The sequence below is a fragment of the Rhinopithecus roxellana genome, chromosome 8, assembly GCF_007565055.1.
Source record: "Rhinopithecus roxellana isolate Shanxi Qingling chromosome 8, ASM756505v1, whole genome shotgun sequence".
Classification (NCBI taxonomy): domain Eukaryota; kingdom Metazoa; phylum Chordata; class Mammalia; order Primates; family Cercopithecidae; genus Rhinopithecus; species Rhinopithecus roxellana.
The window spans coordinates 31,028,210-31,316,567 of NC_044556.1; the positions used below are offsets into that span (position 1 = coordinate 31,028,210).

A 288,358-nucleotide genomic window follows, 5' to 3' on the forward strand; every position below is an offset into this window, starting at 1 on the left:
GTATAGTCATGTGATCATAGCTTACTGGAATTTTGAACTCCTGGGCCATAGTGATCTTCCTGCCTCAGCCTCCCGAGTAGCCAGGACTACAGGTATGGGCCACCACATCTGGCTAGTTTTGTTTGTTTTTTTTTTGTATAGACAGTCTCACTGTGTTGCCCTGGCTGGTCTCAAACTCCTGGCCTTAAGCAATCCTCCTGTCTCAGCCTCCCAAAGTGTGGGGATTACAGGTGTGAGCCACTGTGCCTGGCCAACTTTTGATATGTTAATCGCGTAACTTTACTAAGTATTGATAATAAAGTAATAATATACAAATGCTTAGTGCTTTCTATTATTAACTCATTCCATCTTCTCATGTATTCCTGTGAGCATAGGTACTGTGATTATCATCTTTATTTTAAAGCTGAGGAAACTGAGACCCAAGAGATAAATGTAACTTGGTGTGGATCAGTGCATGGAAAGGAAGGGCTTGGCGCAATAAAGAGCCCTCTTTGCAAACCACGCATGAAAACAATATATCTCCAGTAAGAGGACTAGTTCTTGGTGTCTGCATTTTATCTGAGATCTTTGTATGCCTCAGTAACTCCCTCTCCAGGGTTAGGACATGTGTAGAATAGGTATTTAGATTAATCCAATGGCCTGGAACAAATGGAACTAAGAGTGTGATGACAGCAAACACTGGGCTGTTTATTTATTTGATCACTTAACATCTCAGTGACCACTTTATCCTGATCACACTGATATCGGATGCTTTGGGTCCTATATTTCACATATATGTTAAGCTTTGAATTGCAGAGACTTTTTGTTTACTAAACCTCTTATGAATTTGAAGCCATAAGACGTCATCTCACATAAATTCCTGGTATGAGCTGGTTTTTCCCCCATAGAATTAGCAATTACAGGCCAAAGCAGGAGGATTATTTGAGCCCAGGAATTGGAATGAGCCTGGGCCACATAGTGAGACCACATCTTTTTTTCTTTTTTTCTCTCTCTGGGAAGAGTCTGAAAGTAGTGAGACCACATCTCTACAACAAAAGGAAGGAAAAAAAAAAAGGTCGGGTATGGTGACACGCACCTGTGATCCCAGCTACTACTCAAGAGGCTGAGGCAGTAGGATTGCTTGAACCAAGGAGGTGCAGGCTGCAGTGAACTGTGATCACACCTCTGTACTTCAGCCTGGGCGAGAATGAGTCCCTGTCTCAAAAAAAAAAAAAAAAAAAAAAAAAAAAAAAAAAAAAAATTACAGGTTTTGATTTCAAGACCCAGGAAAAGACTTTTTTGTTGTTGCAACCAACAGAAACTATTTATTCACTGTCTCTGAAACACAGCTTTATTTCCTGTTGAAATGTGCTTTATTTATAAAGTACAGTGGATTCACATTCTTCAACCGTATTAGTAAATAAATAAGGAGATCTTTATTAATCCTGTTATCCTGTTTCCTAGACCCTTCGCCTCCACTGCTCCAGGGTCACAATAGGAGTTCACAAGTTCTCAAAATTATTGGATTTGAGCCCCAAAGGGCCTGACCCCACAGTTTATTGTGTAAGATATGACACCACCTCCATAGCTCAGTTCTTCCCTAGCTATTTTGTACCCTTTGTAAGTCCTATTGGGATGCAAGCAGATTTCTCCTAAAATCAAAGGAGCAAGAAATGTCTTCCTCCTATAGGAAAAGTTTTACCACCAAAACGATGTTTTGTCTATTAAATATAAACACATACTCATGTTTAGTACAAATTAGGCCTGTTTTATATAATTCATTAACAGCAAGATTACAATAGGATAAAAAGAAGAGATTTCTTTTGCAAACTCTAATAGTTAACTAAAGGGGATAGCTAGAGCTTTCTCTTAAAGATGATAGGCCAGGCGCAGTGGCTCACGCCTGTAATCCCAGCACTTTGGGAGACCAAGGCAGGCGGATCACCTGAGGTCAGGGGTTGGAGACCAGCCTGACCAACATGGTGAAACCCGGTCTCTACTAAAAATACAAAAATTAGCTGGGGTTGGTGGTGGGCACCTGTAATCCCAACTACTCGGGAGGCTGAGGCAGGAGAATCACTTGAACCTGGGAGGTGGAGATTGCAGTGAGCCAAGGTCCCGCAATTGCACTCCAGCCTGGGCGACAGAGCGAGACTGTCTCAAAATAAATAAATAAATAAATAAATTTTTGAAAGATGATAAAAAGCCCTCTACAGAGAGTCCCATTGCATCCTGCTGGCAGCTTCAAGCAGCCAGAGCACAGCTAGACCTTGGCGTAAATACTAAGAGGCCTCTGCACCCTGGAGACTGCCGAGTGTTTCTTTATAGCACCACTGCCCTCAGGCAATGCTGAGCCCTTGACCCCCAGCGTTAGGGGTACCATTACTTGTACTTTACAAGCTTGTTTTTCTGGTTTACTACTGGAACAGAATTAGAAGAGAGGTCGTAAGAATTGACACAAGAATTGCATGAGGGAGGAGATGGCCAAGACTACAGAATCAGTAAGTATAAAATTATCCTTGTAAATCAGAGCCTAGTGCCTTTCTAGAACTCCTTAAGGGCATTGCCTGCCCTTTTTTGCTATTTCTTAGATTAGTCGTGTTGCAGTGATTACTCATCATGACCCCTGATCTTCAAGGAAATGGAAAATTACATTTAGAATATGGTTTGATAAAGCAGAAATGGGCCACATTTTAAAATCAACAATGATTATAATTGCCAATTTCTATAAATGTTAATTTGAGGGATTTAGAAATACTCGTTAATGGTAAACGTTTCTAACCAAGGTTCCATGGATTTGTTTCAGGGCGTCCATGAACTTTAAAAAATGTATTCTCTTCCACAAGAAGGAAAAGCATGGGGGAAGGGAGACTCCATAGCTTTCACCAGATTCTCAAAAAATGAGCCCAAAAAAGCTTAAGAACGAATTAATCATATAAGAACACTTCAAGCCAGAGAAGTATGTAATTTTAAACTTGGGGATGAGATAGTGGTACTTGACATACAAAACAGATTAGCAAGTTGTGATTAAATTTAGATATGTAATGATGCTGGAAGCCTCTTGGAACTGCCAAATAAACAAAATGACCTAATTGGCTTTTATTAGCAATTTATGAATCAGGCAGCATCCCATCTATGAAATAGAAAGGCTGAGCACAGGAGTGGGCTTTATAGGCAGAAAAGGCAGAAGAAAACAGAAACAAGGAACAAAAGGTGTCTTTTTTTTATTTTTTATTTTTTTATTATACTTTAAGTTCTAGGGTATATGTGCATAACGTGCAGGTTTGTTACATATGTATACTTGTGCCATGTTGGTGTGCTGCACCCATCAACTCGTCAGCACCCATCAATTCGTCATTTATATCAGGTATAACTCCCAATGCAATCCCTCCCGCCTCCCCCCTCCCCATGATAGGCCCCAATGTGTGATGTTCCCCTTCCCGAGTCCAAGTGATCTCATTGTTCAGTTCCCACCTATAAGTGAGAACATGCGGTGTTTGGTTTTCTGTTCTTGTGATAGTTTGCTAAGAATGATGGTTTCCAGCTGCATCCATGTCCCTACAAAGGATGCAAACTCATCCTTTTTTATGGCTGCATAATATTCCATGGTGTATATGTGCCACATTTTCTTAATCCAGTCTGTCACAGATGGACATTTGGGTTGATTCCAAGTCTTTGCTATTGTGAATAGTGCCGCAATAAACATACGTGTGCATGTGTCTTTAGAGCAGCATGATTTATAATGGCGATTCCTCAAGGATCTAGAACTAGATGTACCATATGACCCAGCCATCCCACTACTGGGTATATACCAAAAGGTGTCTTTATATGGGTTAAAGCAGAGGGGACTTCCTTATGCCAGCTCAGGTTGACAGGGCCCCTTCTAATGGGATACTGTGAATGTTTTTAGGTTTAAAAAAAAAAAAAAAAAACTGGCCTATTTTAAAGTTCAGTTTGATTACGTGGCACCTAGCATGAGTGACTGCATTCTAGTTTGGTCTGGTCTGTTGGGGTCTCCTGCAGGAGCTTAGTCCAAAAAAAATGACCTCCTATACATTTTACTTAATGGAACACACACAGTTTAAGCTCTGTTTTTTCTGTTATAATATCACCCATAGTTCCTTGCTATCTTCCTTACAGTGCCACAGCCTGAAGTAAATTTGGCCATAAAGTCAGAGGTATTTTCAGACTGACCTCTGCTTTATCTCTTCCAGGGTACCCTCAACCAATTTACAAACCCCAAAGTTAAAAACAGTCCATTCTCCAGCCAGCTAGACAAATTCCAGCTGCCCACATTGGCATGAAAATCTAAAGTGGGAATAGATTCAACTCCCTCCTGACCACTGAGCTAAACTCTAGGAGTCAGGAAACCATTTGTTGAATGTCTGGGGTGAATGAATATCAGAAGTTTCAGGAAAGGGGGAAAGAGCCAATACTCTGCTGTGCTGTCACTAAGGAGGTAATAAATCACTCTTAAAGAAGCAAAGCAAAAGCTTGCTCTGAAAGAAAAACAAAACAAAACAAAACAAAAAACCTGCTCTGGTCTACATGAAACGTTACAAATTTACTTAATCCCTGGTACACAGTTTTAATGAACTGTCTTTTCCAAAATTTCATTAAGGCTATTATTTTCACATATTTCTGACTTCAAGAGATCTTTAAACAAATAATTTTGACTTCTAAGTATATTGTAAGAATTTCATATGGTACAGGAAAGAAGATAAAAACCCCTTTCTCCCCCAAAACTCCCAGTTTCCTTTACTAGAGGTTCACTTAAGATTTTTAGGTATCTTTCCCAAAAATAGGTATGCCCTTTAAAAAAAATACACAAATGAAGAGCCAGGCACAGAGGTGTGTGCCTGTAGTCCCAGTCACTCAGGAGGCTAAGGTGGGAGGATTGTTTGAAGTTCAAGTCCAGCCTGGGCAACATAGCAAGACCCCTGAGGTTACAACTGTCTATATATATGCTTAGGTATCTTGCTTCTTTCACTGACTTTTGCAGATAATCCAACCTCATTCTTTTCGGTGGCTACAAAGTATTGTCATTTATGAATCATCACAGGCGGTATTTAGATTAGTTCCCCCTTGGGATTGTTACGATCAGTGCTCCAGTGGCCTTCCCTGTACATATATCGTGCCACACTGTGTGGCTTATATATAAAAGAAATTCCTAGTGGTGAAACTGCTGCTCTGAAGGCACATGATTTGGAATTTGTGGAACTTGGTAGATATTATCAAATGGTCTTCCAAAAAGGTTGCATTTCCGCCAACAGCATATGAGAGTACCAGTTTCCTCCATCCTCACTGACACAGGGTTCTTTCATCTTTTTTCAGACTAATAGATAAAAGGAAATTCATTGTTTTGTTCTGATTTCTTTTATTATGAGTTAGGAAGAACATAGATTTATTTTAAAATAAATACTTGTTGGTTGCTTTTGATTTTAAGAATCAAAAGTCCTTTCTTTTTTTCTTTTTCCTTTAAGTACTTTGTGTTACCCATTTCTTATGGTTTCTGTGTTTTCTCTAGAAAGTCATCTTCCTAAATTGTGTAGTAAGTAAAATACATTTTGGGGGAAGATCAAGTTTTCTTTGCATTTTTTTCTTTTGAATCTTTAGTTGCCTAGCGTTGAACTAGTATTTCAGTCGATTCCTCCACCTCTGTGCTTTAGCAAGGTCTTCTGCAATCGTTTTAATCATTTGATCTGTAGTTTCTTTCAAAATGGTTGCTGTCCTTAGGGCATGATCCAAAGCCGAGTTTAAAATCTACAGAGGAAAAGTCCACACATTTTAATTACATAAACTAACTGCTGTTTCTGTTCTTTGGGTTCTCTCATTATTAAACATTACAAGGTGGAATTTTCGGAGTATTCCTGTTTTCCACTTGGTCTATTTCTGTTTTTGAGGGTTGGTTTCCTAGGAGACCAGTCTGAGATGGAATATATTTGTTAGGGAAAGGGATTGAAAAAAAGACCAGCACGTGACTGATGAGCATGAATCAGAGGGTGAGGTCAGCCACCAGCTGGGCTGTTTCCCTGCCGCAGAGAAAGAGAAAAAAAGAACAGCTCTTAGGGGCCATTGATGGGGATTTGGGAGCCATAACCACTGAGAGGGTATTCAGGGATACAGCGCATGCGTATGGAAACATTTGAACGTGGCCTGGGGATTCGAGGCAGTGACTTGAAATAGGAAACTGTTGGCAACCCTGATCACAGTGTCACTGGAACAGACCCACTGCCTTCAGCCCCCCAGCCAGGGAAATCCTGTAGCTGAGGCACCACCCACAAATCACTTTCTCCAGGAAATTTCCCTTGGAACCAATTCAGAATAATACAGACCATGCAGCTGCTGAGGCTGTGTGTCTTTAGCTTAGTGCTGAGCACAAAATTGTCTTTAGCAGAGCTTTTTCTGAAGCCCTGATACTGTAATAACTTAAGAGCTGCCAGTTCTGTGGGCATCAAATCAAGCTTACCAGCTGCAAGGATTCTCGAATGATTTTCTAAGTCCTCACCTCAGATTTTGTTTCTTCAGTGCTATCAAAGTCACATAAGGATTTGCTTCCAGAAATCCTGCAGGAGTAGAAATGGGGTGAGGGTGTTACAGGGTCTGAGCTGTAGGTCATGAAAGCCTGAAGGTTTTTTCTGGAGGACAAAAGCACATTGATACTTGTGTCAAGCACCACCCTCAAGCACACTCCTGTTCACCTCAGCTCTGTGGTCGGTAATGGCTCTATGTGTGTGGTTTGGGTGTGGGCGGATTCGTGCACCCGCTGCCCTCGTAGCTCTCATACTCCCATGTGGCTGACCGCAGCTGGGCTTCAGAAAAACGTTGTTGCCATGACCATGAGGGTATTTACTCCCAGAATTGATCTCCTTTTCCTCTAGTACAGATAGAGGCAAGACTCTAAAGACATTTTTTATTCTGTTTTCATTCTTTTGGGGCCAACTTTCTACCTTGCATTTTAATAAAACAAATGCACAAAACTGCCAATTGCAGGTACCTTGGGTTGAGTTCATTCTGGCACCAGTGAGCTTTCACCTCAGGGAGGCAGAAGCAGTCAAAAAATAAAAGCAGCTCCTTTTGAAGTAAACAGGCTCCCCTTGCCTGCTACCCTGTGATTGCTTCTCTCTTAGGGATGGCCAGAAGTCTGCACTAGGTGAGTGAGGGGTGCAGGGCCACTGGGCTGTTCGGGTTGTGCAGAGCATGGCTCTAGGGGGTTATTTGCGTAGCCTGTGAAGGGCACAGCCTGGACTTACGCTTTTCTTAAGCATGAGCCGTTGGCCCTGAGGGATACCACAAGAACTTGCCTATTGACAGGGCTGTCATAGAGCCACCCTCACATCTTCCTCTGGCTTCAGGTTTCCTCTGTTAAGCATTACTTTGCTACATAAAACACTTGTGAGCAATATCATCTCCAGAAAACCTCCTTTCATCCCTCTTCCCGACCATATGAGCATCAATTGGTTCTGCAAGTTATTTTAACACATTGGATTGATCCTCCAGGCAAGAGGTGGTCCAGCATCCAGGGCCCCTAACTAATGAAATACTCGGGGCAGGGGATGGCAGAGTGCAGAAGAGTCCTCTCTCTCCCCATATCCCATCACTCTCCACTGTCAACAATATAACAGCCATCGCTTGCTAAGTACTTATTATGAGCCGGGTACCATTCTAAGTGCTTTAAATGTATGGACTCAGTCCTCAATGAGTTTAGCACTATTATGATTCCCACTTTACATGTGGGGAAATGGAGGCACACTTAGGTCAAGGAACCTGCCCAACGACACAGAACCAAGACAAACCCAAGAAGTCAGTCAGGCGTGGCGGCTCACGCCTGTAATCCTAGCACTTTGGGAGGCTGAGGCAGGTGGATCACCTGAGGTCAAGAGTTGGAGACCAGCCTGGTCATGAACATAGCAAAACCCTGTCTCTACTAAAAATACAAAGATTAGCTGGGCATGGTGGCGGATGCCTATAATCCCAGCTACTCGGGAAGCTGAGACAGGAGACTCACTTGAATCCAGTGGGGCAGAGGTTGCAGTGAGCCATGATTGTGCCACTTCACTCCAGCCTGGGCAAAAGAGTGAAACTACATCTCAAAAACTAAATAAATAAATAAATAAAACCCAAGAAGTCTCCAAAGGCCACATTCTTAAACACTGTGCTAGACTATGGTAGAGGGTAGTAGGTTCAGACTGAGTGGCTCTGAGAGCAGAGCCTGAATTCTTAGCCACTCTGCAGCGCTATTGGTTCTGTCTCTTACATAGCTCTTGAATGAATACACAGACTCTATTCTTTCCATCTCCACCAACCTTGGTCAAGCTGCATCATCTCACCTGAATTATTGCACTGGCCTCTTATTTGGCCTTGTCCTCCAATCTTAACTCCTCTAATTCATTTCCACTCCCTCAGTAGCTAGACTGATCCTTTAAAACACTAAAAATCTTTTTAAATTCCCTGGTTAAAAAACTTAACTGGGGCGGGGGGGGGGGGGGGGTTCCTGCCACAGTGGCTCATGCCTGTAATCCCAGTGCTTTGGGTAACTGAGGTAGGAGGATTCCTTGAGGCTAGGAGTTCAAGATCAGCCTGGGAAACATAGACCCCATCTCTACCAAAAAAAAAAAAAAAAAAGAAGTAGCTGGCTGTGGTATCACATGCCTGTACTCCCAGCTACCCAGGAAGCTGAGCCAGGAGGATCACTTGAGCAAAGGGAGGCAAGGCTGCAGTGAACCAAGATTATACTCCAGCCTGGGCAACAGAGCAAGACCCTGCCTCAAAAAATTTTTTTAACTTCACCAGGGGGCCAGATACCTGTAATCCCAGTGCTTTGGGTGACCAAGGTGGGAAGGTCACTTGAGGTGGGGAGTTCAAGACTAGCCTGGGCAACATAGCAAGACTCTGTCTCTACAAATTTTTTTTTTTAATGGGCACCTATAGTCCTAGCTACTCAGAAGGCTGAGGTGGGAGGATGACTTAAGCCCAGGAGTTCCAAGCTGCAGTGAGCTATGATCACGACTGCACTCCATCCTGGGTGACAGAGGGAGACCCTGTCTCTAAAAATAAAAATGAATTAACAGCAAAAAAAAAAAAAAAAAAAAAAAAAAAAACCCTAATTGGCTTCCTCTTGCTCCTAAGATTCTGAAATACTTCCTGGAGCTGACAAGTCTCTATGGACTGGCCCTGACAATTCCTTCCCTCATCAGCCTCATCTTGCTCCACTGCCGCTCCCTCTTTGGGGTTCCAGTCACACCATTCCTGAACTTGCCAAGTGCCTTCTCACAACACGAAGCTTTCCTAGACTGGAATGTTCTTCACTGCCCTCAGATCCCCTTGCTAGTTCATTCATACTTACCCTTCAAAGCTCAGCTTCCCTGAACCCCCAAATTAGATCAATAGGACTTTGTACATCCCCTTCTTGGCACTTACAAAGACTATGCGGCTTCTCTGCCAAAAAAGAAAGCTCTGTGAGGGCAGGGACAGTGGCTGACTTTGTCCTGTGTCCTCAGTACCTCGCACAATGACTTGGTTTATTGAATAAACAAATGAATGATTGAAGTATTAGATAGGTTTAGGTTTGAATCCTGGCTGTACTCCTAATGATCTAGGTTATCTTGGGGTAGGTAGTTAATGCACTATCAAGTACACTGTATACACCCAACCAATAAGAGATGTTTTGTTAGTAATCATGAAATAATACTTACTTTCCTGGTGTGGGCTCATGTTCACCTTTAAAGGATTTTGAATTCACTCTCTGAGAACAGATCCGTTTGAGTTTTAAAAAAGCTGAAAAATGTTAGCTATGATTAAATTCAGAGTATCAAAAATGAGCCCCAAATGGTGCATATGTATCATTCCTTGAACTTTTTGTATGAATGAAATATTTCATAAAATTTTAATAAATCAGAAAACTGGAATACAGACAACAAAGAACTTTTGCTGGGCACGGTGGCTCATGCCTGCAATCCCAGTGCTTTGGGAGGCTGAGGTGGGAGGATTATTTGAGGCCAGGAGTTTGCTACCAGTCTTCCCTGTCTCTACCAAAAAAAAAAAAAAAAAAAAAAAATTCATAAACCCCTTCCATACTAACTATAAATTTTTTGTTAAGTTAGCTGGGTATGGTGGCATGTGCCTACAGTTTTGTAGCTACTTAGGAAGCTAAGGCAGGAGGCTCACTAGAGCCCAGCAGTTCAAGGAAGCATTGAGCTATGATCACATCACTGCCCTCCAGCCTGGGCGACAGAGCTAGACCCTGTCCCAAAAAAAAAAAAAAAAAAAAATTAAAAAAAAAAAGAACTTTCTATAAAGTATTCTGAACTTAGGAAAAGAAATTCAATTTTAAAAGGAGTTTTAGGCTAGGCGCGGTGGCTCATGTTTTTAATCCCAGCACTTTGGGAGGCCAAGATGGGCAGATCACCTGAGGTCAGGAGTTCAAGACCAGCCTGGTCAACATGGTGAAACCCTGTCTCTTCTAAAAATACAAAAATTAGCCGGGTGTGGTGGTGGGTGCCTGTAATCCCAGCTACTTGGGAGACTGAGACATGAGAGTCACTTGAACCCGGGAGGTAGAGGTTGCAGTGAGCCAAGATAGTGCCACTGCACTCCAGCCTGGGTGACAGAGCGAGACTCTGCCTCAAAAAAAAAAAAAAGAGTTTTATTATCAAATAGAAACCAGGAGTTTAGGTTCGTTGGGTACTTGCTGTGTGACCTGTGCATGACGTCTGACTTCTCTGGGTTTAACTACCACATCGATAAATGGAGGAATAATATCTTCCAAGAGGTTGGACCAAATGGATTTCTGAAATCCTCTTCAATTTTAGGAGTTAATATTCTAGGAGTAGAAACTAATGATTATGTTGCAAAGACAATTCCAGAAAATAGAGACTAAACAGAGAGGGAAAATGTGGAAAAGTCATCATGGAAGACAAGAAGACAGAGAAAGGAAAAGAGATGAGTCAGTGACCAACAAATCTGCCTTCTCTGTCACCAGGGCTCCCTTCTCCCCTTCCCTTTCCCTCTTCTTCTTCTCTTCTGTCTTCCCCTCGTTCTCCCTCCAGGTCTCCTGTCTTATTCATTGATGTCAAGTAGCCAGGCTTCACTCACCCTCAGGAGGGTCCCGTTGGACAAGGGACGCTGGAAGAGATTGTCCCTCAGACATGCAAGGCAGGGCAGAAGCCAGAAACCCAGATTTAGTCATGCTGACCACCTAGACTTGGAGACTTGGGGCATGATGAAGAGGCACTAACCAGCTCAATCTTGATGCTTTGGTAGTCTCCAAATGTAATTTTGGATTTTACTGGAAACTCAGAATTAGAAAGCACCACCGTGTCACCTGGTCCAGTTCTAGTGCAGTGTACAGATCTACAGCATTCAGACAAAGTCCATTGCCTCCCAGTCTAAAGATGAGCTCACAACCTCCTGCCGCAGCCCACTGCATTTTCTGTCAGCTCCAATTGCTGTAAGGGTCTTTGTAACCTGGAGGAGAAGCTGCCTCCCTATGACTTCTACCCCCTTAGTTAGCTAATGGAGTTCAAGATCAGATTGTGGATGAATCCGTTGCAGCCCTTAGTTAGCTAATGGAGTTCAAGATCAGATTGTGGATGAATCCGTTGCAGCCCTTGTTCGTATACTGGCATGACACAGGCTGTAGACCTCAAGACTAAGAAGACAGTGAAGAAATCTGCCCTGTGGCTTCTCCAGCCTTAGTGACTGTCACTTCAAAAGAATACATGCAGTTGGAGGATGTGGCAGCCAGAGGTGGGGAGGGGAGACACAGCTGAGGTCAGTCAGGTAAATGACATTCTTAAGGCTTGGGCACTGGCCATGATGAAAGATAAGAAACATTATCCCTGGCGCCCTCTCCCAGAGAAGGAGAGGAAGAGCTCTGAAGGTATGAGGGCAAGGATGTGGCGTCTCAGAGAACCAGGTATAGCTGTCATTCAGGGGTAAAACTAGGAGTACTTCCTTCCCTCCTTCCTGTTCCCTTGGCACAGTTTGCCCTGCTTTTAGAACTTACCCCATTTTGCTTTGAGCTTTCCTTGTTTGGGTATGAGTTCCTTCCTTTCAAGAGCTTGGGAAGGGGCAGCCATGTCATTCATGTTTTTAAATATGTGTTTGTGGGATTTTAATTTTTTTTCAGAAAGCAAATTTTTGCATTGGAAGTTAGCAATGTGATGTCTATGGAGTGTAAAAATAGTCTATTTCTCTAGATGCTGACTCTTAGTAGGGATATATGTAAAGCATTAGCCACCTCTGAATAGCAACAATAATAGTGGTAATTATCCAGTAAGTCATTTATTTGTTCAGCAAACATTTACGGGTCGCTACCAACTTGCACTGTAGAGTCCTTAATAACTTTCAAAGTCCTTGCTCACTGCAATTTCATATTTTCTAGCCCCCGCTCAGCCTCTTGCCATCCAGGTGTAGGGCTGGATTTGGAAGTGTCAGGCGAGTGCGTAAGACCTGGGCAGCAGAATGGAGAGGCCAGGGCTTCCAAGATGAAAGCGGTGGCCAGTGTCATGTGAATGTCCCATATCTGGGACATTAGGTTGTTGGCAAGGATGGGGTCATGCAGGAGATGTACTTACAGGGTGAAGAGTTTTTGCTTTCATCTAAAGAATGGGGCTGGACAAAGGCACCCCTTTTGCTATGATTTGAGTAATTCTGTCCTGGAGTGTTGTATCTATAATGAAATTCTGGAAAGAAAAGATTAAAAATGCAGTTCATTGCCTGGGAACAGTGGCTGTCCCCACTCGCCTTTCTGAGGCCCCAGGTGAGTGTTACCTTTAGGTGGTTCCTTTCTGCAGGCTCTTTGGGAGGTAGGAATCTTAGTGCCACAGTCCTGACATTTGTTACTCTGCATTTCAGTGCCAGCATCAGAATAGAAGCTGTGTCCTGTATCAGAATCTGAAAAAGCCCAAGTTGCATGAATGAAGGGTAAGTGTCTTAATTATAGTCATAAAATACAGTGTGGAGAGCAGAGCTATAACCATGCAGGGTACGTATTTGGCACCAAAGTGCTTAACGTCCCGGCTGTGTCACCAAGGGGTGTTGCCAGCCTGGGGTAACGTTTGGGATTCCCTTCTGACAACTGAGAAATGTTTTGATAATTAACATTTCTTGTATGAAAATCTCAAGAGGTGGCATACATATTTAGGCTTAGTAAAGGTCTGCTGAATGAATGGATCTGCGGCAATTTGGCCCACTGAACTATCAGACAACCTTGTATTTGTATTTGTTTTTCCATAGTTGGCCTGATACATCCACATTCTTTCTCTCAGACCCTGCTGTGACCAAGAGCCTGTATTTTGTCATCCAGGCAACTGGAAAGATGGGTTTCTTCTATGTGACATTCATAAGCCTATAAGGGAACCTGAATCATGACTTTGCTCTCTTAGCCTCAGAGAAGCTAGTAGCAGACAGCACATGTATCTGGTGCAGGTCTAGAACCTGTCTGGCAGGCTGTGGACAGAGCAGCACTCCAGGTAAGGCCAGAGTATGAAAGCCTGGGGCCAGGCGGGTGAGCATGTCAGGCCTGGATGTCCAAGCAACATCTTGCTGCAGGACAGATGCTGCAGTGACAAAGCCTCTTCCAATGCTTCTCGCCTTACTGAACTCATGGTTAGACTCATTTTTAACATTATCTTTCAAAGGTTAAAGTGAATTCATCCCTGGCTGACAGCTTGACTTTTAACATATTATACAATATATAATAACTTCATTGTATAAGAACAAATCCATTTCATATTAGCAAATGGAATGAGTTTGAAGGCTCTGCTACTTATTAGCTATGATGGTTGAAAATATGTTCACAAATTCTTTAACATGCTATTTTTACTTTTTCTGAACCAAGGTTTCACTCTGTTGCTCCCAGGCTGAAGTGCAGTGGCTCAATCACAAGCCTCAACCTTCTGTGGTTTTTGGTTGTTTTTTTGTGTTTAAATATTGGGTCCCTATGTTGTCCAGCCTGGTCTTGAACTCCTGGGCTCAAGCAGTCCTGGTTCAGCCTCCCAAAGTGCTAGGATTACAGATATAAGCCACCACACCCAACTGACACTCTCTTTAAAAGGTAGAGCCTAATTCCTCTCCTCTTGAGTGTGGGCTGGGTTTAGTGACCCACTTCTAACAAATAGAATAAAGTGGTAGTGATGGCATATGACTTCCAAAACCAGGCCACGAAAGACACTGAAGCTTCCATCTCAGTATATCTCTCCTGGATCACTTGCTCTTGGGGAAGCTGCCTGCCGTGTGGTAACGACACTCAAGCAGCCTATCGGAGAGGCCCACATGTCGGGCCAATGCTCATGTGAGTGAACCATCTTGGAAGCAGATCTTCCAGCCCCAGGCACGCCCCCAGATGACGGCATCCTTGGCTGACATCTTGACCAAACCTCTCTCACGAGAGACCCTGAGCCTGAACCACCCAGCTAAAGTGCTCCCAAATTCCTGACCCACAGAAACTCTAAGATGATAAATGTTTGTTGTTTTGAGCCTTAAGTTCTGGCATACGTGGTAACACAGCAATAGATAACTAATACACTCACACTCACTCTTTGGTCCTGCCAAGTCACTTAACTTCTCTGAGCCTCTAGTTCCTTATCTATAAACATTCCTGCTTTACAGGGATATTGTGAGAGTTATGTGATAGACACTGGCAACAGTTTTCAAACTTTTGATTCCAGAACCCTTTTACACTCTTAAAACTGAGGACCCCAAACAGCCTTTGTTTCTGTGGTTTTAATCTACCATAAAATGATAATATATACCATTTTATATACCTGAGGTGAAAATCCCACCTCATTGGAGAACAGCTATCATTCAACATTCAGTCCACTGCAGATGGATTGGTAGAGAGGTACTAATTTATAGATTACTAGTTATCTTTTGCTTGTGCAGAATCATTTAGATTTCCCAAAACTAAATGAGCAGTTCCAAGGTGCTTTTTTTTTAGAATTTTAAACTGAGCCGTTTAAAAGACAATTTTATTTATTATAGCATTTAAAAAGTAATAAATCAATTTCATATTAACAAAATGGCATGTTTTTAATGAAAATGACTATTTCCAAAAAATTTAGTGAATAGAGTGGCATCATTTTATGTTTTGGCAAATATCTTGAATATCTGGCCTAATGAAAGGCAACTGGATTCCACAGCTGCATCTCCATCAGTTGCCTGCAATACAGCTATATAGCTGGTAAAGGAAGGACCCGGTGGCCCCCCAAAAGGGTTTCAGGAAACCCCAGGGACCCCCCGATTACAGCTGGAAAACCCCTTCTTCATTATACCATCTAGCATAATACATCTCCAATCAATGAACCTTATTATTATTATTATTATTATTATTATTATTATTATTATTTTGAGACGGAGCCTCACTCTGTCGCCCAGGCTGGAGTGCGGTGGCGTGATCTCGGCTCACTGCAAGCTCCGCCTCCTGGGTTTACGCCATTCTCCTGCCTCAGCCTCCCGAGTAGCTGGGACTACAGGCGCCCGCCACCTTCGCCCAGCTAGTTTTTTTGTATTTTTCAGTAGAGATGGGGTTTCACCGTGTTAGCCAGGATGGTCTCGATCTCCTGACCTCGTGATCCGCCCGTCTCGGCCTCCCAAAGTGCTGGGATTACAGTCTTGAGCCACTGCACCCAGCCCAGTGAACCCTATTATTATTTGGAAATGTGTTGTCTACAGAGAGGCCAGTGCAGAAGGAAGTGTGACAGAACAGAAGGCAGAGCTGGAGGCACGGCTCTGGGCCACAGGCAGTGCAGATGTAAGAAAGCCTGGACAGCTCTCCAGTGCAACTTCCTGATGCATAAGCTGGGGAGACAAGCTGGATAGGTAGGTTAGGCTCAGAGGTGATTTTTAAGCTGAGAAGCTGCCTGAGCAGAGGCCTCCAGCCCCACCTCTTCTCCCAGGGCAGTTCTGCTAGATGTTTCTCTCCTTCAACTATCTTTGCAGAAAGGATCTTATGACTAAAAACCATTGAATTGCATGCACTGGGACACCTCCCAGCTCCAACTTTCTTTGCTTCTGTGAAATGTATATATCCAAGGCAGCAGCAACTCTCACATAGCCAGTAACATTACCAGGTACAGTTATGGGTCATGTGGGAAGGACGAGGATGGACAGACTGAAAGACATCTTGTGATTGAGTTCGTGGAGTCCTTCATTTTCAGCTAGAAACAGGTGTTCATGCTTCACTCTACTTAACCACATCTTATTGAAAGTGATTCTTTTTTTCTTTTTTCTTTCTTTCTTTCTTTCTTTTTTTTTTTTTTTTGAAACAGGGTCCTACTCTGTCACACAGGCTGGAGTGCAGTGGCATGATCATGGTTCACTGCAGCCTCGACCAGGGCTCAAGCAATCTTCCCACCTTAGCCTCCCAGGTAGCTGGGACTACAGGCGCAAGCCACCACACCCGGCTAATGTTTGTATTTTTTTGTACCGATGGAATTTCACCATGTTGGCCAGGCTGGTCTTGAACTCCTGAGCTCAAGTGATCCACCCATCTCAGCCTCCCAAAGTGCTGGAATTACAGGCATGAGCCCCCATGCCTAGCCTAATCATTCTTTATATTTTGCAAATAAATAAATACATCATGCAACATCCTAGTGTAGGGAAATGCTCTTGGAGTGGCAGATGGCAAGCTGGTGCCCACCGTGAGAAGACTCCATGGGGAGGGATGCTGAAGACTGAGCACCCAGCCCAAGCCCGTCAACTTACTGGGAGTAGAATCTGAATGTGGTGCCTTTTCATGGACAGTTGAAAATCTTCCACAGTAGATCCTTCTGTGGCCCTTTTTCTCCACTTTTGGCTTCCTAAAAAAGGGCATGAGATCCTGTAAACTTTCAGTGCATGTCCACTAGAGATAGGGAAAGTTTTGGTAAAGCTGAAACGTTAAATTTTGTTATATCAGAGCCTGGAACAGTGTAGGAGGGGCCTGTCATCCTCCACACAGAGCTCTTGTCTGCCTGCCTGTTTGAGAGCTTTTCTACAAAAAATTGCACCCGAGCACAATTTGGCCTGATAAGAAAATGTACACAAGACATGAAAAATAAATGTTTTGTTCTGCAGAGGTTAATATCTAATCATCATATACACATTTACAAACCACATTTGAAGTATGGAATTATAAAGTTTGGAGTTTTCTTCATGCATCAAAATCCATTCCAGGCTGGGTGTGGTGGCTCATGCCTGTAATCCCAGTACTTTGGGAGGCCAAGGAGGGCGGATGGCTTGAGACTAGGAGTTCAAGACCAGCCAGGGCAACATGGCAAAACCTCATCTCAAAAACAAACAAACAGTTCCTACCAGGGGAAGAAACTATGCTATACGTCAGTAATGGGTCACGTAGCTTTGGCCCTGGAAGTACAAGCTGATTATATCCAACAACTCCAGCAAAGTGGGCTTTGTCAGGTGTCTGTGGGACTAAAGGCTGTGGGAGCATGTGGAGGTGATTTTGGTTGCACATGGCCACCAGGTGGCATCAGAAAGAAGCAACTGCAATGGACATTCTTCAGGAGACTTCCTGTGACCCACCTGCAGCTTCTTCCCTCCTCCTCAGAAATCCCAACTCCTCCAAAGGAATTCGAATTAATAACAGTTCTGAACAAAGCTCTTGCTCAGCTCCTGGGATACAGTAATAGCCCCCAGGGAAAGTTGTTCATTCTTAGTGTGGAAGGCACCATGCCCTGGTATGAATGAGGCAGGTTGCCCAGGGCTGGGGTTTGAGCCCAAGGCATTGCTGGGCAAACACATGCTCGCCGTGCTGTGCCTTGGCCTGCTGTTGGCGGAGAAGGGACGGGACTGTGGGTTCGTGGGGCTGGGGCTGAGAAGCCAGGCCCTTTCCCTCCTCTTGGAAAAACATGCTGTCTTCCTGAGTCACATATTTTCTCACACCTCATTTTCTGTCTCCACCCTCCTCCTCTGGGGCATTTGAACATCTGCTCTCCAAAGTGGGAAACTTGGATCTCACTCAAGTGTGTGCAGTCCAACACAGGGCTTTTTCTGCTTTTAAACTCCTTTGTGCACTCAAATCTTCTGGCCAAACTTAATTCCACTGGAGAAGACAGTTTTTCAACAAGACAAAGCAGCTAAAGTGCACCCTTAAATCCAAAGTTTTGCATCAGAAATAACGTAAAGGGATAAGCATATTTTACATTTTATACATATATAATTTATCCACTTACATATAAACAATTTATAAATATCCTGAAAATAATATGTACATCAGCAAGCTTCATAAAGGACAAGCCCCACTAGAGAGAGATTTAATTTTCTAACAGAAAGAGTACATAGCCCTCCGTTCAATCAATAATTCCTCAGGGATTATGTAGGTTACCAAGATTTTAATTCCTAAGTCATGTGTATCTCCTCATCACTCCCCAGGAGTGGATTCACTGTGAGATTTCATTGTACACTTGGTTGTCCTTCCAGCTTGGCTATCATAAAAAAGTATGATTTAGTCTGGAACATTGGTTCCTGTCTTGGTACTTAATGTACTTCTGTAGGGTATACACTAGTAATTTAGAAGAGAGAAATTTAGTACCTTGAATGCTTAATAAAAATGTTTTTTAAATGTCAAAATACTTTCATTATACTTAGTAAAATCTTTAAAAATCCAAAATTAGACTTTAATTCAGTAAATAAAAATAGTAGGCCTGGGATGACTCAGTGAGTAAGCTTCATGAGTGCCCCTTGGATTAAAGGGGAGCTCAAAGCTGATGACTGACATGGTGGTTTAATGACCCACACACGATGACACATGACCATTTTTAGCACAAGCTTCATGCAGCTTCTTTTTTCAGGGGTGGACACTCATTAGAACACTTAAGGCAGGTGCCCATTCCCACAACGGAATGCTTTCTAACAGGAGGCCTCGGGCTTTCAGACCCTGTCATCTGCTTCTATTAGAGTTCATTACGTACATATAATAGTGGTTGCTTAACACCTGCTGCCTCCCTGACTCTCGACCTTCCAAAGGTCAATGAGCCAAGCTTTGGCTGGAGTCCACAGTGAGCTCAGAGGTAAAATCTCTCGCTACCTGAAAGAAGCTTCAGATAAATGATACTGAATCGACACGGATTAATAGTTGCACCAATGGGTGTTTCAAAAACAAAGAATTTCTCCTGAGGATTTTACATGATTTACAGCTTGTTAGCTCTGGAAGATTTCGAATGGGAAGAAGTGGAATGGGAAGAAGTCAGCCCTGAGAAGAGGGATGAGGCTTGTTCGTGGGACTGGGGGGCTCAGGTGAAACCCAACAGAGAAGACTTTTGCTCATCATAAGGAGAGAGTAGGGATGGTGGGAGCTGTTTTTTATACAGGATAAGAATCCCCCATGTGGGAAATGTTCAAAAGCCTACAGGACCACCCTCCCTGGGCTGTAACCGTGATTCTTAACCAATGGGGCTTATCCGAATCACCTGGGGAGATTTAAAAGCACTATTCCTACCAAAGCCCCACCGCTGGCGATGCTGAGATAGGTTGGGTGGAGGCATGTGCATGATTGTAAAATCTCTCATGGTGATTTTGATGTTCTCCCCAGTTGAGGACCACTGCTACCGGATCTGTAGGGTACCAGGGAGGCTGGGCTCTGTGCCCGGGCCTGAGATCTGTGACTCTATAACTCAGCCAGCGGCCTCAGATAGTTGCCGCCCACTCTCGCTGGAGTTACTATGTCAGGACTGACTCCAATCCACCCTGGGAATGTAGCCACAAGAAGCCCTCACCATTCAAGGAGCCTGCGGCAGATGGCACAGCTCGGACTGGGTGCCGTCGTCTCTGCACAATCCTGCCTTCCTGGAGTGCCCCTGGGGTCCTCCTCCTGCGCCACAAAGCACACAGATGGAGATGTTAGAGAGGATGTGACTCACGCCGCGCACAGGCCAGCAAGCAGCTGAGGTCCGGCTGAACTTGCCACGTCAGGCGGAGAGAAAGAGACTCGCCAAACCTCTCCTCCAGATGGGGAAACGGAGGCGCAGGGGGACAGGAGGAAAAGAAGGAAGAGCCCATCCTTAGTTCTGATGTCTCACTCGGTCGGCGCTGCGCCTCTAACGTCCTGGGCTGAAGAATGGAAGTTTCCATCCTGGCTTGCTTCTTTCCTCCTCTAAACAGATTTTAAAATCTGGTATACAGATGTCAGAATACTTTCCCCTTTTTATCTTTCCTTTAGTTTCAAATTACTCCAAGCTTCACTAGAGAATGAACAGATTTAGGAACACAATTTTTAGGTCTATTAATCTGACCGCTGGCTAGTAGAGCTCTAAAAGCCTTTCCAAAGAAATATATTCAGCTATGAATTAAAACAAGGTTTAGGGACTGTCTGGTGGCCTAAATGCTTGCTTATATATCCCTTTCTAACACAAAACAATTACTCCACTGACCTGTGAGGGGTGATACCACCCACTGTGTTTTTGACTATGGTCTTACCCTTTATGTAAGTAAAAAATAAATGTACTTTTCCCATCATTATAAACAATGGCAGAAGCATCATTGTACACATAGCTTTTTCCACATCTTGGATTACTTCCTGAGGAAATGTCTGGGCCAAAGGTTGCGAACATGTTTGTGTGATGACCCATATTGCCAAATGGCTTTCCACAAAAGTTGTACAGATTTCACAGCCACCAACAGTGTGGATGGCTCAGTTTGACCACACCTTCCTCTGCATCAGGAATTACCACTTGAAAATGTTTCTGCTAATTGAATGGGGGGGGGCGGCGGGGGGGTGTCACTTTTTGTGTTAATTTGCATTTCCTCCTTGACAAAGGAAGTAAGTCTGTTACTATTTGTTGATTTATTGGTTGTATTTCCTACTTGTGACTTTTTTTTTTTTCTGAGACGGAGTCTCACTCTGTTGCCCAGGCTGGAGCGCAGTGGCCCAATCTCAGCCCACTGCAACCTCTGCCTCCCGGGTTCAAGCGATTCTCCTTGCTCAGCCTCCTGAGTAGATGGGATTATAGGCACCCACCACTACCCCCAGCTAATTTTTTTTTATTTTTAGTAGAGACAGAGTTTCACCATGTTGGCCAGGCTGGTCTCAAGCTCCTGACCTCATGATTCGCCCTCCTCGGCCTCCCAAAGTACTGGGATTATAGGCGTGAGCCACTGTGCCCGGCCTTACTTGTGACTTTAGCTCATGTCCTTTGTCCATTAATTTTCTTGGAGGGTTTCAGTGTTTTCCTGTTACCATTTGTTAGTTGTTCATGATATGCCGGGTGCTTCTTTTATAGTCTCTTTAATACTTCCAACCATCCTGGCACATTGTCTCCATTTTAATGGTGAGTAATCTGAGGCTCAGAGGATTTAAGCAACTTGGCAAGGTCGCATCATGAGTAAGTGGGAGAGCTGGGATTTGAACTTTTACCTATCTGACTGGTATGTTGTGTTCTTTTTTTTTTTTTTTTTGAGATGGAGTTTCTCTGTGTTGCCCAGGCTGGAGTGCAGTGGCGCAATCTTGGCTCACTGCAACCTCCACCTCCCTCCCAGTTTCAAGCGATTCTCCCACCTCAGCCTCCCTTCCAAGTAGCTGGGACCAGAGGCACACACCACCACACCCAGCTAATCTTTGTATGTCTTAGTAGAGACAGGGGTTCGCCATGTTGGTCAGGCTGGTCTCGAACTCCTGACCTCAAGTGATCCACCCGCCTTGGCCTACCAAAGTGCTGGGATTATAGGCGTGAGCCACCGTGCCCGGCCAGTATGCTTGTGTTCTTAACCACAGTTCTGCTCGTTTGGGAATTTGTCACAGCATTTGATATAATGAAGTTCTCAACAATGAACATTATTTGCTCTTAATATTTTCTCAGTTGTCCATCTACATTTTTTTAATTGACTATGGTTTCAGTTTTATAAACAACTTAAAATAATCAATATTGTCAAGGAGGAGGTGCGAGTGGCCAAGAAACATGAAAATAGGTTGAATTTCAAAAATTGCCAGTTTAAAATAATGAGATATCAGTTTTCACTTATGCATTTAGCAAAAGTTGGAAAAAGAAAAAAATGTCTAGGGTAGTCTCAAACTGGAGATACCAACATTCCCACGCACTGCCCTCAGCCTATAAACCCCATGGCCTTCCTAAAGGCCAGATTATCAGAATTTTCAGCATGTACCATTTGAACGATTAACTGCAATCCTAGGGTTTTATTCTAAAGAAATGATCAACTACAAAAGTTTGCATGTCAAATGATGTTACCTGAAGCAATGTTTATGATATCAAAGAACTGGAAAAAATGAAACGTCCATCAATGAGAGATTGTCTAAATGTGTCAGAGTACATTAATATAATGAAATATAGTGCAGTCATCAAAAATGAAGCGATAGGTTTATTCTAAGTGATGTGGAGAGCTGCTCAAAATATAACATTAAATGAAAAGCCTAAAACTATATATATAGAAAGAGTAAAATCCTATTTTGGCCAAAATGTATATATAGGAGAAAAAAAGACTGGAAGGAAATACACTAAAATATTAGCAATGGGTTGGGCACAGTGGCTCACGCCTGTAATCCCAGCACTTTGGGAGGCTGAGGTGGGTGCATTACTTGAGGTCGGGAGTTCTAGACCAGTGTGGGCAACATGGTGAAACCCCCTCTCTACTGAAAATACAAAAATTAGCTGGGCGTGGTGGCACATGCCTGTAATCCCAGCTACTCAGGAGGCTGAGGCAGGAGAATCATTTGAACCCAGGAGGTGGAGGTTGCAGTGAGCTGGGATCGCACCATTGCATTCCAGCCTGGGCAACAGAGCAAGACTGTCTCAAAAAAAAAAAAAAAAAAAAATTAGCATTGATTTTCCTCTCAGTGGAAGTTTCCTCTTTATACTTTTCTTTATTTTCTCATTTCTTTTGTAATAAGCATGTATCAGTTTTATAATTTTTAAAAAAGGGTTTTTCATCCATTTTTCTGGTGTGTGTGTGTTTTTTTTTTTTTAATTTTTATATTTTATCACTGCTAAGCTTACAGGGTTACTCCTGCACTTGACATTTAAGGCAGATTTACATTAGCAGAATGCAGGGAGGTGCCCCTCTTCCCGAGTTGGAGACCTGGACTTTAATATCGCCTACCATTTACCCTGAACAAATCTCACCTTTCTAAATTACTCTTCCTCAGCAAAAAGACTCTGCAAACTGTAAAGCTCTGAGCCAACAGAATTATTGTATCATTGTTTACTGCTTATTATAATATTGCTATCATTTAAGACCCCGGGGTTGTTAATCCCAGCATTTCCAATTCATTCAAAATGAAATAATCTCTAGACCCTCGGAACTTAAAGTGTGGTCCCCAGACCAGAACCAGCAGCTTTGGCATCACCTGGGGCTTGTTAGCAATGCAGAATTGCAGGCTCGCCCCAAACTCACTGAATCAGAGCCTGCATTTTAACAAGATCTATAGCTGATTCATAGGCTCAGAGAAGTTGGAGAAGCTCCAGTCTAGGTACGCCTGCCAAGTTTCTCAGGAGTGCTGAAAGTCGGAAACCGTCAGCAGTACCAGCCATCACCAGCACTGACACCAAGGATGCCCTTAGGAAGAGGCAGGTGATCTTGATTATGCCAGTTTCACAGTCACATTCGGCAACACTGGTTTTAGTTAAAGAACCAACAATGAGAAGAACCCATCCAGGCCCTGGCTGCAGGACATTACCCCAGAGTTAGAAGACAGCCTCATGGCCACTTGGTCTGGCTGATTCTGGACAGTTGTATCTCCATGATGACCATTTAGGTAACTAATTTAAAAAAAAAAAAAAAAAAGCAGTTTGAATTTTAGAATCAGTTCTTGAGCTACCCGGGAGCTCCACTATTTGGAATCATTTGGCTTTATTCTGGCAGAGTCATTGAGAATTTAATTTAGCACCCCTGGGATGGTGGGAGCGAGCAACCTAAGGCAAAGAGTGCTGTGGGCCTCGTGTGGCCATTTGACCTTCACCTCTCCCCCGGTCCCCCAGCCCCAGCCGTCCCGTCCCTCAGATCTCTACCCAGAGGGTTGCAGAGGCTGGCCAGGCCCTGCTGGTGGGGCAGGTGAGGAGCCAGCCTCCCAGGCTTTGTAACTCGTGGTCCAAGACTGCTTTTCCTATGGGAGCCCTGTGGGCCCCCCTGGAGGCTGCATAAGGAAAGGGCCTCTTGCTGTGTCCTGTGTCTGCTGGGGCTGCAGGGCAAGAACTCACGTCTGCGGGGTCAGCTCACAGAGCTCCTCCTTGGGGGCCTCCTGCGGCCCTCCTTGGGGTGTCCCTGTCGCCTCACTCCCACCTGAGCCTTGAGGCCTAGGAGGGTGGCCAGGGTGCTCCTCGGGAACCTGGGGAGCCACACAAAAGGACTTGAATTAGAGCCATAGTCCCACGGGAGGTAACTCAAAATCAGTTCAGCATCCCTACAGCGCCCCAAGACACCATAACATCCTGCCTGGCATCCCCACCCGTCTCCCCCAGCTCCTTACCTAGCTGCCTTCTCATCCTCCAATACTCAGTCCAAATCTCACCTTCTCTGAAAAACCTTCTCCCTTAGTAATTCAAACCTTCTGCATTTAGCTACTTTTGGTCATATGCCATCACTTAATAGTCATGATAGCTAACGCCCAGGAGTAATGTGCTTACTTACAGGCCCTATTTTCAGCACATTACTTATATTAACTCATTTAAACATCGTAACAGCCCTGTGAAGCAAGTATCATTATCCCCATTTTACAGAAGAGAGAACTGAGGCACAGAGAGGTTGCATAACTTTCCTAAGATCACAAAGCTAATAAGTGACAGAGCCAGTATGTGAACCCAGGTAGTCTAGCTTCAGAGTCATGCAGAATGTATTATTATTTTCTTCACCATGCTTTTAACATTTAATAATTATATGTTAATTTAATTTTTTTTTTTTTTTTGAGATGGAGTCTTGCCCTGTCGCCCAGACCAGAGTGCAATGGCGCAATCTTGGCTCACTGCAACCTCTGCCTCCCAGGTTCAAGCGATTCTCCTGCCTCAGCCTCCCAAGTAGCTGGGATTATAGGTGTGCACCACCACACCTGGCTAAATTTTTGTATCTTTAGTGGACACGGGGTTTCACCACGTTGGCCATGCTGGTCTCAAACTCCTGACCTCATGATCCGCCTGCCTCAGCCTCCCAAAGTGCTGGGATCATAGACGTGAGCCACTGCACTCAGCTTAATTTGTTAAGTATATGTGTCTCTCACAGAAATGTAAGCATCTTGAGGGCAGGTGATTTGTCTGTTGTTCATGTTGTATCCCCAGTACCTAGAAAAGGGCTAGCATATAGCAATACATACTGCTGAGTGAATGAAGGATGCCAGCAGTAGACTCTTTCGAGGGCCACTTATCACAAAGTTATTTAGAGAGTTCTCATCATTTCACAACAGTATCTGTAAACTTGGGACCAAGTAAAGAAGAGCAGATCCAGACCCAGGGAGCCGCCAGGTAGAGGGCAGGGCCAACCCTGAGGTGACCTCACAAAGACTCCTGACTCCTGCAGGTCCAAGACTAGCAGGGCAGCCGCTGTGAGCCTGGAGACTGCTTGGGTGCCTTGAGATGGGCTGTTACATCCGCAGTGGCTTGGGGCTTCCTCTATGAAGCATCGACTCTCCTGGGCTTTCAGATGGACATTCAGGATTCAAAGATGAGTGCAGAGTCACAGAGACAAACGAGACCCAGTGCTGCAGGGATACAGAGGCTGGGGCCAAGAATTCCTCCAGGTGCAGGGGATCGGGGGGGCTTGGGGGTGAGGAGGGTGGCTGACTAGGATTGCATAAATGACCTGACAGTAGAGCTGGGACTTGAATGAGTGAGATTTTGCCAGGCAGGTAAGTGCTTTGAGGAGGCAAACACTTCTTCGGAAGGGCTAACGTTGACATAATCTTTGTCACTTTGTCCTTTGCTCTGACAAAATCCTCATTCAAGTTGGAATATCAGCCCCAGGCTGTGGCTTCAAATACTGTATGAAACTAAAGAGTCAATTTAAAGTATTTATTTAAATGATTCCATTTCTGAGAATTTTAATTTTAGTCTGAATGTTCTGATAGTTGAGGCTACAAAGGCAAAAAGTGTAGAAAGACGGTGGTTGATTTGTATTCCGAATCTTGCATATGTAGAAATCCAAAAGAATTTAACTTGAGAAAAGGAAAATGCAGAAGTGGATTCATGGGAAATAATTATTTCACCGAGTGTGCTATTCCTTATTTTCAGGTAGCTCATGCCTGTAATCCCAACACTTTGGGAGGACAAGCAGGCGGATCACTTGAGGTCAGGAGTTTGAGACCAGCCTGGCCAACATGGTGAAACCCGTTCTCTACCAAAAATATAAAAAATTAGCCAGGTAGTGGTGGCATGCGTCTGTAATCCCAGCTACTTGGAAGGCTGAGGCAGGAGAATCACTTGAGTCTGGAAGGCAGAGTTTGCAGTGAGCTGAGATTGTGCCACCACACTCCTGCCTGGGTGAGTACAAAACTATGAAGAAAAAAAATTATTTCTTCCAGATATGATCTATAAAAACTTTCTTATTCATCTGGAAGAAATAGCTCTTCAGTGGTTTGATGGGTTTAAACAGCGTTGTTACATCCTAAACTATAAAGATGTTTCAAAAACTAATACTTGAAATGCTTCTAATCTTTAGAAGCTGGTTCCATTTAAAATAATATAATTCATGGGACTTTGGAAAGTTAAGTTTTCATGAGATATTAAAATGAAATTCAGTGAATCCATGAATTAGGAGTCTATAAATGCATAAATACCATTTTTCCTGGCATAAAATTAGGCTGTACATTGCTGTATTACCTCATTTGAGAGTGAAGAGGAGGTGGAGGCCAAGTCATCCAGGGTAACTGGAGAACTCACAGGAGGAGAAGGAGCTGAAGTATATTTGCTTTCATCCATTTTCTCTTTAACATCTTCAAGTAGCATCTCCAACTTGAAGATTTCACCTTCCACTTGTCTAAGTAAACAATAAACACACAGGCATCTTCTGGGCTATGTAGTTGGCATTCTAATTAATAACGACGGTTCTTGAATACAGCACTGATTTATATTATTAATGTGGCCTGTCTTCTGGCACAAAGGAAAATGGGAGCCCGCATGACTGTTCATAGTTTCTCTGACAGCCTGGGCTCTGATCTTCACCTGCTCTCCATTAGCTGCGTATCCGTGTACAAATCACTTAGCATTTCTGGGCCTCCAATGTCTCACTTATAACCTGGGATAACAATACTGTACCTTACTTATCTGGATTTGATGATTTTGAGGTCCCTTGCAAGGGATTCTAAGAACTGTGATTCTATGGAAATTTATGTGAATTTGAAAAGAGGAAGATATTAGATAACTGAATAATTTAATTAACAAGTTCTAACCCATATGAATATATGTATGTGTATATAAATATATATCTTACCCAACAAAGAGAATCCATTTTCTTCAAATCTGTTACATTTATAAAAATTTACCTTGTAAGAGTCCACAAAGAAAAATTTCAAGAAAATCCAAGATATTAAAAATTATACTACCTACATTCTCTTATCACTAGACATTAACAAGAAAAACATAGCCCCCCAAGAAAACCCTATTTAATTAGACATTTTAATACCTAAATAGCTTTGGATTAAATAGGAAATAAAAATGAATATTAGGCATAACTTACAAGTCAATGACAAATGAGAGAATAACATAGGAAATCAAATGTAATGCAGTTAAAGCAGTACTCTGAGGAAAACTTCTAGTCTTAAATGCATTATTGGAAAAAAATCAATAATCAATAAACTATTTAAAACAGGAAGATAGAAAAGGGAATATAAAATAAACCGCAGAAAAGGATTCATAAAATTACTAGAAATAAATGATACTTAAAATAATTTGATCAATAAAATAAAACATGTTTTTTTCCAAAATATCTATAAAACAAACCACTGGAAGTCTGAAAAACAAATAGCATTAAGAATGAGAAAGGAAAAATAGGAAACATTTTAAATCAAAAGGCACTGGAAAATTCATATCAACACCATTTAAAATTTAGGTGAATTGGGCAAGTTTCTAGAATAATATAAATTATTAAAATTCACTTTAAAAAGGTAGAAAATACGAAAAGACTAATAACCAGAGAAAAATGGAAATTGTCAAAAATCTACTCCACAAAAGGCATGAAGAGTGGGATAATGGGTGAGTTCTACCAAACCTTTTAAAAAAAATTTCAATGTCTCTAGTATGTTAATTTTTATATATTACATAGTTTAAAAGGTAATTTATTAAGTTTGAAAGTATATATTTCAACATATATTTTTACAGGAGAAATTTAAATCAAGTATATGCAGGCCCCTGAAGCACTTGTATAGAACCTCAGAGTTCACTAAACATAATTCTATCAAGACTTTTAAGCAACAGATGAGTCCTATGTTATTAGACTCTTCCAGAACATGAAAAGAAAAGGGAAAATTGCCCAACTCATTCTGTGGTTCAACATTAGGATATTTATTAATATATTCCACTACATTAATAGATTAAAGGAGAAAAACTAGATTTCTAAATTCCATTCGATTAAACATTTTATTAAATTAAATAACAGCAAAAGCCCTAGTTCTAGAAAGCTAGGAATAGAAGAAAACTTTCTTGAAGCTTATTTACTTGAATCATACCTAGGAGAATTCTCATTATTATTAGTAACATGATGAGAATGCTGTCTTTTATGGCTCACGCCGGTAATCCTGACACTTTGGGAGGCCAAGGCGTGGGAGGATCACTTGAGCCCGGGAGGTCAAGACTAGCCTGGACAACATAGGGAGACCCTGGCTCTACAAAAAAATTTTTTTATTAGCTGGGCATGGTGGCATACACCTGTAGTCCCTGCCACTCAGGAGGCTGAGGTGAGAGGATCCCAGAGTCCAGGAGTCTGAGGTTGCAATGAGCTATGATTGTGCCACTGCATTCCAGCCTGGACAAGAGTGAGACTTGGTCTGAAAAAAAAAATGCTGTCTGTCACTAGCATTAATTATTCACTATTGTTCTGGAAAACCTAGCAAATGAAATAAAGAAAGAAAAAGAAATGAGACATATAAGAGTTGGAGAGAAAAGAAAGTACAATACAAATATTCTAGAGTAAAAAGCTTCTTAATATTTTCAGATGCTATGGATTGTCATACTTAAAAATGAACACAATCAACTAAAAATCAACAAGACACAAGAAGAGAATTGCATAAGGTAGCCCAGTACAAGTTAAATATACAATATAGAAATATTTCCTATAATATCAATTAGAGAAAACATCTGTCAACAATACTCAGAAAAACTATAAAATGGTTAGTAATAAACTTAACAAAAAAATGTGTAAAACCTGCATGAAGAAAGCATGCCCCTGGATGGGAATACTCACTGCAAAGATTTCAGTTCTTCCCAGTCTAACCTATAAATTCAATACCATCCTAAGCAAAATCCTCATGAAATTTCATTAAGAAACTTGGTGAACTGATTATGAAGTTTATTAGTATGAGGAGTGTATAAGAATAGCTAAAAGAAAATTTTTTTTAAAAGAAAGCATAAATATACACTAACCTATAATCATTTAAAACTGTGTGGATAATGTAGAAATAGAAACATAGATCCATGGGATGGAATAGAAACAGCTCTGTATACACGTGGAGGTTTTGTATCTGATATAAGGGGCTTTCTCAAATGGTGGGGGAAGGTTGCCCTAACCAATAAGTGGTGGGACAAAGATCTAAGCATGAAAAAAACAAAGTAATAATTGAATAAAATATAGGAAAATATGTTGTGATCTTGCAGGCAGAAGAGAATGAAACAGGGGACAAGGAGAGACTGAAAGTTTAAAAGAAATGAGCCCGGGGAACGGTGGCTCATGCCTGTAATCCCAGCACTTTGGGAGGCCAAGGCGGGGGGATTACTTGAGGTTAGGAGTTCAAGACCAGCCTGGCCAACCTGGTGAAACCCCGTCTCTACTAAAAATACAAAAAAAATTAGTCAGGCATGGTGGCATGCGCCTTTAATCCCAGCTACTCTGGAGGCTAAGGCAGGAGAATCACTTGAACCTGGAAGGTAGAGGTTGCAGTGAGCCAAGATCATGCCACTGCACTCCAACCTGGGCAACAGAGCAAGACTGCATCTCTAATAATAATAATAATAAATGAAATGAAATGATGGAGCAATGCCTCAAGGTAGTAGAAAAGGATGGGTTTAAGGATCATGGCTAGAGAGGCTGGAGAGCAAATTAAAGAAGGGAGAGGAGGTGAAAACATGGGGATTTGGAGATGGAAGAGACATTTTTGAGGGAAGTTGTGATCTTTTCTGTAAAGCGGAAGATAAGATTTCATGCTGAGACTCTCGGGGAGAAGTGGCTGATGAACGTAGAACCCCATTTCTTGAATTATTGGCTTCTGGTGTTAGTATGTGAAAGAATCAAATTACTATTGGACTACATTCTGATAAGCAAGATGCATGAAATCCAAGCAAATATTTTTGCATATTACCTTGTAAAGGTAATAATGAGAAGGCTTTAATAAGAGCACAGCAGGTGATGTAAACGAAGGACTAGTCAATGAATTTGCAGAATTCTTGCCCCTCCAGAAAGCCCTCTGCATTAGCCTTTGGACTCAACACTTAGAAGGTTCTCAACATATCAGGAACCCAAGGGTTGTATAGGATTCTGTTCCTTGTCACATTATGCCCATTTGAGAACAAGAGGACCATTCTGGAGCTGATGAGTCTTTGCCTGTCCTGAGGTGGCTTTAGCTGAGATTTGGGAAAGGCTGGGTCCCTCCCTTGCCTGTGTTGAAAGCTTCTGCCATATATGGAATGTAATTGCAGTTGAAGTTCTTTTTATTTATACTCGTGCCAGGCACAGTGTGGTTGTAACTAGGATATAAATAAGACATTGAATAACTTTGGTCTTAATGTGCACAGAAGTCTGTCTTTAAAACGACTGCCCAAACAGGAGATTCTTTGGAAAATAAATATCCTTACTCTATGAATTTTAAATAGCTGAAGCATGCAGAGTTCTTTCTTCCCCTGTCCCCCAAAAAAAGCCTTTGGGAAAAAATCAATATTAAAACCTCATCCTTACTGTCTAATTACTCAGTATTGAAATAAAGGTAGACAGAGATTCCATTCATTTTGGAAAAGTAAAGCCATACCTTGGGGGAAAAAATACCACAGAACACTAGGGCTGAAATGTAAACCATTAAAAAATTTGGCAACAACGATTCCATATTAAAATGCTATGAATAGAAAGGGCTGAACTTACAAATATTAAGCCTACTAAATAGTTTATTTTAATTTATACCAGGAAATTATAGGGAAAGAATCCGCTCCTTGAGTCCTGGAATACAGCTTAAAATTATTTGGAATGAAGAGAGGAGAATACAGTGCCATAAAAACCACCAGCTAGAAACTTCAGTTTCAAGTGTGTGTTCAAGGTTCTAATGTGAATTAACTCAGAAATCATTTAACTTTAAGCTTTAACACTTTTCCTTTATCAGGATTTGTAGGTCCCTCACCCTGACACCAATTAACTTTACAATAACCCCCTCCTGCCCAGTGTGCCTTGGAATTATCAGTGAAAGGGAAAGAGAAGGGGAAAGAGAGGGACAGAAGAGAGAACCAGGCAAGGACAATAAAGGCAGGTGTGGGGAGAGAGAGATAAGAAAGGAAAAAGCTGAGAGGGAGAAGAGAGGAGGAACTTGAGAAGAGGGCCCTCTGTGGTTATCATGTGAGCCTTTCTAGGGTTTTCTTAGGCTCCTGTGGGTCTCCAAACCAATTATAATGATATCCAACAAATTGCAAAATTTTGGTACAATGCCTCTGCCCCAGGAAGCATTTGTTCATTTTGAGTGTTCCATCTGAGTCAATGTCCAGCACAGTACCTTACACTCAACAGGTCCTCCATGCTGTCTGTGGCATGGGGTGACACTTTGTTCATTGGTGACACAGTTTTTGCTGACCCTAGACCAGTGACTTTCCAAGCACTAAGCCAGCAGCCACATCAGAATCCCACCTGAAGGAGATCACCTTTGACCCCTCCACCTTACACAGTTGGTTTAAACCTGACCTTTCTGGATCAAAGTCACCGACAACTGTTGATTCGTGCTTGTGGAGTTGCTGCTGCAAAGTCAGATGCTTGTCCTTGGTGGCCAGAAAGTTCTGCTCCAGCAGTTCAAGGTGTCCCTGCAGTTTCTCCAGGACCTGCAGCAGTAAAGTCACTGGAATCACTCACATGCAAGTCTGTGTGTGTAATTGTTCTCCCAAAAACACAAAGCAGCCGTACCCTACAGTAGTGTCAGAATGAAGCTGCCATCCTTCTCCCAGCAGCATGAATTGTTTTGTCTCAGTGTCTGACATCTAAACTACAGACAAACCCAAGGGTCATCTCAACATTCACAAACCCTCACAGCATATAGCTCAAAAATACAATTACTTCTGACTTCTCTCTCAGAACCCACTCAGAAGCCTCTGGCCTTCCTTAATGGGACATTCATAATCCTGTATATTTGCAGAATGGTTTTTAGCTTACAAAGCATTTTTCCATTCCTCATCTTATTTAATCAACACATCAATGTTGTAAATGTGGTAAAGTATATTTTATTATCCCAGTTTTACAAAGGAGGAAATTGGAGCTCTAGCAATATGTCTGAGGGCACACAGATCTTAAAAAGGAACTGAAGTTACGTGGCCTGGGTTTCAGTCTGTGGGGAGTTGGAGGATGAGATGGGGAAGGAACAGCAGGAAGATTTAGCCAAAGCTGTAAAGGGGTCTCCAGACATCACCCCGTGCAGCCTCAGGCAGATGAATGTTTAAACTCTGCGGGTTAGGGGCATGTTGAAGATGTATGGAGGCTTCGGTCCCACATCCCCAGTCACTAAACACTCCCTGAGCACTGCCTATGTCTGGCCCTGGGCTAGAAGTGTGAGATTAAAAAATTGCATCAGGCACAGTTCCTGGTCTCAGAGATGTTGTTCCATTGAGAAAAGAGACTGTGGTTTAGAGTACTTAGCCAAAGACTGGGCACAGTGGCTCATGCCTATAATCCCAGCACTTTGGGAGGCTGAGGTGGGCAGATCACTTTAGGTCAGTAGTTCAGACCAGCCTGACCAACATGGTGAAACCCCATCTCTATTAAAAATACAAAAATTATCCAGGCATGGTGGTGCATGCCTGTAATCCCAGCTACCCGGGAGGTTGAGGCAGGAAAATCACTCGAGCCCGGGAGGCAGAGGTTGCAGTGAGCCGAGATTGCGCCACTGCACTCCAGCCTGGGCAACAGAGCAAGACTGTCTCTCACTCTCTCTCTCTCTCTCTCTCTCTCTCTCTCTCTCTCTCTCTCTCTCTCTCTATTTTATAGATAGATAGATAGATAGATAGATAGATAGATAGATAGATAGATAATATGTAATAAATATATAATATATATATACACCAAAGCCAGAACTCTGGAGTACATATCTATATATGTATATAGAGATATAGAGAGAGACCTTTGCCAAGGCCCAGTGGAAGGAGTGCAACTTAAATCTCTGGAGGGCCTGGACCAGGCAGTATCCATGAAATAGAGAGGAAGGGATGAACTGGGGAGAGGTTGCCCAGGACAGAAACATAGCTCGGTGAGGTTATAGGATCACACACAACTGGGTTCAAGTTCAGACTCTGTCACTTACTCATTGTATGATTTTAGTAAACTTGAACTCTCTAAGCTTCAGTTTCTACATCTGTAAAATTAAGGTAATAGTCCTTGCCTCATATTATAAAAACTAAATGAGATCATGCATTGTGCCAGGACTATAGTACATACTTGACAGATTATTAATTCTTCTTATTATTTTTTTTTTACTTAAGATGGAGTCTCTCACTCTGTCACCCAGGCTGGAGTACAGTGGTGCAATCTTGGCTCACTGTAACCTCTGCCTCCCAGATTCAAGCAATTCTCCTGCCTCAGCCTCCCAAGTAGCTGAGATTACAGGCACGCACCACCATGCCCGGCTCATTTTTGTATTTTTAGTAGAAATGGGGTTTCACCATGTTGGCCAGGCTGGTCCCAAACTTCTGACCTCAGGTGATCCACCTGCCTTGGCCTCCCAAACTGCTGGGATTACAGGCATAAGCCACCACTCCCAGCCAATTCTTATTAATATTAACAATGAATAAACAAGAGTTTGGAAATATATTGGCTAAAGGGTGTATAAAAAACAGCAGGTGTGGCAGATGTTTTACATTTCTCCCCAGGTTCATCCTCTGTCTTTCTCTGTGCTGACCTTTAATGGACTGCACCACAGGCTCCCCTGGGCTCTGGCTTTGGTTGGTTTTAGTCAATGGAAGGCAACAGCAGGAGAGAGGTGTTGGAGGATGAGATGGGAGTCTTTTCTTCCTCCCTGTGCTGTCATGGAGTTGACTCTGTCCCTCCACCAAAGCCACAGGGCTTGTCAGCTAGTCCCACAGTGACAGCTGCTCTCTTTAGGCTCCAGGACCTGCTTTTCCTGTGCTCCTTCAGGTCAAAGGGGAGCTCCCCACGGGTCCTTCCAGGAGATGCTTTTCCATCCCTTATTGGTTTCCCTTAGCCTTGCCCACACTGTTGTAAAATAATGCCTTTGTTAAACTCTCCTCGGTTGCACCATTTACGAAACCATCTGGTCCCTGCCAGAACACTGACAACTGTAAATCTCACAGACAGTGCTTGAGTTTCTAAGCTTGGGAAGTGACAAGAATGTGGTAGACCTGACTAAACTGAGGAATTTGGAAAGGCTAACAGGCTCGAAGATACCGATGTTGGACAAGGTAGAGTTTGCAGTGAGGGTGGGATATCCGAAGTGAGGATAGACACAAACATTTGGAACTATAGATGAGAAGTCAGGACGAGTAATTTAGGAACTGGAAGCCTGAAAATGGCAGCTGAGGCCCTGAGGGGGAATTAGGTGTTCAAGGGAAAGAGGGTAATGAGAAAAGAGAAAAGCTAATCATGAATTATAATTCAGGATCTTGGAATTTAAATTGTGTTATGTTGCAGAAGATAGGGCACAATTTTCTCGGCAGAAATGTGCCTCACTGAATTCTCATAACAACTCGGAAAGGGAAGACATGCTGTAACCTGTCTACAGTTGTGTAACCAATAAGTAGGGGCGCGACATCCTCTCCAAAATCCAAATGCTTTCTGCTGCATGGTGCTGCTCAGGCTGAGGCGGTTGCTTGTCGCCCTTTCTGGCTTCTTTCAAGACTGAACCACCTGGGCCCGGAAGTCCCATACCACAGGCTGATACTGTCAGGAGCCACCTTTACTCTCCTCTCGGTCAGCAGGGATCCCCGCATACCCGATAACATCAGGAAGAAACCTCCAGGCTTCCGAAGGCTCCTGACCGAACCAGTTCTCTCTGCTTTGCTCAGCCCTTTAAAATTCTGTGTTCTTCCAATTCCTGAAATCCTGGCTTTCTGGAGATCTTGTTTACCTGTTGTTTCTTCCGTAATCCCTGCAATCTGGCTTCCAGATCCACCACTTCATTCAAAACCAGGCTTGCCAAGGACCCTTATAACCTCTTAATTGCCAAATCCAATGCACTTCTTTTTTGAGCCCACTCCCCTCTCCTGCAAACCCTCTTTTCTCCTGGCTTCTTCGCCTCTGCTCCTCCCCAGCTGCGGTCTCCCTGGAGTCTCTCCTGGGCCCTCTTCACTTCTCACTCTGTGTATTTTGCCTGGCCCGTCTCATCCACTCCAGTGTCAACCCACAACTATCCCCAAATCTACATTTTTCATCCAAACAGTTCTGCAGGCCAGATCCACTGGTCTAACTGCCTACTGGACCTCTCTACTTAGATGTCCCAAAGGTAGCTCAAACTCAAAATGCCCCAAACTAAACTTGACATCTTGCCTCCTGCTTGCCTTCCATACCCGTTCGAAATGGGATCCTCTACTTTTATTCCTGACCTTGGTTACCCAAGCCAGAAATCTGGAGCTCATCCAAGCCTCTTCCCTTGCTCTATTCAGCCCCTTTCCATCTGCCACCATTTCCCTAAACCCTCAGATTTGTCCCCATCTCCATCCTCATTGCCAGTTTTGATTCAGGCCCTCCTGACTTGTTACCTGAATTCTGGCTTCCTAACCAATCTCTGTGCCTTTAGCCTTGCCCCCATGGTACTTCCCATTTGTCAGCTTGAAAACCTTCAATGCAGCTGGGCGCAGTGGCTCAAGCCTGTAATCCTAGCACTTTGGGAGACCGAGGCAGTGGGAGACTGAGGCACGTGGATCACCCTGAAGCCAGCAGTTCAAGACCAGCCCAGCCAACATGGTGAAACCCCATCTCTACTAAAAATACAAAAATTAGCCAGGCATGGTGGCGCACACCTGTAACCCCAGCTACTTGGGAGCCTGAGGCAGGAGAATCACTTGAACTTGGGGAGTGGAGGTTGCAGTGAGCTGAGATCACGCCACTGCACTCTAGCATGGGTGACAGAATGAGACCCTGTCTCAAAAACAAACAAACGAACAAACAAAACAAAATCTTCAACGCTGCCCAATTACTCAGCCTCAGGCATGGCTTAAAGGCCTTCATAATGTACCCCTGTCCACCTGTTCCATCTCCTCCCCCACGCCTGTGTCATCACATGCTCCCCAGTGCCGTATGGTAAATCACAGTGCCCACAGCTCCTCACGCTGGCAGCGCTTCCTCACCCCTGTGCCACTGCACCTGCTGTTTCCTTTTTCTAGAATACTCCTTGATCTCCTTCTGCCAAGCTCATCCCTATTCCTCCTGCAACACCCAGCTCAGAAGTGACTTCCAGGAAGCCTTCCAAATGTCCCCTCACTGGCAAAGGTGGGCCTCTTCCAGGCTGCCATTAGCATTCTCTGTAACATTTCTCCAGCTGCATTTTAGCTGCCTGTTTACCAGTCCACTGTTCCTAAGAGACTATAAGCCACTTGAAAAAGGAATTGTTTATTCATCTTGAATTTCCTAGTGCCTGGTACAGGGTCTGGGACATACAAAGTGCCTGATAAATGTTTGTTGAATGAGTGATTTAATTAACATGATGAATGAGAAAATAATCAACTTTGTCTTTTACCATTTGGATCGCCTGGTTTTTGTCCATGCTGCTGGGTTTCTGAAGCACAGCCCTCCCTAAACCTTGCTTGTGCCTACATCAGAACTTCTGACCTTATCCCTTGTTGATGAGCCAGTGGCCTCAACTACATCTTCAACGTCAGCATATTTCTGGTTCTCCCAGCCTTACCTTTCACCCCATTGCTCCACCCCACTTCCCATGATCCTGGCACTGACAACAAGACTGCTGTGGTGATGACGTAAATTAATGGTTTGATTAAATGCAGCAACTAGCGAGGATGTGAAAGTAAAAGATTTTGACCTGAAAAACATTGCTTCAAAAGTATTCAAAGTCATATTTAATTTCCAGGCAATGGCAATTTTTATAACCTGAATCCACCAGTACCCATCAACTGTGGACAGGCCCACCCTTTATAACTGATTACAGGTTCTCCTCTCGAAACTCCCATGGTGTCAGATTAATTATGAGTAACTGGCAAGGAGTAACAGCCATAAGTAATAGATCCCCTGAGAAGGAAAGAGGGCTAAATAGAGAGAGAAACAGAATTCTAAGCTCTTTTAGCCCCCATAAACAAAGATGGTTTAATCTTCAGCAAAACATTTCCACTCCCGCCACTGTAGAGAAAATGTGGCACTATAAAGTTATTTGTCTTTATCCAAGCCAAATTCTCTAATCAAGATTTTAAAAACAGGATAAAATTCATTACCAGCTTCTTGTCTTGCAAATGATAAGGAGAGTCCTGTTTTATTCTTTTGGAAAATTCTTGTACCTGCAGTGAAAAAATTACAGTCTCTCATTAATGGCATGGTGTCTCATATATGAATTTGGTTACTGATATTATTTATAACAAGCTTTAAAAGTGTTACTTTAGTCTTCAGTTGATCAGTCTGTTCTTTTAACTTCTGACACATCTGTCTCCCTTGGGATATCTTTTGAAATATGTAAGAAGAACTTGAGGAAGTGCCTTTCTGAGAGGTTGGTGACAACGTAGAGAGACTTGCCTCAGATTCTATTCCTATACAAGAAAGAATACATTTGGGCTACCATTCATCTCAGCTTATCACAGTTTTATTAAGAACTGAAAACAGGAAGTTGTTGCAGTCACCACAACTTACTATTTTAAAAAATATTTTTTTTTCAAAATATATGTCTAGGCCAGGCACAGTGGCTCACACCTGTAATCCCAGCACTTTGGGAGGCCAAAGCAGGGGGATCACTTGAAGCCAGGAGTTCAAGACCACCCTTGGCAATAAAGTGAGACCCCAACTCTACAAAAAAAAAGATTATCTAGGTGTGGTGGCATGCACCTACAATCCCAGCAACTTGGGAGGATGAGGTGGGAGGATCATTTGAGCCCAAGAAGTCGAGGCTGCAATGAGCCAAGATTGTGCTGCTGCACTCCAGCCTGGGGCGACAGAATGAGACCCTGTCTCAAAAAGATAAAAACAAAACACATATGTATACATATATACACACACATATGTATACATATATACGCACACACACATGTATACATATATATATATATATATATATATATAGCTCTCCCTCAAAGAAGTTTTAAAACATTAGTACCTGTGAGAAGTTCTTGGTGGATATGTACTGTGGGCTCCATCTGCACAATTAAAGGGTAAGAAAACATTGCTGTCGATATTGATCAATGACACCACTATTCAGAATGACCCAACATGTTCTGTCATCATAGAGGCAGCCCAGGTTTGTAGTGAAGAGCTGGGACCATGATGCCAAGGTTGAATTCCACTCTGACACTTACTTGCTGGGCAACCCAAGTAGTTGTCTCATCACTTATAAGCCTGCAATTCCTTGGCAGGAAAATGGGGATATTAAGTGAACCTACCTCAGGTGGTTGTTATGAGGATGAAATATCTACCATAGTATCAGGCAGGTGGTAAGCATTTAACAATACATGTTATTTGTTATCACCATTGTGTTTGATACTAGTACGTGAAATGCTGAACTGTTTCTCCTAAAACTAGACCATAAGCTTCATAAGGGTAGGGACCATTGCTAGTCTTGTTACCAGCTCTGTTGCTGGTGCTCTCACTAACACAAAACACATGGTAGCCACACTCTAGAGAATAACAGAGGATGTATTAAGTTCCAAACTGCGTCAAGACAGTGATGGTTTTCTGCCCACCACAGGCTAATTGAACAGTTTAAATTCCAGAGTGATTCACCTTGGGGGGTCTTCCCTTTGTTCCCAACAGATAAAGCTCAGAAATATGCTAGTGCCAGACAGTTGGTCAAAATAGACTATAGTCTTTCTAGATATCCCAACTGTATGATGGATATGAAACCTGCAGGGTCCAATTCTCCAATCTGAATTGACAGGACTGGAAAAAATCAGATACCTGACCTTGAACCCACATACCAGAGGGAGATGAGACTGATATCCATCTGCTCCTGCTAACCACAGGGCACTGAGAACGGGACACAACCAGGATGTTCTCCTGCAAGCAGAACAAGGAACCCCGACACTTCCCAATACCACGGGGGTGCAGGTTTCTGTCAGACTTAGAGAGCATCCCAGTCATGGCCAGGTGGGCTCAGGTTTGGATGCTCAAACTCCCCAGAGCATTCAGTTGAAAGAGAGGGGAGCTAAAGCATGAAAATGGAATTGGAAATTTAAAAAAGAAAGGGGAAAAATCACTTCCAAGCTTAGGTTATAGAAAAAAAGAGAGAGAGAATGGAAATGGAAACAGGCAGTGTAGTTCAGTCCAGGACACTTTCATATAAGGCTCAAAAGACAGATCATGCACTGTAGAAAAAGTGCCAGAGAACTAAAATGTTTATTTTGATTGTTAATATGGATTTACCTTACTATTGGGCCTCAATAATCAATGAGATCCGGAGCCTCAGCATTTTGGGAAGTTGGTGGGGGAGAGAAGATGGGGTAAGGGAAAGGGGGAAATAGCATAAATTAAGCATTAACAAAGTTTTGTACCAAATGATTACTAAGATAACAAGCTTGAAATCCATTACTAACGATCTTAATTCCATTCAACTTAGCATTAAGAACTAAGGACATAATGTACATAAGACAGGAGGCCCGGCCTCTGGGGGAAGTTAGGCAATGGAAAGACAAAGATAAGGTTGCTGCCCTCCAGAGCCTTAGAATCTAGTGAAGGAAGCAGATGCTTCTGCTATTATGATCCAAAGCAGGCTGAGATACACACTCTGATGGAAGGACTAAACAAACAAGTGTGGAAAAGATTGTGACGTGGGAGACCTGAAAAGTTATGTGGCCCAAGGGGCAATTGAAGGAGGCCATGAAAACAAGCAGGTCTTTTGTAAGTCAAGATGGGATGTGCCATGCAAGGCAGGAACTCAGAGAGCTCAGGGCCTGGGAAGAGGTTCTGGACCAGCCAGGCAACTGCAGATGACTCCTGAAGGAGGGCAGTTAAGTTTAAGTGAGGAGAGCCAAATTCTGTCTTGCGGAATTTGGATTCTATTCTCTTATATGTGTTTGTCAACATGGCCCCTGATGCTTCTCGTGAGGGCCCTGAGAGTCTGAGTGGCCACGTCACTCACCCAGGGTGACCCAGGGTGCTGAATGAAACCTTGGAGCCAGAAGCAAGCTCTATTCGCCCTCCAAAAACCCACACTGAAAGAGATGAGCAGTGATCCCAATTAATGTATTTACAGGAGACCGTTTCATTTACCTGGATTTGTTGTGAAGGTTCAGTGATTTCCCCTTTCTGCTCTTGATGTTGTTTTTCAACACAGTTTGACTCAGGCATGGTTTCTAAAATATCTTGCACAACAGCGGGTTTCTCTCTCAACTTAGAAGAAAAGCTGGCTTGTTTAGCTATTGCAAGTGGTTTATTAATTATGTTATTTTTAGGATTTTTCACCTCGGGAGCAATCTTAGAGAAATCAGGAAGCTGGTAATGAACTTGACCTTGGCCATATTTGAACCTGTTGCCCGAACTTGCTTTTTCAGCATGCTGTTTCTGGGGTGCTTGCCCTTGATAACTGTTTTGTTTATCACCTGGACCCTTGATTTGAGTTAGAATATTTACATTTTCTTGATGGCTGCTATCTCCAGCAGCCACTGTCTCTTCTAAATCAGAGGTATTTTCTTCTGTCATGGTGGGAGAACCAGGCTTATTGCTGTTTTCACCATCCCTTTTGGGGTTGAGTTGGTCAGTGAGTTCTGGGGTTTGTTCTTTTGGCCAAGAATTCTTATTACAACATGAAATAATACTTTTAATAATAGCTTCCTCTTCAAAACTGTCGGCATTTGAGATCTCTGGGAGGGTTTCACAATCAATGCCTTGACCTCGTAAGAATGGCTCTTTGGAAAGATGATGAAGTAAAATATTAGAAACGCTTGACTTAGAAGCATCTCCTTCATTTGCTGGAATACGAAGAGCTGCAGTCCATTGTTTCTCTTTCTCATCTTTTTTGTTGGCAGCATTTTCAGTAATTTTACCCAGGGGCATGGTCATAGCTGTATTTCCACAAGTCTCATTATGCATAGCCTTCTCTTGAGGGTCATCTGCTATGAAAATAATTTGACTTGAGACTTCAAAGGCATCATTTTTTGAGGTAAAACTGTAATCATTGCATATCTTAATCTGAGAGAGGTCCCCATCATAAGGCAAATCCTCCTGCTTACAAGTTGTGTCTTCTGAAAAGTCAGCCTCATCCATGTGTGTGCACCCCGATCTCTCTTGTCCTCTGCCGCCTGAGCTGGCTGCTGTCTATTGTAACAATAGCTCTGGTTCTCACTGACTGTCTTCACTGTGTGCTATTCTGTGTGAAATAAGAACAGCCTCATTGTTAAATATATTGGAATAATGTATACAACTATGCCAGAACAAAGTGGATGTTTTTTAATTAGAAAAATTTAGTTACAAACAGGAAGGCAGAAAGCTCAGCCGCAAGCTGACCCATCCTCAATCCACACTATCTTAACACAATCAGTAGTATCAAAGCAAGGAATGGGAAAAAAAAAAAAAAGGAGAGTGTTACATTTTTCATCTATTAAATTTTGAGAGAGACATGAGTCTACAGTTAATGGCTAAATATTTATCAACCTCCATTAGGAGATATTATTTGGAGTTTATTCTCCCAAAGTAGGAACTTGGGATGCAAGTAAAGGATTGATTTTTTTTTAACTACCAGAGCCACGCCTTGTCCATGTGTCACTGACAGTCTTCTAAGCCATATGGCGCTGGAAGCCGGCCTAGCTCACATGTAACACCCATCTTCTCCATTCTGGTGCTTTTTCACCTGTCCCTCCAGACCTTCTGGTCCACTTCTGACTTTCCCTTGCATGTCTGAGAAGGGCAGAGAAGGACTTACAGAAATATGACCAAAGGGTCAGGCGTGGTGCCTCACACCTGTAATCCCAGCACTTTGGGAGGCCGAGGCAAGCAGATCACCTGAGGTCAGGAGTTCAAGACCAGCTTGGCCACCATGGTGAAACCCCGTCTGTACTAAAAATACAAAAAGTTAGTTGGGTGTAGTGGCGCACACCTGCAGTCCCAGCGACTCGGGAGGCTGAGGCAGGAGAATCGCTTGAACCTGGGAGACAGAGGTTGCAGTGAGCCAAGATCAAGCCACTGCACTCCAGCCTGGGTGACAGAGAGAGACTCCGTCTCAAAAAAAAGAAAAAAGAAAAAAGAAAGAAATGTGACCAAGGGACAAATAGGCTTTCAAACACCTAGAGGCCAGTCTGCAGCCAAATGTCACTTGTCTAATTTGGACTCAGGCAGGAACCTAGTCAGAGAGGCTGCCTTCCCTGAACCCCTGCCAGCCACCACAGCCCACGCAGCAGTCTGGTGGTCCCAGAGTCTTTGGGGATATTCCTGAAAATGGCTGGAGTAAAACCAGCTGCCATTTGGTATGAGTCCTATTTTCTCTTCTTTAAACAAAATTCAAAGCACCCATTCAGATATCTCTTCCTGATTTGTGAACTTTTGGGATAATTCCTCAGAAATGTAAAATTATCTCAAGTTTTAGGTGGAGTAACTGAGGTTCCCTCTTCCCTGGGGCACCAGCCCAGGGTGACCACAGCCGCTGGCAGCCTCCCTTGCCCATACAATGATTAGGTTGGGTGAGCAGATCTCTGAGGTTCTCTCTCCAACCAAATTTTTAGGAGTCTATAAACTGGTGATTTATTAGGTAACCTCAAAAGCTAAAATCATATGTTTGACCAAAATAAAAGTTTTTTGAACTAAGTCGTCCAAGAAAAAAAGGAGTACAAACTAAATGTGGTAGAAACATCTGTGAGACATTGTACAAAAATCTTAATTTATAGACACACGCCATTGTTAGAGAATCCAAATAAAACAGATGCTCTGTTTAGACAGGTGGAGAGAAAGGAGAATATCACTGCAGGATTATTTTAAATCATTTAAAGAGGGTAATATTTAGTATAAAGTGAGGCACATCTTCGTGAAAAGAATTACAGGCTACTCTAACCCAAGTTGAAGAACAAAGGAAAATGCTTCCCAAGAAAGTGAAAGGCACAGTGGGAAAGCAGAAGCAGAGAGGCATGGATGTGAATTCTCTGCCTTCTCTACTTTCTAGCTGTGTGTCATCTGGCAAGTTATTTAACTCTTGTGAGTCTTGGTTGGTTGCCTTTTCTGAGAAATAGGACTAGCAATACCTGAGATAAGGCACGTAAAGTACTCGGCATAGGGCTTGGCACAGAGTGAGAATTCCATACATTGTTGTTGAAAAATGAAAACACAAAACCAGTCTCAGTATTGGAATACTGAAGAATGCCCAGGTCCAGGGGTGAGGCACTCCTTATCTGTGGGGATATTTAAAGGATAAAGGAAGGAATTGCATATTTAAAACATAATCTCGGCCAAGCAAGGTGGCTCATGCCTGTAATCCCAGCACTCTGGATGGCTGAGGCAGGTGGATCACAAGGTCAAGAGATCGAGACCATCCTGGCCAACATGGCAAAATGCTGTCTCTACTAAAAATACAAAAAATTAGCTGGGCGTGGTGGCGCACACCTGTAGTCCCAGCTACTCGGGAGGCTGAGGCAGGAGAATCGCTTGAACCCAGGAGGTGGAGGTTGCAGTGAGCCAAGATCACACCACTGCACTCCAGCCTGGCGACAGAGTGAGACTCTATCTCAAAAAAAAAGACATAATCTCTACAAGAACGTTAAGACAATTTTAAAACTCAACCTGTAAATAAATATATTTGAAGGTAAAAAAAAAAATCAGGCCGGGTGAGGTGGCTCACGCCTGTAATCCCAGCACTTTGGGAGGCCGAGGCAGGTGGATCACTTGAGCTCAGTAGTTCGAGACCAGCCTGGTCAACAAGGCGAAACCCGTTTCTACTAAAAATACAAAAATTAGTCGGGCATGGTGGTGCACCCCTATAGTCCCAGCTACTCAGGAGGCTGAGGCAGGAGAATCACTTGAACCCGGGAGGCAGAGGTTGCAGTGAGCCGAGATCATGCCGCTGCACTCCAGCCTGGGCGATAGCAAGATTCTGTCTCAAAAATATAAATAATAAATAAATAAATAAATAAATAAATCACTAAGCAATTTTAAACAAAATTTTGTCTCATTTTTTACAACAACAAAAAAAAAAGAGAGTATCTTTTTTTTTTTTTTTTTTTTTTTTTTTTTTTTGAGACAAGGTCTCATTCTATCACCCAGGCTGGAGTGCAGTGACACCACCATGGCTCACTGCAGCCTCAACCTCCCAGGCTCAATTGATCTTCCTCCCTTAGCCTCCTGAGTAACTGGGACTACAGGCGCACACCACCACACCTGATTAATTTTTAATTGTTTTTTGTAGAGATGGAGTTTCACCATGTTGTTCGGGACGGTCTTGAACTCCTGGGCTCAAGTAATCCACCTGCCTCAGCCTCCCAAAGTGCTGGGATTAGAGGCACGAGCCACTGTGCCCAGCCTGAGAGTATGTTTAAATGCCTACAGAGAGAATGGAAGAAGAAAACAAATTCTAGTTTTGCAAGACTTTTAATGACCCAAGCAACAGCCCCAAAGTTATCCTCATGCTTTCTTTACATTTTCAGGAGCTCATTGCCAAACTCCATAGCTTTCTTGTATAGAAAGGAAAGATACTTTGTTGGCCAAATTCCCACTTTTAAAGTATAATTCCACTAAAACTGATACAATTTGAATTTTGCTCTGGCTCTTAAGAAAAAGAAAACAAGGCCAAGTGCAGTGGTTCATGCCTGTAATCTCAGCACTTTGGGAGGCCAAAACAGAAGGACTGCTTGAGGACAGGAGTTTGAGAACAGCTTGGGCAACAAAGCAAGACCCTGTCTCTACAAAAAAAAAAAAAAAAAATTAAAAATTAGCCAGGAGTGGTGGTACGTGCCTGTAGTCCCAGCAACTTGGGAGGCTGAGATGGAGGATCAATTGAGCCCAGGAGGTCAAGGCTACAGTGAGCAGAGATCACACCACTGCATTCCAGCCTGGGTGACAGAGCAAGACCCTGTCTCTCTCTCTCTCTCTCTCTCTCTCACACACACACACACACACACACACACACGGACAGAGAGAGAGAGAGAGAAAGGAAAAGAAAAAGAGCGAGACACCATCAAGATAAACCAGAAGCCTGAGGAACACTCTCGTTACATACGTGAAAATAGCTTCTGTTGTTATTATTATTTGTGTGTGTGCATGAAAAATATCAAGAGGATTTTTCTGGAAAAGGACAGTCCATACCCTTAGCATTGTAATGAGCTTGTTTCAGATAGCTTGAGGAACTGGAGCATCTTCCCATGTCAACACTTGAAATCCAAAGGCACACCCAAAGAGGTTCCGGTCAGAATCCAACAGAACCTTTCTGTAGAATCCAATTGATTTTCTGAAGTCAGGTGACTACATTTGGGGCCACGCCTGCTTATGCAGCTATCCTGGCCATTATGTGCTCAGCAATACCTCACAAGTCACTCTGAGATGAACACTTTGAGCAGACAGGGCCAGGACATCACAGTGGCCCAGGCTGTGAAAACACTTCAGGCCAGTCCCTGAGCAGGAATGAACAGCAAGGTGGTCACCATGCTGACAGCTATTCCCTGTGTGATTTACTTTATCATGAAGCCTAAATTTGATGCTGAAGTGCTAGCCTAAGCTCACTAACCTGCCAACTTAGAGAAGAAGGTAACCATGGCTAGGATGACTGGGAATCTGATGGACTCAATTAAGAATTTCTACAGATGGGAAAACCAAAACTCCTTATTGGCAAGAAGCCAAAGGTGGTCTGCAAATTGTGGTAGGTGACAATTCTTCTATTTACTAAGCCCATTTTGTGATAACACAGTTTTCCATATTGACAGGATTGTTTTAATCACCAAAGGAAAACCGTGGGGCCATGTTCCTGTGACAATCTCTTTATCTCATTCCCAACACCCTCTGTTCTGTGTTTAAACCTCTACAAACCAGGCAAACTGGGGACGATGTGTAGGACCCAGACATGGAGGAGAAAGCAGGCATTGTTTCTATTCACCCTGCTCTGCCCTTCCACTAAAGTACCAGTTAGCACAACCACATAACACTCACAAGTCCTACACTTCTAAGATCAGCCCTACTGACTTTGTCATGGTAAGAGTTGGCTGTTGGAGGCAATGATTCAACAACCCGAATTCTGATTATTCCTTTTTGTACCTGTCATTTAGAATGTGAATAGTGTACAGCTAAAAGCTTTAAGTACATTATCCATCAATAATTTGTGCTGCACAAAGCAATATGCTGCTCTGTCTTCAAACAACACAATGCTACAGTCAACAGAAAGAGGCAAAACCATGGTAATATGGCAGTTGCAATAGAAACTCACCAACAACTTGGAGGCTCTGGATATCACAGGGTGAACAAGTTGAACGGCCTTGTGACACAGACAAGCAATCCTTTAACTCTAAATCGTCTTTTTTTCAACAGTTGGAAGTTGACTGCAGTTGAATAATAGAACAAAAATGGAGCTTCAAAATTATGGTGTGCCTGCTTCTGGGTTCTTTCAAATGCAAGAAATCGGCTTTGAAGACCACATAGGGAACTTCTGATGTGATACAAACTTTTGTCTTTTTTTTTTTTTTGTCTTTTAAGAGCATTCAAAAACACTTGGTCTGGCTGTTTCAATTTTCTCTTTCTCTCCTTCTATTCCTAGCTCGAGAATTATATTTACATATGAAAGAAAATAGGAGATGGCTCAGAATAATATGTCCAAAGCCACGCCCAGGGGTCAGGGATTCATGAATTTTGTATCCAGTGTATGGTGTTTCTAGATTAAAATATTTTCAAAGGTAAGGTGATATAGGCTCCTTCCGTAATGACTGCATTTGATTACGCTCTGGTAATTCTATCAGCTAACTTTATCTCAGAAATGTGGGGTACCCACAATGCAGTGCCTCAACTGTAACCATATACCATTCAGTGAGGCCGTCTGGCTTCACCCTGTCATTGTGGGGTGGCAGAAGGGAGACACTGTGATGGGCAACAAGTCAATCCAATACTCCTACAAGAGCCAGATGGATATATTATTTATAGTCGGTTTTAGTGACGTCATCCTTTTGGGAGTGCGCATGAATTTGATGACCAGCTGTTACAAATTTGTTATCTCGAAACGATTTTAGAAGGTGGGGGAAGGGAGAAAAGCCTTTTAAAAGTATGAGTAAAGCAATATTTGGAGAAACTTCCTGCCCGTGTTTTACCAGAAAACTCTACTGCTTTTCCTCGGACTTTGATGAGGTTAGCACTGTCTTTTTATCCAATTTTCCCATTGACGTAGCCTAGTTTGTGCTGTAAACCACGGACCTTTGCTGTGCTTTGGAAACATTTAGAAAACTCTTACCAATTGATTTTCTGAAAATAATTCCAGTGATAAACTTTAAAACACATAATTTAAAGAAGTATAATTTCTTTTTCTTTTTCTTTTTCTTTTTTTGAGACGGAGTCTCACTCTGCCGCCAGGCTGGAATACAGTGGCGCAATCTTGGCTCACTGCAACCTCCGCCTCCTGGGTTCAAGTGATTCTCCTGCCTCAGCCTCCCGAGTAGCTGGAACTATAGGCCACCAAGCCCAGCTAATTTTTGTATTTTTAGTAGAGACAGGGTTTTGCCATGTTGGCCAGGATGGTCTTGATCTCTTGACCTCGTAACCCGCCGGCCTTGGCCTCACAAAGTGCTGGCATTACAGGCGTGAGCCACCATGCCCCGCCAAAGAAGTATAATTTTTAAATTTTATTTATTTATTTATTTTTTAAAGATAGAGTCTTGTTGTGTCACCCAGGCTGGAGTGCAGTGGCATGATTATGGCTCACTGCAGTCTCTACCTCCTGGGCTCAAGCAATCCTCCCGTCTCAGCCTCCTGAGTAGCTGGGGCCACAGGCACATACCACTACACCTGGCTAATTCTTTTTTTTTTTTTTGTAGAGACAGGGTCATGCTATGTTGCCCAGGCTCATCTTGAACTCCTGGGTTCAAGCAGTCCTCCTCCTCGGCCTCCCAAAGTGATGTGATGACAGGCATGAGCCACCATACCCAGCCTCGAATAAGTATAATTTGTTTTTCATCTTGTCCCTGAAACTTCTCTGCCCTTCCCTAAACTTTCAAACTTAAGTTTTGCAACCTCTGCCTGGAGATAAGAACGGCCAGAATATTTTATGAAAACCCTTCCTCCCTTAACCAAAGACTTATGCTTCTCTCCTCTGTCCTCCTCCCCCTGCCTAAAGGAAGAACACTGACTTGTAATTATATATTTTTTTTAATAATGAATACAAGGTTAAATATATTGCACATGATACCTAATCTATGCTCCTCAAAATGATTTTGAAAAGTTATGATTTGGATTAAGTCTATTTTTATATTAGAAGAAATATCTATAGGATAAATCTCAAAACGTGTGGTAGGATTACAAGTAACTTTTATTTTCTCATTAGAACTGTTCCTTCATTTATTAAACAAATATTTATTGAGTGTACCTGTTAGGCACACAGTACCATGCTAGGTCCTGGAATCAAAAGGAAATATAGAGAACAGTTAGGTGTGTGGACTTTGGTGCCAGAGTGAGTTTGTAGTTAGGCTCTGCTACTCATTAGTTGTGCTGTCTGTTCCTTAGTTCGTTCATCTGTAAAATGGGGGTATTAATAGCACTACCACATAGGGTTGTTGTGAAGAGTATGTGAGTTGCTGTTTAAAGCAACATTTACGTAGCACAATGCACCTGATGCTATTCTAATCACTTTCCAAATATTCATTAACTGAGTGCAAAGGATTTAGCACATTGTATATTATTACAAATGGTGATAAGTGCTATGAATGATAGGAAGAGACTTGTGGAAGAAATAATATAAGAAAGAATATAAAACTTTCTTGAGAACGGATAGGCAGGGAAGGGCTCTCCAAGGCCATGCATTTCAAGCTGCAGCCTGAAGGACGCAAACCAACCACGCAGAGAGTTGGGGCAGAGCGTTCTGGGCTGAGGGGACATGTATGCAAAGACCTGAGGATGGAAAATAACCTTGTTTATTGGGAAAGCTGAAAGGAACTAGCATGGTGGTGGCAGAGATGAAATAAGTTGATGTGTTCAAGACATAAGACATTTTTGAGGCCGGGCGCGGTGGCTCAAGCCTGTAATCCTAGCACTTTGGGAGGCCGAGACGGGCGGATCACGAGGTCAGGAGATCGAGACCATCCTGGCTAACACGGTGAAACCCCGTCTCTACTAAAAAATACAAAAAACTAGCCGGGCGAGGTGGCGGGCGCCTGTAGTCCCAGCTACCTGGGAGGCTGAGGCAGGAGAATGGCGTGAACCCGGGAGGCGGAGCTTGCAGTGAGCTGAGATCCGGCCATAGCACTCTAGCCTGGGTGACAGAGCGAGACTCCGTCTTAAAAAAAAAAAAAAAAAAAAAAAAAAAGATATTTTTGAGTAACAATCAACAAAACCTGGCAATGTGCTTGTGAAGGCAGGGGAGAATTTAATCAGGACCCCTTGTCATGCTTTCTTGTATTTTTCCAAGTATTTTAGAATAAAGATCACTCAAATCAATTAAAAAAAAAAAAAGACCCCAAAGAACAAAGGATATGAATTAAGAGAAAAAAAGATATACAAATATACATGGTGCTTAAACATATGAAAAGATGATTACCTTTGTTAGAGCATGTTCTATGTTTTAAACATATTTGTAGGCCGGGTGTGGTGGCTTATGCCTATAATCCCAGCACTTTGGAGGCTAAGGTGGGAGGATCCTTTGAGGCCAGGAGTCCAAGACCAGCCTGGTCAACATGATGAGATCCCATCTCTACTAAAAATGCAAAAAATAGCTGGGCATGGTGATGTGTGCCTGTAATCCCAACTACTCAGGAGGCTGAGGCACGAGAATCACTTAAACCTATTTATTTATTTATTTTTGAGAGAGGGTCTTCCTCTGTCACCCAGGCTGGAGTGCAGTACCATCATTGTAGCTCACTGCAGCTTCAACCTCCAGTGCTCAAGTGATCCTCCTGCCTCAACCTCCCAAATAGCTGGGACTACAGGTTCGTGCCACAGCACCCAGCTAATTTTTTTAAAAAATTTTTGTAGAGGCGGGGTCTCACTTTGTTTGCTAAGCTGGCCTTGACCTCCTGCGCTCAAGCAATCCTCCTGCCTTGGCCTCCCAAAGTGCTAGAATTACAGGCGTGAGCCACCGCACCCAACCTATGCCTACTTTAGCTTTAATGCATGTATAAGGTTTAGAACAGTGCCTGACACATAATGTCTTGATACATGCTAGCTTAAAAAATTTATTAACCATTATGTAAAATACCTCTCTCAGTATTTCACAATTTTAGCTTTTTTGTATGGTTTTATATGAGATAAGAATTTGAAATGTAAATCTGTTATAAGTTGTGCCATGGTAGAAAAACAATAGCTATCAATACTTGCCTAACCCCTTTCTTGTAAAAAGCACAAAGCTCTTTGCCTAGTCATAAGTTAGAGCCCCCAACACGATTATGAAGTAAATATTACCTGATCCAATGCTGCAATGCCAATTTTTACTAGAGAGTATTAAGATACCAGAAGTGACAACCATATGAAAGGTAAATAATCAACGTTTAGCCTTTTATGATAGGCTTGTGTAGGCTTCATAAGTGTTAATTAACTAAAACTCACAACACTTAGGTATTTCTTTACCCTCTCAAGCAGTGTCATTATCTCAGAGAAGGAAACTAGGTACAAGGTTAAACAACTTAGGACAGGAAACAATTATCTGCTCAAAAATAACAGCACTTTGCCTCTAAATAACACTTTTCAACCAACAGTATCCAGTCACATTGCAAACTCTAATTAAACACTCTCAGAGACTTAAGTATATCTAACCTTGTGGAACAGATTGATGGAGAGGAGGCAGTTTAGCTGAAATTATACAGCAGTCCACTAGCAGCCAGGATTTAATCCCTTGGAATCAGGTGTGAGGTGGGATTAAAAGCCGACTGTGTGGTAGGTGCTTTGTGTATATCTCTTCAGTCCTTTCCACAGCCCCCAAAATAAGTATCATTGCTTCTTTAAGATGAGGACTGAGGACATGGTGGCTCATGCCTGTAATTCTAGCTCTTTGGGAGGACAAGGTGGGCAGATCACTTAAAGACAAAAGTTTGAGACCAGCCTGGCCAACGTGGTGAAACCCTGTCTCTACTAAAAATACAAAAAAAAAAAAAAAAAATTAAGCTGGACATCGGGCATGGTGGCATGCAGCTGTGGTCCCAGCTGCTCGGGAGGCTGAGGCACAAGAATCACTTGAGCCTAGGAGGCAGCGGTTGCAGTGAGCTGAGAGCGTGCCACTGCACTCCAGCCTGGGTGACAGAGTGAGACCCTGACTCAAAAAAAAAAAAAAAAAAAAAAAAAGGATAACCAAGCTCAGAGGAACAGAGCTAGGACAGGTCATCCAAAGCCAACGTGCTTCTACTCCTGTAAGACCACGTGTCACAAACAGGAAGAAGAAATAGAAGCAGTCAGTCTCATCAGTGGTGTTGTTGTTTTAATAAGATTGGTTATTGTTTTAGTTTCATATTGCTTCTATAACAAATTGTTAAGGAACAAAATTTCAACAAATTGATTTCAAAGATCTTATTGGCTTTTATTGGCACTTCATGAATCAGACAGCATCCCATCTATGACATAGAAAGGTTCTTCAATGAGCTAAGCAGAGAGGCTGGGCTTTACAGGCAGAAAAGGCTGAAGTAAGCAGAAATAAGGAACAAGGACCCATAAGCAGATTGATTGTTTCAAAGTGACTTCAAGCAGAGGGGATTTCCTTATTATGCCTGATCAAGTTGACTGGGCCCCATTAGGTTGGTTGCTATGAATTTCCTGTTTTTTTGGGAAACTGACCCATTTCTTTTTTTTTTTTTTTTTTCTTTTAAGTGTTAGCTTTATTTTCCTCAAACTAGGTATTTTTTTTTTTTTGGAATATATATATATATATATTTTTTTTATTATACTTTGAGTTCTAGGGTACATGTGCATAACGTGCAGGTTTGTTACATATGTATACTTATGCCATGTTGGTGTGCTGCACCCATCAACTCGTCAGCACCCATCAATTCATCATTTATATCATGTATAACTCCCCAATGCAATCCCTCCCTCCTCCCCCCTCCCCATGATAGGCCCCAATGTGTGATGTTCCCCTTCCCGAGTCCAAGTGATCTCATTGTTCAGTTCCCACCTATGAGTGAGAACATGTGGTGTTTGGTTTTCTCTTCTTGTGATAGTTTGCTAAGAATGATGGTTTCCAGCTGCATCCATGTCCCTACAAAGGACGCAAACTCATCCTTTTTTATGGCTGCATAATATTCCATGGTGTATATGTGCCACATTTTCTTAATCCAGTCTGTCACAGATGGACATTTGGGTTGATTCCAAGTCTTTGCTATTGTGAATAGTGCCGCAATAAACATACGGTGCATGTGTCTTTGTAGTAGAATAATTTATAATCCTTTGGGTATATACCCAGTAGTGGGATGGCTGGGTCATATGGTACATCTAGTTCTAGATCCTTGAGGAATTGCCATACTGTTTTCCATAATGGTTGAACTAGTTTACAATCCCACCAACAGTGTAAAAGTGTTCCTATTTCTCCACATCCTCTCCAACACCTGTTGTTTCCTGACTTCTTAATGATTGCCATTCTAACTGGTGTGAGATGGTATCTCATTGTGTTTTTGATTTGCATTTCTCTGATGGCGAGTGATGATGAGCGTTTTTTCTTGTGTCTGTTGGCTGTATGAATGTCTTCTTTTGAGAAATGTCTGTTCATATCCTTTGCCCACTTTTTGATGGGGTTGTTTGTTTTTTTCTTGTATATTTGTTTGAGTTCTTTGTAGATTCTGGATATTAGCCCTTTGTCAGATGAGTCGGTTGCAAAAATTTTCTCCCATGGGAAACTGACCCATTTCTAAGTTCAGTTTGGTTATGCGGCCCCGAGCACAAGTGACTCCATTCTTATTGGGTCTGGTCTGATGGGGCCTAGTGCAGGAGCTCAGTCAACCAGTGACCTCTCATAAATTTTGTTTCACAAAGTTATCATAAATGTAGTGTAAAACTACACAAGTTGATTAAGTTCTGGAGGTCAACGTCTGAAAATAATTTCACTGGACTGAAATAAAGGTGTAGGCAGAGCTGCATTCCTTCTGGAGGCTTGACAAGAGAATCAAGTTTCTTGCCTTTTCCAGCTTCTAGAGACCATTTGCAGTCCTTGACCCATGGCCCCTTCCTTCATCTTCAAAAGCAACATCACAACATATTCAAATCTCCTCTGACTGTGACACTCCTGCCTCAGTCTTTCACTTACAAGGACCCTTGTGATTACACTGGGCTCACCCGGATAATCTAGGATAATCATCTCAAGACCCTTAATTTAATTGCATCTTCAAAATCCCTTTGACATGTTGGGTAACACATTTGCAGATTCCAGGGATTAATACCTGGACGTCTTTTGGGGCCATTGTTTTGCTTATCATAGTACTCTTTTGGAGGATTCTCAGAAAACTAGGATCTATGCCTCATCATTTCATCCCCAAGCAGTATTTATTGTATCTCCAGAGGGTACTACTACCCCAAAGCCCCTCTTGATGTGAAGCTTTTTTATCCTGTAGAACAATTGTAATTTATTGAGATACAGCAGGAGGGCATACCTCAAAATTGGAAAGCCAAAAAAAAAATTAAAAATGATAACTATTGATACATGCAACTGTAATACATGGATGAATCTCAAAATACAGTTATGTGTCACCTAACAACAGATATACATTCTGAGAAATGCATCATAGAGTGTACTTACACAAACTAGATGGTATGGCCTACTACACACCTAGGCTATATTGTATAGCCTATTGCTTTTAGACTACAAACCCATACAGCATGTTACCATACCAAATGATGTAGGCAATTGTAACACAATAGTAAGTATTTGTGTACCTAAACATAGAAAAGTTTTAGTAAAAATATGGTAATATAATCTTACGGGACCACTCTCATAGATGTAGTCTGTCATTGACCAAAATGCTATTATGTGGTGCATGACTGTAATAAAGCTATTTGAAAGAAGCCAGGTTACACACACACACACACAGAGGGTATATATTGTATAATTCCATTTATATAAAATTGTGAAAAATGCAAAGTGATGTATAATAATAGAAAGCAGATCAGTGTTTGCCTGACTGAGTTGGGTGGAGGTTGAGAAGGGAGATGGGGTGACCAATTTTTAGAAGTGATAGATATGTTGATTGTGGTGATTTTTTTTCAAAACTTCACAAATCGTGCCCTTTAAATATGTCCTGTTGATTGTATGTCAGCTATAGCTCAAGGAAGTTGTTAAAAATAATACATTATCCCAGTGTTTTGGGAGGCTGAAGCGGATGGATAACTTGAGGTCAGGAGTTTGAGACCAGCCTGGCCAACACGGTGAAACCCTATCTCTACTAAAAATACAAAAATTAGCTGGGCATAGTGGTGCACACCTGTAGTCCCAGCTACTTGGGAGGCTGAGGTGGGAGGATCGCTTGAATCTAGGAGGCAGAGGTTACAGTGAGCAGAGATCATACCACTGCACTCCACCCTGGGTGACAGAGCTAGACCCTGTCTCGAAATAATAATAATAATAATAATAATAATAATAATAATAATAATAATACATGAGCAGGCCTTGGTGGCTCATACCTGTAATCCCAGCACTTTGGGAGTCTGAGGGTGGAGGATCATTTGAAGCTAGGAGTTTAAAACCATCTGGGCAACATAGTAAGACCCTGTCTTTAAAACACACACACACACACACACACACACACACACACACCAGCTGCGCATGGTGACAGAAGCTCACAAGCTTGTAGTCCTAGCTACTCAGGAGGCTGAGGCAGAAGGGATCACTTGAGCCCAGGAGTTGGAGGCTACAGTGAGCTATGATCATGCCACTGCCCTCTAGCCTGGGTAACAGAGGGAGACCCTGTCTCAAAAATATAATAATACATGAAAAGAGACTTTAAAATCCTCCAAAGCACACAGGAACTTCATAAAATGAGATCATAGAGCCAGGGAGAAACTTGTATCAAACAGCAGTAACCTTATCTATAAAGCTCTTCAGAAAATTTTTAATGACCTCATTCAGATGTTATCATTTTAGGATGATTGCAGGTTTGCAAGTGTAACACATTTGGCAGTTTGTTTTGCATACTGTCTAAGCTCCACATGGCCTCTGAGGCCCTTTGTGAACTGTGGCAGCCTACCTCTCCAACCTGTCTTCCTACCACACCTTGCCTTGAAATTCCTGCTTCAACAATCCCAAGCTATTTATAGCTCCCCAAGCTCACCTGGTGTTTTATGTCCCCGTCTTTGAAGAAGACATGCCTGGAATGCCCTTCCTCTCTGGCCTCCTTGGCCAGGAGAGGTCATCCCTTCGTCTTTTGCCAATTCATGCCCTGTACAAGGTTCCTCGGTTACACTTTCCCCACTATCTTGTAATTAATTGTTTCATATCTGTCCTGTCACTAGCCTATCTGTACTCCCAGCCAGGGCATATAGCAGGGATGGCAGGGTCTCAACATTTATTTTATGGAACGGGAAATGCTCTCAGTGTGTCATGGTGGTATACATGAGAACCATTAGGATGTCTACAGGGAAGAAGATCTGCCAAAAGAGGAGTTTGGATGTTGCTGGATGAAGGGACAAAGCAGGGTCCTGAAGTTGGTGGCAGTGACACTCCTGCAGCCTGAACTAGAGCAGTTGGTTCTCAATAGGATGGCAGGGCCACCCAGGGGCTTTTAGAAATGGAGGGGGAGTGCAGCTGACATTTAGTACTCAGGGGCCACGGTGGAAGCAAATTCCTGTGCAAAGAAGAATGCTCTTGTCCAAAACGCCAGTCAGAAACACTACTCAAAGATAAAGTGTGTTTTCTCTGTAAAGACAGCAAATGGGCTGGGCGCAGAGGCTCACGCCTGTCATCCCAGCACTTTGGAAGGCCAAGGTAGATGGATCATGAGGTCAGGAGTTCCAGACCAGCCTGGCCAACATGGTGAAACCCCGTCTCTACTAAAGATACAAAAAATAGCCGGATGTGGTGGCAGGTGCCTGTAATCCCAGCTAGTCAGGAGGCTGAGGGAGAGGAATCGTTTGAACCCAGGAGGCAGAGGGCGCAGTGAGCCAAGATCACGCCACTGCACTACTCCAGTCTGGGCGACAGAGAGAGACTCTGTCTCAAAAAAAACAAAAAGGACTGCAAATAATCCTCTTCCCTAGTGCTTCATGTGAGTGTGATGTGCAGCTAGTGATGAGACTGGAATCCTCTCCCTGAAATGCTCACTCTCTGCACTTACTCCTTGATCCCTGGGGATCCTCTGTCCCCTGAACTTCTTTTGCTCCTCAAATACACTACCTACTGCCTACCTTAGACCTTCCCTTCATCTGTTCATGGGGCCTCAAGTGTCCACCCCACCTTCCTCCTGCCTTTCTACATGGTTCTTACCCAACTCTTAGCATGCCACTTCCTCCAGAACCTTCTCTCATTCCTACAGTAGGCCAAGGTCCCCTGATATAAGCCCCCAGAGTACTCCGCTTATCTCCTTAGTAGCATTTATCACAATAATAAAATACTGGTGAAAGGAGAGAGGGGAGACAGTGAGAAAAGGGAAGGCAGACAGGGAGGAGGGAAGGAAGGGAAGAAGACCTATTTGGCTGCTTGAGGAGAGTGGAAAGGCACAAGTTGTTTAAAAACTGAATTTGGACCGGGCACGGTGGCTCACGCCTGTAATCCCAGCACTTTGGGAGGCTGAGGAGGGTGGATCACCTGAGATCAGGAGTTCAACACAAGTCTGACCAACATGGAGAAACCCTATCTCTACTAAAAATACAAAATTAGCCAGGAGTGGTGGTGCATGCCTGTAATCTTAGCTACTCGGGAGGCTGAAGCAGGAGAATTGCTTGAACCTGGGAGGTGGAGGTCACGGTGAGCCAAGATTGTGCCTCTGCACTCCAGCCTGGGCAAGAAGAGCGAAAATCCATTTCAAAAACAAACAAACAAATAAACGAAAAACTGAGTTTGACCCTTAGCTCTGCTCCTTAGTAATTGAGGACCTGGATAAGTTATCTAAGTGATCTGAACCTCAGTCCCCACATCCAAAAAATGGAGAAAAAGGGTGCTCGTGGCAATTAGATGAGTATATGAAAGTGCCTTGCTTAGTGTCTGACACATGGTAAGTGCTCAAAAAATGTCAAACCTTTTTACCTTCTCTCCTTGTCCCTCTTCCCCAAATGGAAGAGCAAGTAAGGGTGAAAATTTAACTGAGAAATGTGGATTGAAAAAGCCTTAGTACCTAGCTTGCTAGAGAGAACATCTATAATCCTCCTAAATGGGTTTGAGAGGCTCTGTGAACACAAAAATGTCTTAAAGGAAGCCTGTGGTCAGGGGATGAACAGTCATAATTGGTGAGAGTGGAGGCAATGGGTAGAATTCATAGACATTGGCATGGTCGTGTTGCTCAAATATTCATAAAAGATCTACCCTTTTCTGTACAATCCCTCCAGCATGCTAGCAAGTATCTGTAGGATGACTACACTTGGTTTCTTGGAAAGAATGCGACCCAATGAGGAAGTGAGACACCACTAAAAATTTACTTAGTTCTTATGCCTAGTGTTGCATTATTGGAAGGCTAAGCATGTGGGAATTATTTATATCCTATGCTCAAGGTCATCACCAAGGTCTGATTGCAAAAACTCAAAAAATTGCAACCTCAGGCATAAATGGGTTAACGTCTCTGAGACCAGAGCCCTACCAAGGTTCTACTAATGCAAAACACAATGGTTTGGGAAGCGTCAGTGACAACTATCTGAGGTGGAGTCTAGCCACTAAGGTAGAAAGAATTCCAAATGATGACATTTTGGATTGGTATGATTTGCCTAAACCTCTGGGCACATTTGCAATCCCATCATTAAAACTGATAATAACATCATAAAACAGTGTCATTATCTTCAGAGGAGAACATCTGAGCAAGCATGTTACCCTAAAGGCAAACGGACTCTTAGAAGTTAAGTACATGGAAGACTTCTAGGGTCATCATAAGAGTCTCGCTTCCTTTCTGAGCAAGCCACCCTACTGAGTTTTTGAACAATATGGTAGTAATGAAGCTTTACTAGGCAACTTCTTTGCAACTTCCTTTACACCTGACACCATGTAAATTAAGAGCACATGATTGCTTTGCTGGCAAAGCAAAGGCAGCCTCTAGATCTGCTGTTAACCAGTGATAGCACCCACCTCAACTTTAGTGAACACTAAAAGGTATTAATATATCTTCACCAACCCTGTAAAGAAAGAGAAGTGTCTCCTGGTTAAAGCCCTAAGCTACTTACTTGCTTCTCTTTCTCAGACAGGCTTCTTAAACCTACCATCTTTGTTCTACAAGTCCTAAAGGGTTTCCATGCTCAATTGCCTTTGCCAACTCCTCAAGGTTTTAAAATAGGAAGTCCCTCATCCTGGGACCCTATCAGTCTCGGGATGATTGGTCACCCCAACTCAGGACAGATTCTCTCCACTCTACCCAGCCGCTAACATCTGTATTATCTGTCTCCCCCAAGCACTTAATCTCTTTTCATACCTTTTTTTTACAATAGAAAGATACCAGGAGGAAGTGATAGAGAGAGGCACGTGTGGGAAATATATACAAATCCACAAGGGGTTTTCTTAGTTTTCAACTTTTTTTTTTTTTTTTTTTTGACACAGGGTCTCACTCTGTCATCCAGACTGGGGTACAGTAACGTGATCTCAGCTCACTGCACTCTCTGCCTGCCAGGCTCAAGTTATCCTCCCACCTCAGCCCCACAAGTAGCTGGGGTTACAGGTGCGTGCCACCATGCCCATCTAATTTTTGTATTTTTAGTACAGATGGGGTTTTGCCATATTGGCCAGACTGGTCTTGAACTCTTGGACTCAAGCAATCCACCCGCCTCGGCCTCCCAAAGTCCTGGGATGACAAGCGTGAGCCACCGCTCCCAGCCAGTTTTTAACTTTTTTATATTTTATATTTATCTGCTTATTGTAGAAAGCATGAAACATCGAAAAAAGTGTAGAAAGACAATGCTTCATCGTAATTGTTTCTTGTGTTTTGAGGACATAATACATAAAAAATTGCATACGATGCTTTTTTTCATCTAATGTCAAGAACATTTCCCCACATTATTAAAAACTTTGAAATGAATACTTGTTTTTAAGAGTTATATCCACTACATGGCTATACTATAATCATTTCCCTAATGACAGACATTTAGGGTATATCCAAGTTTTCAACATTTTCTTTTTTTGTTTTTGAGATAGGTTCTTGCTGTCACCCAGGCTGGAGTACAGCAGTACAATTACAGCTCAAGCCATCCTCTCACCTCAGCCTCCCGAGTAGCTGGGACTACAGGCGTGTGCCACTATACCCAGCTAATTTTTAAATTTTTCGGTAGAGATGGGGTCTTGCTATGTTGCCCAGGCTGGTCTCAAACTCTTAGACTCAAGTGATCCTCCTACCTCAACCTCTCCAAGTGCTGGGATTACAGGAATGAGCTACTGTACCTGGCCTCAATATTTTAAAATAACACAACAGTAAAACATCTTTGCCTGTATTTCTAATTATTTCTTTAGGATAGATTATTAGATGGGAAAGTATTAGGACAGAATATAAGTATTTTAATGCTCTTAATATAAAAACAAAATTGATTACAAGCATATTCATCAACAGTGTGGGAATGATATATTGATATGCTCTCTCAACACTAAATTGTAATTTTTTTAATCTTTGTGAATTAAAAAAAAGGTATTTTAGTGTTTTAATTTGTAGTACTTCGATAATTCATGAAGTTGGACGTTTTTCATGTTTATTAACCATTTTTATTTCTTCATTTGTGAATTATCTCTGTCCTTTGCACATTTAGCTATTATCTACACCAAGATTTTTAATTACAAGTAATACATGCTCACTGTAAAACATATTAGAAAACATTAATACTTATAATACTTTATAATCTGCTCCTAAAAGAACTGAATCCAATACATTGTTAATGCCTTTCCATGTCAACCAATATGCATCTTAGCTAGCAAATAAATTCAATTGCTGTACAATATTCCACTGTATGGGTGACTTGATTGTTTTCACCGCTCTTTTGGACATGTAAGTGGTTTCAACTGTTTGAATATTAAAAATGATTGTATGATATGCTTCCTGGTGCATTTATTTTGCACATTTGCCTGATTGTTTATGTAGGTAAAGTCCTAAAAAATGGAATTGTTTGATCAAGAGGTACTAAGGCTTTTGACACATATTACAAAATCTCTCCCCAAAATGATCATACTTATTTGCAGCTCCAACAGCAGCTTATCAGAGGACTTGTTTCATCACATCCTCAGCAACAATGGGTAACACGATTTTTAAAAATCTGAAGTCTGATGGGCAAAAAAGGAGTCCCATTGTTGTTCTCGTTTGCATTTATTTAATAATAATGAAGCTGAAGTTCGTATGTGAGCTCATTGTGGTCACTTAAGTGCTGGTCCTTGTCCTTTGCCCTATTGGGTTGTCTTTTTCTTCTTTGAGGTTATTTCATTGTAAGAGGTTAGGCTGTAAGGTAATTTCATTTAAATACTAAGTATTTGGTATTAACTCTTTGTCAGTAACACAAATAACTCTTTGTCATTTTCCTTTTGAATTTTTAAAAGTCAGTATATGTAGAGAGAGTAAAAGCATGGCTCCTGAGACAGATTGGTTCTACCATTTACTAGCCTTGGTGGATGCTGTGTTAGGTGCCCTGAGTCTTCACTGGCCAGTACACCTGTGTCTCCACTGTTGTGAGGTTGGCAGCTAGAGCTCACAGGTGCCTTTTTCTCTGGAGAGTCTACACTAGGGAAGGCAGCCACACCTGGGGGAGGGTTACGCCCCACTTTATCCTGATACAAAGGTACAAACACCTTTGTGTAAGATGGGGGCTAATTCTGCAGTTTGGTTTATGCTCTAGTTTCCAGAGCCCTCCCTCAGTGGAGCAGATCATGGCTAGGATTTCCTAAGATCCATTTTTTGGATCTTTCCCCTTCCCTATCCTGTTTCACTCTCTCCCTTACGGGTTACTCCTAAAGAGCCCTCCCTCAATAAATTATAGGGATCTAAATCCCATCTCGGGATTGGCTTCTAGGGAAACCAACCTAAGATACTGTAAAATGGGGATGATGTTAGTACCTACTTCATTGGGTTGCTGTGGAGATTAAATAATAATCAAAATAATAATGAGAGCAAAATTTAGCACTTATATGTGCTAAGCCCTGTTCTAAACAGTTTATATGTATTCATTCATTTAATCCTTACATCAGTCAATGTCCAGGTATAATCCTCAAACATGAAAAAAGTTTAGAATTGTGCTTGGCATATATTTAGCACCAATAAGTCTTAGCTATTATTTACTGGTTTACTCTAGATTTCACATGAGAGATTAGGGCATGTTAGCAGGCTGTTTCCCTGCATTTTGAAGTCTCTTTCCCATTCTCTTTTTCTGAGCTATTCCTTTGGAAAGCTCTTACTCACTCACCTACTCCGTGCCCTCATTTTTTCCTTCTTTTATTCTACTTTTATTTTATATATATACACATACACCTACATATGTGTACATATGTACATACATATATACATACATATGTATGTGTATATCTATGTACACACATATACATGTGTACACACATATATATTTTTTGAGACAGGGCCTTGCTCTGTTGCCCAGGCTGGAGTGCAGTGGCACAATCATGGCTCACTGCAGCACTGACTTCCTGGGCTCAAGTGATCCTCCCACCTCAGCCTCCCAAGCATCTGGGACCACAGGTACATGACACCACACCAGACTAATTTTTATTTTTTTGTAAAGACAGGGTATCACTATGTTGCCCAGGCTGGTCTCCAACTGCTGGGCTCATGCAGTCCTCCCACCTCAGCCTCCCAAAGTGCTGGGATCAAAGGCATCAGCCACCATGCCCAATCTTTTATTCTAAAAGATGGAGTTATCAAGTCCACATTCTTGCTGAGGAAACTACACAACCAATCTTCTAACTTTCTTTTAATCAAGGGAGCACTGTTACTCTGATAGATTTTGTTGGGGGAGGGAAGCAACAAATGTTATTTACTTGGTTATTCAAGTTTGCCTTGATTCAGTGTGGTCATTTATAATTCAGGGAAGTCTAGCGACCCTGGTTTCATCTTAAAGCAAAGCTTGGCGTATCCTAACAACCCCACATGTTGTGAGGCTGTGTACATTCTCAGTGCTCTCCCCCTACTCCAACACACTGGAAAATGGTCAAGGAAGCCTGTCAGCAGTGTGAGCACCAGGGGGTTTCATCTAGTATTGTGGAAGTGGTGTGGTAAAAACTTCATTGCTGTGTTCCCAGCATCCAGCAAAGTTCCTGGCATAAAATAGGCATTTAAACATAAATGTTATGGAGGAAATCACAATATGTTTTTAAACAGATCCCTTCCTCTCTCTTCTCTCTCTCTCTTTCTCTCTCTCTCTCTCTCTCTCTCTCTCTCCTTTCTCTCTCTCATTCAGGATCCCCAACAAGACTAATGTGCCTTTTTTAGTTTGTTTTTCATGGCATTGACATTTATGAAGAGTCTGGGCTAGTTGTAGAATGTCTCAAGTTCTGGATTTGTTCCAGAGTGCTTTTTAAAAAACATAAATGAGGACCAGGCACGGTGGCTCATGCCTGTAATCCCAGAACTTTGGGAGGCTGAGGCAGGTGGATCACCTGAGGTGAGGAGTTCAAGACCAGCCTGACCAACATGGTGAAATCCTGTCTACTAAAAATACAAAATTAGCCGGGTGTGGTGGCATAGGCCTGTAGTCCCAGTTAATCAGGTGGCTGAGGCAGGAGATTTGCTTGAATCCTGGAGGCAGAGGATGCGGTGAGCTGAGATTGTACCACTGTACTCCGGCCTGGGCAACAAGAGCAAAACTCCATCTAAAAAAAAAATATATATATATATATATATACACACACACACACACACACACACATATATATACACATATACATATATAGAAAAATAAGATGAAGTTATTCCCATGTTTAAAACCTTCCACTGACTTGCTATAATATTTAGAAAATAAAGTCCAAACTCACTACCCTGGCTTACAAAGGCCTACATTGCCTTTTGTATGTTTTCTTCTTTCTTACTTCAGCCACAGTGGCCTTCCTCCAGTTTCTCAAGTCCACGAAGCTCTCAAATCCTGCAAAATCCTCACAGGATTTTGCATTGGCTGCTGCCTTTGCCTAATGTGCTTTTCCCTGAAGTTTGCTTGAAGGCTGCCTCCTTCTCATAATTCAAATCCCAGTTTGAATGCCATTTTCTCAGAGAGGACTTCCTTATCTTGGCCCCCAATCTGAAATAGTCACTTAATCACTCTCGCATCACCCTTCTTTTAACTCTCTGCATGGTACCTGTCATAACCTGATATTTTTCTTTTTCTTTCTTTTTTCTTTTTCTTTTTTTTTTTTTTTGAGACAGAGTCTCGCTCTGTTACCTAGGCTGGAGTGCAGTGGTGCGATCCCGGCTCATTGCAAGCTCAGCCTCCCAGGTTCATGTCATTCTCCTGCCTCAGCCTCTACAGGCGCCTGCCACCACACCCGGCTAATTTTTTGCATTTTTTTTAGTAGAGACGGGATTTCACTGTGTTGGCCAGGATGGTCTCGATCTCCTGACCGCGTGATCCCCCCTCCTCGGCCTCCCAAAGTGCTGGGATTACAGGCGTGAATCACTGTGCCCAGCCTCTTTTTTCTTTTTTGAAGCAGGGTCTGGCTCTGTCACCTAGGCTAGAATGCAGTGGCTGGATCATAGCTCCCTGGAGCCTTGAACTCTTGAGCCTCAGCCTCAGCCTCCTGAGTAGCTGAGACTACAGGTGTGTGCCACCATACCAAGCTAATAAAAAAAAATTATTTTGTAGAGACAGTGTCTCGCTATGTTGCCCAGGCTGGTCTCCAACTCCCACCTCAGCTTCCCAAAGTGTTGGAATTACAGGTGCGAGCACACCCAGTCCTGGTATTTTTCTCGTTATTTATTTTTGTTGAGCTCCAAGAGATCAGGGGCTGTGTTCTGTTGTGCTCACTACTATATTCCCTGTACCTAGAACAGTTGCTGACACACAGCAGAAACTTAATACATACTTGCTGAATACTGTAATGAATCAGCTGAGAGCTGAGGATGAAAAGAAGCCAACCATTTAAAGAGCTTGAAGGAAAATCCAGGCAGAGAGGAGGTCCTGAGAGAACCTTGAGGCTTAGTCCGTTCTATGGCATGAAGAATGCCTTGTATACTTGGAGGAAAGTGAGGCAGCAGGAGGAAAAAAATAGGAGAGAAGAGAGAAATTGGCAGGGGCAAGATGGCTTAAGGCCTTTTTCCCCAATAGGAAGTTTGGATTTTATTTTTAATTAAATGGGAAATCACTAAAGGTTTACAAGTAGGAGAGTGACATAATCTGACTTATGACATTTAAAAGATATTTTTCAATTTGAGTGATTAGGAAGATGGAAGTAACTAATATCAGAGATAGAAATCACATATGTAAGAGAAGATTTGCAGGGGGAAATAATTTTGGACATGTTGAATGTAATGTTTTACTTGCGGCTGGGTGAGGGAGCTCACGCCTGTAATCTCAGCACTTTGGGAGGCTGAGGCAGGAGGATCCTTTGAGCCCAGGAGTTCAAGACCAGGCTGGGCAATGTAGTGAGACCTTTTCTCTACTGAAAATAAAATTAGCCAGACATGGTGTCAAGTTCCTGTGGTCCCAGCTACTGGGGTGTAGGGGTGGGGTGAGATTGGAGGATCACTTGGCCCTGGGAGGTTGAGGCTGCTGAGCCATAATCTCCAGCCTGGGTGATAGAAGGAGGTCCTGTCTCTCTCTATATATATATAAAACTTCCTTTGTGGCTTTCACAGTATCCATACTTTAAAAGAATTTATGATTAAGAAGGAATTAATACCTACCTCTGAAACAGTACAGCCAACCAATTCCATTGTTATTTACCAGAACCTGATATTAACGATGGTTGTTGATAATAATAATAATAGGTATCAAGTATGGAGCAGTTTCTATGTGTCAGGTCCTATGTCAACCACTTAACAACCTTACCTCAGGGAAGCATCATAGCTACCCTTATTAGAAGAGGCTTTATTATGTTTCATAGTTGGGGAAACTAAGACTAAAGAAGATAACTCATTCAAGGTCAATCAGATAAGTAAGTAGCAGAGTTGGAACTCAAACCCAGGTCTAGTTTGATGACAAAGCTATTCCTTTAAGCAATTTGCCATAACATGCACCTAATGGGAAATGTTGCTGGGATCACTGGTGATGGCCATCATTCACAGAGATACTGAACCCAGAGTTTTCTTGAACATAGGCTTTACCCTGTAGAAACATTTAAACTTCGTTTCAGAAGAGAAATATCTCTTTGAGAAATAATCTAAGTAAATTCATCAGATGCTTTACCCCAGAGAGACTCTGGTCTTGGTATTTTGGTTTTTGTTGTTGTTTGAGACGGAGTCTCAGTCTGTCGCCCAGGCTGAAGTGCAGTGGCGCAATCTCAGCTCACTGCAACCTCCGCCTCCTGGGTTCAAGCCACTCTCCTGCCTCAGCCTCCCGAATAGCTGGGATTGCAGGCGCCCGCCACCACGCACGGCTAATTTTTGTATTTTTAGTAGAGATGGGGTTTCACCATTTTGGCCAGGCTGGTCTCCAACTCAGGTGATCCACCCACCTCGGCCTCTCAAAGTGCTGGTATTACAAATGTGAGCCACTGCGTCCTGCCGGTATTTTGTGAAGAACAAACTACAAGGTGACTACTATTTGGGGGCCACCTTGACATGGAGGAGAGGTGAATGGAACTAAAACTTATTCTTCCCAGTGTCTTTAGAATGTAGGTGCTGAAACTGAGTAAAACTGTCACCCAATTTTCCTGGGAACTAGCGATTCTGCAGTCAACAGAAGTTTGCTTTTTCAACAGCTGGAAACGCCAAGATTGTGGCACAGCCTCAAGAACTGAGGCTGCCTTGTTCAGACTTTCACACGGTCCCTCTATTCCTTCCACAGAGGCCTCTTTTTCTTCTACATCCCGCATCTGCCGCTTGGGACACACATTCTGCAGGGCAGCACCAAGTCTTCCAAAAAGGCGGCGCTGGTTTTGCGCTCCATTTTTATTTATTTATTTATTTTATTTTATTTTATTTTTTTTTTTGAGACGGAGTCTCGCTCTGTCACCCAGGCTGGAGTGCTGTGGCCGGATCTCAGCTCACTGCAAGCTCCGCCTCCCGGGTTCACGCCATTCTCCTGTCTCAGCCTCCCGGGTAGCTGGGACTACAGGCGCCGCCACGTCGCCCGGCTAGTTTTTTGTAGTTTTTAGTAGAGACGGGGTTTCACCGTGTTAGCCAGGATGGTCTCGATCTCCTGACCTCGTGATCCGCCCGTCTCGGCCTCCCAAAGTGCTGGGATTATCTAGGCCAGCCCCCATCTGAACTCCGTACGATTTTTTGTTTGTTTTTTTGTTTGTTTGTTTGTTTGAGACAGAGTTTCGCTCTTGCTGCCCAGGCTGGAGTGCAATGGCGCGATCTCGGCTCACCACAGCCTCCGCCTCCCAGGTTCAAGCGATTCTCCACTTCAGCCTCCTGAGTAGCTGGGATTACAGGCATGAGCCACCACTCCAGGTTAATTTAGTATTTTTAGTAGAGACGGGTTTTCTCTATGTTGGTCAGGCTGGTCTCAAGCTCCCGACCTCAGATGATCCGCCCGCCCCGGCTTCACAAAATGCTGGGAGTATAGCCGTCAGCCACTGCGCCCGGCCAACTCTGGACAATATTTATTGCTCTCCTTTTTAGTGTCTGAAGAAGAAAGAAGGGACAGGAAAGAAACTTCAATCTGAGGGTTGAGGACACGTCCCGGAGCAGAGGAGGACCAAGCTCCCAAGTCCCCTGTCACCTTGACACGCAAACGGGTCGCCAGGACTGCGAAGAGTGGGGCAACCAGCGCCCCGCCCCGCCCCGCGGCGCAGCCAGCCATTGGCCGGTCCGAAAGACGCGGGGCGTTGTCGATTTGAATGGAGCGCCTGGAACCGGGGCGCAGGCGCAGAGGGCTGCGTTGAGGCCGGTGGAGCGGCGGGACATCTAGGTGGCGGAGGGACGCTCCGGGGAAGCGAGGGGCGCTACGAGCTCTGGCCCACGTGACCTGCCGGGGGCGGGAGCAGGGGGCGCACCGGCCTCCTGCGGTGCCCCTGCCTGGGGGAGGGGCCGTGACCACCCGTCTGTCGCCCGAGGAGGCCGCCGCTGCACCTTCACCGGGTACCCGAGACCCGCCGGTCCGCGGGAGGTGAGCGCTGCCGCGACGAGGGGTCTGAGGCGTTTGAGGGGCTCTCGGAGGGAGGTGACAGGGAGGGGTGCGTGCGTGTGGAACTTCTGTGTCCAGAGGTCTGGGGGCGACGTCCTTTGTTTTGGGCGGAGGGCGGGCGGGGGACTTGCGGGACCTGTGGGCGCTGCGGGGACGCGGCGTCGATGCTCAAGAAACCAGAAACTCAGCTTGAGGAGTTGCTGCTTTTTTGTTGGAAAGTCTTAAAATGAGAGTAAAGCGTAAGAATCTCACTCCTGAGTCTTTTTTTTTTTTTTTTTTTTTTTTTTAAGGTAAAAAGTATGCTAGGGTCCAGCGACTTCTTACTACTCTGAATGTGAGTAACAAATTGTGAGTTAAAGCCCGAATCCCCGTGGAATGCAATCCGAGGCTGATTGCAACCACTTGGAGTCGGGCGCTTCCTACCTAAACCAGGCAGTTTATGGCAAATACCTGCGTTGACCGTGTTTAAATTAGTGAACTTTTGGGCACCCACTGGTCGATTTACCATAGAAATTGGTAGTTACTGCAAAAAGTGTGAGTAAACATAAAACGTTAAGAAAACCCTTTCCTGAAATCTATAGAATGCCTTCAAATAAAAAATGAAAAAAAAAAATCTGTAATTTCCTTGTTTTAATAGTAACCAATTAGAGCATTTGAACTAGTAGCATTTGAACTCTGGTTAAAGAAAACGAGTAAGGATGGAAATTTTATTTGCCTTGATGCATAATTTAATCTCACTATAGAATTAAACGAAGTAGGTTCTTGGCTTTCCTTTCTGTCGGGTTTGCGTTGGAGCCTTCGTGGGGTGTGTTGGAAGTTAACAGGACCAACCGAGATGAGTTTTCAAGCTGCCACTTTAGAAGGGTGTTCTGAAGATTTCTGGCCTGATAATAGCCGGTGTGATTGCTTCTGATAAATACCACTTTTGCTTGGGTTCTCACTATTCAGGAGCAGCTTTAGTTGATTGTTTAGAAGTAAATAAACAACACTAAAAAGGGTAGATCACTGTTGGTTGACAAGGTGTGTGTAAGGAGAGGGAGACCTTAGGGATCGGGGTGGTCTAACACCTACTCCTCTTTACAACTACCATGAGTCGTTTTTGCAAGCTATCTCCCAGGCTATTATTTATAATTTAAGTATTGGAGCGGTTTCAAAGTAAAAAGTTGCCCGATGTTGTTGTAAAGGCATGTCTTCAAAATCCTCTCTGGCCAGATAAGCAGTTTAGTTGTATTACGTTCTTAAATCAGACATTCGGTGTTACAGACATAGTTTAATATAAATCTGAGACTTAGTTACTAGACTAATTAAAACAGTGATAAGATATAGTAGTTTTAAAAATGACCTTTTCATAAACATAAAATATTTCTAAGATCTATCTTCAAAATTTTGTAATTCTCTGGAATTTTAAAATTGAAAACGTGACATAGATTTAGGTTATTCTAAATTTATTTGAATATATATTAAATCTATTTTATAATAACAGTTACTGTTATTACTACAGCACTATGTTGAGTACTTTTGTTATGTATCAGAGCCAGGTGCTGGGTCAGGTGCTTTATAAATCATGTCTGTAATTATCACAGCACATTTTAGGTAAGTGTCATTATGCCCACACCAACTGAGAGTTTAGCGTAAGATCATATAACTAATAAGTCACTGTGCTGAGATTTCAAATCATGGGCTGATCCCAAAGCACATACTGTATTGCTTCTGTGTGTCTGTTTAAATCTCTGCTGTGTCTCTGAATTCCATTTGTAGGGACAAGTTCTACTTTAAAGATGTCTTTAGGTGCTGTGTGTTGTAGCTTCGCAGAAATATTTCAGTCTTTCTGTTGGAACTATCTTGCTTCATTATCTTATAAATCACATTATATTTTCAATATCCTCTTAATCATCTTTATACAAAACATAAGTGAAGAGTAAGACTTCTCTGAGTTTCTTACATAAATATGAATACAGTCTTTCCTGTGGAAAAGAAATGTATTAAAGTCTGGTTTTCTCGCTGTTACAGGATTCTTTGGCCTCGTCATAATTCCTATCTTCTTCCCAGACAAGAAATAAAAGTTTGTTGGGCATCTCTTATGTGCAAAGCAATGTCTTTGGTGTTGTGAGATGACAAGAGAATGCTTGCTATTCAGTAGTTGTTTCTGGTGTTTTTGTTGTATTTTTCTTCCCTCCCCATTCCTGCCTTATTTGTTGCTGTTGGGTTTATCTTCCTAGCAGAGATCCAACTTGGCTATTCCTTTGTGGGGAAAAAATACCAGCAAGGTTCCCCATTGTGTAAATAAAAGGCTGAGGCTGGGCGCGGTGGCTCATGCCTGTAATCCCGGCACTTTGGGAGGCTGAGGTGGTTGGATCACTAGGTCAGGAGTTCGACACCAGCCTGACCGACATGGTGAAACTCCATCTCTACTAAAAATACAATAATTAGTCTGGTGTGGTGGTGCACGCCTGTAATCCAAGCTACTCAGGAGGCTGAGGTAGGAGAATCGCTTGAACCCAGGAGGGGAGTTTGCAGTGAGCCGAGATCGCGCCACTGCACTCCAGCCTGGGTGACAGAGCCAGACTCCATCTCAAAAAAAAAAAAAAAAAAAAAAAAAAGGCTGAATATGAATATATGCTTCTGCCACATATTCAGAGTCCCTTACAATTTGTTACTGTTCTACCTTCTCAGACTTCTCTTTCACTACTCTGAACACTATGTGCTTATTCTGGAACACATTCTGCGCATTTCTACCTCTCCCTTTTTCTTGAGCCATTCTTTTCCCTTGACTGTAATGCCTTTCCTTCATTTGGCTAATAAGATCGACCCATCCTTCAAGGTGCAGTACAAACTTCCTTGCTTCCAAAATTTTTCCCTGGTCCTTTTTAGTTAGAATTATTCTTCCCATATTATCTCAAAACATTATTGAATAGAAACATTTATTTTCCCACAGAATGTTGATAACTTTTGGGAAGAGAAGACAAAATCATGCTTAATATATTTTGCTATGGAGAATTCTAAACTCAAACTCTCCTAGGGACCCTTTCTAAGCATTTATAATATTTCCGCATTTGGAATTTATTTCTGCTTAAAAATGTGTTTGGGTCGGGCGCAGTGGCTCACGCCTGTAATCCCAGCACTTTGAGGGGCCCAGGTGGGCGGATCACTTGAGGCCAGGTGTCGAGACCAGCTTGCCCAACATGGCGAAACCTTGTCTCTACTAAAAATACAAAAATTAACCAGGCATGGTGCTGGACACCTGTAATCCCAGCTATTCAGGAGGCTGAGGCAGGAGAATCACTTGAACCCGGGAGGTGAAGGTTGCAGTGAACCAAGATGTCACCTCTGCACTCCAGCCTGGGTGACAGAGTGAGACCACATCTCTTAAAAAAAAAAAAAAATGCTTAGTGGAAAGGACCATTTCCTTTCTATTTCACTGTTGAGCTTTAAAATTATCATGTATATGTATTAATTGATTGAAGCTGATGACCATCATTGGTAGTAATAAATGGCTATGTTTACCAAAAAGGTTTATATATAGTTCAGATGATCTAACCTGGAGGCAAGAAAAGTAAATTATATATTTATTGTATGATGAATGTTACCAGTTTGTACAGCTCCATGGATGAAAGAAACAGACCAAATAAACAATCAACAACAACAACAACAAACAAAGAAACAGACCAAAAGTTATTGGCATTTAAGTGGCAATCAGGATCAGATAGGTTAGACAAATTCAAAGAAGCACAAAATGTAACCTGGTTTGCAAACTTTTTACTGCCAATGGAGTAAAGCAGGGCTAGGATCTCTGATAAAGAGCTTTTCTTTTCTGCTCTGATTGCATACCTTGGACAGTGCCTGAAAGTCCACCTAGCTGTCTAAATGAACATCAAAATGAATATTTTGACTTTCTAATTAGATAATTAAATGAGAGGCAGTTAGAGTTGTGTATAGTTGATCTTTCTGTATGTTTCTGTCAATTCCTGGGATATGGAAGAAATGATTGCCTTTTCTTTATGGTTGGATGCTGTGATCTAGCAATTTTGTTAACTTTGCAGTTTTTGGATCATTGCTTGGAAGATGCTGTTAGGAAATAGATTTGTTCCTTGCAGATTGTTAGTTGTAAATAATAATGAAGGTTGGAGGTTGAACTTGATGACTTCTCAGTATCCTTACAAACCTATCATTTATTTTCCAATTCTTGGTCCTGTGGTTAATTTTTCTTATCCTAATGAACAAATTTGTAATTTAATATTTGTTGCAAATTTTACTAGTCTTACACTACATACACACGCATTGTATCAAGGAGGTAGATTTGTTAACTCCATGTAATGAGGAACATGAGTGAACACATTATTGCTAAATTGGCTACAGAGTTCTTGAAACATGAATCATGAATCAAGAATTGCTTGTTTGTTCAGTGAATTTTTTTTTTTTTTTGTGAAGTGATACCTAATTGTTATGGAGATTGTAATGTAAGAGGCACTTTTAAGGATATTCTTCCCTTGAGAATAGTAAGACTATATTATAAATTGCTCTTATTGAAATAGTGAATAGCATTCTGTCTTCTTGCTTATTTTGATAGTCTTAAAAATGGTTCTACATGCAGTTTTCATCAAGTATTTTGCAACTTTATGTTCATTTACTTATTCGTTAATTTGTTAAACATGTAAATGCTACATGTTTCTTCTTAAGGAGTATGAAATTAACATTTTATAATGATTGCAAAATTTAGAATTTCATTAAGAACTCATGGATGAGAAAAATATTTTATTTTATTTTTTTAGAGGCAGGATCTCACTCTGTGGCCCAGACTGGAATGCAGTGGTGCGATCATAGATTACTATAACCTCCAACTCCTGGGCTCAAACAATCCTCCTGCCTCATCCTCCCAAGTAGCTGGGACTATAGGCACAGTCCACCACACCTGGCTGATTTTTTAATTTTTTGTAGAAACAGGGTCTTATACATTGCCTGGGCTGGTCTTGAACTGCTGGTCTCAAGTGATCCTCCCACCTTGGTCTTCCAAAGCACTGGGATTACAGATGTGAGCCACCCGGCCTGGCTGAGAAAAATATTTACATTTAATATCAATATCTGTGGGAAATTGGTTCCAGGACCCCCGAGGATACCAAAATCCATGGATGCTCAAGTTGCTTATATAACATGGTACAGTATTTGCATATAACCTATACATATCTTTCCACAAACTTTTAATCCTCTCTAGATTACTTATGATACCTAATATGATGTAAATGCTATGTAAATAGTTGTTATACGGTATTGTTTAGGGAATAATGCCAAGGAAAAAGTCTATACATGTTCAGTAGAGACACAACTATTCATTTTCTTTCCTGAATATTTTTGATACGCAGTTGGTTGAATCCACTATGCAGAACCCACAGATCTGGAGGGCTACTATAATTTAATTTAATTCTCAGGTAAATTAATTCTAATACCTCTCTGCTCCATTTTATAAATAACAGCCCAAACCTCATAGTGGATAATGGGAGATAATTTCATTGCCAGTTCACAGTTTGTGTAATCTGGATGCACTTTGGAGCTATTGCTATTAGTGTCCACACTAATTCCCTTTATTAATTTTTTTATTAAGGAAAAAAGGCACAATGGAATTCTGAACAAAAGGAAAAGAGATTTGATGTGTTGATAGCTGCTACCTTTTTGTTCTTTCTTAAAATACTGTTTCCTAGCCAATGCTGTGGTGCGCACCTGTAGTCCCAGCTACTTGGGAGGTTGAAGCGAGAGGATCATGTGAGGTCAAGAGTTCCAGGCTGCAGTGTGCTATGATTGTGATGTAAATAGCCACTTTACTCCAGCTGGGCAACATAGCAAGATCCCATCTCTAAAAAACAAAACAACAACAAAAGATAGTGCTTCCTTTGTTGGCCAAGGGAAGGGATCAGAGGAGTAATCTTTTGTGTTTCTTGCGTGCTAAACTTGTTATTAATATGAAAACCTCATTTCCTCTAGGAAACTTCGTCAGTATTCCCAAGGCTGTTTCTTTCTACCTTCCCTCCTCTCACCTTACTGCTCTGTTCCCTATTAACCTCTAGCTGTATTTAACTGACAGAGCAGTGAGTACTCATTAGAGTCTGGTTTATGTTATAACTGAAATACTTAAAAGGACGTTATATAGAAGAGGAATTGGGCTTTATTGTATATGGCAGCAGAAGGAAGTGGAACAAATGGGTAGAAATGGAAGGATTGCTCAAAGTATGGAACAGTTTTCTTTTAGGAATATTCAAAATTAGGATTAGCTGCTTTATGACCTATGTAGGAATGCTATAGTAAAATAGTGGACTAACTGATCTCTAGGATTGTTTATAACACTGAGATTCCAGGACTTTATGATTGTTTATCTATGAATTTATCTCATATATGCATATGTATATCCTTCTTTGTCTTTCTTAACTGTTATCTCAGAGGTTATCATTTATATCTGACGTGCTGTAGCTCTGTCTAATGTATTGGTATAGATTTGTTTTTATTTTAAAATTCTCAGTCTTTATCACTGAAGATTTTTTTTTTTTTTTTTTTTTTTTTTTTTTTGAGACGGAGTCTCGCTCTGTCACCCAGGCTGGAGTGCTATGGCCGGATCTCAGCTCACTGCAAGCTCCGCCTCCCGGGTTCACGCCATTCTCCTGTCTCAGCCTCCCGGGTAGCTGGGACTACAGGCGCCGCCACGTCGCCCGGCTAGTTTTTTGTATTTTTTAGTAGAGACGGGGTTTCACCGTGTTAGCCAGGATGGTCTCGATCTCCTGACCTCGTGATCCGCCCGTCTCGGCCTCCCAAAGTGCTGGGATTACAGGCTTGAGCCACCGCGCCCGGCTATCACTGAAGATTTTGCCTTTATTCCTCTATTTCTTTCTCACCCTCCTATTAGATATATTATAGAGCTGCTCATTTTATTCTCCTTTTCTCTGAACTTCTCTTTATTATTTTTTGTCTGCTTATCATTCTCTCTTTAGCTGCTTAACTAGTACATTGAAGGTTTGTTGTTGTTGTTGTTGTTGTTTTGGTGGGGGGAGACAGAGTCTCACTGTGTCGCCTCGGCTGGAGTGCAATGGCATGATCTTGGCTCACTGCAACCTCCGGCTCCTGGGTTCAAGTGATTCTCATGCCTCAGCTTCCCGAGTAGCTGGGATTACAGTCGTGCGTCACCACACCTGGCTAATTTTTGTATTTTTAGTAGAGACAGGGTTTCACCATGTTGGCTAGGCTGGTCTTGAACTCCTGACCTCAAGTGATCACCTGCCGCGGGCTCCCAAAGCACTGGGATTACAGGCATGAGCCATTGCACCTGGCCTTAACTAGTACATTGAGTTATTAATATCAGTGTTCATGGTAGTTTTTTGTTTCATTTTGTTTTGGGGCAGGGTCTTGCTCTGTCACCCAGGCTGGAGTGCAGTGGCGTGAATATTAATACTTTTAGTAACAGCAATCAAAAAAACTATAATCAAAATGTCCATCAACAGCAGAATGAAAAATACATTTGGTATACAATGGAATATACATGCAAGTCGTAGCTATGCACAACAATTGAGAAAAATCTCAGAAACATAATGTTCAGCAAAATCATACAAAACTAAATGGTATCTTATTTAGGACTATACCGACATTTGTAGTAAAGTTGTAAAGACAAGCAAAGGAATAAGGAACAAAATTCAGTTTAGAAATCACCTTAAAGGGAAAAGGAAGGAGATGGGTTAGGTTGGACTACCCAGGAGACTTTAAAGGCAGTGGTAATGTTCTTATTTTAAACTGAATGGTGTTATATAAATATTTGTTGTGTCATTCTTTTTACCACATACATATTTCCCAAATTTCTTTTGTACCTACCCAATATTAATAAAAAACATTTTAAAGACCTTAAAGAGTCTAAGTAGAATATATTTTGAAAGCAAATGAATCCAACTATAACCTAAGTATCAGTGTGATATCTTCTTTGAAGAAATAAATTTACTGAGTTTGGAGTTGACTATTTCAAATAATTATTGAATTTTCATTTGATTTGTTAGTAGTAGTTTTTAAAAGTGGCAATTTTGTTTTTAGATGCTAATATGATACCTACTGTTATTCTTTTTTGTTTATAGCAGAAAATATTACATAAAATTATTAAATTTCAAACATTTTAAAAATTACAGTTCTCAAATCTCATCTATTCCCACCCCTATTTAGAAGCTCCATGATGACAGTTAAGCCCTGTGCTGTCTTCTATAGTGATTGACATGACAGCAGTCTGTGGAGTTAGCTTGTGATTATGTACACCTCGGGGTTACTATAGGTTATTCTTTGAAAATAGGACTTCAAGCAAAGCCTCTTGTATTCCTTTTGCAGAAATGTTGCTGAAGTGCTGCTGAAAGGGCCAGAGATGCAAGGATTTGGGACACATTTTGAACCTTTAAGCTGTCTGACATTGACCTCCTTTCGTTATTAATAAAGAAGAAACAGGAGCTTAGGATGTATTAACACCAACTCATTCATATACTAACCGGATAACGTTCTACAAATAATTCTACATTGTAAAGGACTGGATTGGCACAAAATAAAATAATTTCCTTTTATTCAGCTTATAATATGACTTGATGGAGGAAAATTTGATAAGCATGAGGGAAGACCATTCTTTTCATGTTCGTTACAGGTAAGACTATTGCTGTCTTAATGGATGACCTTTAATCCTTATTTTAAAATGTTTTTAACTCTGATGACCATTTCAAGTTTCAGATGAAAATACTCAAATATGCCAGCCATGGTATTGTCTGTAACAATCTTTTCTTTTTGTTGTAAGTTTTTGTGTCCTTTCTATAGAAAATGGAAGTAGAGACCAATTGTGTACTATGGTTTGTTTAATGTTCTCTGGAAGAATTTATGAATAATTTCTTTATAATTTGTAACTTTTTATATAATGCAAATATGTAAATGAAATCTGTTTGAAAATCTTTGGGGCTAAAAGATGGAGTTTTAAAAAATGTGGTCAGCTGAAGGACCTAACCTTTGCATTGTAATTTAGTGGTGATCTTTTAGAAATGAACTTTTTATTTTTGATTTATTTTTATTTTTTGTAGTGTATTGTTTTGATTCCCTTCTCATTTCCTTTTTTGTATTTTTGTATTTTATTAATTTTACTTTTTAACTGCTATATTATTAGAGATGGGAGTCTCACTATATTGCCCAGGCAAGTCTCAAACTCCTGGGCTCAAGCAGTCCTCCTGCCTCAGCCTCCAGAGTAGCAGAAGCTACAGGTGTGTGCCACTGCACCTGGCTTTTTGTTTTATCTTTAAAGGAAATTTTATTTCACTACCGTTATTACTATTTTAAATATTTACCTAATCCACATTAATGTAAATACGTTATTATTAAAATACAAATAAGCACTGCTCAAAAGAAATATCATTTTTAAGCTTAATGTCTTGTGACATTTTGTGTTGTTTTGCTGATTTAATACATAAGACCACAGTTTTACATGAAGTAGTGGTAATCTCTAATTTACTTCAGAAAGCAAGTCAGGCTGAGGAAAGGCACCCACATTCTCTCACAAGCTTCATGGGCCCTAGGGAAATAGCCTGGCTCCTCTAGGACCTGAAGTGTTCCCTTGGATGCCCAAATGGACTGTCTACATTCCAGGTGAAAGGTTGCAGATTGTAGGGACCAGTGTTCCCACCTTTGTTCTGCATCCACAAGTATCTTTCATAAATACAGCACACTCCCTTTGGCTACACCTTATATATAATATGTTATGCAAATGTATGTGTGTTGTGGGGGATGCTTCCCACTGATCTAGATCAGGATACAAATCAGATCAGACATACACATCAGGAAAGGAGTGAAGCAAGCCAGGAAGTAAGTGATAGCTGGGCAGAATGAAGGTATACAGTGGGCAAGTCTTCCTGATTTTTCAGGAGAGCACAGGAAATCTGAAAATCTGAAGTGTTTGTTGTTTGTTTGTTTGTTTTGAAACAGTCTCACTCTGATACCCAGGCTGGAGTGCAGTGGCATGAGTTTGGCTCACTGTAACACCTGCCTCCCAGGTTAAAGCGATTCTCTTGTCTCAGCTTCCCAAGTAGCTGGGATTATAGGTGTGTGTCACCATGCCCAGCTAATTTTTTGTATTTTTAGTAGATACAGCGTTTTGCCATATTGGCCAGGCTGGTCTTGAACTCCTGGCCTCAAGTGATTTGCCTGCCTCGGCCTCCCAAAATGCTGGGATTACAAGCATGAGCCACCAAGCCCGGCCGGAAATGTAAATCTTTAATATGCTGTCTCCAAATTCTGAAATGTTGGCAGCTAATGCAAATGTTTTTTTAAATGTGGGTTGAACATTTTAAGGAGGAGAAAAAGCCCTGTAACAGACGCAACTCTCTAAAAAACCACACAGACAGGTGGGGGAGGTAGAGCTTGAGGTTTTGAGAAAGCTTCTCTCCAGGATGTAACATACACTTACCCTGGGACTCCGAGGCTGTAACCCTGCTGCACCTCGAGGTCCAGAACACCAAGTGTGAAGTCCCCATCTCCTGGCCTTGCCCACCTCATTGCCCTCCATACCTCCTCATCACACCCTCCATTCCCCAAACCCCATAGGTTCCTCTGCCTCCCAGACTTTGGCCCTTATTCCTTGGATGGCCTAGAACGCCACTACCTGTCATCCTCCCAGGCACTGCCTGTTGCAAGCCAGGGTGCCATTCTCATTCCTCACTCCTGGAGGGTTGCATACAGACCTTCCTATTGCATCCTTCTAGATAGGCTGCTTAGTCAGTGTCACCCACAGACACCATGCACCCAGTGACAGTCTGTGAGGGCATGCAGCCCACCCCCATCCATGTGTGGAGCTCAGCCTTCGTAAATGAGCATTTTGAAGGAATGGGTATTAAATAAAACCAGAATAGGTGGGTACTTTGTGAACATGATAACCAATGTCCAGTTTAATATTTAGTGATAAAATATTAATTATGTCTCTAATGCAATTAGGAACAAAACAAGGCTATCTGCACTATGATTATTAACATTTATTCTGGAAGTTCTGGTAACTGCACTAAATGATAAAATAAATGCAAAATGCAAACTTAAATATTATAATCATTTAGGTAAGGTGATTAGGGAATATGTTCTTTTTTTTTTTTTTTTGAGATGGAGTATCGCTCTGTCCCACAGGCTGGAGTGCAGTGGTGTGCACTCTTGGCTCACTGCAACCTCTGCCTCTCAGGTTCAAGCAATTCTCCTGCCTCAGTCTCCTGAGTAGCTGGGACTGCAGGCGTGCGCTGCCACACCTAGCTAATTTTTGTATGTTTAGTAGAGATGGGGTTTGCCATGTTGGCCAGGCTGGTCTCGAACTTCTGACCTCAGGTGATCCACCTGCCTCGGCCTCCCAAAGTGCTGGGATTACAGGCGTGAGTCACCGCACCTGCCCTTTTTTTCTTTACCCTTTGAGACAGAGTCTTGTTCTGTTTCCCAGACTGGAGGGCAGTGGCATGATCACAGCTCACTGCAGCCTCAACATCTCAGGCTTAAGCAATCCTCCCACCTCAGCTTCCTGAGTAGCTGGGACTACAGCCGTGCCTGGCTAATTTTTAAAATCTTTGTGGAGATGCGACCTCACTGTGTTGCCTAGGCTAGTCTGGAACTCCTGGGCTCAAGCAATCCACCTACGTCAGCCTCCTAAAGTGCTGGGATTACAGGAATGAGCTGCCGTGCCCAGCTGGTAATAGATTCTTTATCAAAACTGTTACAAGTTAATTATTAGATAAACATCAGAATATTGTAGCAATTAATAGAATTCAAAATCTCAGAAGGAGGGTGTACCAAATTTTAGCTATCTTAACATATTTAGGAAATAGGAGATTTATTATCCTGTAGAGTAAATGGTTCATGTTAGGAAGGTTCATGCCAAGGAAGTTAACATAGGTAAGATGAGGACATTTCTATTAAAAAAGAGTTTCAAGTAAAATAAAATGGAAGACATTTAAGATAATTAAGATGAGATTTTAATATATGAAATGCTCTCATCCTACCCGTTACATAAACTTCCAGAAACCTGGGAATTATATACTTTTTTCCTTTCTCATTCTGTATCCAGCATGAAGTATTGCTGGTTTCATCTCCTAAATGTTTCTCAGATTCATCTACTCATGTGCGTCCTTCCAGTTGTATGAAATGTTTGTTCCCTGGTGCCGTAAAGAAATATCACTTGAACATAAATGTATTTAGTAAGGCCATTTTTACTTCCTGCAGAAAGGGTACACTCGCCAGCAGTTTTGCCACGAGAGTACACTGAACAAAGGAGACAGGGTCATTTATAACCTGACGCATCCACCCTACTGCTGTGTCTGGTTTCCATTGGCTGGAACGGGACCTCACGTTCTGTATTTGTCCCGAGTGGCTAGCAACTTAGAACTTTTTAAAAGAGGCAAAGGTAGAGGGGAAAAATGAAGGAGGAAGTAACTTATGGAATGTTGAGAAAGGTAAAAACACTTTTAAAGAAGGAAGAGGAACAGGTTATGACCTAATGCTTGCTTGGACCAGTATAAGCATGCTAGGGCAAATACTTAGGCTAAATTGTGGGAGCTAAGAACATAAAGTACATTGATTTCCTTATTGTGGCTAGCAGATATTTAAGAATGTTAGCACAGGTCTTTGAATAAATTTTGCTTCTAAGAGAAGTTACTATTTATTCCTAATTAGATGGGGAGGAAAGTCTTTGAAGAGGAACCTCTACTTTACTTTTTACACTACCATAGCTATAATTGAGATCCTCAGGATCTTCCTTCCAGACTCCCTCCATTCTTCACTTCTTGGAACCCATCGTTTTGATTTGTCACTTAGTGGGCTCAGTCTCAAAACAGAGAGCTAACCGTGCAACCTCTCTGCTCAAAACCTAGGGTGGCTCCTTGTCACTGAGCCAAGCTGAACATAGAACACAAGATCTTCCATTATCTGGCTTCTGCCTATTCCTTGGACCTTACTTCCTGCCATTCTTCAACTTGCACTTTGAGCTCTGGTTTCCTGCATGTCGTGCTGTTTTATGTCTCAGTGTCTTTGCTTATACTATATGCTGTGTTGAATTCCCTTCCCACTTTCTTTGTTTAGCTAATTCTACTCAATATCTAAGATACAGCTCAAAGATTATCTCCTCCTGGAAACCATTTCTAAGCTCCGTAGTTAGGCTCTGTGGCCTCCATGTGCTCATATTACAATCTGCGCATTTTTCTTAGCACCACCAACTATATTAAAATTAAATGAATGTGTTTTTATGGTGCTGTCTTCCTCCTCACCTCTCCCTTTGAGCATTAGCTCCTCAGCTATGGTTGCTCCTCAGCAGCCATGATAATTAGCATGTTCTCTGGCACATATTGAACTTCAGTGGAATATGAACATAATAAGATGTTTGTCTTGCTGAATGTTTTGAATAGTATTGTGCTTTCTAATATGGTAAGAGCAGTAGATAAGGAGGAATGGCTTGTACCTCTGCCTGTTGGAAGATCTTAGAATTGTCTTTTTTTCCATGATACAGTTTAGATCAAACATGGTTGCACATTGCTATAGGACTTCACCAAGAGAAACTTAAAAATTGGTACTGTCTGTAATAGGATTATACCAAACAAATCCCTGACTTTATCAGTGCTCCATGACCAGCATTCTGTATATTGATTGGATTGTCGTATAATTGGGGGTAATGATTTGAACTCTTTATGTTAGGCCATAGGCTAGTATACGTTATTCTTCTGCTCTGGTAAATACTTATGAAGTGTTTTATCCATCTGGTTCTTCCATTGTGGAGGTCCTCATCTATCCCTGGAGGAGTTTCTGTGGCACAATGAATTTGTAATTTTGAAATGGAATGTTTCTTGGGATACTAAGTCACCTCCTAAGGGGACATCAGAATGCTTTAATGAAATATTTTGCACCTATTTCAGAAGGTGGAGACTGATAACAAAGTACAGTTTATTTCTAAGTTAAAAAAATTATATGGTTGATTTTTAGGAATTATTAATTTTTTATGTGTGATAATGGTATTGTGATTATATTTTTTGAAAAAGATTAATCTTTTAAAGATATATACTAAGGTATTTACAAATGAAATCATATGCTTTCCAGAATGTACTTCAGACTGATCTGGGGTTGGAAGAGTAACAATGGGAGTAGGAATGTATAAATAATATTTTGATTATATATATGTAATTATTGAAGTTGAAAGATGGATACATTGGGTTCATTACACTAGTTTCTCTGGTTTTGTGTTTCTTTGGGAAATGTCATTTATGCTTCTTACTGTGAATAATAAACATTTCAATACTTTAATATTGTAAAAGTTAGATTATTGCACTTAAGTTGTGAAGGAATACAGATATGGTGTTGAATTCTCTAATTTTGTTAGCTCAATGTAGTTGTTAATAATGTGCTTTCTTGAATAGTTTAAGTTAACATGGAGTGATGCAAAGACCACTGGATTTGGAGATAAAGACAAATTTTCATATCTCAGCTTTGCCATCCCATGACCTTAAGCAAGTCATTTAACCTGTCTCAGCATCAGTTTCTCCTTCTGTAGCAATGCCTATCTTAGGTTATTTTTATTTTATTTGAGAAGGTTATATTTATTTTATTTTATTGGAGTGCAGTGGTGTGAGCTCACTGCACCCTCTGCCTCCTAGGCTCAAGCTATCCTCCCACCTCAGCCTCCTGAGCAGCTGGGACTATAGGTGCATGCCACCATAGCCAGCTAATTTTTTTTTTGTTTTTTTGGTAGAGATGGGGTTTTGACATGTTGCCCAGGCTGGTCTTGCACTCCTGGGCTCAAGCGATCCACCCCACTTAGCCTCCCAAAGGGCTGGGATTACAGGTATGAGCCACTGCACCCCGCCTCAGAGGGTTATTTTGAGAATTAAGTTTGATAAAGGTTAAAATCACTTTTAAGACTAAATTACCGTACAAAGTTTTATTTTTAATCATTTTCTTCCTCCTTATTCTATATTATTAATCATCTAACCATACAAAATGTAAATCAATATAATTGAGCACTTTTCCTTTTACAAAATAAATGGGAACAGCTAGATATATGTGGTAAATTGAATGGGTGAAAATTATTTATTGGGGCTAGGACTGGTGATGGAAAAGGTTCATGCCCAATTAGAATACAGAGAAGGTAGAGCTAGGGTCTATGAAAGAAGATTCCACAACCACAGAAATGGAAAGCATAATAGAGAAAATGGAGAGTACTCTTGTTTTGGCTCTTAAGTCCTGAATCCCATCATTTATTCTTACATAGTTTGTAAGCTCCTTGAAGCAAGAGTCAAATCTGGACAAAATTGATGTTATTAAGTCTTCTAGAAACTTTGTATGTGGGATATGTTTTAATGGAGGGGTATTTTCTTGGTTTTTCTTCTATATCTGGGTATGTTCTTTGTTTTCAACCCAACTGGTAAACAAAGGAGGTAATTCTATTCTCTCATAGAGACAGAGAGAATATGAAATTACTTTCTCTGTTACTATTTAATGATCTTCTAAAAAATTTATAAACCAACCTGCCCTATTTTGCAGGCATAAACCTATATTTGATTCAGATATTAGAGATTTTTGCCAGAATATTAACTTATTTTCTAATAAAATACAGCAGAGCCCGAATCTATCTAAGAATTAATCATAAACTAGAGAGTTTTGGACATTATTTCAGGTATTAGTCACTGGAATAACTTTTCTAAGATAGTCTCTCCTGTAGGGCATTCTTACTACATGGACTTCAAAGACAGCCATGTAGCCAGCAAGCTTCCAGTTTGCTGTCATTGTTTCTTATGGCAATTATGTAAAATGCCTTTTAAAAAATGTGTAACATTTATGAGGCCATTCAACCTATAGCTAAGTTTTGTTGGATGCCACATCATTTGGATCAATGGTTCCAGTAAAAAAAATGTTCTGTAAACTTAAATCCAGAAGATCAGTCATTTGTGGTGAAGTTATTTATTTGAAGAAGATACTTCTCAGCTTTATATGAATATAGGCAAACACTTTTATACTTCTGATTTTTAAATGTTGTTCACATGAATAGCCAGTTCTGCCTTACTCCTAATTTCCTGGCCAGCAACCCAGTCATCCTGAACTGATGGTACTGTCACATGTGACCGTTTCCCCACCTCTCCCTCAGTGACATGATGTGCCATCATTAGTATTCCATTGTATAGTGGCATGTAATTTTTTTTACCCAGTACTCTATTGGTGGACATTTAATTCATTTGTGTTTTTTTGCTGCTGTAAATATCCTTTCATATATATCTTAAATTTGTGTAAGTATACCTTAAGATCAATTCCTAGCATTGAAAATGCTTGAGATATAGTTTTTAACATAATTAGAATGCTTAAATTAAAAACTTTTTATAGGAAAAAATTTTACATATAAAATATATTTTCCATTTTTTAAATATTTCTTAGAAGTTCATTGGTTTCCGTTTTTGACAAATAAAGACAATCAGTTCAGGTACTTCATCTAGCAAAATAATCATTTAATAAAAATCACATTTTGACTGGGCACAGTGGCTCATGCCTGTAATCCCAGCACTTTAGGAGGCCGAGGCAGGCGGCTCTCCTGAGATCAGGAGTTTGAGACCAGCCTGGCCAACATGATGAAACCCCATCTCCACTAAAAATACAAAAATTAGCTGGGCACCGTGGCGCATGCCAATAATCCCAGCTACTCAGGAGGCTGAGGCAGGAGAATTGCTTGAACCCAGGAGGCAGAGGTTGCAGTGAGCCAAGATTGCGCCATTGCACTCCAGCCTGAGTAACAGAGCAAGACTCCATCTCAAGAAAAAAATCACATTTTTACATATGTTTTGTTGACTTATATCTCTTTATACATAGAATATGACAATAACTTCATAAAATCTTAAACAGATCTACTCAATTTTTTCTTTTATAAAATCTCTCATTTTCAGAAATGCAATTCTAAAGGGCAATTTTCATTTTTGGAAGACAAAAATAGGCTTTATTAATTGTGAAGTGACATATAAAGAAACATAAATATAGCTGTTTAAGTTTTCTGATTTAACCGCTTATCTTACTATGTATTTTAGATCTTCTCTCCTGTATCTAATTGGCTTGTAGTCTAATGTTGTAGCAAAATGTTAGAGGTTTACCTGCATTATTTTGCATAGATCCATAAAGTGAAGATGGGGTCGGGCATGGTGGCTCACACCTGTAATCCCAGCACTTTGGGAGGCCACGGTGGGTGGATTGCTTGAGGTCAGGAGATTGAGATCAGCCTGAGCAACATGGCAAAACCCTGTCTCTACTAAAATTACAAAAATTAGCCAGGCATGATGGTGCACGCCTGTAATCCCAGCTGCTCAGGAGACTGAGGCACAAGAATCACTTGAACCCAGGAGGCAGAGGTTAGCAGTGAGCCGAGATTGTAGAGTGACAATGTGAAACTGTGTCTCAAAAAAAAGTGAAGATGAACGAGCAGTAGCCATTAGCTAAGTCATCTGAATTCTTAAAAAAAAAAAAAGAAAGAAAGAAAAAGATACCTAGATAGAAAACGTGAAAATTACCCATTGGAATTGGCTACATACATCTGCTTGTTCTGAACCAGAAGTCTGCTTTGAACCTTTACAGTTGGCTCAGTTAATTTTGTCCAGGCTTTTAGCTTCATCAGATATATTTTCCATTTTATAATCCCATTTTAATTTATGGCTGTAAGGACCCTTGAAATTTTACAGACTGAAAAACAGCACTCAAAAAAACATGTTAATTGATCTACCACTAGATATACAGAATATAATCATATTTGAATGATATTAGGGTGAGTGGTAGTTTAATTCACATTTCTTATAAAAGCACTGATTCTCAACCCTAACTTGTACTTTAGAATTACCTGGGGCTCTAAAAAAATAGAGGTGGCCAGATGTCACCCAGAGAGTGGAGTTCAGGGTTGATGGTTTTAGAAAGTGCTCCAGGTGAACTCTGCTGTTGTACAGCCAGCATTAAGAACCACTGGCTCAAAGCTCATTCTAGTAAGGAGTAACTTAGTGCTGTTCCAAAAATTAAAACATTTGATGAGCTTAATCAGAGCTTTTCAAAGAGTGATATGTATGCCACTGGTGGTACATAAGGTAACTTTACTCACTTTTAGAGTTTAATAATTACATATTTGTTTAATGTGTATTAGAACAGGGATTCCCAAGCCCTGGGCCACAGACCAGTACTGTTGTGGCCTGTTTGTTAGGAGGTAAGCTGCAGATGGGCGGGGCAAGTCAGCATTTCCACCTGGGCTCTGCCTCCTGTCAGATCAGCGGTGGCATTAGATATTGTGAACTGCACATTCGAGGGATCCAGATTGCACGCTCCTTATGGAGAGTCTAATACCTGATGAGATGTCACTGTCTCCAATCACACCCAGATGGGACCATCTAGTTTCAGGAAAATAAGCTCAGGTCTCCCACTGATTCTACATTATGGTGAATGTGTAGTAACAAGAGGAATAAAGTGTACAATAAATGTAATGCACTTGAATCATCCCAAAACCATCCCCTGCCACCCATCCATGGAAAAATTTTCTTCCACAAAACTGGCCCCTGGTGCCAAAAAGGTTGGAGACTGCCATGTTAGAATATAAATATAAGTATCATATCAAACTCACAGTTTCATGAGTACTGCTTTGCATGAAGCTCCATTTTTTTCAATGATAAAGATAGTGTGCTAATTTAAAGGAAATTTGCCAAATTACAGAAATAATTAAACGAATAGGTAGTTCATACATATGGCAGAAATCATGAAGATGCTGAAGAAACACAATGGGAATTTTGGTGAGGGGCACCCTCTAAAATTTAGGATTTGAATCCGAAGTGTCAGTGTTTTTTTCTCCCAGATATGTTTACAGTAACTTCATCCTTCTTTTTCAATTCAGGGACAGACTTTCAAAATTAGTATTTCTGCAAATTTTTGAATCATTGTTTTCTAACTTAGTTTCTTGACACTTAGTTCTCTTGTGAAAATGTGCCTTATAGATCAAGAATATTTTGTTCCTCTATTTTTCTATGGTATAAGTGGTCATGTGGTGGTAAGAAGAGGAAGGAGACTGAGTGTGTGTTGTGTGTGTAGGAGAGAGAGCGAGGGATAGATGGATGGATGGATGGATGGTCAGAGGGGTTGATGAACAAGTGACTAGAATACTTGGATACCTGGGTAGAGAACAGTATTGATAATTGTAGGGCCTCACTTTCCCACATACTCATCTCCTCAGACTCTAAGGAAGTCCAGAGGTCTGTTACAACTCAGAATTGTTTGGGAAATACTGCTATAGGTTCTTTCACTAGTAACATGGATTGCTCTGGGCCAATTAAAATGAGCTCCACATAAAGATATTTAGCTATCCTGACCTCTCTGAGCAGGCTCAGAGAAATCTGAGTAGGCAAATTACCTCTTGCTACAAATAACTGTTTTACTGTTTCATCAGGAATGTATATAGATTTCAGTTATAGAGGCAGCTGCCCTGCACAAGAGTAGCCGTATAGTCTACATTTAAATTATATTACTGGAAGTTAAAAATACTATGATGCAGCTGTAATGTTATGTTTAAATGTCTGTCCTGTATAATTTTGTAGAATGGAAGCTTCTTGCCTAGAGCTGGCCTTGGAAGGGGAACGTCTATGTAAATCAGGAGACTGCCGTGCTGGTGTGTCATTCTTTGAAGCTGCAGTTCAAGTTGGAACTGAAGACCTAAAAACACTTAGCGCTATTTACAGCCAGCTGGGCAATGCTTATTTCTATTTGCATGATTATGCCAAAGCATTAGAATATCACCATCATGATTTAACTCTTGCAAGGTAATTAAGCTTTTAAATATTCTTCCTTCTGAAATTAGCTATTACATTAAAAAATATTTCTATTCAATTAACAAAAACTAACTTAATACATTTAATGAGTTCTACTTCAGTAGCATCACTTTTTAAAACTAACCTTTAGGCTGAACACAGTTTAATTGAATGAATAGTAGTGAAATGACCCTAGAGTTTAACTAAATGGATGAAAACTAATTACATTCGAATCCAGAAATGTAAGTTTTAAATATTTATTTAAAGTAGGTTTCAAAGCCAATGGGTTTTTCTTACCTTAAGCATGTCAGTTTGTCCTCTTGGAAAACTGTACTCTGGCTGCTTTATATTTTAACACCATTTGTATTTCAATACCATTTTTTTTGTTTTGTTTTTTGCTTTTTTCAGGACTATTGGAGACCAGTTGGGGGAAGCGAAAGCTAGTGGTAATCTGGGAAACACCTTAAAAGTTCTTGGGAATTTTGATGAAGCCATAGTTTGTTGTCAGCGACACCTAGATATTTCCAGAGAGCTTAATGACAAGGTAATACCGCAGCATTAGATGGTAGGCCTAATATTTTCATTCAGATGGCTTTGCATTTTAATACTATTTAATTATTCTATAGTTTATTTAAAAATTAATACCAAAAAAGAAAACACTGATAGACCAATAGAAGTGAAAGAGAGAAAAAAAATTTAATAGAGAAAAAGAAGGAAATAGAGGTCTTTCTTTCATAAGTAATTATTTGATTGGTTCTGTATGGAGAGCCAATATAAAAATTTCTTTCCTTTGTCCATAATACTAAGGATATTACAAATATATATATGATAAACCTGACCTCTGTTTTCAAAATGTAAACTTTGCTGATGTCTTCATTTAGGTGGGAGAAGCAAGAGCACTTTACAATCTTGGGAATGTGTATCATGCCAAAGGGAAAAGTTTTGGTTACCCTGGTCCCCAGGATGTAGGAGAATTTCCAGAAGAAGTGACAGATGCTCTGCAGGCAGCTGTGGATTTTTATGAGTGAGTAGGGGCTGATATGGGCAATCATGTAGGCCCATCTAAGCCGTGGATCTGCTGTACGTTCTTTATTCAGTAGTAAGTTTTTAAGTTTGGCAAAGGTTTTAAAGCTATGAACTAGCAAAATCATCAATTCAGTTGCTTAAATGTTATAGTGTTACTATTAGTAGTAATCTGTAGCTTTCATTTAAATTAAAGACCAGTGCCACTTAGTGGCAAAAACAAGAAATACCAATGGTTGGGCTGTTATTTAGAGTAATTTAGTCTTTTACCAATAGAATTTCATACAACTACTTAACTATAGGGGTTCCAAGATTAACTCTGTGCTTGACCCTGGGCAGAAACCTATCTGAATAGTTTAATAAAGTGTTCCCAGCTATTTCCTATAATTGCTCTTCATCATAGATGTCATCCTTAAAATGTTGCACATTATGGCTGTAAGCTTCCTTACATTTTTTTCTGATAAAAAGAATTAGATATGTAAATCACATAAATAAAATTGTTTTGCAAACTTATTTTTTCATCACTTTTTGCTATCCCTTAGGGAAAATCTATCATTAGTGACTGCTTTGGGTGACCGAGCAGCACAAGGACGTGCCTTTGGAAATCTTGGGAACACACATTACCTCCTTGGCAACTTCAGGGATGCAGTTATAGCTCATGAGCAGGTATAGACAGTGGAAGGCCTTGGAGCCAGACCATTTCTTCCATCAAAGTTCTGAACAGTGATTAGATCATTCTTCCGTTTTATTTTAGCTACATCTAATTAAAATTTTCTGTTTCAGCGTCTCCTGATTGCAAAAGAATTTGGAGATAAAGCGGCTGAAAGAAGAGCATATAGCAACCTTGGAAATGCATATATATTTCTTGGTGAATTTGAAACTGCCTCAGAATACTACAAGTTAGTCTAATATTTCTGTAGATAAATGTAAAACGAATAGTTATTCAATCCCATTAATTCATAGGCTTTAGGTTTAAAATCTGATTGCAGCAGGGCTTTTGGCATCTAAGCCTCAATTTCCTTATCTGTAACAGAATATATCAATACATCATTTTGGGGAATACTGTGAAGAGTGAATGAAATAATATATTAAACACTTAGCACAGTACCTGGTACACAGTGCTCAATAAATATTATTGTACCTAAGATTTAATAGCAGCACTGTGACCCCTTTATAGTACTGGTTTTTATCTTTAAAAGTAATTGTTTTTAAATGAAGTTTTCAACCTTTAATATCTTTTAAACCTATTTCGCATATGTAGTGTATAGTGTGTATATGCTTTATTTCACTCGATTATGGGTTAGAAGAGATGCCAAAAGAAAGCCTGGTAACAAAAATATTTATAGTCTCTATCAGTGATCACTGATTTTTTTGCTCTACCTTCCCACCTTCTTACTGAGCAGTTCTCCCTTTACCCTCTTTCTGCCCATATTTGACTGTGTCACTGTTAAGCTGCGTCCCCATTCACTTACCTGTGGAGTTTGCAATCACAGCTTCTTCTGTGACAGGATCTCTCTTATCAGTAGATTTGAGACATAGATGATAGAAAGTTTAGACAGCTTTGAGTTGCCTGATCTGTGCTTTCTAGATTGAGTTTTCCCTAGTTAGTGGGGATTGAAGGCCCTTATAGATTTTGGGTAGAAACCAGTTTGACTAAACTGAAGACACAGTGAGTGATTTGTATTTTGTTAAAGAATCCAATATGAGACAGTTCTGGATAAGTTTGTCATCTTCATAAAAAAGGTAAAATTGTTTCAGGCCTATCTAAAAAACATTGAATAGCATTCCACTTTGCTTTAAACATTAATTAATGGTTAATATTTGTTGGTTGATTAGGTTACTTAGATATGAAATAGCCTCCCAAATAAAACATATTACTATGTACTATATGAAGAAGTATATATTTTGATTTTAAATATAAAAGTTTCTTGTATTTTAAAGCCAAGGGATATAGAGAAGTCTTAATTATTAAATGGTGTACCTGTGTTACATACTGAAAAGTTCTATTATAAAATGGATAGTGGCTATTTGACTAAAGAAGCATGAATATAAAGTAATGAAACTTACTTTTTTTCTCCCAGTAAGCAGGCTAGAACTCAGAACTTTATATATATTCCAAGTTGTTGGTTAGAAATATTTTTAGAACTCTTCTTTAGATTTTTTTTTTTTTTTAAATACAGAGTTTTCAGTTTTGCTCTTGTTGCCCAGGCTGGAGTGCAATGGCACAATCTTGGTGCACTGAAATCTCTACCTCCTGGGTTCAAGCGATTCTCCTGGCTCAGCTTCCTGAGCAGCTGGAATTACAGGCGTCTGCCACCACACCCAGCTAATTTTTGTATTTTTAGTAGAGACGGGGTTTCACCATGTTGGCCAGGCTAGTCTTGAACTCCTGACCTCAAGTGATACGCCCACCTCGGCCTCCCAAAGTGCTGGGATTACAGGTGTGAACTACCATACCCAGCCCGGAATTGTTATCCGGGCCAAACAAGAAGGCTAACATAACATTGTAGATCCATATCCTTCCTGATACAAAGCAGTAGTTTGGTAAACCTATGTTAGTAATTGAATTTGGTTCCAGAAAGATTTCTGATCATTTACAAATCAACTGTACCATCAAAGAATAATGGTATGCCAGAAAGCATTATGCCACAGGATCTGAAAGCAATTCCAAAAGTCTTTCAAAAATACTTGAAAAGACAGGCAACATTAGAATAATTAGGTAGCCTCCCAAGGCAACAGATTTGAAGGTATCATCATTAAATATGTGATTTTAGATTTGTTTGTTTAAGAAAAAGCTATCACATTACTGTATAGTAATTTGTCATATAGTTATAAGTGATATGAAGTAATTACACTATTTGGCAGAAATTATGGGAGAGCCATTTAAATTACTGAATCCAAAAGCATCTGTAGGTTTAAGCACTGATAATAATAACACATTAACATTTATACAGCATCTACTATGCACAAGACGCTATTCTAAGCACTTTATATCTATACATATTAATTTAATTCTCACAAAAATCCTTTGAGGTATTTCTCCCATTTTATATATGAAGAGACTGGTATACATACTTTGCCCTTAGCTTAGTAATTGGCAAAGTTGGGATTTAAACCCAGTCTAGCTCCAAGATCTATACTCTTAACTGCTATGCTAGCTACAATACCACAGTAGAATTTGGGTAATGTTTGGATGCAGTATTCAGTATTTTTCATGAGTTGATGACTAATGCCCTATACATAAGAATTTTACCTAAGTGGTGACTTAATAGCCTACACATAAGAATTTTACCTAAATATTTTAAATTTTGACAATGCAAAGGTGATGGTATGATTGAAAACAAATGTCATGTGGAAAAAAAGCTATTGCCAATACCAGAGGGAAAGTTTTTTTTAAATGTTAAAGATAGTATGTTAATCTCTAGCAACTCTTGATTTCATGTTTCAATACTCCTTTACTTTGGTGAATTGTTAGGATTCTCAAATTTATTCTGTCTTGAATCTGCTTTCTGTGTTTCAAAAAGGCCTTTTCATTTTGTCTAAAAGTAATGAAGAAAGTACGGGATATGAATATTAGGCTCTCAGAGATTTAAAGGCAGCAGAAAGCAGCAGAGAGGAAAAATGAGAGTTTTATTTTGTGATTCTTAAAGCCCAAACTGAGAATGATCATTATGTAAGAATTAATTTCTTCTTGTAGGAAGACACTACTGTTGGCTCGACAGCTTAAAGACCGAGCTGTAGAAGCACAGTCTTGTTACAGTCTTGGAAATACATATACTTTGCTTCAAGACTATGAAAAGGCCATTGATTATCATCTGAAGCACTTAGCAATTGCTCAAGAGCTGAATGATAGGTATGTTTTACATCTTTTGACCGTAACTAAGGTAAAATATAGATGCATTATTGAATCCCTGGAGTTTTTCCTTTGTTTCTTTTCCTATGTTTACCTTAAAATCCCTTTTAAGGAATTTTCTTTTTCAGTGATATCCTTTGTATATCGTTGTATGAAGGCTAGTCTGTGATAGAGGATTAGTCTGTGATAGAGGACTAGTCTGCGATAGAGGATTAGTCTGGTTCCATATGCCCTTGACCCAAGATCAGTGACTAGGTCCCAAACTCAGTTACCTCTTCAGAAGTCTTCCTGGAGAAACCCCGTCTCTACAAAAAATACAAAAATTAGCCAGGTGTGGTGGGGCACACCTGTAATCCCAGCTACTTGGGAGGCTGAGGCAGGAGAATCGCTTGAACCCAGGAGGTGGAGGTTGCAGTGAGCCGAGATCACGTCACTGTACTCCAGCCTGGCAACAGAGTGAGACTACATCTCAAAAAAAAAAAAAAGTCTTCCTAACTACGTAAGTGTAACCCCGTATCTACTAAAAATGCAAAAATTAGCTGGGTGTGGGGAGGGGGCACGCCTGTAATCCCAGCTACTCAGGAGGCTGAGGCAGGAGGATCACTTGAACCCAGGAGGTGGAAGTTGCAGTGAGCCGAGATCACGCCACGGTACTCCAGCCTGGCAACAGAGCGAGATTGCATCTCAAAAAAAAAAAAAAAAAAAAGTCTTCCTAACTATGTAAGTGTGGGAATTGTGGTGAACGGTGAACTTAGAGATAATGCCCAATGTGAAGGGGGCAACTGCTACCCAACTCCAACTAATTGTTGCCAGGCAGGAATGAAAATCCATTGTGTCCACATCTTCCTGTTTTTTAAAGAAAAGCTGGAAGTGCTGAGTTTTATATGAAATCTGCTTTTTAAATGTTAGTGGGTAATTCAGTTGTTTTGTTTTACTGTATTAAAAAAACAGTATTTGCCAGCATTTAGTCTGTGATGTTTGCTTTAGAAAATCGATTTTTTTTTTTAACCTCAGTATGAAAGAGAACTTTTCGATGCAGTTGTTCAAAATGAAGTATGCTACCTCAGGAGGTAATGAGTTCTCTCTCCCTGCTGCTCAAACACACACTGAACCTGGTAGGGCTGTTATAGAAGGAAAATGGGGTAGTGGACCAGAATACCTATCCTTGAGATTTATTACTTTATAATGTATTTTCATATTTTAAAAGAATGTTTTCTATGTTGTAATACTTGACTATGAGTTTAGTATCATGTGGGTATTTTTTTTTTAATCTGGGTATTCTAATATATCTATAATATCATGATAGTATGTTCTTTATATGAAAGACCAAATCAATCCAAACCTTTCTTTATGCCTTTAGTTCCTGCTAGATAGCTTTTATTCTATACATAGGACCTCTTTTCAAATAACTGCATGTTCGCTTTGAATAATGTTTTAGAATTGGTGAAGGAAGAGCATGTTGGAGCTTAGGAAATGCATACACAGCACTAGGAAATCATGATCAAGCAATGCATTTTGCTGAAAAGCACTTGGAAATTTCAAGAGAGGTATGAAACAAAAAAATGCTGTCTGTGCTATTGTAATTTATAAATTGGAGGTTGGGGGAGGGAACCCTATTATTTCTCTAGATTGATCATGTGGCTGAATAATAAATTTGATTATATATCATTCTGTTACCATAAGAACCCCACAAAGCATTTTGAGGTACAGATCACAGTTATGTTTGTATTGGCTTTGATGTAGGAAGACGGGAAAGTAAGGCTGGGCGTGGGTAAGTGGAAGGAGAGTACTAAAATATGCCCCTACTCTACCCGCATCTCTACACGGAGAAGTAGCATGGTATTGAAGGAAAAGCGTGGTTCTTAGAATTAAGGACTGCTTCCTCTTGTAGTTCTGCCACTTACTGGCTATTTGAGCTTGGAAACCTTTTCTGAGCCTCAATTTCTCTCATCTGCAAAATGGGAATAATAATATCTACCTGGCAAAGTGTTATAATGATCAGAGCTAATGTATATTAAAAGTGCCTCGCAAAATGTCTGGTGCTAGCTTAATAAACATTATTATTATACTATGGGAATAAAATATTCTAAGGAAATTTGATTCATATACCAAGTTAATGTGTCCAGGATAATCTACATTATTACTTAATATGATCCCAGAGAACAAGAGCAATCTAATGTTTAGAGAACTAAAGAATTAAAAGAATACAATTAGCTGTCCTATTACGATATTTTAGAAACTTGCTTTTTCTTTCTGTATTCTTTAAGACAAGTATTAATGGAAAAAAATTTTCATTCATTCATGGTCTCATAATTCTAATAAAACTATTTCATTCTTCCAGTTTTAGGTTGACTACATTTCACCATTATTCACAAATAATCTTCACCATTCTTTGTCTTTAAATACTACTCTAAAATATAAATGTTTGTGTTGTAGGTTGGGGATAAAAGTGGTGAACTAACAGCACGACTGAATCTCTCAGACCTTCAAATGGTTCTTGGTCTGAGCTACAGCACAAATAACTCCATAATGTCTGAAAATACTGAAATTGATAGTAGTTTGAATGGTAAGTAATAGGACTTTTAAAACCCAATTTTTTTATCCTCAATATTTACATTAAAGTTATTTATCACAAATTTGGCATATTCAGCGAGAATATATAGCATAGGAAGTTCAACTTATTACACTCTTTTTGCTGTACACAGCTCTGTTTGTAAATATATATAATTATATATATATAATTTATAAATGTAGAACAATTATAGTTTTTATGAATTTAGGAATGGTGATGATATTGTTCTTTTCTTTTGTAAAAATACATTTAAATTCTCTCTAAGCTCATTCAAAAATTTATAAATGTGAAGGTGCCAGAATTTTAAAATGTTATTGTTTATCCTTTTTATCTCGTATAGTTTTACATGTTTGACTTCTGTTTAGCTCTTTTCCCCCCATTTCATTTCCAAGGTGAATTTTCTTAGGACTTTCTTTTTTAAATTCAGAAAATCTAAGATACTCTCTTTATTTTTCTTTCTTCTTTCTTTCTTTCTTTTTTTTTTTTTTTTTTTGGTGGCAAAACCTATTTTTAGGAAACCTTCCTTAGGTGACAATTTGTTTGACATTTCTATAGCGAGGAAACTTGCTATAATGTCTCTTTTTGAGTGAAAAAAATGCTTTTAGAGAAATAAAAGAGATAAGATTAGGATCACATTTTTAAATTTCATCAGTATGTGATTCTGTATGAGATCATTTTCCTAAGCTTGAGAGATTCTCAGTCTAAAAAAAACTGACAAATATTTTGAATCTGAAAGTCAGTGATAAATCTACCTTTACTTTTTCCAATTTTTTTCTTTAAACTCATGAAAGGAAAAGAAATTAGTGGCTAGTCATCTGATTTAGACTTTCAAAGAACATTTAGTGAAAAGTCTGAAGTGTGAGCCGTGTAATAATTTGTGACTGCGTGCTTTGTGGTTGAATGACGTGCTAAAACGTTTTTCTGGATTGAACTTTCTTTTTTTTTTTTTTTGAGGCGGAGTCTCGCTCTGTCGCCCAGGCTGGAGCGCAGTGGCCGGATCTCAGCTCACTGCAAGCTCCGCCTCCTGGGTTCACACCATTCTCCTGCCTCAGCCTCCCGAGTAGCTGGGACTACAGGTGCCCGCCACCTCGCCCGGCTAGTTTTTTGTATTTTTTAGTAGAGACGGGGTTTCACTGTGTTAGCCAGGATGGTCTCGATCTCCTGACCTCGTGATCCGCCCGTCTCGGCCTCCCAAAGTGCTGGGATTACAGGCTTGGGCCACCGCGCCCGGCCCTGTGTTGAACTTTCAAATAGGTTATGCCATAAGAGCTCTCATCTTTAAAAAGCAAAAACAGTCGGTTGTCTTCATGGACTGTTCCTTTGTTCCCTTTTATAATAAAACCTGAAAAGACACTAATGTTCATTGTCTTTACTTCCTTGCCTCCCTTTCTCTCTTTAACCCATTCCCATTGGGCTTTACCCTCACCATGACTCTGAAACCACCTTTCAAGGTTACCACAAACCTCCATTTTACCAAATATATCATTCAGTTTTCACATGTCAGGCTTACTTGATTTTTCTGAGCAGTATTTCCTATAGCCAATCATTCCCTTCTGAGAATACTTTCTTCATTCGGCCTCCAGGATTACTGTACTTTTCTGGTTTGCCACTCTCGTCTTTATTCTCTTCTCTCCTCTTGTTCATCTTTCTGTCCTTTGCATTTGTACTGCTCAGGGTTCAGTTCTTGGATCTCTTCCTACCTTCTTTCTCTCCCTATTTTCCATCTGTCTCTGCTTCCTTCTTACTGCTTTTATCCTTTTTCCTTCTATTCTGTGCTTTAAGTCAATGCTTCCAGTAGAACTTTTCTGTGATGATAAAAACGTTTTATATCTGCCATCCAATATAAAAGCCACTAGCTATATGTGGCTGTTGATCACTTGAAATGTGGCTACTACAAGAGGGGCTGAATTTTTAACATTACTTAACTTTGCTTAATTAAAATGTAGAGAGCCACATATGGCTACTAGCTATTGGACAGTACAGCTCTAGATAATCTCATTCCGTTACTTGGCTTTTATATTGTCTATATACTGATTATTTTCAGATTTATATTTCTAGCCAAAATTTCTCTCATGAGTTTGAGACTCATTTGTTTAACGTTTTCCATTGTCATGCCATATCTAATTGGCATCTAAAACTTAGCATGTCTAAAATGTTTTCTCCTAAACATGTTCTTCCTGTACCCCACCCTATCTCAGGAAATAGTATCACCATTCACTCAAGTAATCAGGCCAAAAAACTAGGGGTCATACTTGTTCACTTTCTACTTTTATTTATTTATTTATTTATTTTTTAAAGACAGGATCTCACTCTGTTGCCTGAGCTGGTCTCGAACTCTTGTCCTTAAGAGATCTTCCCACCTCAGCTTCTCAATTAGCTGGCCTTGTTCCCTTTCTTTCACTCACTTCTACATCAAACCTATCAGAAACCCTGCCTTCAAAATATATCCCTAATCTCTCCTACAGTTTACTCTGCAATGATCTTAGTATAAGCTACCAACAGCTCCCAGCAGAGTCCTACCCTACCAATAATTTATCTTACTTCAATTCTGCATCTCTCACACTTACTTTTCCTCATAGGAGCCAGAGTGCTTTTTTTTTTTTAATTAAAAAAAAATTTTGGCCAGGCACAGTGGCTCACGCCTGTAATCCCCAACACTTCAGGAGGCTGAGGCAGGTGGATCACCTGAGGCCAGGAGTTCGAGACCAGCCTGACCAACATGGCAAAACCCCATCTCTACTAAAAATACAAAAATTAGCTGGGCGTGGTGGCGCAGACCTGTAGTCCCAGCTACTCAGGAGGCTGAGGCAGGAGAATCGCTTGAACCTGGGAGGCGGGTTTTGAGATGGAATCTCGCTCTGTCACCCAGGCTGGAGTGCAGTGACGGAACTGTAGGTACGATCTCCTAGGTTCAAGTGATCCTCCCACCTCAGCCTCTCAAAGCGCTGGGATTACAGGCATGAACCATCATGCCTGACCTCAGAGTGCTCCTTTAGAACATATGTCGTTCCTCTGTTCAAAACCCTCCAGTTAGTTCCTATCACACCTAGAACTGAATCCTCAGTCCTCACCATGGTTGAAAGGCCCTACGTAATCTGAACCTGCCTCTTTCTTCAGCCTCTTTTCCTGCCACTCCACCTCTTGCTCACTCTGACTCTATGAAGACAGGTGTTTTTTGGTCTCTCTTGTTCATTGCTATCTCCCCAGTGTGAGGAGAAAGGATTTGTAAGAAAACTTGTCTATTTCTGGTGTTGGCTCAAGGTAGAAAAAAGGAGCCTTCACTAAAAAGCTGAATTCATGAATTCATAAGCCTCCCTATATACTGGTTTGGAATTTGATTTATACCATCTGCACAGTCTAAGAAACCCTAATCCATTAAAGCACTTTTGGGTTAGAGGTGTTCCTAGAGACTTAGCAGAAGTAAGACCAAATAGTTTCTGGGGGAAAGGCATCCTTGATTCCAGGTCATAAGGGTTTCACAACAAAAAAATTACCAAATATGTAAAGAAACAAGCCAAGATAGTAAGGAAACAACAAAATTAGGTCATCAAGATCTTCAGATGTTAGAATTATCAGATATAGAAAATAAAATGACTATGGTTAAAAGTTTACAGAAATAACAAAGAAGTGAAACGAGAATAACAAAAAAGGTAGACTGAAAAAAAACCAAACTAACATTTATTGAGTGCTTATGATGTGCCAGGCAGTGATTTAAGTGCTTTACATGTTTTAACTCATTTAATTGTAACAATTCTAGTAGTTAAGTTTCTGTTATCCTTAATTTACAGATGGGAAAATAGAGGCAAGAGAAGTTAGATAAATTTCCCAGGGTTACCTGCATAGTAAGTGGTAGAGATGGGAGTTAAACTTGGGCACTCTGGCTCCAGAATCCGTCTTATGTGATAGTTATGTCTTAATGTGATGTTAACACACCTGAATAATTGATAAAAATCAGTCAGGAGTCAGACATCAGTAATAGAGATTTGGCCAACACAGTTAATAGGCTTCTTCTAATGCAATATTTTGCAAACTGTGTCTGACCCATTCATGAGTTATAAAATGAGTTGCAGTTACCATTAAAAATACACATATAGGGCCGGGCGCAGTGGCTCATGCGTGTAATCCTAGCATTTTGGGAAGCCGAGGCAGGCGGATCATGAGGTCAGGAGATCGAGACCATCCTGGCTAACACGGTGAAACCCCATCTCCACTAAAAATACAAAAATTTAGCCGGGTGTGGTGGTGGGCACCTGTAGTCACAGCTACTTGGGAGGCTGAGGCAGGAGAATGGTGTGAACCCGGGAGGCAGAGCTTGCAGTGAGCCAAGATTGCACCACTGCACTCCAAACTGGGCAACGGAGCAAGACTCTGTCTCAAAAAAAAAAAATTCATACAGGAGGCTGGGCACGGTGGCTCATGTCTGTAATCCCAGCACTTTGGGAGGCCGAGGCGGGCGGATCACGGGGTCAGGAGATTGAGACCATCCTGGCTAACACGGTGAAACCCCGTCTCTATTAAAAAATACAAAAAATTAGCCGGGCGAGGTGGCGGGCACCTGTAGTCCCAGCTACTCGGGAGGCTGAGGCAGGAGAATGGTGTGTGAACTTGTGGGGGCAGAGCTTGCAGTGAGCCAAGATAGCACCACTGCACTCCAGCCTGGGCGACAGAGCGTGACTCCATCTCAAAAAGAAAAAACTTGCTGTGAGCCGAGATTGCACTACTGCACTCCAGCCTGGGCGACAGAGTGAGACTCCGTCTCAAAAAAAATAATTTAAAAAAAAAAACACATACAGGAGCCGGGGCAGTGGCTCATGCCTGTAATCCCAGCTCTTGGGAGGATCACTTGAGCCCGGGAGTTTGAGACTAGCCTGGGCACACAGGGAGACCGCCATCTCTCCAAAATACATTTTTTAATGTTTTAATGAGCTTCTTGGGAAGCTGAGGTGGGAGGATCGCTTGAGCCCAGGAAGTCGAAGCTGCAGTAAGCCATGATCATGCCGTTGCACTCCAGCCTGGGCAACAGAGAAAAACCAAAAAACTACACACATATGTGTATGTGTGTATATAAAACTGTTGTGTGAAGACTTTGTTGTATGTTTGTGTGTGTTCTAGGTATATATGTGTATTTTTTAATATGGTGTTACACCTTAAAAGTGAAAACCACAGATTTAATGGAAATATATTGACCTAACTGGTCAATTTCCATTATTTTTAAGTATTCATGAAATATTTACAGAAAACTGACAATAAAGCAAATCTCAACAAATTTAAAAGGATTTGTATCACATCTGTATCACACATGCCCTGAGCACAGTGCATTTAATTTAGAAATTAATAAGATAATGTAAAAAACATTCATCTGAAAACTTAACACACTTCTCAGTAACTTACAGGTTGAAAAAGAAATCTTAAAGTTGAAAAGTAACTTAGGACTGAATTATAAAAATATTGTTTCAATTTTGTGGCACGCAACTTACATTGGTACTTAGAGCAAAATTTATGTTGTATTTAGAAAGGAAAAAGGCTGGTCAGGCACGGTGGCTCATGCCTATAATCCCAGCACTTTGGGAGGCCCAGGCGGGCGGATCACAAGGTCAAGAGATCGAGACCATCCTGGCCAACATGGTGAAACCCTGTCTCTACTAAAAATACAAAAATTAGCTGGGCGTGGTGGCAGGTGCCTGTATTCCCAGCTACTCAGAAGACTGACTCAGGAGAATTGCTTGAACCCAGCAGGCGGAGGTTGTAGTGAGCCGAGATCGCACTCACGGCACTCCAGCCTGGCAACAGAGCAAGACTCCGTCTCCCAAAAAAAAAAGGAAAAAGGCTGAAAGTGAGCTAAATATCTAAAAAAACAAGAAAAAAAAAAAACTGAAGGCAAAAATTTTAAAAGAGCAGAATTTAATAAAATTAAAGATTCAATAGAGATGGTTTTTTTAAAGTCAAAATTTGGTTCCAAATTGTTTAAATTTTGACTAAGTCTACAGCAAGACTGTTCAAAAAGAAAAGGGGACATAATAAATATGCAGAGATTAAAAAGAGATTTTGAATAATGTTATGACAAAATATTTGAAAATCTAGGAGAAATGGGCAATTTCTGGAAAAACAAGTTACCAAAACTGAGCCAATGGTAAAATGTAATGTGAATGGTTTGCTAATGGCTAAAATTATAAAGAAATTAGATCAGTAATTTAAAATCTTCCCACTAGGAAAATACCTGGCTCAGATTATTTTACAAGTGAGGTAAACCAGCCGCTTAAGAAAACTAATTATAATACCTTACACAAAAATTGTATAGGCAACTGAATAAGTAGAAATACTTTTATCAATCTTTCTGAGAACCATAACCTTGATATCCAAACTAGATAAGAACAATACAAGAAAAGTAAATGACAGGCCAGCCTTACTCATGGACATAAGATATAAAAATCTTTACAAAATATTAGCAAAGCAAATCCAGCAATGTATTTAAAAACAAACAGGGAGCAGGGCACAGTGGCTCACCCCTGTAATCCCGGTACTTCGGGAGGCTGAGGCAAGTGGATGACAAGGTCAGGAGTTTGAGACCAGCCTGACCAACATGGTGAAACCCTATATCTACTGAAAAATGCAAAAATTAGCAGGGCACAGTGGTGCATGCCTATAGTCCCAGCTACTCAGGAGGCTGAGGCAGGAGAATCACTTGAACCCGGGAGGCGGAGGTTGCAGTGAGCTGAGATAGATAGCACCACTGCACTCCAGCCTGGGCGACAGAGAGACTCTGTCTCAAAAAAAAATTCAAGTGGATTCAACATTAGAAAATCAATTAATGTAATTCACCAGTGAACATAGGAAAGAGAAAATCACCCAAATATCCAAATCTGTTATATTTCATTTAATAGAACTAGTAAATGAAAATGTTCCATTTATAAGACACAGTAGCAGATTGGAGAAAGAATAAAATGCAACTACACACTACTTGCAAGAGAAATATCTAATATAAGGATATAATAAGCCTGGAAGTAAAAGAATAGATGATTCACCATGCAAAAACTAACCAAAAGACAGCCAGTATAGCTATGTTAATAGCAGATAAAATGTACTTTAAGGCAAAGGGTCTTACTAGAAATGAAGAAGGTTGGCTGAGTGTGGTAAGTCACGCCTGTAATCCCAGCACTTTGGGAGGCTGAGGCCAGTGGATCACTTGAGATCAGGAGTTCGAGACCAGCCTGGCCAACATGGTGAGACCCCCGTCTCTACTAAAAATACAAACATTAGCTGGGGGTGGTGGCAGGGCACTGTAATCCCAGCTACTCAGGAGGCTGAGGCGGGAGAATCTCTTGAACCCAGGAGGTGGAGGTTGCAGGGAGCCGAGATCACGCCACTGCACTCTAGCCTGGGCAACACAGGGAGACTCCATCTCAAAAAAACAAAAACAAACAAAAAACAAAGTAAATGAAGGTCACTTTATGGTGGTGCTTAACAGTGATTAACAGTTCAATTCACCAGGAAGATAAATGCATTAAATGCGTCTGGGCTTAGTAGGCCTTTATAACAAGGCCTTAACGTACATAAAGCAAAATTAAAGAAATGGGAAAATCTACAGTTATAATGGGAAATTTTAACACATCTCTCTCAGTAATTGATGGATGATAAATCATACTCAAGTGGGAAGACAATTTTTTTTCCCCCCCAAGACAGGCTCTTACTCTGTCACCAGGCGGGAGCGCAGTGGAGCCATCTCAGCTTACTGCAGCCTCTACCTCCCAGGCTCAAGCAATCTGCCCACCTCAGCCTCTTGAGTAGCTGGAACTATAGGCACACGCCACCACGTCTGGCTGATTTTTATATTTTTTTGCAGAGATGGGATTTTCCCATGTTGCCCAGGCTAGTCTCGAACTGATGAGTTCAAGGGATCTGCCCACCTCAGTCTCCCAAAGTGCTGGGATTACAGGCATGCACCACCATGCCCGGCTGACAAAATTTTATAAAAGATTTCAGTTCTTCTCAAATTGATAAAAATTAAGTGCACTGCCAAACACATCACAATTATTTTGTGGAACTTCATGAAGTTATTCACAAGGTTATATGAAACAAAAAAGTTCTGAGAAATACCAAAACATTCCTAAGAACATGAAAAGCGCTTTCTTTACAGATATAAGTAATAAGACAGTGTGCTGTTGCCATAAAGACAAATAGACCAGTGGAATCAAGTAGAGAGCCTATATTCCTTGCATATATGGAAAATAATCTCACATAAAAATGAATTATTGATGGATTAAGGATTTAAATGTTGAAGACAGATTTAGAGCAGTAATAGTGATGATGCAGGAGAGGTGCAGTGGCTCACGCCTGTAATCCCAGCACTTTGGGAGGTTGAGGCAGGAGGATCGCTTGCATCCAGCAGTCAAGACCAGCCTGGACAATATAGGACCCCTGTCTGTATCAAAAAAAAAAAAAAAAAAAAAAAGTTGGACATGGTGTTGCATGCCTATAGTCCTAGCTACTTGGTAGGCTGAGGTGGGAGGAACGCTTGAGCCCAAGAGGTCAAAGCTGCAGTGAGCCATGATTGCACCACTGCACTCCAGCCTGGGCAATAGAGCAAGACCCCTTCTCAAGAAAAGAGATCGGGGGCTGGCCAGGGATGGTGGCTCATGCAAGTAATCCCAACACTTTGGGAGTCCGAGGTGGGCAGATCACTTGAGGTCAAGAGTTCCAGACCAGCCTGGCCAACATGGTGAAACCCCGTCTCTATTTAAAAAACAGGGGTGGAGGGCACGGGGGCGGGGGGCAAAAGTGACGAACAGTACACAAATAGCCCATAAATAGAAGATACTTAACTTCATCTCATCAGCAAAAATCACAGTGGAGTACTATTAGAAACTTATGAAGTAAACAAAAATTACTACCAGTATTAAAATGGTGCAGGGTAATGGAAACTCTTATATGGATTATATGAAATAGTTTCATATAAAACTATTATATGAAACTGTGTGGATATGGTATTGATGGGCTAGAAATTGGTGTATCCTGACGTACAATCCAGCAACATTCTGGTGAAGTTAAAGATGTGCCAACTGTATGATCCAACTGTTCCACTCCTGTTCTGCTCCCAGTTATGTACTCCTGATAACCACCAAACTGGAAGAAATGCTTGTTCATGTACACTGAGAGACATTTCCAAAAGTATCTGTAGTGTGCTTATCATAGCAAAAAATTGGAAGCAACCCAAATATCTATCACTAGTAAAATGGATAATTTCCTAGTCCACTCTACAGTCTGCTATTTTTGAGACTGTGCGGATAGTATAAACCAGTTATTATAAAAAACCCTTGCCAAAAATGGCAATGAAAATGAATTAAAGTATACATAGCAACTTAGATGAATCTCACAAATATAAGGTTTCTCAAAGCTGGTTGCAGAATATATACAGTATGATACCATTTATAAGCGTTTCAAAACCCACACATGCTGTATTGCTGAGAAATACATGCATTTGTAATGAAAATGCATAAAAGCACAGGGAAGACAAGGTAAATTATGAGGGGAGTTATACAAGGGGAGTTTAATGTGTTTGTAATGTTTCATTTTTGAAGCTGGGTATTAGGTATTATGCCTTTTAAAATATTACCTAATATTTTAAAATATTAAATGGATATGGAAATTCTCTATAATAACTTTACTGAAAAAAATTTAAGGCCTTGTTTACTTGTTTTCTGACTGGCAGTAAGTCTGTCATCTAATGAGATCTTAAAATGGAAAGGGATGACCTAGAAAGGAATAACAGTGTGGTAGTGGGGATGCTATTTTGATTCTTTTCACACAATTGAAGGCCTACAGCCTTTTCCTTATGTTGTTATAAGGAATAAACCGCTCTACAGTTTGTTATTTTTGAAACTGTGTGGATAGCATAAAACCAGTTATTATAAAATGCCTTTTTCAAATTAAGGGGTAATGTTAGTTTCCAACCAAAATGTAACTTCCTTACATCAAAGCATTTTAGAGGGGAATGTATATTCTATTTTTGTGTAGCTGGTATGGAAAATCATTATTCTTAGAAGAATACATATTTGTACAGGTTTTCTCCTTCCATATGGGTTTGTGTATCAGATTTTAGAACTGAATAACGTAATGATGCTGAACTTGTACTCTTAAGGGCTCCCTGATTTATTTGAATTAATTTTTTTTAAACAAAGGTGTACGCCCCAAGTTGGGACGCCGGCACAGTATGGAAAATATGGAACTTATGAAGTTAACACCAGAAAAGGTGGGTGACAGGTTTTATGTTTTAAATTTCATGAACTATTATAAAATGTTTTAGTAACTTTTCATTTAATGAAATAATTTAAATAAGGCTTGCCCTATATAGATATCACTTTAAGATTTGCCTGTAAAAACAAAAACCAGAAAAAGTATAGTGCAAAAAGAATGCATACAGTATGCTGCCATCTGTTTAAGAAAAATACATGCATATATTTCCTTTGTAGATTCCTAAAACATTTCTGGAATAAGATGTAAGAAACGGGCTAACAATAATGTCTTCTGGGAAGAGGACTGAGTGTCTGGGTTAGGCTAGAAATACTTTATATACCAGTTTGAACTATTTGAATCATTTACCAAGTAAATGTATTACTTTTTTTTTTTTTAATTAGATCAGGAAGATCAAAAGGACAACCTTTTTTTCCCAACTACATAGCAACTTTATTGCCAAGATAAATGAAATTTATGACCAAGAGTTGTTTTTCTAGCTGCATTCTTGAAAAGCTCTTTTTTTTTTTAAACAAGTACTTTGTGTTAAAGATACATCTTCCTTAGGCTTTTTCTTGGGTGTGAGGGTGCATAGTAAAAGGGAAGGGAAACAGGTTATTGAAGAACACATCAAGACTACTTTCTTCCATTTCCTTTGAACTGAATATTACACTGTCAAAATAGGCTCTCCGCCAGGCGTGGTGGCTCGCGCCTGTAATCCCAGCACTTTGGGAGGCCGAGGTGGGTGGATCACGAGGTCAGGAGATCGAGACCATCCTGGCCAACACGGTGAAACCCTGTCTTTACTAAAAATGCAAACATTAGCTGGGCATGGTGGCGCATGCCTGTAGTCCCAGCTACTCAGGAGGCTGAGGCAGAAGAATCGCTTGAACCAGGGAGGCGGAGGTTTCTGTGAGCTGAGATCGCGCCACTGCACTCCAGCCTGGCCACAGAGCGAGACTTGTCTCAAAAAAAAAAGGCTCTCGTTCTCTTATGTTTTTTTTTTTTCTTTTCTTTTCTTTTTTTTTTTTTTTTTCGTGATGGAGTCTCGCTGAGACTGGGACTACGGGTGTACATCATCATGCCTGGCTAAGTTTTTTCAGACAGAGTCTCGCACTGTGTTGTCTAAACTGGTCTTGAACTCCTGGCCTTTAGCAATCATCCTGCCTCAGCCTCCTGAGTTGCTAGTATTATAGGTGTGAACCATTGTGCCAGCTGTGGTATATTTTTAAAAATACTTTTTATAAAATATCTTCATTACAGCAACTTTAGAAAATTTGAATACAGAAATAAAGATAATCAGTAATCCTGCCTCCTGATGGTAACTACAGTTATTTTGGCATCTGTTCATCTGGTATTTTCATATGGATGTTATAGACACTATTTTCTAATATGTGGTAATCTATCAAGAACATCTTTCCAGCTGGACGCAGTGGCTCATGCCTGTAATCCTAGCACTTTGGGAGGCCGAGGCAGGCAGATCACTTGAACCCCGGAGTTTGAGACCAGCCTGGGCAACATGGTGAAACCCTGTCTCTACAATTAAAAAAAAAGATAGAAAAATTAGCTAGGCTTAATGTTGCATGCCATGCCTGTAGTCCCAGCTACTTGGGAGGCTGAGGCAGGAGTATCGTTTGAGCCTGGGACGCAGAGGTTGCAATAAGCCATGATTGTGTCACTGGACTCCAGTCTGGACAGGGTGAGACCCTGTCTCTGAAAAAAAAAAAAAAAGAAAAGAAAAAGGAACATCTTTCCATGCCATTAACTATTCTTCTGCCCTATCATTATAACAATAACATATGCTTTTTCAATAGTGATAGTTCATGTGTGAATAGTCTTCAAAAAACCAAAATCTAATTGTGTTAGAATCATATCCAAGATATTTTTATTCCAGCAATTCACAGAGTTATTTGGAAACTCTAGTAATTTTTAAAGGACTTTGTGATTTTTCCAAATGTCCAGCTTTTCTTTGTGAGTGGTTCTCAAATATAAATTTGTTAAATCCACAAATTATTTTTTAAAAGCTTTTAAGGCAATTTTTGTCTACTTTCTTCTTTTAGGAACATACTAATAAGTAGCAAAATTAATTTGCTATCTTCTGCCTACCTATGTAGTGGTACTAACAGTGTTATGTAAGAAGCTGACCAGATTTGACCTTGTAATTCTCCAAGAGCCAAGTGATAAAATTCTATCCTTAATTTAAAATGTTTAAGTATAATTAGTTATTTGTATTGGTTTCTTTTCCTCATAATAAAGCTGTCAAAGAATTCATTATTTCATTATTCTCAACAAAGTAAAGAAGCATACATAAGGAAAAAGGGAATTGCTTCGCCCTGTATTCTTGTTTTCAGTATTGTTGAGAAGTTCAAATAAATATATAAGGAACATTTTTAATTTTTCTTCTTGGGTTTTGGGTGCAGTTTTATGTTTTCACATCAAGGACCATTTTCCTTTTCTCTAAACAATAGACCATGAAATCCACTGTAATAAATAATTTCCCCTTATAATGTGTATGTGAAAAGGAATCGATGGCTTGGTTCACTTACTAACCACATGTTTTAAAAACAGCAACAAGGCCTGGCGCGGTGGCTCACGCCTGTAATCCCAGCACTTTGGGAGGCCAAGGTGGGTGGATCACGAGGTCAAGAGATCGAGACCATCCTGGCCAACATGGTGAAACTCCATCTCTACTAAAAATACAAAAAATTAGCTGGGTGTGGTGGTGGGCACCTGTAGTCCCAGCTACTCGGGAGGCTGAGGCAGGAGAATCACTTGAACCTGGGAGGTGGAGCTTGCAGTGAGCCGAGATTGCACCACTGCACTCCAGCCTGGCAACAGAAAAAGAAAAAAAAAAAAAAAAAAAACCAACAAATATACATACACACACATACACACATTATATATATATAAATGGGTTCTCACTATGTTGTCCAGGCTAGCCTCAAATTCCTGGGCTCAAGCAATCCTCCCGCCTCAGCCTCCTGAGTAGCTGGGATTACAGGTGTGAGCCACCATCCCCAGCTACATGTCTCACTCCCCTGTACGTTTATTTCAGTTTGTGCCTCATGGGGCACTTTTCTGGATTGGTGGAAATGTTCTATGTATTGATTGGAGTAGGGGTTATATGGCTTCCAATCATAGACTTAAAATCTGTGCATTTGACTGTAATTTTACCTATGAAAAAATGTGTATAACTAAAATTATTACATAGCATGAACCTTTAGACTTAATTGTAAACATTTAAGACTGAATGTTAAAGCTGCAAATGTCAGAGCTATTGTATGTGTGCATATTTTTCCCCTGTACTCAAGAAATGTTATTTTGTTATTTGTAGGTTGTCATGTATTTACACCAGATCTAGACCTTTTTTTTTTTTTTTTTTTTTGAGACGGAGTCTCGCTCTGTCACCCAGGCTGGAGCGCAGTGGCCAGATCTCAGCTCACTGCAAGCTCCGCCTCCCGAGTTTAGGCCATTCTCCTGCCTCAGCCTCCCAAGTAGCTGGGACTACAAGCGCCCACCACCTCGCCCGGCTAGTTTTTTATATTTTTTTAGTAGAGACGGGGTTTCACTGGGTTAGCCAGGATGGTCTCGATCTCCTGACCTTGTGATCCGCCCGTCTCGGCCTCCCAAAGTGCTGGGATTACAGGCTTGAGCCACCGCGCCCAGCGATCTAGACCTTTATAAATTGGTTTTGCCTATTGAGAATTTAGTATGGTATTAGTAAAAACAGTACCGTTTTATTTTTTTTTAATTACTGCTATGTTTCAAATATTAATTTTTATGTTTAAAAATTCTACATACATCCAAAAATTCCAGTTGTAACATATTTTTAAGTAACTCACATCTAGAGTAAAACTTTGGCTCCTTCTCTGACCGTTCATATTTTATTTTTATAAGGTTTTGGCAAACCTTGCTTTCTTATTCATAGGTTCTTTAAAACCAGCATTTTAATGTTTTGATAATGAGAAATCCACAGTATGCACTTGGTACAAGATCTTGAAAATAGTGCAATATACTAAAAAAGATATTTTTAAAGAGATCTAAAATTCTTCCTCTCTCCCCCAATAGTAAATAAGTGAGTATGTCAGGTTAATATTATGGGAAACCAGAAGAGAGCTGGGGATTTGGACGTGTTTTTTCACCTGCCTTCCATTTATAATTTTGTAGATACAGAACTGGAACAGTGAAATTCTTGCTAAGCAAAAACCTCTTATTGCCAAACCTTCTGCAAAGCTACTCTTTGTCAACAGACTGAAGGGGAAAAAATACAAAACGAATTCCTCCACTAAAGTTCTCCAAGATGCCAGTAATTCTATTGACCACCGAATTCCAGATTCTCAGAGGGTATGTTTAAGTTTTTGAGTATTGTGTTTTGAGTACCAACATTTGGGTTTTCTTGTATTCATACTGAATTTTTAGTAATTTAAATTAGACATGTAATATAAAATATCTTTGTATTCATATTTCCCTATCTTTTCTATCTTCTTCAAAATTAGAAATGGTAATTACTGTCTTAATAGATAAGTTGCTCCCTTGTATTGGACGATAATTATTTTTCTTTCTGTTATTTTTTTTTTTTCTGGAGATTGAATCTTGCTCTGTCACCCAGGCTGGAGTTCAGTGGCGCAATCTCGGCTCACTGCGACCTCTGCCTCCCGGGTTCAGGCGATTCTCCTGCCTCAGCCTCCCAAGTAGCTGGGATTACAGGTGCGCACCACCATGCCCAGCTAATTTTTGTATTTTTAGTAGAGACAGGGTTTCACCATGTTGGCCAGGCTGGTGTCGAACTCCTGACTTCAAGTGATTTGCTTGCCTTGGCCTCCCAAGGTGCTGGGATTACAGATGTGAAGCACTGCGCTTGGCCAATAATTATTTATTTGAGTCACTGTTGTTTGCAAAAATACTACCAGTTATTTCACTGCATTGTCTCCCAGTAAAACCACCCTCTACTCAGCTCAGAAGGCAGAACAAATTAAATTCAGATGCTCAAGGATTTTTAAATATTAATTTAGAATGAAGAGTGTCTGTTAGCATCTACTTCTATTAATCATATTATTGAAACTGTAATGATAGAATTACAAACTTTTGATGAAAAATGAGCCTGGGCAACATGTTGAAACTGTTTCTACCAAAAAATAAAAAGTTAGCCGGGTATGGTGGTATGTGCCTGTGGTCCCAGAGCCCAGGAGGTGGAGGTTGCAGTAAGCTGAGATCATGCCACTACACTCCAGCCTGGGCAACAGAGCAAGACCCTGTCTCAAAAAAAAAAAAAGAGAAAAATGATCATAGCAAACAGTTTATTTAATTTATTTAGAAATAAAAATATGCGCCGGGCACGGTGGCTCAAGCCTGTAATCCCAGCACTTTGGGAGGCCGAGACGGGTGGATCACGAGGTCAGGAGATGGAGACCATCCTGGCTAACCTGGTGAAACCCCGTCTCTACTAAAAAAAATAAAATAAAAAAATACAAAAAACTAGCTGGGCGAGGTGGCAGGCGCCTGTAGTCCCAGCTACTCGGGAGGCTGAGGCAGGAGAATGGCGTGAACCCGGGAGGCGGAGCTTGCAGTGAGCTGAGATCCGGCCACTGCACTCTATCTAGCCTGGGTGACAAAGCGAGACTCCATCTCAAAAAAAATAAAAATAAAAATACGATGAGTTTACTGATAATAAGTATCAGGGAAATCTCAAATCCAGCTACTCTATAATCTGGTAAAAGGATCAAAGTAAATTACAAAGAAGGTACTTCATATTATCAAATCCATTTATCTGCCAGGCACAGTGGCTCATGCCTGTAATCCCAGCACTTTGGGAGGCAAAGGTGGGTAGATGTCCTGGATTTAAGAGTTCGAGATCAGCCTAGAACTCTTGGTGAAACCCCATCTCTACCAAAAATACAAAAAATTATCTGCGTGTGGTGGCACACACCTGTGGTCCCAGCTACTCAGGAGACTGGGGTGGGAGGACTGCTTGAGCCTGGAAGGCAGAGGTTGCAGTGAGCTGAGATTGCACCACTGCACTCCAGCCTGGGTGACACAGTGAAACCCCATCTCAAAAAAATAAAATAAAATTGACTGGGCACGGTGGCTCATACCTGTAATCCCAGCACTTTGGGAGGCCAAGGCAGGCAGATCACTTGAAGTCAGGAGTTCAAGACCAACCTGGCCAACATGGCAAAACCCCGTCTCTACTAAAAATACAAAAAATAGCTGGGTGTGGTGGCACATGCCTGTAATTCCAGCTACTCAGGAGGCTGAGGCAGGATAATCACTTGAACCTGGGAGTTGGAGGCTGCAGTGAGCCGAGATCGTGCCACTGCACTCCAGCCTGGGCGACAGAGTGAGACTGTCTTCAAAAGAGTAAAATAAATAAAATCAATTTTTCCAGCAATGAGAGCCTTTGAAAAAAAAGTTAACCTTTTTGTTTTAAGTTAGAGATTTCTTTTGTCAGCCTTTCATTTATACCTATACCCTTGTAGTGTCTTTTGTCTCGATTTCTTTACCCCCAGTCTGTGGTATTGTTATAGAATGCCTCAATTTTTATCAGTGGTTTCTTATATAGCTTCTCTGGGATAGCTATGACTAATAAAATGAAAAATTATGGGGTATATAGGAATTCAGGGATATTTTTGTAGATCTAGAGCAGGACTGGAATTCAAGGAAGTCACGCCTTTGTTCAAAGTTTGGGGTCTTATCTGAGCTCACTTACCTCAACTGAAAATGCCCATACTTTTGGAGCCGTATGTATTTTCACGTTCACAGTCTTGAATTCTAGGCTCTTTTGCTCCTAGGAAAAAGTCTTTTGTTGGTAATTAACACATTTGACTGTGGCTTATGTATGTACATTCCCAAACCTCAAATTTAACATGTTGAAAACTTCTCTCAATCACTCCTGTTTTCCTTGTCCCAGTTAAAGGGATACCATTTACTCTGTCCCTAAGCCAGGAACCCCGGTGTCATGCAAGATTCCCTCTTTCACTAACCACATCAAATCTACTGTGTCCCTCAGATCTGCTCTCACCCTTACCCCTTTTAAAAAATATCTGCTACCCTAGCACTTTGGGAGGCCAAGGCCAAGACCTCACCTGAGGTCGGGAGTTCGAGACCAGCTTGGCCAACATAGTGAAACCCTGACTGTACAAAAAATACAAAAATTAGCCAGGTGTGGTGGCATGCATCTATAGTCCCAGATACTCAGGATGCTGAGGCGGGAGAATCACTTGAACCTGGGAGGCAGAGGTTGCACTGAGCCAAGATCATACCACTGCACTTCTGCCTGGATGACAGAGAGAGATTCTGCAAAAAAAAAAAAAAAAAAAAAAAAAAATCTGCTACCATGTCTTAGCCTAGTACTTACTCTCTTACCTAGACTTCAATACGTACCTGATCTCCCTGCCTTCATTTATTATCTCTAAACAAAACTGCTTAAAATTGACTATTGCCAGTGCTCATCTTATTTCACATAGGATAAAGTCTACATTTGTTAGTACTGCATACAAAGGCCTCTTCCCTCCTCTATACCTACCCCTACCCTTCAGTTCATCATCAATTGAATACTATTGCATATTAACCAGTATGAAACATCTCTCACCTCCAAATGTCGGAGCCAACACAAATACATGCTATGAAATTTTCCGTTTCTCCTAAAAATTAGTTCCTCTCTCCTCCTCAGGCCCATAACATTTTTTGTATATGTGCCTCTATTATAATACATCATTATGAAAAAATTAAAATAATTACTTGTATTAAACATTGCATTAATCATTTCAGTTTTGAAGCCTTCCAAATGAAGTGTAAATATAGATCTTGCTCTCCTCACAAATATTCATTTATTTGAAGTTTGTATTTTTTCAGGGTCTTCAAATCTAAGTACAATAAAAAGACCTTAGAAATCACTATGGTAGGAAAATACCCTTGTTTTCTTTCTTAGACAGCTCTTACAAAGAGGTAAGTGTACTTAAATTCCACTGTAGAATGTTTAGAACTGAATGCGGAGCCTGAAGTACAGGCCTGTATCACCAGCGTTTGCATAATTCAGTATCTGTAGTGGTTCTGTTATGTCTGAGGTATGTTTCTTTAGCTTTAGAAATACAGGAATTAAAAACTAGAAGTGCTTTTTGTTAGTTGGATTAAAATAAGATTTTATTACCAATATTTGCCATCTTGTATTCTTTTTCAAAATGTCAATTTTCATTTTTAATCCTCATCCTTTACCTTTTGCATTTAAATGCATCATGATGTTCATTGATGATCTAAAAATAATACTGGAATATTCAAATGAACTAGACTTCCTCTCAATATTTTAGAAAATCAGTGCAGATACTATTGGAGATGAAGGGTTCTTTGACTTATTAAGCCGATTTCAAAGCAATAGGATGGATGATCAGAGATGTTGCTTACAAGAAAAGAACTGCCATACAGCTTCAACAACAACTTCTTCCACTCCCCCCAAAATGATGCTAAAAAGTAAGTCATCTCTGTTTCTCCCCCGATTTTAATAGTTCTCTTTGTATTCTTGTGGTTTATTTCTGAGAATTGACTTCCCATCATAAGAGATATAATAATGAGCCTGAATCCGGGTATATCTGAAATGCTGCTATTATACAGTTCAAACAAGGTTTTTTCAGTTCCCTTATGTATACCTGTGTTTTTAGTCCAATGTGCTTTCTACTAACTATACTATACTACCTCCCTAGTTTTCTTTGAAAAATCTGTTGTGGAAAATGTGACTGTGAGCCAGGTGTGGTGGTGCACGCCTGTAATCTCAGCTACTTGGGAGGCCGAAGTGGGAGGATCACTTGAGGTCAGGAGTTTGAGGCTATAGTGTGCAATGATCGTGTTTGTGAATAGCCACCGCACTCCAGCCTGGGCAGCATAGTTAAGAGCCTATGTCTAAAAAATATATAAAAATAAAATCTGATTTTATTTATTTATTTGAGACGAGATCTTGCTGTTAGCTAAGTTGGAGTGCCAGGCCATGATCATAGTCAGTGCAGCCTTGTGCTCCTAGGCTCAAGTGATCCTCCTACCTCAGCCTCCCAAGTAACTGGGACTCCAGGCACACACCACCATGCCCAGCTAATTATTTTTATTTTTTGTGGAGATGAGGGCTTGCTATGTTGTCCAGGCTGGTCTCAAGCTCCTGGCCTCAAGTGATCTTCCTGCCTTAGCCTCCCAAAGTGCTGGTATTCCAGGCATGAGCTACCGTGCCCAGCCTTAATATAACTTTTAAAAATAAAAATGAGGAAGAAAAGTAGTTATACATACTTTATGATTATATATAAAATGTCAATACTTCATGTCTGGATTAAGAAAGAAAAACGAAGACAGACTGAAGAGGAACCTATGGCTAAGGCTGAGGCTAAGGCCTGGCTGAGTTAGAAAGGACTAAAATAGGTTGCTTATATTTTTCTATTTCAGCTACCAGAAGACTTCTTGTACCATAGACCAAGACTTGCCAGCAGCACTTAACTGTTAGTTTACTAAATGATTTGTATCCAGGGCCTAGAATAAAAAACACTGTCCACACATCCTGGTCTGAGAAATTATGTAAGAGAAACAGTTTATTCACCTTCTGAAATCTGGTCACATATCTTATAGTTACATTTTGAGTGAGCGTTAAATAGAGAAATATAGCCAAATCTGAATAACCTCCAAGTGGGTCATTTGAAGTACTCTGGGGTTCATTTTTCCCTCCCGCCAGTAAAAACCACACCCATCTAGCCAAAGCCCATCCGTGTCAGCGCTATAGCAAGAGGGCAGGGCGGGTATTGGGACTGGCAAGGCTGAAAAGATCTAGGTATATATAATAAATGTGCTTAGGTTTTTTTTTTTTTTTAACCTTTGGCTTTCTTCTTCTATTCTTAGCACCGTCTGTTCCTGTGGTATCCCCCAACACGGATGAGTTTTTAGATCTTCTTGCCAGCTCACAGAGCCGTCGTCTGGATGACCAGAGAGCTAGTTTCAGTAATTTGCCAGGGCTTCGTCTAACACAAAACAACAGCCAGTCGGTACTTAGCCACCTGATGACTAATGGCAACAAAGAGGCTGATGAAGATTTCTTTGACATCCTTGTAAAATGTCAGGTATGTCTGTATGTTTTTTTCATTCTGCATATAGCTCAGATGCCACTGAGAACACTGGCAGTGTTACAATTCTCATTCAGGAGGGGCTTATTTTTTATTAGAGAGTTATTATTGTCCCTCATTCAGTAAAAAATTATTGAACACTGATTACGTTTCAGGTGCTATTCTAGGCATTGAGGACACACTTGATTTTTAAAGGATCTTACATTCTAGGAGAGATATGTGTGTGTGTGTGTGTGTGGGTATATATATAGAGAGAGAGAGTGTGTGTGTATGTGTGTTGTATTAGGTAATCATACTTGCTATGAAGAACTTTAAAGGAGGATAAAGGCATAGTGGGTAAGCGAAGGTGTTGGTGGTAGGGGGAGTGTCTGTTTTAGGTAGGGTGGTTAGAGAAGACCTTTCTGGATTGTCATTTGAACAGAGACCTGAATGCAGTGAATCAGTCAGCCATGTGACTATCTAGAGAAAGAGTATTCCATCCAGAGGCAGCAAGTCCCCTCTTGGATATAAAAGCTTAGCCAGTTCAAGGAATGGCAAACGTGACTGGCATGGGATGGGTAGGGGAAGGGAAGAGTCGCACAAAATGAGGATGGAGAAGTAATCAGGGCCTAGATCATCTAGGCTCTTGGAGGCCATGATAAAGTCTTACGTTTTAGATGTATTAAGAAGGTACTGGGAGTATCCTCAAAGAGGATCCTGGCTACGGATGGAAGAATGTAGAGTGGCAAGGGTGTTAGTATGAAAACCAGCTAGGAAGATAGTATGGCAATGCAGGCAAAAAATCCTGGTGATGTGGACTAGAGTGGTAACAGTGAGAAGTAGTCAGCGTAGGGCTATATTATTAGTTATTATATCAGTTATATATTATGGTTAGTTGGCAGGATGTCTTAATACATTGGGTAGAGGGTTTCAGGGAAAGAGAATCAAAGATTACTTACACCTTGAATAACTGGAAAATGAATGGTTCTGTTTACTGAAATGGAGATGACTAGAGGAGAAGCAAGTTTGAAGACAAAAAGCAAGAGTTCTGTTTTAGACACGTTAAATTTGGTCAACTGTTAGCCAGTTCAAGGAATGGCAGGTGTGACTGGTATAGACAATGAAGTAGAGGTGTTAAATAGGCAATGTGATGTAAAATCTGGAGCCCAAGGGAGAAGTAAATTTGGGAGACATCAGCATAAAGCCCTGGGAAGAAATTACCTAAAGAATAGGACAGGAAGACTAAGCCCTGAGCATTTCAAAATCTACTAGTTAGATGAAGGAAGATGAGCTGGCAAACCAGCAACAGCCAGAGAGTTGGAAGGATACCCCGAGGGTGGGCTGGGGTGGGGTGGGGGTGAGGTGTGGTGTGGTGGAAATCAAGTGAAGAGTGTGTCTTAAGCAGTGCTCAACTGTGGCAAATATTGCTAAGAACCTGAGTCGGATGATAACTACTAGATTTGATAACATGGAGATTATAAATAATTTTGAAAGATACTGTTTCAGTGGTATGGTGGGGACAAAGGATTGAGTGGGGTGAGAAAATGGGAAGTGTGAAAGGGGAGATAGTAAATATAGAAAACTTTAATGGGTTAAATGGACCATTAGCTAGAAAAGAAATACGAGGCAAATGTGGTTTTTTCTTTTCTTTTTTGGGGTGATAACATAGCTTACAGGTGGAAACGGTCAAGTAGAGAAGAGTCAGTGATGTAGGTAAGTCTGGGGTAACTGAAGAACACAGTTTTTGTGTAGGTGAGAGAGGGAAAGCAGAGTACGGATTTGGAGATGGGAGCAAGTAGGAATTCTCTCTGGCTGCTTTTATTGTCTCACCAAAGAAAGAAGTAGTCATTAGTTAAGATTGGAGTTGGGGAGCCCTACAAATTTGAAGAGAAAGGAAGTGGGAAATAGATGACTTAGAGAAACTGAAACTAGGGGAAAGTGTTAAGAATACTGTGCTGTGGGCCGGGCGCGGTGGCTCAAGCCTGTAATCCCAGCACTTTGGGAGGCCGAGACGGGCAGATCACGAGGTCAGGAGATCGAGACCATCCTGGCTAACACGGTGAAACCCCGTCTCTACTAAATGCAAAAAACTAGCCGGGCGAGGTGGCGGGCGCCTGTAGTCCCAGCTACTCGGGAGGCTGAGGCAGGAGAATGGCGTAAACCCGGGAGGCGGAGCTTGCAGTGAGCTGAGATCCGGCCACTGCACTCCAGTCCGGGCGACAGAGCAAGACTCCGTCTCAAAAAAAAAAAAAAGAATACTGTGCTGTGGAAAGAACCCACCGGAGGTTCTCAGTCACTGGAAGTAAAACTGGTGAGTGCAATTGTGTATTTATCCAGTCATAACCAGCTGCTTGAGGCAGAGAGATAAATCAAGACTGATATTTTGCCAGGAGAATAGGATTTAGGGGAGAGAATGGTAGTTGAAGACATGTGCCAGGAAGTGATTTTAATAATAGACTTTAGAATCTAGGCTTTAAGAAGGGAAATAGGCCGGGCGCGGTGGCTCAAGCCTGTAATCCCAGCACTTTGGGAGGCCGAGACGGGCGGATCACGAGGTCAGGAGATCGAGACCATCCTGGCTAATACGGTGAAACCCCGTCTCTACTAAAAATACAAAAAAAAAAATTAGCCGGGCGACGAGGCGGGCGCCTGTAGTCCCAGCTACTCGGGAGGCTGAGACAGGAGAATGGCGTGAACCCGGGAGGCGGAGCTTGCAGTGAGCTGAGATCCGGCCACTGCGCTCCAGCCTGGGCGGCAGAGCAAGACTCCGTCTCAAAAAAAAAAAAAAAAAAGAAGGGAAATAAAGAAATGAAAGGTGTGAAAGTAAAAAGTAGCAGTGGTCCCAGTAGATTCAAGGAATGCTAAAGATACATAACAAACCATCAAGATCTATGAAGCAAAAATTAACAGAGTTGAAGGGAGAAATGGACAGTTCTACAAAAATAGTTGAGGAATTCAATATCCTATGCTCATTAATGGATAGGACAACTAGAAGAAGATAAGTGAGGAAAAGGAGGACTTGAAACACAGTAAACCAACTAGATTTAATGTGCATATATAGCACACTTGACCCAACAACAGCAGTGTGCACATTCTTCTGAAGTGCACATGGAACATTTTTCAGGTTGGTCCATATGTTAGGCCACAAATTCTCAACAGATTTAAAAGATAATATAAAGTACCTTCTCTGACCCCAAAGGATAAAATAAGCAATAACAGAAGGAAAACAGGAAAAACTCACAAATTTGTGGAAATTAAACACTCTTAAACGACTAATCCATCAAAGAAATCACAATGGAAACTATAAAATAGAGACAAATAAAAATAAACATACAAAAATGTATGGGACACAGCAAAGGCAATGCCAAGGGGGAAATTCATAGCCGTAAATGTTTACACTAAAAAAAGACGAAAGATCTCAAGTCAACAACCTCACTTTACAACTTAAGGAACTGGAAAAAGAAGAACAACAAAACCCTAAACTAGCAGAAGGAAAGAAAAATAAAGGTTATAGCAGAAATAAATAAAATACAGAACAGAAAAAAAAAATAGAGAAAATCAATGAAGCCAAAACATTTTGAAAAATAGATTAACAAAATTTTGACAAACTTTTAGCTAGATAGACTAATTTTAAAAACAGTTCAAATTAGTAGAAACACAAACTTACCAAGAACAAATGATGAAGAAACAGAAAATACACCCATCGTAAGGAGGTTGCATCAGTAATCAAAAACCTCTTGATAAAAGCCCTGGACCTGATATCTTTACTGGTGCATTCTATCAAACATTTAAATAACTAACACTATGCCTTCTCAAACTGTTCCTTCCAAAAACTGAAGATAAAGGAACACTTCATAACTCATTCTGTGAGGCCAGTATTGCCAATACCAAAGCCAGACAGACACTACAAGAAAAGTACAGACCAATATCCTTCATGAATCCAGATGCAAAAATCAACAAAATACTACAATCCAAATTCAGCAGCACATCAAAAGGATTTTACAACATGACCAAGTGGGATTTATTCCTAGGATACAAGGATTGATTGTTCAACATGTGAAAATCAATCAATGTAACACATAAACAGAATAAAGGGAAAAAACACATATAGGAAAAAAAATGACAAAATTCAAAACTCATGATAAAAACTTAAAAATTAGCAACAGTAGGAAACTACCAGAACATAATAAAAGCCATATATGAAACATGCACCACTGACATCATACTCAATGGTAACAGACTGAAAGCTTTCCTCCAAGATCAGGAACAAGATCAGAATGCAGGATTTTGCCACTTTTATTCAATGAGGTACTAGAAATTCAAGCAATTAGGCAAAAAAGAAAAAAAGGCATTCACATAGAAAAGGACAAAGTATCAATAAAATTGACAGAGGTAATCAACAAGTTCAGCAAAATAGCATGATACAAAATCAACACAAAAATCAGTTGTGTGTTTACACACTAACAATGAATAACTGGAAAAGAAATATAAAATTCCATTTAAAATAGCATCAAAAAAATAAAATACTTAGGAATTAATCATTGAGGCAAAAGACTTGTATAATGAAAACCACAAAACATTGCTGAAAGAGATGAAAGAAAACAAATGGAACAATATCCCATGTTCATGGATTAGAAGACTTAATGTTAAAATTTCAATACTATCCAAAGTGACCTACAAATTCAATGCAATCCCTGTAAAAATCCAAATGGCTTTTTCCCCCTACAGAAATAGAAAATATAGCCTCAAATTCATAAAATTCATATAGAACCTCAAGGGACTCCCAAATATCCAAAACAATCTTAAGAGTAAAGCTTTAGGACTCACATTTTTTTATTTCAGGTGATTACAAACCTACACTAATCAAAACAGTGCAGTACTGGCATAAAGACAGACATATAGACCAAAGGAACAGAATACAGATCCCAGAAATAAACCCTTGCATGTGTGGTCAAATGATACACAACAGGGATGCCAAGACCATTCCATGGGGGAAAGGATGGTTTTATCAACAAATGGTTCTGGGTAAACTAGATAGCCACATACAAAAAGAATGAAGTTGGACCCTTACCTAATACCATATACAAAACTCAAAGTGGATCAAAGACCTAAGCATCAGAACTAAAACTATAAAACTCAAGAGGAGCATGTGGTGGCTCACACCTGTAATCCCAGCACTTTGGGAGGCCAAGATGAGAGGACTGCTTGAGCCCAAGAGTTCAAGACCAGACTGGGCAGCATAGTGAGACCCCATCTCTATAAAAAAATTTTTTTAATGGCACACACCTGTAGTCCCAGCTACGCAGGAGGCTGAGGTGGGAAGATCACTTGAGCCTAGGAGTTCAAGGCTGCAGTGAGCCATGATCACGTCACTGTGCTCTAGCTTAGGCCACAGAGTGAGACCCTGTCGCTAAAGGGAAAAAAAAGGAAAGCGTCATGGCATTGGGTTTGGCAGTGATTTCTTGGTTATAAAAGCAAACAAGCAGGGAACAACAACAACAAAATAGACAAAATGGACTTAAAAATTAAAAACTTGTGCATCAAAGGACATTATCAACAGTAAAAAGGCAACTCAATATAAAATACTTGGAAATCACATATCTAATAAAGGATTAATATCCAGAATATATAGAGAACTCCTAAAACTCAACAAAAACCAACCTGATTCAAAAATGGGCAAAGAACTGGAAGAGGCATTTCTATAGAGATAACAAGAGGCTAGAATATGATCACGGGAGCCAAATGGCTAATGCCAAAGTGAAGGATGAGAACACTCAATCAGAGGAAGTCTAGGAACTGAAGTGCCAAGTGTTGGGTTCATTGGAGGACACTGAAATTATCAATTTATGACAGGAGAAATGAGTGAGCCAGGTATGTGTGGAGGCGGCACCGACTTAGGAGGGCAGTAAATAACTGCATCCTCTGAGGGTTGTGGGATTAAATGTTCAGGGATCTATGTGCTTATCACAGTCCCTAACAATGTAGTGGGTATTCAAATATCAGCTATCACACTTCTATTCTTATTCTTGAGCTACAATGCCAGAAACTGTGGTGTATACTTGTAAGTATATGTATTTTTTATTTGACAAGTAGCATGTCTAACAAGAATCATAATACTCAAACTTGAAAGAAAAATTCAGAGACCAGGTATGGTGGCTCATGCCTGTAATCCCAGCATTTTGGGAGGCCAAGGCGGGCAGATCACTTGAGGTCAAGAGTTCGAGACGACCAGCCTGGCCAACATGGTGAAACCCTCGTCTCTACTAAAAATAAAAAAATTAGCCGGGTGTGGTGACACATGCCTGTAGTCCCAGCTACTGGGAGGCTGAGGCAGGAGAATCACTTGAACCTGAAAGATGGAGGTTGCAGTGAGCCAGGATCACACCACCATACTCCTGCCTAGATGACAAAGCGAGACTATGTCTCAAAAAAAAAAATTCAGTCTAGGCTATTTATGAACAGATTTAATTGCCTAAGATAGAGGCAGGCAAACTTTTTCTGTTAAGGGCCAGACAGAAAATATTTTAGGCTTTGCAGCCTATATGGTCTCTGTTGCAACTGCCCAACTCTGCCATTTAGTAGGGAAGCAGCCATACAGACAGTATATACACAAATGTATTGATGGGAAAATGAAAATGACTTCATCTACAGAAGCAGGCATTGGGTTACAGTTTGCTGTCACCTAACCTAAGACGCGATTTTTTTAAGGTAGTTCCTCATGGGGTTTGTACCTATTTCTAAAGATTTGTTAAGTTCCACTGTTGATGGCTGTTAGATTATAACCTTGAACTGTCATACTTAGATACAGTTGACCTTGTGTTTTATCTCAGATTTTTTGTGACCAATTGTAATTAAAACAGTATGACTTAATATAATGTACTTACTAAACCCATGAAGCAGCTATACCTATATAAGTCATTTTAAAGGAAAAATTTTATGCAGTTTCAGGTTTTTTGTTTGTTTGTTTTGTTTCAGGTTTAAAGATTAATTTATTTCAGAAATCAGGCTGGGAACTAAAGAAAACAATGTAAAAACAAAGATTAATTTCTGAGAAGCCCCAAATAAGTTTACAACTGTGTTTTCTTGTCATGACTGACAGAGATATAACATAGCTTGGTGCTTTCTTTCCCACAGGATGTCTTTTAATCTCTTTCTCATACACTTTTAGGGATCCAGATTAGATGATCAAAGATGTGCTCCACCACCTGCTACCACAAAGGGTCCGACAGTACCAGATGAAGACTTTTTCAGCCTTATTTTACGGTCCCAGGCAAAGAGAATGGATGAACAGAGAGTTCTTTTACAAAGAGATCAAAACAGAGACACTGACTTTGGGCTAAAGGACTTTTTGCAAAGTAATGCTTTGTTGGAGTTTAAAAATTCAGGGAAAAAATCAGCAGACCACTAGTTACTATGGATGTATTTTTTTTTTTCCTTTCAGAACACGGTAAGGAAACAATCTATTGATTTTTTCCTTAAAAGGAGAATGTATAGCACTGTAATACAGCTTAAAATATTTTTAGAATAATGTAAATAGTTAACCTTCAGTAGTCTATTAAGGCATTAATACTTCTCTGGACACGCACGTGTTTGAGGGTGGAGGTGTCCTGTAAAGGTGCTTCATCATCTGTGATTACTTGGGATGTGTTCTTTAGCAGCTTGTTAGGTTACTTTACCTAGTGTTTGTAAAGTAGGAAGTTAAGTGAATCATAGATTAGAATTTAATCCTCTTATGGAAATAATTTTTTAAAATCTTGACAATGGCATTTTTTTTTTACACATAACCATGGATGTAGTGGGAAACAATGCTGTTAAGTAAAAATAATGTACTTGATCAATGTAAAAAAGCATATAAAATAGTCTTATTAAAAATCTAGTTTTTCTTTTTCTCCATGAAAATCTATTTTCAATATTTTTTAGGCCAAAGTCAGTATAACAGAAACTCTATTTCTTGGGCTGGGCATGGTGGCTCATGCCTGTAATCCCAGCACTTTGGGAGGCTGAGGCAGGAGGATCGCTTGAGGCTAGGAGTTCAAGACCAACCTGGGCAATATAGTAAGACCCCCCCCCCCATGTCTACAAAAAATAAATCAGCAGCCAGGCACGGTGGCTCATGCCTGTAATCCCAGCACTTTGGGAGGCCTACGTGGGTGGATCACTTGAGGTCAGGAGTTTGAGACCATCGTGGCCAACATGGCAAAACCCCATGTCTACTAAAAATACAAAAATTAGCTAGGCATGGTGGCATGCACCTGTAGTTTCAGCTGCTTGGGAGGCTGAGGCAGGAGAATCGCTTGAACCCCTGGGAGGCCAAGACTGCAGTGAGCCGAGACCTGCCACTGGAGTCCAGCCTGGGTGAAAAAGCAAGACTCTGTCTCAAAAAAAAAAAAAAAAAGAAAAAAGCTAGCAAGCATGCTGGCAGACACCTGTAGTCCCAACTACTTAAGAGGCTGAGGCAGGAGGACCACTTGAGCCCAGGAGGTGGAGGCTGCACTGAGCTTTGATCTTACCACTGCACTCCAGCCTGGGTGACAGAGCAAGACCCTGTCTCTGGAAAACAAGTATCTTTTATGTGTTTTGGGCTATTTGTTTAAAAATATATATATTTAAAATGGTCTCTTCTGTTCCATAATACTGCTATAAAACAAATTTTTCTAAGTTCCAATATAAAAAAAAGCAAAAAACACCATGTGGTTAGGTCAAGAACCTAGGACACGTAAATAGAAAACATGAAAACTCACAAAAATTAAGTATGAAAGATGTCAGCTAGAACATTAGTTGTCATTAAGCCTTGTCTTCCTTATCCCAGATACTGAAGGCAGTTTACAAGGGGATAACAAAGTAACTGTAGCAAAAGACAAGTATGGGACAGACCAGGGCCCGGAGTAACACTGCATCACAGACTGCAAAAGCCCATGCTTGGAACAAGCTGCCAACTTGTTCCACACTCCTTGCTTCTGACTGTGCACAGCTGGGAAAGGATCTGGGGATGTGGACCCTTATTCTTTCAAAAAGTCATTCAGGTGATTTGGATGGGCAACTAGAACTATTTATCTAAATGGCCAATGTTTTTTAAAGAGAGAGGAGTCATAATCTGGAATTTAAGTGCTCAGCCAAAAAAAAAGGTACTAAATTAAAACCTGGATTACATTATGTTTCACGTATACTATAAGGTGTGATGACCTGGATAGCATTTAAAAAAGGTAAGTTTCGTGGGGTTCTTATAAGAAAATTCAGTAACACAGTATACCAAACCACAATGTAAAAAGTTTATTTTGTGTATACACTAGTTCTTACAGCCTGTAAACATTCAACATTATTCCGTTTAAACATTGTTTTTAATAGCTGTCTATCTACCCTGTTCTGATTTTCCTAAAAGCTTCACACTATATAGGCTGGGCACGATGGCTCACACCTGTAATCCCAACACTGTGGGAGGCCGACAAGGGCAGATCACTTGAGGTCAGGAGTTCAAGACCAGCCTGACGAAACTCCGTCTCTACTAAAAATACAAAAATTAGCCGGGTGTGGTGATGCACACCTGTAATCCCAGCTACTTGGGAGGCTGAGGCAGGAGAATCGCTCGCTTGAACCCAGGAGGTGGAGGTTGCAGTGACCCAAGATTGCGCCACCGCACTCCAGCCTGGGCGACAGAGCAAAACTCTCAAAGTAAAATTAAACTTTAAAAAAGCTTCACACTATAAACCTTAATTTTAATGACATATTGGCTCATCAATAAGCCTTATCTCTTTTCTGATAATAAACTGGCCCTGATGTGTTCAATTTGCTTTCATATTTAAGTCTTTCCTGGATTGCTGTCATCATTCAACAGCAGTTGCACGTTGCCTTGCTAGCTGTCAAAGTAGATTCCATCCCCAAATGGATATCTGTAATGAAAGAATACAAAGGGAAAGTTTATTTAAGATTTTTTTAAAAAGAATTTGTTTTTGGATTAAAAGGCATGCAAGCAGCTTTAATTCCACTCACAGTTACAGTCTATCACCTGGGGCATTCACTACTTTTCAGAGTCGGATCACAGTTCAAAAGACAGCTCTCACCGTGGGGTCAGTGTGAACACGTCTTGTCCCCAGAGGACTACTTTATACGCATGGATGTTCACAAATTTATTCTAAACTGCAGGTGTCTGTCAGGATTCATTTGTTACATGCCCTCTGTGTTAAAAATCTTAAAATCCTTTTGCACTTCTTAGAAAAAATAACCCTTCTGATGAAATACTAAAGATGTTTGCAATATTAAACTAGAATATATTAACATGTATGATTTTTTTTGAGACAAGGTCTTGCCCTGTCACCCAGGCTGGAGTACAGTGGCTAGATCATAACTCACTGCCACCTCGCGATCTTCTTCTCTCAGCCCTCCAAGTGCTGGGACTACAGGTGTGTACCACCATGCCTGGCTAGTTTTATTTTTAGTACATAGCCTTGAACTCCTGAGCTTAAGCCATCATCCTCCCTCGACCTCCCAAAATGCTGGGATTGTAAGCATAAGCCACTGCGCCTGGCCTAAAATTAAATTGTTACAGGCACATAAGTAACACTTCCTGGATCCAAAAATGTGTATTTTGCATTTCATATTAAAATCAAAAAGCAACTGCTTGGGATACAAATATCTGCATGAAAATTTAAAGACTTTATTCCTGACTGGTATCATTTTTAGTAAGCAGTTGAACATAACTTGTAGTGTGAATATGGTTAAAACAAAGGACACCTGATGTCTGTGAAATCTTGTAGTGTGAATATGGTTAAAACAAAGGACACCTGATGTCTGTGAAATCTGCTAAGGACAGGTACAAAATTTATGCATTGCTTTTTAAAAAGTTTAAAATGAGGAATGCTTTTGATAATCAGAAAGACTAATGTAAAGTGCTGACTGATGTCTTGTCTGCAGTTAAGGAAGACACCCAACTTTTCTTCCTCATCATGGTATTCTCTGTGTACAGATTTCTAAAAATGCAAACTTCCTATGGACAAGACAATAAGATCTGCTATAATATAAATTAAGATATGGTAATATGCTAGGATTCTGAGTAACATGAAAAATACGTCTTATAAAAAGCCCATGTACTTCATTTGGTGGGGGAAAAGAATAATGTCATTTTCAGTCGACTGACTCTGTAAAACAGATTACCAATGTTATCTAAATTGCCCTGGCAGTCTTCAGTTTTCTCTAAGTAAACATAAAGTAAAAGTGACAATAAGGATGCAGACGTAGTAACAGCTGCAGAAAAGATGAAACTACAAAGCCACAACGACCTGTGGGCAGGCTACATAGAGACGAGCTGAGGTGTCAGTCAGACTGATCCTGGTAACGACACTCCATGGCTGCATGAAGATGCTGGAGGCACCAAGTGGGTGGCCTTAACTCTAGTGGATTCCACTAGGCAACGTAAGTTGGTTAGTGGGTTCCTCTAAGTGCCTATAACAATAAAATTTCTTTTTCAATGTCCCCAATTCAAACTGGTCTCCTTAACTATCCAGAATCAGTGATGCCTGCCATCTGTTCATCTTAAACACTTCCTACTTTATGGGATGTAAATATCAAAGAGAAGATGAAATTAAAAGCTTTTACATACATACACGTGTTTGTTAATTCTAATTGTCAGTAAAAGTGTGAATGTTGAAGTTGGCACCTTTGTAGTAATCAGAATACTTGCAGAGAAGAGAAAGAGAGTGAAGAGTATACTTTACAGAGCTCGAAGGAGACTTGAGGCTGTCGTTTGTGCTGGTGTTCCTCTAGCCACAGGGACTGCTGACCGGATCCTGCCCACGTGGTCCAGCCACACCACTTGTGGGGCTGTATGTGTTGCCTTGGTCTGGGCTGCCCACAGCTTCAGACTTGAGCTGGGCCTTTTCCGCTGCAGGTGAACCTTCTGTATTCCCTGATGTGTCTTGGCCAGAGACAGGCTTGGCAGACTGGCTGCTTTCAGTACTGCTTTCTTTCAGTGTGCCTTCCCCCAGGATTCCACCTATCTCCTTGGGCTTCGTATCCAAAACAGGTGATTTCTGCTATAAAGTACAAAATTACATTTTAACTGTTTAATGTAATGTGAAGTCTCAGTAATCAAACATATCTAAAAAGTTCCGGCCGGGCGCGGTGGCTCAAGCCTGTAATCCCAGCACTTTGGGAGGCCGAGACGGGCGGATCACGAGGTCAGGAGATCGAGACCATCCTGGCTAACACGGTGAAACCCCGTCTCTACTAAAAATACAAAAACTAGCCGGGCGAGGTGGCGGGCGCCTGTAGTCCCAGCTACTCGGGAGGCTGAGGCAGGAGAATGGCGTAAACTCGGGAGGCGGAGCTTGCAGTGAGCTGAGATCTGGCCACTGCACTCCAGTCCGGGCGACAGAGCGAGACTCCGCCTCAAAAAAAAAAAAAAAAAAAAAAAAAAAAAAAAAAAAGTTCCCACCCTAATCTGTTGTAGCAAGCTCCAAACTCTTTCAAATCCAGGGTCCAGTGCTAAGTTATAATTATGTAAATGTTATTTATTATACCTCACCAAAATCCACTGTACTCCCACGGAGGAGTGGGAACACTTAGGACATACTGGGTGGTCTAGTGGCCCAGCTTAGAAGGGGTCAAGAGAATTGGTCATCAGTATTGTTAACTTCTCTTGCCTGGTGAGAATAATTCATTTGACAAATATTTATTGAGCATATGTTAAGTTCTAGGTGTTAGGGATACAGCAGGAACAAAATACATAAAACTGTTCTCACTGGAACTTATATTTAGGTTAGAAGAAAATCATAAAAGTATGATATATATGTTGAATTAAAGAGGCTATGTAAAAAAAGCAGAGAAGAGATGACTGCTGAATGTGGGGTGGGCTGGTAGGGTCAAATTATAGTTTAAATCAGGGTGGTCTGAAAACGTGATATGGCATCCAGCCAAACTTAAAAGTTTCGTAAGTGAAGGAGAAATAAAATCCTTCACAGACAAGCAAATGCTGAGAGATTTCATCACCACCAGGCCTGCTCTACAAGAGCTCCTGAAGGAAGCACTAAACATGGAAAGGAACAAACAGTACCAGCCACTGCAAAAACATGCCAAAATGTAAAGACCATCGATGCTAGGAAGAAACTGCATCAACTAACAAGCAAAATAACCAGCTAACATCATAATGACAGGATCAAGTTCACACATAACAATATTAACCTTAAATGTAAATGGGCTAAATGCTCCAGTTAAAAGACACAGACTGGCAAACTGGATAAAGAGTCAGGACCCATCAGTGTGCTGTATTCAGGAGACCCATCTTACGTGCAGAGGCACACATAGGCTCAAAATAAAGGGATGGAGGAAGATCTACCAAGCAAATGGAAAACAAAAAAAGGCAGGAGTTGCAATCCTAGTCTCTGATAAAACAAACTTTAAACCAACAAAGATGAGAAGAGACAAAGAAGGCCATTACATAATGGTAAAGGGATCAATTCAACAAGGAGAGCTAACTATCCTAAATATATATGCACCCAATACAAGAGCACCCAGATTCATAAAGCAAGTCCTTAGAGACTTACAAAGAGACTTAGACTCCCACATAATAATAATGGGAGACTTTAACACGCCACTGTCAACATTAGACAGATCAACAAGACAGAAAGTTAACAAGGATATCCAGGAATTGAACTCATCTCTGCACCAAGCGGACCTAATAGACATCTACAGAACTCTCCACCCCAAATCAACAGAATATACATTCTTCTCAGCACCACATCACACTTATTCCAAAATTGGCCACATAGTTGGAAGAAAAGCACTCCTCAGCAAATGTGCAAGAACAGAAATTATAACAAACTGTCTCTCAGACCACAGTGCAATCAAACTAGAACTCAGCATTAAGAAACTCACTCAAAACCGCTCAACTACATGGAAACTGAACAACCTGCTCCTGAATGACTACTGGGTACATAACGAAATGAAGGCAAAAATAAAGATGTTCTTTGAAACCAATGAGAACAAAGATACAACATACCAGAATCTCTGGGACACATTTAAAGCAGTGTGTAGAGGGAAATTTATAGCACTAAATGCCCACTAGAGAAAGCAGGAAAAATCTAATACTGACACCCTAACATCACAATTAAAAGAACTAGAGAAGCAAGAGCAAACACATTCAAAAGCTAGCAGAAGGCAAGAAATAACTAAGATCAGAGCAGAACTGAAGGAGATAGAGATACAAAAAAACCTTTCAAAAAAATCAATGAATCCAGGAGCTGGTTTTTTGAAAAGATCAACAAAATTGATAGACTGCTAGCAAGACTAATAAAGAAGAGAGAAGAATCAAATAGATGCAATAAAAAATGATAAAGGGGATATCACCACCGACCCCACAGAAATACAAACTACCATCAGAGAATACTATAAACACCTCTATGCAAATAAATTAGAAAACCTAGAAGAAATGGATAAATTCCTGGACACATACACTCTCCCAAGACTAAACCAGGAAGAAGATGAATCCCTGAATAGACCAATAATGGGCTCTGAAATTGAGGCAACAATAGCCTACCAACCAAAAAAATTCTAGGACCAGACAGATTCACAGCCGAATTCTACCAGAGGTACAAGGAGGAGCTGGTACCATTCCTTCTGAAACTATTCCAATCAATAGAAAAAGAGGGAATCCTCCCTAACTCATTTTATGAGGCCAACATCATCCTGATACCAAAGCCTGGCAGAGACACAACAAAAAAAGAATTTTAGACCAGTATCCCTGATGAACATCAATGCAAAAATCCTCAATAAAATACTGGCAAACCGAATCCAGCAGCACATCAAAAAGCTTATCCACCATGATCAAGCAGACTTCATCCCTGTGATGCAAGGCTGGTTCAACATACGCAAATCAATAAACGTAATCCAGCATATAAACAGAACCAAAGACAAAAACCACATGATTATCTCAATAGATGCAGAAGAGGCCTTTGATAAAATTCAACAGCCCTTCAAAATAATATGAGCTATTTATGACAAACCCATAGCCAATATCATTACTGAATGGGCAAAAACTGGAAGCATTCCCTTTGAAAACTGGCACAAGACAGGGATGCCCTCTCTCACCACTCCTATTCAACACAGTGTTGGAAGTGCTGGCCGGGGCAATCAGGCAGGAGAAAGAAAGAAAGTGTATTTAATTAGGAAAAGAGGAAGTCAAATTGTCCCTGTTTGCAGATGACATGGTTGTATATTTAGAAAACCCCATTGTCTCAGCCCAAAATCTCCTTAAGCTGATAAGCAACTTCAGCAGTCTCAGGATACAAAATCAATGTGCAAAAATCACAAGCATTCTTACACACCAATAACACCCAAATCATGAGTGAACTCCTATTCACAATTGCTTCAAACAGAATAAAATACCTAGGAATACAACTTACAAGGTATGTGAAGGACCACTACAAATCACTGCTCAATGAAATAAAAGAGGACACAAACAAATGGAAGAACATTCCATGCTCATGGATAGGAAGAATCAATATTGTGAAAATGGTCATACTGCCCAAGGGAATTTACAGATTCAGTGCGAACCCCATTAAGCTACCAATGACTTTCTTCACAGAATTGGAAAAAAACTACTTTAAAGTTCATGTGGAACCAAAAAAGAGCCCGCATTGCCAAGACAATCCTAAGCCAAAAGAACAAAGCTGGAGGCATCATGCTACCTGACTTCAAACTATACTACAAGGCTACAGTAACCAAAACAGCATGGTACTGGTACCAAAACAGAGATACAGACCAATGGAACAGAACAGAGCCCTCAGAAATAATACCACACATCTACAACCATCTGATCTTTGACAAACCTGACAAAAACAAGAAATGGGGAAAGGATTCCCTATTTAATAAATGGTACTGGGAAAACTGGCTAGCCACATGTAGAAAGCTGAAACTGGATCCCTTCCTTACACCTTATACAAAAATTAATTCAAGATGGATTAGATACTTAAATGTTAGACCTAAAGCCATAAAAAACTCTAGAAGAAAACCTAGGCAGTACCATTCAGGACTTAGGCATGGGCAAGGACTTCATGTCTAAAACACCAAAAGCAATGGCAACAAAAGCCAAAATTGACAAATGGGATCTAATTAAACTAAAGAGCTTCTGCACAGCAAAAGAAACTACCATCAGAGTGAACAGGCAGCCTACAGAATGGGAGAAAAATTTTGCAATCTACTTATCTGAGAAGGGCCAATATACAGAACCTACAAAGAACTCAAACAAATTTAGAAGAAAAAAACAACCCCATCAAAAAGTGGGCAAAGGATATGAACAGACACTTCTCAAAAGAAGACATTTATGCAACCAACACACACATGAAAAAATGCTCATCATCACTGGCCATCAGAGAAATGCAAATCAAAACCACAATGAGATATCATCTCACACCAGTTAGAATGACAATCATTAAAAAGGCAGGAAACAACAGGTGCTGGAGAAGATGTGGAGAAATGGGAACACTTTTACATTGTTGGTGGGACTGTAAACTACTTCAACCATTGTGGAAGACAGTGTGGCGATTCCTCAAGGATCTAGAACTAGAAATACCATTTGACCCAGCCATCCCATTACTGGGTATATACCCAAAGGATTATAAGTCATGCTGCTATAAAGACACATGCACACGTATGTTTATTGTGGCACTATTCACAATAGCAAAGACTTGGAACCAACTCAAATGTCCATCAATGACAGACTGGATTAAGAAAATGTGGCACATATATACACCATGGACTACTATGCAGCCATAAAAAAGGATGAGTTCATGTCCTTTGTAGGGACATGGATGCAGCTGGGAACCATCATTCTCAGCCAACTATTGCAAGAACAGAAAACCAAACACTGCATGTTCTCACTCATAGGTGGGAACTGAACCATGAGACCACTTGTACACAGGAAGGGGAACATCACACACTGGGGCCTGTCGTGGGGAGGGGAGAGTGGGGAGGGATAGCATTAGGAGATATACCTAATGTAAATGATGAGTTAATGGGTGCAGCAAACCAACATGGCACACGTATACATATGTAACAAACCTGCACATTGTGCACATGTACCCTAGAACTTAAAGTATAATAAAAAATAATTTAAAAAAAAAAAAAGCATGATATGGCTAGGCATGGTGGCTCACACCTGTAATCCCATAACTTTGGGAGACCAAGGTGAGAAGATTGCTTGAGACCAGGAGTTTGAGACCAGCCTGGGTAACAGCAAGACCCCATCTCTACAAAAAATAAAAAATATTAGCCAGGCATGGTGGTATATGCCTTTAGTCCTAGTTACTAGGAAGGCTGAGGCAAAAGAATTGCTTGAGCCCAGGATTTTGAGGCTGCAATGAGCTATGATCACTGCATCCCAGCCTTGACCACAGAGTGAGACCCTGTCTCCAAAAATAATAAAAATGAGTAAAGGCCTGAAGACAGTAACCGTATGATATATGAATGAATACTGTAGAGCGAATGAACAGGAAGTACAAAGGCTGTCAGTTCAAGGAACAGTCAGGAGCCCTTGTGGCTGAAGTAGAGTGAGCATGGAGGAAGAAGAGGTGACCAGAGAGGTAGTGGATGTGGGGGAAGGGGAGACCAAGGAGGCTTCTAGGCCACTGTGATAACTGGCTTTCCCCTTAAGTGAGACAGGAAGTCACTGGGAGACTTCTGAGATAGACGACAGGTAATTATTAACTATAAAAGCTGGAAGGAGCCTCTTAAGGTCTTGTTTTTTTGTTTGTTTGGTTTGGTTTTTTTTTTTTTTTGAGACGGTGTCTTACTCTGTCACCCAGGCTGGAGTGCAATGGCACAATCTTGGTTCACTGCAACCTCCACCCCTTGGAATCAAGCAATTCTCCTGCCTCAGCCTCCCAAGTAGCTGGGATTACAGGTGCGCACCACATAATGCCTGGCTAATTTTTTTGTATTTTTGGTAGAGATGGGGTTTTGCCATGTTGGCCAGACTAGTCCTGAACTGCAGACCTCAAGTGATCCGCCTGCCTTGGCCTCCCAAAGTGCTGGGATTACAGGCGTGAGCCACCGCACCTGGTCCATCTTAAGGTTTTCTAGATACATGCAGATGTGTTTATTTTTGTATGAACTCTATGAGAAGGGATTCTATAATTTCCCAGATTCTATTATGTTCATAACTATTTCAAAGGTTTAACAGCTGCAACTTAAACATTTCAAATGACCATACAAATTCTTCCCTCAAACAGGAATGGAAATGTCCCTTTAAAAGACTGATAATGGTGAAACACTTCTCACCATTCTACAGGTAAAAAGTATAGTCTAGCCAGCCAATGACACCGAAGATTTGGGGAAGCAATGTTTTTGATCCCTGGCCCCAGCCCACTCTTCCATCCAGCTAATCCTTTAGGGCCCTATGGCGCCTTCCCTAGAGCTCCGGGCCTTCAGTGATGCCTCCTCTCTGATCTCTTCAAAGATAGAAATTTCTGTCATGCTCACATGCTGGCTTCCTATGAAGGTTCGTATGAATCACCATCTGTTCTAACAAACTACTGTTAAATTGTATTTTCCATGAAAGATAAATCTAATGTTACTTCTTCTGAGGAAGCTGAACTAACTTTTGACCAGAAAGGGGAGAGAGAGAGTGACTATATCACTCATGATATAATTAAGGGTGAAGGGTAAGAGTAAAAACAATCAGAACTCTTCCAGAAGCATTTAGAACCAGTAATGAAGGGACAGCAGAATAAAAGAGTTGCTGACTTACACCGGGTACCACCGTGGGATGCTCTCGTGCCTCTGCGTCTGGTACATCAAATGCCCGGAGCACTTCAGGGCTCTTGTTGCCAGTCTGAAATCTCAAGTCAACGTCTCTCTCTCTCAAAGTCTCTCTTCTACCCTCATACGTTTTAGCATAAGGGCCTTGCTCAATGGGGCCAGTCTGGCCCCTATAATAGAACTCTGCATCACCTGCCCCACCATCAGGTCTATAATCAATTTCCTCCTGCCGTCTTCTATCCCGTGGCCAAAGTGCCTGGGGAGGTTCTCTCTCAGGACCGCCTATATGTCTCAGCACATGAACTGATTTGCCAGCACCATAGCAGAAACTCTGTAAGGAAAAGAAATACATTTTCCTGAGGACTTAATGGCTAACTTACAAAAAAGTTATTTCATTCAGAGTGCTAACAAAATTATGTAATTTAACTTACTTGTGGCATTTATAAACATAAACATGTTAATTTGACTTTTTTTCATTAGAGACCTCTTCTTTAGATTAATAGAAGGCCAAAGTGGCCAATAAAACTTAATAAATCACTGAGTATTCAGTAGACATTTTAATCAGCTAGACACATTTTGATTGAACTATAACAATGGCAGGCTGAAGCCTAGGTATTTAAATTAGAAGTTTCTAGTCTGATAATTATTCATGTTTCTAGATTCATGCCCATCATACAAGGTAAATGCTGAAAATATTTAAAGTTGTATATCATTATGTAAACAAAATCTCCTGTACCTTTACTTTTTACAAATACAAACTAGGCTTAAGTTACAGCTAAAATTCAACAGGTTTTGATTCACATTCCATGGGAAAAAGTAGGCAGCAGTTCCTGACAGTGTGGCTCAGAGACCCCTGGGGGGAAACCTGAGACTTTCAGGGGATCTATGAGATCAAAACTTTTCATAATACAAAGACATTATTATTTGTCTTTTTCACTCCCCCCTCCTGAGTGTGCAATGGAACATTCCAGACACTAGAGTGACAGCCTCACTCGGACTCAGGAGATGCCTGCCTGCGTGTACAGTACTCGTATGTTTTAAATTTGTTTTAACTCCTAATATGTAAATATCAATAAATATAATCACCTTAAGTAAGAGCTGTTTGTGGGCTTCAATTTTTAAGACTGCAAAGAGGTCCTGAGAACAGAAACTTTGAAAATTTCTATACTACTTTTTCAAACACTACTATTTGAAGACAGAAGCAGCCAAAGTCAAAGAGCATAACTTTCCTTAGGGAGCACATGAAACAAAAACAGATGGTGAAGACTCTGCTGATAATTTCAGTTTCCAAGACTATACTACGGCTATAGAACTAATGTCACCTAACAAAAAAATACCCGCCAACCACATAATCCTGTAATCACAAGCCAAAAAACAAAACCAAAAAAGAAACGATTTCAAAGTGAATAGAGATAGTGAATCTTGTATCCTTAGGGAAGAGAATTTCCCTCGGCACATCTAAGTTTTTGGTTTTATGCAACAACCACTTTACTTGGGTAATAGCTAAAAAATCGATAACAAAAAACACTGAATAGACCATGGATGAATGACGAGTAATATTTCTTCTTAATGTCTGCTCCTGGATCCCCAAACTCTTTCTCAGCATACCCACGTTCTTCCACATCCCTTTCTGGTTCTGTGTCAAACTCAATGCTCTTCCCTTCTCACTGCTGCAAAAACTCAGACTAGAAATAAGAAGGCCCCCTTTCTCAAGGAGACAGTAATCAACTTCCTATTTCCTGTGTATTAATTCACCAAAGTTAAAGGACAAATTTAAAAAGAGGTTATTATTCTAAATCACTGCTACGACATACGCAATCAAACTAGAGAACTACTTTCTTGATTAGAAAAATATACAAGTAAGTATAATATATCTGTATCATTTAGAGGGGCGGAGGGGAGGAAAAAAATCTGTATCACTTAAAAATCACCTTCTCATTAAGCATGACTTAGCCTGATTTACAACATCAAAGAAGCCCAGTAAGGTTCAGCATTGCCTTTTTTTCTGTAAATCTTGCTAAATATTGACAGTGCTAATACTAACCAGTATTAATATATTAACACTAAGATTTAATATAAATCTTGCTAAATACTGACAGTGCTTTTATATATATATATATATATATATATATATATATATATTTTTTTTTTTTTTTTTTTTTTTTTTTTGAGACAGAGTCTTGCACTGTCACCCAGGCTGGAATGCAGTGGTGTGATCTCCACTCACTGCAAGCTCCACCTGCTGGGTTCACGCCATTCTCCTGCCTCAGTCTCCCAAGTAGTTGGAACTACAGACGCCCGCCACCATGCCCGACTAATTTTTTGTATTTTTTTAATAGAGATGGGGTTTCACCGTGTTAGCCAGGATGGTCTCGATCTCCTGACCTTGTGATCCGCCTGCCTCGGTCTCCCAAAGTGCTGGTATTCCAGGCGTGAGCCACCGCGCCTGGCCCGACAGTGCTAATATATTAATACTAACCAGGATGGCTAATGCCATAATTATCAGCACTGGAAGATGAAGCAGCGCTGGAATTTCCTTCATGAGTGCTTTAATGAATTCCCCAGTTCCTTTTCCAATGTGCTTCAATGGCTCCGTTACAAATGTGGTGAATGTAACTGCAAGTGCCTAAAACAAGAGAGAAAAGCAACTTAATTTTCTCCTCACAGGGCTAAGGTACAGAATGAATCAAAATTCATTGTGCACTGAGGCTGAAAGCATGTTACATGAATTAAAATGCTGTTGTGCCATTTTTAATGTGAAAAATCACTGTGCAGTAGTATTTTTTGTTGGACAAAGGCTTATTTGCAAAATGACTCAAACACGAAATTTCTTTAAAATACAAGGGATTTCTGACTGACTTTAAGTAATTTTTACAAAATACATGCGATACCTTTGTTGGTGGGACCAACCAAATAGGGTTGACTAGTAAGAGCTCATAGTATTTTTGGCATGGGTCATCCTTATAGGTCCATGAACTTCTAAACCATTCTGTTTAGAGAAACAGACAAAACACTGATCATTTCTTTTAATGTTGCATTTCATTCCCAAACAAGACACTACTTTGGTTTTGACCCCCTGACCACCCACCAATCAGTTTTAAATTATCTTGTTTTAAGTAGACTCCCTGTAATGCTGATTTTTTAATTTTTCATCTTATGTCCAAAATCATGTTTTAAAAATCCATTCAAATTATACATGTTTCATGCAGATAAAAAACTGTATTTTATAAAAATGTCTAAAAGGTAAACACTTTAAAAGCAATGCTTCACTAACACAAATGAGTACAGGTAAAATGGGAAGTCAAAATAAGACTGGTGGATTGTATCAAAGTCAATATCCTGACTCCGACATTGTACTATTAAAGCTGTGCAAGGTGTTACCATTGGAGGAAAATGGGGAAAGGGTACACCGGCCCTCTCTGTAGTATTTCTTACTACGTGAATCCACAATTACCTCCGTAAATTTTTTATTTAAAAAGTCAGTTCTTTATGGAGTTTACAAAATAAAGTAGAATATTAGTTCTAATTTTTCCAAATCAGGCTTATATGCATTGGCAAACTAGCCCGAGCTAGAGGCTGCATTTCACTGTCCACTGAAGCCAGGAAGCAAGGCTGAATTGGTTTAGTTCCCACAACTTTTTAAGAAACATTTATTTTGGAACCCATCTGCAGAATTCTGTATCAGTCATGGACTTGCATTTATAAAATGCCTTAGAACATTATTAAACCATCCCCATTGCTAGATATACACAACCAAAGGTAGTGAACATTCATGAGAATGTTTATAAAATGTGAAAGAATTAAAAAACTAATCTTTCCCAGAGTTAAAAAAAAGTAAAGCTACAACATAAAATTTCACAAGTCAATATAAGGCCATTAAATTTAAGATGGATATTAATTCATATATACACTCATTCACTTGTTTAATAAACTTCTATTGAGAATATGCCAGACACTGTGCAAAGGACGAGATGAACAAAAGCGAGCATAGGATCTTCACACAGTCTTATGAAGGAAGACAGATAATATCAGAGCTAACATATATACAACTTCTATTCCTTCCCTGTGACTTTAGATGAGCGTAAAAAGTCACTGGTTTTAAACCTCAAATGCTTCTTGCATGTTCTTCTGATATTAAAGATTCAGTCATGGAAAACCTCCTCTGTTATTTTATCATTCTCTTTGTTCTATGTTCTCTCATTCTCAGAATTTCTATCAAAATAAGGACAAGTGCACAAACACCTTACCCCAGATACTTCCAGTCCAGTCCATCTTCTCAGCACACACATTGTTTAATGGCTCCATCTTGGCGACTTCAGCCTGATGCTGTGCAAAAGCTAGCTGACCAAAACCAAAAGGGAACCAGGAGAGGCCGTTACCATGAAGGTTAGGCCTACACATCCAAAAGACCTTCATTCAAAGAGTGTCTTTACCATTCATCCAAACCAGACTGTTATAAAAGTTTTAATTAAAAAAATACATATTATTACTATTTTTTCTCTTTTTTTCCTGATGGAGTCTCGCTCTGTGGCCCAGGCTGGTGTGCAGTGGCACAATCTCTACTCACTGCAACCACTACCTCCCAGGTTCAAGCGATTCTCCTGTCTCAGCTTCCCAAGTAGCTGGGATTAAAGGTGCCCGCCACCATGCCCAGCTAATTTTTGTGTTTTTAGTAGAGACGGGGTTTCATCATGTTGGCCAGGCTGGTCTCGAACTCCTGACCTCAAGTGATCCGCCCATCTCAGCCTCCCAAAGTGCTGGGATTATAGGAAAACATTATTTGTAAAGAGTAGCTATTTTCAGTTCATGGAAAAGTACAGCCTTAATGCAACAAGCAAGCATAAAGCACTAACTACAATTGCGTTCTCTGTAAGTAATTATAATGAAAAAGGAAAACTTTACTAAAAATAATGTTTTTAAAAATTAGTTCAGCCGGGCGCGGTGGCTCAAGCCTGTAATCCCAGCACTTTGGGAGGCCGAGACGGGCAGATCACGAGGTCAGGAGATCGAGACCATCCTGGCGAACACGGTGAAACCCCGTCTCTACTAAAAAATACAAAAAACTAGCCGGGCGAGGTGGCAGGCGCCTGTAGTCCCAGCTGCTCGGGAGGCTGAGGCAGGAGAATGGCGTAAAGCCGGGAGGCGGAGCTTGCAGTGAGCCGAGATCCGGCCACTGTACTCCAGCCTGGGCAGCAGAGCGAGACTCCGTCTCAAAAAAAAAAAAAAAAAAAAAAAATTAGTTCAGACGGGCATGATGGCAATGGCCTGTAGTCCCAGATACTCAGGAGGCTGAAGTAGGAGAATCGCTTGAACCAGGAGGCAGAGGTTGCAATGAGCCGAGATTTCGCTACTGCACTCCAGCCTGGGGGACAGAGTGAGACGGTCTCAAAAACAACAACAACAACAACAACTAGTTCTAGCCATATAAATTAAATGACTACTTCTCATTTTCTTTTACAGTTGATGATATCCTATTTTGCACTGGATAATTTCCAGTACGATGACCAATATACAATCATTGAAGTGACAATACTCAACAAACTTTCCTTCCACATAGAATCTGTGTTTAATTTGTAAACAATTAGTTCTAGATACTATACTACTTCAGAGCAAAAGGTTAAAGAAATGTCATAATGCTTTAACCAGATGAAGTCATTGAAGTCACTGGCTACTTGACTCACTCTGCTAGACAGATCTAAAATTTTCTTTCAATGATTATGCTATGTTGATGGGAATAGTAGTGGTCCTTTCAAATTTCTATATACAGTATGATCCCAACTTTGAAAGATAATTAAAATCTAGAAAAAACTGGGAAGAAATACCTCAAACTACTGACAGGTTTTCTCTAGGTGATAAAATCATAGGTGATTTTAAAAATTAATTTCGCCGGGCGCGGTGGCTCAAGCCTGTAATCCCAGCACTTTGGGAGGCCGAGACGGGCGGATCACGAGGTCAGGAGATCAAGACCATCCTGGCTAACATGGTGAAACCCCGTCTCTACTAAAAATACAAAAAACGAGCCGGGCGACCTGGCGGGCGCCTGTAGTCCCAGCTACTCGGGAGGCTGAGGCAGGAGAATGGCGTGAACCCGGGAGGCGGAGCTTGCAGTGAGCTGAGATCCGGCCACTGCACTCCAGCCCGGGCGACAGAGCAAGACTCCGTCTCAAAAAAAATAAATAAATAAAAATAAAAAAATAAAAATAAAAATTAATTTCTTTTTATCTGTCTTTTCTACATTCTCTGCCATGAACATAACACTTACTCAAAAAATAAGCTAATTTTTAAAAGACAGTATTCTGGTATCATTTCTAGCAAAGAATAGAATGACATACCCTAAATTACCCACATGAGAATTTTTAAATGTATCCACCTAGCTTTATTCTTTTTTTTTCTCCTTCCTTTTTTCAAGATGGACCTCACTCTGTGGCCCAGGCTGGAGTGCAGTGGCACAATCTTGGCTCACTGCAACCTTCCAGGTTCAAGCAATTCTCCTGCCTCAGCCTGCTGAGTAGCTGGGACTACAGGCACACGCCACCAAGCCCGGCTAATTTTTGTATTTTTAGTAAGGATGGGTTTTCACCATGTTGGCCAGGCTAGTCTTGAACTCCTGACCAAGTGATCTACCCACCTCAGCCTCCCAAAGTGCTGGGATTACAGGTATTAGCCACCATGCCCAACCCACCGAGCTTTATTCTGACTTACATGCCCAAATGTTAACAGTAACTGGGTTATGAAAATTAGGACTGAACTTTTTTACCCACTAACCGGTCAAGGAATCAAAAAACAGTCAGCTAAGAATTGTCCATTTGATTCCTCCCCAGCTTGGACCATCTCTAGTCACTGCCTCCAACTTATATCCAAAGCAAGATTGCTTTCAACAGATTAGTCTTCTTTCATTGTGAATAAATGTGTTAAAATTGTAAAACCCTTCATTCATGTAATACCTTATATAAATACATCCAATTCCATCCTAGACTGAACAGAAAGCTGATGATTAAAACACGTCTCAACTGAGTGTACCAGCGTACGTATGTCCACAGCTCGGTAGCCACTAAAACCACGATGCAGAGCAGACAAAGAAGTACCTTAAAACAGAGAAGCAGAAATCAGCCACCAAAAACACTCAGGGCAGCTAAAAAGAACTGGACTCAAATGCACAAAATCATTTCTACAATTTTGAGGCTTGTTCATCAATAAGGCATGAGTGACCTAGTACAGGTTCTTAATATAATTATGGTGGAGTTTGGAAAGTATTTTAAAAAGGAAACTTAATGACGTTGCCCTTGCCCTCATCCCATCTTACCATTAACACATTATATGGATCCACTCCAAAGGAATCTTCAAATCGCCACTTCCATGTTTCAAAATCATGAAACTTAAAATTAATTAAAATATCACTTAGTGCATCATCCAAGGCACCTGGTTTCCAGTCTTCTCCACTGAGAAACTTCTGTATTTCTAACAACGTTTCTCTTTTAAGGATAATCTCGGCATCATAATGCATATCGCCTTTGTTTTCATCAGGCTAAATTAAATTTACCAAAAAACAAACAATAGAGAATTTTATTACTACTTGGTGAACCATTTTAAGACAAAAGCCAATTTGGAACTAAATATTAGTTTGCAGTATTTCATATGTATAATAGCCTGGGCGAGGTGGCTCACACCTATAATCCTAGTGCTTTGACAGACCAAGGTGGGAGGACAGCTTGAAGCCAGGACTTCAAGACCAGCCTGGGCAACAAAGCGAGACCCCATCCCTACAAAAAATTCTAACAATTAGCTGTGTGCAGTGGTGTGCACCTGGCTCCTGCCTACTAGGGAGGCTGAGGTAGAAGATTGTCTGTGCCCTGGATTCAAGGCTACAGTAAGCTATAAGCACACCACTGCATTCCAGCCTGGGAGACAGAGTAAGACCCTGTCTCTTAAAAACAATAATAATAATATCCACCTATCTTCACAGGCCAACATGAAAACCAAAGATAATACAGGTGAAAAACATTTAAAAATTCTAGAACTCTGTGGAAAAAAAGATACTGTAAATTTCACTAAAATACACTTGATTCTTGCTATTCATAGTAGTTATCATCTATAAAGTCACCTCAAACACCGATTAGCAAGTACTGAACCATTACTCCTACGATAAATACAGGGTTTGGTTCGTACAAACCTCTGTCATAACATTTTATCAATTGATCAATACATAACCTTGTTTTATGTGTGTTTCTGTACATTCCTGTTTAAAGACACCTTATTTAATATACATATAGTTCATTCATTAACATTGAATACATGGACACCTGTCGTATACCTTACGCTTGACTGAAGCCTCTCTAATACACACCTTTTCTCTGTAAGTACATCATGGCCTTCTTGCACTTAGAAACACTAGACCTCAGCTCAGCACTACATCAGAGGGCTGTTTTAAACAACGAAATCATGCTGTTTAATGATTGGTCTCAAAATAAATAAAAATAATCACCACTCTCCCCTCAAAAAAGCATGAAAAAACATACCACTAAATAGATGCCCCCAAAAAAAACACTTGTTTGCAGTACGAGAGCTGAAACAAGACAACAGTTTTGGCTGCCTTGTTCCATCTCAGCTGGGAATGCACGCAACAGGCAACCCGAATTTTTTGCCACTCTTCACAGTGTCCCAGAGTAACCACAAAACACCTCGATTATTGACTTTGGGGTTACACAGACTTAATGAGGTCGATTCATAAATACGGAACCTGTGAAGAATGAGGATCAACTGTGCATCTTTATTTTATGATTCACTGCATGACTTTTCGTTTGCTGACAGTTTTCAGATAGCCTAAAATCTGTATTAGTGCAAACAAGAAAAATAAGGATTTCAAACAGCAACAAAATAATGGGTTTCCATCAAATACATATTTATAACTACCTTTGTAAGCGTGAGTTCAGCTTAGCAAAATCACTGTAAACAAATTTTGCATTAATTAGCAAGTTGATACAAATAAAATTCCTTTTTCTTTTACAAACAGTAAATACACGGCGGGGCATGGTGGCTCATGCCTGTAATCCCAGCATTTTGGGAGGCCAAGGCATGCGGATCACTTGAGGTCAGGAGTTTGAGACCAGCCTGGCCGACGTGGTCAAATACTGTCTCTAGTACAAATACAAAAATATTAGCCAGACGTGGTGGCATGCGCCTGTAATCCCAGCTACTCGGGAGGCTGAGGCTGGAAAATAGCTTGAACCCAGGAGGCAGAGGTTGCAGTGAGCCGAGATCACACCACTGCACTCCAGCCTGGGTGACAGAGTGAGACTCCATCTCAAAAAATACATATATAAAAAAGTAAATACGAAAAGAAAAGAAAAAAACAAATGCCACATATTATCACAAATCATCAGTAAGCATTTTTAAAAGCCATCATTAATATTAACATGTTTTAAAAATCAGAAACTAGGCCAGGCGCAGTGGCTCATGCCTGTAATCCCAGCACTTTGGAAGGCCGAGGCAGGCGGATCACGAGGTCAGGAGATGGAGACCATCCTGGCTAACAAGGTGAAACCCCCTCTCTACTAAAAAAAATACAAAAAATTAGCCAGGCGTGGTGGCGGGCTCTTGTAATCCTAGCTACTCAGGAGGCTGAGGCAGGAGAACGGCATGAAACCCAGGAGGTGGAGCTTGCAGTGAGCCAAGATTGTGGCACTGCACTCCAGCCTGGGCAACAGAGCAAGACTCCGTCTCAAAAAAAAAAAAAAAAAAAATCAGAAACTAAGTATTTTCAAGCATTTCCATCTTAGGTATTTTTGTTTCCATCTGTTTCCTTATCCAGGTTCTGTTCCACCCTGTACACAGCTGTTTAAGACTCAAATTACAGAGTATACATTTGAGAAAGCATCGGCTTCTACAATTCCAGAATAAGGCAGCATTGTTATTCATCCAACACTCCCTTTTCTTTTGGTCACTTCTTACTGTACCAGGAAGATGGAGCATATGGCAAGTTTTGCCAGCCTACACTGTGCTGATGCAAGGGCCTTTCATTTTCGGGGCTCTGCCTGTGACCACTTCTGGTAGGTAGGGCTAACGGCCAGATCAAGACCAAAGGCTGGTCTCTGACTCTCTAAATCAATTCTGGTGGCATACACAATAGGGAAAAAAAAGTCTATGGGCTTTTAAATGAGCTTTCTAAATGTTATAAGTTACTAAATTACACGTTTTCTTGATGTTTTCACTTTGGTAAGTGAATTAAAACTAAATTAATGCATTAAGTCTGGGAAGTTTTCACTTCCCAAAGTGAAAACAGTGACTTCTTAAAAATAGAAATTTTGGCTGGGTGCAGTGGCTCACATCTATAATCCCAGCACTTTGGGAGGTCAAGGCAAGCGGATCACCTGAGGTCAAGAGTTCAAGACCAGCCTGGCCAACATGGCAAAACCTCATCTCTACTAAAAATACAAAAATTAGCCAGGCATGGTGGCAGGTGCCTGTAATCCAGCTAGTCAGGAGGCTGAGTCAGGGAGAATTGTTTGAACCTGGGAGGCAGAGGTTGCAGTGAGCCAAGATTGCACCACAGCACTCCAGCCTGGACAACAGAGCGAGACTCTGTCTCAAAAAAAAAAAGGAAATTTTAACAATAATTATAAACAATATGTCTATAAAGCAGCACTCACCACAGTAAGCAACAAGGAGAAAAACTACATAAAATACATTTTTCTTTTTCTCAGCATATACTGAGAGAAAACAAGGAGTAGGGTCAGGACAGAATTATCACCCCACCTCCTCACCTCCATTAACTGGTGAAGCAGAGCACAGAGCTGAGTAAGTAAATCCATACAAACTAAAGGAGAAAGAGCGGTCTGCACTGCTCATCTTCCACCAGACCACTGCAAAGGAGTACAGGAGTGCCTTTAATCCTGTATGAATAGCTTCTGGTTAAAGAGTCAGTCAGGTGGTCTCTGTTAAAAAGCATCATGATGCTTTCACTTCTTTGTATTATTTGAAATTAATGAATAAAAATATCCACTATTCTGATTAGTATCACACCATCAAATACTCACAAGTCCAAGCTTTCCAGCTTCAATTAAAATCTTATTTAAGTATCTCCTAAAAACAGGATTGCTTTGACTTTCATAGTCTTCCCTCTTTTTCTTTTCGCACTCATCAATCTGTAACCATAAAATCATTCAACATTAGTTAGAGTCAAAGCATAATGTAAGGGTTAAGTTTCTAGCCTAGTGCTGCCATTGAAATCAAGGTAAGGAGCTAGTTGTTTTGATCAAGCTTGCATTTTATCAGCTATAATACATTACAGTGCAGAGCTGGCCTGCCTCCCCATGTTCTCTTTGCAAAGGGCAAGTAGGCAACAAACAAGGAGCCCAGATCCAGTACTTAGCCCTAACCTGGCAGTTTTTCTGCTGACTTTCAACAACTTTAAAGCTAAAGATCATGAGTCCAGGAGGCAGAGATCCACAAGCAGAGCATCTGGACCAATCTGCCTCTTTCTAATTCCAGAGCAACAATTTAACAAGCGAAAGAAGGAAGGAAGGGCAGGAGGGAAGAGCAGAATAAATACACAGAGACAAAGGGACAGAGAAACAGAGACAAGATGAAGCCAGAAGATGAAATGAAAGACACAACAGAATATTTCTTCACTGTGCATATGGCTTTTGGCCTTTCATTCATGATTTCATCAGCAATTAATCATCCCATGCTGTATGGAATGCTCAGGAAGGCAGGAACGGCAGCTTCTCCAGGGTACCATCCACATGGCAGATCTTCAGCACACAATTCTACACCGGAGGAGACTTCCTACAAACTTAGCTCTGCCACCACCAACCCAGGAGGCAAGTCGCTGAGGGTAGTGCATATTTTTCAAACATTAAAATAACTTTGTGATCATCAACTTGTATTTTTTAACCGAGTGTGGACCACGAGTTCAGCACTGAAATGCACGCCAGTGGATAAACACGACAATAACTGAGCAGCACACCGACTTAAAATAAGAAGCACACAGAGCAGAGGAGGACACAGAAGGACGCAGCAGTTTCCTTTGCTCTCAGGCAAGGTTTGTAAAACCGGTTTATTTTCTAAACCTTAAAGAAACAACTTAGGAAAAAAAAAAAAGAAAGGATTCGAGACTCCATTTTACCAATCATGTTTCTTACAACGTTTAAACCAGTCATAAACAATGGAATAAAAAAATTCTGTGAAAAGGTATTTCTGCATTTTTGCTGTGCAACCAAACTTTTGTGTAGCTCACTATACAGTAATAATACACAAAGTGAAGCAATTTTTTTTCCTTTTCTTTTTCTTGTGGCTTCCTCAAATCATGGGAGTGAAGCAAATTTTATACAAGCGCATTTTCTCAAGCACTCAGGTGAGACAATATTCGCATTTAGTAAGAATCACAAGCAAGTGGGTATAGACCTTATTGGGCTCTACATGGATCTCAATGAACAAACTCTCCCAGTCTCTCAAGCTGGAACTCATTCACTCTTTAGCAATTCCCTATCCCTTAACACCGCCCCCCTTCCCTACGCCACCAACATTTACCTATTCTACCTCATAAAAGTTTAATACCTGCCTCTTATCTTCAACCCATCACTGCCTCATTTCAGACCTTCAGCATTGCTGGAGTTCTGTAGCCTCCACTGATCTCACTGACAACACCCCCTCTTCCCCACCCCACCCCACCCCCCATCTCCATTCCAGGGCTTACCTCCTTACCTCCACACTGCTACCAGTTCACCCTGCCTACACAGCCAACTGAGGGTGGCTCCCACACCAAATAACGACTCCATTCACATCCCTTGACTTATTTATTTTTGTGTAAACTCTTCTTTAGCTACATTTTTTAAGATGACTGGATAAATGAAGGAATGAATACTATTACACACTAAACTATAATAATCCTTAAGAGTAACTCTTATGCTTAGAAGCTGGTAATAGACACATTTCTTCATTTGCTACATTTGAGAGTTTACTATGCCTCAGCACTGTGGTAGGTGATAGAGAATTAAGATGAATGAAATGTATTCCTTGCACCAAGAAGTCTGCAGTCTGGTAAAAAAATACTTACAACACAGAGATGTCAATGTTATTACAGGAAAATACAAGGTACTATTAGAAAAACCAAAGCTACAATAGCTAATGAGAAACCAAGGTTAGAGTATCCAAAGAAAAATTTGACCTATAAAAATCATAGGGTACACGGAAACACTAGAAACACAAATATATCAGCAGAGAGCGATTTAACATAATATAAAAATATAAAATGTATGAATGAAAAAAACTAACCTTATAAGTTAAAGAATCAAGTTTGTGATAACATTCTGATATTTCATCAGCATATGACAAGTCAGGACTGACATCCTTTTCCCCTGAAACACCATATTTTGCCTAAAACAGAGTATAGGAACATTTTATTTCTTTATAGTTTAGTTAGAAAAACAGCCTTTGGGTAATGAAGACTAAGATTCTGACTTCATCATTTCATGACTCTGCATGTTATATTCTTAAATTATACTGAACCACAAAAAAAGTTTCAAATGTACACATTAAGAACTAAAATCATATTATTTTGCTACTTCAAGGGCTTTACATTCAAATTCAATACCAGCTAGGTTTGAAATAATTTTAGATTAACAGTGTCAGGAAAATATTCTGCATAATTATGCTAATCATGGATCCATGACCCTCATAGCTCTGTGAAAAACAACAGAGCTAGACTATTTCCATCATGGGACTGAGAAGGTCTTACACACACATGCACATATTTTTTAATACCTGCGATTTTCTCATTGTTCCTGAAGCAGCATCATAGTTAAGCATGTCTGTGGGGTCTATCCAGTCATCATCATGAGCATAACCAGCTACCAGCAACAGACATTCACAAAAGAGCCAAGAACACAGCATCCTGTATAAGGCAAAAACAATTTTTAATATATATAACAAAATAGAATTATTTTTTAAATAAATTGGGTTTTGGGTTTTATTATTATTATTATTTTAGAGACAGAGTCTTGCTCCGTTGCCCAGGCAGGAGTGCAGTGATACAATCATAGCTAACTGCATCTTCCAACTCCTGGGCTCAAGGGATCCTCCTGGCTAGCTGGGACTACAGGTGTGTGCCACCACAGCTGGCTAATTTTTTTTTAATTTTTAGTAGAAACAGGGTCTGTGTTATCCAGGCTGGTCTCAAACCCCTGGCCTCAAGTGATCCTCCCACCCTGCTAGGATTATAGGCATGAGCCATTGTACCCAGCCAGATTGTTTTGTAATGAAAATACTTCCTTCTAGAGTTAACACTTTCTGAATAGTAACTAAGGAAGAAGGTACATTAATAATAAATTGGTGTTCATATATAAAAAACATGCATGTATGCATAATATGCTCACTGAAATAAGAAAACAGGTATTTTTCCATATGGCCCAGCAATTCCATTCCTAGGTATATACTCAAGAGAAATGAAAATGTACGTCCACACAAAAATTTGTACATGAATGTTTATAGCCACATTTTTCATAACAGCCAAAAGGTGGGAAAAACCCAAATTTCCATCAACAGGGCCAGGTGTGGTGGCTCACGCCTGTCTTCCCAGCACTTTGGGCGGGTGGATTGCTTGAGCTAAGGAGCTCAAGACCAGGCTAGGCAACGAAAAAAATAACCAGAAAATTAGCCAGGTGTGGTAGTGCAAGCCTGTGGTCCCAGCCTCTTGGGAGGCTGAGGTGGGTGGATCACTTGAGCCTGGGAGGCAGAGGTTGCAGTGAGCCAAGATCACACCACTGCGCCCTAACCTGGGTGACAGAGTGGGACCCCGTCACAGAAACAACAACAAACAAATTTCCATCAACTGATAAATAAATGAAACGTGATACAGCCATGCAACAGAATATTATACAGCCATAAAAAGGGATGAAGTACTGACACCATGCTACAACATAGATGAACCTTGAAAATGTTACGTTATATGAAAGAAACCAGATATGAAAGACCACACATCATATAAGTACATATATATGAAATGTCCAGAACAGGCAAGGCTATTAAGACAGAAAGTAGATTAACAGGTGGTTAAGGCTACAAGTTTGGGAGTATAATAGCTAAAGGGTACAGGGTTTCCTTTTGAGGCGATGAAAAATGTTCTAAAATTGTGATAATGGTTGCAAATACATGCAAATATACCTAAAACCACTGAATTGTACACTTTTTTTGTTTTTTTTTTTTTGAGACAGGGTCTCCTAGGCTGGAGTGAAGTGGCATAATCCCAGCTTACTGCAGCCTCGACCTCCCAAACTCAAGTGATCTGCCCTCCTCAGCCTCCTGAGTAGCTGGGACTACAAGCTTGCACCACCACACCTGGCTAATTTTTTCTAATTAATTAACTTTTTTGTAGAGATATGGTCTCAGTATATTGCCCAGAGTGGTCTCAAACTCCTGGGCTCAAGCTATCCTTCCACCTCAGCCTCCCAAAGTGCTGAGATTACAGGCATGAGCCACTGCGCCTGGTGGAACTGGACACTTTAAATGGTGGATTATATAGTATGATTTATAGCTCAATAAAGTCAATTTAAAAACTGGTATTTTAACGAACCTCCTCGTGTTTTTTGGAGTTTTGTTTTGTTTTGTTTTTTTGAGATGGAATTTCGCTCTTCTTGCCCAGGCTGGCGTGCAATGGCACAATCTTGGCTCATCGCAACTTCCGCCTCCCAGGTTCAAGCGATTCTCCTGCTTCAGCCTCCTGAGTAGCTGGAATGCCCAGCTAATTTTGAATTTTTAGTAGAGATGGGGTTTCTCCGTGTTGGTCAGACTAGTCTCAAACTCCCGACCTCAGGTGATCTTGGCCTCCCAAAGTGCTAGGATTACAGCGTGACCCATCACACCTGACCCCCTCTGTGTTTTTTTTCATTTTAACAAATGATAAATAAGAAAAGTGGGAAATTGCCAGGTACGGTGCCTCACGCTTGTAATCCCAGCACTGTGGGAGGCCAGGGTGGACGGATCACTTGAGGCCAGGAGTTCGAGAGCAGCCTGGCCAACATGGTGAAACCCCGTCTCTATTAAAAATACAAAAACTTAGCTGGGCATGGTGGTGTGTACCTGTAATCCCAGCTACTTGGGAGGCTGAGGTGGGAGAATCGTTTAAACCCAGGAGGCAGAGGTTGCAGTGAGCTGAGATCACACCACTGCACTCCAGCCTGGGTGACAGAGTGAGACTCCACCTTAAAAAAAAAAAAAAAAAAGAAAGGTGGGAAATTACGATTCAAATGAAGTGACTAAACTTCAAGACTATTCAGAGAAAATAACCTGCCTTATCTAAGCCCCTGCATAAATAGTCAAATAATTTAAACATTTAGTAACTCTTCTATGTAGCTATTTAATCAATATTAAATAAAATTAAAAATTCAGTTCCTCATTCCCCCTAGCTACATTTCAAGCACTCAGTAGCCACGTATAGGTAGTCGCTACCATATTGGACAGGGTGGATACAGAACATTTGGCCACTTTTACCATCGAAGAAAGTTCTGTTGGGTGGCCTATCTCATATCTACTACATACAAGAATCAGGCAAGAGAACCCCAAGATGACAAAGCCCTGGGCCCTGTCCATAAACAGCTTACAGTCTAGTTGTACAATAAAAATAACTCCAGGCTAAATTAAATACTCCTGTTCCCCATGTGCCTTGTATATTCTTCTGGCATTGGAAGCAATGAAATTAGCCATTTATCGGTCTGTCTCTTCCATTAGCTCAATGGCTCTCAACCTTGGCTCCTTATTAGAATCACCCAAGGAGCTTCTAAAACTCCCAATGTTTTGGCCATATCCCAAAACAATTAAATCACAATCTCTGGGATTAGGACCCAGGCACTGGAATTTTTTTAAGCCCCCCCAAATGATTCTTATGTGTAGCCAAGATAGAAAACCACTGTTAAAGAGTGAACTTCTCTAGGGAAAGGTAATATCTTACCTAACTCTGAAGTCACCTTCCCACTCGCATCTCCATCTTGTCCCTCTATCTCCCCAACCTCAACACCCAGCCCGGTGGTTGGCATGTGAAAGACATTCAGTAAATGTTTGTTAAGCAGCAAATGCAAATAAAGCCATAGCAAGGACTCAAGGATTTTAGAGGTTCAAAGGATAAAGAAAGCACATCTGGCCAGGCACAGCGGCTCACGCCTGTGATCCCAGCACTTTGGGAGGCCAAAGCGGGTGGATCACCTGAGATGGGGAGTTCAAGATCATCCTGACCAACAATGGAGAAGCCCCATCTCTACTAAAAATACAAAATTAGCTGGGAGTGGTGGTGCATGCCTGTAATCCCAGCTATTTGGGAGGCTGAGGCAGGAGAATTGCTTGAACCCGGGAGGCGGAAGTTGCGGTGAGCCAAGATCGCGCCATTGCACTCCAGCCTGGGTAACAACAGCAAAACTCCATCTCAAAAAAGAAAAAAAGGCCGGGCGCGGTGGCTCAAGCCTGTAATCCCAGCACTTTGGGAGGCCGAGACAGGCGGATCACAAGCTCAGGAAATCGAGACCATCCTGGCGAACACGGTGAAACCCCGTCTCTACTAAAAAAATACAAAAAACTAGCCGGGCGAGGTGGCGGGCGCCTGTAGTCCCAGCTACTCAGGAGGCTGAGGCAGGAGAATGGCGTAAACCCGGGAGGCGGAGCTTGCAGTGAGCTGAGACCCGGCCACTGCACTCCAGCCTGGGCGACAGAGTGAGACGCCATCTCAAAAAAGAAAAAAAAAAAACAAAACAAAAAAGAAAAAAAAAAAAGAATGCACATCAACTAGAGAAAGTGGAAAGACTGCACAGGAATGAGAATCTGAAGTAGGGGTAACATGTTAAGTGCTCAAGATGGGACAGGCAGAGATAGAGGGCAAAGTGTATGCTTCAGCAATTGCAACTGGGAGGATGGATACAGTGAGAGGTAGAGGTGGGTGGGTGGTGATGACACTGCTGAGGAAAAAAGCTTATGACTAACTTCACCTGCTGTAACTCTTACGAGGGATGGGAGCCAAAGCTGGGAGCAGTGGATCACACCTGTAATCCCAGCACTTTGGGAAGCTGAGGTGGGCGGATCACTTGAGGTCAGGAGTTCGAGACCAGCTTGGCCAACATGGTGAAACCCCATCTCTGCTAAAAATACAAAAATCAGCCGGGCGTGGTGGCGGGCACCTATAATCTCAGCTACTCAGAGGCAGTTGAATCACTTGAGCCTGGAAGGCAGAGGTTGAAGTGACCCAAGATCACGCCACTGCACTCCAGCCTGGGTGACAGAGCAAGACTCCACCTCAAAAAAGAGAGGGATGTGAGCCACACCGCAGGAAGATAAAACTAGTACAGGCCAGGCACGGTATCTCACACCTGTAATCCCGGCACTTTGGGAGGCCAAGGCAGGTGAATCACGAGGTCAGGAGTTCAAGACTAGCCTGGCCAACATGGTGAAACCCTGCCGCTACTAAAACTACAAAAAAAAAAAAAAATTAGCCAGGCATGGTGGCATGCACCTGTAAATCCCAGCTACTTGGGAGGCTGAGGCAGGAGAATCGCTTGAACCTGGTTGGGGGATGGAGGTTGCAGTGAGCCGAGATTGTGCCACTTCACTCCAGCCTGGGGGAAAGCACAAAACTCGGTCTCTAAAAGAAAAAAAAAAAAACAACAAAAAAGTAAAAAACTAGCAGTAAGCGCGAAGAGAAGGAAAACCTGGATTCATTATCCAACAAAGAGGCTGAAGCAGAAGAAAGATGTGGTACTCGGCCTAAAAGAGTGCTGGCAACAAAACCAGGAAGGACACACGTGGCACAGTCTGAAGATCAATTCTACAGACCTCGGCCTACCCGCAACAAAAACAGTGATGTTAATTTTAAATAGAAATTCAGAATGAGAATATGGTTGTGGAAGGAGTTCAGCATTAATTTGTTCAACATTTACCAAATACCTACTGCATACTGGGCACTGTCCCTGTGTGTGTGTGTGTGTGTGTGTGTGTGTGTGTGTGTGTGTGTCAGAGGTTTTCCTGCTCCTCGCGCTTAGTGCTGACTGTATGTCTCAGCCTCTCTTTGTGAAGTATGGCCGCATAATAGTAAAGTTCTAGCCAATGCAACGGGTAGAAGGGATACACACCACATCCAGGTCTGGCCCATGAAAACCTCCCAACTGCCTTCTTCCAACCTGGGAATGCCCAGGACACTGAGCCCTGGAGGAGGACAGCCAAACTATGCAGGTGCCTGGGCCCACCTGGAAGGCCAACCACTAAGTGGGAATATAGCTTTTCACTTTCATGTGAGCAAAAATTAATTTCCTTTATGGCATATCCTGAGATATATGGGTTTATTTCTTATAACATCTCTTGCTACTCTAATACAGAAATACACTACAGAAATTGCTGAAAATTTGGATGTAGGTAAGGACAAGTGAAGATTTGGTACAATTTCTAGGTTTGTGGCCAGGCCAACTGGGAGAAGAGAAAAGACTGAGGAAGACAGCAAGTTCTGAAAGATCAAGAGTTTTGTTTGGATATAGTAAATCTGAGGCGTCCACTGATGTCCAAGTAGAGATTGTAAATATGCAGGATGAAGCTAAGGAGAGCAGTGGGACTGCATTTGAAAGCCCTCAGGATGTAGACGGGGTTTAAAAGAGATGGACTGGGTAAGATCACCAGAAGATCTATTACGAGGACAAAAGACTGAGTCCAGGGCAAGCCAACATTCGGGAATCAGAAAGAAGGGGAGGAACCAGCAAGAGATACTTCTAATGAGTGCTATGAGGCAGGAAGAAAACCAAGAGAGGCTGGAATTCCAGAAGCCAACTGAAGAAAGGAGGAGGGAACAGACAAATAAGTCGAATGCTGCTAAGAGGTCAGGCGATCAGAAGGCAGGAAACTGACCCCTGGATTTGGCACAGCAGCTTTAACAGAGAAAGCCTAGCGGGAACGGTTAAAGGAATCATTCAGGTGGAGGTTTCGGATCAAAGTGACACAGTAACTCTACAGTGGTACCCCCCTCTTCGGTTTTGCTTTCTGAGGTTTCAGTTACCCACAGTCAACTGCAGTCTGAAAATATTAAATGGAAAATTTCAGAAGTAAACAGTTCCTAAGTTTTCAATGATGCGCAGCTCCGGATAGTGTGAGGAACTCTCTTGCTGTCCTATTCCATCCCACCTGGGACGATGTCCACACTGTAGGTGTCACACTCCAGTCATTTAGTATCCATCTGGGTTATCAGATCGACTGCTGTGGTATCTCAGTGTGTGTGTTCAAGGAATCTTTACTTAATAATGGTCCTAAAGCACAGGAGTGACAATGCTGGCAATTCAGATATGTCAAAGAAAAGCTATAAAGTGCTTCCTTTAAGTGAAAAAGTGAAAGTTCTCAACTTAATAAAGAAAAAAAAAGGGCTGGGCGCAATAGCTCATGCCTGTAATCCCAGCACTTTGGGAGGCTGAGACCAGCAGATCACTTGAGCCCAGGAGTTTGAGACCAGTATGGCAAACACAGCCTGTCTCTACTAAAAATACAAAAATTAGCCAGGCACGGTGGTAGGCACCTGTAGTCCTGGCTACTTGGGAGGCTGAGGCAGGAGAATTGCTTAAACCCAGGAGGCAGAGGTCGCAGTGAGCCAAGATTACGCCACTGCACTCCAGCCAGGGCAACAGAGCGACACTCCATCTCAAAAAATAAATAAATAGGCCAAGCGCAATGGCTCATGCCTATAATCCCAGCACTTTGGGAGGCCGAGGTGGGCGGATCACCTGAGATCGGGAGTTCAAGACCAGCCTGACCAACATGGAGAAACCCTGTCTCTACACAAAAAGACAAAATTAGCCGAGCGTGGTGGCACATGCCTGTAATCCCAGTTACTCGGGAGGCTGAGGCAGGAAAATCACTTGAATCCAGGAGGCAGAGGTTGTGGTGAGCCGAGATCGCGCCATTGCACTCCAGCCTGGGCAACAAGAGTGAAACATTGTCTTAAAATAAATAAATAAATAAAAATATGCAAATTAGCCGGTATGGTGGCACACACCTGTAATGCCAGCTACTTGACAGGCTGAGACTAGGAAAATCGCTTGAACCTGGGAGACAGAGGTTGCCGTGAGCTGAGAACGCACCACTGTACTCCAGCCTGGGTGACAGAGTGAGACTCCGTCTCAAAAGAAAAAAAAAAAATTAAAGAAAAAAGAAAGAAAGAAAAAAAAAAACTCCTATGATGAAGTTGCTAAGATCTATGTTAAGAACAAAACTTGTATCCATGAAATTGTACAGGAGGAGAAAGAAATTCATGCTAGTTTTGCTGTCGCACCTCAAAGTGAAAAAATTCCAGCCACAGTACATAACTGTTATTATTGTGTATTGTTATAATTTTTCTCTTATCAGTTATTGCTGTTAATCTCTTACTGTGTCTAACTAATAAATTAAACTTTAGCAGAGGTATAGACGTATAGGAAATAACATAGAATATATATAAGGTTCAGTACTATCTGAAGTTTCAGGCATCTACTGGGGTCTTAGAATGTATCCCCCAAGAGTAAAGGGGGGACTCTGTACTCCAACACACTTCCCCAACTCCTACTTCTGGCCAACATGGAGTAACAGGGACCAGATTTACCCTCCTGCCTGAACAACCAAAGCTCTTCACAAAATATATAGAACGATAGTTTCTGGCCGGTTGTGGCGACTCACGCCTGTAATTCCAGCACTTTGGGAAGCCAAGGCAGGAGGATCACTTGAGCCCAGGAGTTTGACACCAGCCTGGGCAACTTAGGGAGATTCCATCTCTACAAAACTTAAAACAAAATTTAGCTGGGTGTGGTGGTGCACATCTATATTCCCAGCTACTTGGAGAGGCTGAGGTGAGAGGATCACTTGAGCTAGGGAGGTTGAAGTTGCAATGAGCCGTGATCATGCCACTGCTCTCCAGCACGGGTGACAGAGCAAGACCTTGACTCAATTAAAAAAAAAAAAAAAAAACCCACTAAAATCGCTGTTATGCTCTGGAGATACTTAGAAATACTGAATAACTGTATACTGTATTCGAAAAAATTAAGAGTTCAGCTAAGGAAGAAAGCCATGAAAGAAGCAAATACCAGAGAGGAGAGTGAAGGCTAATCAGGGCAATAGAGGGCAAGCCAAAAAATGCAATGGGCAAAAACCAGAGGGGCTTAATTTCAAGAAAGAGGTATCAAGCATATTCAATACTTCAGAGAAGTGGAGAGGAATAAAGTCTAGAAAAAAGCCATTAGACTGGTTAATTAGTTGGCCATTTATGACCTTTCAGAGAATGACAGTGAGAAGCCTAACTCTCTAAGTGGTTAAGAAGTAGGTGACAAAGGGAGTGTGTAAACTGGAGACAGGCTCCAAGATGGGAGTGCATGAAATCAAGGTTACAGGAAGGGTTCTTCATAGGCAATGAGGTTATGCACTCCATAAATAGAAATGAATGAAGAGGGATGAAGACAAAATTTCTAAAGTAAAAAGAGAAGCTGACAGATTTCATATTATAATATGATATCAAGTAGACAGAGAAATTACTAAGAGTAATTTGCATTTCTAACACTATATGTGAGGAGGTTAAGATGGGGGAAATGGAGATTTGAAGCAGAAAAAAAGTACTACAGGAGGCATTATACAAAGGGAAGTGAATGAAAAGCCTGTCAAGCAGTTGAGAGTTTTTTTTTCTTTTTCATAGAGACAGGGTCTCGCTATGTTGCCCAGGCTGGTCCCGAACTCCTGAACTCAAAAGATCCCCCCCGCCCCCCGTCTTGTCTTCCCAAAGTGCTGGGATTACAGGTGAGCCACCGTGCCAGCCAGGCAGCTGAGTTTTGACTGTGACATCCACAAAGTCATACTATTGGCAACTATGTTACTTTCTCCAATAATAACCAGCAGTTCCATAGATTTCTCCAGGGATAGAGATTAGGAATGTAGAAATGATGGAAGACCACAGGGTAAGACAGAATAGAAGAATCACCTAGAAATTCAAGCTCTCCTGCCAGATCCCCATGGTCACTGACTGAAGGCTAGAACTCCTTGAGAAATCCTAAAACGAATCTCACACTTCCTCCAAAGCTGCATCTAAACCTGCTGGAGAGCTTGTTAAAAAAAAAGGGGGGGGGGGATTTTGATTCAGTAAATCTGAGGTAGGTCTGAGATTCTCCACTTCTAACAAGCTCCTGGTGATGCTGCAGACTACACTCTTGAGTATTGAGTAGCAAAAGTGTTAATCAAAAGTAACCATCCTAGCTGGTTTTGTTTAATGGTAGCACCTATGTCATTCCAGTACTTGTCAGGGGATATTTCTCTCTCTCTCCCGCAGTCCCTACTAGTTTTACCATTTCTCTCCTGTCTCAGACTTCGGTACTAGTAATTTTTAAATTATAATATATATAATAGTAGCTAAAGGCCGGGCACGGTGGGTCACGCCTGTAATCCCAGCACCTGGGGAGGCCAAGGCTGGAGGATCACCTGAGGTTGGGAGTTCCGGCCCAGCCTGACCAATATGGAGAAACCCCGTCTCTACTAAAAACAAAAGTAGCAGGGCGTGGTAGCGCATGCCTGTAATCCCAGCTACTCGGGAGGCTGGGGCAGGAGAATCGCTTGAACCCGGGGAGTGCAGGTTGCGGTGAGCCGAGACCGCGCCACTGCACTCCAGCCTGGGCAACAAGAGCAAAACTCCGTCTGAAAAAAAAAAAAAAAAAAGCAAATATTTTGTTACTATGTGCCAAGCACTGTTACGTTAATTTAATCCTCACAAAACTACTGGAAGTAGTACTCTTATCCTCACTTATCTTCATTTTACAGATCACACAAAGTAACTTGCCCAAGACCACTAGGCTAGTAAGTGGTAGAACCCAGACTGGCTCTACCTAAACTGCCTCTCCAGGGCAAAAGTACTAACAGGCTCTCAGGGGCTTCTCTGAGAGGATAGGGTCTTAGAGTAGAGAGGACCTGTTAGAACGAAGAGTTATATATTTTACTATATAAAATATATACAGTAAGTTATAGTAGCTACTAGACCAGGAAACACAGATCTCCGTGCAGACGGCCAGCCAGTGAGTACAAATGGGCACAAAAGAAAGTATTTGGTTTTAACGAATACACATGAGTAATGGGAAAGGCAAGACTAAACTTGGATTAGTAGAGTCAAATCCTGTATTAGGCTAGAAGTCCCAGGGCATAAGTCGGGAGGTTGCAACTTAGTTCGTGTGATTCTGTAGTTTCTTGGAACCACGGCTCTCAAACTTGCCAATCTGCATTTTGAACAATTTCCCAGATGACGATAAAGCTAGTCTGGGAAGAGCACTTCATAATCACTATCATAAAGAAAACCTGAATTGTTTTTCACCACCTAGTTATAAACCTACAGCTTATGGTGTCTCCAACTTTTTACACTCAAATCAGATTTGAAGTCAAGCGCGATGGCTCATGCCTGTAATCCCAGCACTTTGGGAGGCCAAGATGGGAAGATCCCTTGAGCCCAGGAGTTAGAGACAAGCCTGGGCAACACAAGGAGACCCCTTCTCTACAAATAAAATTTACAAATTAGCCGGGCGTGGTGGCGCGCACCTGTGGTCCCCAGCTATTCAGGCGGCTGAGGCAGGAGAATCGCTGGAACCCGGGAGGCTGAGGTCGCAATGAGCGGAGAGAGCGCCACTGCACTCCAGCCTGGGTGACACAGCAAGACTCCGTCTCAAAAAAAAAAAAAAAAATCGATTTGGAGGTTGTTTTGTGTCCTTTTTTGTTGTTGTTAACTGTGTTAATTCACAAATTTGAAGTTTTAGAAAATTAACTACAACTAAATCCGAGCTATTCTGTTGACAGTATTTATTCAAATTATGCTTAAAGTTTTCAGAGATAACCAAAGCTAACATAATTCAACCTGCGCCCTGGTCTCGCTTTGCATTCGCTGTGCCTTCTCCGTAGGCCGCTCTCTGGGCCCAGCACCTCCCCGGAATGCGCACAACCACAGCGGACAGGCAGCCGCCGGCGCGGGAGCCGAGGGAGGAGCCCGGGGCACCCACAGGCCGGAGCCGACGCTGCGCAGCGAGCACGGTTCCCGCCCAGGGTCGCGCCTGCGGCCTCCCCGGCGTCCGCGCCGCGAGTCTGCAGTACCCGCCGGGGCGTAACGCCCCGCCCCACCCGCCGCACAACACACCCAACTGCACGGACTCACGTCCGGGATCCCCTGCCGGCCTCTCGAGGAAGACACCTGCCCAGGCCGGCCGCAGAAAACGTCGCCCAGCTTGCCGCCGCCCAGCGTTTCAGCGTGCTTCCTGGGCCTCCTCATCGACTTGCTCGGCTGGCGGCTGCGTGTCCCTCCCCCGTTGCGGGCCGCTGATTGGCCTCGTTGATTGGGCGGGGCTAGTAGCGGGACCTGCCTCAGCGCGCGGGTTAGTTTGGCCACGGCTTTTCTTTTCCTTTTCGTCTGCGGAACTCTTTCTGCGAAGGAAATCTCGCCTGGAACTCAAATATATACAACGGATAGAAAACATATTTTCTTACTATTAATATATTTGATAAGTTTGAATGTGTAACATTCGCCATGAAACGCAAGCATGATTTTTTTTTTGAGGCAGAGTCTCACTGTGTTGCCCAGGCTGGAGTGCAGTGGCGCGATGTCGGCTCACTGCAACCTCCGCCTCCCGAGTTCAAGCAATTCTCCTGTCTCAGCCTCCCAAGCAGCTGGGACTACAAGCGCACACCCCCACACCCAGCTAATTTGTATTTTTAGCAGAGACGGGGTTTCACCATGTTGGCCAGGCTGTTCTCGAACTCCTGACCTCAGGTGATCCGCACGCCTCGGCCTCCCAAAGTGCTGGGATTACAAGCATAAGCCACCGCGCCTGGCCACAAGCATAATTTTTTAAAGGGAGAATCACGGATGACAACTGTAGTTCTACTCAGGGCGGGCCAAGGGAAAGATCTGCACACTGTAGGGCAGTTGGAAATAGTGAAGTTTTGTTTTTGTCTTTAACTGCTGGCCTTGCAATCTCGAGAAACTGTAAAGATGGTAAAACTGTAAGATGGTAAATTTTACCATCTTAACCTTTTAAAGGTACAATTCAGTGGCATTAGATACATTCACATTGTTATGCAACCATTACCACCATCCGTCTCCAGCACTCATCTTGCAAAACTGAAACTCTGTACCCAGTAAATGGTAACTCCTCATTCTTCCCCTCCCTTCTTCCCAGCAACTGCCATACTTTCTGTCTCTATGAATTTGACTACTCTAGGTATTTCATATAAAGATTCATATAGCATTTGTCTTTTTGTAACTGATTTCACTTAGCATAATGTCCTCAAGGTTCATCCATGTGTCAGAATTTCTTTCAAGGCTGAATAATATTCCACTTTATGTATGTGCCAGTTCATTCAGTCATCTATTAATGGATAACAGGTTGTTTCCACTTTTGTCTACCGTGAAATAATACTATAAACATGGATATATAAATATCTGTTTTTTAACCCTTTTGGGTATATACACCGATGTTCAAATATCTGTTGCTTTCAACTCCTGAGCAATATATACAGAAGTGGAATTGCTGGATTATGTAGTAATTCTATTTTTAATTTTTTGAGGAACTGCCATACTCTTGTTTGTTTGTTTTGTTTTTGTTTTTGTTTTTGAGATGGAGTTTCACTCTTGTTGCCCAGGCTGGAGTGCAGTGGTGCAATCTCGGCTCACCACAACCTCTGCCTCCTGAGTTCGAGCGATTCTCCTGCTTCAGTCTCCTGAGTGGCTGGAACTACAGGCATGCACCACCATGCCGGGCTAATTTTTGTGTTTTTAGTAGAGATGGGGTTTCCCTATGTTGACCAGGCTGGTCTCGAACTCCTGACCTCGTGATCCGCCCACCTCGACCTCCCAAAGTGCTGGGATTACAGGCATGAGCCACTGTGCCCAGCACAACTGCCATTCTCTTTTCCATAGTGGCTGCATCATTTTACATTCCCACCAAGAGTGCACAAAAGTTCCAATTTCCCTACATCTCTGCTGACATCTTTTTATTTTTGTATAGTAGCCATCTTAATAGGTGTGAGGTGTCTCATTGTGGTCTTGATTTGCCTTTTGCTAATGACCAATGATATTGAGCATCTTTTCATGTGCTTATCAGCCATGCCATTTGTATATCTTCGTTGGAGAAATGTCTGTTCAAGTCCTTTACCCATTTGTTTTGTTTGGTTTTTTTAAGAGATAGGGTCTCACTTTGTCACCCAGGCTGAAGTGCAGTGTCATGATCATGGCCCACTGCAGCCTTGAACTCCTGGCTTTGCCCATTTTTTTAGAGGGTTTTTGTTGTATTTTAGTTCCCTGTATATTCTGGATATTAACCACCTTATCAGATAGGATTTGCAAATATCTTCTCCCACTTTTTCTTTTCTTTTCATTTTTTTTAGAGACAGGGTCTCCCTGTATTGCCCAGGCTGGTGTCAAACTCCTGGGCTCAAGTGATCCTCCTGCCACAGCCTTCCAAAGGGTTGGGATTATAGGCATGAGCCACCACGCCCGGCCCCGTCTTCTCCCTCTTAGTGGGTTGCCTTTTCACTCTGTTGTGTCCTTTGGCTTCTTACTGTAAAACAAAAATAAAATTCTAAGCCCCCCAACCGACTAAATAGACCCATCCTGTCAGCCAAGGGCATTCTAAAGTAAACCTCAGGCTGGGTGTAGTGGCTCATGCCTGTAATCTCAGCCCTTTGGGAGGCCAAGGTGGGTGAATCACTTAAGATCAGGAGTTCAAGACCAGCCTGGCCAACATGGTGAAACCCTGTCTCTAGTAAAATCACAAAAATTAGCCAGGCATAGTGGTGGGCCTCTATAATGCCAGCTACTTGGGAGGCTGAGGCAGGAGAATCACTTGAACCTGGGAGGTGGGTGTTGCAGTGAGCCGAGGTCATGCCATTGCACTCCAGCCTGAGTGACAGAGCGAGACTCCGTCTCAGGAGAAAAAAAAAAAAAAACAAAAAACAGAGACCTTAACAATGATACACTTTGTAGCAATAAGATACCAATGTGACAGCAAGTCCACCCCCTACCCCCACCTCTGTGTTGTCCCATCTTTCTGGACTGAACCAATGTACATTTAACATGTATTGATTGATGTCTTATGCTCCCTAAAATGTATATAAAACCATGCTATGGCCCAAACACCTTGGGCACATCTTCTCAGGATCTCCTGAGGCTGTGTCATGGGCCATGGTCACTCACATTTGGCTCAGAATAAATCTCTTCCAATATTTTACAGAGTTTGACTCTGTTGACATTACAATTTTGAAAACATAAACATTTTAAAAATAAAATTTGGGGGCAGGTGTGGTGTCTCATGCCTGTAATGCTAGCTTTTTGGGTGGCCAAGGTGGGAGGATTGTTAAGAGGCCAGGAGTTTGAGACCAGCCTAGGTAACATAGTGAGACCCCCATCTCTATAAAACATTAGCCCCACATCGTGGCATGTGCCTGTAGTCCTAGCTACTTGGGAGGCTGAGTGAGGTAGGAGGATCATTTGAGCCCAGGAGTTCTAGGCTATAGTGAGCAAGACTTTGTCAATACAACACGATGCAATAAATTTAAAAATTAAACATTTTAAAAATAGAAATAATCTCTCAACTTGATGAGGCAAACACACACACACACACAAATAAAACTGGAGCAGACCTCTAAAAGTCCTCCCTGGGAATAATTAAGAACCTCTGCACTACCCATCCACCCCAAACTCCCCTTCCTTGCACTCCCAAATGAGATGGACCCTGAAAGTACAGATACTTCAGTCCTCTCATTTTCCCTTTTATGTGAACCTCAAAGAACCTTGTCACCCCCATGCAGAAGACATGTGGAGACAAACAAAAAATGACATATGTAACCAACTATTTATTGAAGCAAATATGACAATTTCTGGTGCCTATTATTTTGAGAGGGAGTCTTGCTGTGTCGCCCAGGCTGGAGTGCAGTGGCACAATCTTGACTCGCTGCAACCTCTACCTCCCGCATTCAAGCGATTCTCCTGCCTCAGCCTCTCGAGTAGCTGAGATTACAGGCACACGCCACCACACCCGGCTAATTTTTTTTTTTTTTTAGAGACGGGGTTGCACCGTTGTCGACAAAAAGAGTTAAACTCTAAAATATTTGAAGAGATTTATTCTGAGCCAAATATGAGTGACCATGGCCCGTGATACAGCCCTCAGGGGGTCCTGAGAACACGTGCCCAAGGTGGTCAGGGTACAGATTAGTTTTATGTATTTTAGGAAGGCATGAGACATTAATCAAATACATTTAACAAATACATTGGTTTGACTTAGAAAGCTGGGAGAACTCAAAGCCGGGGACTTCCAGGCTATAGGTAAATTTAAACATTTTCTGGTTGACAATTGGTTGAGTTTATCTGAAGACCTGGGATCAAAGGAAATGCTCAGGTTAAGATAAAGGATTGTGGAGACGGAGTTTTATTGTGCATAGATCTAGCGCTCAGATAAAAGACTTCAGAGAAAGCAGGTTGTAAAATGTTTCTTACAGGAATTAAAAAGGTGCCTGGTTCCAAGTTGATTACCTCCTGGATCTGGAAAGAAAGGAAGGAAAACAAAGGGGAAAAGGGATTCTTTATAGGATGTGCATTTTTCCCACCAAAGACTTTGCAGGGCAATTTCAAGGTATGGCAAGAAAATGTATTTTGGGGTCAAACATTTTGATTTTCCTGTTATGCCAGAGTCAGACTGGAAAGTAAGTCATGATATACAGGATTAAATAAAACCCATCTGATGAGAATTCATGGTTTGTAAGGCACGACTCCCCAGACCCCTTAGATAGGAATTTAGGCAAGATTAAAAAAAAAAAAAATCGGAGCTTAGTCCTCACCATGTTGGCCAGGCTGGTCTTGAACTCCTGACCTCAAGTGATCCACCCGCCTCAGCCTCCCAAAGTCTTGGGATTACAGGCATGAGCCACCACACCCAGCCTTGGTGCTTATTATCTAATGTACTGCAGTAAAAGAAATGAATTCCATACCTAATGTCCAGGAGAATCTTTTCTCCCTGAGAATGATGAAGGTGGAATACACAATTTTATGAATATTTTTAACCAGGAACTTGAACTGGTCTCTGAGAAATAGCTTATTTTCCTAATTTTAAACTTAACACAACTTATCTAATATCTAAAATGTGTGAAATTCAACATGAAAGTAAACTAAAGAAGAGACTGGGCCAGGCATGGTGGTTCATGCCTGTAATCCCAGCACTTTGAGAGGCTGAGGTGGGTGGATCACCTGAGGTCAAGAGTTTGAGACCAGCCTGGCTAACATGGTGAAACTCTGTCTCTACTAAAAATATAAAAATTAGCCAGGCATGGTGGCTGGCACCTGTAATCCCAGCTACTAGGGAGGCTGAGGCAGGACAATCGCTTGAACCTGGGAGGCGGAGGTTGCAGTGAGCCAATGTCATGCCATTGCACTCCAGCCTGGGGACAAGAGCGAGAGACTTCATGTCAAAAATTAAAAAAGAAGAGATTGTGGCCTACTTTTAGCAGAATTCCCTTCTGCATGCCTGAAAGGTAGAAAATTTGTGTACCTACTGAATACCCACAAGCTAGCTGTATTTTATTTCCTCCTAAGTTGAAATTGCAAAATTGTAACTGAATGAAAGAGATCTGATCTCCCCAACTCCATCTTGCTTCCAAGCTGTCCTTGTTCATTCCTGGTCGTAGGCCAAACTAACTTTGGTGGCTCAGGCCTGTAATCCCAGCACTTTGGGAGGCCAAGGTGAGCAGATCCCTTGAGGTCAGGAGTTCAAGACCAGCCTGGCCAACATGGCGAAACCCCATCTCTACTGAAAATACAAAAATTAGCTGGGTGTGGTGGTGTGCACCTGTAATCCCAGCTACTTGGGAGGCTGAGGAGGAGAGTCGCTGGAGGTAGAGGTTGCAGTGAGCCAAGATCACACCACTGCCACTGCACTCCAGTCTGGGTGACAGAGCGAGACTCTGTCTAAAAAAAAAAAAAAAAAAGTGATAGCTCTTTCCCAAAACAAACCCCCTTCTTGCCTGGGGACTAGACTGCCTCCTTTGTAGGAGTAACAAATTAGCCAGAAGATTAGACATTACAGTTTAGGAGTCATACAGCTGGAGGCTACAAGATTCTGACCCTCCCCACATTGCTCCTGGGGATAACATCATTACTGTAAAACCTAAGATCAGAGATTGAGATATTTCCCAGACCCTGCACTTGATGGATCAGCTGGCACCAGTTATATCAATAAACTGGCTCATCTCATCTTGTGGCGCCCACCCAGGAACTGACTCAAGAAGACAACTTTGACTTTCTATGATTTCATCTTCAACCCAACCCATCAGCACTCGCAATTCATTAGGAGTGAACCCCACCCACCAAATTATGCTTAAAAACTCTGATCCCAGAATGCTCAGGGAGAGTGATTTGAGTGATAATAAAACTCCACAGCTTCTGCACAGCTGGCTCTGCATGAATAACTCTTTCTCTATCGCAATTCCCATGTCTTGAATAAACTGGCTGTATCTAGGCAGAAGGCATGGTGAACCTGTTGGGTGATTACCTAATTTGACATATTCATACTCTTGAGTTCGAATTTATACATATTGTTAGGCTTTTATTAGTCAACTTTCACAATATATTAAGGATAGAAAGTTCTCTAAATCTTGGATAAAAGAGAGAGAAGACACACAAAAGTTATACAGGCCAGGCACAATGCCTCATGCTCGTAATCCCAACACTTCAGGAGGTTGACTCAGGAGAATCACTTGAGGCCAAGAGTTCAAGACCAACCTGGACAAAGCAAGACCCCATTTCTAGAAAAATTATTTTTTTGTTAAGTTATACAGTTGCCAAGGATTAAAAAGCAAATTAGTAGAAGAACTTTAGAAAGAATCTAAGAAACTGATTATGGGCTTCAACCATTGGACCTCACTTTCTCCCAGTAAACTGAAAAAATAACATTCTTTTGAAAGCTAAAGACTCTGAGGAACAGAAACAGTTTTAGGTGTCAAGAGGTCTTTATTGAAATAATAGCACAGTTACACTTCTAATATCCTTTCCACTTGTATACAACAGATGAAAAATGCTTGCTACATACAGTGCACAGACAGTTCAATAATGAGAACCAATACAACTGCATTTGAAATAAATAAAATAGCCTATTTAAATAATTTAAAGTAAAATTACTGTACAATATGAAAATAAAGATACATAAATGTTAGAATCTACAAAGCTGTAGAAATAAAATCATTATTCTGCATTACACAAAACAGTGCAAGAAAAAAATCCAAATAAGCTTTTGGAGTGCAAACTTTAAATCTTCCATTTTAAATTATCATGCAGACATAGCATTTCAAGCCATGCTATGGTCTATGGCAAGGATTTTAATTTTTAAGGAGAAAATTGCTAGCCAGTAAATTTACTGCCCCATCAAGTGTTGCATCACATAACTGCTGCTGCTCTGCTTCTATGGTTCAGTTTGGAAGGGAGGTATCCTGTTGCATTCAAAAAACTGAAGTTAACAAGTTTCTGAAGCAAACATATTTACCTTTTAGCCTGAAACAAAATTATATGACAAAATAATCATATCCCTGGGTTTAAGAAAAAAGAAAGGGCCTATACCACATAGTGAAGAAGCAGTTTTTCATTCATCTTTAAACTCCATAATGATCCTTAAGTGAAAGCAACCATGTAACTTTTGAGTGACATATATTATGGAATTCTGACCTCTAGAAGACAAGTGATAATACAATATGGGATCATGAGAAGAGCAAAAGTAATTCTGAACACCTGGGAAGTTTAATCTGGGAGGAACTTGGTTGCATTACATTTAATAATATAGTTGAAGTATAATTCCATTGCAATGTGCATATAAAACTGTTATTTAGGCAAAGACCAAGGAATGCATTTAATACTAAACTGTAAACACATTGTCCACCTTGACTTGGAGTGCACACCAACAACGGAAGAGCTCTTCTGCAGACTTTGGCAACGAGACTACATATAGCAGGTCACAGCAGCACGAGCTCACATGGAAGACTGAAAGCACTGCGGAATAACACCACCCAACACCTCCTATCAGTGCGATACATGGTAATAAGGGGCCTCTTCGTGCTAAACCACTTTCCTGGACACTACGTTCTTCAGATTTGTAATTTTCACAACTCAGTAGTCTTAAGTCTCTGTGCTTTTGCTGCATAGACTGACATGGGGTGTGCTCTACCCATTGTAAGTCCAGAGGGTGACAGTTCTATCTGCAGAGGATGACAGGAAGGAAAGATCCTGGGTGTGCCATCTGCACTGAATCACTTTGTCCTTGTGCTCCCCCACCACCATGATAGGAAGCTGCTTGGTGAGGTCCCCTAAATTAGAAAAGAGATGTTGATTTACAATGCAAGATAAGAATAGGTACAGATTTTATAGATTTCCTGTTACTTTAAGATACTACAGTATAAAAAATCTTAAACTACATTAATATAATACATTGAAAGGTTTACACAGGGATAAATTACTAACTACCTAATTATGCTATTAGTATTTGGTAACATACCCACACAGCAACATTTGACAAGTTGCTCGCTCTCTCTTTGAAACTCTCTCAACTTGATTTCTCCCTGATTTCAGTGCCACTCCATCTTTTGCTAGTTTCCCTTTTCTTCTTGACTTAAAGCTTGGTGAATCTCAGAAGTCAACCCTCAGATTTCTTCTGTTCTCTCTGTACCTAACTTCCTACAAAATTTCATCTAGCAACATGGCCATTTATATATTTACAATTCATACATATTTTATCTCCAATCTTGAGTTCTCACTTAAGCTCCAGACTAGTATCCAAATAGTCACTCAACATCTCACTTGATTGCCTGATAGTCATCCTAAGTTAAACTTGTCTAAAACTAAACTCGGTTTTCTTGCCTAAACCTGTTCCTCCCCTCACCTATCTCCCTTGTCTCAATGGCACCATCTGGTTGCTCATGACAAAAACCTAGGAATCATCATTGAATCCTCTTCCCCTCACTCCCTAAATCAAATCCAAATAAAATATATCTCAAATTTAGTCATTTCTTACTACCTCCACCTCCACCACCCTAGTCCAAGCCACCATCATCTCACCTGAACTATTCCAACAGCCTCCTCACTGACATTTATATTTCTACTCTTGCCCCCCTTACAATCTACTCTCTACAGAACTCCAAATTCTCTAAAAACATAATTCAGCTCCTATCACTCCCATTTAAAATCTTCCAAAGGCTTCACATTATACTTTTAAAATGCTTATAGCCCACCAACTATAATAAATGTACCACTCTGGAAGGGGATACTGATAATGCGGGGGGGCGGGGGGGGCAGGCTATGCATGTGTGAGTCAGGAGTATATGGGAAATCTCTGTATCTCTCAATTTTGCTCTTAACCTATAACTGCTATTCAAAATAAAGCCCTTTAAAAATGTCTATAAAACCCTGCCATTTATTCTTCTGTGTCTCTCTTAGTTCACTAAGTTCCGGCCACATTGGCTTCTTGTAGTGTCATGAACATGTTAAGCTGGTTCCTACTTCAGCATCTTTATACTTGCTATGCTCTTCTCCTAGGGTCCTGGCCTGGCTTGTTCCTCCTCATCATTCTGGTCTCTGTGCAAATGGCATTTCCCTGGACAGACCTACTCCAATGATCCTATTTAAAATAGCCTTCCCCCTGCAGTGAGCTGAGATGCACCGCTGCACTCCAGCCTGGGCGACAGAACAAGACTCCATCTCAAAATAGATAGACAGACAGACAGACAGACAGATAGATAGATAGATAGATAGATAGATAGATAGATAGATAGATAGATAGATAAAGACAGACAGACAGATAGATATCTTTCCCTATTCACCCTAGTCACTATCTTCCTACCATGCTAATTTTTTTAAACAGCACTAATACCTAAAATTACATTGTTTATTGGTTTACTTTTCATTGAACTCATATAAGCTCCATCAGGGAGGGAATTAACTGTCTTATTCTCATCTGTCAGTCCCTAATTGATACACAATATTTGCTTAATGAATGTTTAAAAATAAAACTAGATACTAAGACCTAATTACAGATTGTATGCTAATTATTTAATGTAGAAGATAATAAGAGTACAGAAATCCATCATTTATCTCAGAATGAGTCATTATAAATAAATGTTGATTTTAAAAAATATCTTAAGTGGAGGCGGGAGGATCACTTGAGGCCTGGAGTTCAAGACCAGCCTGGGCAATATGGCAAGATCCCATCTTTACAAAAAAATTTTTAAAATTTGCCATCCATGGTGGTGCACAGATGTAGTTCCAGCTACTTGGAGGCTGAGGCAGAAGGATCGCTTGAACCCAGGAGGTCAAGGGTATAGTGAGCAGTAATCATGCCACTGCATTCCAGCCTGGGTGAAAGAGTGAGACCCTGCCTCAAAAAAGAAATCAAAAACTAACAATAAGGCTGGGCGTGGTGGCTCATGCCTATAATCCCAGCACTCTGGGAGGCCAATGCAGGCAGATGGCTTGAGTTCAGAAGTTCGAGACCAGCCTGCACAACATGGCAAAACTTTGTCTCTATGAAAGACACAAATATTAGCCAGGTGTGGTGGCATGCACCTGTAGTCCTAGCTACTTGCAGGGCTGAGGTAGGAGGATCACTTGAGCAGGGGAGATAGAGGCTACAGTGAGCTAAGATCACGCCACTGAACTCCAGCCTGGGCGACAGAGTGCAACCCTGTCTCAAAAACAAAAACAGGCTTGGTGCGGTGGCTCACGCCTGTAATCCCAGCACTTTGGGAGACGAAGGCGGGTGGATCACTTGAGCCCAGGAGTTCGAGTCCAGCCTGGGCAACATAGTGAGCCCCTGCCTCTATAAAAACAAAACCAAAGCCTAACAAGACTATTCACTGCTTATTTAATAATTTGCTATTATATATCTTAATACAGTCTCAGAATCTGCTCAATAAATAACATAAAATGATTGAAAATATTATATAATTATAATTGATTATATAATTAATTATATAAATCAATTGAATTATAATTGATTATATAATCAGTGGTTGTGGTTGATTATATACAACCACATCACACTAATAAAAAAAAACAAAGGTCCAAAATAGAACAGGAAAGATTAAAAACAGAGAAGTCGATTTCAATCACCTTGTAGGTCTGTCACCTTTATTTTCATATCATAAGAGCCTGTTAGCAAGTAGTGAGCTCCCGGGGAGAATCGAACAGAGCGAACATCACTGGAATGAGGGTGGTAACTTTGTACCATTCTTCCTCCTCTTATGTCATACAACATGCAGCTAGAATCTTCTTGACCTGTGGCTAAGAGACGACCACTGGGATCTACAGCTACAGATGCCACTGCACTGCCTGTAGTGGGAGGAATGAAAGTTTAAATATGGAAAATCAATATACCCAAATGGCAACACAGCTAATTATGTTCACTGAGCCATATACTAACGATTTAATGTAGTTTATCAATACTGTTCAGCTATGAAAAAATCCAAATTAACAGTTAACCAATGAACACTTGTGTCCTTTTAAGGCCCAAGGCCTAAACAAGATTTTGTAAGAAACGAGAAAGTCCATTATTTGTCATTTGAGAGAACTGTGTGGAACAGCATCACCTATAGTGCAATAGATGAGCCATGCTACAGAAACCACTTTTCTCAATCCAGTGTTTTCACTACTGAGTAAGTGTCTAGAAATGCTCCTATACCTAGCTAAGAGTCTAGTTAAAGAGACAAGAAATTCAGTAATAAAATGTATTTTATTTTAGGACAACAGTATAGGAAATGTACTAAAGCAACACATGATTATTGCCAGTAGGAACTGTGAACAGAAAATAAGCTCTTGGGGGCATATATTCAGGGCAACTTGAATCCACGTCTCCCAGAAATAAAATAAATAAATAGGCCAGGCGCGGTGGCTCACACCTGTAATCCAGCACTTTGGGAGGCCAAGGCGGGCGGATCACAAGGTCAGGAGATCGAGACCAGCCTGACCAACATGGTGAAACCCCATCTCTACTAAAAATACAAAAATTAGCCGGGCGTAGTGGCGCGTGCCTGTAATCCCAGCTACTCAGGATGCTGAGGCAGGAGAATCGCTTCAACCTGGGAGGCGGAGGTTGCAGTGAGCTGAGATCGTGCCACTGCACTCCAGCCTGGGCGACAAAGTGAGACTCCATCTCAAAAAAAATAGACAAATTTTTTTGAGACAGAGTGAGACCCTGTCTCAAAAAAATAAATTAATTAAAAAAAAAAAAAAGAAGTTTGAGTAACACTGCTCTAGACCAAAGTGGTCTAGGAAGACTTCACAAAAAAATGGGACACAAGTTAGATCTTGAAAAACAATAAACAGTATAAATAAGAGTATGTATGTATGTATACACAGGCAAACACATACATTTATATGTAATAAAGAATAATCTTTTCTTGAAATATTGAAAGAGAAGAGGGCTATTATGATCAGCAAGAATTACAGAATTACATGAGAAAAAATTTAGAGGAAAAGTATAAAACAATTACAGGAAGGTGGACCAGTTTGGCTGGAGTTAAAAGTTTAACTTTTAACAAAAGTTAACATGAAAGGCAGCTTGAAACTGAAATGCAAAAGGTGGGTTAGGGCCAGGCCATCAAGCGCCTAAATCTCAAACTGCAGAGTTCTGAACTTGTCTCTGTAGACAGTAAAGCATCACTGTAGGTTTCTAAGCAAGAGAATTACATGATTCAAGCAGTACTTTGAGTAGATGAATCTAAGTGAAAATGTGTATCAAATTAAAGTGGAAAGATTGTAGAACAAAAGAGGCCACTGGAAGACAAGAAAGATTTCAGAAACAAAAACTGAATAAACAGTCAACAGTCTAGGAAATTAACTGCCTGAGTGGGGCAGTTAATTAAAATAAAGCAAAAATGAGTCCCAGATTTCAAATCTAGTTGCATGAGGAAATAAGAGAACCATTATCAAAACTAGGAAAATGAAAACAACAACAACAACAACAGTAGGGAAGGTGGGAAGAATAACTGATTTAGAGGAGAAAAACAAAGAGTTTAGTTTCACATGTACAAAATTTATAGTGTCAACAAAATATCTTCATTCATTTACTCAAAAAAGTTATTAAATCACTACTCCCTTAGGCCAGGCACTATGGTAGGTATTAAACCTCTTCTGAAAATAGAAGAGGTATCATTGCTGGCTTGATGAAACTTAAAATCTATTGGAAGAGGTAAGCACTAAACAAGTAAACGAGTACATAATTTTAAATAGTGATAAGAGTTCAGTCATAGAAAATAATGGTGAGGTCCCAATTAGGTAAATCAAAGAAGGCCTCTCTGGCCAGGTAGCATTGAAGTTAAGACCTAAAGACAGGAAGGGCCTAACCATGAGAAGACAAGAGGAGGAACATTTCCAACTAAGGAAACAGCGCATGGCTTTACTGGACATGGACCTTGGCATGTTCCAGGAATTGGAAAGAAAAAAAGTAAGTGATCTGAGATGAGACTAGAAGGGTAAAAATGCCAAATCAAGCAGGGTCTTACAGGTCGTGATAACAAGTGTGCACTTTAAGATTTAAAGCCACTGAAGGTGTGAGGTGACCAGGTTTATTTTTTCAAAAGGGTACTCTGACTGCTATGTGGATCACAGACTAAAGGGAGCACAAGTGAAAGTATACAGGAAGGAAACTATTGCAGTGGTGCAGTTGAGATGGTAGTTTATCCTATTTATCCTAGAGTGGTAGAAATAGAGGAAAATACATAACTGGGTTTTTTGTTTGTTTGTTTTTTTGAGACAGAGTCTCGCTCTGTTGCCCAGGCTGTAGCGCAGTGGCATGATCTCGGCTTAGTGCACGGAGCCGAGATTCTCCTGGTTCAAGCCATTCTCCTGCCTCAGCCTCTGGAGTAGCTGGGATTACAGACGCCCACCACCACGCCCAGCTAATTTTTTTGTATTTTTAGTAGAGGCAGGGTTTCACCATGTTGGCCAGACTGGTCTTGAGCTCCTGACCTCAGAAAATCCGCCCACCTCGGCCTTCCAAAGTGCTGAGATTATAGGCATGAGCAATCACACCCGGCCAGGTGCAACTCCTGGGACATTTAACTTTTAGATCATGTAGCTGAGGCATAAAGTTGTTATATACCATGTTTGGTATAAGTTTGTCTTACTGTTTCTCTACTAAGAACTCATTTTAAGGCCAGGCGCGGTGGCTCATGCCTGTAATCCCAGCACTTTGGGTGGCCGAAGCGGGCAGATCACGAGGTCAGGAGATTGAGACCATCCTGGCTAACATGGTGAAACCCCATCTCTACTAAAAAAACAAAAAAACAAAAACATTAGCCAGGCGTGGTAGCAGGAGCCTGTAGTCCCAGCTACTCAGGAGGCTGAGGCAGGAGAATGGCATGAACACAGGAGGCGGAGCTTGCAGTGAGCTGAGATCACGTCACTGCACTCCAGCCTGGGCAACCTGAGCGACAGAGCGAGACTCTGTCTCAAAAGAAAAAAAAAAAAAAAGAATTTTATGAGCCTAGCACACAGAATAGGTTTCAGCTAGAGATAAAAATGTAAGTCCTTCAGCATATGCGTTACACTTAAAGCCGGGGAAATGGATGCAATCATCTAGAGAAAGAAGAGACTAAAGTCCTGAGCCCTAGGGAATGCCAGAATTTAGAAGTTGAGCAAAGAGAAAGAGCCAGCAAAGGAATAATTACCCAGAAAGGTAAGAGAATAGCAGAAAGCCCAAAAGAAAAGTGGAAGAAGTCAACTGTGTTGCATGACACTGAGAGTTGAAGCAAAAGTAGGATATAAAAGTGATTTGACAACCGGAAGTTTATTGGTGATCTTGAAAAAGACAGCATTTGTTATAACGGTTGCAGCAGGAACCAGATAGTTAAAGACTGAGGGTAAGGAAATGGCTAACAGTATATATAGGCAAGACTTTTGAGATATCTGAGTAAAAAAAGAAGCAAAAATTGAGGGTAAGAGCTGGAAGGGGGATAAGGAGGTCAAGAGATGAATTTTTGGCTTGCCAATTCTATAAAATGTTTGCATGTGCATGATAGAGAAGCAGAGGAAGAGAGATACAGTAAGAGGAAGACAGTAATGTTATCAGAGAGAGGAGACAACCAAAAACTAGAAGTCTCTGAAATGGAGAAAAAGGGCCTGAAAATAATGTAGAAAGCTAGAGTTTAAAAATAAATTAGTGGTAAGTGTATAGAAATTACACAAATAAACAAACAAAAAAACACAATTATTAACCCCAAGGAAAATATACACAAGAAAAAAAATAAGCTATGAATGGCATCACACTGGTTAAAACAATGTAAACAATGACTAACTGAGCTAACCAAAACTGATATATCAAAAAGATGCGGAGGGGCTAGGCAGGGTGGTTTGTGCCTGTGGTCCCAGCCACTCAGGAAGCTAAGGCGGGAGGATGGCTTGAACCTGGAAGTCAAAACTCCAGTGAGCCATGAATGCAACACTGCATTCCATACTGGGTGACAGAACAAAACCCTGTCTCAGAACAAAACAAAACAAAAAACAAAAAAAAGAAAAGATGCAGAGAGAGGAAAAATATATGTGAACGTGGGATGATGGGAGCTAGAAAGGCACATGAAAAAGTTAAATCTTCATCTTCTATGGTAGGAAGTCAATAAATAATCCTAAAGAAAATAAATTAAATAAATATGAATATGTCCCTTATTCACATACAAATTCTTCCTCTCTCCACATCTTTTTTTTTCTTTGTTGCATGTGTTTTGTAGATTTTTCTTGATGAGCATTGTTTTTTTTTTCTTTTTATTTATTTATTTATTTATTTATTTTATTATACTTTAAGTTCTAGGGTCCATGTGCATAACGTGCAGGTTTGTTACATATGTATACTTGTGCCATGTTGGTGTGCTGCACCCATCAACTCGTCAGCACCCATCAATTCATCATTTATATCATGTATAACTCCCCAATGCAATCCCTCCCCCCTCCCCCCTCCCCATGATAGGCCCCGGTGTGTGACGTTCCCCTTCCCGAGTCCAAGTGATCTCATTGTTCAGTTCCCACCTATGAGTGAGAACATACGGTGTTTGGTTTTCTCTTCTTGTGATAGTTTGCTAAGAATGATGGTTTCCAGCTGCATCCATGTCCCTACAAAGGACGCAAACTCATCGTTTTTTATGGCTGCATAGTATTCCATGGTGTATATGTGCCACATTTTCTTAATCCAGTCTGTCACAGATGGACATTTGGGTTGATTCCAAGTCTTTGCTATTGTGAATAGTGCCGCACAGCAAGAGGTGAGCGACAAGTGAGTGAGCATTACCACCTGAGCTCCGCCTCCTGTCAGATCAGTGGTGGCATTAGATGCTCACAGGAGTGGGAACCCTATTGTGAACTGCGCATGTAAGTTATCTAGGTTGCGTGCACCTTATGAGAATCTAATGCCTGATGATCTGAGGTGGAACAGTTTCATCCCTAAACCATCCCTACCCCTTCCCACCCCACCCATGGAAAAATTGTTTTCCACAAAACTGATTCCTGGTGGGTGCCAAAAAGGTTGGGGACTGCTGCCTTAAACTATGTCATATATTAATTTTGAAAATGATACAAACTAAATTTTAACAAATCAATGATCATGGATTCAAATGTGCTGTAAAACATCATATCTGGTTTGAATCAAAGTGAAGAAAAAGGTCCATGAAACTCAAAAGAATAAACAAGGCATTAAAAAAAACACCAAACATTTAGAATACAAGGCAGACCTTTTCACTTGGAATACTACCATAGAATTCTCTTCTAATTCTGCTATTAAAAACTACAAGGGACCAGGCATGGTGGCTCACACCTGTAATCTCAGCACTTTGGCGGGGCCAAGGCAGGTGGATCACCTGAGGTCAGGAGTCTGAGACCAGCCTGGCCAGTGTGGTGAAACCCTATCTCTACTAAAAATAACAAAATTAGCTGGGTGTGGTGCTGGGCGCCTGTAGTCCCAGCTACTCAGGAGGCTGAGACAGGGGAATCGCTTGAACCTGGGAGGCAGAGGTTGCAGTGAGCCAAGATCGTGCCACTGCACGGGTGACAGAGAGAGACCCTGTCTCAACAACAACAACAAAACTACAAAGGTGGAAAAGGTACTTTAGAATAAAATAAGGATAATAGCAGAATACTGTGTCACTCTTAGATACCATGCTTAAAAGGTAGTACAATGCGGCCAGGTGCGGTGGCTCACACCTGTAATCCCAGCACTTTGGGAGGCCAAGGCGGGCAGATCATGAGGTCAGGAGCTCGAGACCATCCTGACTAACACGGTGAAACCCCGTCTCTACTAAAAAATACAAAAAATTAGCTGGGCATGGTGGCAGGTGCCTGTAGTCCCAGCTACTCGGGAGGCTGAGGCAGGAGAATGGCGTGAACCTGGGAGGCGGAGCTTTCAGTGAGCTGAGATCGCACCACTGCACTCCAGCCTGGGCGACAGTGTGAGACTCCATCTCAAAAAAAAACAAAAAGGTGGTACAATGCAAAGAACAGTACATGGAACAATCTAAGACATACTGTTAAGTTCAGAAAGAGAAATTTGTAGTGCATTCTACCATTTCTGTGTGTGTGTGTGTGTGTATGTGTGTGCATTTGTGTTTACAGGAGAAGGGAGATTAGGATACATACAAACTTTCTGGTTATATATTTATAGAATATTTCTGGAAGAATAAATAAGAAATTGGTCCTTTAGTGAAAGAGAGACCAAGAAATAGGAACGGAAAGAAAATAGTACACTCAGGCCGGGCGCGGTGGCTCAAGCCTGTAATCCCAGCACTTTGGGAGGCCGAGACGGGCGGATCACGAGGTCAGGAGATCGAGACCATCCTGGCTAACACGGTGAAACCCCGTCTCTACTAAAAAATACAAAAAATTAGCCGGGCGAGATGGCGGGCGCCTGTAGTCCCAGCTACTCGGGAGGCTGAGGCAGGAGAATGGCGTAAACCCGGGAGGCGGAGCTTGCAGTGAGCTGAGATCCGGCCACTGCACTCCAGCCCGGGAGACAGAGCGGGACTCCGTCTCAAAAAAAAAAAAAAGAAAATAGTACACTCCTTTGTTCAATTTCACTTTTTGCCATGTGCATGCATTTTAAAAAATGTTTCTAGACGTCTGAGTTATAAAATGGCCCTGCTAACAGACAATCTGGGACATTATATTTAATCTCCCTGGGCCTTGGTTCCCTAAGCTGAATATTAGTTTTACAAATAAGGTAACAAATGAAAGTATTCTGAAAGAACTGAAAGTAACTAATAAAACATCAAGTATTTGTTTCACTATTTTTTCTATTTTTTATATTGCAGGGGAGAGGAAGTAGGCTACTGCAATTTACAAAGTTTTTTTTTCTCATATAAATTCATTTAAATTAAAGAAAAACCTACCAGTTCCATGAAATGTTGTGCCAACAACACGAACACAACTTGGTACTCGAAGATCCCAAAATCTAACAGTCTTATCTTGGGAACCAGATGCAATCATCCAGCCACTCCAGGTATAAAGTGCTAAAATATGCCCTATAAAAGATCATATACTCAATTATTAACGTGGGAGAGTGTCTTTCCATAACATATTCAAAGCTAAACACTCTAGACTTGGGCAAGGTGGCTCATGCCCATAATCCCAGCTACTCAGGAGGCTGAGGCAGGAGGACTGCTGGAGCCCAAGAGTTCAAGGCTGCAGTGAGCTATGATCATGCCACCGCATTCCAGCCTGGGCAACAGTGCAACACCCTGTCTCTAAAAAAAAAAGAAAAAGCTAAGTACTCCTTATTTACAGGGCAAGTGGAGGTCTGGTTAATCAAATGTACTATGTGATAGAGATTTTTCACATTTATCAAATAGACTGACAATTTTAAAAATAAAATAAAATTCAGTAAAATGCACAACATCAAAACCATACTAGGCCAGGCATGGTGGCTCATGCCTGTAATCCCAGCACTTTGGGAGGCTGAGACAGGATAATGGCTTGAGCCCAGGAGTTCAAGACCAGCCTGGGCAACATAGTGAGACCCTGTATCTAAAAAAATTTTTTAAATTAGCCAGGCGTGGTAGCACATGCCTACAGTCCCAGCTACTCAGGAGGCTGGGTAGGAGGATCACTTGAGCTCAGGAAGTTGAGGGTGCAGTGAGCTGCGATTGTGCCACTGCACTCTGTCTGGGCAATAAGAGCAAGACCCAGTCTCTTAGAAAAGCAAATGCAGAGAGGAAAAAACACAGATTGAACAAAAAGAAAAGCAGCACTTGAAACTGATATTACATACCAGTATGTCCACTCAAAGCATGGAGGCCCTGTCCTCTTTGACAATCTGTTGTATAAATGTTACAATCCCCTGCTCCAGCACTTATTAAAATAGCTCCTCCGCTTTCTGGGCCTTCCATAAATGCCAAGTCTCTAATTGTTCCATCATGCATACTAAATTCCAGATCTGGTCCTGAAACAGTAATAAGAATTAAAAAAAAAAAATGCTGCTCAACTTACTGTGGTAACTTGAGATTGCTAAACTACCTCAAAACTGGTCAAGAATAATGGTTTAGAAATATGGTTTGTATTTTCATTTAGGGATTGGTATTATAAGCAGCTTCACTTCACTGAGCAAAGAATTTTATCAAAATAGCTATTACCATGGTTATCTTGTCTCTTATCTCAAAGAAAAAGAGAAGACAGGTGATGTCTAGAAAACATCTGGTAGATATTTAAAGGTTATTTTTCTAATAATTTTATAAAACTCAAAACACCACCTAGACACCTGTAAGAATTTACTAAGAAAGAGTAATACCTCATGAATGTAACTAAACAATTAAAATTATTAAAAAATTCTTAAGATTATATTCTTGGATTTCATTAAAGACAATACAGAAATACAACATGGAGGAAACATAATGTATACACTGGTAAGCTAGCTACTGCTTACATACTTGGGCCCTACCTGTTGCGTTACAAGTCTCTGCATTGAAGGGCAGCACTTTGACGTATTTGTCATTTGATCCTGTTGCTAATAACTGCCCACAGGGACTCCAGGCCACACAGTAAATGGATCCTTTATGATGTTTATTCCTTTTAAAACGTACCACTGGCTGCTTAGGAGTCTCATGTGCACTGAAAAGAAAAATTACAGAAAGATATCTCAATTTCTTGCTTGCTACAATCAGTTATTATGAGGTTCCATATTATAGTTGTTCCTGAAGGAGCAAAAAGCATGTCAGACAACAGCTTATTAATAATTTTCAAAATCATAGAAGAAATAAAATTAGAAGCATACTTAAAACCCAAAAAGTAAAATTATAAACCAAATCATACTAAACTAACTCTCATTTCAGATGACAAAGGAAATAGGATACATGACTTTAAAAAAAACTCTTCATTTCTCATATTTTGCATGGATTTTTAAATTCAGAAACAAAAAAAAATTTAAAAGCTAACAACGCTTCCAAATTTTTTTAAAAAGCAATAAGCATGTAATAAACATACAATAAGCATATAACAAACATGTAATAAACATATAATATGAGCAATGTGCAAGAGTTCTGTCCAGAGTTTAAAATCTGGTATAGGCAGATATTGTCATGACTACCTATATATAGAAAGGCAAGTGTAAGTTGTTATATAGTCCAGTATAAAGCACTGGGCCTTAAAGGATAGGGTGAATATTTACAGAAAAAGAAGAAGGCAGGAGAACCACTTTAGTGACAATAAAATATAGCAGGGAAAGTACTGACTGAGTATGCAGCAATGCAAAGAGTCTGTGGGGCTAGCGGTGAAAAGCACGAGGCATTTAGTAGAGTGAGCAGGAGGGATGTGGGTGAGGCGCTGCAGGCTCAGCTGTGGAGGGTTCTAAATGCCATGCTCCTCAAGAGTTTGTCCTTTAATGACAGTCAAACATTGGCTTAACGGGGTAACAGCATTTTATCTACACTTTGAAACACAGACTAATATGAAACTAAAGATTTCTAAATCAGGTATAATGATAAAATCAAGTCTATGTAAGCAAATGTACATGTTTCTGAAGATTCATCCTGAAGGATGAAAGGGTTAAATGACATGCTATCTAAGATTTATTTTTAATACTTTAGCAAATAAAAAAGATGAAGGAAGCAATGTTACAAAAATCTTGACAACTATTGAATTTCAGCATACTAGTCTCTCTACTTTTGTGTCTTTGAAAATGTTCATAATTAAGAAATTTTTAAAAAACAAGAAGACCGACAAATCTCTAATACCTAAGAAGCATTTAATATTGATCTAGGCAGGGCATGGTGGCTCATGCCTGTAATCCCAGCACTTTGGGAAACCGAGGAGGGCAGATCACGAGGTCAGGAGATCGAGACCATCCTGACCCCGTCGCTACTAAAAATACAAAAATTAGCTGGGCATGGTGGCGCGTGCCTGTAGTCCCAGCTACTCAGGAGGCTGAGGCAGAAGAATCACTTGAACCAGGGAGGTGGAGGTTACAGTGAGCCGAGATCGTGCCAATGCACTCCAGCCTGGTGACAGAGTAAGACTCTGTCTCAAAACAAAAACAAAAAACAAAAAAACTGATCTAGAGAACAGACCAGATAAAAAGATTTTCTTTTCAGCTGCACAACCAATTTATCACCAAGTCCCACTGATTCCTTCTTTAAATGGATTATACCTCTCAAACCCACCCACTTTGCCCCACTGCCACTGCCACCACATTAGCCATCAAATACAAACAGCTTCCTCCCTTTCTCCCAGCATCTCCTCTTATTGCCATCCAATCACAGGCAGAGGGATCATCTCAAAATACATTTACACTTGATCTGCTACTTTCAGTGGTAAGTACTTTCACTGCACTCAGCATGAAATCTAAAATGGCTAGAAAGCTCTGCCTAATTTAGTTCATGTCTATCTCTGCAGCCTTATCAAACTCAAGCTCATAATTTTCCAACCAATCTGAATTTATTTCAGTTGCTAAAAAAAGCTAAGCTCTTTCTCACCTCACATTCCCTCTATATTATTCTCTTCTCCCTGCTGTTTACATAGCTAGGTTCTACTCATCCTTAGATCTCAACTTTAGTGCCTCTTCCTCAAAGAAGTCTTTCTCTGACTTGCCAGTCTGCACCCTACCCCATTTCCATTTTATTCTCTCACAGCACCTTGTAATCTTTCTTCATAACATCTACCAAAATGTGTATTTGTGTTTATTTGCATGATATAATGCAAATGAATGCATCTTCCCCACTAAACCAGAAGTTCCACGAAGCCAATAAACATGTTTGCTTTACACACAACTATAGTACCTAATACACAGGAACCCAAAATATGTATTTGCTAAATAAATGTATTTATTTTCAAATCAGTTTCTTCACAGCCTATGACACATCTGTGTTTGTGTAAGAAATACAAGATGAGAAACAGTTACCTTAAGTTCAAGTTAACCTTAAACATACAAGTCTTTGGTTCTACCTCCATAATTATTGCTATTTCTCACTCCCTTATAGATAATTTTGTCATTCTTTCTTAAATATTTCTACTTAAATAATGCAGTGGGCTGGGTGCGGTGGCTCAAGCCTGTAATCCCAGCACTTTGGGAGGCCGAGACGGGCGGATCACGAGGTCAGGAGATCGAGACCATCCTGGCTAACACGGTGAAACCTCGTCTCTACTAAAAAATACAAAAAACTAGCCAGGCGAGGTGGCGGGTGCCTGTAGTCCCAGCTACTCGGAGGCTGAGGCAGGAGAATGGCATAAACCCGGGAGGTGGAGCTTGCAGTGAGCTGAGAACTGGCCACTGCACTCCAGCCCGGGCGACAGAGCAAGACTCTGTCTCAAAAAAAAAAAAAAAAAAAAAAAAAAAAAAATTAATGATAATAATAATAATAATGCAGTGAGCACCAGTAAATTATAATACTATCAATTAACCTGGGCCTTATTATATTCCCTTTCCCAATCATTAAACGCTGCCAACAGTCCAAAAGCCTAAATTATTGGTTTCAGACATAGAGATAGCAAAAAAATACAAACAAATGAAAAATCCCACCCCTCTGTTTCTCAAACTAGGGTTATAATTAAAAAGTCTTAAGAAGTGTAAAAGAGTAAAAGTTGTATGTAAATTACATACATAATTTATAAATAGGTGTGTATGAATAATAGGAAAAAACACAGTATATATAGGGTTCAGTACCACCCAAGGTTTCAAGAATCCACTGGGGTTCTTAAAATGTATCCCTTGCATATAAGGAGGGACTACTATATAAAGACTTTTCAGATAAAAAACAAAATACAAAAGCCATGGAAATAAAGAAGTCTAAAGCAATAAATGAGCAATGTTGTAATCAAAAACATTTTATGAAAAAATTATAAAGTTAATCAATGACTTAAGTATATTTCCTAAGCACTGAAAGTAAAAAGTTATTTTGTAACAGAAAATAAAGTTTAATCAAAGGAAAGAAAGATCTAAAACACTACTGAATGGCAATTCTGGAAAAGGAACCTATAAGGCTAAATTAAAAACTAAGGTAAGAATGGTAGCACAAGTCATTGATCCTTACCTTGGATCAATTACGTCTGGATAGGCACATACTCTCAGAGTTTTTGAATTAGAACCAACAGCATATAAACCTCCAGCTGGATGAAAAGCCACTGCTCTAACAGCTTGTGTGTCTTCTAGGATATTAATACAAACAAACTGCTTTTTTGATTTGTCATCCTATGGAAAGAATGAATATTAAAGTCTATTAAAAACATGAATTTGAAAGAATTCATCTTTCTCCCATTTTAAATTCATTTGAATTGTATTATTCTTGTTGGATCATGTTAGGTTTACTACCAATAACCATATATTCTTTTCTCTATGTTTTTCTTACTTTATTAAATCTTAGTAATATCCTTTAAGAGGCAAACACACACACGAGTAGGCTACAGTGAAGAAATCTTATTTTGGAGAGTTAAGAAGCCACTAAGATACTTCCAGGTGTTATCTTCAGTGATGCTTCTTATCTTTACTCTGGGACACCATGTAATATTAAGGACCTACAGCTACCACAAATGCAGCAAATCTTTGAATCCTTTTAATAATGCACCATCAGAAGAAACACTATTTGCAAAGTCACCCATATTTCTCCAAGCTTCATTACAGCCCCATAGATCCTTAGCCCTCCTGCAGCCAGCTTCTCCTGGATGGTTTCTAATGGTGTTTCTTCTATCTTCCATTGTTTATAATCTGGAAATTCCATTTTATTATGTTCATGTTCACATCCATGTCTATGGGCCATGTCTGCATTCTTTAGATGATCCTTTTAAAATGCAATATTACTGCTTTCCTTTTTTAAAAAGTTTTACTTCTTTTAATTAAAAAAAAAAATACAGATGGAATTTCGCCATGTTGCCCAGGCTGGTCTTGAACTTCTGGGCTCAAGCAATTCGCCCACCATGGCCTCTCAAAGTGCTGGGATTACAGGTGTGAGCCACCGCACCCAGCCAATTGTTCGTTTTGTTTTGTTTCGGTTTTTTTGAGATAGAGTCTTACTCTGTTGCCCAGGCTGGAGTGCAGTGGCATGATCTTGGCTCACTGCAACCTCTGCCTCCCAGGTTCAAGTGATTCTCCTGCCTCAGCCTGCTGAGCAGCTGTGATTACAGGTGCCCACCACCATGCTAGACTAATTTTTGAATTTTTGTAGAGACAGGGTTTCACTGTGTTGGCCAGGCTGGTCTCGAACTCCTGAAGTGATCTGCTTGTCTCAGTCTCCCAAAGTGCTGGGATTACAGGCATGAGCCACTGCACCTGGTTCCAGCCAATTGTATTTAAATACATACGATTACACGAAGTTTTTCTGACAGCAGTCTCCATATATTAAGTAGCAAATTCAAATTCCCTAATTTTTCTATTTTTCATTACTCATTGCTAAACTAAGCTCAGTTCATAAACATTCAAGTTTTTCTTCAATTATTAAGACAAAATATAGCAATAAATATGGGCCAGGCACAGTGGCTTGCTTATGCCTATAATCCCAGAACTTTGTGAGGTCGAGTTGGGCAGATCACTTGAGCCCAGGAGTTTGAAACCAGGCTGTGCAACATGGCAAAAGCCCATCTCTATAAAAATGAAAAAAAAAAAATTAGCCGTGTGTGGTGGTGTGCATCTGTAGTCTCAGCTACTCGGGAGGTTGAGGTGGGAGAATCGATTGAGTCTGGGAGGTTGAGGCTATAGTAAGCCTGGGCAACACCTGTCAGTGAGGGGAGAGGGAAGTGGGGAGAGGGGAGGTAGAAGGTGGGGAGGGCTAGGGCACGAAGAAGGAAGGAAAGAATAAGTATGCATTCCTATATTAAGTTCTCTTTAACTATTAAGAGAAAAAAAGCCCACTAGAAGTTCTAACAAAAATAATAGAGTATCATTTGTGTTTCCAAATGAAGGAAGTACAAAGGATTATTAATCTGCTTAAGAAAAAATGTTTACCATTATCTCTAGCAATGAATATTTCAGTATTTCAAGCTGAAGTTATAAAATATCCCTTTAACAGCCTGGGCAACATGATGAAAACCCATCTCTACCAAGAAAAAAGAAAAAAAATACAAAAATTAGCTGGGTGTGGTGGCACATGCCTGTAGTCACAGCTACTCAGGGCGCTGAGGTGGGAGGATCAGTTGAGGCTGGGAGGTCAAGGCTGCAGTGAGCTGAGATCGCACCACTGCACTCCAGCCTAGGCAACAGAGCAAGATTCTGTCTCAAATTAAATAAATAAACAAACATCCCTTTAAAATAAATGGAAAAATAATGGAAACATTTGAATGTTTCATTTCTACTTTTTTTTTTTTTTTTTGAGATGGATTCTCACTCTATTGTTCAGGCTGGAGTGTGGTGGCACGATCTTGGTTCACCGCAACCTCCACCTCCCAAGTTCAAGTGATTCTCCTGCCTCAGCCTCCCAAGTAGCTGATGTTACAGACATGTGCCACCACACTTGTCTAATTTTTGTATTCTTAGTAGTGATGGGGTTTCACCATATTGGCCAGACTGGTCTCGAACCCCTGAACTCAAGTGATCTGCCCACCTCAGCCACCCAAAGTGCTGGGATGACAGGTGTGAGCCACCGTACCTAGCCTCATTTTTACTTTAAATTGTCAACCTGTCTATCCAGATCTATCTTCTGAAGAGAGAAGCTGAAGCAGTTCTGTATAAAAGCTTTGGTGACTCCTACTACTGATGTCATTTGTAACCACCGTGTTATCCCGACCAGGACTGACTGGACATGGTGCAGGAACCTCTACACTAGGTATGGTCAATAGACTCAACCAAACCCTGTCTTTTGAGAAGTATGAATGTCAAGTACACAGACAAAGGAAAATCACTTCAGCTCTGCATGTATTCTGAGAGGTCTAGGACCCATAATGACTACAGCAATGAAAAGACTATGCCTCTCTCTACCTAAGCCTTTATTCATGCAATACATCCTCCTTGCAGGAGTAGGGGGCAAACCTAATGTGTTACACTATGTACATCCTATGTAAGTGAATTGAATTCTGGTATTATTCATATGAATTTGGCTAGAAATGTTGCATTTTCCAATAATCCATACAAAGGGAATGTGACTGCAAAATTATATAATAGCATGGGGTAGATAAGAGAAAAAGGGGCCAGGCGCGGTGGCTCAAGCCTGTAATCCCAGCACTTTGGGAGGCCGAGACGGGCGGATCACGAGGTCAGGAGATCGAGACCATCCTGGCTAACACGGTGAAACCCTGTCTCTACTAAAAAAAAAATACAAAAAAAAAAACTAGCCGGGCGAGGTGGTGGGCGCCTGTAGTCCCAGCTACTCGGGAGGCTGAGGCAGGAGAATGGCGTAAATCCGGGAGGCGGAGCTTGCAGTGAGCTGAGATCCGGCCACTGCACTCCAGCCTGGGCGACAGAGCGAAACTCCGTCTCAAAAAAAAAAAAAAAAAAAAAAAAATGAGAGAAAAAGGGAGGAAAAATGACTAATTAACTAAATGGCCTATAGCACATCAATAATTACTAAACATTGCTTTATAGCAGAAGCCACACACACTGATTTTATTTGCTGTCCTCCGGTGTTTTAAATTGACAGAGTTTTGCTCTTGTTGCCTAGGAGGGAGTAAAATGGTGCAATCTCGGCTCATTGCAACCTCTGCCTTCCAGGTTCAAGTGATTCTCCTGCCTCAGCCCCCCAAGTAGCTGGGATTACATGCACCCCCCATTACGCTCAGCTAAGTTTTTGTATTTTTAGAAGAGATGAGGTTTTGCCATTTTGGCCAGGCTGGTCTCAAACTCCTGACCTCAGGTGATCCACCTGCCTTGACCTCCCAAAGTGTTGGGATTACAGGAGTGAGTCACTGCATCCAGCCTTAAAATTTTTTTAATTTGTTGTCATTTAAAAAACTAGGATATTTCACATAAAAATCTAGATTTCTAGCTTTTCTTGAAAATCAGGTCAGGTGCAGTGTCTCACACCTGTAATCCTGGCATTTTGGGAGGCTGAGGTGGGAGGTTTGCTTGAGCCCAGGAATTCGAGACCAGCCTGGGCAATGTAGTCAGACCATGTCTCTATTAACAGATATACATACATATATTTTTTGGAGACAGAGTCTTGCTCTGTCCCCCAGGCTGGAGTGCAAAGGCACAATCTTGGCTCATTGAAACCTCTGCCTCCTGGGTTAAAGCAATTCTAGTGCCTCAGCCTTCCGAGTGGCTGGCATTACAGGTGTGAGCCACTATGCCCGGCTACTTTTTGTATTTTTAGTAGAGACGGGGTTTTGCCATGTTGGCCACATTGGTCTCAAGCTCCCAACCTCAGATGATCTGCCTGCCTCAACCTCCCAAAGTGTTGGGATTACAGGTGTGAGCCACCATGCCTGGCCTAATATTCTTTTTAAAAATCAAAGGAACTAGAAACACTGGACTTGCATATTTCTTTCACAAGGGACAAATGTTCCTTTATGCTTATCTGCTTCATCCCCAAAAGCATCTCAAATTAACACCTTTGTTTATGGGGTTAAAATCTGAACTAGGAAAAGTAAGATAGAGTGAAGATATATACTAGTTAGGAAAGGATGCTTGGTTCCAAAGCAAAAAAAATAGGTGTTCTGATAAGAAGCCCAAAGACATACCAATAATGAAATTAACCACAGGGTTCAAAGAATAACACAGAGCCTCAATTCATGTCCCAAGGCCACTACTGGGCCATTAATATGAACACTCCCACATGTTCAACTGTGCTTTCTAAGGCTCCCTCTTCAGTTACACCACTGAGAGCTCAACTGCCCTGAGCCTTGAAATAAATACCAATATTAGCAGTAATAACTACTTTTTTAAAAGTTTTTTTTTTTTTTTCTTTTTTTAAAGACACAAGGTCTCACTCTGTTGCCCAGGTTGGAGTGGTACAGCGGCTATCCACAGGTGCGATCTAGTACTCTACAGTCTCAAACTTTCGGGCTGAAGACATTCTCCTGCCTCAGCCTCCTGGGTACTATATACCACGTCTGACTAAAACGGTTCTTTCTTTGAATTGAGAATTCCTTAGCAAAATTTACAAGTGCATATGAAAACAAAAAACTTCCTTCCCCAAAGTATTACCTCTTCCCCTTTTGACCTTGATAGACTCCCTGAAGAATCTCCAAGAGGTGGCTTAATGACTGAATGTTCTGATGAGCTGTGGGAGTAAAAATTCAAGTAAAGTTTACTCCATGTATCAAAATAGAAACTAAATTAATTTACCCTTTCAAACACTAATTTTTCTTTTTAGCAAACAATCCTAGCTGACTCCAAAGTTGCTCTCTGGAGACATTTATTAAAATAGCCTCTGGATTCAGTAGCACCAATGACAGTTGTAAGGAGATGAAAAGCTATTCTGGAAAGAAAATTAAGTCAAAGTCCACGTATTTTATAGTGAGATGTCAAGTACCCTTCTCTTGCTTCGTTCCAGAATCCTGTTTGCTATGCTTAACCAGAATCCTGTTTGCTATGCTTAAATCTAACCCCAGACAGGACGCTGGAGAATGCTCCAGGAAAAGTATCTGGCCCAAGAGAAAAAATATCAGAAACTCACAGTTTAGGGTCCCTTAGTAAAACTATGTTTCCACTTAATCACTTTTTGTGAGGCCAACAGGCAGACAGATCCACCCACATATGTAGCCCTTCCTTCTAATCAGCTTTTTAATTTTTTATTTAATATTATAAAATATAATAGAGACGGGGTCTCACAATGTTGCCCAGGCTGGTCTCGAACTCCTGGGCTCAAGCAATCTTCCCACCTCAACCTCCCAGATTGCTGGGATTACAGGTGTAACCCACCACACCCGGCCAGTTTTTGTTTTAATGCCTCACTGTTTACAGCCAGCCAAAGCTTTCTAGATACCTGAAAAAAGCCTAGAAAAAAAGGTATAGACTAAAATGAACAGAAAAATGAACTTGGAAGAAGAGAAGCAATTTAGGGAACAAAAGCTACAAAAATATAATTTAAATCCTTAGATATAAGAGGAAATAATGGATTAATAAGGAAACAAGAGCAAGATCTATTTTTTAAAAAGGAAAAGAAATTAGATAATAAGAAAGACCTCTTAGAAAATTAAAATATGATGGTAGAAAAAAGTAGATCCATAGAAAACAGAGGTGAGGAAATTGCTAAATAATAATTTTTTAATTTCCTAGACCTTAAGTTTCCAACTTAAAAGGGCCCATGAAATACCCAGAAGAATGAAGAAAAACAGAATCACTCTAAGGCCTATTTTCTATATCATCATGAAGTTTCAGACTATCAGGGAAGTGAAGAACCTGAAAAATTCCAGAGTAGAAGGAGCAATAGGCCTCACCCAAAGAATGAGGAATCAACCAGCCTTGCCAACATGGTGAACATGGTGAAATCCCATCTCTACCAAAAATACAAAAATTAGTTGGGTGTGGTGGCGTGTACCTGCAGTACCAGCTACTAGGGTAGCAGAGGCACAAGAATCACTTGAACCCAAGAGGTGGGGGTTGCAGTGAGCCAAGACTGCACCACTGCACTCCAGTCTGGGAGCCAGAGCGAGACCCCGTCTCAAAAAAAAAAAAAAAAGAAAAAAAGACAATGAGGAATCAAAATAGCATCAGACTTTTTACGAAGAACACTAAAATTGGAAGACCAAGTAGCAATGCCATTGAAATACTAAGGAACGATTTTCATCCTAGAATTCTATACCCAGCTATACTAACAAAAAAGGTGAAAAAGCAAACACATTTTTAGACATGCAAGGTCTCAGAAACTTCACCTCTAATGTATCCCTTTTCAGGTAACTGTGAGATGTTAAAAACAGGGCACTTAATAAAGAGATGAGGTAAAGGAAACCCCAGGAGAACAGTAAGGAAAGTCCCAGGATTCTATCTAAGTGATCAAAAAGCAATAAATATAAAGTGAAGCAGGAGTGATCCTGGAGGGACATCTCCCGAGGAGAAAAAATGGAATAGAGAAATTTCTGATACTTTTTACAATTAATGAGAGAAGTTTTATGATTTTATAATTCTGTCAAAGCACTTACAGATAGTTTAGTGATAAATATTAAGAAAACTAATCATGTACAGACATATGTACAACAACTTGATATAATTATTGTCTCCAGGAAAAACAAGAAGCTATATGAAAAAGAAATATAATCATATGGCACTACATGACCCAGTTGTAAATAACATTTACAAGGTCACAGTAATGTTAACATTGATACTGATTTAAACAAAAATTGATACATACTGAAGATAAGGGATAGACCAATTGAGGGTGCCATGCATGAAGAGTATGGTAGGGAATCAACACATAGCAAAAACAGTAATAGAGCCCGGGTGTGGTGGCTCATGCCTGTAATCCCAGCACTTTGGGAGGCTGAAGTGAGCGAATCATGAGGTCAGGAGTTCGAGACCAGCCTGGCCAACATGGTGAAACCCTGTCTCCACCAAAAATACAAAACATTAGCTGGGCATGGTGGCACATGCCTGTAATCCCAGCTACTCAGGAGACTGAGGCCAGAGAATTGCCACTGCATTCCAGCCTGGGCAACAAGAGCAAAACTCCATCTCAAAAAAACAAAACAGTAATAGAAGTATATTATTGAGAAATGCGGAAATATATAGCAAAAGGCTGGGTGTGGTGGTTCACTCCTATAATCCCAGGATTTTGGTAGGCTGAGGTAGGAGGATCACTTAAGCCCAGGAGTTCGAGACCAGCCTAGGCAACATAGTGAGATCCCATCTTAAAAAAAAAAACAAAAACTGTATGTATATATATCAGAACAAATAGCCAAATGGGTTGAAAATGCAGCCAATAAGAAATAAAACCATGGACAAAGATGGGTTCTATTTTAAGCCTTGAAGTACTAATTGTCTTTTGAAACCACATATGTATATTACATGGACAAAAACAAAAATTAAATTTTAAAATTTGAGTTCTTGTTTCGAAAGTACTCAAAACAACTATTATGAAAACTGTAATAAAAAGCAAATATTAAAAAAATAAAAATTCAGAAAAGAAGCAAAAATTGAATGTATGCTCTGAAATAAAACTAGGTTTTTAACACTAATTATTTATAAAGTGAATTCCTATAAGCATCCAAGTGCCAAAAGCAAGTTATGCATTTTTGTACTTAATCTCAGCCAAAAAGCTGGGAATCTCATCTTATACATTTTTTTAATGAACCACCCTGAAAAGTGTTTTATACTAAGAATAAAGAAAACGCTCCTGAACTATTCCCATTGCATAAATTAACACTTGTATACTAATGATAGCAAGATAAAAATTTTCCCTGAATAGTGAAAATGTAAATATGCAGTCTTCCACTGCTGTAATTGCCAAAGCGGCCAACACTGCAGCTGCAATCATTCCACCAGATTGTAAAACATCTTTCTATGCCCTGAAAGTCTGAATTTTAACATTATTTGTTCAAAGATGCCAATTGAAGAAAAAAGAAAATCAAGGAGATTTAGAGATCCTAAAACTGTAGGTTCTTTGAGTAGGATGGCTTATAAAAAATATAATTGCCTTGGTGGTAGTGAGGAAGCAAAAAGAAAAATAGAAGGAAAATGAAAACTATAAAGACTTAGACGTTGGTAGAACAGAATATAGATGAATGAAGGCAGATTAGGGAAAAAATATTGGTAGGCAGTAAGCTCTAAAAACTTTTATTTCTAAGGCTCCAAAGACAAGTTCAACCTTCTAGTCATTAGTAGTAAGCTAATATTTCCAAGTTTTACAAAGTCAAGCACTTACATTTGGCTTCCACAAGGTGATTCCTCCAGAAAAGGTATGTGATTTGTTGATCCAGGATTACGAGGAGTGCTTGTATGAATATTTGAAGTATCATGTGTTAATCTTTGACTAGAGTCTTGGGGTGGCGTAGTAAAACTTGTCACAGAAGAACTATTAGATCCATTGCCTTTGCTCCCATTACATTGCTGGCTGAGTGTTGATACCTCATTACCAAGGCCATCCATTCCAATATTTAATTCACCAAGCTTTTGAATGGACCTATAAAATTAAACAATATAATCATTTTAAAATAAAAACTTAAATGCATTCCTAATATATACAAGATTAAAGGTGTGAAAAGGTAAATATATGCACATATATAATCTATGGCAAATTTAGTGTTAAAAATTACCACCATTAACTTAAGACATAACCAAGATACTGAAAGAAGATCCACATTTTCCCATAGTAAAACACTAAAGAAGACAGGCATAATGGGCATTATAGACTTTTCTTTTTTTTTTTTGAGTCAGGGTCTTGTTCTGTTGCCCAGGCTGAAGTGCAGAGCGGCATGATCATGGCTCACCGCAGCCTTGACCTGCGGGACTCAAGCAATCCTTCCACCTCCCACACACACCTGGGACAACAGGTGCACACTATCATGACTAGTTAACTATTCAAATTTTTTGTGGAGACAGTCTCCCTATATGGCCTAGACTGGTCCTCAGCTCCTGGGTTCAAGCTGTCATCCCGCCTTGGCCTCCCAAAGTGCTGGAATTATAGGCATGAACCACTGTGCCCAGCCAGTATCACAGACTTTTTGAAAGCAGCTTTTATTAAAAAAAAAAAAAAAAAAAAAAAAAAAAAAACCTGCTTCTTCCCAATATAACTTTGGTTTAATTTTCCATTTAAAACTTAACTTTCAAAAAGAGTCAATAACAATATCACCACTACCAAAATTGCTCATCAACAAAACAAGACATTTTCATTCCATCTGTCTTGAGTAGTATCAAGTAGGAAATGGATGACTTGAGCAGGCCATGATGAGTAAAAAGTCAAATGGCATCCCTAATACTCTACATGTACTCATTCACTCATTAATTCATTCTACAAATACTGTTTGCCAGGCTCTGATCTAGACAACAGGGAGATAAAACAGGGAGCAAAACAAGTTAGCCTCAGGGTCTTCCCCTCAACAAATAGTCTTTCCATTACTGTAGCCTGACTCCTTACGTTGAGATCAGGGCTACAAAGGGCACAAACAGGACGCTACTTTACTCTTTTAAGATTCAGACTCATGGGCCAGGTGCAGTGACTCACAGTTGTAATCCCAGCGCTTTGGGAGGCTGAGGTGGGCGGATCACTTGAAGTCACGGGTTCGAGACCAACCTGGTCAACATGGTGAAACACCATCTCTACTAAAAATACAAGAATTAGCCAAGCATGGTGACAGACGCCTGTAATCCCAGCTGCTCAGGAGGCTGAAGCAGGAGAGTAACTTGAACCCAGGAAGCAAAGGTTGCAGTGAGCTGAGATCACACCATTGCACTCCAGCCTGGGTGACAAGAGCAAGACTCCATCTCCCAAAAAAAAAAAAAAAAAAAAAAAAAAAAGGATTTAGACCCATGGGCAGGAGCAGTGGCTCAAGCCTATAATCCCAGCACTTTGGGAGGCCACGGCAGAAGGATTGCTTGAGCCCAGGAATTTGAGACTAGCCTGGGCAACAGAGGGAGACCCTGTCTCTACCAAAAAAAAGAAAAAGAAAAACATAGCCAGACATGGTGGTACATGCCTATGGTCCTAGCTACTTGGAAAGCTGAGGTGGAAGGATTGCCTGGGCCCAGGAGGTCAAGGCTGCAAAGGGCCGTGATCCTGCCTGGGCAACAAAGTAAGATCCTGTCTCAGAAAAAAAAAAAGAAAGAAAGAAAGAAAAAGAAAGAAAAGGAAAGAAGGAAGGGAGGGAGGGAGGGGAAAAGAAAAGAAAAAGAGAAAAGAGAAAACAAAAAAAAGGAAAGGAAAGGAAGAAGGAAAGGAAAGGAAGGGAAAGGAAAGGAAGGGAAAGGAAAGGAAGAAGGAGAGGATAGGAGAGGGCGGAAGAGGGGAGGGGAGAGGAGGGGAGGGGAGGGGAGAGGAGGGGAGGGGAGGGGAGGGGAGGGGAGAGGAGGGGAGGGGAGGGGAGAGAAGAGAGGAGAGAAGAGAGGGAGAGAGGAACGAAGATTTAGACCCCAAACTAGCCCAGCATCACTTTCTCCAGCTGAGATTCAATATAAGAAACGACTAACACGGGGAGTACAATTATTGAGAGGTATTTTTAAATTTTCCTACATTAAACATTGTGTATGTATATTTTTAAGGCTTAAAAAAATACTTACAATAAGGCAGCTCAATATTATTAGAGGAACTGTTAGCCTTTACTAAATATGTATCAGTTAAAAATTGTAATTAAGTAGCATTTCTCAAATTGTGTTCTGTGAAACACATTTCTCGTGAAATGTACATATACCTTTTTTATACTCCCCATAAAAAAAGGATATGAGGTCAAATATACTTCGGAAAAATGCTAAGTATAAAAAGCATTTAAAATGCTAATACAGGCCGGGCACAGTGGCTCATGTCTGTAATCCCAGCACTTTGGGAGGCCGAGGCGGGCAGATCACCTGAGGTAGGGAGTTTGAGACCAGCCTGGCCAGCATGGTGAAACCTCATCTTTACTAAAAATACAAAAATTAGCCAGGCATGGTGGTGGACGCCTGTAGTCCCGGCTACCTGGGAGGCTGAGGTGGTGAATCGCCAGAACCTGAGAGGCAGAGGTTGCAGTGAGCCAAGGTCGCGCCACTGTCCTCTAGCCTAGGAAACAGCAAGACTCCACCTCAAAAAAAAAAAAAAATGTTAATATAGCATTTGAACTCTCTTAAAATGGGGTGGGATGGGGAAGAGGCTGAATATGCCTATTAACTGTCAAATCAATGGTGCCAATTATTAGTATTAATAAAAACAAAAGATCAAGAGGTATAAAGTAATGATATAGCACTATTAATAAATTAATATCATGCTATAATTTTTTCAGTAAGATCTAATTGTATAACACAACTTATTTCTCTTCTTTCTATGCCCCTCAGAAAGAAGAAGTAAAACTTAAATCTAGAAATAATGACCTGCAGCAAGAGTGATTTGGAAGAATAAAACATTAAGAGGAAAAAGCACATTTTAATTTACAGATCCTATCTCCATTCAATTTGTCCTTGATATTAGGTATCTCAAAGTCCTAGTACAGGCTCAAATATATAAAACTAAAAAGTCTAGAAAAAATAATTAAACAAAAATATCGGGCCAGGAATGAGCCTGTAATCTCAGCACTTTGGGAGGCCGAGGCGGGTGGATCACAAGGTCAGGAGATCGAGACCATCCTGGCTAACACGGTGAAACCCCGTCTCTACTAAAAATACAAAAAAAAGAAATTAGCTGGGCATGGTGGCGGGCGCCTGTAGTCCCAGCTACTCTGGAGGCTGAGGTGGGAGAATGGCGTGAACCTGGGAAGCAGAACTTGCAGTGAGCCGAGATCGCGCCACTGCACTCCAGTCTGGGCGACAGAGTGAGACTCCGTCTCAAGAAAAAGAGAACACAGAAAATTTATGGGAAACTAACATATAAAAATTTAGGATGGACCGGGCACAGTGGCTCCGTATCAAAAACAAAATCAAAACAATAAATATACTCTAAATAAACCTAAATTACAAGACAGAATTTAAATTATTTAAATTCTAGGCCAGACATGGTGGTTCTCGCCTGTAATCCCAGCACTTTAGGAGGCTGAGGCAGGAGGATTGCCTGAGCTCAGGAGTTCAAGATTAGTCTGGGCAACATGGTGAAGAAACTTTATCTCTACAAAAAATAAAAAAATTAGCTGTTTGTGGTGGCTGGAGGATCACTTTAGCCCCGGAGGTGGAAGGTCGAGGCTGCAGTGAGCCATGACCACACTGCTGCACTCCAGACTGGGCAACAGAGCGAGACCCTGTCTCAAATTAAAAAAAAAAAAAAGAATTTAAATTATATTTATGATTGCCTTTAAAGGAAAGATGAACCTTCCTGAATAATTTCGCTTTTTTTCTGAGGACATATATCACTAATCACTATTGGGGAGGAGGGTCACAGAACTTTGCCATTTCATCTTCTCACTGCTAGATTATCTGCTCTTACTGCAAAAGAAGTTGGTCAGAAATTAAAATTACATCCATGACTTTTATGGCTATGAAGAAAACATCCAAAAATCAGAAATGGCAATTCATCAAATAAGAATAATTCTGACAAGCCACTGACTTCATCAGAGGTGATAAGAAAATGATACCCAAACTGGATGTTCAGAGGCCTATTTAGACTCTTGAGACCACCAGTTTAAACAATCCTTGTGTGAGCTGGCTACAATGACTCATGCCTGTAATCTCAGAGCTTTGGGAGGCCAAGGCAAGAGGAGCGCTTGAGCCCAGGAGTTCACGGTTATAGTGAGCTATGATCACACCACTGCACTCCAGCCTGGGATGACACAGCAAGACTCTACCTCTATTTAAAAATCAAAAAGGGCGGGCGCAGTGCCTTACACCTGTAATCCCAGCACTTTGGGAGGCTGAGGCGGGCAGATCACCAGGTCAGGAGATTGAGACCAGCCTGACCAACATGGTGAAATCATGCCTCTACTAAAAATACAAAAATTAGCCAGGTGTGGTGGTGCGTACCTGTAATCCCAGCTACTCAGGGGGCTGAGGCAGGAAAATTGCTTGAACCTGGGAGGGGGACGTTGCAGTGAGCCCAGATTGCACCACCATCAGTCTGAGCAACAGAGCGAGACTCCGTCTCAAAAAAAAAAAGGCCAGGTGTGGTGGCTCACACCTGTAATCCCAGCACTTTGGGAGGCTGAGATGGGAGAATCCCTTCAACTAGGGTAGTAGAGGCTGCAGCAAGCCGTGATTAGATCGTGCTACTGCACTCCAGCCTGAGTGACAGAGTGAGACTCCACCTCAAAAAAGAACAAAAAAAACAAAAAAAAAAACCCACTCCCTTTGTGAAGGTTTGAAGACAGGATCAATTTCAGGCTCATTGACTTACATAACACTCAGAGCTGTCAAGCAGACTACTTTCAATATTGTTGAATCAAGTGAAGAGCTAACAGTCACCATTACAGTTACCTAATTGTAACCATGATGATAGCCAACATTTATAGAACACTTCCTATGTGCCAGAACTGTTGTAAGCACATTTGTATATATTAATTCACATAATCTTCCAACAATCATTGCTTATTTAAATATATATTATTGCCGGGCGCGGTGGCTCAAGCCTGTAATCCCAGCACTTTGGGAGGCCGAGACGGGCGGATCATGAGGTCAGGAGTTCGAGACCATCCTGGCTAACACGGTGAAACCCTGTCTCTACTAAAAAATACAAAAAGCTAGCCGGGCAAGGTGGCTGGCGCCTGTAGTCCCAGCCACTCGGGAGGCTGAGGCAGGAGAAGGGCATAAACCCGGGAGGCGGAGCTTGCAGAGTGAGCTGAGATCTGGCCACTGCACTCCAGCCTGGGCGACAGCGAGATTCGGTCTCAAAAAAAAAAAAAAATATATATATATATATATATATATATTATTTTATTGAATTCTAAAAACACACACATAAGACCAGGTGTGCAGTGTCTCATGCCTGTAATCCCAGCACTTTGGGAATGGGCGGATCACTTGAGCCCAGGAGTTCAAGACCAGCCTGCCCAACACAATGAAACCCCATCTCTACTAAAAAAATACAAAATTAGTCAGGTGTGGTGGCATGTGCCTGTAATCCCAGCTACTCAGGAGGCTGAGGCAGGAGAATTGCTTGAACCCAGGAGGCGGAGGTTGCAGTGAGTCAAGATCGCGCCACTGCACTCCAGCCTGGGCAACAGAGTAAAACTCCATCTCAAGAATAAATAAATCAATAAATTAATTAAATAAAATAATAAAAAATAAAAACACACGTGTGTATATATTTCTCCTATAATTGAAAACAATAAATGTAGTTCATATTGTTTTGGCAGAAATTATAACAATCATTTTAATATATCAAATCAAAAAAATGTATAGGTTTAAGCACTTTAGTAACAATAAAAATAGCAGCTAAGAACACAGTGTTTACAGTGTGCCAGATACTGGTCTAAGCACTTCACACAGATTAACTCTATTTATCCTCATGGTAATCTTGTAAGAAGGTTAGAAGAAATAAGAAGTAGATAAGGGCCAGCACAGGGACTGTAATCCCTGCACTTTGGGAGGCCAAGGTGAACGGACTGCTTGAGGCCAGGAGTTTGAGACCAGCCTGGGCAACAGGGCAAAACCCCATCTCTACAAAAAATAAAAAAATTAGGTGGGTGTGGTGGTGTGTGCTGTAATGCCAGCTACTCAAGAGGCTGAAGCAGGAGGATCACTTGAGCCCAGGAAGTTGAGGCTGCAGTGAGCCAAGATTGCACCTCTGCACTCCAGTCTGGGCGACAGAGAGTCTTGTCTCCAAAAAAAAAAAAAAAAAAAAAAGGCAGCAGATAAAGAGATAAAAAGAACTAGAGTAACTTCCCCTAGATTCTCAGTTACGCTGGGACAGCTGAATCCACCTGGCTGTTGGCTGTGCACAGGTTCAGCCTGTGCACTGAACCTCTGCACTCTTCTGCTCTAGTTGCTTGGGGAATAAGGACAAAACTAGATGAGCCCTCAGAATGCTGTGACTAGAAAGCAATATGTAATTCCACATTACTTGAAATGCTTAAAAAGCCTTAAAATGTCAAACTATACATAGAAAGTAGCAGTTATTGCATGTTTTAAATAGCTTTCAAATAACTCCATATTTTAAAAAGTGACTAGAAGACCAACCTATTAAGGAACTGTTCAGTAAGATTCTGCTGCTGATCAGGACCATCCTCCTGATTCACGCCTCCTTCAAGCAACATCTGTTGGTATATCTGCCGCTGTTGCTCCTTCTGTTCTAAATGCTGTTGATAGCGTAATCTTTGCCTATAATATTCTTGAAATTGTTCTGTTGAATCTCGAAGCTTAAAAACATTAGAAAAAATATACATATTTGAGCAAATTACGACAGAACATGTCTTCACTCAACAGTACTTTTTATAAATGCTGAATAAAATATACAATTAGCTGTATTTAACAATCACAAAATACTTAATCTATTGCTCTTTGAAAAACAGTATGAGTCTTAATACTCAAGTGGATCAGTTAATTTGCTTTATTCCACAGAAACAGACTGACCGAAATGAATGGTTGCCTTGGTTCCCTGACTAACCCAAAATAAAAATACAAATTATAATGCTTACAAGGGGGCCATGATCAGAGAATATAAATGTAGATAAAGACTAATACAAACCTGGCATTTCTTTAAAAATATCCATACTGCGGGATGGCATTAATATTTAATAAGCATAATGAGATACCAACTTACCACAGCCAGAATGGCCATCATTGAAAAACAATAGATGTTGGAATGAATAGGGTAAAAGGGAATGTTTACACATTGCTAGAGGGAATATAAATTAGTACAGTCTCTACGGAAAAAACAGTATGGTGATTTCTTAAAGAGCTAGATCTACCATTAAATCCAGCAATCCCACTGAGTATCCACTCAAAGGAAAATAAGTCATGATATCAAACAGATACCTGCAAGTGTATGTTTATTGCAGCACAATTACCAATAGCCCTAAATTAGTACTAAAAAATGTTCCATGTACACTTGAGAAGGGTATGTATTCTGCTGTTATTGAGTGGACTGTTTTATATATGTCTGTCAGGTCTAGTTGGTTTACAGTCTTGTTCAAGTCCTCTATATCCTTATTGAACTTCTACTTAGATGTTTCATCCATCATTGTAAGTAGGGTATTGAAGTCTCCAACTATTATTGCAAAACTATTTCTTCCTTCAGCTCTCTCAATATTTGCATCATATTTTAAAGCTCTGTTGTTTGGTGCATATCAATGTACTTTTAATAGTAATTTTTCTACTTCATTCTTTTTCTAATTTTAATTTTTTTCCTGCATTGCTATAAATACATTCTTAATACTTAGTTGAAAACAAAAAACATATTTAACTTATTAAAACCACTTAACACCTTAGAAATGGCATGCTATATAAACCTGTTTGTTTGTTTGTTTGAGACAGAGTCTCACTCTGTCACCCAGGATGGGGTGCAGTGGTACAATGTTGGCTCACTGCAACCTCTGCCTCGCAGGTTCAAGCGATTCTCCTGCCTCGGCCTCCCGAGTAGCTGGGACTACAGGTAGCTATGCCACCACGCCCTGCTAATGTTTTGTATTTCTAGTAGAGATGGGATTTCACCATGTTGCTTAGGCCAGTCTTGAACTCCTGAGCTCAGGTGATCCACCTGTCTCGGGCTCCCAAAATGCTAGGACTACAGGCAGGAGCTGCCACACCCAGCCTATATAAAACTTATATCCTATTTCACAATAAAATTTCCTCACAAAAACACTAAAGAAAAATAATCTAGAACCCTGGACTTGGATAAAAGTTTTATTCTATATTTAAAATGTCTAATTTCTTATTCTTAAATATAATTAGTAAAATACAGGCCATATATCTTAAAAATGTAAACTAGCCATGTTTAATGTAAGCTCAATTACTTGAGTCACAAAGCATGCAAACCATGCAATGTCACCTGTAATATTTTATATTGTTAATAAATTCACCTGTTAAAATTGCTCCAGAATACACAATGGCAACTAAAATACGTCACATATTAGGTGAAGAGAGGAGAGAAAGTAAGCTAATAATAAGAAAATCTATGTATATTCTTTCCTACTCCCAAATATCAGAAAATTCTTTTTATGTTCTAAGTAAATTCTATTACTTCTTACAAAGAGAATAACTCTGAAAAACACTAGGTATAGTAAATATTACCTCATTTTTTTCTTGTTTAGCTGGTCCTGGATTCTGTGCTCCATTTGCAGGCTCTTTTTCTGAAACTGAACTCTGGCCCAAGATTTCACTGCCTATAGGCCTCTGTGCATCAACAGGTGTATCACTTCTTCCAGAAACATGCAAAAAAAACAAAAAGGCAGAGGGGGGAGTAAAGGAAAATATATTTTAGTTAGAGAAATTTTATTTTATTATCATTATTTTTGAGACAGAGTCTCTCTCTGTAGCCCTGACTAGAGTGCAGTGATGTAATTTCCGCTCACTGTAACCTCCACCTCCCAGGTTCAAGCAATTCTCTTGCCTCAGCCTCCAGAGTAGTTGGGATCACAAGTGCCTGCCACCACACCTGCCTAATTTTTTGTATTTTTAGTAGAGACGGAGTTTCACCATGTTAGCCAGGCTGGTCTCAAACTCCTGACCTCAAGCGATCCACCCTCCCCAGCCTCCCAAAGTGCTGAGATTACAAGCATGAGTCACCAAGCCCAGCCAAGAAATTTTAATTTTAAAAAATGAATAGGCCAGGCACGGTGGCTCACGCCTGTAATCCTAGCACTTTGGGAGGCCAAGGCAGGCAACTCGCTTGAGCTCAGAAGTTTGAGACCAACCTGGGCAAGATGGCGAAGCCCAGTCTCTTTAAAAAAATAAAATAAAATTAGTTGGATGTGGTGGGGCGCCTGTGGTCCCAGCTACTTGGGAGGCTGAAGTGGGAGTATCACCTGATCCCGGGAGGTAGAGGTTACAGTGAGTCAAGATCATGCCACTGCACTCCAGACTGGGTGGAGAGTGAGACCTTGTCTCAAAAAATAAAAAAAGGAGGCCGGGCGCGGTGGCTCAAGCCTGTAATCCCAGCACTTTGGGAGGCCGAGACGGGCGGATCACAAGGTCAGGAGATGGAGACCATCCTGGCTAACCTGGTGAAACCCCGTCTCTACTAAAAAATACAAAAAAAAAACTAGCCGGGCGAGGTGGCAGGCGCCTGTAGTCCCAGCTACTCGGGAGGCTGAGGCAGGAGAATGGCGTAAACCCAGGAGGGGGAGCTTGCAGTGAGCTGAGATCCGGCCACTGCACTCCTGCCTGGGCGACAGAGCGAGACTCCGTCTCAAAAAAAAAATAAATAAATAAAAATAAAAATAAAAATAAAAAAAGAATATTTAGCCTGTGTATAAACTATACACAAATAGATTTTTTATTTTCCTTTCTTCTCTTAAAAATACCACAAAAAGGGTTTTTAAAAATAGGAAGGTCTTAATGGAGGAGTACTGGGTTATTAGGCAGGGAGAGTGAGAGTAGGTCTCCAGTTTAAAATCAGTTGTGTGGGCCAGGCACAGCGGCTTACGCCTGTAATCCCAGCACTTTAGGAGGCTGAGGTGGGCAGATCACGAGGTCAGGAGATTGAGACCATCCTGGCCAACATGGTGAAACCCCGTCTCTATTAAAAACACAAAAATTAGCTGGGCATGGTATGCGCCTGTAGTCCCAGCTACCTGGGAGGCTGAGACAAGATAAATCGCTTGAACCAGGGAGACAGAGGTTGCAGTGAGCCAAGATCAGGCCACTGCACTCTAGCCTGGTGACAGAGTGAGACTCTACCTCAGAAAAAAAAAAACTAAAAATAAATAAAAAATAAAATCAGTTGTGTGGCCTTGGGACAGCCACTTATATTCTCTGTGGCTCAGCTTAAAATAGGCTGATGAATACAAGTAATAGGTTGGATAATATAATGCCTAAATTATCTTTATAAAATATAAACTTATAGTTTTGTTATCTAAACAGTTTTTCCTCTAATATGTTTCTGTACAGTTTTAAGAATTTTTGAGATTTTATTAGAAGACGTTCTTTGGGCCAGGCACAGTGGCTCACGCCTATAATCCCAACACCTTGGGAGGTCGAGGGTGGCGGATCACCTGAGGTCGGGAGTATGAGACCAGCCTGACCAGCACGGAGAAACCGTGTCTCTACTAAAAATACAAAATTAGCCGGGCATGGTGGCGCATGCCTGTAATCCCAGCTACTTGGGAGGCTGAGGCAGGAGAATCACTTGAACCTGGGAGGCAGAGGTTGCGGTGAGCTGAGATCGCGCCATTGCAGTCCAGCCTGGGCAATAAGAGCTAGATTCCATCTCAAAAAAAAAAAAAAAAAAAAAGACTGAGGAGGAGTTTTTTGGCTACCAGGCTGTGCTGTAAATTACTAATGACCACAAGAAGTCCCCTTTTATGTCCACAAATAAAAATTTGTAAGAGCTATTAACTGTATAAAGAATAAAATAACCTTCAAAAAGTAACATTTCATTTAATTTTGCAACATATACAGAACTTCCATATGCATTATCTCATTTAACTTGCACAATAACCTGTGAAACAGGTTATAAGACCCATTTCACAGAGAGGTAACAGACTCAAAAAACAAGTGATTTTCCTAAGATTGCACAGCTAGAAAATAGAGCTTGAACTTGAACTCAGGTCATCAGACTCCAATTCCAATGCTAGTCCATGCCTGAAATACAAGCATTTCAAGCTTACATATTTCAAATGACTTTTCCTCCATTTTAAGTGTCTCTGTTCAAGTGGAAGGGTATCCTTATAAAATATTACACACTCCCTTTCTTTCATGTTTTATCTTCTTGTTCACCACAGTAGTTCAATCACATTGTAGCATGGTGTTAGCACATAGCAATCACCAAAAAAACAAAAATTTTTTTTTTGAGATAGGGTATCTTGCTGTCACCCAGGCTGGAGTACAGTGGTGCAATCAAGGCTCACTGCAGCTTCAACCTCTTGGGCTCAATTGATCCTCCCACCTCAGCCTCCCAAGTAGCTGTGACTATAGGCACACACCACCATGCTTGGCTAATATGTTTGTGTTTTTCTGTAGAGACAAATTTTCACCATGTTGTCCAGGATGGTCCTGAACTCCTGGGTTCCAGTGATCCACCGTGCCTAGCCTGAAATATATTTTAAATGCATACTCACTGAAAGAAAAAAAAAAAAAGATACTGACTTCAAGTATTTCAAGTAGTACTCCTCATGTTGCATACTTAGCATAATTGGTCTAATTGAGCTTATATATATATTTAACAAAACAATAAATAGAGATAGGGTCTCGCTATATTGCCCAACCTGGTCTCAAACTCCTAGCCTCAGCAATCCTCCCACCTCAGCCTCCCAAAGTGCTGGGATTACAGGTGTGAGTCACCGTACCTGTCCCAATATTTTTTAAATTACATCTAAAATACATTTAAAAATAAGTACATTTGTTCCAAAGTAAATTTTTATACTTTATCCATAGGACAGTTAGGACAGTAACTCTCTCATAGCACTTCATAAGTAGTCCTTTTTGACACACTATCCTTACCAAAGCTATGAGCTCTGAAGGGAAGAAATTTATATTCCCTAAGTACCAATCACATGCTTGCCACTCTACTAGAAGCTTTACCTCATTTTGCAAGTCAACGCTTTATTATATAGAGAAGATAACTGAGGCTTAGAGAGATTAGGTAACTTTCCCAAGGTCACACAGCCAGTAAATGGCAAAGCTATTGTTCAGACTTATGTCTGACTTTAAAGACTATGTTCAGGCCAGGCGCGGTGGCTCATGCCTGTAATCCCAGCACTTTGGGAGTCCGAGGTGGGCAGATCATGAGGTCAGGAGTTCGAGATCAGCCTAGCCAAGATGGTGAAACCTCGTCTCTACTAAAAATACAAAAATTAGCCAGGCACAGTGGCAGGCACCTGTAATCCCAGCTACTTGAGAGGCTGAGGCAGGAGAATCACTTGAACCCAGGAGGCAGAGGTTGCAGTGAGCCTACACTGCGCCACTGCACTCTAGCCTGGGCAACAGAGTGAGACTCCGTCTCAAAAAAAAAGAAAAAAAAAGTTAACCTACCCTTTAGGAAGTCCCTCACTTAACTGATTCAAGTTAGATTCTCCTCTCTAAAGAACATGAAAGAAAATATCACAACCCTCTCCTCTATAATCTCAGAGCAACTTAACAGAAAAGGCTTCCCTATACATTTATCCTATATTTCTTTTTTCTTTTTTTGAGATGGAGTCTCACTCTGTCACCTAGGCTGGAGTGCAATGGTGAGATCTCTGCTCACTGCAACTTCTGCCTCCCGGGCTCAAGCGATTCTCCTGCCTTGGCCTTCCAAGTAGCTGGGGTTACAGGCATGCACCAGCTAATTTTTTTGTATTTTTGGTAGAGACAGGGTTTCACCATGTTGGCCAGGCTGGTCTCAAACTTCTGACCTCAGGTGATCCAGCCACCTCAGCCTCCCAAAGTGCTGGGATTACAGGCTTGAGCCACCGTGCCCAGCCTTACCCTGTATTTCTTAAGCTTTAACTAAGGATCTCCACTTGCTCTAATTACTATTATTTTTTGAGACAGAATCTCACTCTGTCGCCCAGGCTGGAGTGCAGTGGTGCAATCTAGGCTCACCGCAACCTCCACTTCCCAGGTTCAAGCGATTCTCCTGCATCAGCCTCCTAAGTAGCTGGGACTGCAGCCATGTGCCACCACGCCCAGCTAATTTTTACATTTTTAGTAGAGACGGGGTTTTACCATGTTGGACAAGCTAGTCTTGAACTCCTGACCTCAAGTGATCCACCGTCTCGGCCTTCCAAAGTGCTGGCATTACAGGCCTGAGTCACCATACCCAGCTCACTTGCTGTAATTAGAAACAGAAATTCTGAGTCCACTGCTCCTTCCTCTGCAAAGAATGGCTCCAACTATCCTATGTAATGTGAAAAGGTTTCATTTTTATCTCTTTCATGGAATAAATTTATTGAAGTCAACACTAATACTTCATTGTGCCAACTCTAAGTTACAGAAAACCATCCATACATACTCATGGGTTTCCTGGAAAAATGAGGCAGAAAGTTTCCTAACCCTGAAATAAATAACTGTTAATCAGGAGTTTACTATTTCTTGCCAGGTTTGAAGGAAAAACTGAATGGTGGCTTTAACACTTATTTCCTTCATGTGTATAAAAATTACTAAATAAAGTAAGTGGAAATAATTATAGAGTTTTAAGTTCTGGTTGTTCTCCACACTACTATGTACAGCAGAAAAAAAGTAGAAACAATCTGGTATCCTTAAGGATAAGGAGTTAAATTTATACAATAAGGAGTTAAATTTGTGATATAGTCATACAATGAAATACTGCATACTTATGATTAATCGATATCAAGAAATTTTCAAGAATATGGAAAATAGTCATGATCTTTCAAGTGGAAAAAGCAGATTACGTGAAAATCTACGTAATACGTTCCCAATTTTTAAAAATGTATTCAGATAGCCGGGCGCAACGGCTCACACCTGTAATCCTAGCACTTTAGGAGGCCGAGGTGGGTGGATCAGCTGAGATCAGGAGTTCATGACCAGCCTGGCCAACGTGGTAAAACCCCGTCTCTACTAAAAATACAAAAATTAGTTGGGCATGGTGGCAGGTGCCCGTAATCCCAGCTACTCAGGAGGCTGAGGCAGGAGAATTACTTGAACCCGGGAGACGGAGGGTGCCACTGCACTCCAGCCTGAGTGACAAGAGCAAAACTCCATCTCAAAAAAAAAAAAAGAAAAGAAAAAAAACAGTACTCAGAGAAAAAAAGACTGGTCCAGCTAAGTATGAGATTGTGTGGGATTTTAATTCTCATACTATTACTCTTCTATATTTTCCAAATTTTCTTCACAGCACATATATTACATTTATAACCAGCAAAAGAATAAGATACAAAAATGAAGATTTTTCTCATATAATTTTAACTATCAAAAATTTTAAACGCTTACTAAAGTATTAAGGACTAACTTTCAACTAAAATGACCTGAACATTAAGAAAACATACACACTCCTGGGCATGGCGGTTCACACCTGTAATCCCAGAACTTTAGGAGGCCGAGGCGGGATGATTGCTTCGCTTGAGCCCAGGAGTTTGAGACCAGCCTGGGCAACACTGCAAAACCCCGTCTCTATCAAATATACAAAAATTAGCCAAGTATGGTGGTGTGTGCTGGTAGTCCCAGCTACTAAGGAGGCTGATTTTAACCTGGGAGATTGTTCCACTGCACTCCAGCTTGGGTGACAGAGCCAGACCCTGTCTCAAAGAAAATAAAACATATACACACTATAATTAGATTATCTCAAACTTCTGAAGATTTCCTATTTTTTTTTTTTTTTTTTTTTTTTTTTTTTTTGAGACAGAGTCTCGCTCTGTCACCCAGGCTGTAGTGCAGTGGCACGAGCTCAGCTCATTGCAAGCTCCGCCTCCTGGATTCACACCATTCTCCTGCCTCAGCCTCCCAAGTAGCTAGGACTACAGGCGCCCACCACCACGCCTGGCTCATTTTTTGTATTTTTAGTAGAGATGGGGTTTCACCATGTAAGCCAGGATGGTCTCGATCTCCTGACCATGTGATCTGCCCGTCCTGGCCTCCCACAGTGCTGGGATTACAGGCATGAGCCACCACACCTGGCCTAAGATTTCCTAATTTTTATAAGCAAATGCTTACCGCTCAGGGGATTCTTCATAAATACTGTGACATTCTGTATTCTCAAGCATGAGACTTCTACTGAGGTTTTGTACCCCTGGATAATGGAAGTTAGCAAAGGAGTGTGACATTGGAGAAGTTTTGTTTCCAAGGTCTGAAATTCTCTTATCATGACTGGTTAGTCCACAGGTGAGGCCATCTAAAGCAGGATTCAAAGAGCGGGTCATATAGGCATCAGCTGATTGAGGTCTTCTCATTGGGGATGATGGATAGGGAGAGAGTTTGCTGATAAGAGGAGTCAAAAGATCAGCATATGCAGCTTTTGTAGGTTTCAGAAGTTTGTCAACATGAATATTAAGCATTTTCTGTTCAAAAGCACAAGAGAAGACAGAAGATGGAAGATTCTGAAGCCATGACAGTAAACTCAGATCCAAGTCATCACAACCATTACCACATAAGAGGTCAATGCCAAGAAGCACTTCGCTTTCTGTAATTTCTTCTCCAGTTGCTTTACTCTGACAAAATTCTACACAGCATTCATAAAGTAGGCCTTTCATTACAAGCTGAAATAAACGATTGTTACTAGCTTTAAAACCAGCTTCACTTAGCTTCCTATCAGCAGGGATGAATTCTGCAACCATGACACAAGCCTCTTCAAAACAGTGAACTCGTGCGGTACTGGGATTCCAGTCCTTAAACTCGGCATGATTGGTCAGACGAGGCAAAGTCAAAAGCAAACACAGCTTACTATAGTCATCTTTAGAAGGACAGTATTCTTCTAGAGCATGTAAACATTGCACAGCTTCTTGCATGGTAAATTCCAGCTGTAAGAAAATATAAATTATCAAATAATCACTATAAAAAACATGCTGTGAAATATGAAAACAACAAGAGTACAAAGAATAAATTATATTGCCACAGAATACTCATATAATCTGTAGGATATGCAACAGCTTTCAAGACAGGAACCAAAATGTTTTCACAACTAAAATAAAAATAATAAAAAATTTGGTTAATTAGCACATTAAACTTTTATCTATAAAAACACTGTTCTATTATAATTCAGGCTTAAGACGGGATCTCACTCTTCTGCCCATGCTGGAGTGCAGGGGTTATTCAGACACACAAATATAGTGCACCACAGCCTTGAACTCCTGGGCTCAAGTGATCATTAGCCTCTAAAGTAGCTGGGACCACAGGTGTGCCACACTGCACCCAGCTCTCAAATATACAATTTTTTAAGGGTAAGAATAATTTTTCTAGAAATAAAAATTGAAGCATGCCAATATTCAACTGTTTATAAACCCTGCTATTATTCCAGCTTACCCAAAAGGCAAAAGATCCATTCTGTTAGTCCTAACTTACCTTAGAGCAAAATTGTGTGGGGATAGAGAGTCAAGAAAATGGAGCCGAGCGCGGTGGCTCGCACCTGTAATCCTAACAATCTGGGAGGCCAAGGCAGGCGGATCATGAGGTCAGGAGTTCGAGACCAGCCTGGCCAACATAGTGAAACCCTGTTTCTAATAAAAATACAAAATATTAGCTGGGCGTGGTAGCAGGTGCCTGTAATCCCAGCTACTCCGGAGGCTGAGGCAGGAGAATTACTTGAACCCGGGAGGCTGAGGTTGCAGTGAGCCAAGACCGCACCATTGCACTCCAGCCTGGGCGACAGTACGAGACTCTGCACCAAAAAAAAAGGAAAGGGAAAGCCTACAGTTGACGTACTACAAAACAATCCAGACAGACCAAAAAGGAAGCTTAGCTGAGAGACAAATTATAATAATTTGTATAGTGAATATTGTCTTTGAATCACAAGCTTGTAATGATGTAAGGAACCTCAGCACTCACCTGGTCGAGCCTCCATATCTTACATATGGGAAAAGTCAGGGTACGCATTTACCAAGGTAATTCAGTTGATTAGTGGCGAAGACAGAATAAAAAATAGGTCTCCTAACTCATGTTCCAGTGTTCTTTTCACTTTTGAACATCATTGTCTGGCAAATATTTCTCTTTTTTTTTTTTTTTTTTTTTTTGAGACGGAGTCTAGCTCTGTCGCCCAGGCTGGAGTGCAGTGGCCGGACCTCAGCTCACTGCAAGCTCCGCCTCCCAGGTTTACGCCATTCTCCTGCCTCAGCCTCCCGAGTAGCTAGGACTACAGGCGCCCGCCACCTCGCCCGGCTAGTTTTTTGTATTTTTTTTTTAGTAGAGACGGGGTTTCACCGTGTTAGCCAGGATGGTCTCGATCTCCTGACCTCGTGATCCGCCCGTCTCAGCCTCCCAAAGTGCTAGGATTACAGGCTTGAGCCACCGCGCCCGGCTATTTCTCTATCTGAAAGTCTCCACTGTAAAATCCTTTGGTTTTTGCCACAGTCTGAATGTTTGTGCCTCCCTAAAATTCCTATGTTGAAATCCTAACCCCGTAAGGTAAAGGTATTAGAAAAGCCGGGCCTTTGGGAGGTGACTAGGTTATAAGTGCTCAGCCCTCATGAATTAGATTAGTGCCCATATAAGAGACCCCAGAGAGCTAGCTAGCCTCTTTAACCAGGTGAAAACCCAGCTAAAAGGCACCATCCATGAACCAGAGCACAAGCCCTCACCAGACAATGAATCTGCTGGTACCTTGATCTTGGACTTTACAGCTACCAGAACTGTGAGAAATAAACTTCTATTGTTTACCAGCCCCCTAGTTTATGATATTTTGTTATAGAAGCTCAAATGGACTTAGACACTTTACTTCAGTTAACAGTTACTAGAACTTAATAAAAGTTTTCTCGGTTTTAGTATTAACACTGAATCTTTAAAAGTCACTTTCCTAATCAAAATGAATTTAATTTCATTAAATTTAAATAATCATGAAGATAAACATTTCAGCAAAAAAACTATCTCTGGATCAAAGAAAATACGGAAAAGACAGAGAAAAAGGAAATAAACATAACCAACCCACTTCTGGGATTAAAAAAAGAAGAAATGATAAGAGTCATCAAGTCAAACTTTGGCTATTGCTGACTTACCTTAAACAAGAGAGATGCACACACGCTTCAACTAGCCAGCTATTTATATATCTTGGCTTAAACCATGGAACAAGTTTAGAAGCGCTACAGATTGAAAATACTACACCTGGAAAACACCAGATCTTGCCCCATCCCAGCTCATAAAAACTTTGAAAACTTGTGATGCTAATCCTTCGTTTTAGTGACTAAAATACTTATGACTGAAAACAAGACTAGGGCGCAAACCTTCAGGAATAAAAATCTTACATGCTGGGGCTCATCTTCTGCTGACATTGCATTGTTAACACATAAAGCTTCTAAAAACTTCTGCTTCAGGATAATATAACGAAACCTGTGGAAAAAAAATGAAACATTAATTTTTCCAATGTCTGATGTCAAATATACTTAGAAGTTACTCTATAAGCACTTTTGCTTTAAGAAAATTATTCAAATAATCAAATAATTTACAAGGCTTCTTATATTGAAGCCATAACTGAAGAAAGTTCAGTCACAAGTAATCACAATTTAACACTCAGAGAATGAATTTCTATTTCCAATATTAATTGTAAACAAAAATCCAATTTTTTAGAAGATATCAAATGTTATCTAATAGTAAATCAAAAAGTCTTATATCCAAAATGTTTTGTTTACCTTACATTGTTTTTTCTTTATTAAAAAAATTTTCATTGACAAATAATAGTATATATATATGGGGTATGTTACATTTTTATATACATATACATTGTAGAAAGATTAAATATTTTCTTTTTAAATATGAGAAAAGTCTAATAAAACATGGGACTGAAAGGGTAGGAGAAAATAAACATTTCTAAAACGTTACAAAATAGAGACTTAGAGCTTTTTTTTTTTTTTTTTTTAATAGAGACAGAGTCTCAAACTTTGGCCCAAGCAATCCTCCTGCCTCAGCCTCCCAAGCAGCTAGGACTACAATTATGTGTCACAGCACCCGGCCAATTTTTAAAATTGTTTCGTAGAGACTGGGTCTCACTTTGTTGCTCAGATTGATCTCAAATTCCTGGCTTCAAGCAATTCTCCTGCCTCAGCCTCCCAAAGTGCTTGGATTACAAGTTATCAGCCACTGTACCTGGTACCAACTTAAAGCTGTTTAACAAGAATTTTTCAGTGAGGGAAGGGATAGTAAAGAGTCTACCTACATTGCCTAAGAATCAAAAGTTTTATTGCCCAAAGCAATTTATAGAAAAAGTGTTTCTAAGTCTGGAAAGAAAAAAATAATGAACCTTCAGTCATTCTTTCAGCCACTGTTGTAGTAGCAAATTGTGTCTAATAAAACAAAACCCCTGTCTTTAAAAAGAGGGTCACCTAATAAATTATATGAAATATTCACAGAGTTCAGCAAGGTCTCAAAGAAGTATGAAACCAATTGTACAAAAGGGGTGGAAAGTTAAAAAAAAAAAAAAGACATAATAACTGACTCTCAGAAGACAATCAGAACTGTACCAGGTAAAGGCAGGAGATGGGGAAAGGATTAATATTCCAGATAAGAATGTACAAACGCAAGGAAATATCAAGCAGCACGGTCTGAACAGCAAATCAAAAAATAACAAGAGGTTCAACTTCTGATAATGATAGTAACTTGTAACTTGTATCTGGCTAACTTTCTGCATATAACAACAATAAATCCTACACAAAATACAAAAAATTACTATTTTATTTATTCGTTTATGGATTGACTGATTGAGACACAGTCCTGCTCTGTTGCTCAGGCTGGAGTGCAGTGGCACAATCTCGGCTCACTGCAACCTCTGCCTCCCAGGTTCAAGCGATTCTCCTGCCTCGGCCTCCCAAGTAGCCAGGATTACAACCATGTGCCACCACACCCAGCCAATTTTTTTTCGTATTTTTAGTAGAGACAGGATTTCGCCATCTTGGCCAGGCTGGTCTCCAACTCCTGACCTCAGGTGATCCGCCTGCCTTGGCCTTCCAAAGTGCTGGGATTACAGGCGTGAGTCACCATGCCTGGCCTCAAAAAATGACTATTTTGAATGCATTTGAAAAGCTGGCACAATTAGAGGGAAGTCAAGCCTTAAAAAAAGAGAAATTTGCCGGGTGCGTTGGCTCAAGCCTGTAATCCCAGCACTTTGGGAGGCCAAGGCGGGTGGATCACGAGGTCAGGAGTTCGAGACCAGCCTGGCCAACACAGTGAAACCCCATCTCTAAAAATACAAAAATTAGCTGGGCATAGTGGTGCACACCTGTGGTCCCAGCTACTCAGGAGGCTGAGGCAGGAGAATTGCTTGAACCTGGGAAGCGAAGGTTGCAGTGAGCCAAGATCGTGCCACTGCATTCCAGTCTGGGCGACAGAGTGAGACTCTGTCTCAGAAAAAAATAAAAATAAAAACACCGAAATTTCAGAGGTCAGATTCAAGGGCATAAGGCTTTCCAGTTGAGGGCACTCCCCAGTTCACACAGTGTGAGCTAGAACTCAAACAGAATGCTGTGGCTTGAAGAGTCTGGTACTGACTGAGCAAAGTGGCTCATACTTGTAATCCTAGTGCTTTGAGAGGCCAAGGCAGGAGGATTGTTTGAGCCCAGAAGTTCAAGACCAGCCTGGGCAACAAAGTGAGACCTGGTCTCTACAAAAAATCTAAAAATTAGCCTAGCGGGGTGACACATGCCTGTGGTCCCAGCCACACAGGAGTCTGAAGCAGGCAAATCACTTGAGCCCAGGAAGTCAAGGCTAGAGTGAGTTGTGTTCATACCACTGCACTCCAGTCTGGGCAACAGAATGAGACCTTGTCTCAAAAAAAAAGTTTGGTACTGCCAGAGCAGCTAAAAAAATGAGAGGAAGATCCAAAAAAAAGGAGGGAGTCACAGTAGGAAACATACCAAAATATATTGTATAAACTTAGGTACCCAAATCCCTGGTTATCCCCTAAACTGTAAAGATGCAAGGGAGACTCCAAGGAGTCTGGAGAAAACAGATGAAAGGCCAAAGAACTGAGCAGAGATTCTGGCTGGTATCCATAAGAGGAGAGAAAGAGTTTGCATTTTGAATCTACCTAAGTTAAATAATTGCCTGTATAAAAATCAAACTTTTTATGTAGGAAGAGAACAGAATTCAGAGCCTCAAGAGTGAAGCTACAATGTGCAGATTACATTTACAAAATAAATAGATATAGTTAAAAAAAAAAACAAAAAGTGACTCCCAGTTAAGAGAAAAGGCACTCATTAGAGACTGAGCCTGACATAAGCACAAGTCCAAATTACCAAACAAGCAAACAAGCAGCTACTCTCAGTATGTTGAAGGACCTAAAGAAAAATATAATCATAATGAACGAACAGATGGAAAAACTTACAAAAAAAATTATACAAATTTGAAAATGAAAAGCATAATATTCTAAGTGAAAAATTCACTGTGGAATTTGAAACTGCAGTGCCACACACATGCCACTGCACATCAGCCTGGTGGTAGAACAAGAACCCGTCTTAAAAAAATTCACAATTTATCATCAGATTGCTAATAGCAGAAGAAAGGTCAGGGAACATTAAATCAACTTAAAATAATCCAAAAGAACACAGGGGAAGCGTGGGCAACATGGTGAAACCCCAACTCTAAAAAACTACAAAAATTAGCTAGGCTGATGGCACACGCCTGTAGTCCCAGCTACTTGAGAGGCTGAGGTGGGAGGATTGCTTGAGCCCAGGAGACCAAGGCTGCAGTGAGCTGTGATCACGCCACCACACTCCAGCCTGGATGACAGAGAAAGATCAGTTTGTTTACTCTCTGCTCAAAGCCAGTGGAGAAATAAAAATAAAAATAAAAATTTTTGTTCATTGTTTTGCTAAGCTTCTACCAATGATGAGACACTAAAAACTTTAGATAAAATCTTACCTTTTTTTGTCAAATTTTTCCATACATTCTAGAGGCTGAATGAACTGAAGAACTTCGTCCCATTGACCATCAAGAATTAGCTGCCTGAATTAAAAAACAAACAAACAAAAAAAACTAGTATGTCACCAAATTCAGGTTATACTAATTAAAAGCAGAATACATGACAAAACAGCATTCAAACTTCATAAAGCACATAATGAGATTAACATTTTATTTGATTCCTCAAACAAATGTTTCATAACTGTTTTTTTTTTTGAGACAGTGTGGCTCTCTGTTGCCCAGGCTAGAGTGCAATGGCACGATCTCGGCTCACTACAACCTCTGTCTCCTGTGCTCAAGCAATTCTCCTGCCTCAGCCACCCGAGGAGCTGGGACTATGGGCTCGCACCACTATGCCCCACTAATTTTTTTGTGTTTTTAGTAGACACAGGGTTTCACCACATTGGCCAGGCTGGTCTCAAGCTCCTGACCTCAGGTGATCCACCCACATCTGCCTCTCAAAGTGCTGGGATTACAGGCATGAGTCACCTTGCCTGGCCTAAATTTTTCATAACTTACTTATAACGACACACACTATATGAGAAGAATGTGTGAATCTACAACCACTCATACTAACGTATATGTGGTTTTTGACCTATGTAAAAACATTGGACATGCTGGGCGTGGTGGCTCACACCTGTAATCCCAGCACTTTAGGAGGCCAAGGCAAGCAGATCACCTGAGGTCAGGGACAACATGGCGAAACCCTGTCCTCTACTAAAAGTACAAAAATTAGCTGGCCATGGTAGCAGGCGCCTGTAATCCCAGCTACTCAGGAGGCTGAGGCAGGAGAAGCTTGAACCTGGGCGGCGGAGGTTGCAGTGAGCCAAGATCACACCATTCACTCCAGCCTGGGCAACAAAAGCAAGACTCTTGTCTCAAAAAAAAAAAATTGGACTAAGTCTAAAAGTTCCTATATTTCCATATTCATCTTACAGTTTTAAAGCTATTTTACATTACTTTAAGAACAAGCGGCTGGGCGCAGTGGCTCATGTCTGTGGTCCCAGCACTTTAGGAAGCTAAGGTAAGCAATTCACTTGAGCTAAGGAGTTCGAAACCAGCCTGGGAAACATGGCGAAACCCTGTCTCTACAAAAAATACAAAAATTAGCCAGGCATAGTGGTGCATGCCTGTGGTCCCAGCGACTCGGGAGGCTGAGGTGGGAGGATCACTTGAGCCCACATGTCAAGGCTGCAGTGAGCTGAGACTGTGCCACTGCACTCCAGCCTGGGCAACAGAGTGAGACACTGTCTCAAAAAAACACACAAAAAAAGAAAGAACAGGTGATCACTTGAGCCCAGCAGTTCAAGACTAGCCTGGGCAATATGCAAAACCCCATCTCTACAAAAAATTTAAAAATTAGTTGGGCATGGTGGTACATGCCTATAGTCGCAGCTATTCAGAAGGCTGAGGTGGGATGACTGCTTGAGTCAAGAAGGTCATGGCTGAAGTGACCATGGTCATGCCACTCCACTCCAGCCTGGCAGCCTAGGTGACATAGCAAGACCCTGTTTCAAAAAAAAAAGGAAAAAGAATTTTAAAAGCTGGGAGTGGGCCAGGCATGGTGGCTCATGTCTGTAATCCCAGCACTTTGGGAGGCCAAGGTGGGCGTATCACCTGAGGTCAGGAGCTCCAAGACCAGACTGGCCAACATGGCGAAACCCCATCTCTACTAAAAATACAAAAATTACAGGTGCCTGTAATCCCAGCTTACTTGGGAAGCTCAGGCAGAGAGAATCAATGGAACCCAGGAGGCAGAAGTTGCAGAGAGCCAAAGTAGCACCACTGCAGTCCAGCCTGGGTGACAGAGTGAGACTCCACCTCAAAAAAAAAAAAAAAAAAAAAAAAAAAAAGCTGGGAGTGGTGGCTCACACCTGTAATCCCAACATGTTAGGAGGCTGAGGCAACATGGTGAAAACCCATCTCAACTGGGGGTGATTTTGCACACCGTCAGGACATTTGGCAACATCTAAAGACGTTTTTGGTAGTCACAACTGGGGCTACTACTGGGATCTAGTGGGTGGAGCTACTGGGATCTAGTTGGGGATGCTGTTAAATATCCTACAACAAAGGACAACCCTCCACAACAAAGAATTATCTGGCCCAGATGCTAGCAGTGCCAAGGCTGAGAAACTCTGCTCTACATTGTGAATTCTATGTGAAATCTACAGCTTTGAGAAATCTAACAATAACGTTTACACTGAGAATGAAAACAGCAAGGAATAAGAACAAGTTTCATCCTACTTTAAATGGTCTATGGGAATATCCAAAAGTTACAAGGCATTCTTATCTCTTTTCTTTTACAATGGCAATTTCCCTATTTTTGAACGTTTTAGAACAGAGAAATTTTAAATGGGAAGGATGGGCAGGAAGACCTACACAGGATTAACAATATTCTGCAAAGAAGAAATATTTAAAAAAGCGGGATGGGCACAGTGGCTCACGCCTGTAAATCTCAGCACTTTGGGAGGCCAAGATGGGAGGATCATTTGAGGTCAGGAGCTCAAGACCAGCCAAGGGCAATATAGCAATAGCCCATCTCCATAAAAAAAATTTAAAATAAAGAAATTTTTTAGGCCGGGCGTGGTGGCTCACGCCTGTAATCCCAGCACTTTGGGAGGTTGAGGTGGGGGGATCGCGAGGTCAGGAGATCGAGACCATCCTGGCTAACATGGTGAAACTCCGTCTCTACTAAAAATACAAAAAATTAGCTGGGCATGATGGCGGGCGCCTGTAGTCCCAGCTACTCGGGAGGCTGAGGTAGGAGAATGGCGTGAGCCCAGGAGGCAGAGCTTGCAGTGAGCCAAGATCCCGCCACTGCATTCCAACCTAGGCAACAGAGCGAGACTCCATCTCAAAAAAAAAAAAAAAAAAGGAAATTTTTTAAATAAAAATAAAGCAATCACAGCATATCATAATCATTTTATAAAGGTGAATTTCAATATTTAAAAAGAGAGGACATAATTTCAAAGGCCAGCCCTTTAAGATGAACATATTTATTTGTTTATTTGTTTTTTGAGACACAGTCTTGCTCTGTTGCCCAGGCTGGAGTGCAGTGGCACGATCTCGGCTCACTGCAAGCTCCACCTCCCAGGTTCACGCCATTCTCCTGCCTCAGCCTCCAGAGTAGCTGGGACTACAGGCACCTGCCACCACGCCCAGCTAATTTCTTGTATTTTTAGTAGAGACGGAGTTTCACCATTTTAGCCAGGATGGTCTCAATCTCCTGACCTCGTGAACCGCCCACCTCGGCCTCCCAAAGTGCTGGGATTACAGATGTGAGCCACCACGCCTGGCCGAACATATTTAGTTTAATGAAAAACCTACTATTTTATTACTCTTTGCATTTCACCTAAGACCAGTAAAATTTCATCATAAATCAAGCAGGAGGGTACTTGAGAGCAGCCACTGTTAAATTCTAGGAGTATTAATGCTTGAAAGACAGTGCTGAAAAAAATACTACACTAAAAATTAAGCTCTCTGGGGCTGGATGATATTCATAACACAAAATATAGGGAAGTGTAACAAGTTTAAATAGACTCCCCTAATATAATAAAGCTTTGTTGTTGTTGTTGTTGTTGTTGTTGTTGAATAGTTCCTTAAGTTAGGAATATTTCATTTCTTTTTTTTTTTTTTTGAGATGGAGTTTCCTTCTTGTCGCCCAGGCTGGAGTGCAATGGTACGATCTCAGCTCACTGAAACCTCCGCCTCCTGGGAGGAACACTTCATTTCTTAAGGCTTTCCAAATCACAAAATGCCACATGTCCAAAAATCTGTACTTCTTGTCAAGGATATTTGGTATCTCATAAAAACAGAATACATTTCTGCCTGCAAATTTGGGATTTTCTGTTTCTATCCAATTCAAACTAGAATATATTTAGCTTTCCATTTTGGCAAACGTTACTTCACTTTGCCTTGCAATTCCACCTCTAAGAATCTTGTCCTAAGGAAATAATTCAATATATAGAAAAAGTCTCGGCCAGGTGCACTGGCTCACGTCTGTAATCCCATCACTTTGGGAGACCAAGACAGGCAGATCACTTGAGGTCAGGAGTTCAAGACCAGCCTTGCCAACATGGTGAAACCTTGCCTCTACTGAAAATACAAAAATTAGCCAGACGTGGTGGTGTGCACCTGTTGTCCCAGCTACTTGGGAGGCTAAGGCAAGAGAATCACTTGAACCCAGGAGGTGGAGGTTGCAGTGAGCTGAGATCATACCACAGCACCCCAGCCTGGGCGACAAAGCAAGACTCTATCTCAAAAAACAAAACAAAACAAAACAAAAAAAAAACACTCCTGTATAAAAGATGTTCTGTAGAGCAATTATTTAAGATAAATTGGGAACAATTGTGTAAAATTAGGGGAACCATTTAGGAAATGAAGTAAACTGGAAATTTTTATTTGTAGCTGGAATTACAGGCACGCACCACCATGCCCAGCTAATTTTAGTTTTGTCTTTTTTTAGTTTTTTTTTTTTGAGATGGAGTCTCGCTCTGTTGCCCAGGCTGGAGTGCAGTGGTGCGATCTCAGCCCACTGCAAGCTCTGCCTTTCAGGTTCACGCCATTCTCCTGCCTCGGCCTCCAGAGTAGCTGGGACTACAGGTGCCCGCCACCATGCCCAGCTAATTTTTTGTATTTTTAGTAGACACGGGGTTTCACCGTGTTAGCCAGGATGGTCTCGAACTCCTGACCTTACTTAGGTAAAATACCCACCTCAGCCTCCCAAAGTGCTGGGATTACAGGCATGAGCCACCACGCCTGAACTTTTTAAATTTATTATTTATTTATAATTTATTTATTTCTTTAGTCTCGCTCTGGTCGCCCATGCTAGAGTACAGTGGCACCATCATGGCTCACTGCAACCTCCACCTCTCGGGCTCAAGAGATTTTCCTGCCTCAGCCTCCCGAGTAGCTGGGACTAGAGGCATGCACCACCACACATGGCTAATTTTTGTATTTTTAGTAGAGATGGGGTTTCACTACATTGGCCAGTCTGGTCTCAAACTCCTGACCTCGGGTGATCTGCAGACTCCCAAATGGCTAGGATTACAAGCATGAGTCACCATGTCCGGCCTGAAGATTTTTAAAATATGAATTTGTAATCACACAGAGAAACCGTGTGATGTTAATAGATAAGGCATGATTCTAAATTACAAACACAACAGAATTGTAATTTTTAATAGATGCAAAAAAAAGATGCACAGAAATCATACTCTAAGAATGAAAACAGCAAGGAATAAGAACAATATTATGTCTGGGTGGTAGGGTAATTTTTCTTTCATTTATCTTTCTATATTTTCTACAATGAACACATTTTATTTCTATGGCCAAAAAATGGTATTTCAGAAACATTTTCTTTACCTTTTCAAAGTCTCTGATTTTCTCAGTCAAATATCTTTTATTATGGTACCACAACCACAATGGAGTTGTGACTCTTGTTCTTTTTAACAGACCTCTGGGTCTTACTACTGAAAACATTCTACAGAAAGCATTATTTTGTAAATGTTCTTTTTTTTATTTTTGTATTTTTGAGATGGAGTCTCACTCTGCTGCCCAGGCTGGAGTGCAGCAGTGCCATCTCAGCTCACTGCAACCTCTGCCTCCCCAGTTCAAGCGATTCTCCTGCTTCAGCCTCCCAAGTAGCTGGGACTACAGCCTCCCGAGTAGCTGGGATTACAGGCATGCGCCACCACGCCCGGTTAATTTTTATATTTGTAGTACAGGTGGGATTTCACCATGTTGGCCAGGCTGGTCTCAAACTCCTGACCTCAAATGATCCGCCTGCCTCAGCCTCCCAAAGTGCTGGGATTACAGGCGTGAGCCACCATGCCCAGCCTATTTTGTAAATGTTCTATTTTTAAAATATTTTTTTAAATTACACTTACATAGCCTTTTCATGATTATAAAGTTCTATCTGTATTAAATATATTACCTTATTAATACTTAACATCTCTTTGAAGGAGCTACAAACTTCACAGTATAATGAAATCATACCTCAGGAAAAGCATATCATCTGAAAACAGGCCATTTATGACTCCACTTTCCTTCTCCAGGGCCAGCATACTAATGTGAAGCTTCTTTGAATTCAGGAAGTCCAAAATTAGCTTAATGATTTCAACCTCTTTTACATTCACTGTTTCCTCAGCCGTCATATTGATAGCCTAAATATGAAACAGAAAAACAATAAAGCTAGTCCTATTGATTTATTTCTAAGTTTAACTGCCTGGAAACTACACATAACAGGTTTACTGGGAATCTTTAGTACACATATTCTGAAGTGAAGTTAACTTAGTATTTATCAAAACCAAGTCATTCTTTAATGTGTGACAATGGTATGGCCATGATTTTTTAAAGTCCTTATTTTTTGAGATATATATTGGAATAATTACAGATTAAATGATATAAAGTTTGTGATTTACATGAAAATAATAGAACAGAAGAGTGGAAAGAGATAAAGATGAAACAAGAATGATCATGGTTACTGAATCAGGGTGATAGGTAAATGAGGGTTTATTATATAATCCTGTCTACTCCTACATGTTTAAAATTTTCCATACTAAAGAATATTTTGAAAAGTCATTAATAACCAAACCATGTTTAGCTATGTCCCAAATACAGTGTCCCAGGTATGCTCTAATACTTCACTCAATAAGTACCTAATGCCTTTTCTCTGTGACAGACACCATTCTGTACTCAGCAGACATTGGCCTTGCCTTAAGAAGCTTTAGCCTAGCAGCAATACCTAAATGATACCTGGTCAGTACAGTGGAGCCAAACAAAACAAGGTTAGTTAAGATGTGCAACTTCAGGTCAGGTGTAGTAGCATACGCCTGTAATCCCAGTACTTTGGGAGGCCAAAGTGGGAGGATTGCCTGAGCTCAGGAGTTCGAGACTAGCCTGGGAAACATGGCAAAACCACGTCGCTACAAAAAATTTAAAAATTGGCAGGTAGGGCCAAGCGCGGTGGCTCAAGCCTGTAATCCCAGCACTTTGGGAGGCCGAGACGGGCAGATCACGAAGTCAGGAGATCGAGACCATCCTGGCTAACACAGTGAAACCCCATCTCTACTAAAAAAGATACAAAAAACTAGCTGGGCGAGGTGGCGGGAGCCTGTAGTCCCAGCTACTCGGGAGGCTGAGGCAGGAGAATGGCGTGAACCCGGGAGGCGGAGCTTGCAGTGAGCTGAGATCCAGCCACTACACTCCAGCCTGGGCAACAGAGTGAGTCTCCGTCTCAAAAAAATAAAAAATAAAAAATAAAAATTAGCAGGCCACGATGGTGTGCGTCTATATTCCCAGCACTCTGGAGGCCGAGGTGGGAGGATCGCTTGAGCCCAGGAGATCAAGGTTGCAGTGAGCAAAGATCATGCCACTGCACTACAGCCTGAGCAACAGAATGAGACTCCATCTCAAAAAAAAAAAAAGAAAGAAAGAAAAAAGTGCAACTTTAGTCATATGGGTAATATCAGTGATATTTCCACACTCTCCAAGCTTCCTTCTCTTACCTGTAGGTCTGCTACAACTGAGCACGTAATGCTCAAGTTATGAATCCATAAAGATTTAGACCTGGGAGGACTATAAGATCATTTGTTCAACATTCTAATTTTACCAGTGAGGTCACACAAGTTAAATGGCCTAAACTGTTGCAGTTTTCAAATGTTAAGGCTCAGAGCAATGCAAAATACCACCACACTAGTGGAGTAGCCACAAAGAAACTTCATCAGATGAAACAGACTATAAGCAAATCTTTCTCACAGGACCAACTTACTCTAACGAAGCTTGCAGAAACATAAACATACACATGTGGACTGGGTGTAGAGACTCATGCCGGTAGTCCCAGCACTTTGTGGGGCTGAGGCAGGAGGATCACTTGAGCCCAGAAGTTAGAAGTTACATACAGTGAGCTATGATCACATCACTGCACTCCAGCCTGAACAACAGAGGAAGACCATGTCTCTAAACAAAACAAAACAAAAAATATATGTAGGCCCACAGGTGTTGTTTCCATTTATTTAATTTTAGGTCGATTTATTTGTTCATAACAAGAAACGCAAATGTCTACCAGACTACAACGCTCTCATCAGCAGATGAGTACATTTTCTCCCTCAGCTAGAGGCCTGGGCATGGTGGCTCACACCTGTAGTTCCAGCACTTTCAGAGGTCAAGGTGGGAGGATCACTTGAGCACAGCAGTGCGAGACCAGCCTGGGCAACATGGTGAAGCATGGTCTCTACAAAAAAAATATAAAAATTAGCCAACATGTGTGCCTGTAGTTCCAGTTACTCAGGAGGCTTCTGGAGCCTCCAGAAGTTGAGGCTACAGTGAGCAGTGATCATACCACTGCACTCCAGCCTGGGTGGTAGTGTGAGACCCTGCCTCAAAAAAAAAAAAAAAAAAAAAAAAAAAAGAAGGCTGGGCACAGTGGCTCACACCTGTAATCCCAGCACTTTGGGAGGCTGAGGCAGATGATCAGGAGTTTGAAGCCAGCCTGGCCAACATGGTGAAACTCTGCCTCTACTAAAAATACAAAAATTAGCTAAGCATGGTGGTGCGTGCCTGTAATCCCAGCTACTTGGGAGGCTGAGGCAGAATTGCTTGAACTCAGGAGGCAGAGGTTGCAGTGAGCCGAGATTGTGCCACTGCACTCCAGTCTGGGCGATAGAGCCAGATTCCATCTTGGGAAAAAAACAAACAAACAAACAAGAGAAAAAAAAGGTGCTAGGGTAAACAAGGGACAAACCACAGAAAAACAATTACATGACTCACTCAAATATTTAATGACATCAGACTACACAAATCCCTCTACAGAGTAAGAATATGTCTGCTTCCGGAAACAGTAAATTACAAACTTCTCTCCCAACACACCAGCTGCCCAACTCCGCATGCTTTAGGTTTCCCTTTGCTATCTTCTGAGCTGACCACCATCCTCCTGTTCATAGACTTCGTCCAAAAGAGGATACGATAAAATGAGTAACATTTCCACTCACTAAAACTCACTAAATTCTTTTTTTTTTTTTTTTTTTTTTTAAGACAAGGTCTCACTCTGTCACCTAGGCTAGAGAACAGTTGCATGACCATGGCTCACTGCAGCCTTGACCTCCCAGGCTCAAGTGATCCTCCTGCTTCAGCCTTCCAAGTACCTGGGATCACAGGTGTGTGCCACCATACCCAGCTAATTTTTTATTTTATTTTTTGTAGAGACAGGATCTACCTATGTTGCCCAGGCTGTTCTCAAACTCCTGGGCTCAAGCAATCCTCTTGCCTCAGCCTCCCAAAGTGTTGCGATTACAGGGACGAGCCATCGTGCCCACCTTTTTTTTTTTTTTTTTTTTTTTTTTTTCAGGTTATCTGTGGAAACTACTCATTAAATTCTGATCACATCAGAACTGCCTCCCTAATATTATTCTTAGAGCACACTGATTAGTGATTTCAGCATTCTTCAAATCTTTAGATGAAAAATATTCCCTCCTCTGTAGGTTCTTAGATGGCACATCACAAGTATCTCCATATACCAACCACACAAACTTAATGCAGAATTGGAACTGTAATTTTTAATATATCTCAATGTACCAACGATACTAAACATTGTATAGGCTTCATATTCAACATTCAAGCTAAATACTGGTCCAGATATAAAGTTAATCTGAATGGAATTTATGGCAATAGTCCCACTTTAAATAATAACTACAAGTTTAATGCTGCTGTCATTTTTGGTGAATAAAGCCTAAAAGAACTACATTCTTACAAATACATATTTTATACTGACAGTTGAAGGTAACAGAAAATATATCCTAATTAACTTAAAATTGGTTCAAGTGTTTTTAAAAAAAAACTAATTAAAAAAAGATAAGTTTTAATTCTATACCTTGAAATTCCCAGTAGAATAGTATATTTTAATCACCCAACCCAGAATTTTTTTTTTTTAACAGAGTCTCACTCTGTTGCCCAGGCTGGAGTACAGTGGCACAATCTTGGCTCAACGCAACCTCCCCCTCCTGGGTTCAAGCAATTCTCTTGCCTCAGTCTCCTGGGTAGCTGGGATTACAGGCATGTGCTGCCACACCCAGCTAATTTTTTGTATTTTTAGTAGAGACGGGTTTTGCCATGTTGGCCAGACTGGTCTCAAACTCCTGACCTCAGGTGATCCGCCCACCTCGGCCTCCCAAAGTGCTGGGATTACAGGCATGAGCCACAGCATCCGGCACAGAATTTTAATTCTTATAAGCTTCACTGTTGCTGAATATAGCATAAATATAGGCATAGGCACATGCCTGATGACTGTATCTTAGAATTATTCTCTTCTAAGGCCCCTTGTATTACTGAAATATTTATACAGGCTCCCAAAATCCTACCTCTATAAGTGATATATACTATATACTTTTTTTTTTTCAGATGGAGTCTTGCTCTGTCACCCAGGCTAGAGTGCAGTGGCGCAATCTTGGCTCACTGCAACCTCCGCCTCCCAGTTTCAAGCGATTCTCCTTCCTCAATCTCCCAAGTAGCTGGGATCACAGGCACCCGCCACTGCGCCTGGCTAATTTTTGTATTTTTAGTAGAGACGGGGTTTTACCATCTTGGCAGGGCTGTTCGTGAACTCCTGACCTCGTGATCCACCGCCTTAACCTCCCAAAATGCTGGGATTATAGGCGTGAGCCACCGCACCCAGCTATATACATATTTTACACATCCATTTCCTGTAATCCCAGCTACTTTGGAAGGCTGAGATGGGCAACATAGTGAGACCTTATCTTAAATAAATAAATAAATAAATAAATAAATAAATAAATAACATATAATTAATTAACATTTTCTAATCTCCTCAAACTATTTACCACAAAGTTAGAACTTTTCTCTAATTCAGAGAAATAGAATTCAATAATAATTACTTTTTCCCCTCTCCTCTGGGGGAGCTATAAGTAAAAGATTTTAACAAGTTTAGGAACTACTAAAATTATCTTTTAAAATGAGATGCACACATAATATGTGTTCAATAAATAACTATTAGCTGAATTAACTTGAGAGGTAAAAAGTCACCAAAGAAATGTCTCTACAAAAGTACAGAACAGATGACTACGGTTTTGTTTTTTTGTTTGTTGGTTTTAGACAGGGTCTTACTCTGTCGCCCAGGCTGGAGTGCAGTGGGCCAACCATGGCTCACTAGAGCCTCAGCCTTCTGGACTCAAGCAATCCTCCCACCTCAGCCTCCCAAGTAGCTGGGACCACAGGCATGTGCCACTGGGCCCAGCTAATTTTTGTTTTTTTTTGTTTTGTTTTGTTTTGTTTGTAAAGATTGGGTTTCGCCATGTTGCCCAGGCTTAGTCTGATTGTTTGAACTCCTGCGCTCAAGCAATCCACCCATCTCGACCTCCAAAGCGCTGGGATTGCAGGCATGAGCCATCACTTTGGCCCAGATGACTTTGTTTTTAATTGTTCAAAAACCCACTGAAAAGGATGGAGCTGTGACTGAAGCAATCCAACTATTTAGCCTAAGTCAACTCTGACAGCTTCTTAGGTAGACCTGCCAGTCCACAGCACATGTGAACAAACAATTGTTCGCCAGATAGAATTTATGTAGGTAAACAGTAAGAATGTATTCCATGGAAAACAAAACATAAAAGAATCTGAGTGTCTCAGTATTTCCTTATTAAATAATTTTTTTTTTTTTTTTTTTTGAGACGGAGTCTTGCTCTGTGGTCAGGTCGCCAGACTGGAGTACAGTGACGTGATCTCAGCTCACCACAACCTCCGCCTCCCGGGTTCAAGCAATTCCCCTGCCTCAGCCTCCCAAGTAGCTGGGATTATAGGCACGCACCAACACGCCAGCTAATTTTTTGTATTTTTAGTAGAGGCAGAGTTTCACCATGTTGGCCAAGATGGTCTCGATCTCCTGACCTCGTGATCCGCCCACCTCGGCCTCCCAAAATGCTGGGATTACAGGCATGAGCCACCGCGCCTGGCCTTAAATAACTTTTTTAAAAAAACATTTTTGAGGTTAATAATTAACATTTTAATTAATTTAATATGTATTTAATAATACATATATAATTTACCATCTTCACCATTTTTATGTGTACAGTTCAATGGTAATAAATAAATCTGTATCTTTTTTCCCTTTCATCCTTGCCTTCCCTCTTTCCCTTCCAGCCTCTGGTTAAAATCACAAAAATGTAATTGTGAATTTTCCTTTAAAAAGTAGATTTTACTTATATCCAATATCCAGACTAGGTAAAGAAATAAGAGTGTTCTTTAAAAATAAATATGTTGGGAAACCAGCTAGAAGGTATTTAGTATTCTAGTCCTTAGATACAATTAACACGTACTGAAATTAATTCCAGATGGGGTCTCTATATGGACTCCTATTGATTACTATCTTAGTAAAACAAGATTAGAAGGATGTATTAAAAGGTTAGAAATAAAATTATTTTTAGAAACCTAAGATTAAAGGTAAAATGTTAATAATACATACGAAACCGTCGGGCGCGGTGGCTCATGCCTGTAATCCCAGCACTTTCGGAGGCCGAGGCAGGTGGATCACGAGGTCAGGAGTTCAAGACCAGCCTGGCCAAGATGGTGAAACCCCGTCTCTACTAAAAATACAAACAAACTGACCAGGTGCAGTGGCTCACACCTATAATCCCAGCACTTTGGGAGGCTGAGGCTGGTGGATAACCTGAGGTCAGGAGTTCGAAACCAGCCTGGCCAACATGGTAAAACCCTGTCTCTACTGAAAATACAAAAATTAGCTGGGCATGGTGGTGCATACCTGTGGTCCCAGCTACTCAGAAAGCTAAGGCAGGAGAATCGCTTAAACCTGGGGAGGCAGAGGTTCCAGTGAGTCAAGGTTGCACCACTGTATTCCAGCCTGGGCAACAGAGCGAAACTCCATCTCAAAATAAATGAATAAATAAAATTTCAAAAAAATTACCCAGGCATGGTGGGGGCGCCTGTAATCCTAGCTACTCGAGAGGCTGAGGCAGAGAATTGCTTGAACCTGGGAGGCAGAGGTTGCAGTCAGCCAAGATTGCACCACTGCACTCCAGCCTGGGCAACAGAGCAAGCCTCCATCTCAAAAAAAAAAGAAAAGAAAATATACTAGTAATAACAATATATTGACTCTGTGTATTTCCATACAAACATATGGAAAAACTTCATGAAAAAATATCACTGGTAGCTTTCTAACCAAATATAAGTAGATATGATTTAATTAAATGTTCATTTGCAATGCGGTTAAACACACAGTATGAAGGAAGAAAAACACAACAGGCTAAGAATTATTGTAAATATAAGGATAAGAGAACAAGGGCACAGTCATCATAAACCTTATAGTCATGACAAAAGTGCTTAAGAAAGGCTCCATTAATCTGCAATTCCATCTCACACAATAAAAACTGCTCTCTTTAATCTTCCAAGTATTACAGAGTGCCTAACAGAATAACAGTGCTTTACAATAGAAGTTCACAAGCAAAATGCAGACAAGAAGATGAAGTGTCATGAAGCTTTTCAATAAAATATCAAACTGCAACACAGGACTACTGCATCTTTTCCCTTTTTTTTTTTTTTTTTTTAAAAAAAAGGAAGAAAAAAACTGCTAGCTGTTTTTAATAACATGGCATTCAAAAAACTTTATGTTGCTGCCAGGTCACTTACTTTTAAATGTCCAGACCTGCAGGAATACATACGTGATGTTGCAAGTCACTTAACCTCTATGTGCCTCAATTTCTTCATTCATAAAGTAAGGGAATTCATTTGTCTAATTTCTATGATTTCCCTTCAAGTTTTATAAATTGCTTTAACTCACATTTCAATATCAGAAAGTACATATTCTTGAGAAATATCAATAATATATAGAAAATATCAAGTCTGGGATAATCAGAAGCCTATAATTAACAAGGTCTGTTTAATAAGAAGAAACAAAATAGATTTGCATTAGATCACTTAAGCAAACAAACAAAAGAAAAGCTCTTTTAACCAAAGCTGTGATGTCTGCTAATCACCTAACATTTGTAACATGGGTGCAGCACATGTTCCTTCTTACTGTTGACAGCTGTTCTCACTTTATCAATTATTTTAATTTACCTTCTGGAACTGTGAATGATTTTTGGCCAGAAGAAATAAATTATGTTTAAAGCAGGTACAACTTTATATAAGTATAAAAAGAAAAGAAACTAATATAAACTGTATGTTGTATATATGCATAAAATATCTCTGTCAAAAAACGTAAGAAATTGATTATACTGGTTGTATCCTAGAAGGAAAACTAGATAATTAAAGAATAGGAATGGAATCTGTACATCAAAGTAGCCCTGTAACATGAGTTTACCTATATAACAAACCTGCACATGTACCCCTGAACCTAAAATAAAAGTTAAAAAAAAAAAAAAAAAAAAGATGAGGAATGGGAAGATAACTTTTCATTATATACCCTTTTGAATTTTGTACCATGGACGAATATTACCTATTCAAAATATTAAAAATAATAAAACATAAATAACAAATTTACATTTGCACACTACTAGAAAGAATTAGTAAACTAATGCATATAATGAAGTAATAACATTTCAAAGAAATTTGTATTTTTTCCCCATAACCCAAGACTTCTCAGATCTGATCTGATTTAAATACCATTCCAATCTCTTTTTTTTTTTGAAGACAGGATCTTGCTCTCCCAGGCTGAAGTGCAGTGGCACAATCTTAGCTCACTGCAGCCTCGACCTCCTGGGTTCAAGAGATCCTCCCGCCTCAGCCTTCCCAGTAATTGGGACTATAGGCATGCACCACCACACCTGGCTGATTTTTGTGTTTTTTGTAGAGACAGGGTGTCACCATGTTGCTCAGGCTGGTCTCCCACTCCTGGGCTCAAGAGATCTATCTGCCAGCCCCAGCCTCCCCAAGTGCTGAGATTGCAGGCATGAGCAACTGCACCTACCTCAATCTTTCTTTATGAGATTAAGGACTGGCCGGGCGCGGTGGCTCAAGCCTGTAATCCCAGCACTTTCGGAGGCCGAGGCGGGCGGATCACAAGGTCAGGAGATCGAGACCATCCTGGCTAACACGGTGAAACCCCATCTCTACTAAAAAAAAAAAAATACAAAAAACTAGCCGGGCGAGGTGGCGGGCGCCTGTAGTCCCAGCTACTCGGGAGGCTGAGGCAGGAGAATGGCGTGAACCCGGGAGGCGGAGCTTGCAGTGAGCTGAGAGCTGGCCAGTGCACTCCAGCTTGGGTGACGGAGCGAGACTCCGTCTCAAAAAAAAAAAAAAGAGAGATTAAGGACTAAGGTATGTGTGTTCTTTCCATATTCAAACCTAGACATTTTTTAACAAGTATGTTTAAAATTACTAAGTACTAAAAATTCACAATATAAAAACGATTTTCTTACTCAAACTGCTCAATTAAGTCATGTAATGCAGAAAAGATAAAGAAAAAAAATTGTCAACTTTGACACTAACAATGTAAAATGTAGACCGGGCATGGTGGCTCACGCCCATAATCCCAGCACTTTGGGAGGCCAGGTGGGCAGATCACTTGAGGTGAGGAGTTCAAGACCAGCCTGGCCAACGTGGCAAAACCCTGTCTCTACTAAAAATACAAAAATTAACCAGGTGTGGTGGCATGTGTCTATAATCCCAGCTACTCGGGAGGCTGAGGCAGGAATATGCTTGAACCCAAGAGGTGGAGGTTGCAGTAAGCTGAGAGTGCACCACTGCACTCCGGCCTGGGTGACAGAGTGAGACTCTGTCCAAAAAAAAAAAAATTGTAAAATGTAAATCTTCCATTCAACAGAAACTTGCCACAAACAATTATGTTGAAAGACAAGGCACAAAGCAGGACTAAGTAAAACACACATAAAGATATAAATGGGGCCGGGCGCAGTGGCTCACGCCTGTAATCCCAGCACTTTAGGAGGCCGAGGCAGGTGGATCATGAGGTCAGGAGTTCAAGACCAGCCTGGCCTAGATGTGAAACCCCGTCTCTACTAAAAATACAAAAATTAGCTGGGCACAGTGGCAGGCACCAGTAATCCCAGCTACTTGGGAGGCTGAGGCAGGAGAATCACTCAAACCCAGGGGGGTGGAGGTTGCAGTGAGCCGAGATCATGCCATTGCACTCTAGCCTGGGCAACAGAGTGAGACTCTGTCTCCAAAAAAAAAAGAGTTAAATGGTTATTATCTAGAGCATATAAATAGCATCTTCAAATCAATACCCTCAAAATTCCAGCTGAAAAATGAGCAAAAGGCCGGGCGCGGTGGCTCAAGCCTGTAATCCCAGCACTTTGGGAGGCCGAGACGGGCGGATCACAAGGTCAGGAGATCGAGACCATCCTGGCTAATATGGTGAAACCCCGTCTCTACTAAAAAATACAAAAAACTAGCCGGGCGAGGTGGCGGGCGCCTGTAGTCCCAGCTACACGGGAGGCTGAGGCAGGAGAATGGCGTAAACCCGGGGGGCGGAGCTTGCAGTGAGCTGAGATTTGGCCACTGCACTCCAGCCTGGGCGACAGAGCGAGACTCCATCTCAAAAAAAAAAAAAAGAAAAGAAAAATGAGCAAAAATATAGACAATTCACAAAAGAACTATGAATACCAATAAATTTATGAAAAGATGCTCAACCTCAATAATAGTTGCATAACAAGGTACCAACATGCTCACTTCCACACATAGTAAAACGAGGTAGCCATTTAGGGCCTACCAGTTTTGAAAAAGAAAAAAGAAGACCAGATAATATCTAGTTTTGGCAACAGTGTGGGCAAATGCCTTCATATACTGTTGTTAAGAATGTAAACTGGGGGCCAGATGTGGTGACTCACACCTGTAATCCCAGCACTTTGGGAGGCCAAGGCGGGCAGATCACGAGGTCAGGAGATGGAAAGCATTCTGGCCAACATGGTGAAACCCAGTCTCTACTGAAAACACAAAAATCAGCTGGGCATGGTGGTGCATGCCTGTAATCCCAGCTACTTGGGAGGCTGAGGCAGGAGAATTGCTTGAACCAGGGAGTCAGAGGTTGCAGTGAGCCGAGATCCGCGCCACTGCACTCCAGCCTGGCGACAGAGTGAAACTCTGTCTCAAAAAAATAAAAATAAAAAAAGAATGTAAACTGCGATGGACTTTTTGAGAGAATTTGACAGCATGAAATTTTTACCTACAAAAATGTTGGCAGAGCGTGGTGGCTCATGCCTGTAATCCCAGCATTTTGGAAGGCTGAAGTGGGTGGATCACCTGAGGTCAGCACTTTAAGACCAGCGTGACTAACATGGTGAAACCCCATCTCTATTAAAAATACAAAATTAGCTGGGCGTCATGGCACATGCCTGGAATCCCAGCTACTTGGGAGGCTGAGGCAGGAGAATTACTTGAACCCAGGAGGCGGAGGTTGCAGTGATCTGGGATCACACCATTGCCCTCTGGCCTGGGCAACAAGAGTGAAACTCTATCTCAATTAAATAAATAAATAAAGTTAAATGTAAACTACCCAATTCCAATTCTTATAGAAACCCAGCCTGCAAAAATACTTGCAAATAAAAGATGTTCCCTGAAAATTTATTTGTAACAGAGAAAAACTAGAAATAAACGGAACTCTCCTTAATAGCAGAATCGGTAAATAAATTATGGTAAATTCATACTATAAAACAGGGGTCCCCAACCCCCAGGCCACAGACCAATACTGATCCATGGCCTGTTAGGAACCGGGCTGCACAGCGGGAGGTGAGCTGCAGACAAGGAAGCATTACTGCCTGACTCCCCAACCTGTCAGATCAGCAGCGGCATTAGATTCTCACAGGAGCACGGACCCTACATATGAGGGATCTAAATTGCAGTCTCCTTATGTGAATCTAATGCCTATTGATCTGAGGTAGAACGGTTTCCACCTCTTCTCCTGTCCGTGGAAAAATTTTCTTCTAGGAAGCCAGTAAACCAACCAGTCTCTGGTGCCAAAAAGGCTGAGGACTGCTGCTATAGAATACTAATGCAGTGATGCATATCTATACATCCTAAAAAGGAAAAGTGCATCACAGAATAGTATAGCTATCAATAAATATTTGTTGAATGAATGAATATAAGTAGGTCCATTTATTTAAAAGGAGAGAGGCATAATATCTCTGTGTCTAAATAAATATACAAAGAAAGGTCTGAGGCCGGGCACAGTGGCTGATGCCTATAATCCCAGCACTTTGGGAGGCTGAGATCAGAGGATAGCTTGAGCTCAGGAGTTCAAGGCAACATGACGAAACCCTGTCTCTTAAAAAAAAAAAAAAAAAAAAAATTAGCCAGGCGTGGTGGTGCACGCCTGAGGTCCCAGCTACTCAGGAGGTTGAGGTGGGAGAACTGTTTGAGTCTGGGTGGTCGAAGCTGCAGTGAGCCAACATTGCACCACTGCACTCCAGCCTGGGCGAAAGAGTAAGACCCTGTCTCAGGAAAAATAAACAAACAAACAAAAAACAAACAAACAAAAAAAAAAAACAACTCCACACACAAAAAAAGAAAGGTCTAGAATGATGCATGCCAAACTGTTCAGTGTGATTATCTCTGAAGAGAGGAATGGCACTGGGGTGGAGGGCAAGGATCCAGCAGAAGAAAAGGGTTGAAGGAGAGTTTTAAATTTTTTTTCTCCTGCCTTGGCCTCCCGAGTAGCTGGGATTACAGGCGCCCGCCATCACGCCCAGCTATTTTGTATTTTTAGTAGAAACGGGGTTTCACCATGTTGGCCAGGCTGGTCTCGAACTCCCAACCTCAGGTGACCCGCCCACCTTGGCCTCCCAAAATGCTGGGATTACAGGCATCAGCATGTGTGCCCAGCCAATTTTTAATTTTGTCTCTTCTTCTTTAAGAGAAGGAGTCTTACTACATTGCCCAGACTAGAGTGTAGTTGCTATTCCCAGGCCTGTTCATAGCACACTACAACCTCAACCTCCTGTGCTCAATCTATCCTTCTGCCTCAGCCTCTTGAGTAGCTAAGACTATAGGCATATGCCAATTCACCTGGCTCAATTTTTAATTTTAAAGCAAAAAACAACTATGAAAATGAAAAATATATACATATTAAAGGATTAGATCTCAAAAGTTCTAATCTATATTAAGGTACCAACTAAAGCAGAATCCCCAAAACAGGATTAACTGCTTTGTTTACAATGCAAAAACTACTGGGTACTATTTTAGGATCTTACATTCATTGTTTAATTGATCCTTACAAAAACCATTCTTCACCAAAAGGTAGCTTCTAGATCTCCTCCCACTCCTGTCATCCTCCTCTAAATATTTGTTAATCTCCCTCTTAAAGAACCCAAAATAGGCCAGGCGCGGTGGCTCACGCCTGTAATCCCAACACTATAAGAGGCTGAGGCAGGTGGATCACGAGGTCAGGAGATCCAGACCATCCTGGCCAACATGGGGAAACCCCATCTCTACTAAAAATACAAAAATTAGCCGGACGTGGTGGCCTGCGCCTGTAGTCCCAGCTACTCAGGAGGCTGAGGCAGAAGAATCACTTGAACCTGGGAGGCGAAGGTTGCAGTGAACTGAGATGGCGCCACTGCACTCCAGCCAGGGCAACTGAGCGAGACTCCATCTCAAAAAATAAATAAATAAACAAATAGGCCAGGCACGGTGGCTCATGCCTGTAATCCCAGCACTTTGGGAGGCCAAGGCGGGCGGATCACGAGGTCAGGAGATCAAGACCATCCTGGCTAACACGGTGAAACCCCGTCTCTACTAAAAATACAAAAATAATTAGCCGGGCACGGTGGCGGGCACCTGTAGTCCCAGCTACTCGGGAGGCTGACGCAGGAGAATGGTGTGAACCCGGGAGGCGGAGCTTGTAGTGAGCCGAGATCACACCACCGTACTACAGCCTGAGAGACAGAGCAAGACTCCATCTCAAAAAAATAAATAAATAAAAAATAAAGCACAACACTCCAGGTGTGGTCTGATCAAGAACTATACACAGTGAAACTAACATATCCCATAATCTAGGCTCTTTACATAGAATACACCTAAAATTTCTTTATATCATCATCTATTTGTGAAATGCTATTTTTGCACTTTCAGCAATTTCATTTCCAAAGCTTTTCTTAAAGTTTCAAAGAAAACCGCTGGGCGAGGTGGCTCACGCCTGTAATCCCAACACTTTGGGAGGCCGAGGTGGGTGGATCACAAGGTCAGGAGATCGAGACCATCCTGGCTAACACGATGAAACCCCGTCTCTACTAAAAATATAAAAAAATTAGCCGGGCGTGGTGGCGGGCACCTGTAGTCCCAGCTACTCAGGAGGCTGAGGCAGGAGAATGGCGTGAACCCAGGAGGCGGAGCTTGCAGTGGGCAGCAGATCACGCCACTGCACTCCAGCCTGGGCGACAGAGTGAGACTCTGTCTCAAAAAAAAAAGAAAAAAAACAAAGATTTTATAAAAGGTTCCACTTTCTTTTTCTTTTTCATCACATCAACAAGAGTCACAAAACATGGTACTTAGCCATAGGAAAAAAACATTATTTAAGTTACATATGTCAAGTGTACTATATAACGAGTAATTATAAGTAGTATAAAATTTTATGTCTTTTTGCATGTAGTACTGTTTTTTCTTTCTTTCTTTCTTTTTTTTTTTTTTTTTTTTTTTTTTTGAGACTGGGTCTCACTGTCTCCCAGGCTGGTAGAGCCTTGTCAGCCTAGGCTCAAGTGATTCTCTCACCTCAGCCTCCTCCCAAAATGCTCGGATTACAGGTATGAGTCACCTCGCCCAGCCCAGTACTATTTCTCGGTAAAATAAGATGTTGACGGGCCGGGCGCGGTGGCTCAAGCCTGTAATCCCAGCACTTTGGGAGGCCGAGACGGGCGGATCACGAGGTCAGGAGATCGAGACCATCCTGGCTAACACGGTGAAACCCCGTCTCTACTAAATGCAAAAAACTAGATGGGCGAGGTGGCGGGCGCCTGTAGTCCCAGCTACTCCGGAGGCTGAGGCAGGAGAATGGCGGGAACCCGGGAGGCGGAGCTTGCAGTGAGCTGAGATGGGGCCACTGCACTCCAGCCGGGGCGACAGAGCAAGACTCCGTCTCAAAAAAAAAAAAAAAAAGATGTTGACTTATAAAATGAGAACAAGCTCCTAGCAGAGTGGAAAGCATGCAACCGGTGCTCAATAAATGTAAATTTCTTCCCTTCAGAGCTCCTAGCCTTGGTAAGGACAATGTGTCAAAAGGACTGCTAATGAATTGCTGCGGGAGAGCTACTGCGCTGTGAAGTATAAAAATTTACTTTGGAATAAGCTTACTTATTTTTGAAAATATTTCAGTAATTTAAAAAATATCGTCAGGTGCGGTGGCTCATGCCTGTAATCCCAGCACTTTGGGAAGCCAAGGCAGGCAAGTCACTTGAGCCCAGGAGATCAACACCAGCCTGGGCAACATGGCAAAACCCTATCTCTACAAAAAATACAAAAATTAGCTGGGTGTGGTAGCAAGCACCTGTAGTCCTAGCTACTCGGGAGGCTGAGGCAGGAGGATCACTCGAGCCCAGGAATTTGAGGCTGCAGTGGGCTATCATCACGCCACTGTACTGCAGCCTGAACGATAAAGTGAGACCCTGTCTCAAAAAATAAATAAATAGGCCAGGCGCAGTAGGCTCACGCCTATAATCCCAATGCTTTGGGAGGCTGAAGTGGGTGGATCACTTGAGACCAGGCGTTCAAGACCAGCCTCACCAACATGGTGAAACCCTGTCTCTTCTAAAAATAAAAAAATTAGTCAAGTGCAGAGGTGTGCGTGCGCACCTGCAATCCCAGCTACTTGGGAGGCTGAGGCAGGAAAATCACTTGAACTTGGGAGGCAGAGGTTGCAGCGAGCCGAGATCACACTACTGCACTCCAGCCTGGGCAACAGAGCGAGACTCCGTCTCAAATAATAATAATAATAATAATAATAATAAAATAAATATTGGAAAGTTCATTGAGATCAATTATGTTAAATATAGCATATGAAGAAACTCCTACTTGTGATAATATTCATCTGAAGCCATTTAAACAGGGGAAGTTCAGGTGGGTAATGACTGATGAGTATTTACTACGTATTAACAACATGCTACAAACTGGGATACAATGATCAAGCTATTACAGTGAACAAGACTATAGAACACAAAAGAAAGGTTTTAAGGGAGTGTGTGGTATAAATTCTTTTTTTTTTTTTTTTTTTTTTGAGGCAGAGTCTTGCTTTGTCGCCCAGGCTGGAGTGCAGTGGCATGCACAATCTTGGCTCACTGCAACCTCCACCTCCTGTGTTTAAGCGATTCTCCTACCTCAGTCTCCCGAGTAGCTGGGATTACAGGCACATGCCACCATGCCCAGTTAATTTTTGTATTTTTGATAAAGACAAGGTTTCACCATGTTGTCCAAGCTGGTCTCAAACTCCTGACCTCAGGTGATCCGCCCACTTCAGCCTCCCAAAGTGCTGGGATTACAGCCATGAGCCACCACACCTGGCTGGTATAAACCTTTTTTAAAGGATATATTTTCATTTCAACACAAACAAACTCAACATAGAGAAAAATTAGTTGAAATACGCAAGCTTTGGCTATTCAGTGTACTAGTCTCAAAACTGAAGTATCCTCAGGTGTGGGCCAGCATTGGATTTGGAGTTTGAAGACCTGGGTTCAAGTCTTCTGTTCAAAAATAATACACAGGGTCAGGCATGGTGGCTCTCGCTTGTAATCCCAATACTTTGCGAGGCCAAGGAGGGTGGATCACCTGAGGCTAGGAATTCCAGACCAGCCTAGCCAACACGGTGAAACCCCGTCTCTACTAAAAATACAAAAATTAGCCCGGCATGGTGGCTGGCACCTGTAATCCCAGCTACTTGGGAGGCTGAGGCAAGAGAATCACTTAAACCCAGGAAGCGGAGGCTGCAGTGAGCTGAGATGGTGCCACTGAACTCCAGCCTGGACGACAGAGTGAGACTCCGTCTCAAAAAAAAAAAGGTAATCAACAGATGCCTTCCAAAGTGCTTTCAACTCAGAGCCCATTCTCAGACTAAACAATAGCAAGCATTATCACCATTTTACAGAATGAGAAATTAGTCAATGTTAGGCTTAGTAGCTCTTACAAGAATGCAATCCGTAGCAAAAGAAATCTTAAACACAGGTAATCTGATTTTTCAGCTTACTGATCTACTAAGGAAAACTTCAAATCTTTTCATAACTAAAGCGTTTCTGAAACTGCAGCATACATTAAGTATTTCACATGCTGTCCATTAAATAACTAATAAACTCTATTTCACAAACAGGAAAAGAGGTTGAACACCATTATGTAAGTAGTAACATAGGATTGTACCCCTGTTCTCTTATGACACATTCTTAACAGTACTGGTTTTTAAGACGAGGGAGAAAAGAACCAGGAAATGGACCAGTGGGAGATAAACACAGGTTAAAATCCTGTCAAAAAAAAAAAAAAAAAAAAAATTTACGTCTTCATAATGGCATCCAAATTCAAGTGTCTGGGTTTTGGCTTTTTTACCTAACAATACACTGTTGTGGCTTGACTTTTCCATTACCGTGTAATAATGTTTCTTTCCTATTGGAAGCAATCTATCCTAACCTCCCAAACCTAAGGTAGAATTACTCATTTCATCTTCCTAAATGAGACCTCGAAAATATGCCATATAAAGGAAAATGGGCTCTTAGGCGTTTCTCCTTCTTAGTAAAATGTCAATGCAACATATGCCAACGCTGGAGACAAAAAAATTCTACTTGGATTTACTGTGAAAAAAAGATTTATAGCATTTTTTAAACCTACATGTTCATTTCTGTGCCATTAACTTTTTGAGGCATTCTACAGAGTCTACAACAAAGAGAGAAATAACTATTAGGATCACAACCTATGAATCTGGGTGGAACAAAGACTTCTCCTTTCATTACGCAGAGAAAACCAAGTTGCCAAAAAAAAAAAAAAAAAAAAAAAAACCCGGTCCCCTCAGATACCATGCACGGTTACTAACTGCATGTCTGTGTACAGAGAAGCAAAAATCATCTGGTCAAAAGCCCAAATGCCGCCCTGGCCAACCCTCGCCCCCGCCCCCTTTGCCCACGGCCTCGCCCCAGAGCTAGTGTTCCAATATTTTTTTCCCCTATAAAGGGAAGAGGTTTAACCCTTTGAGTTCCACAACCTTGCGTCCTTCTACGCAGGCGCCCCTCCAGCACAATCCCAGTTCTAATCGAGTCGCTGCCCCTTTCCGCGACACACCCAGACCCCCAAAGGCCTGCTCCCATCGACCACTGATGTAAGAAAAGCCAAACCCGGCCCCAGCGGGGCTCCCAGCCCCGCCGCTCCCTCTCCTCCTCCGGGCCAAGGCGTGCCCAGAAAGGGACGCGAGCGCGCCCCTCAGTTCTCGCACGGGCTCGACCAAGGGGCGAAGAAGGAAGAATCCGCGCAGCGGCGAAATGGGCACGAACCTCGAGCTCACTTGCTGCTCGGTGCCAGGGCGAGGGGTGTCGCTCTGCCCCCAGAATCCGACTGGTAGTGTGAGAAAGGTGTGGTCCAGGAGCGGTGACCTCGAACCGGGGCCCAGCAGTTCGCAGGTCCTCATCCCGCGATGCTGGGGCCTCACCCACGACCCCAGTCCCCTCCCAGTCGGCACCCAAGCCTACTAAAGACCCCTCTCTGGGGCTGCAAACAGCCCTCGGGTCCGCCCGGTCGAAGCCGTGTCAGGTGATGACAGGAGGCGACGGGTGACCATGGCAACCCGAGGTGTGCAACTGTCCGACCCCGCCTCCGCCTCCCGGACTCACTCACCTGAGGGCTCCAGGGCAAGCCCGGAGGAGCGACGGAAGAGAACGCGACTGGGAGGCCGGTGGCCAGGGCACCGAAGCGGCCGGCTCCGGTCTGCGGCGGGAGCACGAGGGCGGCGGTCTGGGTTTGGCGTCGGTCCTCCCTCCTGCCGCCCGCGCGTCAATCCATCAGTTCGTCAATCCGTCCTTCTCACGTCGGCCCCTCCCGGCCCAGCGACTGCTCAGCTCAGCCTCTTGCAGACTGCGGTTGTCAAATGCCGGGGAGCCGAGCTCTACCCGCGAGCGGCAGCCAATCGCCGCGCTTCCCCGAGGCGCCTCAGGACCCCGCCACGCGGGGCGGCCAGGCAGGTGCCTGAGCCGAAGGGCGAGTCGGCTAGGGTGGGGTGGGCGGGGCTGGGCTGGACGGGGCGGGGCGGACCCAAAGCCTGTGCGGGGCGGGGGGCGGGGCAGGCTTGGAGAGACCGGCTAAGGGCCCGGGGGACCAGCAGGACGCGCGCGGCAATAGCGTGAGACTAGTGGCAGGGAGTTAGACCCGTAGCAGGTCGGTGACCCCATGTCCCAAAATAGCACGAACGGGGTTGTCGCCTCCAAATAGAGAAGACTGCGCATTAGGATTGACTCTTCATACTCCTCCCAGATAATTAATAAAGGTTAATGAAATTAATGTTGCCTTCTACCCTTCTCTCGCTGCTTTCCTAGGTGCCACTTCATCCCAGAAAACTCCAGTAGTTTGTCTCCTTCCTGGTTTCTCATTTTGTAAAGGTGATCTGCCTTGAAAGCGTTTTTCAGTTACTTAACATTTAACATGTTCAGTTTTTGTCTATCCCTGTTGGTTGTAAGCCACTTATTCCACAAATATACCTGATGCTCAACCGAGCTGAATTAAGCATCCAGGAAGTATAACCATAAGGAAGAATACAATTACACAAACCTGTAAGAACATCATCCTCGGCCAGGCGCGGCGGCTCATGCGTGCAATCCCAGCACTTTAGGAGGCTGAGGCGGGAGGATCACTTGAGGTCAGGAGTTTGAGACCAGCCTGGCCAACATGGTGAAACCCCGTCTCTACTAAAAATCCAAAAATTAGCCGGGTGTGGTGGCAAGCCGCCTGTAATCCCAGCTACTCGGTAGGCTGAGGCAAGAGAATCGCTTGAACCCGAGAGATGGAGGTTGCAGTGAGCCGAGATCATGCCACTGCACTCCGGCCTGGGTGACAGAGTGAGACTCTGTCTCGCAAAGAAAATAAAAAAAGAACATCATCCTCACAGAGGCGAAAGTCCAGAGTGAGCTGGACCTCCCAGGAAAATGGGGTAACAGTCTGGTAAAGAGAATAAACATTAAAAATATTTCTGGCACTCCCATGCTTATGCTTATTACAGTACTATTCACAATAGCCAAAATATGGAATCAACCTAGGTCAATCAACAGACAAATGGATAAAGAAAATGTGGTACATATACACAACACAATCTTTGTTTTTTTGATTTGGAGATGGAATCTCACTCTGTCGCCCAGGCTAGAGTGCAGTGGTGCGATCTGGGCTCACTGCAAGCTCCACCTCCCGGGTTCACACCATTCTCCTGCCTCAGCCTCTCGAGTAGCTGGGACTACAGGCGCCCGCCGCCACCTCCAGCTAATTTTTTTTTTTTTGGTATTTTTAGTAGAGATGGGGTTTCACGGTGTTAGCCAGGATGGTCTCGATCTCCTGATCTCATGATCCGTCCGCCTCGGCCTCCCAAAGTGCTAGATTAAAGGCATGAGCCACCGTGCCCGGCCACACAATGCAATCTTATTCACCCATAAAAAAGAATGAAATCCTGTCATTTGCAGCAACATGGATGGGACGGGAGGACATTATGTTAAGTGAAACAAGCAAAGCACAAAAAGACAAATATTGCACGTTCTCGCATTCATGTGGGAACTAAAAGAATTGATCTCATGGAGGTAGTGAATACAATGGTGGTTACCAGAGGCTGGAAAGTGAGTGGAGGGCGAACGGGGGATAAAGAGGTTAATGGGTACAAAACTACAATTACATAGCAGGAATAAATTCTAGTGCTCGATAGCATAATTGGGTGACTATAATTAACAATAATCTATTCTATATTTCCAAATAGCTAAAAGAGAAGATTCAGAATGTTCCCAACACAAAGAAATAGTAAATGGCAGGCCAAGCGCAGTGGCTCACGCCTGTAATCCCAGCACTTTGGGAGGCCGAGATGGGCAGATGGAGACCATCCTGGCCAACATGGTGAAACCCTGTCTCTACTAAAAATACAAAAATTAGCCGGGTGTGGTGGTGTGCGCCTGTAGTCCCAGCTACTCAGGAGGCTGAGGCAGGAGAATCACTTGAACCTGGGAGGCAGAGGTTGCAATGAGCTGAGATTGGGCCACTGCACTCCAGCCTGGTGACAGAGCAAGACTCTGTCTCAAAAAATAAAAGAAAAGAAATAATAAATGCCTGGGTACAGTGGCTCATGCTTGAAATCCCAGCACTTTGGGAGGCTTAGGATCACTTAAGGCCACTAGTTAGAGACTTGCCTGGGCAACATAGTGAGACTTCCTCTCTACAAAAACGAGAATAGGCCGGGCGCGGTGGCTCAAGCCTGTAATCCCAGCACTTTGGGAGGCCGAGACGGGCGGATCACGAGGTCAGGAGATCGAGACCATCCTGGCTAACACGGTGAAACCCCGTCTCTACTAAAAAAATACAAAAAACTAGCCAGGCGAGGTGGCGGGCGCCTGTAGTTCCAGCTACTCGGGAGGCTGAGGCAGGAGAATGGCATAAACCCGGGAGGCGGAGTTTGCAGTGAGCTGAGATCTGGCCACTGCACTCCAGCCTGGGTGACAGAGCGAGACTCCTTCTCAAAAAAAAAAAAAAAAGAGAATAAAAAATTAGACATGGTGAGACACACCTGCAGTCCTAGCTACTTGAGAGGCTGAACTGGGATGATAGTTTTAGCTCAAAGTTCGCCCGCCACCACGCGGGCGTACTTTTAGTAGAGACGGGGTTTCACCGTGTTAGCCAGGATGGTCTCGATTTCCTGACCTCGTGATCCGCCTGCCTCGGCCTCCCATAGTCCTGGGATTACAGGCACGAGCCACTGCGCCTGGCCTTCTTTTTTTTTTTTTTTTTTTTTTCTTTGAGACAGAGTCTCACTCTGTCACCCAGGCTGGAGTGAGTGCAGTGGTGCAATCTCAGCTCACTGCAACCTCTGCCTGCTGGGTTCAAGTGATTCTCCTGCCTCAGCCCTGAGTAGCTGGGATTTCAGGCACGTGCCACCACACTCGGCTAATTTGTGTGCCACCACACTCGGCTAATTTTTGTATTTTTAGTAGAGATGAGGTTTCACCATGTTGGCCAGGCTGGTCTCAAACCCCTGACCTCAAGTGATCCTCCCGCCATGGCCTCCCAAAGTGCTGGGATTACAGGCATATGCTACTGTACCCAGCCGAGGAAACATTTCTAAGAAAAATACTTATGCATTCAGAGAAAACAACACACAAAAGCTGAACTACAAAATTTCAATTGCCTAGTCAATAACTCCTGGAAGAAAGTCTTCATTATGAACCCTCTTAATGATAAGTGACAGGCAAATAAATATAAACATAATTGAATGTTACCCAGGATCTTGATATTGAAAACAAAACAAGCAAATAAACAACACATTACAGAGTGTGTAAATTGAAAAAGTAGGCAGATACGTTATATCCTGGAAGTAGTCTCTCAATTATTTTGCTAGTGTAGTTCATTTAAGAAACCACTTCTAAATCCTTATGCTAAACAAGAAGTTTTGAGAACTAGTATCCTTTTTTTTTAACTTCCTTTTTTATCCCATTTCCAACAGTTTTATCAGTTAGAACCTTTTCCCCATGGACTCATATTCTGAAACTTTAGGAATTAATTACATTTTCTTTCGTTTCTTTTTTTTTTTTTTTTTTTTTTTGAGACAGTATTGCTCTGTCGCCCAGGCTGGAGTGTAGTGGGGCAATCATGGCTCTCTGCAGCCTAGACCTCCTGGGCTGAAGCGATCCTTCCACCTCAACTTCTCCAGTAGCTGAGACTACAGGTGCAAGCCACCATGCCCGGCTAATTTTTTTTTTTTTTTTTTTTTTTTTGTAGAGACGGGGTTTCGTCTTGTTGCCCAGGCTGGTCTTAAAGTCCTGGGCTTAAATGATCCTCTCCCCTTGGCCTTCCAAAGAGCTGGGATTACAGGCATGAGCCACCATGCCCAGCCCAGCATCCTTTAAAATATTTAAATCTTCTACTAGCTCTAGAAAGAGTAACTAAATCAGGGATAATCTGACAACCCATCACCTGCTAGGGATAGTGCTTGAAAAAAAAGGGATAATCTGACAACCCATCACCTGCTAGGGATAGTGCTTGAAAAAAAAGGAAGAGGCCGGGCACAGTGGCTCACGCCTGTAATCCCAGCACTTTGGGAGGCCGAGGCAGGCGGATCACGAGGTCAGGAGATCGAGACCATCTTGGCTAATACAGTGAAACCTTGTCTCTACCAAAAATATAAAAAATTAGCCAGGCGTGGTGGCGGGCGCCTGTAGTCCCAGCTACTTGGGAGGCTGAGGCAGGAGAATGGCGTAAACCTGGGAGGCGGAGCTTGCAGTGAGCTGAGATCCGGCCACTGCACTCCAGCCTGGGTAACAGAGCGAGACTCCGTCTCAAAAAGAAAAATACAAAAATTAGCTGGGCATAGTGGTGGGCGCCTGTAGTCCCAGCTACTTGGGAGGCTGAGGCAGGAGAATGGCGTAAACCTGGGAGGCGGAGCTTGCAGTGAGCTGAGATCCGGCCACTGCACTCCAGCCTGGGTAACAGAGCGAGACTCCGTCTCAAAAAGAAAAATACAAAAATTAGCTGGGCATAGTGGTGGGCGCCTGTAGTCCCAGCTACTTGGGAGGCTGAGGCCAGAGAATGGTGTGAACCCAGGAGGTGGAGCTTGCAGTGAGCTGAGATCGTGCCACTGCACTCCAACCTGGGCGACAGAGCGAGATTCCGTCTCAGAAAAAAAAAAAAAAAACTTTGCCAGGCGCAATAGCTCATGCCTGTAATCCCGGTGTTTTGGGAGGCCGAGGGTGGGTGGATCACAAGGTCAGGAGTTTGAGACCAGCCTGACCAACATGGTGAAACCCCATCTCTACTAAAAATACAAACATTATCCAGGTGTGGCGTTAGGTGCCTGTAATCCCAGCTACTCAGGATGCTGAGGCAGGAAAATTGCTTGAACACGGGAGATAGAGGTTGCAGTGAGCCGAGATTGCACCACTGCGCTCCAGTTTGGGCAACACAGAGAGACTCTGTCCCAAAAATAATAATAATACCTTCGTGGCCAAGGACCATGGCTCACACCTGTAATCCCAGCACTTTGGAAGGCTGAGGCGGGTGGATCATTTGAGATCAGGAGTTCAAGACCAGCTTGGTCAACATGATGAAACCCCATCTCTACTAAAAATACAAAAATTATCTGGGAGGCTGCGGTAGGAGAATCGCTTGAACCTGGGAGGCGGAGATTGCGGTGAGCTGAGATCGTACCACTGCACTCCAGACTAGGAGACAGAGTGAGACTCTGTCTCAAAAAAAAAAAAAAAATCTTGGTTGGGTGACCCGCATATTGAGCTGCTTTGATTCCTTCTTGAGTTGCAAATATAAGACTGCTACAGTCACAGCAGAAGGAAGGAAGGAAGGAAGGAAGGAAGGAAGGAAGGAAGGAAGGAAGGAAGGAAGGAAGGAAGGAAGGAAGGAGGAAGGAAAGGAGGGAAAGGAGGGAAAGGAGGGAAAGGAGGGAAAGGAGGGAAAGGAGGGAAAGGAGGGAAAGGAGGGAAAGGAGGGAGGGAGAGAGAGGGAGGGAGGGAGGGAGGAAGGGGAAGGAAGGAAGGAAGGAAGGAAGGAAAGGAAGGGGAAAGAAAGAAAGGAGGGAGGGAGGGAAAGAAGGAAGGAAGGAAAGAAGGAAGGAAGGAAGGAAGGAAAGAAGGAAGGAAGGAAGGAAGGAAAGAAGGAAGGAAGGAAGGGAGGAAGGGAGGGAGGGGATGGAAGGAAGGAAGGAAGGGAAGTGTAAAGAAAGAAAGGAGGGAGGGAGGGAAGGAAGGAAAGAAGGAAGGAAGGAAGGAAGGAAGGAAGGAAGGAAGGAAGGAAGGAAGGAAGGAAGGAAGGAAGGAAGGAAGGGAGGGAGAACCCCAATGAGGTATTAGATTGGCTTTGGCATTCATTGAACACAAAAGGAAATGCTTTGCTTATGTTCTCATTTAAGCCTCATAATCTCCCTTAAAATACCTATTAATTATTCCCATTTGAGTGATTAAATAACTTGCCCAAGGTCACACAGCTAGTATGTAGCAGAGACATTCTGACTCTCAAAACTTTCTTTTTCTATTCTACTACATTATTATTATTTTTTATCTTTGAGAGGGAGTCTCACTCTGCCACCTAGGCTGAAGTGCAGTGGTGCAATCTCAGCTCACTTTGAGCTCTGCCTCCCTGGTTCAAGCGATTCTCCCGCCTCAGCCTCCTGAGTAGCTAGGATTACAGGCGTGCACCACCACACCCAGCTAATTTTTGTATTTTTAGTGGAGACGAGGACTCACCATGTTGGCCAGGCTGGTCTCAAACTCCTGACCTCAGGTGATCTGCCAGCCTCAGCCTCCAAAGTGCTGGGATTAGAGGCATGAGCCACCATGCTCTGCCTCATTCTACCACATTATATTAACTGGACATTTTATTTTAGTATTTATTTACTTAAGAGACAGAGTCTCACTTTCTCACCCAGGCTAAAGTGTCACCTAGGCTAGAGTATAGTGGCATGATTATAGCTCACCGCAGTCTCAAACTCCTGGGCTCAAACTATCCTCTGGCCTCAGCTTCCTGAGTAGCTGGGACTACAGGTATGAGCCACCTTGCCTGGCTAATTGTTTTAAGAAATTTTGCACCAGACACAGTGGCTGATGCCTGTAATCCCAGTACTTTGGGAGGTCAAGGCGGGAAGATCCCTTGAGCCCAGGAGTTTGAGACCAGACTGGGCAACATAGTGGGACCCCATCTCGACTAAAAATAAAAATAAAAAAAATAGCCGGGCATGGTAACACGTTATCTCAACTACTAGGGAGGCTGAGGCAGGAGGATCGCTTGAGTCTGGAAGGTCAAGGATTGCAGTGACCCATGATTGTGACACTGCACTCCCTCCCAAAGTGCTGGGATTATAGGCTTAAGCCACCATGCTCAGCCAGAAATTTTAGCTTGAATACAATGGACCCTATTCTGACAAGGTAGAGAAGATAAGAGGTCTTATTAATGTTTATATTCTCCATAACCTATAGCATAGTGCTATTTGCATATGCATTTTCAATGCATAGGAATTCAGCATTGTTAGAAGCAAATATACCACCATTATATTTCTGGAAAAAAGAAGGTGGAAGGAGAGAAAGAAAGAGGCACTGAAACACAAGACATCTGGTACATCTTATCACTTGCACACTTATAAATGCATTGACTGTATATTTGTTTCTTAATGTAACATCAAAGTTTATGTTACAACCTTAATAGCTGGTAGCCTAAGGTATCACCTTTGCTTCTATACTCAGCCCCACTGGTTAAGATTAGATCTTCTTGTCTTTCACTCTAGTTGCTGCAATAGCAGTCAATTGTTCAAAGAGGACAAGGCTTGCTTAGATGAAGGACTGTCCTCAGATCCCAAGATACTGCCTCAATCATTCACCAAATATTAACTGAATGCCAGTTCTGGGTCAGGAACTAGGTTAGGCATCATTTGGAAATGCAGGTTCTTACAAGACAGAATGATTCATTGTGCCTTGTGACTTAAATGCCTATAGGCTAAGGTGGACCTCTTTTAATATGATTCTCAAATGTTATTTCTAAAAAGGAGAATAGAAGTTTTTGGTTCTCCCCAAACAGGAGACAGGAGTCTGAGTACAAGCCCAAGCTAGGAAACTTTGCCTCAAGGAATTCAGGGGAAGTTTGTGGAGCTAAGAGAACGTGTTTTAGAAGCTCCACTCCCATTACTAGAACACGCACATACATACACACATCAAAGAGCTTTGTGCTTCAGAGCCAGTAGTACCTAACCAAGATATGGAATTAACCTAAGTGAGGCTTTAGGAGAACAAAGCACCACCACTGCTGCTTCTCCTTTAAACAGATTCATGGGCCAGGCATGGTGGCTCACACCTGTAATCCCAACACTTTGGGAAGCTGAGAGGGGCAGATCACCTGAGGTCAGGAGTTCAAGACCAGCCTGGCCAACATGGAGAAACCCTGTCTCTACTGAAAAATGCAAAAATTAGCAGGGCCTAGTGGTGCACGCCTGTAGTCCCAGCTACTCAGGAGGCTGAGGCAGGAGAATCCTTTGAACCTAAGAGGCAAAGGTTGCAGTGAGCCGAGATCACGCCACTGCACTCCAGTCTGGGCAACAGAGGTAGAATTACCTCAGTCTTCCAGGGCTCCTATCTAGACCTCTAAACAAAAACTTAGTTATACATAAAAGAGATATGCTGTTATTTATATTAAGTAAATATCTGATATATTCTTGAAAATAAAAATAAATAAAATAAATTATTTTGGAAAATATCCACTGTAATCAAGTCAGTGAAATATATCAATTTTTTTTGTTGTTTTTTTGAGACGGAGTCTTGCTCTGTCACCCAGGCTGGAGTGCAGTGGCACAGTCTTGGCTCACTGCAAGCTCCGCCTCCCAGGTTCACGCCATTCTCCTGTCTCAGCCTCCCGAGTAGCTGGGACTACAGGCGCCCACCACCACGCCTGGTTAATTTTTTGTATTCTTTTTTTTTTTTTTTTTTTTTAGTAGAGACGAGGTTTTACCCTATTAGCCAGGATGGTCTCCATCTCCTGACCTCGTGATCCGCCTACCTGGCCTCCCAAAGTGCTGGGATTACAGGTGTGAGCCACCGCGCCCGGCCATATGTCAAAGTTTTTAAAACGGGAAACTAAATGTTAGGAAATGTTAGTAATACATAAAGCACATTAAGCATCATAATTTCAGATAGTTGTTTTAGGATGAGGTTAGAAAGTTTCCAGTAATAAGCTTGTGACCATTTAGTAGAACTTCCTATAAAGATGGAAGAAATGTCATAATCACCAAAACAAGTCTTGACTGGTGTCTTATAAGTTCATATGCCTCCAAAATACTTACGAAAACCCTATTTCCGAAAAAATAAGTACAGCATTAGCATTTCTTTTAGAGTTTGGTCAGTAACTATGCAGGCTCTTTCCAATAAAATTTCAGTGATTTATCTAAAATGGTCATGCAAATACAAATTGAAAAATGATTTTTGCTTTAGTAATTGTTCTGATCCTAAAAGAATGTACCCAAGGATATCAAGGCAGTCTACCAGATTCTCTGTGTAAGCACAAATAATCATCATATTATGTATAAATATAATAAAGTATGATACATGGAAGTCTCAGTACTACAAATAACATGAGATTTTGTACAAAAGTTCAAATAGGAACTCCTATCAATCTACCGGTAACACATAAAAAATTTGCTCCTTACTTTATTTCATTGTATTTAGTTATTTGAGTCTGGGCCTTGCTTTGTTGCCCAGGCTGGAGTGCAGTGGCGTGATCTCAGCTCACTGCAACCTCTGCCTCCCAGGCTCAAGCAATCCCCCCACCTCAGCCTCCTCAGTAGCTGAGTCTACAGGCGTCTGTCACCACACACAGCTAATTTATGTAGAGACAGGGTTTTGCCATGTTGCCCAGACTGGTCTCAAACTCCTGGGCTCAAGTGATCTGCCTGCCTAGGTCTCCCAAAGTGTTGGGATTATAGGCATGAGCCACCTTACCCAGCCCTATTTCTAACTTTAGAATTCCATTTATCAGAATCACACCTGTAATCCCAGCACTTTGAAAGGCTGAGGTGGGCAATCACTTGAGGTCAGGAGTTCCAGACCAGCCTGGCCAACACCGTGAAATCTTGTCTCTACAAAAATTAGCTGGGCGTGGTGTCGTGCCCCTGTAGTCCCAGCTACAGGAGATTGAGGCAGGATCATTTGAACCTGGGAGGTGGAGGTTGCAGTGAACCAAGGTTGCACCACTGTACTCCAGCCTGAGTGACAGAGCAAGACTCTGTCTTGGGAAAAAAAAAAAATGCCAGGCATGGTGATTCACGCCCAAAGGAACTCCAACACTTTGGGAGGCCGAGGCGGGCAGATCACTTGAGCCCAGGAGTTCGAGACCAGCCTGGCCAACACAGTGAAATTCTATCTCTAATAAAAATACAAAAATTAGGCCAGGCACGGTAGCGCATGCCTGCAATTCCAGTACTTTGGGAGGCTGAGGCAGGCAGATCACGAGGTCAGGAGTTTGAGACCAGCCTGGCCAACATGGTGAAACCCCATTTCTTCTAAAAATAAAAAAATTAGCTGCATGTGGTGGTGGTCACCTGTAATCCCAGCTACTTGGGAGGCTGAGGCAGGAGAATCACTTGAAACCGAAGGCGGAGGTTGCAGTGAGCCAAGATTGCACCACTGTACTCCAGCCTGGGCAACAAGAGTGAAACTCCGTCGCAAAAATAAAAATAAAAATAAAATACAAAAATTAGCTGGGTGTGGTGGCACAAGCCTGTAGTCCTAGCTACTCGGGAGGCTGAGGCAGGAGAATCACTTGAACCCAGGAGGCAGAGCTTGCAGTGAGCCAAGACCATGCCATTGCACTCCAGCCTGGGTGACAGAGCGAGACTCCGTCTCAATAAAAAAAAAAAAAGAATTCCATGTATCTGGATACCACATAGCAAAATGGTACCTGTGCTGTCTCAGATATAACAGGTGTTTAATAAACAAATACTCAATATATGAAAACATTTTCCTTGAGCCAATCCCCTAATCTTTTTTTTTTTTTTTTTTTTTTTTTTTTTTTTTTTTTTTTTTTTTTTTTGTGAGACAGAGTTTCACTCTTGTTGCATAGGCTAGAGTGCAATGACACGATCTTGGCTCACCACAACCTCCGCCTCCCGAGTTCAAGCGATTCTTCTGCCTTAGTCTCCCAAGTAACTGGGATTACAGGTGTGCACCGCCATGCCTGGTTAATTTTGTATTTTTAGTAGAGATGGGGTTTCTGCATGTTGGTCAGGCTGGTCTCAAACTCCCAACCTCAGGTGATCTGCCCGCCTCGGCCTCCCAAAGTGCTGGGATTACAAGTGTGAGGTACTGCGCCCGACCTTTTTCTTTCTTTTTTTTTTTTTAAGAGACAGGGTTTCAGTATATTGCCCAGGCTGATCTTGAATTCCTGGCTTCAAACGATTCTCCTACCCTGGCTTCCAGAGGTGCTAGATTTACAGGACTGGGCACAGCTTTTTTTTTTTTTTTTTTTTTTTTGAGATAGGGTCTCATATGTTTGCAGTGGTGCAATCATAGCTCACTGTAACCTCGAACTCCTGGACTCAAGTGGTCTTCACATCTAGGACCACTCCTCCCAAGTACCTAGGACTCCAAGGGCATGCTACTGCACCCGACTAATTGTATTTCTTATTTTTGTAGAGATGGGGGTCTCGCTATGTCGCCCAGACTGCCCTATCACATAATTTAATGGTGTGAATACTCATATAGTCATTTACAAGGGCCCAGGAAAAGCAGCAGCCTTCAACAACACATTTAACACCTTGTTAATCCACAAAGTGGATACTGGAAGTGTGGATGATCCACCTGATCATCCACACTTCCAGTATCTATTTGTGGCAAGAAAGAAAACATGGGGACTCTAAGAAAATCAGACCTAGAGAAATGGGTATGTTCTGTGATGTGGGCAGAGCTTTTAAAAGTTCTTGGTTTTAGGCTGGGTGCAGTGCCTCAAACATGTAATCCCAGCACTTTGGGAGGCTGAGGCGGGTGGATGGCTTGAGTCTAAGAGTTCAAGATGAGCCTGGGCAACATGACAAGACCGCATCTCTTTAAGAAAAAAAAAATTAGGCAGGGCACAGTGGCTCATGCCTGTAATCCCAGCACTTTGGGAGGCCAAGGTGGCCAAGGTGGGCAGATCACGAGGTCAGGAGTTCGAGACCAGCCTAACCAACATGGTGAAAACCGGTCTCTACTAAAAATACAAAAATTAGCTGGGGGTGGTGGCGGGCGCCTATAATTCCAGCTACTCAGGAGGCTGAGGCAGGAGAATTGCTTGAATCTGGGAGGTAGAGGTTGCAGTGAGCCGAGATCGTCCCACTGCACTCCAGCCTGGGCAACAGAGCAAGACTCTGTCTCAAAATAAATAAATAAAATAATTAATTAAATGAAATACATTAGATGGGCGTGTATATTAAAAAATATAGGCCGGGCGCGGTGGCTCAAGCCTGTAATCCCAGCACTTTGGGAGGCCGAGACGGGCGGATCACGAGGTCAGGAGATCGAGACCATCCTGGCTAACACGGTGAAACCCCGTCTCTACTAAAAATACAAAAAAACTAGCCGGGCGAGGTGGCGGGCGCCTGTAGTCCCAGCTACTCGGGAGGCTGAGGCAGGAGAATGGCGTAAACCCGGGAGGCGGAGCTTGCAGTGAGCTGAGATCTGGCCACTGCACTCCAGTCCGGGCGACAGAGCGAGACTCCGCCTCAAAAAAAAAAAAAATATATATATATATATATAATATAATAGAAATAAAGTGCACAATAAATGTAATGCACTTGACTCATCACAAAACCATCCTCCATCACCCTCACCCCAGTCCATAGAAAAACTGTCTTCCACAAAACTGGTCCCTGGCACAAAAATGGTTGGGGACCACTGCTCTAGACAATGCATTCATGTAACTCCCCTCACTGTCATTCACCCTCATAACGTTGTTTTCATTTCCTACACGTGTATGCCTAGAGAAGGAAGAATGTGCTGATCATATAGGTGAAAGTTTTACTTACCTCTATAAACTGGTATCCGTTTTCATACATTCATCTTACAAGTTTGGATTCTGTGAGTGTACCCAGAGAGATGAATGTGCTATTTGCTGATGAAATCAGTTTCCAAGCCTGCAATGCTGGAAATCAAACTATGGCTCTGGACTATAATATATTCACTCAAGTAATGCAACCTCCCAAAGTCTCTTGGAAAATGGCCAAATGACTCTCCAGGCAGCACCCTTCTCCACTGATGACAGGACAAGTGAGCTCTTTCCTCCATTTTAAAATTTCTACACTTACAATATTACAGTTTTTACTAAAGAACACCAATTCCGGCAAGGCGTGGTGGCTCATACCTGTAATCCCAGCACTTTGGGAGGCTGAGGCGGGCAGATCACGAGGTCAGGAGATCGAGACCATGGTGAAACCCCGTCTCTACTAAAAATACAAAAATTAGCCAGGCGAGGTGGCGGGCGCCTATAGTCCCAGCTACTCGGGAGGCTGAGGCAGGAGAATGGCGTGAACCTGGGAGGTGGAGCTTGCAGTGAGCTGAGATCCGGCCACTGCACTCCAGCCTGGGGGAAAAAAAAAGAAATATAGGGCCGGGCGCGGTGGCTCAAGCCTGTAATCCCAGCACTTTGGGAGGCCGAGACGGGTGGATCACGAGGTCAGGAGATCGAGCCCATCCTGGCCTACACGGTGAAACCCCGTCTCTACTAAAAAATACAAAAAACTAGCCGGGCGAGGTGGCGGGAGCCTGTAGTTCCAGCTACACGGGAGGCTGAGGTAGGAGAATGGCGTAAACCCAGGAGGCGGAGCTTGCAGTGAGCCGAGATCGCGCCACTGCACTCCAGCCTGGGCGACAGAGCGAGACTCCGTCTCAAAAAAAAAAAAAAAAGAAAAGAAATATAGCAAACGCAACTGAGGAAGTGAATTTTTCATTTTATTATCATTTTAAAAATATTTTATTTTTTCAGACAGAGTCTCACTCTGTTGCCCAGTCTGGAGTGTAGTGCAATCTTGGATCACTGCAGCCTCTGCCTCCTGGGTTCAAGTGATTCTCCTGCCTCAGCTATCCGAGAAGCTGAGATTACAGGAATGTGCCACCACACCTGGCTAATTTTTGTATTTTTGGTAGAGATGGTGTTTCACCATGTTGGCCAGGCTGGTCTTGAACTTCTGACCTCAAGTGATCTGCCTGCCTCAGCCTCCTAAAAAGCTGGGATTATAGGCGTGAGCCACCGCACCCAGCTGAATTTTTCATTTTAAAATGTAAATAGCCACATGTGTCTAGGGGCTACCATTTACAAAGTGCAGCTGTAGAGACTGGAAGACAGCCATGCCACCTTACTACCAGAATTTGAAGTTAATAAGCAAGCTCATGAATCAAGTCAGCCTGCCGAGCCTCTTTCCCCTTTTTGTTAATGGCAGTATCCAGTATCCCAATCCCACTCCAAGCTCTTTCTTTTTTTTTTTTTTTTTTTTTGAGGCGGAGTCTCGCTCTGTTGCCCGGACTGGAGTGCAGTGGCTGGATCTCAGCTCACTGCAAGCTCTGCCTCCCGGGTTTACGCCATTCTCCTGCCTCAGCCTCCCGAGTAGCTGGGACTACAGGCGCCCGCCACCTCGCCCGGCTAGTTTTTGTATTTTTAGTAGAGACGGGGTTTCACCGTGTTAGTCAGGATGGTCTCGATCTCCTGACCTCGTGATCCGCCCGTCTCGGCCTCCCAAAGTGCTGGGATTACAGGCTTGAGCCACCGCGCCCGGCCCCAAGCTCTTTCTTACCAGAAGTGGGGCATGAGATTCGGGCTATAGCACAACTTCTTCCTGGCCATAGTGACTGGTCCAGGAAGAAAATAAGCAGAGCTCGGATCGTCATAATCCTTGCTTGGAATGTTCTATATTACGAAGTAAAGCAGCTTCTTCAATTTGGAGTTGTAAGGAGGGAACCCTAGAACTGCTGGCCATCATGTTCCTTTGCCACTCTGAGAATAAAACCAAAATTAGGATAAAAGACAGAGAGACAGAGTCTTGCTTCTCAAGTACTTAGATCCAGTCAACCCTAAATTCAGCTCCATCCCTTCTTTTCCATGTTTCAGTTAGGTAAGCCAATAACTTCCTTGTTTACGCTATTAATAGTTTTGAGTTAAGTTATATCACTTGCAACCTAAAATAGTCTTAATGCAAAGCCCCACTCAGTCTGGGCAACACAGTGAAATAGCTTCTCTAGCCAGGCATGCCTGTAGTCCCAGCTACTTGGGAGGCTGAGGTGGGAGGGTTATTTGAGCACAGGAGGTCAAGGCAGTGAGCCGTGATTGTGCCACTGCACTCCAGCCTGGGTGACAGAGTAAGCAGTTTACTGCAGCCTTGACCTCCCAGGCTCAAGCGATTCTCCCACCTCACCCTCCTGAGTAGCTGGGACCACAAACGGACACCACTGTGGCTGGCTCTCTTTTTTACAGAGATGGGGTCTTGTCATCTTGCCCAGGCTAGTCTCCAACTCCTGGGCTCAAGCAATCCTCCCGCCTCAGCCTCCCAAGTAGCTGGGACTACAGGCATGCCACCACGCCTGGCTAATTTTTTTTGTATTTTTTGTAGAGACAGGGTTTCAATATGTTGGCCAGGCTGGTCTTGAACTCCTGACCTCAAGCGATCCACCCGCCTTGGCCTCCCGAAGTGCTGAGATTACAGGTGTGCGGCATTGTGCTTGGCCTTCTCCAACTCCTGGGCTCAAGAGATCCTCCCGCCTAGGCCTCCCAAAGTGCTGGGATTACAGGCATGGGCCACGGTGCCCAGCCCTGCTTTTTTAAATGAAATGATTCACCCAGATATGCACTGAAAAAAAAAAAATTTCAGCTAGACTAAGCAGCAAGAATTATCATATTACCAGTAATGGGCATAATATTCTGGGAGGGAAAAAAGTAATAAATCAGTCAGATTCAAGGATCAACCTGTTTAATTGTTCATATCTTATTCCTGTATCAATAGATTAAGAAAGTAAAATTTTCCCAAGCACTGATTTATAGATCATGTTTATAAGCGGCACCAAAAAGTTAAGTTTCATAAACAATAAGTAGATCAGTGATCTACTTAAATCCAATTGTAATTCTTACGTTAAGCTGAGGGCAATAATAATACAATAGACTAAATACACACAAACCCATGTATCCAGAACTACAAACATGGTTTCCATAGCCATATATGGTTTTAGTCACATTTCCACAATGAACAAGTACTTACAAATATGTTAATAAAACACTAACCCAAATGCTTATCCTGCCATGAGCTTTTTAAGCAATGCCATTCCTGCTACTGAAAGCATTTATTTTTAGAAGCTTCAATCTGATCTGGGAAAACGGGTTCTCCTAAAACTTAACAGGATATTATAAATCTGAAAAGATTTTAAATCAAAAAGCCTTCCAACACAGCATTATTCATGTGAAACTTGCTTTCTTAAAAAATAATAACTTGTTATCTGAAGAAAATTAAAACAGATTACCTTTTAAGAGATAGAAACATTCTCTCAAAGAACTATATTTTCCTCTATCATCTCTTTAAAAGAAATGCAAACCAGTTCATTATCTGTATTTGTTTTTTTGAGACAGAGTCACACTCTCTTGCTCAGGTTGGAGTGCAGTGGCACCATCTTGGCTCACTGCAATCTCTGCCTCCTGGATTAAAAGCAGTTCTTCTGCCTCAGCCTCCCAAGAAGCTGGGATTACAGGCACATGCCTCCATGCCTGGCTAATTTTTTAATTTTTAGTAGAGGCAAGGTTTTGCCATGTTGGCCAGGCTGGTCTCGAACCCCTGGCCTCAAGTAATCTGTCTGCCTCAGCCTCCCAAAGTGCTGGGATTACAGGTTTCAGCCACCACACCTGGCCTAGTTCATTATCTTTAATAATAATTATCTTTAATAATAAACTAGACAATAAACTAGTTGCTGTCTAAAAACTTCTGAATACATGAAGTACAAGTCTGAGCTGTCGAGTCAAAAATGCCATTTGGATTTCACATATTAAATAGCTACAATAGGCCAGGCATGGTGGCTCACACCTGTAATCCCAGCACTTTGGGAGGCAGAGGCGGGCAGATCACGAGGTCAGGAGATGGAGACCATCCTGGCTAACACGGTGAAACCCCGTCTTTACTAAAAATACAAAAAATTAGCTGGGCATGGTGGCGGGTGCCTGTAGTCCCAGTGACTTGGGAAGCTGACACAGGAGAATGGCGTGAACCTGGGAGGTGGAGCTTGTAGTGAGCCAAGATAGTGCCACTGCACTCCAGCCTGGTGACATAGCGAGATTCTGTCTCAAAAAAAAAAAAAAAAAAAGCTACAGTATAGCTTACAAGGGTATAAACACACCTAACAGATAAATACTACTTTATCCTGCTGGGTGCGGTGGCTCAAGCCTGTAATCCCAGCACTTTGGGAGGCCGAGACGGGCGGATCACGAGGTCAGGAGATCGAGACCACCCTGGCTAACACGGTGAAACCCCGTCTCTACTAAAAATACAAAAACTAGCCGGGCGTGGTGGCGGGCGCCTGTAGTCCCAGCTACTTGGGAGGCTGAGGCAGGAGAATGGCGTAAACCCAGGAGGCGGAGCTTGCAGTGAGCTGAGATCCGGCCACTGCACTCCAGCCTGGGCGACAGAGCGAGACTCAGTCTCAAAAAAAAAAAAAAAAAAAAAAAAAAAAATACTACTTTATCCTTTAGATAGTCAAAAGTCAGAAGGAACGGCATGGTTTGCAAGGTACATTGACTTATGTGTGGTCATTGAACCCCAGTAAGTAATTCAAGTATGGTAATACAAAGGCAGGCAATTAAATGCACCCATATCACTCTAAAATCAAAGGCATAAAAATAAAGGCTGAAAACTTTCTCCATCTTTCATTTACATGGCTAGATATCAGAACCTTATTTTAGAAAATATACAATTATTATATATGATTTCCCCAGATGGTAATTTTCAGAAACTACAAAAAGTGTCAAGATCCATAGTTTGCTTCATCAAATGCTTTTCTAGCACGTTTCAATTCTTCATTCATAGTAAGCAAGTCTTTAACCCTGGCAAACTTTCTTGGGTCCTTTCGAATCAAGAAGACAATATCTTCAACTTGTACTCGACCTTGTCTTCCAATTGACATTGCCTTGTGAGTCTATTACAAAGAAACATATTACATTTAATTTTTTACAATCTAATATTTTACTGTTTTAATTTGCATTTATTAATTGCAAGTGAGTTTGAAGATTTTCTCTTATTATTATGGCTATATTATGGCTATTCATTTGTGAATTATCTTTCTACTCAGGTCCTCTGTCCATTTTCTAGTGGGTTATTAGCAATGTTCCCTTTATGCTTCACAGTCACTTTAAAAAAATATCTTTTTTTTTTTTTGAGACGGAGTCTCACTCTGTCGCCCAGGGTGGGGTGCAGGGGCGCGATCTCAGCTCACTGCAAGCTCCGCCTCCCAAGTTCACGCCATTCTCCTGCCTCAGCCTCCTGAGTAGCTGGGACTACAGGCGCCCGTCACCACGCCCGGCTAATGTTTTTGTATTTTCAGTAGATACGGGGTTTCACTGTGTTAGCCACGCTTGTCTTGAACTCCTGACCTCAGGCGATCTGCCTGCCTCGGCATCCCAAAGTGCTGGGGGATTACAGGTGTGAGCCACCACGCCCAGCCAAAAAAATATCTTAAGGACATTAAAACTGTCAGCTTCATTGTTCCTTTTCTGTTTTTTTGATATATGTAGATTTTGTCTTCATTTGTATAAAATAATTTATCATTTTGTGTACTCACCCATTTCATTTATGCTTTGTGTCCTCCTCCATCTTAATACCCAATAAATATTGGTGGGTTTTCTAAAAACCAAATAAATCTATCTCATCCCCTGTCATTATATACTTACCTGTGCAAAACTGAAGACCTATCATAGCATTATTTCTAACGACAAAAAAAGAGAAGCTAAATACTTAATAATACGGCATTGAGCCGGACACAGTGGCTCACGCCGGTAATCCCACCACTTTGTGAGGCAGGGGGTTAGATCGCTTGAACCCAGGAGTTACAGACCAACGGGCAACACAGTGAGACCCCGTCTCTACAAAAAATTTAAAAATTAACAGAGCTTGCCAGGTGCAGTGGTTCACGCCTGTAATCCCAGCACTTTGGGATGCCAAGGCGAGCAGATCAAGAGATCAGGAGATCAAGATTATCCCGGCTAACATGGTGAAACCCCATCTCTACTAAAAACACAAAAAATTAGCCGGGCGAGGTGCCGGGCGCCTGTAGTCCCAGCTACTCGGGAGGCTGAGGCAGGAGATGCCTTGAACCCAGGAGGCGGGGCTTGCAGTGAGCCAAGATCGCGCCACTGCACTCCAGCCTGGTGACAGAGCGATACTCCATCCCCCCAAAAAAATAAAAATAAAAATAAAAGAAAATATTAAAAAAAAAAAAAAAAAAAAAAAAGCAGAGCATGGTGACATATGCCTGTAGTCCCAGGTATTTCGGAGGCTGAGGTGGAAGGACCACTTGAGTCCAGAAGATCTCAGCTGCAGTGAGCAATGATCATGCCACTGCACTCCAGCTGGGGCAACAGAGATCCTGTCACACACACACACACACAAAAACACTGTATATCTTTAAATACTGGAAAAGGAGGGGAAAAAAATAAACCTATGTTGGATAATGGCATTATGGGTAATATTTTTATTTTATTCAAGGATTTTATGTCCTTATAAAAAATGGAAGAGGCTAGGTACGGTGGCTCACCCTTACAATCCCAGCACTTTGGAAGGCCAAGGCTGGCAGATCAAATGAGATCGGGAGTTCGAGACCAGTCTGACCAATGCAGAGAAACCCTGTCTCTATTAAAAATACAAAATTAGCCAGGCGTGGTGGCACATGCCTGTAATCCCAGCTCCTCAGAGGTTGAGGCAGGAGAATCCCTTGAACCCAGCAGGCAAAGGCTGCGGTGAGCCGAGATCACGCCATTGCACTCCAGCCTGGGCAACAAGAATAAAACTCCGTCTCAAAAAAAAAGGAAGAAGGGGGGATAGAATATATACATATAACCTCCAACCTTAATGATAAACAGTAACCAATAACTTCTGCAAACAAGCACTCAAATGGATAGCTTATTTCAAAGGGATGACATAAGTTACTAGTCTTACCTAAAGTTTAATATTTCATATCTATTCTTTAATTAAGTAAGACCAGTTAGGAAAGAATCTTACCATTTCAGTGATAAACTCTATGACAAGATCTTCAAGAATATCCACTGACTCAGTATAAGGATTCTGGTCATCCCCAAAGCCATACATCATACATCGCACTGTAAAAGAACAATCACTTTTGTTTACTTTTACAGATTTAACAATTTAATGCTTTAAAAAAATAAACTAGGCCGGGCGCGGTGGCTCAAGCCTGTAATCCCAGCACTTTGGGAGGCCGAGGCGGGCGGATCACGAGGTCAGGAGATCGAGACCATCCTGGCTAACATGGTGAAACCCCGTCTCTACTAAAAAAATACAAAAAACTAGCCGGGCGAGGTGGCGGGCGCCTGTAGTCCCAGCTACTCGGGAGGCTGAGGCAGGAGAATGGCGTAAACCCGGGAGGCGGAGTTTGCAGTGAGCTGAGATCTGGCCACTGCACTCCAGCCTGGGTGACAGAGCGAGACTCCTTCTCAAAAAAAATAAAAATAAAAAATAAAAAAAATAAAAAAAATAAAAAAATAAACTAGAAGTGAACCAAGTTATAGACAATATTGGTATAAAAACATATTTACATTGTATTTGTTATCTCCAAGTATGGATTCTGGTGTAAAAGGTTTAAGGACAGTCTGATGACCAACTGTTCCCAGATAGCCGCCAACCAAACTCTTCCTTCCTCCCAGCTACTGAACCCTAAGGTAAACAGTGTTTTCCTAATCTCTATCATCTACTTACCAGCCCATGACCCCAGCAGAACACCTTTAAGTAGGAAATTCTGGCAGGGGACAGGACAGATAGCAACAGCTTAGCCTTTTTTGGAAGCAGTTATTGTGTGTGGGCATGGCAGTGGGGCATTGGAAAAAAGGCAGACTCTTTACTGATATTACCATAGGGGAAAAGACATGAGAGAAAGTTCTCCAAAAAGGTTTTTTTTTTTTTTTTTGAGACACAGTATCCCTCTGTCGCCCAGGCTGGAGTGCAGTGGCGCGATCTCGGCTCACTGCAAGCTCCGCCTACCAGGTTCACGCCATTCTCCTGCCTCAGCCTCCCAAGTAGCTGGAACTACAGGCGCCCACCACCATGCCCGGCTAATTTTTTGTATTTTTAGTAGAGATGGGGATTTCACCATGTTAGCCAGGATGGTCTTGATCTCCTGACCTTGTGATCCACCTGCCTCGGCCTCCCAAAGTGCTGGGATTACAGGCGTGAACCACTGGGCCCGGCCCCAAATACATTCTTACAGGAAGCAACAGGGTAATCAAAATTAGAAAGCAGAGGGCTTACTACAAGGAATTTTGACATTTCCTAGATCAATACAACTGCTGGCAAAGCCCTTTCAGGCTTCTTCTGAAGAACCCATATGAAATGAAAAAGGTAAGTCTAGGTCGGGTGCAGTGGCCCACACCTGTAATCCAGCACTTTGGGAGGCCCAGGCAAGTAGACTGCTTGAGCTCAGGAGTTTGAGACAAGCCTGAACAACATGGCGAAACCCTGTCTCTACAAAAAAAAAAAAAAAAAAAAAATTAGCTGGGTGAAGGCCAGGATGGTGGCTCACGCCTGTAATTCCAGCACTTCGGGAGGCTAAGGCAGATCACTTGAGGCCCGAAGTTTGAGATCAGCCTGGCCAACAAGGGGAAACCCCATCTCTGCTAAAAAAAAAAAAAAAAAAAAAAAAACACAAAAGTCAGTTGGCGGTATTGGCACATGCCTATAATCCCAGCTACTCGGGAGGCTGAGGCATGAGAATCACTTGAATCCAGGAGGCAGGGGTTTCAGTGAGCTGAGATGGCGTGATCCACCTGCCTTGGTGATCCACCTGCCTCGGCCTCCCAAAGTGCTGGGATTACAGGTGTGAGCCACTGCGCCCTACCCCAAAGACATTCTTACAGGAAGCAACAGGTGTGCACACCATCCTGGGTGACACAGTGAGACTTCCGTCTCAAAAAACCCCACAAATTAGCCAGGCATGGTGGCATGTGCCTGTAGTCCCAGCTGCTCACATGAGCCAGGGAGGTTGAGGCTGCAGCAAGCTGTGACTGCAACACATCTCCAGCCCGGGCGACAGAGCCAAGACTCGCTCAAAAAAGGGGAGCAAAAAAAAGAATTCATATGGATCCTGTCTGCCCTAAACTACAAGTACAAGTGCGATGCTGTTGTGGGTATGAGGAAAGACCTGAACCAGATCAGTTGGGTTCAAACTCAGGTTCCATCTCTTACTAGCTTTGTGACCTTGGGTAAATCAGTTACTGCAGTGCTTTAATTTTCTCATCTATAGAAAGGGGATAATCAATAGCATCTACCTCAAAGGATCAATGTGAGGATTAAATGAATAATATATGTAAACACTTACGACAGTACCTGGCATATAATAAGGACTATATACGTTTTATCTTTTGGAGTTTTTTTTATTTCTCTATATTAGACTTCTCTATTATTATTATTATTATTATTATTATTATTATTATTTCTGAGACACAGTCTCCCTTTGCCACCCAGGCTGGAGTGCGGTGGTGCGATCTCAGCTCACTACAACCTCCACCTCCCAGGTTCAAGAGATTCTCAAGCTTCAGCCTCCAAGTAGCTGGGATTACAGGCATGCGCTACCACACCCGGCTAATTTTTTTGTATTTTTTAGTAGAGTCAGGGTTTTGCCACGTTGCCCAAGATAGTCTTGAATTCCTGGACTCAAGTGATCTGCCTGCCCTGGTCTCCCAAATTATTGGGATTACAGGCATGAGCTACCACACTCAACCATTTTAAATTTTTTCTAGAGACGGGGGTCTCGCTATGTTGCCCAGGCTGGTTTTGAACTGGTTTCTAAAAATTTATTTATTTTTGTTTTCTCATAGAGACAGGGTCCCACCTTGTTGCCCAGGCTGGTATCGAAGTCCTAGACTCAAGCAATCCTTCTGCCTAGGCCACCCAAAGTACGGGGATTACAGGTGTGAGCCACCACACTCAGCTGAGATCCACACAGATTCTTACCTATCGCCTATAAACTCCCAGTCCAGAGACAAGCTTTAAGAGTCCTTGAAGGCCAGCACTGTGGTTCACGCCTATAATCCCAGCACTCTGGGAGGCCCAGGTGGGCAGATCAACTAAGGTCGGGAGTTTGAGACCAGCCTAAACAACATGGTGAAACTCCATCTCTACTAAAAATACAAAAATTAGGGGGGCGTACTGGTGCTCGCCTGTAATCCCAGCTACTAGGGAGGCTAAGGCAGGAGAATCGCTTGAACCCAGGAAGCAGAGGTTGCGGTGAGCCAAGATCACACCAATGCATTCCAATGGGCGACAGAGGGAGACTCCATCTCAAAAAAAAAAAAAAGTCCTTGAGACGACCCTAAAATCATACAGAAAAATTTTATACATTATCTGTACATGTGCATTTTTCTGGGAATAATTATAACTTTCATCAGATTCTCAAAGGCGTATATGTAAATGGTAAGAAACTGTCAAATGCTGCAAGTGTTTTATTATCTTGATCTTAGTAGTGGGTACAAGTGTGTGAGTGTGTGTGTGTGTGTGCACGTGTATACAGTTGCCCCTTAGTATCCTTGGGAGCTTGATTCCAGGACCTCCCGTGGATACCAAAATCTTCAGATGCTCAAATCCCAGATACAAAATGGCATAGTGTGTGCATATAACCTAAACATCTATATTTTATTTTAAATCATCTCCTATCTATATTTTAAATCATCTCCAGGTTACTTACAATACCTGATACAATGTAAATGCTATGTATATAGTTGTTATACTATATGGTTTAGGGAATAATGACCAGGAAAAAAACTGCACATATTCAATACAGACGCAGTTTTTTTTTTCTGAATATTTTCCATCTGAGGTTGGTTGAATCCATGGATGCAGAACCCATGGATATAAAGGGCTGACTGTACAGTATACATAAAATTCAGCAAGCTGTTCACTTAAGACTTGCACAATTTATTGTATCTAAGTTTTATTTTTTTAAAAAAAGATATTGCCGGGCGCAGTAGCTCACGCCTGTAATCCCAGCACTTTGGGAGGCGGAGGCGGGCGAATCACGAGGTCAGGAGATGGAGACCATCCTGGCTAACACGGTGAAACCCCGTCTCTACTAAAAATACAAAAAATTAGCTGGGCGTGGTGGCGGGCGCCTGTAGTTCCAGCTACTCGGGAGGCTGAGGCAGGAGAATGGCGTGAACCTGGGAGGCAGAGCTTGTAGTGAGCCGAGATCGCGCCACTGCACTCCAGCCTAGGTGACAGAGCCCGACTCTGTCTCAAAAAAAAAAAAAAAAAGTACTTGTAGAATACTTCTAAAGGAAGAAATGAGTAAATTAAGAATAATTCCTCTATTTAGAAGAAGTAAAAACTAGTAGAAGTACAAAGAGAAGAAAGTAGGCCAGGCCTACAGAAGAAAAGGGTGACTTGGAAACCAGCTTGAGATAGACATATCCCTAGGGTTTACACTGGCAAGAGTCTTTAGGTCCAGAAACAGGAGGAAAAAAACAAACACAAGAGCCAATAGTTTTTTTTTTTTTTTTGAGACGGAGTCTGGCTGTGTTGCCCAGGCTGGAGTGCAGTGGTGCGATCTCGGCTCACTGCAAGCTCCGCCTCCCGGGTTCATGCCATTGTCCTGCCTCAGCCTCCGACTAGCTGGGACTACAGGCGCCTGCCACCACGCCCAGCTAATTTTTTGTATTTTTAGTAGAGACGGGGTTTCACCATGTTAGCCAAGATGGTCTCGATCTCCTGACCTCGTGATCCGCCCACCTCGGCCTCCCAAAGTGCTGGGATTACAGGCTTGAGCCACCGCGCCCGGCCGGAGCCAATAGTTTTTATCTTTCTGTTTTGGATTCCGTACTTTTTTTGCCTTTTTTTAAAAAAAGATAATTTTAGATTTACAGCTGAGTTGCAAAAATAGTACACAGTTCCCATATGCCCTATATTCAGCTTCTCCTTATGTTAACATGTTATACAACCATAGGGAGTCATCAAAGCTAAGAAATTAACATCAGTACAAGTACAGACTTTATTCAGATTTTACGAGTTTTTCCACCAATGTCCTTTTTGTTTCAGGTTCCCATACCATTTAGTTGTCGTGTCTCCTTTGTTCCCTCTATTCTCTGACAGTTCCTCGACTTTTTCATCTTTCAAAACCTTGACACCTCTTTTTAAAATGAAACCATTGTTTACAAAAAACCTTGACACTTTTGAAGAATATTGGTCAGTTATCTTGTAGACTATCCCTCAATTTGGGTTTCTTTGATGTTTCCTCATTAGATTGAAGTTAGACATTACCAGGAAGAACACCAAGGTGATGTGTCCTCCTAATGCATCATATCTGGGGTATATAATGTCAATATACTATATATTATTAGTGATGCTTTGATCACTTGGTTAACATGGTGTCTTCCAGAATTCTCCACTGTAGGTTTACTGTTTTTGTTTAAATATTTTGAGGAAGATACTTTGTCACTAACATTTTGATGGGCAGAATTCACCAGACAGAAAATGTATTTCACTAGAAAAGGGAAACTTATTATATAGGAAGTATGTAAACTGTATTTGGTTAAAGGGTCTATAAAGGCATAAACAAATGCCAGATAATGCTTTGAAATTCTATAGGCCCATTGCAACCTCTGCCTCCCAGGTTTCCAGTGACTCTCCGGCCTCAGCCTCCCAAGTAGCTGGAATTTTTTTTTTTTTTTTTTTTTTGGAGGCATTCTTGCTCTGTCACCCAGGCTGGAGCCCAGTGGCGCCATCCTGGCTCACTGCAACCTCTGCCTCCTGGATGCAAGCAATTCTCCTGCCTCAGCCTCCCAAGTAGGTGGGGCTACAGGCATGTGCCACCACGTCCAGCTAATTTTTTGTATTTTTGGTAGGGATGGGGTTTCGTCATGTTAGCCAGGATGGTCTCAATCTCCTGACCTCATGATCCACCCACCTCAGCCTCCCAAAGTGCTGGGATTACAGGCATGAGCTACTGTGTCCGGCCCTCGAGTAGCGGCATTATAGGCATTTAGCATCACCACGCCCAGCTAAATTTGTATTTTTATTAGAGATGGGGTTTTGCCACGTTGGCCAGACTGGTCTTGAACTCCCGACCTAAAGTCATCCTCCCACCTTGGCCTCCCAAAGTGCTGGGATTACTGGCATGAGCCACTGTACCCAGTCTCCTGCAATTTTTTTTTTTTTTTTAAGGTTCAGGAAACAGATCTTTCGTCAGTAACCTCTATGAATATTCAGGTAAGATAAGGAGAAGCCTGAAGATTCCAAATTCCTGTCATCACAAACTAATCTCACTGGAACAAAGGTCTTTGCTAACAACCAACTGAACATCACTCTGGGATGCTCTGGTACAAGGATCCCATTCTTATGCTGATATAATAAGTAAAACCACATAATAGTATAAGGAGCATCAGAGAAATGAAATAAGAAATGGTCAGTTTTAGTGAGGAAACAAAATATGGAAAAGGATTTGGATGGTTAAAAAATAAGAGTGTCTGGCTGGGCTGGGTGTGGTGGCTCATGCCTGCAATCCCAGCAGTTTGGGAGGCTGAGGCAGGAGGATCACTTGAGGGTAGGAGTTTGAGACCAGCCTGGCCAACATGGTGAAACTAGTCTCTACTGAAAATACAAAAATTAGCTGGGTATGGCTGGGCACGGTGGCTCGTGCCTGTAATCCCAGAACTTTGGGAGGCCGAGTTGGGCAGATCATCTGAGGTCAGGAGTTAGAGACTAGCCTGGCTAACATGGTGAAACCCATTTCTACCAAAAAAACAAAAAATTAGCTGGGGCGTGGTGGCACACGCCTGTAATCCCAGCTACTCGGGAGGCTGAAGCAGGAGAACTGCTTAAACCCAGAAGATGGAGGTTGCAGTAAGACAAGATCACACCACTGCACTCCAGCCTGGGTGACAGAGCAAGGCTCTATCTCAGAGAAAAAAAAAAAAAAAAAAAAAAAAAAAAAAAAAAATTGGCCGGGCGCGGTGGCTCAAGCCTGTAATCCCAGCACTTTGGGAGGCCGAGGCGGGCGGATCACAAGGTCAGGAGATCGAGACCATCCTGGCTAACACGGTGAAACCCCGTCTCTACTAAAAAAAATACAAAAAACTAGCTGGGCGAGGTGGCGGGCGCCTGTAGTCCCAGCTACTCGGGAGGCTGAGGCAGGAGAATGGCGTAAACCCGGGAGGCGGAGTTTGCAGTGAGCTGAGATCTGGCCACTGCACTCCAGCCTGGGTGACAGAGCGAGCCTCCTTCTCAAAAAAAAAAAAAAAATTAACTGGGCATGGTGGCATGCACCTATAGTCTCAGCTATTCAGGAGGCTGAGGTGGGAGGACCACTTGAGCCCAGGAGTTCAAGGTTGCAGTGAGCTGTGATCACGCCACTGTACTCTAGCCCCAGTGATAGAAGAGTGAGACCCTGTCTCTAAGAAAATAAATAAAAAATAAGAAAACACTTTTTCTTAAAAAAGATATACTGACCCTGAAGCTGGGCATGGTGGCTCATGCTTGTAATTCCCGCACTTTGGGAGGCTGAGACGGCGAATCACGAGGTCAAGAGATCGAGACCATCCTGGCCAACATGGTGAAACCCCCGTCTCTACTAACAATACCAAAATTAGCTAGGCGTGGTGGCATATGCCTGTAGTCCCAGCTACTCGGGATGCTGAGTCAGGAGAATCGCTTGAGCCCAGGAGGCAGAGGTTGCAGTGAGCCAAGATCATGCCATTGCACTCCAGCCTGGCGACACAGTCTGGAGTGAGCAGTTTGGGAGGCTGAGGCAGGAGGATCACTTGAGGGTAGGAGTTTGAGACCAGCCTGGCCAACATGGTGTAACTAGTCTCTACTGAAAATACAAAAATTAGCTGGGTATGGCCGGTCATGGTGGCTCAGGCCTGTAATCCCAGCACTTTGGGAGGCCGAGTTAGGCAGATCATCTGAGGTCAGGAGTTTGAGACCACCCTGGCTAACATGGGGAAACCCGTTTCTACTAAAAATACAAAAAATTAGCTGGGGCATGGTGGTGAGACAGGGTCTCACTCTTCTATCACTGGGGCTAGAGTACAGTGGCATGATCACAGCTCACTGCAACCCTGAACTCCTGGGCTCAAGTGGTCCTCCCACCTCAGCCTCCTGAATAGCTGGGACTATAGGTGCATGCCACCATGCCCAGTTAATTGCAAAAAAAAAAAAAAAAAAAGATATACTGACCCTGTAGTTTCAAGGGCATTTGGGAACTGCTCAGATATAACCCAGCCTAAATAAACCATATTCATAAATCTGTGTTGCCTCATCTCTCAATACTTAGATATAACTTTACATAAAGGACCCAGGACTGGGAGATGGAGAGCACATTCTCATGCTGTGTTCCAGGGCTTGGCCTGTACCATCAGTAGTAGCAGCTGCTCTCCCTTCCTCGTGTTGCCAAAAGGGGTCAAAACCATCTACTGAGGGGGTAGGATGGAGAATCGATACATTATAATCTCCATGTCATTATTTATTTTGTTTATTTATTTATTTATTTTGCACACAGGGTCTGGTTCCGTCACCAAGGCTGGAGTGCAGTGGCGCAATCGGGTTCACTGCAACCTCCACCTCCTGGGCTCTAGCCATCCTCTCACCTCAGCCTCCAGAGTAGCTGGAACTACAGAGGTGTGCCACCATGCCCTGCTAATTTTTGTATTTTTTGTAGAGAGAGGGTTTCACTATGTCGCCCAGGCTGGTCTTGACCTCCTGGGTTCAAGCGATTTGCTTGCCTTGACCTCCCAAAGTGCTGGGATTACAGGCGTGAGCCACTGCATCTAGCCTCCATGTCACTATAATGCCTTACACTATTCACCACCTTCTTTTTTTTTTTCTTTTTTTTGAGACAGAGTCTTGCTGTGTCACCCAGGCTGGAGTGCAGTGGCATAATCTTGGCTCACTGCAACTTCTCCCTCCTGGCTTCAAGCTAGCACGTCTGGCTAATTATTGTATTTTTAGTAGAGACGGGGTTTCATCATGTTGGCCAGGCTGGTCTCAAACTCCTGACCTCCAGTGATCCACCTGCCTCAGCCTCCCAAAGTGCTCGGATTACAGGCGTGAACCACTGCACCCAGCTGTTCACCACCTTCTTACTTTGTTCATGGCCTTAGTCCAAAGGCCAAGCCCCAACTCACTTGCTACTCTCTCTCAACACCTGTTGCAGGATCCATTATTATCTGTGGCTTACAGTCAAAGGAGCCTCTGTTTCTACTGCTGCAAAGGCAAGAGGAAAACTAATGGAGGTATGTTCTTCTGCCCTAAATTAAAACATGAACTACATTTGCTCACTTAAAAAGCAATTTATACACAGACACACATACACACACATATAATTGGGGTTAGGATTGGTACTATCTGATTCAAAAGTTAAACAATTTGATAGGCTAGTCTGAGAATATTGTCACTACAGGGAAATATTCAAAGCAATAAATGTACTTTGAAAGGACATGTCCAAAAGTTTTCATCATCTATAACAAAATCATTGTCAATACTACTTACATTCTTTAGAAAACAGTCTCTTTCTTTTACCCTGTCCACCTTCTGCACCTCCTCCAATTTCTTCATTTTCTTCCTCAAACTAGAAAATGTATATATAGAAATGTCAAATAATTGCCTTGTATTTGATATTTTAATAATAACAATTTTTTTTCCTTTTCAACAGATAGGCCAGAAAGCCTAAAGGAAGCAGGAAAACAAAAACAAAAAACACGAAACCTTAGCACTGAAGGAGCCTAGGTATCGAGTCCAATTTCCAACTCATCCAAAAATGGCTTCTACAATGTTCCTAACAAATAATCCTACTGCTTCTACGTGTAAGAGTTCTAATGAACATAGGTTGTATTTTTAAACAACTAAGGTGGCCTATTGCTATTGTTAAACAGTTGATACTGAATCAAAGTCTACCTTTGTAGACTTTCAATTAAGCAAAACTAATATTTACTAAGCATTTGCTTATACGGTGCTAAAAACGTTCCTTAAGTAAGCCTGTAACCCTATTTTATAACAAGAAAACTGATGTTCAAAGTTAAATAACTTGCTTAGAGAGAATGGAGATTTTGAAATCCAGGCTGTCTTTCAATGCATTCTTTTCCCATTACTTCACAGTAAGTACAGTTTTGTTAACAACTGAACTGTTGGTTCATAGTGAGCGCTAATAGACGTCAGTTTTGACCTCTGATGATTCTGTACGTGTTTCAAACAGTGTCTGGCAAATACAGACCAAAATCAAGGGGAAAGGGGTCACAAAACCTACTCTTCCTTCATGTCCTTCCCCACTTTCTAAAATGATCAATCCTTAGGGCGTGAAGTCCCCGAATTCTGTCGGCTGAATTGACTAAGGCAAGCAGATCCGATCCTGAACTCTGCCTCCGCTACTGAGCCCGACGGAGTGAAGAAAAGAGAGCTTTTGGACAGAGACGGTCACTCACGGTGGGGTCTTCTTCCTCATCTGCCATCCCACTAGCCCGCCAACCCACAGCGCCCCGCCAGCTGGCTCCCAGGGGGTTACGCTACTTCCGCCGCCTCACTTCCGGTGATGGGCGGGGCTGGAGCTGGGCCTGGAGGACTGCGGCCTGCGGGAGGACTATCGTGTTTTCCGGCCTAGCGGCGGAAATGCGGCAGTCTCTAGCGGAGGAGGCCGGAGCTCCTCCCTGTAGTGCTGAAGGAATTGAAAACTAACAAAGAAAAGGAAATCACGGGCTAGGTGGGGTGTATCTCGTTGTCACCCTAAATTTGCTACTGCGTATTGAATCACGGCTTCCTGTTTGGGGACTGCGAAGCTATGGATCGTAGGAGGGCTAGCCAGCGGTCCTTTATCTGACACAAATGCTTTTAAATCATTTTAAAGAGTTGTGGTTCCATTGTTTCTAAGCACTGCGTTAATTATTGGGGATACTGTGCTTCAGCAGAAATTTCCAAGAGATGATGTCCCAAGACTAAGCATTTAAAATTTTGTGAAGTTTTTTTTTTTTTTTGTGAGACCAAGTCTCACTCTGTTGCCCAGGCTGTAGTGTGCGGTGGCGCGATCCCGGCCCACTGCAACCTCCGCCTCCAGAGTTCAAGCGATTCTCCTGCCTCAGCCTCCCGAGTAGCTGGGATTACAGGCGTGCACCACCATGCCCGGCCTTTTTTTTTTTTTTTTTTTTTTTTTTTTTTTGAGACGCAGCCTCACTGTCTCTCAGTCTGGAGTGAAGTGGCACAATCCGGGTTCACTGCAGCTTAGACCTACTGGGCTCAAGCCATCCTCCCACCTTAGCCTCCAAGTAGCTGGGATTACAGGCGCACACCACCAATGCCCAGCTAATTTTTGTATTTTTAGTAGATACAGGGTTTCGCCACATCACCCAGGCTGGTCTGGAACACTTGCTCTCAAGCGATCTGTCCCCCTCGGCCTTCCAAAGTGCTGGGATTACAAGTGTGAGCCACCGTGTCCACCAGGGAAGGCTTTTGGTCGGAACAATGGTTGGGAAAACCACAGGCATTGGAAGGCCAGAGCTAGGGATATAAAATATGTGTCCTACAGTGTAACAGATGATGCTACATAAAGAAAATTCCGTAATAACACACGATTTCTGAATGTCCTGCTGAACATTCGGTGAGTGAAAAGTAATTATCTGAGACTTGAACCTATCTTTGCTAATAAACACAAAGCATCTTCCCACACTTTTAATGTACGTTGAATTTTCTAGGAATATTATTGCCCCAAAATTGAATAGTAATTGTATTTTGTTTTGTTTGGAATTCATTAAGAGTTGTGTACCATTTCAAGAAATAATGTCACCCAAAGCAATATCACTTGTAATAATTTGAATGGTGAATACTGAAAAAAGAACTTTGATTTGAGAAATGTGAGTTAAATGATTAGGCCCAGAGAGGCATTAAAATAAGAGGCAATCACATCCTACTTGCCCCCTTTTGAGCTATGTATTTATGTCTTAAAACTGCTTGCCATTCCACAAGTATTAATTATAAATTAGCCTAATTATGCCCCACCGGACACTATATCCTACACCCTATAGCTTGATAATGTTTAGTCAATCACTAATCAATGTTATTTTTGTAAACCAATGAGAATTCCTTAAAGACAACTTTGTGTCAGCCCACTCCCTGTCCTCATTCTTTTCCTTTAAAAATCCACTTGTACCTGCTGCTAATCTTAGAGTATATTCTGGGCCACTTTATGCTGCTGAGTTGCAATCCTCAACTTTGGCCCAAATAAACTCTCTATTTATATTAATTTTGCCTCAGCTTCTTCCTTTTAGGTCGACAATACTCACTCAAATCAGTCTGCATTCAAAGTAATTCTACATATAGGTACAAGCATCTGAAATCTTCATTATACCCCCTAGTACTCGAGTGTTTACATATTGAAACATATGTTGGCTGGGCTCACTGGCTCACGCATGTAATCCCAGCACTTTGGAAGGCCGACGTGGGCGGATCACCTGATACAGTTTGAGACCAACCTGGCCAACAGAGTGAAACCCTGTCTCTACTAAAAAATACAACAAAAATTAGCTGGGCATTGTGGTGGGCGCCTGTAGTCCCAGCTACTGGGGAAGCTGAGGCTGGAGAATGGCGTGAACCCAGGAGGCAGAGCTTGTAGTGAGCAGAGGTTCTGCCACTGCACTCCAGCCTGGGCGACAGTGTGAGACTCCATCTCAAAAAAAAAAAAAGAAAAAGAAACATATGTTACTACTTCTACTTTACTTTATATTACCTTTATGCCTGACCTCCTGGACACTGGATCACTGGATCCTGTTAGGGTATTATGTTATTTTCAAAATTATGTGAGTAGGTAGATATATTAGTTATTTATTGTTGTATAACAAATCACCCCAAAACTTAGTGGCTTAAAACAAATACTTATCACACAGTTTCTGTGGGTCAGCAATGTGGGTGCAATTTAGCTGGGTGCCTGTTGCTCAAGGTCCCTCCTGTTGCAGTCAGGATGTTACCTGGGGCCACAGTCATACCTCAACTGGTGATGGAGGAGAATTTGCCAGAGTCACTCACAGGTTGCTGGAGGTTTCAGTTCCTGGAGGTTGTTGGACTAAGGGCCTCAGTTCTTCACCGGATGTTGCCCAGAGGCCTCCCTTAGTTCCTTCCATGTAATCCACTCCATAGGGCAGCTCACATTGTGCCAGTTGCCTTCCTCCAGAGGACACAAGTGAGAGAACCCAGAAGACAGAACTCACAGGTTTTTTGTTGCCTAATTTTGGAAGTGACATCCCATCATTTCTGCCCTATTCTATTCACTAGAAGTGAGTAAAAAAGTGCAGCTAAGGTGGGGTGCAGTGGCTCACGCCTGTAATCCCAGCACTTTGGGAGGCGGAGGTGGGCGGATCACGAGGTCAGGAGTTCCGAGACCAGCCTGGCCAACGTGGTGAAACCCCCTCTCCACTAAAAATACAAAAATTAGCCGGGCGTGGTGGTGGACACCTGTAATCCCAGCTACTCAGGAGGCTGAGGCAGGAGAGTTGCTTCAACCCGGGAGGCGGAGGTTGCAGTGAGCTGAGATGGCGCCACTGTACTCCAGCCAGAGCGACAGAGTGAGACTCTGTCTCAGAAAAGAAAGAAAGTGCAGCCCAAATTCGTGGAGAGGGGATGATATAAGGGCAAGAATATTGCGCTGGAGATCACTGGGGGCTTTCTGAGAGGCCACCTACCACAGTCAATTATATTATTTTTGAATTTCACTGCACAGTAATGGAGACATTGTATTTGTTATTAATATTTAAGGGAGATTGTTGAGCCTGATAGGGTTGAGAACGGCTTTTAGGTAGTGATCCGTGTCCAGGAGGTCAGGTATAAAACATTCATAGTGTCTGTTATCAGGGGAGTAGATTGGTAAAATATGCTGGATGCACAGCATAGAGTACAATGCAGCAATCAGAAGCAATAGATTCAGCAACATGAGAGAACTTGAAAGCAGTTCAAAGTAAAAAAGAAACAAGATCTACAACATAATACCATTTATAGAAATTAAAAGTACTACTTATTTTACAGGAAAATATAAGAAAGCATAGCCATTAAACACACGAGAAAGTTGCAGTGTAGGAGAAATGGGAATAGGGATAAAAGGAATAGATGGATCAATACAAAGTGCAAGGCTTTGGAAGGGCCAGTTGTAATAGTGCGCCACGAGCTGCAGCATGTGAATAATTCAGTCCTGTGAACCTGAGGTCCAAATACCAAGTGCGGGAACAATTGCAGTGTGATAAGCAGAGCAGAAGGAAAACAGAGTGAAAAGCCATGGTGTGCTTCTACAAGATGCTCTATGTAGGTTGCCAGGGCAAAGTTTGTTGGGTGGGGATGCACGAAATGAGACGGGAATTTGCGTGTGAAAGGCCTAAAATGTTCTCTTCAGAGACTGAACTTCAAACTACAGAGTTCTTGGGAACAGAACAGAATAGAAGAGATACACATGTGTCACATGACTTTAGTTTTTAAAAAGATCACTTTAGTGGGGAAACTAGGATGAGAGATGATTATAATCTGAATTAAGGCAAAGAGGAAGAAGGAACTGATTTAAGACAAACTTTAAGAGACAATTTACAGAACTTTGTGACAATGTGAGAGCTATGGACAGAAGCATGGAATGCTATTAATATAAACAGGAAAGAAAAAGGGGAAAGAAGTTGGAAGTGGAAGGAAATGAGTTTAGTGTGTGTTTGAGAGTCTGGAGATGTCCTAAAGGTGATGGAAATCCAGGCCAGGAATTACAGGCCCAGAAATCCACAGAAAAATTAGTACTAGATCTACACCGGGCACAGTGGCTCATGCCTGTAATCCTAGCACTTTGGGAGGCCAAGGCGGGCAGATTGCCTGAGTTCAGAAGTTCGAGACCAGCCTGGGCAACATGGTGGAACCCTGTCTCTATAATAAAAATACCAAAAAAAAAAAAAAGAAAAAGAAAAATTAGTACTAAAGAAAATGACACGGGAGACATCGCAAAGTGATAGTCTAGAGATTGCACAGAAACAAAGGCTAAGAGAATAGAGGCAAAGGGCACAGCCTTAGAAACAGTACATCAAAGAGACAGAGTGACAGAAGGAATGGTCAAAGAGGTAGGAAAAGATAAAAGTAGGAAAAGGGGAGGAGGAGAGGGAGGAGAACTGAAAACCCAAAAAGAAAAGGTTTCAAAAAGAAGCAGGTGTTGGGAGTTTGAGGCAGGCTGATCACTTGAGGTCCAGAGTTTCAGACCAGCCTGGCCAACATGGTGAAAACGTCTCTACTAAAAATACAAAAAAAAAAAAAAAAAATTAGCCGAGTGTGGTGGCGAGTGCTTGTAGTCCCAGTGGCTTGGGAGGCTGAGGGAGAAGAATCGCTTGAACCCGAGAGGCAAAGGTTGCAGTGAGCCAAGATCATGCCACTGCACTCCAGCTTGGGTAAAGAGTGAGACTCTGTCTCAAACAAAACAAAACAACCCAAGAAATAAAAGCAGGTGGTATGGAGTGCTCAGTGCCAGAGATTACAAGGTTGAAGATTTAAGAAAAGGCCTTGGATTTGACAACTAGGAGGTATGGGAATGATCTGGAGAACAAAATTTGAGGGTGTTGGTGAAGAGGGAAGCCAGATTATAAAAGGTTAAAGAATGAGTATATAGTTGGATACTGAAGGTAGAAAAGCAGAGAGGAAAGTAGCCTTAAGAGGGCAGTAAAGACTGGGAGCGGTGGCTCACTCCTGTAATCCCAGCACTTCGGGAGGCCAGGGCGGGCAGATCAAGAGGTCAAGAGATCGAGACCATCCTGGCTAACATGGTGAAACCCCGTCTCTACTAAAAATGCAAAAATTAGTTGGGCATGGTGGCAGGCACCTGTAGTCCCAGCTACTCGGGAGGCTGAGGCAGGAGAATCACTTGAACCTGGGAGGCAGAGGTTGTGGTGATCTCAGATCACGCCACTGCACTCTAGCCTGGTGACAAGAGCGAGACTCCATCTCAAAAAAAAGAAAAAGAAAAAAGAGGGCAAGAGGGCAGTAGGATCAAGGAATGTGGACTTTGAATGAATGATTACTGAATAGAAGCTGTGAACTTATCCCAGTCATTTAGCTAACTGCTCAGAAAATCCTTTCATTACAGCAAAAAAAATGGAATGAGCTTTTAATGAAAAAGGTAATGACAAAAGAGATTTGTTCACAAAAGAATGGATTCAGTAGAGAGGTAATTGATAGAAGGAAGAAATGGAGCTGTATGAGAGTAATTTGGAAGGAATGGCAGGGGTGGGATTATCAGAAATGAGGAAAGCAGGAGCTGGATGGTCGGTTTGAGAGGTGTTAGTGATGAGATATGGACAGGCAGGTAGCAGCACTCAGACTCCAAATCAAGGCAGAAGCTTTGCAGTCCCACCCCTGCCTCCACTTTCACCCCTCCATCCCAGGGTGTAAACTTCTACAGTGTTTCTCCCTAATTTGGGCTTAGCGAGGTAATGTCACTTTTTAAATGGCTTTCAGAATTTCCGCAATAATCCTAATGCAGTCTTAACCACACTGCCTATACTCCATGGTTTAATATGCAGACTCTGAGATCAGATAGGTTGAGTTTCAAATCCTAGTTGTACTATTTATCAGCTATGTTACCTTGAGACAACTTACTTGACCTGCTGGTACATCCACTTCCTCATCTGTGACAGGGGGATAATAATAGTTACTAACCATATAAGGTTATTATGAGGCTTAGATGTATTAATAACCGTAAAGTGTTTTGGGTAATACCTGGCATGTAGTAAATATTCCATAAGTATTGTTGTTTTTATTATTTATTTATTTTTTGAGAGGGAGTTTTGCTCTTGTTGCCTAGGCTGGAGTGCAATGGCGCAATCTCGGTTCACCGCAACCTCCGCCTCCTGGGTTCAAATGATTCTCCTGCCTCAGCCTCCCGAGTAGCTAGGATTACAGGCATGCGACACCACGCCCAGCTAATTTTGTATTTTTAGTAGAGATAGGGTTTCTCCATGTTGGTCAGACTGGTCTCCAACTCCTGACCCCAAGTGATCCACCCGCCTCAGTCTCCCAAAGTGCTGGGATTACAGGCATTAGCCACCAAGCCCAGCCCTTAAATTTTAAAAAATGATTCAACTTCTGGATATTTATAGGTGAGTGACTTCTTTTCCAAGAAGACAGCAATCCCTGGTCATTACCATGGGGAGCATTGGCTTCCCCAGTAGCCCCTTCTCCCTAGGGAGAAGGCGAACGTCATTTTACCAAAGGGAAAGGTGAGGAATAGAGTATGTATGTATGTATGTATGTATTTACTTATTTGTTTGTCACCCATGCTGGAGTGCAGTGGTATAATCACGGCTCACTGCAGCCTCAACCTCCTGGGCTCAATTGATCCTCCCACCTCAGCCTCCCAAGTTGCAGTTGCTGGGACCACAGGTAACACCTGGCTACTTTATTTTCTTTTTTCTTTTCTTTTTTTTTTTTTTGACGGAGTCTCGCTCTGTGGCCCAGGCTGGAGTGCAGAGGCGCCACCTGGGCTCACTGCAATTGCCGCCTCTCAGATTCAAGCCAGTCTCCTGTCTCAGCCTCCTGAGTAGCTGGGATTACAGGTGCATGCCACCATGCCCGGCTAATTTTTTGTAGTTTTAGTAGAGACAAGGTTTCACTGTGTTAGCCAGGATGGTGTCGATCTCCTGTCCATCTCGTGATCCATCAACCTCAGCCTCCCAAAGTGCTGGGATTACAGGCATGAGCCACCGCACCAGGCCCACACCTGGCTACTTTTTAAAAAAAATTTTTTGTAGAGACAGAGGTCTTACTATGTTGCCTAGTCTGGTCTTGAACCCCTGGGCTCAAGCGATCCTCCTGCCTTGGCTTCCCAAAGTGCTGGGATTACAGACTTAAGACACTGCACACAGCCAAGAATACTGTATTTAAATCTAAGTATTAGGAAGTCAGGATATCTATCAAATGGGAAAAGATAGGAAGGCATATTCCTGTCCCCACTTAGAGAGCCCTAAGGCTGCCCAGAACTTAATGCTGTGACGTCCAAATTTTTGAACCTTCATTTATGGTCATATCTATTAAAATAAAATATACATTGACTTCCAAGTTCCAGAATGAGTAGAGTGTAAAATAGCAGTGATTATATAAGCAGAATTAGCCCCTCTCACATTAGAAAGCATAATTTTAATGGTTCAATTCCTTCTTTTTCCTTTTTCAAGGAAATGAGTCTTGGGGGGTAAAAATCAGAAGAATTTTGGAGATTAGTAGAAAATTATTTAAGTTCTAATTTGTACTTATGCCAGTCTCACCAGGCACTTAAAATAAATAAGGGGGAAAGTACCCATTGTATGTGCCAGAATCCTGCTGGCTCAAGGATTTTTGTTTGTTTGTTTTTTTTTTTTTTTGAGACGAAGTCTCGCTCTGTCACCTAGGCTGGAGTGCAGTGGTACAATCTTTTATTGTATTTTTAGTAGAGACAAAGTTTCACCATGTTGGCCAGACTGGTCTTGAACTCCTAACCTCAAGCGATTCACCCGCTTTGGCCTCCCAAAGCGCTGGGATAAAAGACCTGAACCACTGCACCCAGCCTGGCTCAAGGATTTTCTAGGTGCCTGGCTGGCTAACTTGTTAACTTCATTTGAATGAAGATGTTTATGACTGTTTAGGGCAGATGATACTTGTATTTTAATAGCAATAGTAGGTGAAATGTATTGGGGGTGCTATCTACCTTATTTAATTATGCCTCAAAACTTATTAATTCATATATATACGAATATCTTATTCGTATATCTATGAAACCTTACTACATATATTTAGTTATATATATCTCAGCATATCTTATATACATATATATCTAGTTATAGATATCTCTAGATATATCTATCTCATCTGCCCTAAAGGAGAAAGCTAGGCCAGATGCTTTTTTTTTTTTTTTTTTGAGACAGAGTCTTGCTCTGTTGCCCAGGCTGGAGTGCAGTGGCACGATCTCAGCTCACTGCAAGCTCAACCTCCCGGTTTCACGCCATTCTCCTACCTCAACCTCCCCAGTAACTGGGACTACAGGTGCCCGCCACCACAGCTGGCTCATTTTTTTCTATTTTTAGTAGAGATGGGGTTTCACTGTGTTAGCCCAGGTGGTCTCGATCTCCTCACCTCATGATCCGTCCACCTTGGCCTCCCAAAGTGCTGGGATTACAGGCGTGAGCCACCGCGCCCGGCCAGATTCTGAACTATATAATATATTCAGTGCTGTCACAACGGGATAACAGGAATGATGGTATTCACTAATGTGAACTAAAAAGGTAGGCTATGAACTGAACCCAGGGGAGTATTGAACAAACTTCAATAAATTCAGGATGTGACAAATAAATTGACAAAGATTGTAGGGAAAAAAACATTTATTTTTAAAGATTTGTGCAGACAATGGTGAATAAAAAATTGTATTTCAACTATAAAAAGGAGCTGACTTCATTCCACCCTGGCCCACAGGGTTTAGGGTGATGCCAGTTTGAATCTGAGGCTATACTGCTATCCCCATTCCTCCACCTATAAAAGATTCCCCCAGAGGAATAACTTCCTATAACTTTTAGTCAAAAATATGCAAGACATATCAAACAAAGTAATGAGTTAAACAAGTTTCTGCTTATCTGCTTAGGGAAAGTCAAGAAATAAAACAAATGTGTATTTGTTTCTTGCTGTAAATTACCTTTACCTTGTGCACTTTTTGGTACATTCTGCTATGAAAACATCTCAAAATGTGACAACACAAGAGTTTAGGTCAAGATGACCCACCCAGGAGGCTGTAAGAACTGGTTTGAACTAGTACTGTGGAATGGAACTAGTTTAAAATATGAAGCAGCTCTAAACACCAAGCTTAGAGACATTAGAAAACAAAAATCATTAAAGCTACAAAATAACAAGTGCAAACATGCTGAACCTGTTTCCAGGGAGTGACATTCCCTTTGGCTAACAGGTCCCAAACTCACACCCACAAGGTGTAACTCTCTTTCCTGTTCCACTAGATTTCCTTTCTCTCATCTCAAAGGTCTTCAGAAATGACAATGGAAAACATAGGAATTGTTGAAATTTACCCTGTGGACCAATTCCTGAAGGGATAACAGCCACAACTCTGAGATGATTAGACATGTAGTGTTTACTTGATGACTTTCTGTATTTCTAGAAACCCTCAAAGCATTAAACTGCCTATTTCAAAATCTAAACTTCCTAGCAGCTTTTATTATTTGGAGTAAGCAGACAGAAGACAATTTACTGCCACACAGGAATCAACCACGGCTAACTTGTCCACCATTAAGTTTTACGATAATGGACAATTCAACTGGAAGACCCATGCCTATGCTTGCTTATAATAATTTAATTTTAGACCTACTCTTTTTTTTTAAATAGAGAAGTTCTAGACATCCAACAGCTGATCCTTCTGTAGATATAAGGAGGGAATGGAGAAGTCTTCCTGTCAAATGCTGAGCCATCTAAAATGGTCTCCTCAGGAGTTACTAACTCCATGGCAAAATACTTCAGTGTCACTTGCAAAGTTCTGTTTTCTTCTACTTCAGGAAACACCCTCATTTCATTTGTGGATCCTATGCACGGTTGAAACACACTGATGAATATCAGCAACTTCTCTCATTTGAATTTCTCATGTCCTTAAAGTAAGTAGAATTTCCAGAGACAACTAAAGAGTAATGCAATATGATGAAAATTAAGAGTTGACTAAGAAAAATAAATAATCAACTAAAAATTGCCGTAACAACTCAGACTTAAACACAAAATAAGTTTGTTGTCTTTTATAAGATGACAAAACTTCAATTTAACATCACAAGTTCTTATACTAGCTGAATCTACCAGTATATGAATCAATATATTAGATTTCTTTCTTCTACCCCAACTGCAAATATATAAAACAATTATTTCTTTTTTTTTTTTTTTTTTTGAGACAGAGTTTCACTCTTTTTTGCCCAGGCTGGAGTGCAATGGCGCGATCTCGACTCACCGCAACCTCCGCCTCCCGGGTTCAAGTGATTCTCCTGCCTCAGCCTCCCGAGTAGCTGGGATTACAGGCACGCGCCACCACCCCGGCTAATTTTGTATTTTTAGTAGAGACAGGGTTTCTCCATGTTGGTCAGGCTGGTCTTGAACTCCCGACCTCAGGTGATCCACCTGCCTCGGCCTCCCAAAGTGCTGGGATTACAGGCGTGAGCCACCGTGCCTGGCCTCAAACAATTATTTCTTCAATAGTTTCTTATTCCTTAGTCGGGGCATTTAAAACTGAGTAACAGTATTTAGCACTAAGTAATTTAGAAAATATAAAAAGATTTTATGAAATAGCAACAGTTGATTCATTTTTCATATACCATCTGATCAAGTGAAGTCTCCATTTGAGGATACTGGTGAACAGAAAAATTTTTTCGTGTCTAAGCCACTGCTTTCTGGTCTCATCACACAGATAATTCTCAAATTTTATGTAGGCCCAGATTTTCTTGGCAAAACTCAAGATACCAGCACATAACACAGCTACTTCATCTGTTCTCTTTTTGCAGTGAGCACTATGCCTCTCTTTTATGTTTCCAGATGGGTACATGAAAAATAAATTTCTAAAGCCAAAGAATATCTTGGCATTTCATAACTGTTTCCCACCCAGCATCCCCTCCCCAATTTGCCAGATCCAAATCAAAGAGTGAAAAAGTCTTGAAAATTCTGTCTTCAAAAGAGGTCTGAACACAGCCTAGTTCCTTCCCTAACGAGCCTCAGTTTGAAAAGATCCTGATGAGGAGCTGAAGAACAAAAGAGGAGGACAGGTTTTTATGAAGGAGGTATGTAATCTTATCACCGAGGAGTGTAATTTATCTGGACATTATATGCACTCTGCCAAGGACTGATTTACACAAAGATCAAAGGAAGCTGGCTTTCTGTAGTCCCCTGAAGCATAAAGACCTCAGTTGATCCGCCTGCCTTGGCCTCCCAAAGTGCTGGGAGTACAGGTGTGAGCCACCACGCCCGGCAGTTGTTTTTATTTAAGAGGCTTTCACCATTACCTTCTGCTGTTGTCCTTCATGAGCTCTACATTCCAGTTCCACAAAGCCACATTCAATTATTCATGCAATAAATATTCATGAAGCACTTGCAAAATGTTCAGCACTAGTTATGGGACTGTGGATAAAATGACAAACAAAACAAATGAACATTACAGTATAGCAGGGGGACATAAGTCAAACAGATATCGTATGCTTTGGAAAGATGACCAGGGAAGGAGACTGAAGGTCCGAGAAGTCTCTCTTGAGCAATTGAGGTCTGAGTTGGGACTTGAGGGATGAATGTGAGTTAGCCATTGAAGGAGGAAGGGGAGGCTTTACTGTGCCCCAATCTTACCTTGCACTTTCCCTCTCCAGGCCTTTGATGGCTCAATTCCCTCCCCACGAGAATGCTCTTTATTTTTGCTTATTGAAATGCTATATGCTTTTCAGGCCCAGCTAAAATGTCTGCTCCTCAATAAAGCCTTCCCTGAACGCTCCAGCTGAAGGCAGTTTCTCCTTTCTACTCCCCCAGCACTTAAGTTTTCATTTTCCTTGGACACTTCTCACTGTCTACTATATTTTTTGGTTATTTATAAACACAGCTTATCTTTTTCTACTAAATCTTAAACTTTTTAAGAAGATAGTCTATTTCTCATTCATCTTTGAGTTTCCAAAGGCTAGCACATTCCTTAGATTAGAAGTCCTGGAACAAATGTTTGTAGCATGAATTAATGCCTATTTGACATCCCTTTTCAAATATGTTGTAATTCAAATGAAGCTATTGTTGCAAGCTGTGCCTTTGAGGCTGAACTTACTCCTTGGTTAAACCAGAATGCCACAGTCATGGTCCCCATGACTGATTAGTGTTCACCACAATAACTGCAACAACCCTAACAAACAGGCCACTGTTCTTGACTGACAGGCGTTTGGCAACAACTACCAGTTCTCCAGTGCACTGAAATGAATTGAGGAAGGACTGTCTGAATTGAGAATCCCTAGGCCGGTAGGCTCGATTTATTCTTTGCAGTTGGGCTGCAAGAGCTGGTGACCCAGGCTTTGGCCTGATGTGAGACACGATTGCACTGGGTGGCAGTGAGGTTATGAGACTTTCCAGGGTGACAGAAACATTAATGATTGTAACAAAATAATCAAAGATCAATATTAGTGGAAAGCACTGTAATTTGAGGCAGTGTGATAACAAGGGAAAGGGAGCTTTGAGCTTAGACCTGGGTTTGGATGCTAACAGGATATCTCACCCACATCCCTTCTTTAAGTCTCAAGATTTCATTAAAAAAAAAAAAATCTGTAAAACAGTTGTGCAAATCAAAGATGCTGTCTTTACACAATGTTCATGTTCTATTAAAATGTGTTTATTCATCTATCTTTTTTTTTTGAGACGGAGTCTCACTCTGTCACCCAGGCTGGAGTGCAGTGGCCGGATCTCAGCTCACTGCAAGCTCTGCCTCCCGGGTTTACGCCATTCTCCTGCCTCAGCCTCCCGAGTAGCTGGACTACAGGTGCCTGCCACCACGCCCAGTTAATTTTTGTATTTTTAGTAGAGACGGGGTTTCACCATGTTGGCCAGGATGATCTCGATCTCTTGACCTTGTGATCCGCCCACCTCAGCCTCCCAAAGTGCTAGGATTACAGGCGTGAGCCACCGCACCCGGCCAACTTTTTCTTTTTTAGAATATAAAAGTCTTGATACAACTAATTTTGAAATAGCCTGGGGAGACTCACTCTATTCAATTAAAAAAATGTAAAATATCTTATACAATAAGAAAAAGAAAAAATATGGTGGAGGGAGCAGGGCACAGTGGCTCAGGCCTATAATCCCAGCACTTTGGGAGGCCAAGGCGGGTGGATCACGAGGTCAGGAGATTGAGACCATCCTGGCTAACATGGCGAAACCCCGTCTCTACTAAAAATACAAAAAATTATCCCGGCGTGGTGGCAGGCACCTGCATAGTCCCAGCTACTCCTGAGGCCAAGGCAGGAGAATGGAGTGAACCAGGGAGGCGGAGCTTGCACTGAGCTGAGATGGCACCACTGCACTCCAGCCTGGGCGACAGAGTGAGACTCCATCTCAAAAATAAGATAAAATAAAATAAAAATCATAATTTGCCACCGGGCGCTGTGGCTCACGCCTGTAATCCCAGCACTTTGGAAGGCCGAGGCGGGTGGATCACGCGGTCAGGAGTTCAAGACCAGCCTGGCCAACATAATGAAACCCCATCTCTACTAAAAATACAAAACGTAGCCGGGCTTGATGGCGCGTGCCTGTAGTTCCAGCTACTCGGGAGGAGAGGCAGGAGAATTGCTTGAACCCAGGAAGCAAAGGTTGCAGCGAGCCGTGATTGCACCACTGCACTCCAGCTTGGGCAACAGAATGAGACTTTGTGTCAAAAAAAAAAAAAAATTGTAATTTGCCAATTCATCACTGCTGCTGGTTTTTCAGCTTTGATTTCATCCTTAAATTTTTTTTTTCTGTTTTATGAGACATAGTCTTGCTCTGTCTCCCAGGCTGGAGTGCAGTGGCCCGATCTTGGCTTAATGCAACCTCTGTCTCCCTGGTTCAAGTGATTCTCCTGCCTCAGCATCCCGAGTAGCTAGGATTACAGACCTACACCACCACGCTCAGCTAATTTTTGTATTTTTAGTAGAGACAGGGTTTCACCATGTTGCCAGGCTGGTCTCCAACTCCTGACCCCAAGTGATCCACCCGCCTCAGTCTCCCAAAGTGCTGGGATTACAGGCGTGAGCCACCACGCCCAGCCCTTAAATTTTATTCTTTTTTTTTTTTGAGAGGGAGTCTCACTCTGTTGTCCAGGCTGGAGTGTAGTGGTACAATCTCAGTTCACTGCAACCTTCGCCTTCCAGTCTGAAGCAATTCTCCTGCCTCAGTGACCTGAGTAGCTGGGATTGGAGGCGCACGCCCCTATGCCTGGCTAATTTTTTTGTTTTTAGTTTTGTGTTTTTAGATGAGGTTTCACCATGTTGGCCAGGCTGGTCTTGAACTCCTGACTTCAGGTGATCCGCCCACCTTGGTCTCCCAAAGTGCTGGTGTTACAGGCGTGAGCCACTGCGCCTGGGCTTAACTTTTTTTTTTTTTTTTTTGAGGTGGAGTCTCACTCTGTTGCCCAGGATGGAGTGCAATGGCACAATCTCGACTCACTGCAACCTCCGTCTCCTGGGTTCAAGCGATTCTCTCACCTCAGCTTCCCAAGTAGCTGGGATTACAGGCACCTGCCACCACTCCCGGCTAATTTTTTTTAAATTTTTAGTACACATGGGGTTTCGCCATGCTGGCCAGGCTGGTCTTGAACTCCCGACCTCAGGTGATCCTCCCGCCTCGGCCTCCCAAAGTGTTGGGATTACAGGCATGAGCCACTGCCCCCGGCCAATTAACTTTTATTCTAACCTCTGAGAGTTACTCTAGAGGAAAGACTTGTCTTTCAGAGCATGACAAAAATTGGAGGTTTTCATCTAGTTAAAAAAAGGGGGGGAGAAAAAATTATCTTTAAAAAGTGAATGGCATGAGCAAAAATGAGAAAGCAAAGACTGTAACTGAAGAACATAGTCTTTATAGACAAAGCTTAAAGTCTATATAGGGAACAGTGGAAAATACTATTGGAAGGCCTTGAATAGCAATTAGGCATTATTCAGTAGGTAGTGGTTGCTGTCAAAGGAAACACCAGTGTGGTATGAAGGAAAATTTTCCTAGTCCTGATTTCAGAAGGCTGGAATTATTGTGCCAGTGTAATACTTGGCAGTCCTTACCCTAAACCTTGGTTTATTTCTAAAACAGGAGTAATCAGGCAGTTGTGAGGGTTAGGGTGATGGCTGTAGGATTAAAGAGGGGCAATTTTTTCTTTTCGGATCTTGGCTCCCCGCAACCTCTGCCTCCCCGGTTCAAGGGATTCTCCTGCCTCAGCCTCCCCAGTAGCTGGGATTACAGGTATGTGCCACTATGCCCGGCTAATCTTGTATTTTTAGTAGAGATGGGTTTCTCCACGTTGGTCAGGCAGGTCTCAAACTGCCGACCTCAGGTGATCCGCCCACTTTGGCCTCCCAAAGTGCTGGAATTACAGGCTTGAGCAACCGCGCCCGGCCAAAGAGGGGCAATTATTACTATTATTTTTTTAAACGGAGTCTCGCTCTGTCACCCAGGCTGGAGCGCACTGGTGCTATCTCAGCTCACTGCAACCTCCGCCTCCCGGGTTCAAGCGACTCTCCTGCCTCAGCCTTCGGAGTAGCTGGGATTACAGGCGCACGCCACCACGCCAGGCTAATTTCTGTATTTTTTATTTTTAGGAGAGACGGGGTTTCACCATGTTGGTCAGGGTGGTCTTGAACTCCTGACCTCAGGTAATCCGCCTGCCTCGGCCTTCCAAAGTATTGGGATTACAGGCGTGAGCCGTGCCCGGACAGCTGCTGCCGATTTAGACAATGGTTGATGAAGGGTTCGAAGGCCTACACAATAGAGCTTTTGCTCTGTTTTGAGTGGTCCTGAACAGTTCTTTTGGGCAGGGGAATTTGTATGTGTGTGAATGTGCAAACATATATATAATCTGAGTGGCTGCCTGGCCTTGTCCTAGGTTTTGTCCCGTATATATTCCGCCTTTTTTTTTTTTCTTTTTCTTTCTGCATGTATGTATATTTTCTCAAGGCGTCTGCCCTGCACTAGACTTTGGCTTGCCTTTCCACGCCAGCTTTGACAGTTTTCCCTCTGGGTAACCAAGCGGGCTGCAGCCAGCAGATGGCACTGCAGCAGAAAGAGGCAGAGTCCTTTTAGGCCCTAGACAAGCAGGGCGGGTTAGTAACCTTATAATTTAACCCTCCAGTTAGCCTTGGAGGACTCGGTGTCGCACTTCCGCCCGGACTCTAATAAAGCGGGTCGAATTGTGTGCAATTCAGGATTTTAGGATGCAAATCTGAATCTGTAGTTTTGTCTCCTCCACCCCACCCCCATTATTAGATTGGCAATGTCTTTTTTTTTTTTTTTTTTTTTTTTTTTTTGAGACGGAGTCTCGCTCTGTCGCCCAGGCTGGAGTGCAGTGGCCAGATCTCAGCTCACTGCAAGCTCCGCCTCCCGGGTCCACGCCATTCTCCTGCCTCAGCCTCCCGAGTAGCTGGGACTACAGGCGCCCCCATCTCGCCCGGCTAATTTTTTGTATTTTTTAAGTGGAGACGGGGTTTCACTGTGTTAGCCAGGATGGTCTCGACCTCCTGACCTTGTGATCCGCCCGCCTCGGCCTCCCAAAGTGCTGGGATTACAGGCTTGAGCCACCGCGCCCGGCCTGGCAATGTCTTTTGTCACGTTGTCAAAATATTCTCAGAGGAGCGGTGTCTAGATATCGCCGATTTCTGGTTAAAGTGGCAGAGGTGATCCCAGCATTAATTAAATGCAGGAGAATCGAGATTCTCCTGATAGTTTAAGGAAAAGAAAAATTCACACAAGCAAACGGGCAATCATTTGAATGTTTTCCGACGACGTGGTGCTTTAGGATCTAAAAGATCCGACTTGTTTTGTTTGTTTGTTTGTTTTTGAGACAGAATTTCTGCTCTTGTTGCCCAGGATGGAGTGCAATGGCGCGATCTCGGCTCACCGCAACCTCCGCCTCCCATGTTCAAGGGATTCTCCTGCCTCAGCCTCCCGAGCAGCTGGGATTACAGGCACGCGCCACTGCGCCCGGCTAATTTTGTATTTTTAGTAGAGACGGGGTTTCTCCTTGTTGGTCAGGCTGGTCTCGAACTCCGACTTCAGGTGATCCTCCTGGCTCGACCTCCCAAAGTGCTGGGATTACAGGCGTGAGCAACCGCGCCCGGCCACGACTTGTTTTTGTCATTGTTTTTCCTCATGTCATTTGGACCGTTCAGACACAGTCTAACTACATTTCCATCCGGAGTAAGGAAGAGCCGCTCAAGGGCAGTCACCCAGGCCGCAGGTGCGGCTTCTTCACCCGCGGTGCTGGAGTTCTCTCAAGTGGAAGCCCACGACGATGAAAACCCTATGGGTGGCCTGTTGCTTACACACAACAGCCGCCACGGCGCAAAATAAACTACAAAACTATAAGCCTTTACCTTTTTTTTTTTTTTTTTTTGAGTCGGAGTCTCGCTCTGTCGCCCAGGCTGGAGTGCAGTGGCCGGATCTCAGCTCACTGCAAGCTCCGTCTCCCGGGTTTACGCCATTCTCCTGCCTCAGTCTCCCGAGTAGCTGGGACTACAGGCGTCCGCCACCTCGCCCGGATAGTTTTTTGTATTTTTTAATAGAGACGGGGTTTCACCGTGTTAGCCAGAATGGTCTCGATCTCCTGACCTCGTGATCCACCCGTCTCGGCCTCCCAAAGTGCTGGGATTACAGGCTTGAGCCACCGCGCCCGGCCGCCTTTACCTTTTCAAACACACCGACGCGGGCCAGCCCCAGCACTACGCCCGCAGAGGCACACAGAAAAGATTTCGTTACCATGGCCAAGTAGGAAGCCTCCGGGATAGCGTTCTTCTTAACCTACATAAACACGCTGTTTCCCGAGCTCGACAATCGGCTAGCCACTCCTGATAGCGGTCGGCGCTCGCCTCTCGGCCCTTGCTCCTGCGTACTCGGCTTCTTCCCGTCGCCTGGGCCTGGATCGGGAAGTGTCAAGCGGGTGCCGAGTTCCCCCACCTTCGCGGCTATCACCACTGAACCCGGACCCCCTACCCAGGTCCAGGGCCAGCCGCCATGACTAATGGCGAGAACCGATGCCCTGAGCGGAGGGTGGGAGTGAAGGACGAAGGGAAAACGTGGCGGGCGGGGCCGGGACTGTCGTAGTCGTTGTCCCCGCCCCCTCCCAGCCCGGCCCCCCTTGGCCTCTCGACGCCCCTAACTGCTGTACCCCTATTCTCCTCCGCGGGTTCCCCCTTCCCATATTCATCTAGGACCCCCAGTGCCTCTTATGCTCATACCTCGAGTTATTATCCCTATCCTTTGCTTTCCCTTTTCTTTTTCTTAGTTCTTTCTGGCCCTTGGAGAGGTCAGTCCCAGAGGTACTGCTGCTATTTAGACCCAGGGAAGACAGAGGCTCCTCCTCCCAGCCCCCTACGTTCTCATACTTTCGGACCGTAGTTTTGTTGAGAGGGCCAATAAATCACATAGAATATCAAGCCTCACAGTTTTGGGGGTGCTGATGAATGTAGACCCCACAAAAGATTGTTGTTATGGAAACATGCCGGAAAGATTTTTTATTTTAAAGTCCTGGCGGGGTGATCTCACGTGGAGACCCTGACTAGTGTTGAAAGGGGTGGATTTAGACACTGCCTCTTCTAGATGATGAGGCAGTTGTCACCCTGTTTATCTGACCTCATTTTCCAGGCCTCTTCAAAAACTTTATAGATACGAATTCTGAATTCCAGAGGACAAGAAGGAGGGCCTTCATGATTTTTAGCGTCAACCTTACAGGAAAGGAGAAGAGAAAGCCTTTTAGGCATTACGATGATTTGAGGGGCTCCGGAAAGCATTTCTCAAAAGTACTTTGTCCATAGACCTGGCATTGAAGACTCGAATTTAACCTCCTTGTGAATTTTGCCATTGTCTGCAGAAACTTATGAGAGAAAAAGGGTAGCACGTAAAGGTATATAGTTCCTCAGAAAACCTTAGTGTATGTATTAATTTACTGGACCCTTTCTTAGTGACACCTAGCTGTGAGACAGTTTTACTGGAGGGAGAGAGGTAGATAGTGTGGTCTAGAACTGGCAGACACTGTTTATATAGAATATTCATTTGGAGCTTTCTGGGAAGTCAGAGGTCTCAGGATACTAGGCACAGTAAGAAAAGGGACATTACCCAGAGGAAGACAGAATCTGAACCAGGAAATAAGACAGCAGTTTGACACGGTAAT

The 288,358-nt window shown here is 41.8% G+C and overlaps 5 protein-coding genes and 1 pseudogene across 14 annotated transcripts; 1 reads left to right on the forward strand and 5 right to left on the reverse strand.

Moving 5' to 3' along the window:
* Positions 1 to 5,339: 5,339 nt before the first annotated feature.
* On the reverse strand, positions 5,340 to 45,835 carry AKNAD1 (AKNA domain containing 1). Its single transcript, XM_010372866.2, has 16 exons — positions 45,682 to 45,835; positions 40,672 to 41,767; positions 38,564 to 38,603; positions 37,855 to 38,003; positions 37,695 to 37,757; positions 31,999 to 32,132; positions 26,733 to 26,889; positions 24,126 to 24,253; positions 23,606 to 23,687; positions 19,695 to 19,786; positions 16,687 to 16,781; positions 12,754 to 12,876; positions 12,558 to 12,665; positions 9,675 to 9,756; positions 6,488 to 6,617; positions 5,340 to 5,742 (listed from the first exon to the last, which is right to left on the reverse strand). Exons 2-16 carry the CDS (start codon positions 41,662 to 41,664, stop codon positions 5,611 to 5,613), a joined length of 2,508 nt encoding a protein of 835 aa, XP_010371168.2. The 5' UTR covers positions 41,665 to 41,767; positions 45,682 to 45,835; the 3' UTR covers positions 5,340 to 5,610.
* Positions 45,836 to 67,597: 21,762 nt separating this feature from the next.
* GPSM2 (G protein signaling modulator 2) lies at positions 67,598 to 123,288 on the forward strand. 3 transcript variants are annotated; one of them, XM_010372876.2, is made up of 15 exons: positions 67,598 to 67,842; positions 76,201 to 76,504; positions 87,447 to 87,668; positions 88,065 to 88,200; positions 88,538 to 88,680; positions 89,222 to 89,345; positions 89,463 to 89,578; positions 92,377 to 92,532; positions 93,971 to 94,079; positions 94,969 to 95,098; positions 105,280 to 105,350; positions 109,499 to 109,675; positions 113,635 to 113,794; positions 115,196 to 115,413; positions 122,564 to 123,288. In XM_010372876.2, exons 2-15 carry the CDS (start codon positions 76,449 to 76,451, stop codon positions 122,801 to 122,803), a joined length of 2,058 nt encoding a protein of 685 aa, XP_010371178.1. In that variant the 5' UTR covers positions 67,598 to 67,842; positions 76,201 to 76,448; the 3' UTR covers positions 122,804 to 123,288. The 3 variants fall into 3 exon arrangements, with proteins under 3 accessions (XP_010371178.1, XP_010371195.1, XP_010371186.1); XM_010372884.2 differs by lacking the exon at positions 67,598 to 67,842 and adding an exon at positions 68,176 to 68,194; XM_010372893.2 differs by lacking the exon at positions 76,201 to 76,504 and having other exon boundaries at positions 67,714 to 67,842.
* Positions 123,289 to 124,642: 1,354 nt separating this feature from the next.
* Positions 124,643 to 159,413, reverse strand: CLCC1 (chloride channel CLIC like 1). 4 transcript variants are annotated; one of them, XR_004058797.1, is made up of 12 exons: positions 159,290 to 159,413; positions 147,904 to 148,033; positions 147,415 to 147,516; positions 145,176 to 145,283; positions 141,446 to 141,667; positions 141,087 to 141,227; positions 138,390 to 138,483; positions 137,034 to 137,131; positions 136,622 to 136,768; positions 134,132 to 134,473; positions 127,099 to 127,421; positions 124,643 to 125,282 (listed from the first exon to the last, which is right to left on the reverse strand). XR_004058797.1 is itself a non-coding variant. In XM_030936065.1 (12 exons), the coding sequence occupies exons 2-11, from the start codon at positions 148,030 to 148,032 to the stop codon at positions 127,149 to 127,151; spliced, it is 1,653 nt and encodes a 550-aa protein (XP_030791925.1). In that variant the 5' UTR covers position 148,033; positions 159,290 to 159,413; the 3' UTR covers positions 124,643 to 125,282; positions 127,104 to 127,148. The 4 variants fall into 4 exon arrangements, 3 of the variants coding, with proteins under 3 accessions (XP_030791925.1, XP_010371207.1, XP_010371212.1); XM_030936065.1 differs by having other exon boundaries at positions 127,104 to 127,418; XM_010372905.2 differs by having other exon boundaries at positions 127,104 to 127,421.
* A 6,695-nt stretch (positions 159,414 to 166,108) lies between these two features.
* WDR47 (WD repeat domain 47) lies at positions 166,109 to 238,791 on the reverse strand. Of its 5 annotated transcripts, none has more exons than XM_030936558.1 (15): positions 238,422 to 238,791; positions 219,651 to 219,817; positions 213,618 to 213,701; positions 210,011 to 210,095; positions 206,775 to 207,577; positions 200,256 to 200,379; positions 198,204 to 198,382; positions 191,344 to 191,601; positions 187,689 to 187,764; positions 182,653 to 182,810; positions 179,070 to 179,239; positions 178,404 to 178,580; positions 177,526 to 177,657; positions 170,270 to 170,488; positions 166,109 to 167,472 (listed from the first exon to the last, which is right to left on the reverse strand). In XM_030936558.1, exons 2-15 carry the CDS (start codon positions 219,806 to 219,808, stop codon positions 167,330 to 167,332), a joined length of 2,766 nt encoding a protein of 921 aa, XP_030792418.1. In that variant the 5' UTR covers positions 219,809 to 219,817; positions 238,422 to 238,791; the 3' UTR covers positions 166,109 to 167,329. The 5 variants fall into 5 exon arrangements, with proteins under 5 accessions (XP_030792418.1, XP_030792417.1, XP_030792419.1 ...); XM_030936557.1 differs by having other exon boundaries at positions 200,256 to 200,382; XM_010372857.2 differs by having other exon boundaries at positions 166,117 to 167,472; positions 178,404 to 178,574; positions 238,422 to 238,788.
* On the reverse strand, positions 183,084 to 183,375 carry LOC115899184 (annotated as a pseudogene).
* Positions 238,792 to 255,958: 17,167 nt separating the features above from the next.
* LOC104669754 (transcription initiation factor TFIID subunit 13) lies at positions 255,959 to 269,027 on the reverse strand. The gene is made up of 4 exons (XM_010372840.2): positions 268,935 to 269,027; positions 268,006 to 268,084; positions 258,520 to 258,617; positions 255,959 to 256,441 (listed from the first exon to the last, which is right to left on the reverse strand). Exons 1-4 carry the CDS (start codon positions 268,959 to 268,961, stop codon positions 256,271 to 256,273), a joined length of 375 nt encoding a protein of 124 aa, XP_010371142.1. The 5' UTR covers positions 268,962 to 269,027; the 3' UTR covers positions 255,959 to 256,270.
* Between the last annotated feature and the right edge of the window lie 19,331 nt (positions 269,028 to 288,358).

What these genes read in the sequence shown, in the direction of transcription:
- AKNAD1 (XM_010372866.2), bottom strand. Translation starts at nt 41,664, where the DNA reads ATGGATGAGGCTGACTTTTCAGAAGACACAACTTGTAAGCAGGAGGAT. An exon ending in TGTGAGCTGACCCCGCAGAC is followed by an intron (nt 23,688 to 24,125) that starts GTGAGTTCTTGC and finishes TTTTTAAATTAG; the next exon opens with TTACCTAAATGGTCATCATG. An exon ending in CTGAAGAAACAAAATCTGAG is followed by an intron (nt 5,743 to 6,487) that starts GTGAGGACTTAG and finishes TTTCCTCTGTAG; the next exon opens with ATTTTAAACTCGGCTTTGGA.
- GPSM2 (XM_010372876.2), top strand. Translation starts at nt 76,449, where the DNA reads ATGGAGGAAAATTTGATAAGCATGAGGGAAGACCATTCTTTTCATGTT. An exon ending in AATTGATAGTAGTTTGAATG is followed by an intron (nt 95,099 to 105,279) that starts GTAAGTAATAGG and finishes TTTTAAACAAAG; the next exon opens with GTGTACGCCCCAAGTTGGGA. An exon ending in ACATCCTTGTAAAATGTCAG is followed by an intron (nt 115,414 to 122,563) that starts GTATGTCTGTAT and finishes ATACACTTTTAG; the next exon opens with GGATCCAGATTAGATGATCA.
- LOC104669754 (XM_010372840.2), bottom strand. Translation starts at nt 268,961, where the DNA reads ATGGCAGATGAGGAAGAAGACCCCACC. An exon ending in ATGAGGAAGAAGACCCCACC is followed by an intron (nt 268,085 to 268,934) that starts GTGAGTGACCGT and finishes TACATTTTCTAG; the next exon opens with TTTGAGGAAGAAAATGAAGA. An exon ending in GAGACTGTTTTCTAAAGAAT is followed by an intron (nt 258,618 to 268,005) that starts GTAAGTAGTATT and finishes GTTCTTTTACAG; the next exon opens with TGCGATGTATGATGTATGGC.
- CLCC1 (XM_010372905.2), bottom strand. Translation starts at nt 148,032, where the DNA reads ATGCTGTGTTCTTGGCTCTTTTGTGAATGTCTGTTGCTGGTAGCTGGT. An exon ending in ATCCATATAATGTGTTAATG is followed by an intron (nt 141,228 to 141,445) that starts GTAAGATGGGAT and finishes CTCTGTTTTAAG; the next exon opens with GTACTTCTTTGTCTGCTCTG. An exon ending in ATCCCACGGTGGTACCCGGT is followed by an intron (nt 127,422 to 134,131) that starts GTAAGTCAGCAA and finishes TGTACTTTATAG; the next exon opens with CAGAAATCACCTGTTTTGGA.
- WDR47 (XM_030936557.1), bottom strand. Translation starts at nt 219,808, where the DNA reads ATGACGGCTGAGGAAACAGTGAATGTAAAAGAGGTTGAAATCATTAAG. An exon ending in GAAAAATTTGACAAAAAAAG is followed by an intron (nt 210,096 to 213,617) that starts GTAAGATTTTAT and finishes TTTTTTCCACAG; the next exon opens with GTTTCGTTATATTATCCTGA. An exon ending in TATGAAGAATCCCCTGAGCG is followed by an intron (nt 200,383 to 206,774) that starts GTAAGCATTTGC and finishes TGTTTCTGGAAG; the next exon opens with AAGTGATACACCTGTTGATG.